Below are 274,950 nucleotides of genomic sequence, written 5' to 3' on the forward strand. Positions count from 1 at the left end.
ACCACAGGTCTAGCCATTGCCTGTGATTAGTACCACTATATGAGCGATACCGTAGGTCTGCGTTGCCTGTAATTAGTACCCACTATGTGAGGGAAACCTTGGGAATACCGGCACCCGTGATTAGTACATCTAGGTGAGGAACACCATAGGTTTGCGTTGCCTATGAGTGGCGCCATTATGTGAGAAACACCACAGGTCTGCGTTACCTGTGCTACGTACAATACTTGTGAGTAGTACCATAATGTGTAGAACACGGTGAGTCTACGCTACTTTTGATTAGTACTGCAACATGAGAAATACCATGGTTCTACTTTACTAGCCAAAAGTACCATTATGAGGGGCCGTTGACCTGGATAGTGGACCCCTTTAGACAACAATCATCACCGGTTCAGGATTGTGCTATAGAAGCAGTCCCTTGGTCAGTAACACTATTGTTTTAAGATAGTTTCTGCGAAGGTGGAGCATTGCGGGTCAGATCCACTGATTAGAGTGAAGCGTCAGAATGCGAGTAACTTGTTATACAAGTGTTTTGCAGGACAAGAAAACATTTTAAATAAATTGTAACTTGATAAGCGAGTGAGGTTCCGCAATACGAACATCATGTATGCTTCATTGTCCCCTCCCCTCTGCCTCTTTCTTTCCTGGGAGATTGTGTGTAATCATTTCCCGCTCTGGACTTAACTTGGCATGCCTTGCTTGCATAGTTAACATGGTACCAGTGTACACGTTTTGTTTCATTCATTAGTATTATAACTGTACTGCAAGAATGGGCCCAGTGAATGAAAAGAAGGCTGAAAAGTAATTTGGTTGGAAGAACAACATGATTATGATGGTGGAAGTTAAAAAGGATGTGATCGAAAAGCACGAATGAGGTATGCGAGTGGCTGATATCGCGAGATTTTATAACAAGTCTACGTCAACGATTTGCACAATATTAAAGAAGAAATAAAAGGGGTAATGCAGCAAAGGAAGTCCCAAGAGTATCAAAGCAACGGCCACGTATTCTGGAAGATGTAGAAAAGTTGCTTCTCGGTTGGATAAATGATAAGCAACTAGGAAAGGATACTGTGAACGAGAATTTAATCTGCGAGAAGGCAAAGACGTACGCTGACCTCGGATGTAAATTACCATGTAGTATATGTACATCAACAGAAATCGAAAAAAGCTTCAAGGCCAACAGGTGATGGTTTGATAACTTTAAGAGAAGTGGCATCCATAGTGTGGTAAGGCGTGGGGAGACTTCCAGTTCGGATGCTAAGGCAGCTGAGGCATCCACTGCCGAGTTCCAGAAGCTCATTGTTACCAAGTGTTACCTGCCACAGCAAGTTTTTAACTGTAATGCAACAGGACGTTTTTGGAAAAAGATGCCGAAGAGGACCTACATTACAGCAGGAGAGAATTCAGTGCCTGGTCACAAGCCCATGAAAGACCATTTAACCCTGTTATTGTGTGCTAATGCGAGCAGGGATTTAAAAATAAAGCCCCTGCTTGTGTATCATTCCGAGAATCCACGAGCCTTCAAGAAATGCAAGGTGCAAAAGAGCCAGTTAAATGTTATGTAGAACTCCAACAATAAGGCTTGGGTCACTCGTACTTTCTTTGTTGAATGGATGAACGAGGTCTTTGGTCCTGTAGTGAAGAAATTCAACCTCATAAGTGAAATGGTAACCAATTGTTATTCAACATCTAAGACATGCTACCGCAGTAGTCAACCGTTTCAAGATGACAGTCTTAGTCTTGATTCTTCATGATAGGCAGTTGTTAAAAATGGTGGTTTATTGATGTGTAAGGTGTAAATAATCTATATATTGTACCAGGAAAAGTCACAGGAGCCGGGCGAGTTGGCCGTGCAGTCAGGGCAAATGCTGGGGCTGTACCTTATTTTAAAGATTTTCCAAATACAAATTTTTCATGCCTGTAACATCTCCACTTTTCGAGATATAAGTATCTTCATGAAAGGTATTAACCCCCTTCTTCAGACCTTCGTACAAACCCCCTTAAGTGGATTCTACGAAAACAAAAAATACGTGTTTCTTTATGTTACTATCCTTTCCACTTCCTCAAGTGTAACTTCACCAACATCATTTTCCTCCTCCCCATGAGCTTTGTGTTCGTGACACCACCAGGAAGATTTCCTTTTACTTTGAGAAGATTTTCAAAATATTCCCTCCATCTTTCCAGTGATTTCCTGGGATCTATTATGAAATCACCTGATTTACCCAGAACACTGTTCATTTCTTTTTTCCCTCCCTTCGTAAGATTCTTTATTACTGTCCAGAAAGGTTTCCCTGCTGCTTGACTTAGCCTCTCCAGGTTATTACCAAAATCTTCCCACACCTTCTTTTTGGATTCAACAACTATTTGTTTTGCTCTGTTTCTTTCATCTACGTACAATTACCTGTCTGGATCGGCCCTTGTTTGGAGCCATTTCTGATAAGCCTTCTTTTTACGTTCACAAGCTGCTCTCACTTCATCATTCCACCAAGATGTTTGCTTTTTCCCATCTTTACACAGTCGTTCCTAGGCATTCCCTTGCTGTTTCTACTACTGCATCCGTGTAGGCCACCCATTCTCTTTCTATACCTGAACCTGATTACTGTCCTCTGTTCAAAACTTTTCACTTATCATATCCATGTACTTCTGTCCAATTGCCTCGTCCTGGAGATTCGTTTGCAGACTGACTTAACTTTCTCTGTCCTAGGCCTAGAGATACTTAGCTCACTACAGATCAGATAGTGGTCTGTGTCATCAAAAAATCGCCGTAAAACCCATACATTCCTAACAGACTTCCTGAATTCGAAGTCGGTTAATATATGGTCTGTTATGGATGTGGTATCCCTAGCCTCCCATATATAGCGGTGAATAGCCTTATGCTTGTAGAACTTACTCGTAATTGCTAAACCCTTACTAGCACTGAAGCCCAGCTAATGCTTCCAATTCTTAGTAGCTTCCATATCTTCCTCACATTTACCAATCACCCTTTTATAGCCTTCAGTTCTATTTCCAACTCTCGCATTGAAATTGCCCATTAGCACTATCCTATCCTTGCTGTTGACACTGACTATGATGTCACTCGATGCTTTATAAAACTTGTCAACTTCATCTTCATCTGCAACCTCACATGGTGAATACACTGAGACAGTTCTCGTTCTAATTCCTCCAACTGCCAAATCTACCCATGTCTTTCGCTGATTTATGCGTGCAATAATATTCCTGACAAACAGCCCTACTCCACACTCTGCTCTTCCCTTTTTAACACCCGCCAAGTACACTTTGTAATCTCCTAGCTCTTCCTCGTTATCTTCCCTTACCCAAATATCACTGACTCCTAGTACATCCAGATGCATCATTTGCTGACTCAGCCAGTTTTACTTCCTTTCTTCCGTAAGCCCGATTAATATTGATAGCTTCCCATCGAATTCCATTTTGTTCGCCAAGTTGTTTCCAATGAGTCCCTCGTCTGTCAAATGTGAGTGGGACTCCATTACCTCCATAGGTCTGAGGCTTGCTTAAAATGTTCTGAGCTCGGTAAATTCATGAAGTAGGATGCTACCCTACTTATACATAGTCCAAGTGAGGACTTGACCACCGGTTGTTTGAATAGTCCTAGCTGCCTGATTAAAGGAGGGCCAAGACTCTGAATATGTCCGAGATGCCCACTCCCATTCCATAGCAAGTGGTATCCCGACTCTCAGGACCACTTACTGGGCCACTCAGCTGTTGCCCATGATTTACGAACTAGGACATGACTAAATTAACCCACACTATGAACCATTTCAAAATATGTAAGGAATAATCAAACAATACTGTGTTAGATTGCTTGTACTAAGTAATTATAGTGTAACCTGTTGGCGGGCTAGATAACTCCGATAGTGTTATGACTAAATACTTGTACTTATATAGGAACACCAGGATTACAACTTACGCTGCACAGTATTCACAGTTGCACAGCCAGCCGTGTTTCTTTCAGAGGTTTGCCTTTTATGTATGTGTGTTAAAGTATAGTGTGCTGTTTAGTGCAGTGTAAAAAATAAGAACTGTATCATATATTACATCTACAAAAAAGTGAAGCCTGGTGCTTTGACAGATGTCCTTGAAAGTAATGAATGCACAGAAATCATCAGCCATACCGAAACCATCAAAAATACTAGCTGTCCTCTTGTTTAAATAACCACATCAGCACCTCAAGATGCAGTACCAATACACAATCTTGGTTCGTCTGATTTTGATAAAAATCAAGGGTTTTTTGTCGTATTTGTTCTAGGTACTATCTAAATGATGCAAACATACTTAAAAAACCAGAAGTGTTTTCATTAATGTGACTTTTACGAGTTATAAGAAAGCAATAGGAAGTACAGAAAAACTTAAAAATGATTCCTTTGAATATCATGAAAAACAATTGAGAAAGAAAATCTCCATATATTGCTCTAGCAAGATACCCGTGCTTCGCTACAGCTTTAAACTGAAAATTATTGTTGAACGTTTTTCATTTTGGAGAGTCCACTGTCAGCAAAGCTGTAAAATACGCCCTCAGTTCGTAGGCCAAACGTTTTTGGGGGAATGATTATTTTTTTCTGATATAACATTCATTTGAACCCCGTACGAAAGAATTTGAATGTTTAAAACCCTATCTTATTTTAAATCTGGGATGTAAGGTGACCAACCTGTGAAATTTTGATTTTGTACTTTGAATAGTAATGGAGGAATGAAGACTTCTTGAGGGGTGAATGTTTTAAAATATTTATTAACATCTAGAGTATAGAAGACCAAACTTCATTAAAAAAAAAGTTAGTGCCTGGAAGGGTGTCGGAAGAATGGATATTGTGTTTTTGAGGGTCAACCACCATATAAACCCCTTAGGGGAGAAATATTTTAAAGTATACTATATTTTACACCTAGGATGCAAAAGAACACCCTTCTCATAAAATTACAATTTTGTACGTCGAACAGTTTTGGAGGGATGAATAATTTTGTTCATGGAGCTAACTTTAGGGTTGGAACGTTAAAACATGTTTCCTACTTTACACCTAGTATTTGGAATTGGAATTTTGTCTTCGTACGCTAAACCCTTTTGGAGGAAGGAATGAATACGGTATATTTGTTTTCAGATCTTAACCCCCATTTAACTCTCTCTGAGCGGTTAAATTTGTTTCAAACCTTCTGTTATTTAACACCTAGGATATCATTTGATATTTTAACTTCATAATTTGAACGGTTTCATATAAATACATATTTTTGTCATCATTCCTCACCCCCTCCCCCACACAAAACCCAATAGGGGTGTATTGTTTTAAGTCCACTTCTTATTTGTATCCTCATAAAAATACTTCAACTCATTTTACACCCCCTGAAGTTGATTCCAACCCCTCCCCCGCCCCAAAATACACATGTCTTTATTTTTATAGGAGATTCCATATACCATTTTTCTCGTCCGTAACATCCTTCATTTTCGAGTACCCTCAAACAAAGAATTCAACTCATTTTTCAAATCATTTATCCCCCCCCCCCCTTAATTGAATTTCCTGAAAACAAAAAATATATGTTTCTTTGTTTTTAAAGGAGATTCTTAATACCGATTATCACATCTGTAGTATCTTCAGTTTTGGAGATACCATCATCCTAATAAAAATAATTCAACCCATGTTCAGTCATTTTACACACACACACACACACACACACCCCAAGTGTTTTTCCCAAAAACAAAAAATACGGGCTACTTTATTTTTAAAAGAGAATAAAAATACCAATTTTCATGTCTGTGGTATGTGGTAACTTCTTTTGATATACTGTAGATATGATCCTTTTCAATATTCACCTCCTTTAACATTTCCCCTTAAGTGGTTTTTCAAAAAAAAAACACATTATGTGTGTTCCTTTACTTTTACAGGAGATCCAGATACCAATTTTCACGTCTGTAACATCTTCAGTAAGTTATTTGATAAATAAGTATCCTCATACAATAATTCAGCACATTCTTCAGTTCTTTTTACCCACCCCACCCCCTTAAGTGGATTTTCCGGAAACAAAAGAATATGTGTTTCTTTATTTTTAAAGGAGATTCCAAATACAAACTTTCATGTCTGTAACACCTTCAGGTTTTGAGTATAAGCATCCTCATAAAAAGAGTTCAACTCACTTTACAGTCCTATTTGCAACCCCCTTAAGTGAATTTTCCGATAACAGAAATATGTGTTTCATTATTTTTAAAGGAGATTCCAAATACCAATTTTCACGTCTGTAATATCTTTAGTTTTGGAGAATCCAGTATCCTAATAAAAATATTTCAACCCCTTTTTCAGTCATTTTAACCCCTCACCCCTTAAGTGCTTTTTCCGAAAAAAAAAAAAAAAAATGTGTTCCTTTATTTTTAAGGGAGATTCCAAATACCAATTTTTACGTCTGTAATATCTTGAGTTATGGAGATATCAGCGTCCTCATAAAAATAATTCTACCTTTTTCAGTCATTTTATCCCCCACCCTTAAGTGTTTTTTTCCAAAAACAAAAAGTACGTGTTACTTTATTTTTAAAAGAGATTAAAAATACCAATTTTCACTTCTGTAATATGTTAAGTTTTTGAGATATACTACAGATTGCTCATTTCAAAAATTCCTTCCCCTTAAGTGGATTTTCAGGAAACAAATTATGCGTGTTCCTTTCCTTTTACAGGATATACCAAATCCCAATTTTCATGTTACGTTTTTTGAGATATATTGTAGGTATACTCATTTTAAAAATTCACCACATTTGTGACTCCTGTTTGCCCGCTCTTAAGAAGACCTTCCAAAAACAAGAGATACGTGTTTCTTTGTTTTTATAGATGATGTCAAATACCAGTTTTCAAGACTGTAACATCTTCAGTTTTTGAGATATAAGCATCCTCATAAAAGGTACTCAACCCCTTTTTCCCCTTTTTTCATACCCCTTGAGAGGATTTTCCAAAAACAAAAAATACATGTTTCCTTATTTTTAAAGAAGATACCAATTCCCAATTTTCACGTCTTTAAACTGGTAAGTTTTTGAAATATAGATAAACTCATTTTAAAAATTCATCCCCCTTTTTTACCCCCTTAGCAACGGAATATCCAAAAATCCTCCCTTAGTGAGCACCTACATTGTAATATACATGTATCCTCAAAAATTAATTTCTTTATGTTCAGTAGTTTTGGCTCGGCAGTGATGAATCAGTCAGTCAGGACATGTTATTTTTTATATATAGGTGAAAAGGGAACTATTCATTCTATCCTACAGTAGCTGTATAAAGCATAAACTGAAGAAAGTAGGCAGTCTCTAATATTTTAATGAGGAGTTTATATTTTCTTGTTCAAAAGGATCTGGGCTGAGTGGCTCAGATGGTTGAGGCACTTGCTTTCTGACCCCAGATTGGCAGGTTCAATCCTGACTCAGTCTGGTGATATTCGAAGGTGCTCAAATACGTCAGCCTCTTGTCAGTAGATTTACTGTGGGACGAAATTCTGGCATGCCGCATCTCCGAAAACTGTAAGAGTAGTAAGGGGGACGTAAAGCAAATAACATTATTATTGTTAAAGAGGAGATAGCTTGCACAACCAATTTCGGACACATTGTGCGGAATTTGATGGTACCATGTGTTAATAGTTTAAGTAACTGGCTTCAGAAACAGAGTGAAAGAACTACATATTGCAGTGAAGAAACAGCCTGTGAAATATTACAGTGCATGTGGGAGGTACTTGATGAAATGTTTGCTTCTGAAGTTAAGGGGAAATATTTTACATTAATAGCTGATGAGTTCACAAACTGTGCCAACAAATCTGAAATGTCTATATGTGCGAGATATGTGAACGACATCAGGACATTAGAGAAACATTTATGTGCATTATTCCACTTCACAATACAAGAGATGAAACCATCACAAACTGCAGTAAGAGTGAAATAAATAAACAAGGTATGTTGTTCGATAATCTGGTTACTTGTGGATTTGATGGTGGTTCTAATTCTTCTGGCAGAATCTCTGGGGTCCATAAAAGGATTTCAGAAAAAGCAGGAAGGACTCTTCCCTATAAACATTGTAGAGCTCATGTGTTATTACTTGCAGTGACAAGTCCAAGGAATGAGTTTCTCAATGTGAAAATACGGTACTTCTTTTATGTTGTCAAAGACATCTCTTCCACCAGTCTCCAAAAATGAGAATCAGCTCTCCATGACATTCAGAAAATGCTACAAGATCTAATACTAATAATTCCAGATGCAATACATGAGTGCTGGCTGAGTCATTATAAAACAATAAATGTAGTCAAGAAGTGTTAAGGGTCAATCAGTGAAGTTATTAAATGACTGTTTAAACACACTAAGACTATTCACAAATATTTACATGTCTGGACGAGTCTTGCTGATATCTGATATTCCATATACTCTGGGACAGTATCGTAGTGGTTTTCTGAGACATATTATTTAGCATATTTCCATCAATATGACCTTCCTCTTTCTAAATATGAAGCACATTTTATTCCGTGACCATTCCTTGCCGAGTGATTGTCTCCTGATTTTGTCTCATAGTTTTTGGTAACTTTGGCACAAATCACTTCCGATGCTAAAACCAATGAAGAAAAAGAATTGTCCCAATGTCTGATTAGTAACACTTTATTTGGACCTGTATTGGCTCCACTACAATGATATGCAGTAATAGTCACATAGAAATTATGGAAAAATGAAAAGGTTAAACACGTTAAAGAAGTTGACAAACCAATGAGTAACCTCAACAGTGGCTTCATATAACACAAATAAACAGATATGAAATTACAAAAAAACATGCAAATCAGCAACAATAATAAATAAATGCATCTGATAAATTTCATTCCTTTGCATACAGCCTAAACTATTTAACGTAAAGAATGCCTCGACGACCAGCATGCTCGGGTGACTGATGATTTGTACGAAATCATCAGCAGCATATTCTAGATCATCTTTCTCAGACCACTTCCACTTTTTTCCGGATTTCGCCATATAGGAGACCATGAAGCCCTTCATTGTAGTTTTTGTGATCTATCCTTGATACAGTTCACCTTTGTATTTAACAAGTGCATACCTCTCCTTACACAAATTATCTGTTTGGTCCTCATGAAGCGTGACCAAGCAGGTTAGTGAAGACTCATTAGTGCCTTTGGGACTGTCTTTGACCTCAAAGTCCAAGGTTACTCTAGTGGTATATTTTGGGGGCTTCAGCAGCCTCCCCCACCTTATGCCCCTCATAGGCCTCCGTCTCATGGAATGTGCTGACTAAAGGTGTGGTTTCCTATGTGCAGCGATCGCATGCGTCTGCTACCAACCGCTACTGCATCCATCTCCTCCCTGACTCCTACAATGGAATGATGTAGGACTGGTTTCCTTCATGCAGCTCCTAGAAAAAATCGCATGCAGTAGACGCAGGCAGTGCTGAGTATACCAGTCGGGTGCAGTGGACGCATGCGTATATTATCTCATGGTGAGCTTTTCGAAAGACGAAGAGACGAGATTTATTGAGTTTGTTTCCGGAAGACGGGAACTATATGACTGCTCCCATCAGGACTATAAAAATATTGTTCTCCGAGACAAAATCTGGGAAGAAATAGCCTCCAATTTCAATGATAAAACAGGTGAGTGAGTATTTTTAACTGCCTCATGGTTTCATTTTTATAAAATGTTTACACAATGTATTTACAAAAGTTTTCAAGTCACATAGCAAAACAAAAATTAGTATATTATTTGCTCTTGAATGGATATTTCTCAAAAAAACACTATATTTATTTTAACACCTCATTTTAATTAATGACTCATATACTTATAATAAATAAAAAAAATTACAAATAATCATACCGTACAATGGAAACATTGCTTTGTGAATTCCAATTGATATGAATATCTGTATTATTTTGACAGTGTTTCCGTAATTTCACAACTGCTTAAAATATTGAAACGGAACACGTTTATACAAGCGGAAAAGTGCGTTATGTACAAAGCATATATACAGATGAAGGTGGAATTCCAAGCAACCGATTTTGCTTTCCGCTAGATTTGTTTCTGCATTGCATTCGGAAAAAAACTGAAAATTACGAAAGAAAACATTAACAGCATATCAGTATCTATTCTTGAATGCCACTCGAATATCTTGACTGATGTATGCAAGTGATCCACGGTTTTCAATAATAATAATAATAATATTTCACAACACTACACATCCACGAACTTGGTTTTTCTTTCTTATGAATACACCCGTGAACTGTGTACGATAATTTAAAAAGTATGGAAGAGTGAGAATCAATGAATGGTAAATTGGTTTGGGCCACTTTTGCAACAAAGTTCGTGTATATGATCATAGTTTGAACATAATGTGGCCGTCATGGCCAGTATTTGCTCGTACAGTACAACACAGAACACAAGTGATTTCATTGCCACAATAATTTTTTCTGCATTATACAATAATATTCTCCGTAAATAAAATCTTTTCCACTCACGTGTTATGCAGATTCCACTTTACTCAAATTTCATAATGCAATAAAGACTGTTATAATCACAGGGACTGTGAAACGTTTCCACTTCGGACAAACTTTCGTCTTGAAGAGGTTTTACTGTATAGTGAAAAATATAGCTGTCCAAACCAAATCCCTGGTCTAATTATGTGCCTTGAATTGCTCTCTCTTGCCATTCAACTTTGCCTTCTGCAAAAAAAAATTCCATGAAAGAATCTCGAACCTGGAATCCTTCTGCCTGGGCGAATCCTCCATTTCTACTAAGAGGTGTCATGTTCTTCACAGCTGTTTCACTTTTTTCTGTCAGAAATGATTGACAATCTTCCCTAATTAAATTGTGGAGGCAGCATGCAGCTAATACTAACTTGTCACAAGTTTCAGGTTTAACTCCGATTGGGGAGTAAAACAATCTGAAAACTTGACACAGTAAACCAAAAGCATTCTCAGAAACACACCTGGCTCTGCATAGATGGTAATTGAAAATTGCTTTTTCAAAATTTTCCTTTGCCTAGGACCTTTTAAATGGTTTCAGAATGTTCTTGTGAAACCTGAATGCTTCACCCCCAACAATTACATGTGGCAGAACCCTCTCAGAACCTGACAAATTTTCTTCCGGTAGAAAGTCGAAATTGTTCTAATACAACTTTTTGCCCATATTCGACTTGGCAAATATTCCACTATCACCTTCTTTTCCATGCGATCCGACGTCAACTGCAACAAACTTGTAATTCGCGTCCACGATTGCCAAAAGAACAATGGAGAAAAAGTTCTTGTAATTGAAGAACAGTGATCCGCTCTTCAAAGGGCATACAATCCGGATATGCTCCGACACAATTAGGAAATTGCCATCTTTCCCAAAATTCAGTGGCCTTCGACTTCCAAATACTTTCTGTTGGTGGCGGCATCAGGACGTTGAGCAGTCTTGTACAAATAGCAGAAACAACCCCTTTAACTATTAAACTTATGTAACTATGAGAAATTCTAAAAGCGTACTTCAGGGAATGGAAGGCTTCTCCTGTTGCTAAGTACCTGCAAAAGAGGATAACTTTACAGTATAGGTGCTTTATTAATTTTTATTATTACTATTATTGTTATTATTATTAATTCAAATACATTTAATGTAACAGGAAAATAGAATTGAATAGGTAATACAAGTAAAGGCTTATAAATAAGAATTACAATCACACATGATATGAAATGAAAATTACGGAAAATTAGTATTAAGCGCGCAAAGAGGTTACTGGTATGCAGTATTATTTATTGGTTTATAGGTGAATTCTGCAAGAAGAGGTAGCGATCCATTCTAAATACTGGAAGAGGCAGAACAAGGAGGAGAAGCTTGGAATGGGATCGGGGGCACAGGCAAAGCGGAAGTGGCATTTGGCTCAATTTCTCGATTTTTTAAAATTTTTGGAGTCGGAAAGGACGACTGTTGGAAGCACTGAGGCTCCAGATTCCCAAGATATGGAAGAAATGACAAGGCCATTCCGAGAAGACGTGCAATCTGCACCAAACAAAGATCCGTCTCTTGAAACACCGAGCAGCGGCAAAAACAAAAGAAAACAGCCAAGAACTGAGAGGAGTAGTTTTGAGAACTTTTTCGATGAATCACGTAAAGAAAGGCTGCAGTTACTGGACTCTATCAATAATGTGCAAAAGGAGGACAAAATAGACTTCTTTTATAAAAGTTTGGCTTTGTCAGTAAAAAAACTGCCAGACTATTTACAGTCTGAAGCCAAGTTACGCCATCTTCAAGTGGTGATGGAGCTAGAGACTAAAGCTAGGGCACCTACCAATAATGGTGTTATTGTATTCCCTTCAATGAGTCAATAATAAGTATTTTTGTTCGATTTTAATATGCTAATTTCATTATGTACCATATAATTCCAACTCCTGTCAAAGCAATGAAATATAAATATAAAATAAGTCATCACCAGAAATAATTAATTCACAAATTATTGTCATATAACTGTATAAACCACTCTTTGAGATATAAAGTCGATTTTATATTTTCATGAACATATCTAATATTGAATATTCTATAAATAAAAGCAGATAATATTGGATTAATTGCATGTGGTGGTACTCTCTTATTAAAATTTCTTACCTCAGGGTCACAGCAAGTTTCTCTTCGGATGAAATTACTCTTCTCACTCTTCTAGACGGAAGTTTCTCTATGTAACTTTTAATTGCAGAAAATACAAATTGAAACTGATATCTCGTTAAACGAAAAAAATGATGAAACTTTACTTCGTCGTCCAGTAGGTGCTTGGAAATTAAATTGGAATGATGTCCTTCCTCGTTTCTCCTCAAATACACATTATCTACCTTCTTCTTTCTCTTTCTTTCTATTTCCATCATGATACTGTCTTCCATTTCCTGTTGTTTTAAAATGTACAACCAAACTTGTGTCACAACACTCGCCATTGCACGAGTAGACTGGCTCTTCTGAGGTGCGCGCCCCCTGCATGCAGCAATCGCAAGCGATGGATGCACGTAGGAAACCACACCTTAAGCCTCCATGCTTAACCCTGCATGACGTGACAGCAGACGCAGTTTGAAATGTGGACTCCTAGCTTAACCTCACATGGCTGTACGCTGACTACGTGTGCAGGCTTAACCTCGCAGGCCCGGGTTCAACTCCTGGCTTACCCTAACAAGGGTATTAACATTACAGACCCAAGTTCGATGCCCAAGAGTGCAAGCTTAACCTAACAGCCAACGTCAACATGGACAAGAGTGCAAGCTTAACCTAACAGGCAAAAAATTCCAGTCCAGGCTTAACTTCACAGGGGCATTCAAATTACAGACTTCAGTTTGAGATTCGATCCCAGGCTTAACCGAGCAGGTAACGATGGCAACTATACATTGCTCTGATGAGACATCCGGGACTACGTCAGGAACTCGAAGCTGAACTTGGAACAAGATGGCGGATACACATTGTACTAATGGGATTAAGGAGATTGTGTGAGGCTCAATACATATGCACTGGTTATATAAGAATAACATTGGAAGGTGAATTCAGGGACTCGGAGCTGAACTTGGAATTGTGAACAAGATGGCAGCTACACATTGTTCTAATGGGACTAGGAAGATTGTGTAAAGCTCAATATATATGCTTTACTAATAGGGGCGTAACTTTGGAGCGTTAGCTCAGGGTGTCGGAGGTGAACTTTGAATTCTGAACAAGATGGCAGCTACAGACTGTTTTAATTGCACTAGGGAAGTGTTTTAAGGCTAAATATGTATGCTTTACTCATAGGGGTGTAATAGTAGAAGGCGACTTCAGGGACTTGGAATTCTGAACAAGATGGTGACTACATATTGTTTGCTGAGACTACAGAGGTGGCATAAGGCCTAATACATATGCTTTACTAATAGGAGCATAATGCTGGAAGACGACCTTGGGGGATCGGATCTGAACTTGGAATTCTGAACAAGATGGTGTCTGTGCTGATGCATAACGCACTGTTGGTTTTTAGTGTCTGGAACTCTGAATTTTTCATTTTAAATTTTCGAGCTTATAGAGTTAAAACGTAGAGACTTTTAGTTGCCTGCCATAATGTTTACATCACATAGAGATTAAAACTTTGTGTTCAGAACCAAAAAACTGTATGTGCTATAACTATACGGTACTGTGAATGTTTGACTTATAAACTATCTTAAGCTATTAGCTATACAGCATATACGCAAGTGAATCTGGAACTGCTAAAGGATGTTGACATAGTACACTTCATAAAATCATTTACAGGCAATAAGGCTGAGTGGAGCACGGTAGGTACACCATTGTCTTTTCAGCAAAAAGAGAGTTGACTCTACGAGCAGGCTCGTTAACCTTGAAAGAATTTGCTAAAGCAGGAAATACAAAGTTGATTGTTTTGTGTTTAGCTCAGTGCTTATACTTACGATGTTATCAACTTCTAAATACGGCACAGGCATCTATCCATCTGCCGAGTTTTAAAACAGCTTACCTTAATGTTAAGTCTTTTGAAACACTGCACAGTAATCAGCAGTGTATAAAACACTTAATTTTTATTTAACTTTTTGAGCTTATAGATTTGAGCCTTAAGAACGTTCTTATTTGGCTACCGTAATGTTTACGTCATTTAGAGATTAAGACTTTGTGTTCAGAACTGAAGAAACAAAATCTGACCTGAACAGGAATCGAACTACCTTGGACTGAAGACTGAAGAGTTTAAGTTCAGTTCATCCCCGAGCTAAAGGAATTAAGATTTTAAAATTCCCGCCCCGACCGGAAATTGATTACAAGCTTATCGTTGACCGAAGACTAGTGTAAGCTATCAGCTCAAACTGCATTAACTCGATTACTGGATGTTCTTCGTTCGAAGACCAGTGTGACCTAACAGCTCTAACCGCTACTGAAACGCTCGTGACAACGTTTAAGTAGATTCAGCAAAAAATTTATTCTAAAAGCAGGCTCACTAGACTTGGAATAATTTGCTGAGACAGGGAATACAAATTTGATTGTTTCTCATTTAGACCCGAGCTCTTCGTTAAGATGTAATCTACTTCTGAATGTAATAGAAACATCCATCTTCCGGGTTTGAAAACGGGGTAGCTAAGGGGTAAGCCTCTTGAAAACTGCATAGTCGGCAGAGTAATTGGCTGAGTAGCTCAGGCGACTAAGAACAACCCTTTTAACTCAGGCGGCAAAGCGCTAGCCTTTTGAGTCTTGAAAAACTGCATGGTCATCATCCTAATAGGCTGAGTAACTTAGGCGGCAAAGTGCTAGACCCATGAGTCTTGAAAAACTGCATGGACATCAGCTCAATAGGCTGAGTAGTTCAGGCACCAGAGCCTTTGGAGTCTTGAAGAACTGTATGATGCCAAGTTGTGACACATCACAGCAAAGTTGTCTCTACAAGCAGTTAGTAAATAATTTGTTCACAAAGTTGAACATTCTTACGTTCAGCCCAGAAGTCTTACTTTAGCTCTGTGCCAATTTTTAGTAGCGGTGTTGTGATGCAATCATTTAGTGAGTGTGAATAATGCTTGAGGGCTATGATAGTTGGAAGGGAAAGGGGTTTGCTCAAAGCTTAACACCCCCATCCTATGGATGAAACACTATCAACAGCATTACTCTGTATCAAGGTTTAAAATTGAAGCCAAGCATTAGCACACAATCATTACTTTTCCTGCCATAAAATTATTTCTCAGCACAGAGCACTAGCCTTTTGAGCCTTGAAAACTGCAGAGTCATCAGGCCAATAGGCTGAGTAGCTCAGGCGGCAAAGTGCTAGTCTTTTGAGCCTTGAAAAACTGCATGGGTATCAGCCCAACACAGATAATCATGAATTTAGACTTTAACGGAGTTGTGAGAAAATGGTTGAACATAATACTGTATAATGAAAATCGGAATGTAAAGTTTAAGAATAAGCTGCCGTCTCATTGACTGTAAACCATTTAGTTCATGCTAGTTGAAATGGTAGTTTAAGGGGAATGACTAAAATTTAATTCTCGTATAATCGTGTTAGCAGCTGTTCTATCAAACAATACTACATAACCGAAATTGTAGAAAATACAGTTTCTAATTATTTTTAACATAACATATTTTTCCGTACAGGCTATAATAACAGAGGTAATCGTGAATTTAGACTTGCTGAGTTGTGAGAATTTTTTTTGAGCGGAATGTAATAAAACTTGGTATGTAAAGGTTAGGAATAAAGGGTTATAACTATTTTTGTTCATGTTGAAATGGTAGTTTAAGGGGAAGTCTAAACTTTCATTCTAGTATAATTAAGTATTCAGTGATTCTATTGAAAAATGCTACATAACTTAAGTTGTAGAAAATAAAATTTCTGATCATTTTGTCATAACGTTTGCTGAGTTGTGAGAAAAATATTGAACAGGATGTAATAAAATTTGCAATGTAATGGTTAGGAATAAAATGCTCTCGCATTGGCTATAAGTAATTTTTGTTCATGCTGAAATGGTAGTTTCGGAGCTCAAATCTTCCTCTTATAACTCGAAGATTCAGGGTTCAAATGTATCTAGAGGTCAGAGAAATATATCTGAGGTTTACTCAACTTATTAACAGAAATGAGTAGTAATTTATTTTATGAGAATGAGGAGGAAGAGGTCATACGCTGCTAAGTTCATGAGGAGGAGGATGAGGTCATACGCTACTAGTTCTAAGAGAATGAGCTCGTTAACTGCTAAGTCCATGGGGAGGCTGAGGTCATGCGCTACTAAGTATAAGAGGAGGAGAGGAGAATATATGCTACTAAGTCTATTATGAGGATGAACAAGAGTAGAATGGGATATAATAGAATTTTATTCAGTCATTAAGTATGTTACATACAATTGACATTGTCAAAAAGTAAAATCGTAATATACAGTACTTAGATAAACTAATAAGAAACTGTAGTTTCAATATATACCAATTTCAATAATTTCATGGTATTCCTGCACTGAGTAAAGTGGAGGCATGAGTTACCACTTCTTAAGCTTATTTCTGAATATATTAGATGGTAGTTCTTTTAGATCTGAAGGCAGTTTATTAAACATCTTCAACTGAACAATGAAATTGCTTGAAGCCCTCTTTTGTTACATATGATGAGGTATATCGACAGGGTTAGATGACCTGGTATTATACTTAAGAACGTCACTTCTGAGGTTGATTTTGTCTGTTTCTGCATATACTTTAAGAAGTGCTGTATAAATATGTGTGTTCACAACAGTCATAACGGACAGCTTAATAAATATAGACCTACAGTGAACCATCATAGGAGATTTTGTTACAATAAGTAATGCCCTTTCCTTGGGAAGTACAATTTTAGAAGTCTGGCTCTAGTTTCCCCGAAGTAGAATTCCATATTGAAGAATACTGTGAAAGAATGTAAAGTAGGTATTTACATGATATTTACTTGGAATTTTATCTCTGAATGCTCTCAAGAGATACACTAGTCTTGGTAGTCTACTTGAAATAAATTCTATGCGAGCATTCCAGTTCAGGTTTGAATCTAAATATATTAATAATAATTTTGCATGTTGATTATCATGATTTACATGATTTTTGTTCAAAATATAACTGACTGAGCCTTTTTGTCATTTACGGCGAGTCTGTTCACTGCAAACCATTCAACTGCCAGGTTCAATGTTTACTTACATAGCACATTGAGTTCTTGGACTATTTTAGAATCATTAAAAAAGTAATGTCATCTTCATATAAAACCGCACTGGCATTAGATCTTATATTACAGGTAAGTAATTTAATTGAACAAGAAATAGGAAAGGATCTAAAACCGAGCCGTGTGGTACTCCATGTTGATTATGAAGTTCAGCTGATCGAATTCCTCCCACTTCAACTGCTTGCCTTCGATTGCTCAGGTAGTAAACTGTAATGTTCAGCTGTTCATCCGTAACACCATAGTAATTCAATTTTAAAATGAAAAGTGAATGGGAGAGACAATCAAATGCTTTGCTGAGATCACAACTGTCTTGTTTTCTAAAGCTGAAAACACATGTTGCACGAGGGATTCTATTGCTTCAAATGTTGATTAACCTTTGCAATAGCCAAACTGGGTCTCGCACAGAAGGCTATTAGATTCAAACTAATCTACTAGTTGTTGTGTCATTATATACTCTAGAATTTTACCAAAAATAGGAATAACAGAAACTGGAAGATAGGAAAACTTAAAAGGGTCCACCTTTTCAATACAAAAATGTTGTAGTTTATTTATAACATATATTTGCACTTGGAACTAGTTTCGACGCTGTTTGGCGTCATCATCAGCCAAAATGTGGGAAATAGGCTAGCATGTAGGCATTTATATTACACAAGGCGTTACATTAAACAATACACATCTTACAAGGAGATAAAAACAGGGACGAATATAGAAACAAATGAATCGTTGAGAAAGCAAAAGTTATACATATTAAAAATAACCTTAACCACACATCTTGCAGTGCGAAAATATTCGTCTTGAATGATTCCTGAATACAAAACACACGCGTACACATTTCTGAAGAGCCAGCAGGCAGGAAAAAGTAAAGTGAAACCTTAAGAGTTCTTCTGAGTGGAGTTCATCATTTTTTCTATGTTCCGACTAACTAATGAAGTCTCCCTTGAGTTCCTGATAAACATACACAACAGGAAATTCTCTTTCACTCTCAACAATAGTTATAAAGACCAACGGTAAATTTCATTTTTAAATATTGTGCAGAGACGTGAAAGCATGATCTTGAACATGATATAACTTCTTCATTTAACCCAATTTTTTACACAAGGTGTTACATTAAACAATACACATCTTACGAGGAGATAAAAACAGGGACGAATGTAGAAACAAATGCATCGTTGAGAAAGCAAAAGTTATACATCTTAAAAAAAAGCTTAACCACACATCTTGCAGTGCGAAAATATTTGCCTTGAATGATTCCTGAATACAAAACGCACGCGCACACACTTCTGAAGAGCCAGCAGGCAGGAAAAAGTAAGGTTAAACCTTAAGAGTTCTTCTGAGAAGAGTTCATCATTTTTTCTATGTTCCGACTAACTAATGAAGTCTCCCTTGAGTTCCTGATAAACATACACAACAGGAAATTCTCCTTCACTCTCAACAATAGCTATAAAAGACCAACGGTAAATTGTATTTTAAATACTGTGCAGAGATGTAAAAGCATGATCTTGAACATGATATAACTTCTTCATTTAGCCACCTTTGAAAGTCTCTCTCTATATTACATAGCTTCATTAACACCACCATTCTGTAGATGCACAAAATAATCTTGTAATCTTCACAGGTCCGGTATTCAGCTCGACAAGAATATAAAATTGGTATTGAGGAATACGTTTTCTGAGAGTTTGGAGGTTGACTGTGCCAGTATTTGTGGTGTATTGTTGCAGCGTTACGTGTAGGGTGGGGGCAGGTTTCTAAGATGTTTATTGCGGGACATGAGGCGGTAAAGCTATGGCGCGAGATGAAGAGGAACAGAGCGTGTTGGATAGATTTAGGTCTGGGGAGCGGCCATTGTTGGAAACTGCTGGGACTGGTTGAGTGTGCCATGCGATTAAGATTGCACAGCTGTGGGCTTGCATCCGGGAGATAGTGGGTTCGAACCCCACGGTCGGCGGCCCTGAAGATGGTTTTCTGTGGTTTCCCATTTTCAAACCAGGCTGTAGATTAATTAAGGCCACGGGCGCTTCCTTCCCACTCCTAGGCCTTTCCTATCCCATTGTCACCATAAGACTTATGTGTGTCGGTGCGACGTAAAAGCAAATGTAGGAACTACTGGGGTCGTTTATAGGGCCGTTTTTGAAAACAGGGGTTATCTTTGCATATTTCTGGCTACATGAGAAAACCTCAGTCTGTAAGCAATCGTTTCTACTAACAGTGAGAGGCTTCAGAATATACGGAACTATAGTCTTGAGGAAGTTACCTGAAGTACCATATACATCTTTGCTATCAGAATTATTTAAATTGATCACTATAAACTTATCTTCATTTTCTGTTGCTGTTTTCTGTACCATACCCTGCTAAGGAACAAATATTCTGCTGTTGATGAGGTGATGAGGCAGCTCGATGCATGCCTATCAGTGGCAGGAATATTCTCATAATTATTATTTACAGATTGATTTCATCTGGTGTAATCTCAACTTTGGGCCTACTATTGCCCTCTCTGTTGATTACTTTCCAAGCTGCTTTACATTTATGACCTGCACTTTCAATATAACATTTATTAGCTTTTTGTCTAGCTGCCATTATAGCTTGTTTGTACTTACTCCTTGAATTTGTGTATAAAGTTGAGATTTGTAAGCTGTTATTGCTCTTGAAAACTCTGTAGCAAAGGAAAAGATGATTGCACATTACCGGTACTTCAAGTTCTGGTGCAAACCACTTTAAGCCTGAAAACCTAGGTTTTGAATGTTTAATCTATATATATAAAGTAACTTGTCCTGACTGACTGACTGACTGACTGACTGACTGATTCATCATCGCCGAGCCAAAAGTACTGGACATAAAGAAATGAAATGTTGGGAATACATTCATATTAACAAGTAGGTGCTTGCTAAGGGGGTATTTTTGGATATTCCGTCGCTAAGGGGGTGAAAAGGGTGGTGATTTTTTAAAATGAGGATATCTATATCTCAAAAACGTAAAAGTTTACAGACGTAAAAATTGGTATTTGCAATCTCCTTTAAAAATAAAAAAAACACGTATTTTTTTTCCGGAAATTCCCATTAAAGGAAGGGGGGGGGGGGCAAAGGGGGAAAAGGGTCTGAACACCTTTTATGGGGAGACTTATATCTCCAAAACTGAAGATGTTACAGACATGAAAATTGATATTTGGAATCTCCTTCGAAAATAAATAACTTTCTTTTTCTTTCTTTTTCTACCGCTTCTTTCCACACCTGTGGGGTCGTGGGTGCGAACTGCGTCGCACATGTGGATTTGGCCCTGTTTTACGGCCGGATGCCCTTCCTGACGCCAACCCTGTATGGAGGGATGTAATCGCTACTGCGTGTTTCTGTGGTGGTTGGTAGTGTAGTATGTTGCCTGAATATGATGAGGAGAGTGTTGGGACGGACACATACACCCAGTCCCCGAGCCAGAAGAATTAATCACAAGCGATTAAAATCCCCGACCCTGCCGGGAATCGAACCCAGGACCCTCAGAACCGAAAACAGCCAACCACTCAGCCAACGAGTCGGACTGCAAATAAATAACACATGTGATTTTGGATAATCCGATGAATAGGGGGTGAACAGGAGTGACAAACGAGGTGAATTTTTAAAAAGACTCTATCTGCAAATTATCTCAGACACGTAATAAATTAATTTTCTGTAAAAGTAAAGAAACATAGGTAAATAATTTTTTTCAGAAAATCCACTTAAGGGGACTGAAAAAGATGGTGAATTTTTAAAATTAGCATATCTACAGTATATCTCAATAACTTAACATCTTGCAGACTTGAAAATTGGTACTTGGAGTCTCCTTTAAAAATAAGGAAACACATATTCTTTGGTTTTCGGAAATAACCCTTAACGGAGGGGGGGTGACAGAATTGAAAAATCATTTGAATTATTTGTATGTATATATACTAAAAAACTAATGATGTTACAAACGTGAAAACTGTTATTTGGAATCTCCTTTTTAAAAAAAGAAACACACAGTTTGTGGGGTATCAGCGTGGTAGGGTTGGGGACAGTGAAAACGGAGATAAATTCCTTTTACGAGGATACATATATCTCAAAAACTGAAGATGTTACAGTCGTGATAAATGGTATTTGGAAGCTCTCTTAAAGAAACGGGTACTGGTTTTTTTGAAAATTTCACTTGAGTAGGGAGTGTGAAAGGATGTTAAAAGATTAATTCTTTACCTGGAGAAACTTATATCTCAAAACTGAAGGTTGCAGACGTGGAAATTGGTATTTGGAATCTCCTTTAAAAATAAAGGAATACACATTTTCTAGGTGGGGGGAAACCAACTTAACGGGCGAGGGTGGAGTGAAAAAGGAGTTGAATTATTTTCAAGAGGATACTTATAACTCAAAAACTGAAGATGTTGCAGACATGAAAAGTTGTATTTGGAATTTTCTTTCAAAGTAAAGAAACATGTAATCTGTTGTCTTTGGAAAGTTAACTTAAGGGGGTGAATTAATTGAAAAATTAGTTGAATACTTTGTATGAGGATACTCATATCGCAAAAACTAAAGATGTTACATACGTGAAAGTTAGTATTTTTAATTTCCTTTAAAAATAACGAAACACGCATTTTGGGGGGGGGGGGGGGGATAATCAACTTGGGGGCGGGGGTGGTGAAAAAGGAGTTTATTTCCTTTTTACGAGGATACATATGTCTCAAAACTGAAGATGTTACAGTCGTGATAATTGGCATTTGGAAACTCCTTTGTAAATAAAGAAACAAGTTTTATTTTGTTTTCGGAATATTCACTTAAGGGGGAGGGTGAAAGAAAGTGAAAAATTAATTCTTTTTATGGAGGAACTTCTGTATCAAAAACTTAATGTTACGTACGTGAAAATTTGCATTTGGAATCACCTTTAAAAATAAAGAAATGCGCATTTTTTGAAGGAGGGAATCAACTTAACGGATTGGGGTGAAAAATAAGTTTCTTTCTTTTTATAAGGATACTTATATCTCAAAAGCTGAAAATGTTAGAAGCATGAACATTTTTACTTGGAATCTTCTTTCAAAGTAAAGGAACACGTGTTCTTTTGTCTTCGGAAAATCCACTTAAGGGGGAAGGGTGAATGAATTGAAAAATTATTTGAATTCTTTGTATGAGGTTACTTATCTCAAAAACTAAAGATGTTAAAGGCTCGAAAACTGATATTTGGGATCTCATTTAAAAATAAACACGCACTTTTGTTGAGGGGGGAATCAACTTAACGGGTAGAAAGGATGGGGGTGAAAACGAGTTTAATTTCTTTTATGAGGATACTTATGTCTCAAAAACTGGAGATATTGAAGACGTGAATAGTAGTATTTGGAATCTGCTTTAAAAATAAAGAAACACGCATTTTTTCGGAAAATCGACGTAGTTGGTGTGGGGCTGAAAATCTATATATATAAAATAAGAGTTTTGTCTGTACAGTGCTCAGAATTTGAAAAGAATGGTATTTCTGTATCGGTCATGTCCACAGTAACAAGAAAATGCATTTTTTACCTTTCCGTAATTTCTGTCTGTCTGTCTGTATGTATGTATGTTCACGCATCACGAGAAAACGGCTGAAGAGAATTTAATGAAAATCGGGATGTACTGTAAAGTCGGGTGATGAACCGCTACAATCTAGGCTATAAAAATTTTAATCACGCTGAGTGAAATGGTAGTTTAGGGGAAGGCCTGGAATTTAATTCTCAAATATTTATGTTATTAGTGGTCGTGTCTTAATGAAAATTGCTAGACAAAGATGAGAAATAAGTCGCTACAATATAGGCTATACACGCTGAGATAAATGGTAGTTTAGGGGAAGGCCTAAAATTTAATTGTCAAATATTTATTTTATTAGTTGTCGTATCTTCACGAAAATTGGTATGCAAAGTCGGGGAATAGGTCGCTATAATCTAGGCTATCAATAATGTTATTCGCCCTGAGTGAAATGGTAGTTTAGGGGAAGGCCTGAAATGTAATCTATATATATAAAACTAGCAAGATACCCGTGCTTCGCTACGGTATTATACTGAAATTTATAATTGAATGATTATTGTTTTATATATAATCCGCCGAAATTCGCGATCTGACTCGTTTTCTGAGAGAATCCGCCAAAATTCGTGATTTGACTCGTTTTCTAATAGATTATGGCAAGTTTCCTCCCATTTTTAAATCTTTCTTTCCAGCAATCGATTTCGTACTTTCCGAGCTAAGTAGAGGTATTTCACCCGGTCAGTTGGGTCCCTAAATCTTTGCCATCTTTTCCTATAAGCATTTTTAATATGGATCAAATCCTTCAGGAGATCCAGCGTGGTGTCGTCTTGGGTGCCTTGGCGATAGTGAACACGCGGCCGGACTGCAATGATAGTCATTACCCGTCCAGGACCCGTTTCCAGCGCGGTCCGCACATTTGACGACGGTCCAGAACATTATTATTATTATTATTATTATTATTATTATTATTATTATTATTATTATTATTATTATTATTATTATTATTATTATTATAGATGATCTGGATCCCACAGCAAGATGCAAGACCGCTACTTGCGGGTAAATTACATCTGCTGCCATTGTCATTGTTGAGAATGTGACCAGCACCATTGTCGCGCACAGGCAAGTGTGCGGGATATCTGGCCATACGAATGACATACTTCCGTGCATTATTGACCTTATTATGGAGGCGAAAAATTGGACGGTCAATCTCATTCCTATCATTTATTTCAAATGTGTTTAAATTTTTATTTTATATGCCAGGAGAATCTACTGTAATCTAAGAACGTTCTCCGAAGGAAAAGATGGCTCTTGAAAACGAACCCAGGAAAGATTAAAAATGATCGGTTCATGATCAGAATAAGTACATCGAAAATCTACAGCCTGTTTCCAGTCATTCGACAGGATCAGGAATGGAATGAATAAAGCCCCCATCTAACGGCGACAACAGGAATTGTGCCGGCAGCCGAAACCTGTCGCACTCTCCTGCGGCAATGATTAGTGGATGACAAATATAATGAAATGATATTGGACAGTGTTGCTGGAATGAATGATGACAGGGAAAACCGGAGTATCCGGAGAAAAACCTGTCCCGCCTCCGGTTTGTCCAGCACGAATGTCACATGGAGAGACCGGGATTTGAACCATGGAACCCAGCTGTGAGAGTCCGGCGCGCTGCCGCCTGAGCAACGGAGGCTCCTTATAAATACATTATGAACAGTAAAATCAATTGGTCTAACCTCCTTTTACACCCCACCGCCGTAAAGTTTATTTACCTCCCCCCCCCCCGAAAAAAAACTAAAAGAAGGCGTGTTTCTTTATGTTTAAAGGAGATTCCAAACACCATTGTTTACGTCTATTACCTTCAGTTTTGAGATTTAAATAATTCACTTTTTTCACTTTCACCCTCCTCCCTCACTCCCCCCCCCCCCCCCCCGCGCAAGTGAATTTTCCGGAAAAAAAATACTTGTTCCTTTAATAGTAAAGAATCTTCTAAATACCAACCATCACGACTGTCACTCTGTAAATTCGTCAGTTATTGATTTATGTGTCGTCATGAAAGGAATTCAACTCCTTTTCACTCCCGGCCCCCAAGATGATTTGCACCCCAAAACACGTTTTTCTTCGTTTTTAAAGGAGATCCAAATACCAATTTTCACGTCTGTAGGCCCTAACAACTTTAATAGATGTAAGTATTCTCGTACAATTAAGTCAATTAATTTTCCAGTTCTTTCACCTCTCCCCCACCCCCCTCCTTCATTGGATTTTCCGAGAATACGTGTTTCTCTACTTTTAAAGCAGATTCCAAATATCAAATTTCACGTCTGTAACATCTTCATTTTTGAGATAACTGTAGCCTAATTAAAATAATTCAACACCATTTTCAGTCACTCCCCCCCCCCCCTTCCACCCAAGTGGTATTCCGGAAAGCTAAAAATACACGTTTCTTTATTTTTAATAGAGATAAAAAAATACCATTTTCACTTCTGTAACATGTTCAGTTTTTTGAGATATACTGTATAAATTCTCATTTTAAAATTTCACCCACTTTTTAGTTCCCCTTAAGAGGAGTTTCCAAAAAAAAATCACCTATGTTTCTTTACATTTACAGGAGATTCCGAATACCACTTTTTACGTCTGTAACATTCTACGTTTCTCTGATATTCTGTAGACATAATCTTTCAAACAATTCACCCCAATATGTCACTCCTGTTTAACCGCCAATAAATGGAATTTTCAAAAACAAAAAAATACGCGTTTCTTTATTTTTTAAGGAGATCCCATATACAAATTTTCAGTTCTGTAATATCCTCAGTTTCTGAGATATATGTATCCTCATTAAAGGCATTCAACCCATTATTCACCCTTTTACACACCTCCTATTCGGATTTACAGAAAACAAAAAATACGTGTTCCTTTATTTGTAAAGGAGATTCTAAATATCAATTTTTACATGTGCAAACTTTTAAAGTTTTGATATATAGATACACTCATTTTAAAAATTCACCCCCTTTTCCCCCTCCCATTAATTGGATTTTCCAAAAACAAAAAAATACGTGTTTCTTTATTTTTAAAAGAGATCAAAAGTACCAATTTTCAGGTCTTTAATTTCTACAGTTTCTGAGATATAAGTACCGGTATCCTGATTAAAGACATTCAACCCCTTTTTTTCACCCCTTTTCACCCGTCCTATTGGGATTTTCAGAAAACAAAAACAAAAAATACGTGTTTCTTTATGTTTAATGATGATTCTAAATACCAAATTTTACATCTGTAAACTTTCAAAGTTTGGAGATATAGATACACTCCTTTTAAACATTCACCCCCTTTTCACCCCCCCCGATTAATTGGATTTTCCAAGAACAAAAAAATACGTGTTTCTTTATTTTAAAAGGAGATCCAAAACACCAATTTTCAGGCCTGTAATATCTTCAGTTTCTGAGATATAAGTATCCTCATTAAATGCGTTCAACAATTTTTCACCCCTTTCCACCCCTCCTATTGGGATTTTCCGAAATAAAAAAATACGTGTTTCCTTATTTTTAATGAAGATTCTAAATACCAATTTTTACATTTGTAAACTTTCAAAGTTTTGAGATATAGATACACTCATTTTGAAAATTCACCCCCCTTTTCCCCCTCCCATTAATTGAATTTTCCAAAAACAAAAAAATATGTGCGTCTTTATTTTTAAAATAGATCAAAAGTACCAATTTTCAGGTCTGTAATATCTTCAGTTTCTGAGATATAAGTACCGGTATCCCGATCAAAGGCATTCAACCCCTTTTTCACCCTGTTTCACCCGTCCTATTGGGATTTTCTGAAAACAAAAAAATACGTGTTTCCTTATTTTCAAAGAAGATTATAAATACCAATTTTTACATTTATAATCTTTTAAAGTTTTGAGATATAGGTGCACTCATTTTAAAACTTCACCCCCCCTTTTCACCCCCTTAGCAACGGAATATCCAAATATCCTCTCTTAGCGAGCACCTACATCTTAATATGAATGTATCCCCAAAATTTCATTTCATAATGTCCAGTATTTTTGGCTCAGCGATGATGAATCAGTCAGTCAGTCAGTCAGTCAGTCAGTCAGGACAAGCTATTTTATATATATAGATAAGAGTTTTGTCTGTACAATGCTCAGAATTTAATAAGGATGGTATTTCTGTATCAGTCGTGTTCAAAGTAACAAGGAAATGCACTTTTTAATTTTTCGTAATTTTTGTCTGCCTGTCTATCTGTCTGTCTGTCTGTATGTATGTATGTATGTATGTATGTACACGCTTCACGAGAAAACGGCTGAAGAGAATTTAATGAAAATCGGTATGCAAAGTCGGGGAATTAGTCGCTACAATCTAGGCCATAAATAATTTCATTCACGCCGAGTAAAATGGTAGTTTAGGGGAAGGCCTAAAATTTAATTCTCAAATATTTATGTTATTATTGGTCGTATCTTAATGAAAATTGGTATGCGAATTCGGGGTAATAATTCGATATAATCTAGGCCATAAATAATTGTATTCACACTGAGTGAAATGGTAGTTTAGGGAATTGCCTAAAATTTCAAACTCTCAAATATTTATCTGATTACTGGTTGTATCTTAACGAAAATCGGTAGGAAAAGTTGGGAAATAATTTGCTACACTCTAGACTATAAATATTTGTATTCACGCTGAGACAAATGGTAGTATAGGGGAAGGCCTGACATTTAATTCTCAAATATTTGTTATTAGTGGTCCTATCTTAATGAAAATCGGTATTCAAACCTATGGAATAAGTCGCTATAATCTAGGCCATAAATAATTTTATTCACGTTGAGTGAAATGATGGTTTAGGGGAAGGCCTAACATTTAATTCTCAAATATTGGTGTTATTAATGGTCGTGTTGATAAATACTACATAACTAATATTATATAGCATTAAATTTCCGATCATTTATGTCTTATACATTGTTACTGTACCGGCTAAGATCACAAAGATTTTCATGAATTTGGATTCTTGCTACTTAGTCCCTGTCACCGCCAAGTCACGAGAAAGTGGGTAAACAGAATTTAATGAAAATCGCTATGTAAAGTCCAAGAATAAGGAACTACAGTCTACGCTATAAATAATTTTATAACACGCCCTAATATCACACTGTCGAAAGAAAACTAAATGTGAAGGCCTACAATATAGAAAGCTCATAAAATTGATCAACAATAACATTACATTGATCATTGTTTGTTGTGATGTGCTTTGTGACTTCTGTTGCCACTCATCTATCATAGATAGGATTACTGCTGCGTACCGAGTATTTTTTAAAATTTACTTAACGTTGCACCGACACATATAGATCTTAAAGCGACTATGGGATAGAAAAGAGCTAGGAGTGTGCAGGATGCGGCATTGGCCTTAATTAAGGTACATACCAGCATTTGCCTGGTGTGAACATGGGAAACCACGGAATTCCATCTTCAGGGCTGCCGACAGTGGGGTTCGAATCCACTATCTCCCGGATGCAAGCTCACAGCTGCGCGCCCCTAACCACACGGCCAACTCGCCCGGGCGTACCGTGTGTAACAGCCTGCCTGAATATTGGCGGGAAGTAGCTGGGGAGGTAGATAACTTTCTTCTTTAGTGTGCCATTCCTCTGATTCATACATTTTCTGATACTACTGGTACGTAACATACTGGTTCATCCTGGTCATTCCAGCTCTGTAACTCTGGACTGTTACATCGGCACCGTGGTACTGTTCGTTAAAAGTGAGAAAAGGTGAGGTTTTCCATTTGATCGAGTATTTTATATGATAACATTGCTTTTAATCGCTACATTCCTACTGATCTATGTTGACTTCAGTTAGGAAAACCACAAAGTCAGTCTTTCTGAGAATCCCGTAGCGAAGCACGGGTGCATCAGCTAGTAAGTAAATAAAATACAGGAACATGTACCGTATTATTTTCGGAGGAGGCACTTAACAGGGAGTGAAAATAAGTTAAAAATAGTTTAATTATTTTTTATGAGGGCACATATCTTAAAAACTGAAGATGTTACAGACGTGAAAATTGGTATTTGGAATCTTCTTTAAAAATAAAGAAACATATATTTATTTTTTCGACTTTAGAGAAGACTGTTTCTCACATGTACAGTTCTATGTCGCATGGACATCTTAGCCTCAAAAGGTAATACCACAAACATGGTTCACAAAGAATTTCTGGGGTAAATGAAACTCAATTTTTGGGAATTTTTTAGGAATTTTCTGATAATGTCTTAGTACAATGCCGAGAATCGATTACTTTGATGAAGTTATGAAATCCACGCGAGCGACCGCGCGGGTAATTGCTTGTCTATCTGTATATATATACTAGCCAGATACCCGTGCTTCGCTACGGTATTACACTGAAATTTACAATTGAATGCTTATTGTTTTAGATATATGTTGTTGTTGATGTTGTTTTAGTCATCAGTCCATAGACTGGTTTGATGCAGCTCTCCATGCCACCCTATCCTGTGCCAACCTTTTCATTTCTAACTATTGCATCCTACATCTGCTCTAATCTGCTTGTCATATTCATACCTTGGTCTACCCCTACTGTTCTTACCACCTACACTTCCTTCAAAAACCAACTGAACAAATCCTGGGTGTCTTAAGATGTGTCCTATCTTTCTATCTCTTCTTCTCGTCAAATTTTGCCAAATCGATCTCCTCTCACCAATTCGATTCAGTATCTCTTCATTCGTGATTCGATCTATCCATCTCACCTTCAGCATTTTTCTGTAACACCACAGTTCAAAAGCTCCTATTCTCTTTCTTTCTGAGCTAGTTATCGTCCACGTTTCACTTCCATACAATGCCACGCTCCACTCGAGTCTTCAAAAACATCTTTCTAATTCCGATATGAATATTTGAAGTGAGCAAATTTCTTTCCTTAAGAAAGCTCTTCCTTGCTTGTGCTAGTCTGCATTTTATGTCCTCCTTATTTCTGCCATCGTTAGTTATTTTACCACCCAAGTAACAATATTCATCTACTTCCTTTAAGACTTCATTTCCTAATTTAATATTTCCTGCATCACCTGCCTTCGTTCGACTGCACTCCATTATTTTTGTTTTGGACTTTTTTATTTTCATCTTGTACTCCTTACCCAAGACTTCATCCATACCATTCAGCAACTTCTCGAGATCTTCTGCAGTCTCACATAAAATAATATCATCGGCAAATCTCAAGGTTTTGATTTCCTCTCCTTGGACTGTGATTCCCTTTCCAAATTTCTCTTTGATTTCCTTTACTGCCTGTCCTATGCAAACATTGAAAAGGAGAGGGGACAAACTGCAGCCTTGCCTCACTCCTTTCTGGATTGCTGCTTCTTTTTCAAAGCCCTCGATTCGTATCACTGCAGACTGATTTTTATACAGATTGTAGATAATTCTTCGTTCTCGGTATCTGATCCCTATCATCTTCAGAATCATAAATAGCTTGGTCCAATCAACATTATCGAATGCCTTTTCTAGATCTACGAATGCCATGTACGTGGGCTTGTCCTTCCTGATTCGATCCTCTAAGATCAGACGTAAAGTCAGGAGTGCTTCACGTGTTTCTACATTTCTTCTGAAGCCAAATTGATCTTCTCCCAACTCAGCTTCAGCTTGTTTTTCCATTCTTCTATAAATAATACGTGTTAAAATTTTGCAGACATGAGATACTAAACGAATGGTGCGGTAGTTTTCACACCTGTCAGCACCGGCTTTCTTGGAAATAGGTATAACAACATTCTTCCGAAAATCGGATGGGACTTCTCCTGTCTCATACATCTTGCACACTAAATGAAATAACCTTGCCATGCTGGTTTCTCCTAAGGCAGTCAGTAATTCAGAGGGAATGTCATCAATTTCAGGTGCCTTGTTCCTATTGAGATCACTCACAGCTCTGTCAAACTCTGACCTCGAAATTGGGTCTCCCATTTCATCAGCATCAACAGCCTCTTCATGTTCCAGAACCAAATTATCTACATCTTTACCTTCATACAACTGTTGGATATGCTCCTGCCATCTGTCTGCTTTGTCTTCTTTCCCTAGAAGTGGCTTTCCGTCTGAGCACTTAATATTCATACACCTAGATTTCCTTTCTCCAAAGGTTTCCTTGATTTTCCTGTATGCAGCATCTACCTTTCCCAGGACCATACAGCCTTCGACACCCTTGCACTTCTCCTTCAGCCATTCTTCCTTAACTACCTTGCACTTTCTATCCACTTCGTTCTTTAATCGCCTGTATCCTTTTCTGCCCTCTTCATTTCTAGCATTCTTGTATTTTCGTCGTTCATCAATCAGGTCTAGTATCTCCTGAGTTATCCACTGATTCTTAGTTGACCTTTTCTTCCTTCCTAACATTTCTTCAGCAGCCCTACTGACTTCATTTTTCATGACTCTCCACTCTTCTTCTATAGTGTTTCCTTCAGCCATTTCATTTAGTCCTTTTGCAACATGTTCCTTGAAACACTCCCTCACACTCTTTTCTTTCAACTTGTCTAGATCCCATCTTTTTGCATTCTTTCCTTTCTTCAATTTCTTCAACTTCAGATGGCATTTCATGACCAACAAGTTGTGGTCAGAGTCCACGTCTGCTCCTGGGAAAGTTTTGCAATCCAACACCTGGTTTCTGAATCTCTGCCTAATCATAATGAAGTCTATTTGATACCTTCCAGTGTCTCCAGGTCTCGTCCACGTATACAGCCGTCGTTTGTGGTGTTTGAACCAGGTATTGGCAAGGACTAAATTATGATCAGTGCAGAATTCAACCAGCCGACTTCCTCTTTCGTTCCTTTGTCCCAATCCAAATTCTCCTACTGTACTACCTTCTCTTCCTTGGCCTACCACTGCATTCCAGTCTCCCATCACAATTAGATTCTCGTCACCTTTTACATATTGTATTAAATCTTCTATCTCCTAATATATTCTTTCGATTTCTTCATCATCTGCTGAACTAGTAGGCATATAGACCTGCACTATTGTGGTGGGCATTGGTTTGGTGTCTATCTTGACGACAATAATTCTTTCACTATGCTGGTCGTAGTAGCTTACCCGCTGCCCTATTTTCTTGTTCATTATTAAACCAACTCCTGCATTTCCCCTGTTTGATTTTGTGTTGATAATTCGGTAGTCGCCTGACAAAAAAAATCTTGTTCTTCCTGCCAACGTACTTCACTTATACCAACTACATCTAACTTTAGCCTATCCATCTCCCTTTTCAGATTCTCTAACCTACCACAACGATTCAAACTTCTAACATTCCACGCTCCGACTTGCAGAATGTCAGTATCCATCTTCCTGATGATCGCCCCCTCTCGTGTAGTCCCCACCCGGAGATCCGAATGGGGGACTAGTTTACCTCCGGAATATTTTACTCGGGAGGAAGCCATCATCAGTACATCATTCATACAGAGAGCTGAATGTCCTCGGGAGTTAGTTACGGCTGTAGTTTCCCGTTGCTTTCAGCCGTGTAGCAGTATCAACACAGCTAAGCCATGTTGAGTATTATTACAAGGCCGTATCAGTCAATCATCTAGACTGCCGCCCTTGCAACTACCGAAAAGCTGCTACCCCCCTTTCGATGAACCATTCGTTAGTCTGGTCTCTCAACAGATACCCATCCGATACGGTTGCACCTGCGGCTCGTCTATCTGCATCATTGGGACACGCAAGCCTCCCCACCACGGCAAGGTCACATGGTTCGCAGAAGAGGTTTTTAGATATATAATCCGCCGAAATTCGCGATCCGACTCGTTTTCTGCGAGAATCCGCCAAAATTCGCGATCTGACTCGTTTTCTAATAGATTACGGCAAGTTTCCTCCCATTTTTCAATCTTTCTTTCCAGCAATCGATTTCGTACTTCCTGGGGGTAGGTCCAGGTAATCAACCCGGTCAGTCGGGTCCCTAAATCTTTGCCACCTTTTCCTATAAGCATTTTTAATATGGATCAAATCCTTCAGGAGATCCGGCTTGGTGCCGTCTTGGGTGCCTTGGCGGTACTGAACCCGCCTCAGGACTGCATTCTTAGTCATTACCCGTCCAGGACCCGTTTCCAGTGCGGTCCGCACATTTCACGACGGTCCAGAACATTATTATTATTATTATTATTATTATTATTATTATTATTATTATTATTATTATTATTGTTACCGGTTTTGGTGGTAGGTAGAGGTGAAAGAAGGTGCGGGCGTGAATGAGTCTCAAACTACGGAATCAAAGTTACTGTAAAATTTAACAAGGTTATATTTTCTTTTCAAAATTAAGTAATAACAAAGAACAGGTACTTAGTAGCCGAAACACAATTTGAAATGTACAATTACAGAGATTACAGAATTTGGGCTTCGAGCCCTGAGTTCACAATTCGTGAGCAACTAGCCCAACTTTCCGATATACAAATTTTAACCAAGGGGCAGAAGACCCCAATCAAACCCTGGAGCACTTGCTCCAAATTACACAGTAAAGCCTCCTCGAGGCATACAAAAATTGAATTCCAAAAGCGCAATCTGCTCTCAAAGTGTAAGCCAATCACAGGCCACACCAAACTTCACCTTCAAGCTGTCCTCTCAGGACATATACACAGGGGTAAAATACCCAACCTACTGAGGTCTATTGAATGAAAAAGAAGGTTAATTAAATGACCTCTAAAATGACAATTTGGGAGGAGGCAAACTGGCACTCCTAGTACACTTTGATTAAGACCTACTTGGCACTAGGCCGTTAACACAAGGGCTAATCCCATTCTAAAGAGGTGACTTAAGAAGAGAACACATTGTTTTACGTTATCGAAGAATAGGTTGAGAAAACTAAGTTCACCTCACAACAATATGAGTGGGAGCTCGAGAGGGTTAGCACTCTCTATCCCAATATGAAGCTTTAAAAGAGAATATATAAAAGAGTAGTTACATTTAGGAAAAGGTTACATGGTAGAACGCTTAGAACCCGCCCCGAAAGTTAAACTGCTGAGCTAGCAAAGAAAGAAGTTATTAATCGGCCATTACCTTGTTGTTGACCGCTGCCGAAGAAAGAGGCGCTTCCCGCCCCCTGCTATGTACTTAACACACTGAAAGATGGAACAGAAGTGGCCCGGAGACCCAAAAATCAGCAGTTTATAACCTCTCGTGGAAGGTTCTAGGCGTTAGGGGAAAGAAAACACCCGCCCACAACTTTTTTATTGGATAGGACCCCGCAACAGATTCAAGTTGGGGGAAGATACCCCTGATAGGTCAGAAATTAATTAAAGAAATTCGGGATTGGTTACATTCATAACAAGGGGAAGAAAGGGGGTAAACATTGCCAACTTAAACAATGACAGAAAGAAATTTAACAAAGAACAAACTCTTGAAATTAAATTTTCTCCAACAAAATAGTTCTTTGACTCCGCACTAGGTTGCACTATTGTAGATCTTCAGTAGTGTCCTCTAGAAGAGAAAGTTCACACTTCTTACTTCAAGCGAAACAAAAACACATCAAAAATGACACAGTTCAAAAACTCAAATTTTTCCACATGGTGACATCTTTTGAGAAAGTAAAGAATTAACAGCGTAGATAAAGTTCAGCCCTCCTCCAGCAGAGGAGTTCCAACAGGCGCACATTTTAAATTAACGGAGTGGAGGTGTACCGCCCGGTACAATTATTATTATTATTATTATTATTATTATTATTATTATTATTATTATTATTATTATTATTATTATTATTATTATTATTATTATTATTATTATTATTATTAGATGTTCTGGACCCCACAGCAAGATGCAAGACCGCTACTTGGCGGTAAATTACATCTGCTGCCATTGTCATTGTTGACAATGTGACCAGCACCATTGTCGCGGCTAGGCAAGTGTGCGGGTTTTCTGACGATACGAATGACTGACTTCCGTGCGTTATTGACCTTATTATAGAGGTGAACATTTTGACGGTCAATCGCATTCCTATCGTTAGTTCAAATGTGTTTAAATTTTTATTTATATGCCAGGAGAATCTACTGTAATCTAAGAACGTTCTCCGAAGGAAAAGATGGCTGTTGAAAACGAACCCAGGAAAGATTAAAAATGATCGATTAATGATCAGAATAAGTACATCGAAAATCTACAGCCTGTTTCCAGTCATTCGACAGGGTCAGGAATTTAATGAATAAAGCCCCATCTAGCGGCGACAGTAGGAATTGTGCCGGCTGCCGAAGCACTCCTCTGGGGCAATGATCGATGAATGACAAATGAAATGAAATATTGGACAGTGTTGCTGGAATGAATTATGACAGGAAAAATCGGAGTTATCGGAGAAAAACCTGTCCCGGCTCCGCTTTGTCCAGCACGAATGTCACATGGAGTGACCGGGGTTCGAACCACGGAACCCAGCTGTGAGAGGCCGGCGCGCCGCCGCCTGAGCAACGGAGGCTCCTCATAAGTACATTATGAACAGTAAAATCAATTGGTCTCACCTCCTTTTACACTCCATCGCCGTTAAGTTTATTAACACCCCCCACCCCAAAAAATTAAAAGAAGGCGTGTTTCTTTATGTTTAAAGGAGATTTCAAACACCAATGTTCACGTCTATTAACTTCAGTTTTGAGATATAAGTATCCCCATAAAAATAATTCACTTTCTTTCACTTCCTTTCACACTACTCCCCCCCCCCACCCAAGTGAATTATCCGGCAAAAAATACCGTTTCTTTAATAGTAAAAGATATTCTAAATACCAATTATCACGACTCTAACTTCTTCAGTTTTTGATTTATGTGTCCTCATGAAAGGATCAACTTTTTTTTCACTCCCGCCCTCCAAGATGGGTTCCTCCCAAAACGCGTTTTCCTTTGTTATTAAAGGAGATCCAAATACCAATGGTCACGTCTGTAACAACTTTAGTTTTTATTAGATGTATGTATTCTCATATAATTAAGTCAATTAATTTTTCAATTCTTTCACCCCCCTTTCATTGTATTTTCCGGGAATACGTGTTTTTTTTACTTTTAAAGCAGATTCCAAATATAAAATTTCACGTCTGTAACATCTTCATTTTTGAGATATCAGTAGCCTAATTAAAAGAATTCAACACCATTTTCAGTCACTTTTACCCCCCTACACCCAAGTGTTATTTCCGAAAACTAAAAATACACGTTTCTTTATTTTTAATAGAGATTAAAAAATACCACTTTTACTTCTGTAACGTGTTGAGTTTTTTGAGATACTCTCATTTTAAAATTTCACCTCCTTTTAGTTCCCCTTAAATGGAGTTTCCAAAAACAAATCACCTATGTTTCTTTACATTTCCAGGAGATTCCAAATACACACTTTTTACGTCTGTAACATTTTACGTTTCTCAGATATTCTGTAGATATAGTCTTTCCAAAAATTCACCCCAATTTGTCACTCCTGTTTAACCGCCATTAATTAGATTTTCCAAAAACAAAAAATACGTGCTTCTTTATTTTTAAAGGAGATTCCATATACAAATTTTCAGTTCTGTAATTTCTTCAGTTTTTGAGATGTATGTATCCTCATTAAAGGCATTCAACCCATTATTCACACTTTTACACCCCTCCTATTGCGATTTACGGAAAACAAAAAAATACGTGTTCCTTTATTTTTAAAGGAGATTCTAAATAACAATTTTTTACATCTGTAAACTTTTAAAGTTTTAAGATGTAGACACACTCATTTTAAAAATTCACCCCCTTTTGATCCCCCATTATTTGGATTTTCCAAAAACGAAGAAATACCTGTTTCTTTATTTTTAAAGTTGATCCCAAATACCAATTTTCAGGTCTGTAATATCTTCAGGTTCTGAAATATAAGTAGCCTCATTAAAGGCATTCAACCCATTTTTCACCCTTTTCCACCCTTCCTATTGGGATTTTCTGAAAACAAAAAAAATACATGTTTCTTTATTTTTAAAGGAGATTCTAAATACCAATTTTTACATCTATGATCTTTAAAATTTTGAGATATAGATACACTCATTTTAAAAATTCACCCCCTTTTCACACCCCCTTAATTGGATTTTCCAAAAACAGAAAATACGTGTTTCTTTATTCTTAAAGGAGATCCCAAACACCAATTTTCAGGTCTGTAATATCTTCAGGTTCTGAAATATAAGTAGCCTCATTTAAGGCATTCAACCCATTTTTCACCCTTTTCCACCCTTCCTATTGGGATTTTCCGAAAACAAAAATACGTGTTTCTTTATTTTCAAAGGAGATTCTATATACCAATTTTTACATCTATTAAGTTTTAATTTTTGAGATGTAGATACACTCATTTAAAAATTCACCTCCTTTTCACCCCCATTAATTGGATTTTCCAAAAACAATAAATACGTGTTTCTTTATTTTTAAAGGAAATCCCAAACACCAATTTTCAGGTCTGTAATATCTTCGGTTTCTGAGATATAAGTAGCCTCATTAAAGGCATTCAACCCCTTCTTCACCCCTTTTCACCCCTCATATTGGGATTTTCCGAAAACAAAAAACCGTGTTTCTTAATTTTTAATGATGATTCTAAATACTGTCCCCTTCAAATTTGGCATATAGGGAATATTTGTAATATCTACGGGTGTAAGAATATCGTTTCATTAGCAAGGGCGGAAATTTTTCCCAACTCCGTGTTACAGAGAGAAGAGCTCGCTCGAAACCTGATTTTCCAAGCGAGGGGTGAGCTGTGGATTTTTTTGTGTCAGACTGCCAGCTGCTACCACGTGACCTACTGGAAGAAACCAAGGCCGTCCGATCGATACGAGCAAGGTCGTTCTACACCTGACAGTAATTTAATAAAATGTAACAGCTTATCAGGTACAAGTTATTGACCAATCACAGACGATTACGGCGACACACCCTCATCAGAAGATAATTATATATAGGTGTTTCCAGAAGGAACCGTCTTTTTTGATTTGAGTCTCTCATGGATTGGAGTCTTCTTGGATGACTGTCTTGGAAATTCTACACTGACATTCACGTCGCAGACACTCTTGAGTTCGATCACTCGGCAGAACAGACTCATTACACATCCTAGATCTACGAGTTTAGCAGATTTACGGAAGAAGTTACGTATTATTCAGAAATATCATTCATCGTGTTTGTGTACTGGGCACATCTTAAAACTGATTTGTCAGTTTCAGCTTCTACTACTTGGGAAGAGAGAAGAGGAATTCTACGTGCGGATCGAGACAATTCAAGATGCCATTACATCAGGAAGAGGAAGCCTACTACTACTACTACTACTACTACTCCATGTTCATCATAGCAGCTACAATGGTGTTCTAAAATGTAAGGCAATTTCCGACATGGAGGAGATGACGACCGGCGGTGGGTGACCTACCTCATGTCCAGGGTCATCGACCGAAATCCAGTTTCATCAATCATTTCAGTACAATGTTATAATATCTATCTATTCATCTTTGTAAACACAATGTAGACATAACGCTTCCTTATTCATTTGGCATAATTTTCTTCTAGTCTTACAGTAGTTTGACATTTCATTTCTTCTTTCCATGGTGTAAGGTAGTTAGTTATTGAGTGTGAATGATTATTGGTTCGTATTAGATTGTTAGTGATGTGTGAGTGTCTTCGATATTTATTCTGACTGTCCCATTCAATAGTATAGGAGTGTTGTAAGAATAATTGACCTCTCCGATAACAATAATTTAATTTTGAATAATTTATAATTATTTTTGAAGTCATGAGGGACAGATTATCGGCACGTTTTAATACGTCGAAATTTCCCTAGACGTTATTACGGTTTTTATGTGGATTTCAAGCGTGTTGGTGTCATCTGGTAACTTTATCGAACCTTAGCTTACGCGAATTTGTGATCTCGCACATTTAATAATAATAATAATAATAATAATAATAATAATAATAATAATAATAATAATAATAATAATAATAAAACTTCATCACGTGTTAAATAAAGAAATTAGGGTCATGAGTGTAAATATTGTTTATTCTTGTGTGAAAGATTAATATGAGCCTGGAAGACGGCCGAATCTTGACGGATTATTTATTGTATTTAATGACTTGGGAATGGATCAGGTATTATGTGTTTGAATTGTGAATCCATTTATTGAGTCTCATGTGAAGAGAATATGTTGTGGAACATAATTTCATCGAGTGGAGCACGTGTTAGTTGATAGCCATGGTATTTAAATAATAATAACGTCGTGACTCATGAACCATAAACGTGTACGTTTATATTTGATCTGCGTTATGTGCGTTTCGGTAACGATAATTTTCCGACGATATCTGTCACTGGCATTCTCACGAACATCGTTGTTGAACCTAGTTTCTTTATTTAAGTGATAATCCTGACATCATCACATTCCTAGTTGTTGTAATGGTATTTCTTTAGCCGATACCGTCATCAGAAATTTTCTATGACTTAGATTAAAATAAAAATATAATAATCATGGACTAGAAATCGCCATAAATATTATAAACTGTTGCCGAGTACCCTAGTGTGAATGTTGTACGTGTGATTAGTCATTATTTCTATGGATTGTGATATTTCTTATGATTACAATTTGATTCGATCACTTGTTCGTTGCGTGTGTTTTGATTAAAATATCGTTATTTGTGTTGTTCCCATTTGTTGAGAAGTGAATCTTTAGTGGATTTTATTCCGAAATTAGATAGAGAAGGGTTTAATGTCTTAGAAAAAATGAATAAGCAAGGCTCATGTCCGTGGACAGGAGTCACGAACAATTTATTGTAAAACCTACAAAGCTAAAAATTCTCAATGAGTGTAATATTGAAGAAGGATATTACGTTAATTTATGTAATTATTATTATGGGAAATTTTGAGATAATAATTATGGAGAATTTTTCATTTATAAATTTAAATCTGAGGAAGACATGTTGAATGGAATTTCGACAGGAAAATTTTATTTTAAAATTTTTCTCATTTCAATCTAGTGGAAGTAACGTTAATTTAAAACATCTAGCAGGAAGTTATAATTTAATCTCTGAAAATAAATGAATCAGAAAATTATTTATTAAAATTTTAATTAGTAAATAATCCTGTTAACATTAAAGAAGGGTCTTCTCGTGAAATTACGTTTATTATTTTATTATATCAGATGTAGGCTAATACTCGTCTGTGTATTTCCAGAAATTGTGTCACCAGAATTATAGGAAGAATATTTACGTTGTACCAAAAATACCGGCAGAGAAGGTAAATTAAATTCCAAGATTTTGTTCAATTTAAATTTGTTGTTAAGAGTGCTTAGTTATAATAAATGTTAAAACCTATTATTTAGTGTTGATTTTATTGTCGCTAGTCCTTATTCCTGTCCCTGCCCTTAAACATTTTTGCAAAGCCAGAAAACGAACGGTCTGCGACTGAGACTCTCGTTCTCCGGCTGAGTAGCCAGGTAATATGAGTGCAATACCAATTTTTACATCTGTAAATTTTTGAGATATAGATGCACACATTTTAAAAATTCCACCCCCTTTTCACCCTCCCATTCATTGGTTTTTCCAAAAACAAAAAATACGTTTTTCTTTATTTTTAAAACAGATCAAAAGTACCAATTTTCAGGTCTGTAATATCTTCAGTTTCTGAGATATAAGAACCGGAATCCTGAATAAAGACATTCAACCAATTTTTCACCCTTTTTCACCCCTCCTATTGGGATTTTCTGAAAACAAAATGATACGTGTTTCCTTATTTTTAATGAAGATTCTAAATATCAATTTTTACATCTGTAAACTTTTAAAGTTTTGAGATGTAGATACACGCATTTTAAAACTTCACCCCCCTCTTTCACCCCCTTAGCGACGGAATATCCAAAAACCCTCTCTTAGCGAGCACCTACATCGTAATATGAATATATCCTCAAAATTTCATTTCTTTATGTCCAGTGGTTTTGGCTCGGCGATGATGAATCAGTAAGTCAGTCAGGACAAGCTATTTTATATATATAGATAACTAGCTGTTACCCGCGGCTTCATACGCGTTGATTTCGTAACATGATAAAAATAATCGTTCCTCGATGCTGCACTAAGACATTAACTAAAAATACCTTTAGTATAAAAGCTCTCCGAAAAATTGTGTTTCATTGCCCCAGAACCTTTTTGTAAACCACCTTTGTGGTATTGTCCTTTGGAGCTAAGATGACCAGACTACTGGCAGAGCTAACTCTGGGACATGCAACATGGAACTCTATATGCGAGGAACAGTCCTCTCTCAAATCGAAAACAACAATTATGTGTGTCCTTATTTTTGGTGTAGGGGTAGCGTGCCTGCCTCTGCCCCGGAGGCCCCGGGTTCGATTCCCGGCCAGGTCAGGGATTTTTCTCTCGACCTGAGGGCTGGTTCGAGGTCCACTCAGCCTACGTGATTAGAATTGAGGAGCTGTCTGATGGTGAAATGGCGGCTCCGGTCTCGAAAGCCCAGAATAACGGCCGAGAGGATGCGTCATGCTGACCACACGACCCCTCGTAATCTGCAAGCCTTCGGGCTGAGCAGCGGTCGCTGGGCTGACCAAGGCCCTTTCAAGGGCGTTAAGTGCCGCGGGAGTCCTTATTTTTGAAGGAGCTTCCAAATACCTATTTCCAAGTCTGTGACATCTTCATATTTTGATATATATATGTACCCTCATAAAAATAACTCAACTCCTTCACTTATTTTCACGCCCGTTAAGTGGCTTTTCCGAAATCAAAAAAGAGATTCCAAATACAAATTTTTAACGTTTATGTCTTAACTTTTTCAGATAAAACTATCCTCATAAAATAATTCAGATACTGCTTCACTTCTTTCTACACCCCACCCCACTTAAGCGGACTTCCCGAAAACCAAAAGTACGTGTTTCTTTATTTTTAAAGAAGATTCAAAATACCGATTTTTACGCCTGTAACATCTTAGTTTTTGAGATATAAGTATCCTCACAAATAGAATTCAACTCCTTCTTCACTTATTTTCACGTTCCGCCTTAAGTCGATTGTCGGAAAATATCTTTATTTTACAAGGAGATTCCAAATACAAAGTTTCATGTGTGTAACATGTTACGATTTTTTTTTTGCAAGTTGCTTTACGTCGCACCGACACAGATATTTCTGTACAGTTCTCCTCCATATTCAAAGACACTAAACATATGGCTAAATGAATGCCTGAATGAGTTGATAATGAATGATTCCATGACTGAATTGAATTGTCATGCATGCATGAATGAATGAATGAATGAATGAATGAACACTTCTCTTCCAGTCACGGATAGCCACCAAGTGAGGAGAGAGCATTCGATTCGCTGAATAAATGCATGGATGGGTTTATGCATAACTATTGCCAGGCCGTGTTATCCACCCCTGGTGAGAAAAGGAGCCACCTTTCCAGGGTTAACACACCCGGCCCTTCATCTTGAGGCCCAAACGGAAGACCCCACCTGATCTAATAGCTGTCAAACACTAATTTCTCACCCTTCCCTAATTTCTGCAGGGCACACGTGAGCGGAAATCCCGCTCCCCACGTGCCCCCCTCCCTTTCTTCTTTCTCTGTTGCATTTGTAGTCACTCTACCCATTCGATTGCGATAGGCCCATCCTATCCCGTCCTACCTCGGCTATATCCTTACATGAATGGATGAATGAATAAATTAATTAATTATGATTCCCTGCCTAAATTAGTGCCTCCTTGCACGGGCGGATCACCATACAACATGCAAGGGCCACGCCTAAGATTTTTTCTACATGAATGGATAAGTTGAATGAATGAATGAATTAATTAATGATTTCGTAACTGGATCGAGGAAAAATTTATGGATGGATTTGTGAATGGGTACATGAATATTCATGCATGCATGATAAAGGAGAAGAATCATCACTCCCAGTAACGGATAACCAGTAACTGGGGAGAGAGCCCTTATTTTGAATTAAATGAATGACGGAATGAATAATAAATGGGGATTGAGTAATGAATGAGTGAATGAATGTTATCAGCCTACAGCTACGGATCTCCAGCAGCTGAGGAAGAAACATCCTATACATCGGGCCCTGTCTCATTACAAACAATTTAACAGCTAATTACGTAATGGCTTAGTAAAATAGCGACTTTAGAGTGCTACTAATGCTAATATTTCTTATACTACATACCACTATTGGCACATTTTAACTAACCGCTTCGTAACACAATCATCCATCCTTAATCTGTCCTACCCTCATTGTAGGCTCTTTCAACTCTCTTCTACATGAATTTCTAATTACAATTAACACTTTACTGAAATTACCAGGCTTATACCATTCTATGCTTATCATACTAATAATCTTATAGCCATTCTCATCCTCACTTTTCTATATTGTTCCTTACTATTAAAAATTTCTTTCTCACCGCTATGGTTTCTTTACATAATTTCAACATGTGAAATTCTTCTCTGTTTTCACCACAGAGAAGACACCTTGTTGCCTCCTTCCCCCTAATCCATCCCTTGTTTTAAAAAAATCCCATCATCCACCATATCAAACCCCGGATTTCTCTTCTATTTACATTTACAATATTTATGTTCATATCCTGCCTTATCCTATTAAACTCTGACAGGGTCGCCTTGCTTCTACACTCGGATACCACTGTCTTTGAATATCTCTGAGTCGTCTAATGATTAGTTTATTCGTCGATCTCTCCAACCTCTCCCAATAACTTCCGTATACCAACATGTCTAATATACTTTTAATTTTAGTTAACCAATACTCTCCCTGGATATTTTCTCTCTGATGTTGATATGCGATCTGCAGAAGCTCGCCACCCTCTCTTCCTTTCAGTCTCAACAAATATTTCAAAATTCTCTTTAGAATATCTACTTGGTATTTTCTTCACATATTAATCTAACTCCACAGTTTGCTGTACAATTTGGTAACCCAATTACAATTTTACAAAACTTACTTATAACCTGGCTCAGCATCTCACACTCTTTCTCTACACCCCATAGCTCAGATCCATATAACATTCGATTTTTTAGTACGGCTTGCAGGACATTTCTCTGAATCTTGAAATCTATATTTGGGAATTTATTTTCAAGAATTCTGATTACTGATAATGCTGAAATACCCGTCAATTTAGCTTGTTTTATTTGGTGGAGCCACTTCCCGTTATTTGCTATATATATTCCCAGGTACTCTAATCTGTTTGTGACCTCCACATGTAGTGTAGTGTAGATACATTGTAGTGTGGATACAGTATATTTAGATAGTTCCGTATCTTGCCTGCTATATTCGTGTGTCAACTCTCGTGTGTATCTATTAGAGCGTAGTATTAATAATAATTTGTCAAAACATTTAGCTTTGTTGGTAATATTTGAGTACAGTAGTTCTTGCAAATTTCATTTCTGTTTGTGCTTAGTAATGACAAACGGTACCGGTATTGTAATTAGGATACGTCTGAAAGTAGTTTAAAAATTACTGTAGTGTACTGTACAGTAGTATACGAGTAATATCCTATCAGAATTTAGTGTGCTTATTTTATTATTGCACAATATTTGTGTAGTACTGGTGTAGTAGAGGTATCCGTAGAAACCCTTACTAAAATTCTGTTGTTGTAATTAGGATAGGCTTAATTGCAGTTTGGAATTGTGTAGTTCTTGTGTATTCCTTTAGATATTCAGTAATTAACAGCAGTTTTTATCCTGTCGGGGGTTGTAGGATAAAAAAATAGAGCACGACTAAGTAGTATTTTAGTGTAGTCGTATATTAATTACCTTATTGTACTATCCCAGACAATATATCCCTCCGTTCATTTGTTTTTTGCAAATAAGTTATTTTATTTTTAATTTCATTTTTTCCCCATAAAGAATGGCTAAGGAGCGCGAGTGTACTTACTGTGGGTGTGGCGAGGCATTGAGGGGTATGAGGGAGGAGTTGGAAAGTTTGAGGGAGATAATTAGGATTCTCACAGAAGACAGGAAGAAAGATAGAACTCCCTCAAACAATGTACAGGTTACAGTAGGTGTACAAGAGGGAGGGGAACGAAAGGGAGGAGTTGTAGAAGACAGGTGGTCTAATGTTTTAAGGGGAAGGAGATTGCAGGCTAAGGGCTCTATTCAGGATCAGAATTCAGGACAGGTGTCTGTGCGAAATCGGTGCGAGTCACTCCAGGTAGAACAACAGAGGGAAGATGAGGGACAGGGAACTGTTGCTGAGATGTGTGGAAGTAGGAGGAAGGGAAAAGGTAGGAAAGGAAAATGTAGAGTAGAGGATAGGAAAAGACAGGTGGAACAGGGTCATGGGAAGAAGAAAAGGGAGGAGGAAGTAGCTTCTGCAGCTATCAGGAAAAATAGGGCTGACCAGGAGGGGAGGGGATCAAATGAGGTGGGTAGGGTTGAGGCTCTGGTCATGGGGGATTCCATCGTTAGACACGTGAGGAAAGTGTGTGGAGGAAAGGGTACCAGGGTAGAGTGTTATCCAGGAATTAGGTTGAGGCAAATGTTGAGGAAAGTAGAAGAGAGGGAGGAGGGGAAGGAGAAGGTGGTAGTGTTTCACGTTGGTACCAACAACGTAAGGCAAGCTGATATAAGTACCAACATAGTTGGAGATGTGTGGGATCTGGTAAATGCAGCACGGGTGAAGTTTAAGAAAGCGGAGATTGTTATTAGTGGAATACTGTGTAGAAGGGATACTGACTGGAGGGTGATTGGGGATTTAAATGAGATTATGGAGTGGGTGTGTGGGAAACTGGGAGTGAAATTTCTAGATCCTAATGGGTGGGTTGGAGACAGGAATCTGCGCTCAGATGGCCTTCACTTAAACCGCAGTGGTACGTATAAGTTAGGAAATTTGTTTGGAAGGGTAATAGGGAGGTACATTCAGGGAAACGGGGTGGCCTAGTGAGCGGTGATAAGGGAACAGGGAACTGGAAATCAAGTAGGGATGACATAAAATTGTTAGTGTTGAGCTGTAGAAGTACTGTAAAGAAAGGAATAGAATTGAGTAATTTAATAGATATATATTTACCAGATATTGTAATAGGAGTTGAATCATGGCTGAGAAATGATATAGTGGATGCAGAAATTTTCTCACGGAACTGGAGTGTGTATCGTAGAGATAGGATAGGAATGGTGGGAGAGGGAGTATTCATTCTGGTGAACGAAGAATTTGTAAGCTACGAAAAAGTTAAAGATGAGGCACATGAAATTCTAGGTGTAAGGCTCATTTCTAAAGATAATCGGCAACTTGATATATTTGGAGTGTACAGACAGGGAAAGGGTAGCACTGACACGGATTCAGAATTACTTGATAAGATAATCAGATATGTAGGAAACGACACGGAAAGAAATGTGATAGTAGCGGGAGATCTGAATTTACCAGATATCAATTGGGAAGGAAATGCGAATGACAGGAAGCATAACCAACAAATGGCAAATAAGTTAATATGGGAAGGACAGTTGATTCAGAAAGTGATGGAACCAACCAGAGGGAAAAAAATCCTGGATGTGGTGCTGATAAAACCAAATGAGCTTTATAGAGAAACTGAAGTAATAGATGGTATTAGTGATCATGAAGCTGTTTTTGTCGTAGTTAAAAATAAATGTGATAGAAAGGAAGGTCATAAAAGTAGGACTATTAGGCAGTACCATCTGGCTGATAAAGCAGGCATGAGGCAGTTTCTAAAAAGTAACAATCATCGGCGTAAAACGGTAAATCAAAATGTAAACAGACTCTGGGATGGGTTTAAAGAAATTGTTGAGGAATGCGAAAGCAGGTTTGTACTTTTAAGGGAGGTAAGGAATGGTAAAGACCTACCTTATTATAATAGAGAGATAAAGAGACTAAGAAGGAGTTGCAGACTGGAAAGCAATAGAGTTAGAAATGGCTGTGGAAGTAAGGAGAAATTGAAGGAACTTACTAGAAAATTGAATCTAGCAAAGAAGGCAACTAAGGATAACTTGATGGCAAGCATAATTGGCAGTCATTCAAATTTTAGTGAAAAATGGAAGGGTATGTATAGGTATTTAAAGGCAGAAACAGGTTCCAAGAAGGACATTCCAGGAATAATTAATGAACAAGGGAAGTTTGTATGTGAAGATTTTCAAAAGGCAGAAGTGTTCAGTCAGCAGTATGTAAAGATTGTTGGTTACAAGGGTAATGTCCAGATAGAGGAGAGGGCTAAAGAAGTATTAAAATTTACATATGATAACAATGACATTTACAATCAGATACAACATTTGAAAACTAGAAAAGCAGCTGGAATTGATAAGATTTCTGGGGATATACTGAAGACAATGGGTTGGGATATATTACCACGTCTGAAGTACTTATTTGATTATTGTTTGGTCGGAGGAGCTATACCAGATGAATGTAGAGTTGCTATAGTAGCCCCTGTGTATAAAGGAAAGGGTGATAGACATAAAGCTGAAAATTACAGGCCAGTAAGTTTGACATGCATTGTATGTAAGCTTTGGGAAGGCATTCTTTCTGATTATATTAGACATGTTTGTGAAATTAATAACTGGTTCGATAGAAGGCAATTCGGTTTTAGGAAAGGTTATTCCACTGAAGCTCAACTTGTAGGATTCCAGCAAGATACAGCAGATATCTTGGATTCAGGAAGTCAAATGGTCTGTATCGCGATTGACCTGTCTAAAGCATTTGATAGGGTGGATCATGGGAGACTACTGGCAAAAATGAGTGCAATTGGACTAGACTAAAGTGTGACTGAATGGGTTGTTATATTTCTAGAAAATAGATCTCAGAGAATTAGAGTAGGTTAAGCTTCATCTGACCCTGTAATAATTAAGAGGGGAATTCCTCAAGGCAGTATTATTGGACCTTTATATTTTCTTATATATATAAATGATATGAGTACGGAAGTGGAATCAGAGGTGAGAATTCTTGCGGATGATGTTATTCTCTATAGAGTAATAAATAAATTACAAGATTGTGAGCAACTGCAAAATGACCTCGATAATGTTGTGAGATGGACAGCAGGCAATGGTATGTTGATAAACGGTGTGATAGTACATATATCACACCCCCGAATTATATGTAGAAGTTAGAGATATTATTGTCAGTATTCGATTTATTATTATTATTATCAGTATTTCATTTGTATATTTTGCCATTTATATTGGTAAGCTGGAAGATATCCACATATGTAGGCATGAGTAATTTGTTTTGCACGAGTGGGAAAACAGTGCTTTAATAACTCTGGTAATTTGAATGAGTCATATGGCTACCCCAGTGTTTGTTGTGATGTACTTGTGTCGGGAAATTCATGAGTCATGTATATATCCCAGCCTGATGAGATGAGCTTGTTGTTGTATTAGGAAAATTTGGTGACTCGTGGAATATACCCCAGAGTTTGTTATTGTCTTGGGAGGAAGAAGTAGTTCAGGGCTTGGTCTTGACTTGAGATCACTCATGATTGGCTGGCAAGCACCAATCCAGACGTATCATCTGAGAGGAGGGGGATGTTGATGTCTATAAAGGTTGATCATACGGCGGCAACCTGGAACATTGTAAGGGTGATTGTAGAGATGATTGTAAAGGAACGAGAAGGAAGATAACTACAACTACAACTGACGCACTGTACGGGAAGGAAGTGGTGCTGATACACGGTACTGGAGTGACACGGCAGCAATGGACTGGACTTCAAACGTTCGTGGAGCGTAGTCTTGTTATGTTCGTGGAAAGTGGCTGGTTGTGGAGAGTGCTTGCGCATTAAGTATGGTAGCACTTGTGGCGGCGTAGCATTATGTGTTGGTGAAAGCTATCTCAGACTTTCCATAATTTATGTTGAGGATCGACAGACGTGTGTATATATCTTTACAACAAGTGTTAAAATATGTGAACACAGTAGTACAAGGTACAGTATATGTGTGATGTGATAACTGCCGATTATGAGAATCGGTAAGTCGAATTGATATAGAGACAGTGAAGGGTATTTATCTCCATACATGTACATTGTTCATCGGACTATCTACGAATGGTAACTTAGTTCTCGCTTTCGTTTTCCCACGATTTTCATTATTGTTGTTGTTGTAAATATGGAGTCTTCCAGCAATATTTTATGTGTGTATTATATGTATAATGTTGTATGTTGATGAGGTGCTCATGCACGGAATTTGTTCAGAATATAGTTAGCTATTTTCGAATCAGTGTTATTGATGAACCTAGGTGCAGTTCCTACCTAATTAGTCGTTTTCAGGAGGTTAGGTAAGGCCTGCAGCAGATGTACCAGTACGCAGCATTATGTACACGCCCTGGGATATACAGTGTATCATGCTCTTATCTAAATTCGAGGGATCCATTCTGGTGAACTCTGGCGCCCATAATACGGATATTTCGGTTAATTATGCTTATTAATTTTATTAAGTTTTTGAGTAATTTTATTTATATATTTTTATTCATGATTTTATTTATTATTATCGTCAAGAAAAGTTTACAACGGGGTTAAAAGTCAGGTTGTGAGTTTCACAAATAGGAAAAGTCCTCTCAGTTTTAATTGCTGCGTTGATGGGGGTGAAAGTTCCGTTTAGGGATCATTGTAGGTATCTAGGTGTTAATATAAGAACAGATCTTCATTGGGGTAATCACATAAATGGGATTGTAAATAAAGGGTACACATCTCTGCACATGGTTTTGAGGGTATTTAGGGGTTGTAGTAAGGATGTAAAGGAGAGAGCATATTTGTCTCTGGTGAGACCCCAACTAGAGTATGATTCCAGTGTATGGGACCCTTACCGGGCTTACTTGATTCAGGAACTGGAAAAAAAATCAAAGAAAAGCAGCTCGATTTGTTCTGGGCGATTTCCGACAAAAGAGTAGCGCTACAAAAATGTTGCAATGTTTGGGCTGGGAAAGAATTGAGAGAAAGGAGAAGAGCTGCTCGACTAAGTGGTATGTTCCGAGCTGTCAGCGGAGAGATTGCGTGGAATGACATTAGTAGACGAATAAGTTTGAGTGATGTTTATAAAAGTAGGAAAGATCACAATATGAAGATAAAGTTGGAATTCAAGAGGACAAACTGGGGCAAATATTCATTTATAGGAAGGGGAGTTAGGGATTGGAATAACTTACCAAGGGAGATGTTCAATAAATTCCAATTTCTTTGAAATCATTTAGGAATAGGCTAGGAAAACAAGAGATAGGGAATCTGCCACCTGGGCGACTGCCCTAAATGCAGATCAGTATTGATTGATTGATTGAATGATTGATTGGTTGATTGATTGATCACATCCATCTATTGTCCGTGTTCATTCTTCGCTCGCTTATAGCCTTTTATACAGGTCAGAACTTTCGTCATGGAAATGTTAATTTTTAATGACCATTTTTTAGCAAACTCTGTCACAGCATTAATACTCTTTTGCATGCCTCCGGCCGTTAACGTCGTTAGCAGGACATCGTCCGCAAAAATTAGGCCCGGTATTTCTTGATTTACTAAAACTGGACTCATCCACTTATCACCTCCATGTCCATTTAATATATCGTTTACAAGTAACTAAATAAAATAAGTGTTAGCTTGCATCCTCGTTTCAAACCCAATAGAGATTCTATTTGACCGCACGCTACCCCATCACCTACCCTAATACTGCATTGCACCTTCGATAGACCGCCTCCAATGCTTGTACCATCTTACTAGATATCCCTAATAGGAGTAATTTCGCGACCAATGCGCCCCTGCTGACTGTGTCAAAGGCCTTTTCAAAATCTATAGCCGTTATATATTGTCTTCCTGCTTTCGGTTTTATATACTTATCTATTATTGTTTTTACAATCATGATGTTACCTATTGTTCTTCTGCTTTTCCCGAAACCACTTTGATATCTCGAGAGGATGGAGAATTCTTCCGCCCATTTCATCAGTCTATTTGCCAGAATTCCTGTATATAATTTACTTGGGGATTCCAATAGTGTTAAACCTCTATAGTTACTTGGATTACGTCTCTCCCGACGCTTCTTGCAGACTGGACATATTATACCTATCTGCCAAGCCTTAGGAAATTTCAAAGAATCAAATATCTTATTGAACAATTTTACTAGTAATTCCAGCATTTGTTGACGTTTAACTGCTTCTTTCCAAAATTCATTAGTTATACCACTGAAGCCCCCCGCTTTCCTACATTTGGCCTCTCTGATCATTTCTAAACCCTCACATTTGATATTTCTTCATCTAATCAGGGGATACATATCTCTAAACCACTAGAGATATCCATACATGCTCTTATTATTTATCCAAGTATCCTGCCCTCCTAGCAATTTGTTAAAATAATCAATCCAGACTGCATTAGCAGTTTTAACATTGGGATATCCTCTATCACCTCTACTTATTTTGTTAATTCTATTCATATCTTATCACTTTGATTATTCTTACAGTCTATGTTTATTAATTTTGCCTCCCCCTGTTGCCATGTCCTCTTTTGTTCTACTAACAACACTTTATATTCCTTTCTTAGTTTACAATAGCGTACCCGAACCTCAGGCTCCCCCTCTTTTCTATATGCCTTTAGGGCTCTAATCACCTCCAATTTCTTAGTTTTACACACATTATACCATCCTTTCCCCTTATCTTTATTATTATTCTGCTTTCTTTTCACGTGAGCTACAGTTTTAAAGGGTTTCTCTACTAGTTCTACCGCTAGGTCCACATTACTACTCAATAACGCTACCTCTATTCCACTCTTAATTATCTGGAATTCTTCTCCCCTTAAATATGTCTCTAATCTTTTTTGGGTATTCTCGCACCACTTATATTTATCAATTATCCTATTATTCTCTTTTTTCCTTTCAGTGTTACGTTCCTCCTGCTCTTTTCCATACACTTCTATGGTAACAGATACCGGGGAATGATGTGTTTCGGCCCATTCTAAGATCTCTATTTCCTTTACCATCTCTAAAATATCTCCTCTACACACAACCAAATCAATTACACTACCTCCCTGCGCTGTGATATATGTTAGCTTTCCCATTTCATCTCCCCGCCACTATCCAGTTAGAATATATAAATTTTCTGCGGCACATACCTCTAGTAGTTTATCCCCATATACATTACGTTCTTTATCCCGACTATTTCCGCTACCTATCATTGCCTCTGTTCCTTCTTTACTATATGCTGGAACTGACTCCCCAATTCGTGCGTTCCAATCTCCCAACATAATGATTCCTGCTTCTTCAAAGTTACCTCTCATTAAGTTAATCTCCTCTATTAACTCCTCAAAAAGGTTCACATTCGTATATGGTGACCCCATAGGATGGTTGTATATAAAGCCTATGCATATATCTCTCTGTTTACTCCCTTCCAGTTTAAGTTTGATCCAAACTACATGTTCCATATCGTTAGGCAATTCTATCTGACTACTAAACTCTTCCTTTATCAGAAGTGATATTCCTCCCGGAATTCTCCCTCGTGTCCCTCGTTTTCTTGTTATTACTCTTCTCGTAACATACCCCTTCACTGTTAAAATCTTCCCTTCGGGCATCCATGTTTCTAAAAAGGCAAATATCTCAAAATTTTCCACAAGCTCAGACACTCCATCATTCCCCAGTTTAATTAATAAGCCTTCTATATTAACAAAACCAATTCTCAAAGCTAGTTATTTCGCTTTCCTGTCATCAGAGACACTTCCTGTTTTGCTATGTGTGTTTATTGTTTTATCAATTTGTACTATACTTCCATGAGGAGAACTGTAAATTTCCCCTAGCTTCCTTCCTTCCCGTTTATTACCTTTTCCATCTGCAAGCACCCCCTTCTTAGCCCATATGTCTTTCAAGCTCTGTCCATGATTCTTTTTTTATACTCCTCTATCTTGCTGCTGCATTTTTCAGCTACCGGTGTAGTACACGAGCTATTTCCCGATTCATCATCAAGTGTTAAGCATTTACTCCGTACTAGTGGCAACGCCCTCACTCTCAGTAGGCGTCAGCAACCTCGTCGGCACGAGCTCCGCTCTTGTTTCCTGCACGTCATCATTCCTTCTTCCGTGTTGTGCTGGTACCGCACTTTCTTCTCGCGTCAACGCTTACAGCTGGGATGACGTGTAGTTTTTCCTCCAAGCATCACCTGTGATGAATAGTCTCTTTCCCCTAATGAACGCTGTAAGGCCCTCTCTTCTTGCTCTCCCCATGTGAAATCGGAGGACTGTTATCTCCTTCCTTTTCTCAATTCCCAGGTCTCTCTGGATCCAAACTTTAGTCCCTTTTAAATTTCTGGCATTCCGAAGAATTTGGTAGTTTTCATTCCAGATATCAATTGTACTTTAATCGGCCTGTTCCCTTGGGTCCTTCCTATTCTCTGTACGTCGTCCACATCGGATTCCATGCAATTTACTTTCACTCCTCGCGAGAACACTTCCAAAACAGCATCTAGTGATGCCAGTTTGTCCTCGCTTCTATTCTCCTTAATCCCATGTATAAGCAGGCATCTGCTACGTTGGGCAAACACTGATCTCAGGACCTGCATCTTCAGCTCACGTGTGCGCTGCTCCAACACCAATCGGTGTTCCCTTGCAATTTCTATTTCTTCCTGGTATTTATCCAGAGATTCTTTTATACCTGCCATGTCATCCCGTAGACTATCTTTCATATACTGAATATCTTTATTCTGTGCCATAATGAGCTCCCTCGCTGTGTCTGTGTGGCTGACCTCTTTTATCACCTCCTTAATCTTTGCTATATCTGCCCAATTCAGTGGCCCAGGGTTGCTTTCCACTCCTCCAATTACTAATAACGCAGCAATCACTAACGCTGCCAGCACGATTTCAGAGTATTTTATATCACACTAGCTGATGTACCCGTGCTTCGCTACGGGATTCTCAGAAAGACTGACTTTGTGGTTTTCTTAACTGAAGTCAACAGAGATCATTACAAAAATGTCAGTAGGAATGTAGCGATTAAAAGCAATGTTATCATATAAAATACTCGATTAAATGGAAAACCTCACCTTTTCTCACTTTTAACGAACAGTACCACGGTGCCGATGTAACAGTCCAGAGTTACAGAGCTGGAATGACCAGGATGAACCAGTATGTTACGTACCAGTAGTATCAGAAAATGTATGAATCAGAGGAATTGCACACTAAAGAAGAAAGTTATCTACCTCCCCAGCTACTTCCCGCCAATATTCAGGCAGGCTGTTACACACGGTACGCCCGGGCGAGTTGGCCGTGTGGTTAGGGGCGCGCAGCTGTGAGCTTGCATCCGGGAGATAGTGGATTCGAACCCCACTGTCGGCAGCCCTGAAGATGGAATTCCGTGGTTTCCCATGTTCACACCAGGCAAATGCTGGTATGTACCATAATTAAGGCCAATGCCGCATCCTGCACACTCCTAGCTCTTTTCTATCCCATCGTCGCTTTAAGATCTATATGTGCCGGTGCAACGTTAAGTAAATTTTAAAAAATACTCGGTACGCAGCAGTAATCCTATCTATGATAGATGAGTGGCAACAGAAGTCACAAAGCACATCACAACAAACAATGATCAATGTAATGTTATTGTTGATCAATTTTATGAGCTTTCTATATTGTAGGCCTTCACATTTAGTTTTCTTTCGACAGTGTGATATTAGGGCGTGTTATAAAATTATTTATAGCGTAGACTGTAGTTCCTTATTCTTGGACTTTACATAGCGATTTTCATTAAATTCTGTTTACCCACTTTCTCGTGACTTGGCGGTGACAGGGACTAAGTAGCAAGAATCCAAATTCATGAAAATCTTTGTGATCTTAGCCGGTACAGTAACAATGTATAAGACATAAATGATCGGAAATTTAATGCTATATAATATTAGTTATGTAGTATTTATCAACACGACCATTAATAACACCAATATTTGAGAATTAAATGTTAGGCCTTCCCCTAAACCATCATTTCACTCAACGTGAATAAAATTATTTATGGCCTAGATTATAGCGACTTATTCCATAGGTTTGAATACCGATTTTCATTAAGATAGGACCACTAATAACAAATATTTGAGAATTAAATGTCAGGCCTTCCCCTATACTACCATTTGTCTCAGCGTGAATACAAATATTTATAGTCTAGAGTGTAGCAAATTATTTCCCAACTTTTCCTACCGATTTTCGTTAAGATACAACCAGTAATCAGATAAATATTTGAGAGTTAAATTTTAGGCATTCCCCTAAACTACCATTTCACAAAGTGTGAATACAATTATTTATTGCCTAGATTATATCGAATTATTACCCCGAATTCGCATATCAATTTTCATTAAGATACGACCAATAATAACATAAATATTTGAGAATTAAATTTTAGGCCTTCCCCTAAACTACCATTTCACTCAGCGTGAATGAAATTATTTATAGCCTAGATTGTAGCGACTAAATCCCCGACTTTGCATACCGATTTTCATTAAATTCTCTTCAGCCGTTTTCTCGTGATGCGTGTACATACATCCAGACAGACAGACAGACAGACAGACAGACAGACAGACAGACAGACAGACAGACAGACAGACAGACAGACAGACAGACAGACAGACAGACAGACAGACAGACAGACAGACAGAAATTACAAAAAATTAAAAAGTGCATTTCCTTGTTACTTTGAACACGACTGATACAGAAATAACATCCTTATTAAATTCTGAGCATTGTACAGACAAAACTCTTATTTTATATATATAGATTACATTGCAGGCCTTCCCCTAAACTACCATTTCACTCAGGGCGAATAACATTATTGATAGCCTACATTATAGCGACCTATTCCCCGACTTTGCATACCAAGTTTCGTGAAGATACGACAACTAATAAAATAAATATTTGAAAATTAAATTTTAGGCCTTCCCCTAAACTACCATTTATCTCAGCGTGTATAGCCTATATTGTAGCGACTTATTTCCCATCTTTGTCTAGCAATTTTCATTAAGGCACGACCACTAATAACATAAATATTTGAGAATTAAATTCCAGGCCTTCCCCTAAACTACCATTTCACTCAGCGTGATTAAAATGATTTATAGCCTAGATTGTAGCAGTTCATCACCCGACTTTACATTCCGATTTTCATTAAATTCTCTTCAGCCGTTTTCTCGTGATGCGTGTACATACATACAGACAGACAGACAGATAGACAGATAGACAGATAGACAGATAGACAGATAGACAGACAGACAGAAATTACGGAATGGTAAAAAATGCATTTTCTTGTTACTGTGGACATGCCCGATACAGAAATACCATTCTTTTCAAATTCTGAGCAATGTACTGACAAAACTCTTATTTTATATATATATTTTAAACCACATACCTGATATTTTAAGCGATTTTTCCATCGTCCCATTACCGCTCGGTAGAGTTCTAAGCTTATTCCCATTTCGCTTACGCCACAACACTCAGCACTCCGCACACACAGCTGCTCCGTTTGCAGGGCTCCAATCGACTGACCGACACAGATAGGTCTTATGCCGACGATGGGAGAGGAAAGGGCTAGGAGTGGGAAGGAAGCAGCCATGGCCTTAATTAAGGTACAGCCTCAGCATTTGCCTAGTGTGAAAATGTAAAACAACGGAAAACCGTCTTCAGGGCTGCCGACAATGGGGTTCGAACCCACTATCTCCCGAATACTGGATACTGGCCGCACTCAAGCGACTGCAGCTATCGATCTCGGTGATGTTAAATTTATGAGATATATTGTTGATATTCTCATTTTTTAAATCATCCGATTTTCCATTCTTTTCACCCCCTTAAGTAGATTTCCCGAAAACAAAAAATATACGTGTTTCTTTATTTTAAACATCTTCAGTTTTTGAGATACTCGTATATGTATCCTCATAAAAAGAATTCAACTTCTTAACTTCTTTTCACCTCCTTCCCCCATTAAGTGGACTTTACGAAAATAAAATATTATGTTTTCCTTTATTTTTAAAGGGAATTCCAAATACCAATTTTCACGTCTGTAACGTCTTCAGTTTTGAGATATAAGCATCCTCATCAGAAGGAATCAACCCCATTTTCATTAACCCTCGTAAGTGGATATTCCGAAAAAAATTGCCTTTATTTATTTTGAGGGATATTCCAAATACCAATTTTTACGTCTATAACATATTCAGTTTTTGAGATATATGTATCATCATAAAAATAATTCAACACATTTTTGGCCCATTTCACCCTCCTTAAATAGATTTTCCGAAAACAAAAAACATGTTTTGTTATATATATATGGATAACATATCCTGACTGACTGACTGACTGACTGACTGACTGACTGACTGACTGACTGACTGACTGACTGACTGACTGACTGACTGACTGACTGAATGACTGATTCATCATCGCCGAGCCAAAACTACGGGACATCAAGAAATTATATTTTGGGGATATGTTGATATTATAGTGCAGATGCTCACTAAGGAGGGATTTTTGTATATTCCGCCGTGAAGGGGTGACCAGGCGGGGGTGAATTTTAAAAATGCGTATGTCTATATCGCCAAAGCTCCACAGTTTGAAGACGGGAAATTGGTATTAAGACCCTCTTTAAAAATAAACACGTGATGATGACGATGATGATAATGAAGACGACACATAGACCCCAGCCCCCGTGCCAGCGAAATTAACCAATAATGGTTAAAATTCCCAACCCTGCCGGGAATCGAACCCGGGACCGCTGTGACCAAAGGCCACCACGCTAACTAGAGGTAAAAAGGACTGACAAGGGAGTTGAATCCTTTAATTCGTGCACTAATATCTCAAAAACTGCATATGATGCAGTCGTGAATATTGGTATTTGGAATCTTCTTTAATAATAAAGAAACACGTCTTTTGTTTTCGGAAAATCCATTTAAGGTGGTAAAATGGGCCGACGTGAAAATTGGTATTTGGAATATCCCTCAAAATAAATAAACGCAAATTTTTATTTTCGGAAAATCCACTTATGGGGGTAAAAATAAATGAAAAGGGGGTTGAATCTTTCTTAAGAGGATGCTTATATCTCAAAAACTGTAGACGTTACAGACGTGAAAATTTATATCTTGAATTTCCTTTAAAAATAAAGAAACACGTATTTTTGTTTTCGGAAAGTCAACTTAATGGGGGAAGGAGGTGAAAAGAAGTGAAGTCTTTTTATGAGGATACGTATACAAATATCTCAAAAACTGAAGATGTTCAGATGTCAAAATTGTTATTTGGTATCACCTTTAAAAATAAAGAAACACGTATATTTTTTTCCGGGAAATCTACTTAAGGGGGTGACGAGAACTGAAAAATCGGCTGAATTTTAAAAATGAGAATATCAACAATATATCTCATAAACTTAACACGTTACAGACGTGAAAATTGGTATTTTGAATCTCCTTGAAAATTAAAGATATTTTGGGAAAATCGACTTAAGGTGGGGAGTGAAAATAAGTGAAGAACGAGTGGAATTCTATTTGTGAGGATAGTTATATCTCAAAACTAAGATGTTACAGGTGTGAAAATTGGTATTTGGAATCTCTTTAAAAATAAAGAAACACGTACTTTTTGTTTTCGGAAAGTCTACTTAAGTGGGGATGGGTGTGGAAAGAAGTGGAGCAGTATATGAATTATTTTTTATGAAGATTCTTATATCTGAAAACGTGAAGATGTCACAAATATTAAAATTGGTATTTGGAATCCCTTTCAAAAATAAAGGAATATGCATTTTCTGACTTCGGACAAGCCACTTAACGGACGTAAAAAAATAAATGAAGAAGTTCAGCTATTTTTAAGAGGATACGTATATATCAAAATATGAAGGTATTACAGACTTGGAAATTTGTACCTGGAGGCTCCTTAAAAATAAAGAAACACATAATTTTTTTGTTTTGATTTGAGAGAGGACTGTTTTTCGCATGTTGCATGTTCCAGAGTTAGTTTTGCCACTAGTCTGGTCATCTTAGCTCCAAAAGGCAATAACACAAACGTGGGTTACAAAGAGGTTCTGGGGCAAATGAAACACAATTTTTCGGTGAGCTTTTATACTTAAGGGATTTTTAGTTAATGTCTTAGTGCAGTACCGAGGAACGATTAATTTTATCATATTACGAAATCCTCGCGAGCGAAGTCGCGGGTAATAGCTAGTCTATCTACCTATCTATATACAAAATAACATGTCCTGACTGACTGACTGACTGACTGACTGACTGACTGACTGACTGACTGACTGACTGACTGACTGACTGATTCATCATCGCCGAACCAAAACTACTGGACATAATGAAATGAAATTTCGAGGATACATTTATAGTACAATGTGGGTGCTCGCTAAGGGAGGATTTTTGGATATTCCATCGATAAGGGGGTGAAAAGGGGGTGTGAAATTTTAAAATGAGTGTATCTATATCTCAAAACTTTCGAAGTTTACAGATGTAAAAGAATGGGATTAAGAATCTCCTTTAAAAGTAAGAAAACGCGGATTTTTTTTTCGGAAAATCCCAATAGGAGGGGTGATAAAGGGTGAAAAGTGGGTTGAACGCCTATAATGAGAAACTTATATCTTAGAAACTGAAGATATTACAGACCTGAAAATTGGTATTTAGGATCTCCTTTAAAATAAAGAAACACGTATTTTTTGGTTTTTGGAAAATCCAATTAATGTGAGGGTGAAAGGGGGGTGAAATGTTAAAATAAGTGTATCCATATCGCAAAACTTTAAAGGTTTACAAATGTAAAACTGGCATTTAGAATCTCCTTTAAAAATAAAGAAACGTATATTTTTCGGAAAGTACCAATAGGAGTAGCGAAAAGGGGTGAAAAAGGGTTGAATACCTTTAATGAGGATACTTATATCTCAGAAACTGAAGATATTACAGACCTGAAAAATGGTATTTGGGATATCCTTTAAAAATAAAGAAACATGTATTTTTTTGTTTTTGGAGAATCCAATTAATGGGGGGGGGGTGAATTTTTAAAATGAGTGTATCTATATCTCAAAACTTGTAAAGTTTACAGATGTAAAAATTGGTATTTAGAATCTCCTTTAATAAGAAGAAACACGTATTTTTTGTTTTCGGAAAATCCCAGTAGGAAGGGTGAAAAAAGGTGAAAGAGGGGTTGAATGCCTTTAATGAGGATACTTATATCTCAGAAACTGAAGATATTACAGACCTGAAAATTGGTATTTTGGTCTCCTTTAAAAGTAAAGAAACACGCACTTTTTGTCTTTGGAAAATCCAAGTAATGTGGGTGAAAAGGGGGTGAATTTTTAAAATGAATGTATCTATATCTCAAAACTTTTAAAGTTTACAGATGTAAATATTGGACACACATTTTTTGTTTTCGGAAAATCCCAATAGGAGGAGGTGAAAAACTGTGAAAAAGGGGTTGAATGCCTTAAAAGAGGATACTTATAACTCAGAAACAGAAGACATTATAGCCCTGAAAATTGGAATTTGGAATCTCCTTTGAAAATAAAGAAACATGTATTTTTCTGTTTTTGAAAAATCTAAGTAATTGGGGTTAAACAGGAGTGAAAAATGGGGGCGAATTTTTAGAAAGACTATATCTACAGTATATCTCAGAAACGTAAAGTTTTACAGACGTAAAAATTAATATTTGGAATCTCCTGGAAAAGTAAAGAATCACAGCTGATTTGTTTTTGGAAACTCCACTTAAGGGGAACTAAAAAGGGAATGAAATTTTAAATGAGCATTTCTACAGTATATCTCAAAAACTTAATATGTTACCAAAGTGAAAAATAGTATTTTTATCAGTATTAAAATAAAGAAACATGTATTTTTTGTTTTCTGTAAAACCACTTGGGTGGAGGTGTAAAAGTGACTGAAAATGGGGTTGAATTCTTTTAATTAGGATACTGATATCTCAAAAGCTGAAGATGTTACAGACGTGAAATTTGGTATTTGGAATCTCCTTTAAAAATGAAGAAATATGTATTTGTTTGTTTTCGGAAACCTACCTCAAGGGGGGGGGGGTGGAAATTGCAAAATTCGTTGAATTATTTGTATGAGGATACTATTATCTCAGAAATGAAACATTTTGCATACGTGAAAATTGGTATTTGGAATCTGCTTTAAAATTAAAGAAACACGTATTCTCAGAAAATCCAATGAATGGGGGGAGAGGTGAAAGAAATGAAAAATTATTTGAATTATTTGTGTGCCGTGAAGAACGTTTTCTCTCCTCCACCTTCGTCTCATTTTATCCATGTTCTTCGTTTGTGATCGTGCTTGCAAGCTGTGTTTTAATTGTGTTCTTATTTGTACGTGTTATATTGTATGATGTATTCTTGGATTGCCCTTTTCTTCCTTGAGTTGGCTATCTTTCTCTTGGCTCCACGTTCTGGTGAGAAACACCCCGCCTCTTTTGGTGCACCAATCAGAGGCGGGTCACCTCGCGCGTGCCTTTCCCCTTTCCGAGCAGGCTAGCGCTCGCTTGTTCTTCTCGTCTTTCTGGCTTATTAGCTTGTTCGCTGCACACGTGCGGGCAGATCCTGCCACAGCCTCGAAACTGAGTACTCACTAGACGTGGATGTAAGACTTAGTGATTTTTCGCCTTGTGTAGCTCGTTATGAGGAGTTTGAGGAAGCAGATCGCAATCTGTAAGCTATGTATATGTTGGGTAGGTGTAAAGCCCCTGTTAAGGAAAGGTTTTAAAAAAGGTTCTCGGCTCGTGTATACTTCACTCTTAAACATGGTATGGATGTTAGATTTATATTAAGGTTTTACGACCTGTGTTTCGCTTAGCTATGTTGTCTCTTGAATTTGGGCAGATCACTTTTAAGTTTTAATTGTTGTTTGTAAATTTAAAATTGCGTAAACTCCTTCCTTTGAGATGTTTAAAGCATCTGTATAGTTACTGAGTATGTGAAAGTACGAGAATGTTTTGGTAAATAGGGAAAATATTACGGTATTTTATTTCTAGTTGTAATGAGTTTACTTTCGAGGCATATGCGTTCATGCAGCATTTCTAAGTATAGGATTATTTTCGCAATCTGGGATACAAAGAGACTCTACAATTTGGTGTTTGTGTGAAGGCGATGTCTTGTGTTTTTAGGGCTAAGCCCCCCGTTACTAGTGAATAGTATATTAACTAGTAAATTGTGCTAGGCACATGTGTTTGTAGTATTTTAGTAAACTGAGTTTTGAAATGGGACATGTCCCTGGCTGTTTGAAAAATTGTGTATCGAAGTAATGCAATGGCTTCCATTTATGTAATAAATAGTGATCTGGCAAACTTAACGTGCCTTTACGCACAACGTAATTTTACAAACCGCAGCTAAAACCGCTTCCCACCCAGTAAATCTGTATGCCTATTGTAGCAACAACAATGTAGCATGCCAATAAACTCCTCTACACCTCTACCGCCTCCCTCGGCCCACCGCTTCTTCCCATAACAGCTACCGGGTATAAAGCCAGTACAATTTGTATGAGGATACTTACATCTAATAAAATCTAATGATGTTACAGACGTGAAAATTGGTATTTGGCTCTCCTTTGAAAACAAAGAAAAAAAGCGTTTTTTCGGGGAAATCATCTTGGAGGCGGGGGTGAAAAAAGAGTTGAATCCCTTTTATGAGAACACATATCTCAAAAAGCTGAAGATGTTAGAGTCGTGATAATTGATATTTAGAAGATCCTTTACTATTAAAGAAACACATATTTTTGCCGGAAAATTCACTTAAGAGGGGAGTGTGAAAGGAAGTGAAAAAAGTTAATACCTTTTTGGGTATACTTATATCTCAGAACTGAAGTTAACAGACATAAACATTGGTATTTGGAATCTCATTTAAACATAAAGAAACACGCCTTCTTTTTTTGTGGGGGGGGGGGGAATCAATTTAACGGCGGTGGGGTGAAACAGGAGTTGAGACCAATTGATTTTACTGTTCGTAATGTATTTATTCTGATCACAAACTGATCATTTTTAATCTTTCCAGGGTTCGTTTTCAAGAACCATATTTTTCTTTGGAGAACATAAAGTTAGATTACAGTAGGTTCTCCTGGCATATAATTAAATAATTAAACAATTTGAAATAAATTATAGGGATGATATTGACCGTGGAACTGTTCACCTCTATAATAAGGTCAATAATGCACGGAAGTATATCATTCGTGTCACCAGAAATCACGCGCACTTGCCTACGCGCAACGATGGTGGTGGTCACATTGTCAGCAATGACAGTGGAAAATGTTATATACCGCCAGTAGCGGTCTTAAATCTTGCTGTGGGGTCCAGAATATCAATAATAATGATAAAAGTATTATTAATACTAATAATAATAATAATATTCAACTAATATCACCCACCCTAATAATAATAATAATAATAATAATAATAATAATAATAATAATAATAATAATAATAATAATAATAATAATAATAATAATTGTTACGGAGGTATCCGTGGTAGTTAGAGGTGAAAGACGGTGCGGGCTGGAATAGGTCTCAACTACAAAATTAAAGTTAATTTAAAACTTTAACAAAGGTTATATATTCTTTTCAAAATCAACAATTAACAGAGTGTAACAGGTACCAAATAGCAGATCAACAAATTAACAAATTACAGTTCGTTACAATATTTGGGCTTCGAGCCCCAAGTTTTAATTCCTGAGCTCACAGCTCACAACCACAATTGCTGAAGGGCAGAAAACCCCTAAGTACGAGGAGCACTTGCTCCTAATTACAATGTTAAGAAAAAGAGCAGACCCGCTCTCAATTTTACAAGCCTGTCAAAGGCTACAACAAACTTCATTTCTATCTGCCATTAAGGCACAGAAGGAAACAGGGGTAATTAATACCCAACCTACGGGGCCTTCGCGTGAAGAAAACGAAACAGGTTAAGAAAATGGCCCAAAATACAAAATGAAGGGAGGCGATAACTTGCACTCCTACACCAAGTTTTGTCTAACACCTATGTGGCGCTAGGCCGATCATACAGGGACTAATCCCAAGCTAGGGAGGTGACACGCATGAGAAAACTTTACCACATTAAAGAAGAGAAGACGGTTATGAAAACGTAGTCACCTCCTTTTCAAAAATGAAGGGGAGTTCGAGAGGGTGAAGCACTCTCTATCCCCGCTTTACAGTAATTTATAGATTTTACCTAGACAGAAAAGAATTTACATTTTAAAAAGGTAGGTTACACACTAAAGGTTTCGAACCCTCCCCGAGAGTTAAACTGCTGAGCTAGCAAGAAATGAAGATGTTAACAGGCCATTACCTTGTAGAAGAACTGCTGCTTGAAGAAAGAGGCGCTTCCCGCCCCCTGCTACATATTCACACACTAAGAGAGATGTTACTGAAGTGGCACCGAGACAAGAAAATCAGCAGTTTATATACACTCGTGGAACACTCGAGACCTTTCATGAATGATAACAACCCGCCCACAAACTTTTATTGGCCAACAGCAAAAACTAATACACAAGACGAGGGAGAAACACCTTATTGGTGGAAAATTAATTACGTAAATTCATGATTGGTTCCATTCAAAACGGGCGGAAAGAAAGGATTTATATTGCCAACCCACAAACCACAGAACAAAATTTAGTAAAAATAAAACTTAGGAATACAATATTTCTTCAAGAAAGTTCATTACATTGCACCAGAGTGTATTACCATAGTTTTTTGGGTAGCGACATCTGTTAGAGAATGTTCAAACTTCTTGATACGGAGCAAACAAACACAAATAAAAATAGACACAGTTCAGGACACTTCAAAATTACCAAATTTACAGTAGTGACATCTTCCTAGAAACCGTTGAGTTAATACAGTTTGTTAAAGGTCAGTAGTTAAAGTTCCAAGTTTCTCCACTAGAGAAGTTTCAATTGGCGCAATATTTGAATTAGCGGCGTGGAGGTGTACCGCCCGGTACAGACCCCCCCTCCAAAGTCCTTCCAAGGGGTGACACCGAAGAAAACAAAATTTTGTTTTAAAACAAAGTCCAAGTTTTTGCTGAGGAGTTGACGAATTTAGAAGAGAAAAATGTAACTTTTCAATAGTTGGAGGTCTCAGGAGTTGTTTGATATAAGTGGGATCCAGTTTTAGAATTTCTTTGTAGTAGCTTTTGATGAAAGGTCTCTATGTTTTGTAGTAGTTGAATTCGGAAGAAAACTTAAATTCTTGAAAGAAAAAAAATCTAAGTCCACCAAATTTTGGTTTGAAGGAGTATTTGATTGCCGAATAGAGAGTCCATGTAGCTGAAGAAGAACATTATCTGTCGCTTAATTTTGACGACAAGACCTGCCGCCGCTACCTGTGTCCAGAGGAGGCCGCTCGGACCCCTTAAGTACCCTGAGGTACCGCTCTCCCGCACTATGAGACGGGTAGTCGTGCTGCACGCCGCAGATGCGACGTTTACTTACAGTCCACAAGTAGCTTGCGGGTGGTGCACCGCACATCAGCCTTGGCCGGAAGGAGGGCTCCGGTGCGCCGTACACAGTTTGACCTCGCTGGAGTGGAGTGGGCCCGTACCCCACCTCAGTGGTGGTACGGCGCCGCACGGCTGCGGGGGCACTGAAACAGTAAGATCTCGGCGGCAGAATTCTTGTTGGACAGAAATGTTTTTAGGGTACTGTTTTTGTGGTTGAGGCTGAGGGGCCAGCGGCGTGGATACTTTTATTTCATTACTTTTATTTTAATGCCACTGGTGTGATTTAGCAGGAGACGGGAGCGTGTTAATGGCCATATAGAGGGGACAGCAGAGTAACTTCAAGGAAGGTTTCACAAAATTTATACAAAGCAGATTCAACCAAATGTAAAACTATAAGAGGCAGAAGGCCTTAAAATGAAACTAAAAATATAACCTTCAGGATTCTTACAAAGTTATAAAGACAAGGTTAGCACGGAAATTATACAGGTTTCACCTGCGACAGGTGAACCCTAACTATCCTCTCGGTGGCTGGATTGCTTAGTAACAACGTCACCGGTGTAAGGAAATCTAAAATGATGCAGGGCCATGAAATCTGGGGGCAAGCTTGCCCGCGGGAACAACATTCTTGACCATAACTTGGTCTCCTACCTTCAAATTGGTGGGCCTCCGTCCACGATCATATCTTTCCCTAACCTTTTCATGAGAAATTTTAAGATTGGCCTTGGCCTTTGTTTGTGATTGACCAGAGCGCCACTGCATTAGCTCTGCACCACTTCCTGCGGCTGTTGTATGTCGGAAGTGTTCGGGCACCTTCGCGTGCCATCGAGGGAGCGAGGGGTTGTCGGGAAAGCAGCATGGCTGCCGGACTATGTTAAAATGTGCTATGCGGACAAGTTCTGTAAATATCTAAACCATCGCGTGAGCGACAGGTTAAACAAATGTATCGCGATGTGTATATAGTGTAATAAACCTAGTGTATGTATAATTAAGTACAGTTCATCTTTTTATGTGTATGAACCAGCATGTGGTTCCTAGCACCACGTGTTCTCAGGGACCTGTCCGTATGAGGTCGGAACAGCCTTCTTCCAAAGATCTCTAATATTATCTGGATCTATTGTCTCGGGTAGAATATCATTAAGAGACCAAAGGTTAGAGAGCGGCGTGTTGGGAACAAACTTGAACATCAACGAAGCTGGAGTAAACTCATGAGATTCATGAACCGCCGAATTCAAAGCAAAAGCTAACCAATACAGGGACGTGTCCCACCTAGAATGATCGTCGTGATGATAGGCAATAAGAGCCGACCTCAGGTTACGATTGACCCGTTCAGCTAAAGATGGTTGAGGATAATAAGCAGAAGTAGTCACATGAGAGATGGACAAATCAAAACAAAATTTACGAAAGAGATTGGATGTGAAAGCTTTAGCATTATCGGACACAATATATTGACACGGACCAAAAGAAGCAAAAATAGAATTTAAACAAGAAATAGTGGACTGAGCGGTAGCCAGCTTAGTCGGAAATAACCAAGAAAATCTTGTGAAGCCATCTACACACACAAGGATGAACTTGTTGGCATTCCCCTTTGACTGGGGGAAGGGTCCTACGTAGTCGATGTAAAGACGTTCCATGGGGCGCGACGCTTGATGAGAAGACAAAAGCCCTTGCTTAGTGGACATGGCGGGTTTATTAAGCCAACAGGATTTACAATATTTTACCAATTCACGGATTTCTCCGTCCATACCCTTCCATAAGAACATTTCACGGATCTTTTCACGGGTTTTAAAGATGCCTAAATGCCCCCCCCCACTGGGGTGTCATGGTAGTACTTGAAGATCATTGGTACAAGAACAGCTGGAACTACGACTTTCATCTTTTGATCATGCCTCGACAGGCAACATAAAACACCATTCCTCAGTACATAAGGGACGACGTGTTCCCCAGAAGAAAGGGTTTCCATTATCGGAGCCAGCGTCGGATCTTCACGTTGATATTTTTCAATATCCCTAAAGAGCATGGGAGCATCTGTTAGAATGGCATTAACCTCAGGTAGTATGGACTCGGGAGGTGAAGAACGATCAACCTGTTCAGGGGTCTCTACCTCATGAGAAAATATACGGCTTAGTCCGTCTGCCACAACATTTTCAATACCTCTTATATGCCTAACATCAAATTGGAAGGCCGAAATTCGGATGGCCCACCGGGCTATACGACCAGTACGACGCGGCCTACCTAAGACCCAACTTAAGGCTTGGTTATCAGTCTCCAAGTCGAACTTGACATGTTCCATATAAAGGCGGAACTTTTCTAGCGCAAACAAGACAGCCAAACCCTCAAGTTCATAGATGGAATACTTGGCTTCTTGAGCCGAAAGAGTCCTAGATGCATAGGCGATGGGTCGCCTCCCTAGTTCGGTCTCTTGAAGAAGGACCGCAGCCACTGCCGACGACGACGCGTCGGTTTGGACGATGAATTTCTTCGAGAAATCCGGCATTGTAAGAAGAGGGGCATTACACAGAGCTAATTTGAGATCTTCAAAAGCGGCTTGTTGAGAAGGCCCCCACTCAAATTTGGCGCCTTTCCTACGAAGTAAGTTCAAGGGCGCCGCTCTATTGGCGAAATTTGGAATAAATTTCCTGAAGAAATTCACCATACCAATGAATCTAGCAATCCCCTTGATGTCCTTGGGAGGTTTGAAATCACGGATGGCCTGTGTCCTAGAATGATCTACTGCGACACCATCGGGCGACACAATATGCCCTAGAAATGGCATGGAGGGCTTAGCGAATGCGACCTTGGACAACATCACCGTTAACCCTGCCTTACGAAGGCGACTTAGGAGCTCTTTCAGATGATCAAGGTGTTCTTCAAAGGTCTCAGAAAATACGACGACATCATCCAGGTAATGATACAAGTACTCAAATCTGATGTCGGAGAAGACCCTGTCTAGCAGTCTCGTAAGCACAGCTGCTCCCGTGGGGAGCACGAAAGGCACGCGGTTGTATTCATACAAATTCCAATTAGTGGCGAAGGCAGTCAGGTGTTTAGATTCCTCTGCTAACGGTATCTGATTATAAGCCTGGTTAAGATCTAAGATGGTAAAGAACTTAGCCTTACGAAACCATGAAAAACAAGAGTGAAGGTCTGGAAGGGGCACCGATTGTAACACCACCTTCCGATTGAGAGCCCTATAATCAATCACAGGCCTGAAGCCAACTTGGGGTTTCGGGACTAGAAAAATAGGCGAAGAATACGCCGACTTAGAGGGGCGAATAATACCATCTTTTAGCACAGGGCCTCTCAGGGTGCATGCGCGTGGTGCATGCACTGTGCACGGTGCAAAAGACGACTTGGCTTGGTTGACCAGAGTGCAGACCCCCACTCCTCGATTTGGAGCAATAGCGCTAACTCTCTCTTTCCTCACGCCTCTCTCGCTCGCTCCGCCTGTCTCCCTCTCCCTCACTTGCGCCGTAGCGCTCTAAATCCGGGCTGAGTTGAGCCGAGTATAGCCGAGTAGAGCCGAGCATAGCCGAGTAGCCCAGAGACGAAGCGTTGATCCGAGCCATACCGAGCGGCACCGAGCGGCACCGATGCACAGTGCACGGACCTCTTGCGCCTCGCTCTGCACGCGTGAGATTTTGGGCGTTTGAGAGGCCCTGTTTTAGCATCTGATCTATGATTTATTTCAATGCCTTCATTTTAGGCGGAGACAGCCTATAAGGTGGGAATCTAACAGGGATCGAATCCGTCACCTCAGTCTTGTATTCGATAAGGTCAGTGACACCAAGAGTATCAGAGAAAACCTCTGGAAACGACTGACACAACTTACGAATACTATCAGCCTGCTCCTCAGGTAGATGTCTAAGATCTAACAATATCTCATCCTGGGTAGGCGAAATAGATGAACATGTTACAGAACTACATTTTAACAAAGGGATTTTGGAATTACTATCAAATTTGAAAGTGCACGACTTGCTCTGAAGGTCGAGCACTAGACCGGTGTGAGACATGAAATCAGCTCCCAATATAATGGGGCAAGACAAGTGCTTAGCCACAAACAGTTTTATTTTCCAAGTGAATTTCAAAATGCGGATCTTGGCATACAGAGAACCTAAAATTCCTATTGGAGATGAGTAGGCCGAAACGTATTGAACCGAAGACGAACAAAAATCAGGAAGTTTACAAATAGATTTTAATTTGGAATACCATTCAGCCGAAATAATTGAACAAACACTGCCTGAATCTAAAAGAGCAGTTACGGGTTCATTATTCAATTCAATTTTGAGAAATGGAACAGGTGCGGGGGTATCCGCCGCGATCCTAAGACATTCTTTGGGACATTCAAAAGATAATGTAGAACATTTCACACTTTCGGATTTAACCTGGGCTGAGCCTCGAAAAGATGAATCTGCCGACTCAGCCGGAGCCACTAGTCACTTATGGTTGTTGGTGGAAGTTGCACCCGAAGTTGAGCAGGAGGGGGTGCTATTAGCATTAGAGCAGTTCTTGGCGATATGTGAGAAAGCGCCACATTTAAAACAGCCTTGTGATGACCCTGCTCCATTCCTCGTCCCACTAGATTTAATTAATGGACACTTGTTCCGAAGATGGTCAGGCGACCCACAAGCATAACATTTACGGGCAGTGAAGGTTCAGCGAGGTGGGGGCCGAAAATTACTAGAGGATGAAGGGGGTTCTTTCGCGACACGCAAGGTATCGGCGTATCTAACTCCTTCCGCTGAGACAGCCAATGCTTCTAGCTCGGAAAAGTTTTGCGGGCGTGCCGCAAAACACAAATATGACCTGTAGGATGGTGATATTCCTTCCAAAATAGCATGAACAAATTGATCTTCTGGAAAATGAAGAGCAAACACCCTGGTATAGAATTTAATGTCTTGTATGAAATCAGCAAGATTTTCATCAAGTCTCTGTACTCGATAATAGTACTTCTGAATCAGAGAAGACCTCGCACGAGCAGGAATGAAATTTACAAGAAGGTGTGCATGAAAATCTTCAATCCATGACTGTTCAGGTATTGCCCTAACAATTTTGTCCGAGAGGACACCTATGGCATACGGATATATAATTTGAAGAATTTGTGAAGCAGAGAGGGAAAACACTAGAGCATGATCCTGGAACTCGACCAAAAATCTCAAAAATGAAATTACATCACTGGTAGAGTTGACCGAAAACTTAGAAATACCCCTAAGTAACATGGCTAATGGATGAGGCAAACTACTGAACCCAGGTGACATAGTAAGTAACTGCCTAGGGGGTGACGGAGGCTCGGACGGAGCGTTATTCAAAAAGAAGGGCGGCATTGAGGGCCGACGATCAGGCTCGGTGTCTAGTGGGGCAGTGGTTTTTCGAGTAACCGCTGATGTTCCATTTTCTTCCCCTTTGGAAGACGTTTCCTCGCTAACCATGTTTACCCCTAGGGGCGGATCGGTTCTGGGAGTCGTTACCCCAGTTAGCAACTGGCTAACATTACTGGACAATTTAGAAATGTTTTCAATAAGAGAACTAGCCTCCTTTCCCTGAACGTCACTCAACTTAAGAGACAATAAATCATTAAGTCTATTATAAAAATGGAATAGTCTAGCTTGCACACGTTTAAGTTGGTTAGGGGATAGATTACCTTCCTCAAAAAAACAAACTACAGACGCTAGCTCAGTTATATTTTCAGTCATCGTGGAGAGAGCGTCATCGATCTCTGTCTCTCCCAAAGTTGGGGTAGTAATAGGCAAATCAAGGGAATCCTTAAGTTTATTGGTATCTACTGCAACCGTGCCTCTAGATTGTACATTTCTAATTGTTAATTCACAGACCAATTCCTCCTTGCGCAAATAGCCGGGATGGAGGACGTCGCGAGGGCCGGACATGATGACAGAAAAATTTTAGAAAACTAAAAAATTCCAGCAACTGAGAAAATTGTTAGAGTTCAAAACAAAGCAAGTCAAAAGGTGCAATTTGAGACCCATTCAACCACGCTCTGCTACCACTTGTTACGGAGGTATCCGTGGTAGCTAGAGGTGAAAGAAGGTGCGGGCTGGAATAGGTCTCAACTACAAAATTAAAGTTAATTTAAAACTTTAACAAAGGTTATATTTTCTTTTCAAAATCAACAATTAACAGAGTATAACAGGTACCAAATAGCAGATCAACAAATTAACAAATTACAGTTCGTTACAATATTTGGGCATCGAGCCCCAAGTTTTAATTCCTGAGCTCACAGCTCACAACCACAATTGCTGAAGGGCAGAAAACCCCTAAGTACGAGGAGCACTTGCTCCTAATTACAATGTTAAGAAAAAGAGCAGACCCGCTCTCAATTTTACAAGCCTATCAAAGGGTAAAACAAACTTCATTTCTATCTGCCCTTAAGGCACAGAAGGAAACAGGGGTAATTAATACCCAACCTACGGGGCCTTCGCATGAAGAAAACGAAACAGGTTAAGAAAATGGCCCAAAATACAAAATGAAGGGAGGCGATAACTTGCACTCCTACACCAAGTTTTGTCTAACACCTATGTGGCGCTAGGCCGATCATACAGGGGCTAATCCCAAGCTAGGGAGGTGACACGTATGAGAAAACTTTACCACATTAAAGAAGAGAAGACGGTTATGAAAACGTAGTTACCTCCTTTTCAAAAATGAAGGGGAGTTCGAGAGGGTGAAGCACTCTCTATACCCGCTTTACAGTAATTTATAGATTTTACCTAGACAGAAAAGAATTTACATTTTAAAAAGGTAGGTTACATACTAAAGGTTTCGAACCCTCCCCGAGAGTTAAACTGCTGAGCTAGCAAGAAATGAAGATGTTAACAGGCCATTACCTTGTAGAAGAACTGCTGCTTGAAGAAAGAGGCGCTTCCCGCCCCCTGCTACATATTCACACACTAAGAGAGATGTTACTGAAGTGGCACCGAGACAAGAAAATCAGCAGTTTATATACACTCGTGGAACACTCGAGACCTTTCATGAATGATAACAACCCGCCCACAAACTTTTATTGGCCAACAGCAAAAACTAATACACAAGACGAGGGAGAAACACCTTATTGGTGGAAAATTAATTACGTAAATTCATGATTGGTTCCATTCAAAACGGGCGGAAAGAAAGGATTTATATTGCCAACCCACAAACCACAGAACAAAATTTAGTAAAAATAAAACTTAGGAATACAATATTTCTTCAAGAAAGTTCATTACATTGCACCAGAGTGTATTACCATAGTTTTTTGGGTAGCGACATCTGTTAGAGAATGTTCAAACTTCTTGATACGGAGCAAACAAACACAAATCAAAATAGACACAGTTCAGAACACTTCAAAATCACCAAATTTACAGTAGTGACATCTTCCGAGAAACCTTCGAGTTAATACAGTTTGTTAAAGGTCAGTAGTTAAAGTTCCAAGTTTCTCCACTAGAGAAGGTTCAATTGGCGCAATATTTGAATTAGCGTCGTGGAGGTGTACCGCCCGGTACAATAATAATAATAATAATAATAATAATAATAATAATAATAATAATAATAATAATAATAATAATAATAATAATAATAATAAGAAGAAGAAGAAGAAGAAGAAGAAGAAGAAGAAGAAGAAGAAGAATGTTCTGGACCGTCGTCCAAATGTGCGGACCGCGCTGGAAACGGGTCCTGGCCGGGTAATGACTACGAATGCAGTCCGGCCGCGGGTTCAGCACCGCCAAGGCGCCCAAGACGACACCGCGCTGGATCTCCTCAAAGATTTGATCCATATTTAAAATGTTTATAGGAAAAGATGGAAAAATTTAGGGACCCAACAGACCGGGCAGAATACCAGGACCTAGCCCGGGAAGTACGAAATCGATTGCTGGAAGGAAAGATTGAAAAATGGGAGGAAATGCGCCGTAATCTCTCAGAAAACGTGTCAGATCGTGAATTTTTTCGGATTCTCTCAGAAAACGAGCCAGATCGCGGATTTCGGCGGATTATACATAAAACGTTAAGCATTCAATTACAAATTTCAGTATAATACCGTAGCGGCTCTATTCTTTTACTTCGTAATTTTTATATTACCGAGCTCGATAGCTGCAGTCGTTTAAGTGCGTCCAGTATTCGGGAGATAGTAGGTTCGAACCCCACTGTCGGCAGCCCTGAAGATGGTTGTCCGTGGTTTCCCATTTTCACACTAGGCAAATGCTGGGGCTGTACCTTAATTAAGGCCAAGGCCGCTTCCTTCCCACTCCTAGCCCTTTCCCGTCCCATCGTCGACATAAGACATATCTGTGTCGGTGCGACGTAAAGCAACTAGCAAAAAATAAAAAAATATGACATTCAGGGATACCATTTCACACTTGTAGTCATATTTCCATATTTCACTCCGGGCCTCTATATCACAATACATTTCAACGTGTCTACCTCGGCCAGTCCGCAATGGTTCGTTACTTAAACCTGTAAGATCATTCACTCTTTGAAACATGATTGCCTGCCAATTGCCTTAAGATCTCTAATTCCCATTTGCATCCAAAATCGCGAAATCAATCCGTTCATCTTCAAAATTATTATTATTATTATTATTATTATTATTATTATTATTATTATTATTATTATTATTATCATTATTATTATTATTATCGTTATCCGCAAAATTATCGTATGATTATTGTTATTCCGACTATTATTATTATTATGCTTCCCGACATCGTAGATTTATTATAATTGATGAATTATGCTACCTCCGCTGAATTTAATTGGTTTTAAAAACAAAACAAAATTGTATTATTATTATTATTATTATTATTATTATTATTATTATTATTATTATTATTATTATTATTATTATTATTATTATTATTATTATTATTATTATTATTATTATTATTATTGTACCGGGCGGTACACCTCCACGCCGCTAGTTCAAATATTGCGCCAGTTGAAACTCCTCTACAGGAGAAAGCCTGAACTTTAACAAACTGTATTAACTCACAGGAAGCATGACCAACAAATGGCAAATAAGTTAATATGGGAAGGACAGCTGATTCAGAAAGTGATGGAACCAACCAGAGGGAAAACTATCCTGGATGTCGTGCTGATAAAACCAGATGAGCTCTATAGGGAAACTGAAGTAATAGATGGTATTAGTGATCATGAAGCTGTTTTTGGGATGGTTAAAAATAAATGTGATAGAAAGGAAGGTCTTAAATGTAGGACTGTTAGGCAGTACCATATGGCTGATAGAGCAGGCATGAGGCAGTTTCTAAAAAGTAACTATGATCGGTGGAAAACGGTAAATAAAAATGTAAACAGACTCTGGGATAGGTTTAAAGAAATTGTTGAGGATGCGAAAACAGGTTTGTACCTTTAAGGGTGGTAAGGAATGGTAAAGACCCACCTTATTATAATAGAGAAATAAAGAGACTAAGAAGGAGGTGCTGACTGGAAAGAAATAGAGTTAGAAATGGCTGTGGAAGTAAGGAGAAATTGAAGGAACTTACTAGAAAATTGAATCTAGCAAAGAAGGCAGCTAAGGTAAACATGATGGCAAGCATAATTGGCAGTCATACGAATTTTAGTGAAAAATGGAAGGGTATGTATAGGTATTTTAAGGCAGAAACAGGTTCCAAGAAGGACATTCCAGGAATAATTAATGAACAAGGGGAGTGTGTATGTGAGGATCTTCAAAAGGCAGAAGTATTCAGTCAGCAGTATGTAAAGATTGTTGGTTACAAGGATAATGTCGAGATAGAGGAGGAGACTAAGGCCAGAGAAGTAATAAAATTTACATATGATAACAATGACATTTTCAATAAGATACAAAAGTTGAAAACTAGAAAAGCGGCTGGAATTGAACAGATTTCTGGGGATATGCTAAAGACAATGGGTTGGGATATAGTGCCATATCTGAAGTACTTATTTGATTATTGTTTGATCGGAGGAGCTATACCAGATGAATGGAGATTTGCTATCGTAGCCCCTGTGTATAAAGGAAAGGGTGATAGACATAAAGTTGAAAATTACAGGCCAGTAAGTTTGACATGCATTGTATGTAAGCTTTGGGAAGGCATTCTTTATGATTATATTAGACATGTTTGTGAAATTAATAACTGGTTCGATAGAAGGCAATTCGGTTTTAGGAAAGGTTATTCCACTGAAGCTCAACTTGTAGGATTCCAGCAAGATATAGCAGATATCTTGGATTCAGGAGGTCAAATGGACTGTATCGCGATTGACCTGTCTAAAATATTTGATAGGGTGGATCATGGGAGACTACTGGCAAAAATGAATGCAATTGGACTAGACAAAAGAGTGACTGCATGGGTTGCTATATTTCTAGAAAATAGATCTCAGAGAATTAGAGTAGGTGAAGCTTTATCTGACCCTGTAATAATTAAGAGGGGAATTCCTCAAGGCAGTATTATCGGACCTTTATGTTTTCTTATATATATAAATGATATGAGTAAAGGAGTGGAATCGGCGGTAAGGCTTTTTGCGGATGATGTTATTCTCTATAGAGTGATAAATAAGTTACAAGATTGTGAGCAACTGCAACGTGACCTCGAAAATGCTGTGAGATGGACAGCAGGCAATGGTATGTTGATAAACGGGGTTAAAAGTCAGGTTGTGAGTTTCACAAATAGGAAAAGCCCTCTCAGTTTTAATTACTGCGTTGATGGGGTGAAAGTTCCTTTTGGGGATCATTGTAAGTATCTAGGTGTTAATATAAGGAAAGATCTTCATTGGGGTAATCACATAAATGGGATTGTAAATAAAGGTTACAGATCTCTGCACATGGTTATGATAGTGTTCAGTATTGATTGATTGACTGATTGATTGATTGATTGATTGATTGATTGATTGATTGATTGATTGATTGATTGATTGATTGATTGATTGATTGATTGATTGATTGATTGATTGAACTCGACAGTTTCTCCGAAGATTTCTCTGTGTGAATTTTGATGGGTTTTTGTTTGTATTTGATCAAGAAGTGTGGACGTTCTCTACCAGATGTCTCTACTAAAACCTATGATTACGCACTCTGGTGCGAAGGAATGAACCTTCGTGAAGAATTTTAGTATTCATAAGTTTTGTTTTTACTATATTTTGTTCTGTTATCTTTGGGTTGGCAACATTAATCCTTTCTATCCGCCTGTTTTGAATTTAGCCAATCCCAAATTTATTTAATTTACAATGACTGACGGAGCAAATGCAACACCAAGAAGGAGTTTTTGAAAATATAACCTTGTTGAAATTTTAATTCATCTTTCGAACTTCCGTAGTTGAGACCTATTCCAACCCGCCCCTTCTTTCACCTCTGCTGATCCACTAAGACTCGGTAACAATTATTATTATTATTATTATTATTATTATTATTATTATTATTATTATTATTATTATTATTATTATTATTATTATTATTATTATTATTATTATTATTATTACAGCACTCCATAAAACATAAGACAATTGAGTGACTGACATGGGAAAGCACTTAAGTCTAAAAATCACATTTTTTCGCGGATATGGAAGTAAGAAGCAATGCCGATGGCGTGGAGAAAACCGTAAATCCGTCCCTCGTTTAGTTCAGTTCCTCTGAAGGTCGGTAGATGGCACCAGTTATAAGTCCAGTCACCTTGGCATAGAGAAGCACGTATGTCCGTTGAACCGTGTCTGTGTTAGGCGGGAGTGGTTCTCATCGCTTCGTGCTATGATAATGTGTGGTATTACAGAGTTGTTTATTGCCTAACAGTGACGAATTTGTATTAAAACAGTGGAGGGTTTCTTCTGATAAATACCTAACTTAAAATGCAACCAAATCGCCCCTTGACTTCCGTCGAGATCAGCCTCGTCCGTTTCAAAAGGTAAGTACTCGATTAGCTTTGAAGGTTATGTTTAACTTACTTGTTTTATCTTTTCAACTGGTGTGATAGACTATAACAGTGTTTTCCGTATTTCCAGCCTAATTGCAAAAGATGTGGCAACAAGTGTACAACGAATGAGGACCAGCTTCAAGGAGCTAAGACATTGCATAACGATTTCTGGAAAGAGGATTACTTAGCGCGCTCTAACTTTCTCAGGGATTGATGAGTTTAATTCCTACTCAGAGAAGTAGAAGGAGAGTTTCAACAACTGAACAAACTACTCGCGATCGTCAGGTAACCTCTGCAGGCCACGTTAAAGTTTGCAGGAAGGTATTCTGTGGTGTCTTGGGGATATCAGACAATCGCCTGGGTCGTCTAATAAGTAAGAAAAAAGAAGGACATTTAGTCTGGAAGGACGCAAGAGGGCAAAATCCACGCTCACATGCTCATAAATTCAAGTATACTGATGAAGATAGGGATCTCATCATAGCCCATATACAGTCTTTTCCAGCGAAAGAGAGCCATTATTCTAGGCGTCAATCGTCTCATCTTTACTTGAGCCCAGACCTTAATGTCCACAGGATCTATAGGGCTTAGCAAATAAAGCATCCTGAACGTCAACTGAGTTACAGATTTTTAGCAGGGCTTTCAAGAAAGAATTTCCGAAGTTGAAATGTCATCGTCCTCGCACAGATACGTGTGCAACTTGTGATCTTTTGAAGCATAAAATAAAATCTACTGAAGGGCCTGAAAAATTTGGTTTAATGGCAAAGCGTGAAGTACATAAGCGCAAAGCTGAGAAGGCAAAACAACTACTCGACAGTGATTGCTCCCAGTCCCGATCACCTGCAAGTGCTGTTTGCACAGTGAGTGTAGATATGCAGCAAGTAATGTTCACACCCTCACTTACTCACTCAAGCATGTTCTATTGTAGACGGCTTTCCAACTATAACTTGTGTATTCATGTTGGAGGTACAAGCAACAGTTACATGTGCATGTGGCACGAAGGCATTGCTGGGAGGGGGGAAATAAAGTAGCATCATGCATCGTGAAAGTACCGAAATCAGAGTTCACCCATAAGAGACACATAGTTATCTGGTGCGATAACTGCGCAGGCCAGAACAAAAATCGCGTGGTCCTGATGACTGTAATTTATTTGGTTGCGAAAGACTACTTTGAAACTATTGAACTCAAATTTTTAGTTTATGGTCATTCTTACATGCCTTGTGACCAGGACTTCGGAATCATTGAAAAGCGGAAGCGAATCTGCAGAGCAATGTTTCCAAGCGAGTTGGGAGACATGGTCCGGGACTGCAAATCCGACAACCCTTTCAATGTTGTTGAGATGGCTCTTGAAGATTTTCGTGACTTGTCTTTGGTAAGTGACCGACTTCTGGACACTACCAGGATGAAAATAAGCACACTGTCGTGCGTGAAAGTCACGAAAGTTGGATTCCCTATCATCCTAACTCGACAAACTTTCAACTCAATTGAAGAGTGGAAGCGATACATGATCTTTAAGAAAAACCGTTCCCTTAATGATGTCGCTAATCTTCGAAATCTTCCACCAATCCAGAGTACTCCAACAATCAATGAGGCCAAGAAGAAGGACTTACTTTCGATGGAGTATTACTTAGATTATGAGTACAAGAAATTCTACCGCAATATTTGCTTATAATTCAAATTAATTATGCAATCCGTTGTCTTTTTTTCATGTTTTTGAACTTTACAATGGTTTTTGTGTGTTCTCAAACTTAGCAATGGTTTTGGTATTATTGTTATAATGAATAAATCGTTCCAACAAGGGGTTTGAAACAGTTTTTTAAATAAATCATTCAAACAAGACCTTTGAAACAGTTTTTTGCTTCTCCTGTAAAATTGCAGTTTTGGACTTAAGTGCTTTCCCATGTCAGCCCCTCAATTATTGTTACTTTCAGAAAAGATGCGTTAGACATCCAAAGTTTATAAGCACACAATGAAAATTTACATTGATGCACCCATAATCGTGTTATTATTATCATTGATTACTCGAGCTCAGAACATTCACATTTCGTTCGATAAATCTGATTGTTCCAACCTCGATCGTTGGCTTTGATTATTATACTAACTTCAACATGATTATTGTCAGTATTAGGTACGCGAATACACTCTTAAAATTAAACTATGCAATCTTAACCTAATTGTACTACGCTTTATCCACGTCATTTTAATTACAATAAGAATAAATATATCATATTCTTCACCTTGTGCTGGCTGCGAGCTGCATTCTTTTAGTCCCCGCTTCACATTGATTTATTCCATTGAGGACATAGTGGTTAACTTAAAAATACGTCGCACACGAAATTGGGTCCATTATAATTATACGGAGCACCCACAATTTTGTTAATATACACACATTCTTCAAGTTTACTAAGACACAATTCGTACAACATAAGTAGTATAATTGGATGGTTCGGCCGCCTCCTCCTCCTCCCCCGGCGCGGGAAATTTGAATTCTGGCGGGAAATTTGAATTTTTGGCGGGAGATTTGAATTTTGGCGCGACATTTGAACTTGTAAACAAAGCCACGTGCTTTTTGACAGCTGTCATCGACAACAACGCATCACTAACCTCACTGCTGCCATCTTGACGGGCCTAAACCTCAGTAGTGCCAACTTAACCTAACTAGCATGAGGTAAACAAAGCCACGTGCTTTTTGACAGCCACGTGCTTTTTGACAGACAACAACGCATCGCTAACCTCAGTACTGCCATCTTGACAGGCCTAAACCTCAGTAGTACCAACTTAACCTAACTAGCGCGAGGTAAACAAAGCCACGTGCTTTTTTGACAGCTGTCATCCGCCATCTTTAAACCACAGAGCACTGTGCTGCCCTCTTTATCGTAGTAGATGTAAAATTCGTCACCTGTCATCGGCAGTACTGCCATCTTGGCGGGCCTAAACCTTAGTGCTACCAACTTAACCTCACTAGCGTGAGATAAACAAATCCACGTGCAGCTGTCATCCGCCATCTTTAATCACCGTGCTGCCCTCTTTAGCTACTTACCTTTGAAATGTGGTACGTCACAGCTGTCATCCGCCATCTTGCATCGCAAACCTCAGTGCTGCACTCTATGTAGTGGCGGCAAATTCCACGTGCTCTTGTTTGGAAACAAAGCTACGTGCAGCTGTCATCCGCCATCTTTAATCCATAGAGCACCGTGCTGCCCTCTTTAGCTACTTACCTTTGAAATGTGGTACGTCACAGCTGTCATCCGCCATCTTGCATCGCAAACCTCAGTGCTGCGTTCTATGTAGTGGCGGCAAATTCCACGTGCTCTTGTTTGGAAACAAAGCCACGTGCAGCTGTCATCCGCCAGAGAGCACCGTGCTGCCCTCTTTAGCTACTTACCTTTGAAATGTGGTACGTCACAGCTGTCATCCGCCATCTTGCATCGCAAACCTCAGTGCTGCACTCTATGTAGTGACGGCAAATTCCACGTGCTCTTGTTTGGAAACAAAACTATGCGCTTTTTTGTCAGCTATCATCCGCCATCTTTAATCCAGAGAGCACCGTGCTGCCCTCTATGTGGTGGTGGTAAATTCTACACGCTTTACAAACCCATGTGCTTTTCTGACAGCTGTCAACCGCCAGAGAGCACCGTGCTGCCCTCTTTATGCCGGTGGCAAATTCTACGTGCTTTTTGACAGCTGTCATCCGCAAGAGAGCACCGTGCTGCCATCTTTAGCTAGATACCTGTGGTGGCGGCAAATTCCACGTGCTCTTGTTTAGTAAACAAAGCCACGTGCAGCTGTCGTCCGCCATCTTTAATCAATAGAGCACTGTGCTGCGGGTAATTTCGTCAGCTGTCATCCGCCATCTTTAATCTACAGAACACCGTGCTGCTCTCTGTAGTAGCGGGCAATTTGAAAAGTTCTGTTAGCTATCATCCGCCATCTTTAATCAAGAGAGCACCGTGCTGCCCTCTTTAGCTAGATACCTTTGAACTGTGGTGGCGGCAAATTCCACGTGCTCTTGTTTAGTAAACAAAGCCACGTGCAGCTGTCATCCGCCATCTTTAATCAACAGAGCACCGTGCTGCGGGCAATTTCGTCAGCTGTCATCCGCCATCTTTAATCTACAGAACACCGTGCTGCCCTCTTTATGGCTACTACCTTAAGCACGTAGTAGCGGGCAATTTGAAAAGTTCTGTCAGCTATCATCCGCCATCTTTTAATCAAGAGAGCACCGTGCTGCCCTCTATGTGGTGGCGGCAAATTCCACGCGCTCTTGTTTGGAAACAAACTCACGTGCTTTTTTGACAGCTACCATCCGCCCTGCTCTCTGTAGTAGCGGGTAATTTGAAAAGTTCTGTTAGCTGTCATACGCCATCTTTGAGCACCGTGCTGCTATCTATGTGGTGGCGGTAAATTCCACGTGCTTTACAAACTCACGCGCAGCTGTCATCCGCCATCTTACATCGCAAACCTCAGTGCTACACTCTTTAGTTGAATATGGTGGTGGATAATTTAAAAAGAAAAATTCTACAGCAGCCATCTCTCGACGCTAATTGCACAAGATGGTGGCTATACATGACTCCTTAAAGGTTCTTATGCAAGATGATCGCTATACATAGACGCCCTTGGGATGCTTACGCAAGATGGCGGTTATACAAGGCTCCTTATGAGACACCCTAGGGATGCTTGCGCGAGATGGTGGTTGCTCTTATGAGGCGGCTTAAGGATCCTTGCACAAGATGGCTAGAGACGCCCTAAGGATGCTTGCGCAAGATGGCGCACGCAAGATGGCGGCCATACATAGCTCCTTATGAGACAGCTAGTACTCGATACAACATGTGATCAGAACATTGATTGATGTGTTCAGAACACAAAATAAGTAGAATCGAACACTGTACTCGATGTCGTTAACTTCAACATGTGATTAAAACATTGTCTGGTGTGTTCAGAACACTACATAAGTAGAATCGAACGCTGTACAACATGTTAGGGGATACCTTTGTTCTAAGAAGATCAGATTGAAACATAACAAGACTAGAATTGAACACTACACTCGATGTCGTTACATGTGATCAGAACAATGATTGATGTGTTCAGATCACTAAACAAGTAGAACCGAACACTGTACAACATGTTAGGGGATACCTTTGTTCTAAGAAGATCAGATTGAAACATAACAAGACTAGAATTGAACACAGCACTCGATACAACATGTAATCAGAACATTGATTGATGTGTTCAGATCACTAAACAAGTAGAACCGAACACTGTACAACATGTTAGGGGATACCTTTGTTCTAAGAAGATCAGATTGAAACATATTAAGACTAGAATTGAACACAGCACTCGATACGACATGTAATCAGAACATTGATTGATGTGTTCAGATCACTAAACAAGTAGAACCGAACACTGTACAACATGTTAGGGGATACCTTTGTTCTAAGAAGATCAGATTGAAACATAACAAGACTAGAATTGAACACTGCACTCGATGCAACATGTAATCAGAACATTGATTGATGTGTTCAGATCACTAAACAAGTAGAACCGAACACTGTACAACATGTTAGGGGGTACCTTTGTTCTAAGAAAATTAGATTGAAACTAACAAGACTAGAATCGAACACTGCACTCGATGTCGTTAACCTTAACATGTGATCCGATACAACATGTTAGGGGATACCTTTGTTCTAAGAAAATTAGATAGAAACATAGCAAGCCTAGAATCGAACACTGTAAGAACATTGTTTTGATGTGTTCAGTACAACTTCAATGATTTACCTAGTGTAAAACACACACTGTGCACATATCGCATAGCTATCTCGCCTATCACGAAAATAAAAAAAAACACTGTGCACATATCGCATAGCTAACACTTCAAATGATTTGCTTAGTACGAAAATAAAAAAATCTATACCGCGTAGCTAACTTGTTCATCACACTGCTAAGACGCTTAGTAATTGTGAATACACTCATACGAAAATCAAGAAAGCACACTGCGTAGCCAACTCGCTCGGGTCACTCGCTTAGTAATTGCAACACTGATACACACACGGATAAGAATGTTGCGAGATACTACATACTTACATGTTAAAAAAATATTGGGGGTGAAAGATCATAAATTATATTAAATTATATGTACACATGTTGTCTTCTCCAAGTTGTAAGATGAAATAGACGCAGTACTGCGAGTTTCCGCTCTAGCTAGCGAACGGAAGTAGCATGATATCTCAGCAAAAAAATATGCGTGAGCTTGCAAGTCAGACACAATGATGGATACCGCGAGTGACCGATTCTAGGCTTGCTATGTTTCAACCTAATTTTCTTAGAACAAAGGTATCCCCTAACATGTTGTATCGGATCACATGTTAAGGTTAACGACATCGAGTGCAGTGTTCGTTTCTAGTCTTGTTAGTTTCAATCTAATTTTCTTAGAACAAAGGTACCCCCTAACATGTTGTACAGTGTTCGGTTCTACTTGTTTAGTGATCTGAACACATCAATCAATGTTCTGATTACATGTTGCATCGAGTGCAGTGTTCAATTCTAGTCTTGTTATGTTTCAATCTGATCTTCTTAGAACAAAGGTATCCCCTAACATGTTGTACAGTGTTCGGTTCTACTTGTTTAGTGATCTGAACACATCAATCAATGTTCTGATTACATGTCGTATCGAGTGCTGTGTTCAATTCTAGTCTTAATATGTTTCAATCTGATCTTCTTAGAACAAAGGTATCCCCTAACATGTTGTACAGTGTTCGGTTCTACTTGTTTAGTGATCTGAACACATCAATCAATGTTCTGATTACATGTTGTATCGAGTGCTGTGTTCAATTCTAGTCTTGTTATGTTTCAATCTGATCTTCTTAGAACAAAGGTATCCCCTAACATGTTGTACAGTGTTCGGTTCTACTTGTTTAGTGATCTGAACACATCAATCATTGTTCTGATCACATGTAACGACATCGAGTGCAGTGTTCAATTCTAGTCTTGTTATGTTTCAATCTGATCTTCTTAGAACAAAGGTATCCCCTAACATGTTGTACAGCGTTCGATTCTACTTATGTAGTGTTCTGAACACACCAGACAATGTTTTAATCACATGTTGAAGTTAACGACATCGAGTACAGTGTTCGATTCTACTTATTTTGTGTTCTGAACACATCAATCAATGTTCTGATCACATGTTGTATCGAGTACTAGCTGTCTCATAAGGAGCTATGTATGGCCGCCATCTTGCGTGCGCCATCTTGCGCAAGCATCCTTAGGGCGTCTCTAGCCATCTTGTGCAAGGATCCTTAAGCCGCCTCATAAGAGCAACCACCATCTCGCGCAAGCATCCCTAGGGTGTCTCATAAGGAGCCTTGTATAACCACCATCTTGCGTAAGCATCCCAAGGGCGTCTATGTATAGCGATCATCTTGCATAAGAACCTTTAAGGAGTCATGTATAGCCACCATCTTGTGCAATTAGCGTCGAGAGATGGCTGCTGTAGAATTTTTCTTTTTAAATTATCCACCACCATATTCAACTAAAGAGTGTAGCACTGAGGTTTGCGATGTAAGATGGCGGATGACAGCTGCGCGTGAGTTTGTAAAGCACGTGGAATTTACCGCCACCACATAGATAGCAGCACGGTGCTCAAAGATGGCGTATGACAGCTAACAGAACTTTTCAAATTACCCGCTACTACAGAGAGCAGGGCGGATGGTAGCTGTCAAAAAAGCACGTGAGTTTGTTTCCAAACAAGAGCGCGTGGAATTTGCCGCCACCACATAGAGGGCAGCACGGTGCTCTCTTGATTAAAAGATGGCGGATGATAGCTGACAGAACTTTTCAAATTGCCCGCTACTACGTGCTTAAGGTAGTAGCCATAAAGAGGGCAGCACGGTGTTCTGTAGATTAAAGATGGCGGATGACAGCTGACGAAATTGCCCGCAGCACGGTGCTCTGTTGATTAAAGATGGCGGATGACAGCTGCACGTGGCTTTGTTTACTAAACAAGAGCACGTGGAATTTGCCGTCACCACAGTTCAAAGGTATCTAGCTAAAGAGGGCAGCACGGTGCTCTCTTGATTAAAGATGGCGGATGATAGCTAACAGAACTTTTCAAATTGCCCGCTACTACAGAGAGCAGCACGGTGTTCTGTAGATTAAAGATGGCGGATGACAGCTGACGAAATTACCCGCAGCACAGTGCTCTATTGATTAAAGATGGCGGACGACAGCTGCACGTGGCTTTGTTTACTAAACAAGAGCACGTGGAATTTGCCGCCACCACAGGTATCTAGCTAAAGATGGCAGCACGGTGCTCTCTTGCGGATGACAGCTGTCAAAAAGCACGTAGAATTTGCCACCGGCATAAAGAGGGCAGCACGGTGCTCTCTGGCGGTTGACAGCTGTCAGAAAAGCACATGGGTTTGTAAAGCGTGTAGAATTTACCACCACCACATAGAGGGCAGCACGGTGCTCTCTGGATTAAAGATGGCGGATGATAGCTGACAAAAAAGCGCATAGGTTTGTTTCCAAACAAGAGCACGTGGAATTTTCCGTCACTACATAGAGTGCAGCACTGAGGTTTGCGATGCAAGATGGCGGATGACAGCTGTGACGTACCACATTTCAAAGGTAAGTAGCTAAAGAGGGCAGCACGGTGCTCTCTGGCGGATGACAGCTGCACGTGGCTTTGTTTCCAAACAAGAGCACGTGGAATTTGCCGCCACTACATAGAACGCAGCACTGAGGTTTGCGATGCAAGATGGCGGATGACAGCTGTGACGTACCACATTTCAAAGGTAAGTAGCTAAAGAGGGCAGCACGGTGCTCTATGGATTAAAGATGGCGGATGACAGCTGCACGTAGCTTTGTTTCTTAGAACAAAGGTATCCCCTAACATGTTGTATCGGATCACATGTTAAGGTTAACGACATCGAGTGCAGTGTTCGTTTCTAGTCTTGTTAGTTTCAATCTAATTTTCTTAGAACAAAGGTACCCCCTAACATGTTGTACAGTGTTCGGTTCTACTTGTTTAGTGATCTGAACACATCAATCAATGTTCTGATTACATGTTGCATCGAGTGCAGTGTTCAATTCTAGTCTTGTTATGTTTCAATCTGATCTTCTTAGAACAAAGGTATCCCCTAACATGTTGTACAGTGTTCGGTTCTACTTGTTTAGTGATCTGAACACATCAATCAATGTTCTGATTACATGTCGTATCGAGTGCTGTGTTCAATTCTAGTCTTAATATGTTTCAATCTGATCTTCTTAGAACAAAGGTATCCCCTAACATGTTGTACAGTGTTCGGTTCTACTTGTTTAGTGATCTGAACACATCAATCAATGTTCTGATTACATGTTGTATCGAGTGCTGTGTTCAATTCTAGTCTTGTTATGTTTCAATCTGATCTTCTTAGAACAAAGGTATCCCCTAACATGTTGTACAGTGTTCGGTTCTACTTGTTTAGTGATCTGAACACATCAATCATTGTTCTGATCACATGTAACGACATCGAGTGCAGTGTTCAATTCTAGTCTTGTTATGTTTCAATCTGATCTTCTTAGAACAAAGGTATCCCCTAACATGTTGCACAGCGTTCGATTCTACTTATGTAGTGTTCTGAACACACCAGACAATGTTTTAATCACATGTTGAAGTTAACGACATCGAGTACAGTGTTCGATTCTACTTATTTTGTGTTCTGAACACATCAATCAATGTTCTGATCACATGTTGTATCGAGTACTAGCTGTCTCATAAGGAGCTATGTATGGCCGCCATCTTGCGTGCGCCATCTTGCGCAAGCATCCTTAGGGCGTCTCTAGCCATCTTGTGCAAGGATCCTTAAGCCGCCTCATAAGAGCAACCACCATCTCGCGCAAGCATCCCTAGGGTGTCTCATAAGGAGCCTTGTATAACCGCCATCTTGCGTAAGCATCCCAAGGGCGTCTATGTATAGCGATCATCTTGCATAAGAACCTTTAAGGAGTCATGTATAGCCACCATCTTGTGCAATTAGCGTCGAGAGATGGCTGCTGTAGAATTTTTCTTTTTAAATTATCCACCACCATATTCAACTAAAGAGTGTAGCACTGAGGTTTGCGATGTAAGATGGCGGATGACAGCTGCGCGTGAGTTTGTAAAGCACGTGGAATTTACCGCCACCACATAGATAGCAGCACGGTGCTCAAAGATGGCGTATGACAGCTAACAGAACTTTTCAAATTACCCGCTACTACAGAGAGCAGGGCGGATGGTAGCTGTCAAAAAAGCACGTGAGTTTGTTTCCAAACAAGAGCGCGTGGAATTTGCCGCCACCACATAGAGGGCAGCACGGTGCTCTCTTGATTAAAAGATGGCGGATGATAGCTGACAGAACTTTTCAAATTGCCCGCTACTACGTGCTTAAGGTAGTAGCCATAAAGAGGGCAGCACGGTGTTCTGTAGATTAAAGATGGCGGATGACAGCTGACGAAATTGCCCGCAGCACGGTGCTCTGTTGATTAAAGATGGCGGATGACAGCCGCACGTGGCTTTGTTTACTAAACAAGAGCACGTGGAATTTGCCGCCACCACAGTTCAAAGGTATCTAGCTAAAGAGGGCAGCACGGTGCTCTCTTGATTAAAGATGGCGGATGATAGCTAACAGAACTTTTCAAATTGCCCGCTACTACAGAGAGCAGCACGGTGTTCTGTAGATTAAAGATGGCGGATGACAGCTGACGAAATTACCCGCAGCACAGTGCTCTATTGATTAAAGATGGCAGACGACAGCTGCACGTGGCTTTGTTTACTAAACAAGAGCACGTGGAATTTGCCGCCACCACAGGTATCTAGCTAAAGATGGCAGCACGGTGCTCTCTTGCGGATGACAGCTGTCAAAAAGCACGTAGAATTTGCCACCGGCATAAAGAGGGCAGCACGGTGCTCTCTGGCGGTTGACAGCTGTCAGAAAAGCACATGGGTTTGTAAAGCGTGTAGAATTTACCACCACCACATAGAGGGCAGCACGGTGCTCTCTGGATTAAAGATGGCGGATGATAGCTGACAAAAAAGCGCATAGGTTTATTTCCAAACAAGAGCACGTGGAATTTTCCGTCACTACATAGAGTGCAGCACTGAGGTTTGCGATGCAAGATGGCGGATGACAGCTGTGACGTACCACATTTCAAAGGTAAGTAGCTAAAGAGGGCAGCACGGTGCTCTCTGGCGGATGACAGCTGCACGTGGCTTTGTTTCCAAACAAGAGCACGTGGAATTTGCCGCCTCTACATAGAGTGCAGCACTGAGGTTTGCGATGCAAGATGGCGGATGACAGCTGTGACGTACCACATTTCAAAGGTAAGTAGCTAAAGAGGGCAGCACGGTGCTCTATGGATTAAAGATGGCGGATGACAGCTGCACGTAGTTTTGTTTCCAAACAAGAGCACGTGGAATTTGCCGCCACTACATAGAGTGCAGCACTGAGGTTTGCGATGCAAGATGGCGGATGACAGCTGTGACGTACCACATTTCAAAGGTAAGTAGCTAAAGAGGGCAGCACGGTGATTAAAGATGGCGGATGACAGCTGCACGTGGATTTGTTTATCTCACGCTAGTGAGGTTAAGTTGGTAGCACTAAGGTTTAGGCCCGCCAAGATGGCAGCACTGCCGATGACAGGTGACGAATTTTACATCTACTACGATAAAGAGGGCAGCACAGTGCTCTGTGGTTTAAAGATGGCGGATGACAGCTGTCAAAAAAGCACGTGGCTTTGTTTACCTCGCGCTAGTTAGGTTAAGTTGGTACTACTGAGGTTTAGGCCTGTCAAGATGGCAGTACTAAGGTTAGCGATGCGTTGTTGTCTGTCAAAAAGCACGTGGCTGTCAAAAAGCACGTGGCTTTGTTTACCTCATGCTAGTTAGGTTAAGTTGGCACTACTGAGGTTTAGGCCCGTCAAGATGACAGCAGTGAGGTTAGCGATGCGTTGTTGTCGATGACAGCTGTCAAAAAGCACGTGGGTTTGTTTACAAATTCAAATGTCGCGCCAAAATTCAAATCTCCCGCCAAAAATTCAAATTTCCCGTCAGAATTCAAATTTCCCGCGCCGCGGGAGGAGGAGGAGGCGGCCGAACCATCCAATTATACTACTAACATAAACAGCATTAAAACACTCAAAGTCGGGCTCCCGTTTGTATTCAGAATGACAGGAACTTCTACCATAAATTAGCATCCCATACAGTTGGTTAGCTCTGTCCCCATTCCAAAGTTCTAGCCATTGTTTGTGTAGTGAATTAATGGTTATTCACCTCGCTACCGAAACAGAAAGGGTACGACCTTGCCTGCCTATCTCCCGTTATCTGCAGTCGACTGTCAGGTAGCTGCCCTTGAAACTGTACAAACCGGTCAGCCGAACGTGTTACTCCAAAAACTGATATTGCATTTAATGAAACATCATCAAAAACTGGATTAGCTCCGGGGCTTTACTGATTACAAAACTCCCTGCACTCTTTGTCCTTGTGAGTTCGTAAGTCTCCTGAGCTCTGACATAAATTTCTACTTGTTGCTATACTTATAAATTTGCAACTCCTATTGATGAATCTATTATAATAACTGCACTTTAGCGTATAGTCCGATGCGAATATAAATGTTCCGACCGCTATCACCCTGGACTTAGCAAAGTTCATCTAAGTATGCCGTGAATTTACCGACTGAATGTCGACTGATGAGAAAGTAGCATGGTGATTATAAAATATTCGGAGAGTTTTCCATATCCAGACAGTTCAACACCTACAACAGTTCGTAGCATCTTAACAGTTCTATAAGATCCATATCACATTATAACTCACCGAAATATTCGCGACGCCTGAACACACAGCGGCGGTTTAAAATACGCTTTCCGCGGCTCGCGACGTTCGACACGATCCTGACTGAAGACTGCCTTTAGACTGAGTTGAGACTGAGTGGTCGGTGCGACTCCACCGCTTTTTTTTGTAACTTTTGGGACCACGCCTCCGAAGTAACTCTTGGGGAGGGGGTGGCGTAGTGATATCGTAACCTCACGTCGATTTTCTAAGTGTCCGCAGGTTAATAAATCACGGAATCATCTCTTGTGACTTCTAAAATCGGTGCGGTTTCAACGTTCCACAAGATTATAGGAATCGATCGTTCATTTCCCCACAAATTACCAAGCGCCACTAGGATTATTTACACCGGTGGATTTTGACAATTTCCCGCCATGGAACTCGATCTTGCAGGCGAATCCATTCTTCACAAACTTACGACGTAAATGCCAATAATTAATTAATTATAGAATAACTTATCACTTAACCGCACACAAAATTCCTTATAAATCAGTCCAAGACTAGAGCAAAGTATTTCTCCTTTAATTCTCTTTTCCAGATCGCAATCGACTCAATAATATTTCTGCTTCGGCAGGGCTGCTAAAATTTCTAATTTTCTGATTGGCCGAAAACTGCCTATAGCTGTACTGACGTGTTTGAAGAAGGACGCAACCACTTCCGCAAAAGGGGTATCAGGTATCACTCTCTCCCATGGGCTCTCTTCGTCTCTCATTAAGGTGTGGCAACTCTCATTCCAACGTCCCCTTTCTCATGGGAAAGTTTTGCTGGGGTTGTCTCACTGTCGGCTCGTTAACTTTTATTGGAGACGATTTATTACCCATGGTCTTCCTGGGACATGCTTTTAAGCAAGTTGAGGGGATGTATCTTCTCTCTGTGAGGGCTCTTTGTTGCGAACTTGTGAAATATCTCCACTGAATTACCATCTGTAGTTTTCACATGTAGAAATGTATCATTTAATTAATTTATTCATCTGGCTATTTGCCTTATGGGTGCAATATCTACAGTATATCTCAAAACCTTAACATGCTACAGATGTGAAAAGTGGTATTTTTAATCTCGTTTAAAAATAAGGAAACATGTATTTTTTGTTTTTGGAAAAACCACTTGAGGTGGGGCTTTAAAAGGACTGAAAAACAGGTTGAATTATTCTTATTAGTATCCTGATATATAAAAAACCGAATATGTTACAAACGTAAAAAATTGGTATTTTTAGTCTCCTTTAAAAATAAAGGAATATTTTTTTGTGTTTTCGGAAAATCCACTTAAGGAGGGGGGGTGAAGGAATTGAAAAATTAGTCGAATGTCTTTGTATCAGGATACTTAAATCTCCAAAACGAATAATGCTGGAAACGTGAAAATTGGTATTTGGAATGTCTTTTAAAAATAAAGGAACACGTATTCTTTTGTTTCAGCAGAATCCACTTTCGGGGGTGGAGGCGGAAGAATTGAAAAGTTAGTTGAATTATTTTTATGACCATACTTATATAAGAAACTAATGATGTTGCGGACAAGAATGTCCTTTAAAAATACAGGAACATGTTTTTTATCGGAAAAGGCACTTAACAATGAGTTGAAAAGAAGTGAAAATGAGTTGAATTATTTTTTATGATAATATTTATATCCCAAAAACTGAAGATGTTACAGACGTGAAGATTGGTATTTGGAATCGCCTTTAAAAATTAGCAAACATGTATTTTTTGTTTTAGGGAAATCACCTTATGTGGGGGATGGGAGAATGATTGATGGAGGGGTTGAATTTATTCATTCTACTTATATCTCAAAACCTGAACATGTTATAGACGTGGAAATAGGTGTTTGGAATCTCCTTTAGAAATAAAGGAACGTTTTTTTAAATTTATATTTTTCGACTTGAGAGAAGACTGGTTCTCATATGTACAGTTCTACATCGCATGGGCATCTTTTCACCAAAAGGCAATGAAACAAACGTGGTTTACAAAAATGTTCTGGGGTAAATGAAACTCAAATTTTCTGGATTTTCGGATAATGTCTTAGTACAGTACCGAGGAACGATTACTTTTATAAAATTACAAAATCCCCGCGAGTGAAGCAGCGCCTAACTGCTATTTTTGATGACTGGAAAGCAATCCTCAAACAATAATAGAAATGGATGAAAGGAATGATCAAATTTCTTATCAACCCTGTCTTTTGATACCCCTAATATAGATTCCCAGTCAACCAGTTCAAGCATAGGAATAAAACGTATAAATTTTGGTTGTGAGAGGAACCTTTTGAAAATAATTTTATTTGAGGGTTCATTCTGCATAGGGCAGTCATATTTCCACCAAACAGCTCTGTGATCAGAATCCACTCCACGTGAAGACATCTTTAACGTGCCAATATTGAAGGACGAGGAGTTGACATTAGTTATTATATTTTCCCACGAGTAGGATATTTGTTTGTGCAGTTAAAGTTAAATGAATTGACTAAATTCAGCAGACTATTTACTTTCTTTTTTTTCTGTGTCTCACATCAAGATTAATATATCCACAAATACATATTTGATACCTTTCTTTTGATATGGCAACAAGTCTCGTTATGAGCTTCTTTAACTTTTCAAGAGAAATGTTTGTCTCCAACAGGGGACCGGTAAATGGAAGTCACCATTAGGGCCTAAATCGTTAAGGAGCACTGCTGCTGGCTCGGAGTTGAATTCTACTCACAGGATTGAAATGTCAGTAACTTTTCAGTCTATTATTTAGAGTGAATATTGCTACATCTCCATTTTTGTGAAACTGTCTGCATTACATCCTTTATAACCAGTAAGTATTACATAGTCTACCTAATTATTTTGGACCGGGCGAGTTGGCCGTGCGCGTTGAGGCGCGCGGCTGTGAGCTTGCATCCGGGAGATAGTAGGTTCGAATCCCACTATCGGCAGCCCTGAAGATGGTTTTCCGTGGTTTCCCATTTTCACACCAGGCAAATGCTGGGGCTGTACCTTAATTAAGGCCACGGCCGCTTCCTTCCAACTCCTAGGCCTTTCCTATCCCATCTTCGCCATAAGACCTATCTGTGTCGGAGCGACGTAAAGCCCCTAGCAAAAAATATATATATATATTTTGGAACCAATGTTCATTTATACCGGTAATTTTAACACAATTTTGTGTTGAATAAAATTCAGTTGTATCAATTTTATTTCTTAGACTATGGCTGTTCCATACTATATCATATTTAAAATTAAAATTTGCCTAATCTAACATTTTCATTACAACATTAAGTACTGGTAGGTAGTAGCCTATTTACTCTGCAAACTGAGCCAATTTCCTAGAGAACGGATTCTCTCTACTAATTTCCCTGACCACTTATACAATTAAGCTGAATAGAACCCTTGTTAGACTCTAAATTTTTCTTAAGATATCTAGAACTGTATTACTGATATTCTGTTTTCCTAATCCATTAAGGTGCAAGCCATGTCTTGGATAACAGTTTCTGTCAAAACTAGCTGCATCTCTAACATGTACATTGCTGAAAGTTTTACATAACGATTGAATGTCTCTCTTCTTATGTTCAAACAAGAATTTCCAATCAAATCATGCCTTTTTGGAATATTGGCTACTCCAACATTAGTAAGCTCACCGGACAAAAAATTAGTCACCCCTGGAGAAATCATTGCAAGCATCATTTAATACCTAGTAACACCGCCTCTGGACTTTATAACCGCCTTGATTTGATTAGGAAGCGAGTCCACAAGGTTCTGTAGGTACGTCATATCCAGATTGAGCCACTCGCTGAGGATTTGATCGCACCATTCTACCAGATTGCGGGGAGGCTGATGTTGTCGCTTTACCCTCTGTTCCAACATGTCCCACAGATTTTCAATGGGGTTCAAATCAGGTCATTATTTTTAGACCAATCGAGATGTAACAGGATGGGGAGAGTGTTCACAAAACCAGTCACATATGTGTCCAGCCCGATGAACTTTGCTGTTGTCATCTTGAAAAATCAGGTTACCGGTATCAATAACATACTCATCATGCAAATGTTGACTGTAAGGCAACACCTGATCATCCAGAATGTTTAAATAAACATGTTGGTTCATATTATCGATCACCTCAGCAAGTGGACCCAATCCATGATACGAAAAACACCCCCAAAATATCACAGAGCCACCTGTGAGCTTATGTGTTAACTTACCTAATATGTTAATTAATTCTGACCTTACACATTCAGCTTCATTATGAGCCACGTCATTGGTTCCTCCGATGATCACGGCAACATCGGTTTCTCCTACTGTCGACCAAAATACAGTATTATGTGCACTCGAGTGTGGAGGTTGTTTATGAAATAACCAATAGACCTACTGAAAATCCAAAATCACCATCACTTTCCTCGTTTCATTTCACGTTAGGTCATGTCAGTTTCGAGTTTTTAATTTGTGTTGTAATATTTTTATCGCCGTTGGAACGCAAACAGCGCCCGTTTTCAAGCGTGCTTCAACCAAGCGTCAACTTTAAGACATCGTTTCTCCAAAACCCGTCATCTGATCAAATCCAAATTTTAACGCAATATACATAGGGATATTTTATATATAGGCTAGTTTATAAATTTCAGAATTTTGAGTTTCCAAGAAAAAAGTTATTACTTTTCTAAGGTAACATTTTCTCGGCTCGGGCTGGTTGAAAAATTGCGTTCTTGGTCGCATTGTAATCTTTACGTATCTAATAGTTATGTTGTATGTCTGTGAAATACGTAAATGATTACACTTATTTAATATCAGTTTGTGTTTGTAGTGGCTAGGATGCGTAGCTGGCTTGTCCTCCAATGACCGCAGCAAGTAAAGCTTAACCGTTACGCTACGGAGGAGAACAGCTTTTCTTTTTACGGTACAATTTTCTTTACGTCGCACAGACACAGATAGGTCTTACAGGAATGAGGGGATAGAAAAGAGCTAGGAGCGACCGTGACCTTAATTAAGGTACCTCGCCATTTGCCTGGTGTGAAAATAGGAAACCACGGGTAACCATCTTCTGGGCTGTTGACAGTGGTGTTCGAACCCTACATCTTTCGCGACCCCAATCGCACGGCCAGCACGTTCGGTGGACAGATTTTCTCGTAAGGACATTGGAAGTCCAACGGAAACTTTAAAAATGTATTTTTTTGTTTTTATGTTTTGGCTTTTTATACCTTTTAATGTTTAAAGTATTTGGTATTTACGTACCGGTACCAGCCTGACTTCTCCGCTGCTACTTGACCTTTCCTCCTACGAGTCACTGGAATTCCCATGCTGGGGTTTTCTACTCTCAATAAACACATATTTTCCGTCTTCGTATTAACTAACTTCAGTTCAGTCTTGTTCAGTTTGTTGGCGAATGTATATATTCCTATAAGATCCCTCAAAGATCTTCGTTCACTGAATTTCGGCTTTGTATGATAATGAGTGCTGTTAGTTCTTTTACCTTAGAGGGCAAGAAGCTAGGTGAAAAGCGGTTTCCTATTCATCAACGAACAGCTGATTGCCTTGGAATATCACTTCGGTCTGTCAAATAAACAGTGAAGAAGAATAAAGAAAATAATAATAATACATACATACATACATACATACATACATACATACATACATACATACATACATACATTATCATTATAGACTGTTATGCCTTTCAGCGTTCAGTCTGCAAGCCTCTGTGAATTTTCTAAACGTCGCCACAATCCTCGATTTGCAACTAGTGTTGTGGCCTCATTTAGTTCTATACCTCTTATCTTTAAATCGTTAGAAACCGAGTCTAGCCATCGTCGTCTTGGTCTCCCTCTACTTCTCTTACCCTCCATAGCAGAGTCCATTATTCTCCTAGGTAACCTATCCTCCTCCATTCGCCTCACATGACCCCAACACCGAAGCCGGTTTATGCGTACAGCTTCATCCATCGAGTTCATTCCTAAATTAGCCTTTATCTCCTCATTCCGAGTACCCTCCTGCCATTGTTCCCACCCGTTTGTACCAGCTATCATTCTTGCTACTTTCATGTCTGTTACTTCTAACTTATGAATAAGATATCCTGAGTCCACCCAGCTTTCGCTCCCGTAAAGCAAAGTTGGTCTGAAAACAGACCGATGTAAAGATAGTTTCGTCTGGGAGCTGACTTCCTTCTTACAGAATACTGCTGATCGCAGCTGCGAGCTCACTGCATTAGCTTTACGACACCTTGATTCAATCTCACTTACTATATTACCATCCTGGGAGAACACACAACCTAAATACTTGAAATTATCGACCTGTTCTAGCTTTGTATCACCAATCTGACATTCAATTCTGTTGAATTTCTTACCTACTGACATCAATTTAGTATTCGAGAGGCTAATTTTCATACCATACTCATTGCACCTATTTTCAAGTTCCACGATATTAGACTGTAAGCTTTCGGCACAATCTGCTATTAAGACCAAGTCGTCAGCATAGGCCAGACTGCTTACTACATTTCCACCTAACTGAATCCCTCCCTGCCATTTTATACCTTTCAGCAGATGATCCATGTAAACTACAAACAGCAAAGGTGAAAGATTACAGCCTTGTCTAACCCCTGTAAGTACCCTGAACCAAGAACTCATTCTACCATCAATTCTCACCGAAGCCCATTTGTCAACATAAATGCCTTTGATTGCTTTTAATAATCTGCCTTTAATTCCATAGTCCCCCAGTATAGCGAACATCTTTTCCCTCGGTACCCTGTCATATGCTTTCTCTAGATCTACGAAACATAAACACAACTGCCTATTCCTCCCGTAACATTTTTCAATTACCTGGCGCATACTAACAATCTGATCCTGACAGCCTCTCTGTGGTCTGAAACCACACTGGTTTTCATCCAGCTTACTCTCAACGACTGATCGCACCCTCCCTTCCAGGATGCCAGTGAATACTTTGCTTGGTAAACTAATCAGTGAGATACCTCGATAGTTGTTGCAATCCTTCCTGTTCCCTTGCTTATAGATAGGTGCGATTACTGCTTTTGCCCAATCTGAAGGTACCTTACCAACACTCCATGCTAATTTTACTACTATATGAAGCCATTTCATCCCTGCCTTCCCACTATACTTCACCATTTTAGGTCTAATTTCATCTATTCCTGCTGCCTTATGACAATGGAGTTTATTTACCATCCTTTCCACTTCCTCAAGCATAATTTCACCAACATCATTTTTCCTCCTCCCCATGAGCTTGGCTGTTTGCAACACCACCAGGATGATTTCCTTTTACATTGAGAAGATGTTCAAAATATTCCCTCCACCTCTCCAGTGATTCCCTGGGATCTATTATGAGTTCACCTGAATTACTCAAAACACTGTTCATTTCCTTTTTCCCTCCCTTCCTAAGATTCTTTATTACTGTCCAGAAAGGTTTCCCTGCTGCTTGACCTAGCCTTTCCAGGTTGTTACCAAAATCTTCCCAGGACTTCTTTTTGGATTCAACAACTATTTGTTTCGCTCTGTTTCTTTCATCTACATACAACTCCCTGTCTGCCTCGGCCCTTGTTTGGAGCCATTTCTGATAAGCCTTCTTTTTACGTTTACAAGCTGCTCTCACTTCATCATTCCACCAAGATGTTCGCCTTTTCCCATCTTTACACACAGTTGTTCCTAAGCATTCCCTTGCTGTTTCTACTACAGCATCCCTGTATGTCACCCATTCACTTTCTATATCCTGAACCTGCTTACTGTCTACTGTTCGAAACTTCTCACTAATCATATCCATGTACTTCTGTCTAATTTCCTCGTCCTGGAGATTTTCTACCCTTATTCGTTTGCAGACAGATTTCACTTTCTCTACCTTAGGCCTAGAGATACTTAGTTCACTACAGATCAGATAGTGGTCTGTATCATCGAAAAATCCCCGGAAAACTCGTATATTCCTAACAGATTTCCTGAATTCGAAGTCTGTTAAGATATAGTCTATTATGGATCTGGTACCCCTAGCCTCCCATGTGTAGCGGTGAATAGCCTTATGCTTGAACAATGTATTCGTAACAGCTAAACCCATACTAGCACAGAAGTCCAGCAAACGCTTCCCATTCCCATTAGCTTCCATATCTTCCCCACATTTACCAATCACCCTTTCGCATCCTTCAGTTCTATTCCCAACTCTCGCATTGAAATCGCCCATTAGCACTATTCTATCCTTGCTGTTGACCCTGACCACGATGTCACTCAATGCTTCATAAAACGTGTCAACTTCATCCTGATCTGCACCCTCACATGGTGAATACACGGACACAATTCTAGTCCTAATTCCTCCAACTGACAAATCTACCCACATCATTCGCTCATTTACGGGCCTAACAGAAACTATGTTGCGTGCAATGGTATTCCTGATAAAGAGCCCTACCCCAGACTCTGCCCTTCCCTTTCTAACACCCGTCAAGTACACTTTATAATCTCCTATCTCTTCCTCGTTATCTCCCTTTACCCGAATATCACTTACTCCTAGCACATCCAGATGCATCCTCTTTGCTGACTCAGCCAGTTCTACTTTCTTTCTTTCTTTCTTCCATAAGCCCCATTAATATTGATAGCTCCCCATCGAATTCCATTTCGTTCGCCAAGTTGTTTCCAAGGAGTCCCTCGCCTGTCAAATGGGAGTGGGACTCCATTACTCCCATTAATAATAATAATAATAATAATAATAATAATAATAATAATAATAATAATAATAATAATAATAATAATCGTATGGCCTCAGCTACCGTGTGTAGACATTTCAATTTGACGCTATCTGGCTGTCTGCTCGTCAATTTCGACGTTCCGTTTTACCCTAGGCCCACTATATGGCAAACCGAGTAAACCGAAACTCTCTTGGGCGTCTATGGCTGAGATTTAGTGAATTTTGTCGAGTAAACACCAAATATGTCACCAGAGATATGTTACATGCCGACATCGTACGACATGGAGTGTCGAATGGACTTTGTCCGCCCTTCAAAAATCCGACTACCTCTGCCGGGTTTGAACGCGCTATCTTGGGATTCGGAGGCCGACACTCTACCACTGATCCACAGAGGCAGCTAATAAAGAAAATGACACCATGGAAAACATTCAAGGTACTCCCACGCCCTTTAAGAAGAAACGACTGTCAGCAGGACGACCGCGCATTGTAATAGAACAATTCACTATTGGAGTTGTCAGGCGTACCATTCACAACTTTATTTTTGAGAAGGCTTTCCCGACAATTTTAAAATTAAAAGAGAGGCTTTAACATTCAATGACCGACTTTCCAGAAATGTATCTTGAAAAACTTCGGCAAATTGTTCACAGTATCGGATTTCGCTTTAAAATACTGTACAAAAAGCCTGTTCTTATGGAATCATTATCGATAGCAGCCTCCAGACAAGCGTTTTTAAGAAGAATTCACCGACTTCGGGAAGAAGGCTACAAGATTTCCTACATGGACGAAACATGGTGCGCCCAAAACCACATGATGACGTACGCGTGGCAAGAACAACTTATTGAAGCTCTGCATAGATTTAAAACTCCGTCAGGAGCTGGACAGTGTGTCATAATAATACATATTGGCAGTGAATAGGGATTTCTTCAAAGAATCGAGCTCTGCTTCGTGGGAAAGAAAGGAACAGGTGATTATCACCAGGAAATGAATCCACTCTACTTTGAAGAATGGTTCAGGAAGGTTTTAAGCCTACTCCCTCCAAAATCTGCTGTAGTGATAGACCACGCACCTTACCACCCAGAAACTAAGGATCCTACCAAGTCATGGGTAAAAGCCGACATTGTTGCGTGGATTGAGACAAGAAACCTCCCACTGCCGCCTGATACAACTGATTTCAAATCTTTAACAAAAGCAGTAATACTCCATCATGCCAAACCCTACTTCAGAACGCCTCAAAAGAAAATTGAACGAATCACTAAAGAATATTAAGAAAAGATGTTGAACTTATCTGGCTGCCGGTAGCTCACTGTGAAGTGAACGCTATAAAATTGATTTCGGCCTTTGTGAAGAACAAAACTGAAAAAAAAAAAAAACCTTTCGAACGCTGAAGGGAAGGGACGAAGCATAAATGTGTCAAGAGACCTATGCCAAGAAACCTTGCGTTCCGTAACGCCTGAGCTCTGGAACAAACGTCATAGAAATAGAAAAATGTTATTGAAAAAAAAAACACCTTCCTGACGAGGTTCAGATATAGCCCGTTGTAGTCAGTCTTGAAAGTTCTGATACTGAAAGCGATTAGTATGAATAATAAATTGATGGCGATATTTCTACAGATAAACTGTGAGCTAAATCAAACCAATGTATATATAATAACTTGTCCTGGCTCACTTACTGACTGACTGACTGACTGACTGACTGACTGACTGACTGACTGACTGACTGACTGACTGACTGACTGACTGACTGACTGACTGACTGACTGACTGATCATCGCCGAGATGGACATATTGAAATGAAACTTTGGGGATACATTCATATTACAGTGTAGGTGCTCACTAAGGAAGGATTTTTGGATATTCCTTCGCTAAGGGGTTAAAAATTGGGGGTGAATTCTAAAATTGAGTATGTTCATATCTCGAAAATTTAAGAGTTTACAGACGTAAAAATTGGTATTTGGAATCTCCTTTAAAAATAAAGAAACACGTATTTTTTGTTTTTGGAAAATCCCCTTAAGGGGGTAAAAAAGGTGAAAAACCTGTTGAATACATTTTATGAGGATACTTATATTTCAAAAACTGGTGATGTTATAGACATGAAAATTGGTATTTGGAATTTCCTATAAAATAAAGAAACACAGGACAAAACGACCCTAAGAAGACGCCATCAATATTCATTTCTGTCAAACCGTTTGACATATAATTTTCTAATTTCAGATGATGGTTGACCTACATGTCTTAGATTTTGAATAACAATTGGTCATGAATTACACCCCTAAAGTGTTTTAACCAGGAAAACATAAATATTCATCTCTCTGCAACCGTTTCACTTACGAGGTTGAAATTCCACATGATGGTTACTCATTTTAAATAAAAATAAAAAGTGGTCTTAGAACAATACACACCGAAGGAGTTTTGACTGGGTGTGGGTGTGAGGCCCGATGATAAAAATATCCATTCGTCTAAAATCACTTTACATGCGAGTTTGACTTTTCACATGGTGATTACTCTTCACTGTCTTATATTTAAAATAAGAATTGGTCTTCAAACAATTCATCCCTAAGGGGTTTTAACTGGCGGGTGGGGGGTGGCCCGAAGACAAAAATATTTATTTCTCTGAAACCGTTAGACATCCGAGGTTGAAATTTCACACGATCGTTGCTTCTATGGGTTTTGGATTTTAAATAATAATAGGTCTTTTAGCAATATACCCGTAAGGGATTTCGACAGGGGGTGAAGGCTATCACAACATAATTTATCCCTCCAAACCGTTTGACGTACGAATTTATAATTTTACAAGAACTTTGGATGTAGTAGGTGTCAAATATGATATAATTCAAAATATTTCATGTATATAAGGTTTGGGACCATGTAGAAGCTGAAGTTATAAATCTTCACAACAGCCAAGGCACTCAACGAAATTTCCGATTTCTCGTCTTTATTGCCAAAAATATTTATTTGTTAAAGTTAGGTGATTAACTAAAATAATCTTAAGTTTAGTACACGACTGGAGGAACATTTTTCGAGACTGTATACCATTAATGGGGTACCTACGTATTCTTGCGCACGTTGAATGTCTAATTTTTAATGGTTTAAACCTCTCAAATTACTTATCAAATCCACAAGCTTAATTCATGTACTAGGCCTTAGTAATAATGGAGGTTTCATCTCGATTTTTATCAGAGATCGGTGCTGCCCTCTATAAACATAAAATTCTTAGATTTTAAATAAAGATTAACAATACACCCCTACGGGATTTTGACTGGGGGGTGTGTGAGAAATGATGACAAAATGCATTTATATGAAACCATTTGAATTACGACAAATTTCATATGATATCCTAGGTGTTGAATGACATGAAGTCTGAAACAAATTTAACCCCTCAGAGAGTTAAATGGGGGTTAAGATCCAGAAACAAATATATTCATTCCTTCCTCCGAAACGGTGTAACGTAGGAAGACAAAGTTCCAAATAGCAGTATATATTTTAAATCCTAGGTGTGAAAGAGGAAATGTTCTTTAACCTTCCAGCCCTAAATTTTAAAGCGCGGTTAGCTCTGGAAACGAAATTATTCATCCCTCTAAAACTGTTTGACGTATAGAATTGAAATTTTACGAGAAGTATATTCGTTTATGTCCCAGATGTAAAATATCGTATACTTCATATATTTCTCCCCTAAGGGGTTAGGATAGTGGTTGACTCTCAGAAACACAATATCCATTCTTCCGAAACCGTTTCAGGCACCGACTTAAAATTTTGCATGAAGGGTTGTCTTCTATATCCTAGATTTAAAACACTTTAAACATTTACCCCCTAAAACAGCGTTCATTCCTCCATTACTGTTCGACGTACAAAATCAAAATTTCACAAGTTGGTCGCTTTTACGTTCTAGATATTAAGTAAGGTAGGGTTTCTAACATTCCAATTCTTCTGTACGTATTTCAAAATGATTGTTGGATCGGAAAATAAATAATCATTCCACAAAACCGCTTGACGTACGAATTTAGAGTGTTTTTTTACAGTCTCAGCCAACAGTGGACTCTCGTAAATGTTAAACTTCGACTAATAAATTTCAGGTTAAAACCGTAGCGAAGCACGGGTATTTTTCTAGTCTCCTGTAAATTAATATAAGTGGGTCTACACGTCGTTTTGACAGCTCTAGTGCACGTACCCTAAAGTAGAGACGCTTTTTATAGCTTCACAGCTACCTTGTAAAACTTTAAAATAAAGACCCTGTATTACAAAAAGAACGATTCAGATGTACGAACTGTAAGCTGCAGTGGACTTAGAGGCAGAGCACTGAAAAATCAGTACCTTTGCAACGAAATAAGAGATACATGCGGATTTATTGTCAGACGGCTAGCTTACGAATGAGCAGACTTGTGATTTCAATGTACCTAGGTATATTAAGAATGGCAGGATTAAGAGGAGTTACGACTGAGAAATTAAATCTGACTTTGTACAGTATCCCTGGCACATTGCCATTTATTACCATTGTTTAAGACAATTGCTCATACATTATTATTAAGGAACACAAATTAATAGTTATAACTACGTTGCAATATTCATTGATTTGAGGTATTATGGACGAACGGTGGAGAAATGTGAGTTTTAATAACATGTACAAGTAACTGAATACGGTTTACAGAATCGGCCTGAAAACGACAGCAGACAATCCAATTGAAGACGATGTTTTATCTTGCCGGACGTAGGTGGAGGCTTTCACTTCAGTGAGGCATTGAACAAATGAAAGTTGTAGACGAAACTACCAGGAGCATCCCATATTGTAGCTACTACGTGCAGTTACCATAATAGCTCAACTCCACATCTGAAAAGAAAAGAACATTGAATTATGTTGCTTATCGTTGGCAGGAAATTCAGCACTTATAATTATCACACTAAATGATAATTTAACGTCAGGAAATGAACAAAAATCGTCATCGTAATATCTGTATTATTATTATTATTATTATTATTATTATTATTATTATTATTATTATTATTATTATTATTATTATTATTATTTGTGTGCTGTTGCTGTGGTTTAACTACTCGTCTCCCAATCCATGTTTACCGGATTCGAATCCGGGCGACCACGGTTGGGATTTTCAATAGGACTAGAGGGTAGTGACAGAAAGGACATTAGGCATATTAAGCCCGGGCCAAAACACTGAACTAAACATGGGTGCTCCACTGATTCCATATAAACTTGAGCAAGTGCCCTCGAAAAAACATTATTGTTATAGCAAATGTTGTTCCTGTTGATTCATTTAGAGATACATCTGTACTTACTGTGGGTGCGAATTCTTCATGATAAAAGCTGTGTTTAATGGTATCTGTACTACGTTAGTTTGCCTCTTCGTAACGTATTGAGGCTGGAATTGCAATAATAATAATAATAATAATAATAATAATAATAATAATAATAATAATAATAATAATAATAATAATAATAATAATAATAATAATAATAATAATAATAATAATAATAGTGGTTCCTGGTGTGGGTTATTGTAGTCACGTCCTAGTTCATGAACCATGGGCAACTGCTGAGTGGCCCAGTAAGTGGTCCTGAGAGTCGGGATACTGGTTGCTATGGAATGGGAGTAGATATCTCGGACATATTCTGAGTCATGACCGTCACTGGGACTATATGTAAGTAGGGTAGCATCCAGCTTCGTAGATTATTTACCGAACACGCTCAGAATGTTTTAAGCAAGCTTCGGACCTATGAGAGTAACGGGGTACAACTTGGCAAATGAATTGAATTCCATGGGGAGCTATCAGTATTAAAGGGGCGTACGGAAGACAGCAAATGGGAGGCATCTGGGTGTGTTAGGAGTTAATGATATGATATACGGGTAAGGGGAGATAACTAGGAAGAGACAGGAGATTATAAACTATTCTTGACGGGTGTTAAAACAGGAAGGGCAGAGTTTGAGATAGGACTGATCATCAGGAATACTATTGCACAGTTGGAGGGGTTAGGCCGAGAATGGTGTCATTGTAATCACGAACTGAGGGTGCAGATGAGGATGAACCTGACCAGTTTTATGAAGCATTGAATGACAGCGGAATCAGCGTCACAGCAAGGATAGGGTAGTGCTAATGGGCGATCTCAATACGAGAGCTGGAAAGAGAACTGAAGGATAACTAAGGTGATGTGCAAATGTTGGGAAGATATGGAAGCTAATAGGAATAGGAATCGTTTACTGGACTTCTGAGCTAGTATGGGATTAGCAGTTACGAATACGTTCTTCAAACATACGGCTACACATGGCAAGGTAGTTGTACTAGATCCAAAATTGAATACATCTTAAGCGACTTTGAATTCAGGAAATCCGTTAGGAATGTGGAGTTTTTCCGGGGATATTTCGATGGTACGGACCACTGTCTGATATGTAGTGAACTATGTATCTCTAGACTTGGGAAAGAGAAAGTGAAATCTGTCTGCAGATGAATAAGTGTAGAAAATCTCCAGGACGGATAAATTAGGCAGAAGTACATGGATCTGATTAGTGATAGGTTCCAAATAATGGACAGTGAGCAATTTCAGGATATAGAAGGAGAATGGGTGGCACACAGGGATGATGTTGAAATAGCAAGGGAATGACTGGGAAAAAGCGTGTGTAAAGATGGGGAAAAGCGAACATCATTGTGGAATGATAAAGTGAGGGCAGTTTGTAAACGTAAAAAGAAGGCGTGTCAGAAATGGCTTCATACAAGGACTGATGCAGACCTGGAATTGTACGCAGATGACAGAAAGAGAACGAAACGAATTATTTTTTGATTTTAAGAAGTACTCGTGGGAACTTTCGGTAATAAAGTGCAAAGGCAAGCTCAAGCAGCGGGGAAATTTTTTGGACAGTAATAAAGAATCTTGGAAAGGGAAGGAGAAAGGAAATTAATAATGTTTTGGGTAAATCAGGTGAAATCATAAAAGATCCCAGAAAATTAGTGGGCAGGTGGAAGGAATATTTTGGAAATGTTCTCAACATTAAAAAAAATCTTCCTGGTGACGTTACGAACAAACGAGCTCATGAGAAGGGAGACAGTGATGTTGGTGAAATTACGTTAGATGTTGTGGATAGGATGGTAAATAAACCCCATTGTCATAAAGCAGCAGGAATAGATGATATTAGACCTGAAATTGTGAAATATGGTGGGAAGGCATGGATGAAATGGCTTCATAAAGTAATAAGATTAGCATGGAATGTTAGTAAGGTACCTTCTGACTGGACTAAAGCGGTAATAGCACTTATCGACAAGCAAGAGGAAATTAAGAATTTCAGCAACTATCGAGGTATTTCATTGATCTGTATACCAGACCAGATGTTCACTGGCATCTTGGAATAGAGGATGCGATCAGTGGTTGACAGTAAGTCGTATGGAAACCAGTGTGGTTTCAGACAACAGAGGTGGTGTCAAGATCAGATTTTCAATATGAGCCGGGTAATTAAACAATGCTACGAGAGGAATAGACTAGACAATTATGTTTATGTTTCGTAGATCTAGAAAAGGCACATTAAAGAGTACCCGAGGAACAAGATGTTCGCCGATCTGGGGGACTACGGGCTTAAGTGTAGATTACTAAAATCAATATGAGGCATTTTTGTTGACAATTGTGCTTCAGTGAGAATTGACAGTAGTATGAGTTCCCGGTTAAAGGTACTCACAGGGGTTAGACAAGGTTGTAATCTTTCACTTCTTTGTTCATATTTTACATGGATCATCTACTGAAAGGTGTTAGTCGCAGGGAAGAATTCGGGAAAATGTAGTAAGCCGTTTGGCCTATGCCGACGACTTGTTCCTAATATCGTACTATACGAAAGACGACAGTCTAATATACTGGAACTTGAATATACGTGCAATTAGTATGATATGAAAATTAGCCTGTACTGCGGCTCGAGGGCCATCAAGACCTGTAATACATTGATGAATACATCCTGTATTGTTTGTTGTCGTAACTTTCGGTCAGAGGGACCTGAAAGTGTAATCATCGAAGCACAACCGAACACTCGACCTGCATGTTCAATTGCAGCAATGTAGCACCACTCCTTCTGGGTGTTGCAATTTCCATTTTCTTCAGTGTAGTTACAGTGAACAGCTGGAGGTGAGAAAAGAAACGGCAAGGCCGTAGGACTGAACAAATGAATGACCGCAATAAAATAAATTTCAAATATATTTTTTAAGTTTCCTACATTTTTCTCTTTTGTTTCCTTTCGGTCCAAAACATTAACGAGAACCAGCAGGTACGTTAATTTACGAACAACTGGAGCAATAGTGAACGATCACATCAAATAACCATTTATAATAAATCTCATACCAGTAGTAACAATTAGAAGTTTTGTTACAATTAACAGCTCTGAGGGCTTCGTCATTGACTAGGAAGAATTAATTTCCAATTTTCCAAAACTTATAAGCTTACACCGTGTCATAATTAACAACCCGAGAAGAATGAGCTCCCTATTTCAGAGACCCTTGTGACACTCGCTACCCTTTATTTCGGAGGGAAATCAACAGTATACATAGAACTGAAATAATCCGAAGTAAAGCGGGAGCTAAGGCTCATGCTACAAAATTGGCCAAGAGAAAGATAAATATTGAGGCAATAGGAAACTAGGCCAAGCACAATTATAAAGGGATGCAGAACACATACTAGCATCCTAGGATTTTACTTTAATAAGACCTAAAGCGGCAGAAGGCCCAGTGACACAAAAGATAAGCCATACTACGGTGTGGCCTAAGTAGGGAGAAAATGACGACCGACAAATGAAAGAAGGAATTAAATTTTAGAAAACTTAGTCACTAGAATCAAAGTGATAAAGGGAAACGAGGGTCCATACTCGTGCTTCCTTTAGTAGATTTCACACATTTCGGTGGCTGCATTCGCAGCTTGAAAACCTAGAATACCTACATTATACACATTTAATAAAGTTAAAAATTCTCTACATTAAAACAAAGGTAGATATGGCACGACCCTTAAGTTTACATGCTAAGGGGAACGCTGTTATCTTCCCGTCCCCACTGGATAGTTCTAGAATTAACATGTTTAGAATGAAGAAGCCGCCTACCTTGTGTATTGTCCCAGTGCGCTACCCGCCGATGCACTGGTCAAGACAAACCCTAGGAGGCAAGTGACTAACATATTTATAATGACAAGCTGGGATGTGACAGGCTGATTCAAATTATAAAGTTCAATAGGAGAAACACTTGAAACGAACAAGGAGTAATGAAGTGTCAACCTCTAACAGTAACTATTCTCCTTAAGAATGACAGTAATAAATTCAAACATCAGCTCCTTGGTGGCACCTCTAACCAAGAAAGTGATATATATCGGTAGGCTTCAGAACCACATAGTAACACGAAGTTAAGCTTTTCTCCACAAGACTTCACAATATTTAGGTATAAAGAGGTGCGTAACTCTAGGGAGAGGCCCTCTTCAAGTCACAGACTTCCCTTCCTATGATCCGCCATTCACAACTTTTGAGAGAGGAAAGTAAAAATGGAATTGTGTACAAAATGTTGAAGAGATATTGTGGTTAAGTCTATATTGAACTGTAGATACATCGGCGGAAGTTCAGTGGTCGGGGAAAAAGCAATTGAAAAATCCGGGCACTTGCCACCATGGTTGACAGTGGGAGAGGCTGACGTTCCGGAGGGCTGGATCCAGGGAGCCGGACTCTCAAAGTACCCAGAGATACCATTTTCTCGGTACTGTGAGGGAAGTTGTGTTGCGTTAAAGGTCCCAACAACGGATACAGCTTCCAGTTAGACCATGGACCAAGATGCTGTTGCAGAATTCTAAGGCAGTAAGAACTACTGCAAAAGTCCCAGCGGCTGCTGATGGCACGGAAGAACTGCGGCTCGAGGGCCATCAAGACCTGGCCGATGATCACCAACACGCTTTAGGTGGTGGCTCTGCACGCTCTATTAGAGGGGAACTGAAACAACAAATCACTCGCCGACAGAAATATTGATGGACAGCAATTTTAAATGTAGAGCATAGCCGACATGTGAGTAGAGTTTAGCAGGGCATTGCATTATTATGGTGCTGAAGATACTTTGGGATTTGAAGCAGAATTGTAGGTGGCTGGGGAAACTTCTCAAACTAAGTAGCTAAGGGAGACTTACAAATTATGATTTCACTTAAATGTTAAATAGTAAGGAGGGAAGAAGCTAATTGCATTGTTGGATGTGCTTGAGAACGGTTGGCTGTTGAGAAAGCTCTTGCATTATTTTAGTAATAAAGTAGTTAAAACCTATTGAAATAGCTTAATTTTGTGTATTTGTAATTCATTTAGTGCTGTTTATATAGTGGTGTTTAGTGCTTGCTGGTAGAAATTGGGAGTAGTGATATTTATTTAAATTTTATAACAAGTAATTCAGTTGGTCTTCAGTAAATTACGTTTTCTAGGTTAAGTAGGCTAGCTAGGTGTACCTTGTTTCGAATTTAGGTTTAGGAAATACTTTAGGTAATAATATTAACTTTAAAATATTTGTAGATATCTGTACGTTCGTTGGTATAATACTTACAAAAGGCAGATTATCATAAGGAATAGTACCGTAACTTCTGCCGCAACTTCTCCGGTATTTCGTACATACGTCCGTTCAAACTATCGCGAAGGTAATAATTTACTACATTAAAAAACGATACGCCTGTACACTTCCATTTTTTTTTTTTTTTTTTTGCTAGGGGCTTTACGTCGCACCGACACAGATAGGTCTTATGGCGACGATGGGATAGGAAAGGCCTAGGAGTTGGAAGGAAGCGGCCGTGGCCTTAATTAAGGTACAGCCCCAGCATTTGCCTGGTGTGAAAATGGGAAACCACGGAAAACCATCTTCAGGGCTGCCGATAGTGGGATTCGAACCTACTATCTCCCGGATGCAAGCTCACAGCCGCGCGCCTCTACGCGCACGGCCAACTCGCCCGGTACACTTCCATTTAAAAATAAGTTAAAAGAGATTACACGGTAACAGTTAACAATCGCTGTATTGTTATTGATTATTGTCGCTCTTCATATTCACATATTGCATTGTTGGCTACAGTCGTGAATAAACGGTGTAGTGTAGTCAAGTAATCTTAAATATAAATAAAAATCAGCTGATCTTGTATTCCAATCATTTGTAGTTCTGAGTAGGTACAGTAGTTAAAGTATCCGTAATTTATATTTCGCTCCCTCGATCTTTCAGTATTTATGAGCGGTTAGCTAATAATAATAAAGTGTATATATCCCAGTAATTGTAATTCACATCCCTGGAGTAATAGGAGTAGTTTTGACAGAAATACTGCAGAAATATTTTTGAGAAATTGTTGTAGACAACCTCGTATTTTTCAGTAGCCCTAATTAAAGACACTCTTATTCTCCGTCCCGTGGAGTAGGGAAAATAATAGTAATCCACCTGCTGTAATGAACACATAACCACGTTTCAGTTGAGAATTGTAGTGAAGATAAAGTATATTAGATAGTATCTTGCCTGTTATATTCGTGTTTTTCTTTGTGTACGGCAATCCTTTCGATACTTAAGCATTTAACCAAACGCAAGGTTTCATTTCTATTAGAGCATAGGATAAAGTAATACTAAAGAAATAATCTTCTGCCTATGCGTTTAACTTTGTTGGTAATCCTTGAGTACGGTAGTTCTTGCGAATTACAAACTTTAGTCCTAATTGCAATTTTCATTTCTATTTGTGCTTAATAATAACATATTGTAATTAGGATACGTATGGACGTAGTTTAAAATCATTGTAGTGTATTATAGTAGGTATCTTATTATACACTGACTGACAGAGCAAATGCAACACCAAGAAGGAGTGGTCAGAACTTTATGCCAATTGCAGGGTAGACTGACGTCACTGAGGTATGCTCATGATGTGAAATGCGCCGCTGTGCTGCGCACGTAGCGAACGATAAATGGGACACGGCGTTGGCGAATGGCCCACTTCGTACCGTGATTTCTCAGCCGACAGTCATTGTAGAACGTGTTGTCGTGTGCCACAGGACACGTGTATAGCTAAGAATGCCAGGCCGCCGTCAACGGAGGCATTTCCAGCAGACAGACGACTTTACGAGGGGTATGGTGATCGGGCTGAGAAGGGCAGGTTGGTCGCTTCGTCAAATCACAGCCGATACCCATAGGGATGTGTCCACGGTGCAGCGCCTGTGGCGAAGATGGTTGGCGCAGGGACATGTGGCACGTGCGAGGGGTCCAGGCGCAGCCCGAGTGACGTCAGCACGCGAGGATCGGCGCATCCGCCGCCAAGCGGTGGCAGCCCCGCACGCCACGTCAACCGCCATTCTTCAGCATGTGCAAGACACCCTGGCTGTTCCAATATCGACCAGAACAATTTCCCGTCGATTGGTTGAAGGAGGCCTGCACTCCCGGCGTCCGCTCAGAAGACTACCATTGACTCCACAGCATAGACGTGCACGCCTGGCATGGTGCCGGGCTAGAGCGACTTGGATGAGGGAATGGCGGAACGTCGTGTTCTCCGATGAGTCACGCTTCTGTTCTGTCAGTGATAGTCACCGCAGACGAGTGTGGCGTCGGCGTGGAGAAAGGTCAAATCTGGCAGTAACTGTGGAGCGCCCTACCGCTAGACAACGCGGCATCATGGTTTGGGGCGCTATTGCGTATGATTCCACGTCACCTCTAGTGCGTATTCAAGGCACGTTAAATGCCCACCGCTACGTGCAGCATGTGCTGCGCCCGGTGGCACTCCCGTACCTTCAGGGGCTGCCCAATGCTCTGTTTCAGCAGGATAATGCCCGCCCACACACTGCTCGCATCTCCCAACAGGCTCTACGAGGTGTACAGATGCTTCCGTGGCCAGCGTACTCTCCGGATCTCTCACCAATCGAACACGTGTGGGATCTCATTGGACGCCGTTTGCAAACTCTGCCCCAGCCTCGTACGGACGACCAACTGTGGCAAATGGTTAACAGAGAATGGAGAACCATCCCTCAGGACACCATCCGCACTCTTATTGACTCTGTACCTCGACGTGTTTCTGCGTGCATCGCCGCTCGCGGTGGTCCTACATCCTACTGAGTCGATGCCGTGCGCATTGTGTAACCTGCATATCGGTTTGAAATAAACATCAATTATTCGTCCGTGCCGTCTTTGTTTTTTCCCCAACTTTCATCCCTTTCGAACCACTCCTTCTTGGTGTTGCATTTGCTCTGTCAGTCAGTGTAAATTAGTGTGTTTATTCTATTCATGTGAAATATTTATGTAGTATAGTATCTGTAGTATCTATAGTATCTGTGTTATCTGTATTAACTCTCTTACTAGAATTCTGTTGCAGTAATTATGGCAGACTTAACTGCAGTTTCGAATTGTGTAGACCCAATTCTTGTTTATTACTTTCAGTTTTCAGTAATTAACAACAATTTTCATTCTTTTAGGGTGTTGTAGAAAAAATTCGTACAAATAAGCAGTATTGTAGTGTAGTAGTAGCTTATATTAATTACCTTGTTGTTGTGTGATTTTGTGAACTATCCTAAACAATATTTCTTTCCTTTCATTTTTATTTGCACAGAATAAGTTTTTTTCTTCCCATAATTCCGCAAATAATGCCTAAGCAGTGCAACTGTAGGAGCTGTGGGTGTGGCCAGGCATTAAGGAGAATGAGGGAGGAGTTGGAGAGATTGAGGGAGATAATTAGGATTCTCTCAGAGGACAAGAAGGAAAGTAGGCCACCCTCAAATAATGTACAGGATACAGTAGGTATAAAGGAGGGATGGGAGGGAAATGCAGGAATTGTAGAAGACAGGTGGTCTAATGTTTTAAGGGGAAGGAGATCAGAATTCAGGACAGGTGTCAGAAATCGGTGCGAGTCCCTGCAGGTGGAACAACCGAAGGAAGATGAGGAACAGGGAACTGTTGCTGATATGTGTGGAAGTAGGGGGAAGGGAAAAGGTAGGAAAGGGAAATGTAGTGTAGTGGAAAGGAAAAGACAGGTGGAACAGGGTAATGGGAGGGAGAAAAGGGAGGAGGAAGTAGCTTCTGCAGCAGTAAGAGAAGATAGGTCTGACCAGGAGGGGAGGGGATCAAATGAGGTGGGTGGAGTTGAGGCTCTGGTCATGGGGAATTCCGTCGTTAGATATGTGAGGAAAGTGTGTGGAGGAAAGGGAACCAGGGTAGAGTGTTATCCAGGAATTAGGTTGAGGCAGATGTTGAGGAAAGTAGAAGAGAAGGAAGAGGGAAAGGAGAAGGTGGTAGTGTTTCACGTTGGTACTAACAACGTAAGGCAAGCAGGTATAAGTACCAACATATTTGGGGATATGTGGGGTCTGATAAACGCAGCGCGGATGAAGTTTAAGGAAGCAGAGATTGTTATTAGTGGAATACTGTGTAAGAGGGATACTGACTGGAAGGTGATTGGGGATTGAAATGAGACTATGGTGTGGGTATGTGAGAAACTGGGAGTGAGATTTCTAGATCCTAATGGGTGGGTAGGAGACTGGGATCTGTGCCTAGATGGCCTTCACTTAAACCGCAGTGGTACATATAAGATGGAAACTTGTTTAGAAGGGTTATAGGCAGGTACATTCAGGGAAACGGGGAAAATGCTCTACCGCGCCAGCTTGTCTCACTCGTTAGACATCGCTGTTTCAGTAAATTAAAATTTCGAGTGTGTTCTGAACGCAAGTGTTCGATCTCAGAATGATGTAAAGACTACTGTGACTACTAGAATTACTAGAATTCTCTGGAGTTCAACTCTATAATCGTGACGTCCTCCAGAAGGATGAATGGGTAGTATTTTTTCAACACCACCTGGCAGTGAACACAACACGTTTGTGGTGTGAATTACATTGTCTGCAGGACGATTGGTAACCTCTCATCAGTTGTCCATCAGCTTCGTTACAATGAGTGTGTTTCTGAAGGGATAACGTTCACAGTGAAGCAGTGGTTTTTGCAGTGGAAGAACAGACTTATGTCATCGCAGAAGGGTGACTATTCACATGTTCCCTCATTAATGGAAGATGTACCTGAACCTCGGTCTGAGTTCACACGTATACATATTTTCTGATTACCTACAAAACAGGGTGTCAGCACATGATAGATTTAGCGGAATAAAATGCTTGGCAACTCGACCGGAAAGATGGTGGAAAACATGATCATTTTGGTGTTAGAAGGAGTGTAACCACATCCATTTTGACATCCAATAAAACAGTGATTTCTGTCAAAGGGAGGCTATTCAAGAAGCGGAAAGTCATGCACGTTTTGACGGAATGGAGCATTGTGTGGCAGACCTTTCAACTGAAGCTCAAACTAATAAACAAACAAACAAACAAACAAACAAACAAACAACCAGAAAACGAATAAAAGGCAGCTTCATTGCAAACATTGCTCAAAGAAGTGCACAACAATGTGTACCTATCAAATGTAACTCTGCTTTACACGTTTCATGCTCGGTACCATTCCACACAAAGGCGTAATGCTTGGAATCTGATTTGTGAATAGAAATTCATTATATAATTAAGAAATAAATTAACGTTCTGAAATCGGATTACATTAATTTCAAAAGAAGTGAATGATATCGCAGACAGTGAATGCGAAGAAAAAATAATAATATAATTAAGAAGTAAATTAACGTTCTGAAATTGGATTACATTAATGTCAAAAGACAGGGCGAGTTGGCCGTGTGGTTAGGGGCGCGCAGCTCTGAGCTTGCATCCTGGAGATAGTGGGTTCGAGCCCCGCTGTCGTCAGCCCTGAAGTTGGTTTTTCGTGGTTTCCCATTTTCACACCAGGCAAATGTTGGGGCTATACCATAATTAAGGCCATGGCCGCTGCCTTCCACTCCTAGCCCTTTCCTATCCCATCGTCACCATAAAACCTGCCTGTGTCGGATAGTAGATAGTAAATTTCCCTGACGTACTCCTGGCATACTAAGTAAGGAATTTCGGTGAAACATTTTCTTTTGCTTTATTTACAACCTCAAAAATAGATTTTCATGGAAACATTCCTCAATACAAGCAAAAAATAATTCATCTTTATCTGGGTTAAACTCAGAAATTGAGTGTTGCAGTCACTAAGAAAATAGAGTCACGCTTAAGTTCCACCTAGGAAGCTAGCACAGCAGGCCACATGGTGAGAGGAAGAGTTTGCTTTGAGCACTGGGAAACAAGGGCACAAAAGAGCCACAAACTGTCACTCACTCGGAAACACACACACTGTTTTATTCAATAAATAATATGAGTGCGAGAAGGAGGATAGAGCCCCTTCTAATAACATAATTAGTTGAAGCTTACAAAAATCGAACCCTTGAGCTCAAGCCCCGAAAGCGCAAACTACCTCCGCTGTGGTTTGAACTCGAGCTTGCAAAGTTAAGTTTAACCAAGGAGTCGAGCTTGAGTAAAAGAAATCACTTTATTTGCAAATGAGGTGTCTACCCCGGTGGCAAATGGTACACTAATATACATTATTATCAAGCACTAAATTTTAAATTAACAAGAGAAAAATACATTTTCCTAGAATACAGTATTATGCAATTTACACCAACAATTTTTCTATTAAACACGCAGGTCATCCTTAGTAAATGTATATTTACAAAATTCTACTCATAATATCTTCTGTACTTACAAACATAATAAACTCATATAGCCTACAGTATGTAGAATTACTTCAAATAATACTATACAACTGGAATGAGATTGAAATTTACATTGCATTAATTAATTAATTAATTAATTTATTTATTTATTTACTCATTTTGGAACCTAACAAGCACAACGACCTGTTGCGTCTTAACCAGAGCCCCTTTTGCCACCCCTTTTCAGTGTTCCTGAAGGGCCTTCACAGCTACCATAGCGGCCCCAGGGCCCTCGAGCTCCCCACTGTACTTCACCCCTACAGGCAGTCCCCTACTTTGGCTGTCCAATCTCCATAAAGTAGGGATGGAATTAATTTATTCACAAAAATTCTTTATTTACAATAACCTCCACAGGTCGAATGGCCTCTAACATTTCTTTTCCCTGTTGCTGTTTAATCTTTTCTTGAATACCTGTACAGATTTTGGAAAAGAATCAAACACTATCCCTGGTAAACTGTTCCACTCCTTCACGCCCTTCCCCATGAATGAAAATTTACCCCAATCGCTTCTGCTAAAATCCTTTCTAATTTTATGCTTGTGGTCAGCCCTGCCAATATAATTATTTTCCAACTGAAGCCTCTCACAGATTTTTCCCCAGGATTCCTCTCCTGTATAGGCTCTATATAATCCTATAAGTCTAGTTTTCTCCCATCTCTTCCTTTAAGTTTCCCACACAAGCTTTTCTAAACTTTCTGATACACTACTTTTTCTCCTGAAATCCCCTGTTACAAATCTTCCTGCTTTCCTCTGCATGCCATCTATTTCTTTTATTAGGTATTCCTGGTGAGGATCCCAAACACTGTTTGCATATTCCAATAATGGACAAACCATACTTAAGTAACTTTTCTCTTTTAATTCTTTGTTGCATTCTTTAAGTAGCCTCATTATGACATGTAACGATCTGAATACCTTCCCAGCAATGTCATCAACATTACCCTTCCAGTGTAAATTACTTTCAAATCTCACACTCACGTATTTGCACTTGCCATCTTTTGGGACAATTATTTCATCTAAAGTACTTTGAAATTGAGTCTTTAAGCTCCTATTTGTAAATGTGGTAACAGTTCATTTGCCTCCATTAACCTTCAAATTATTCTCTTCAATTCATTGTTGGATACTGTCAAGGTCCCTTTGTAATTCTGAACTATCCTCAGTGTTATTTATTTCCCTTTAAACAATTATGTCATCTGCATACAATCTTATTTTGATGTTATATTGTTCCCTAAACCTTTGTGTATATTAAGAAAGGTAATGGACTGATTATACTACCCTGCACAATTCCCTCCCAAACTTTCTCTTCCTGTGATGCATTATTCCCTAATTTGTCTTTCTGAACTCTTGAATTTAGAAATGATCTTATCCAACATATAACCCTTATGTCCAATCCTATTCCCTCCACTTTCTTTAATAATATTCCATGTTCCACTCTGTCAAACGATTTGGAAAGGTCTATGGCTATGCAATCCAATCGGCCTCCTGAATCCAACTGATCTGATAAGTCCTTTTGAAATCCCACCACGTGTCTCACAAGAAAATTCCTTACTAAATCCATACTGGTTCCTCATGAACCAATTTTCATCACCGCATATCCCTCTGATATACTTTGTTATTAAACTCTCCAGTATTTTACAAACTAATCTGGTCAGGCTGATGGGTCTGTAGTTCTGAAGTTTTCTTTTGTCATCCTTTTCTTTATAAATTGCTATTATTATAGATTCCTTCCATTCCTTTTGTATTAGACTATTATTTATGATATAGTCAAAGATTATGTACCACTCCATTGTCTTTAATACTCCCCAGTAATTTGATCACTGCCTACTGCTTTTTCTTGCTGAAACAGTTCGCTTTCTCTGAAAATATCCTCCTCATTTGTGAATGAGGAGCTTCTTGTTTCCTTATGTGTCTCTCCCTCGCTATCACAAATCTCTTCTCTCCTTCCCAAATGATTCCGACAAAAAGAGTATCCACATTACTCCCTTCACTTATCCAACAGCTGAATTGTGATTTAAGGTATGTCCCAAATTCATCCACTTCAGTTTCCCTGTACAATTTCTTGTCTTGTGTGGCCCTCTTATTAAGCCTTTTTGGTACCAGTCCTACATCCATGATTACAGCCTTATGGTCACCTATTCCTTCAATTACCTCAGTTTTATCTTCAATTTCCCATGGTTTAACCAATAATACATTTAGTAAGTTATTGAGCCGAGTTGGTTCTTGTACTACTTGTGTAAATCCTCCCTCCCAAATTGATTTATTTGCCGGTTTCTGTTCTTGGGCTTCACTTACAGCTCCATTCCATTCAAATTAAGGCAAATTTAGATCTTTCCCAGTTATTACAATATCATTATTACTGTTTTCATGAGTATAATCTATTATTTTCTCAAATATTTCCATGTCTCTTTCCTCTCGCCCAGGCCTATATGTTCCTATAATTCCCACCTCCTTCTTATTATCACAAACTAATTTTATCCCTAATATTTCATCCCCTTCATTGGTAAACCATTCATGTGAACAATAAGTTTCCTTCACCAGAATAAACAGCCCCCTCCCTTTTTATCTCCTCGGTCTCTACGATAGACTGTATACCCTTCTGGAAATACCTCTCTTTTACCCACCCCTTCTCTCAACCATGGTTCCGCTCCAATCACCACATCAGTCTCGTAAGATTCCATCGATGTACTGAAATTTAATTGTTTATTGACTACACTTTGACAGTTTAACAAGAGCAACCTTAGACTGCCTTCCTCCCTAAAACTTGACTGTTGCAATTGGGTAACTTGAAATTCCTTACTTTCCTGAGTTTCATTTTCTACTTGACTGGGCCAGCTTGAAGTACAGCTGGCTCTTTCTACTACTTTTTCTGGTCAGTATTATAATCCAGGGGAGTTGTGTTTTTTACAGTACAAACACTGGCGGCTCGTGCTGAATAATGTTGGTGGTTCTGCTCTGTGACGCCCAGTCCATTGCAGTAATTACAATAGACAAATCTAAATTCGTATTGCATACGGAATGTGTCAGCTGAGGTCGTGTGAATCCGTCCTCCAACCCCGCGGAAACGCTTTGCTCTATGTCCTATCAGTGCGAATTTCTCGAAAATGTACCGAAATAATACAGGTGGACGTTCATCTCAAATTGTAATACCCCGATTTCGAGGGACATCGACAATATAAATAACTGACTTGTACAAAAAACAACAATTAAAAAGTTACAACAAATAAAGCCCCTCTTTCGCTTATCGAAAAATATGTTGACCTATCGACACATTCATATTTACAAAAGTTCCGAGACCTGCATACATCTTTGGCAGCCGGCTTTCTGAATGGAAGGGGAACATCATCTGATGGTACTAGCGTTTCTGTTTTCATTTTCATGACTACCTAACTCGGAAGAATTCACTACCATTACGGAGAAACATAGTCATGATTACTTGTAGGCCTAAGAACTCGCTCATTCGCTTCGTACGAGAGAAAATGTTTTCGGTCGTTAGACAGAATTTTGTTGAAGTCCTGGTCATTTACACCAAAGATAGAAAAATATGCATACTCCCGACCATAAGGTACATTGTTTGAAGACTTAACATGGATAGTAAATTGATTTTGTGTTACTTAATAACAACCATCCTTTTTATCACGCACTTATCCTGTATGTAAGCTATATGGGCTTTCTTTCTACTGAACAGAAGCCTCACAACTATACTGTAGTATCTGAGAATGTTGACATGTAAGAATTTTAAACTATATCAATATCCACACAGTTTTAAAAGTTCTCTATTTACACTGATGAGTACAATGGAGGGAGCTTTTCCCAAACAGCTGAGATTTCAACATGCTCGCTCGCTGCAGTGATTCTCTCACGGACGGTGGCGCTGTCTAGTGTATTATTTACTAACTCTATGGTCACGGGAATAGGTCAGACGTACTGCAAGGCGTGCAGTTCATACAGAACCTTATGGGCGACTCTTAGCCACCTATCGGAAGAAAGCTGTAGTTAAGTGTGCTCTCCTAATGTTCTGTCGTTCACGGATCTAAACAGGGTTGCCAGATCACCACCAGCTGTGTGGGTATCGATCTTTGGCTCGATATAAACACTCAATATGAAGGATGGGATCGCTAATCGCTGTATATTACCGTATATCTTTCATTAGGGTGGTTATGCAGCTCTGCAGATCGCATTATGGAGCCGCGCCTGAGTACAAATATCTTATGATTAAATAAAATTGAGAACAATATTTGCAATCTTTCTTTTCCTGAATTGTTTAGAGGAAGGCCATGTTTTGTGTAACAGGATCTCTCAAAACTGCTAGATTCAATTACCTGAGTATTACGAAAATGTTTACGAATTTTAACCATACCTGTATTAACTTTGTACACTTCAATATTCACACACAAGTCTCTACTCAAATCATTCCTGTGGGGCACATTCACTACAAGTATGTTACTGTGAGTCAGCTTACCTAGTGTACATTTAAGTTAAGAACCGACATTTTTGGCGTCGTTGTGAGCTACGTCGTTCGTCCCCCCGATGAAGTTAGCCGGGGCCTGTATGTTAAGGGTTAGCCAAGGAGTTGAAATCGAGTCTGCAAGGTTAGCCCAGGTGTCGATCTTTGGCTTGTGCTGTTAGGGTTAGCCAAGGATTCAAAATCGAATCTGTGAGGTTCGCCAAAGCGCAGAATTCGAAGTGAGCGCCAGAGGTAGATCTCCAGATTTATAAGAGCACATGCATATCAGCCATCTTGCCCATCAGCCCATGTGTCAGCCTCCCAGAGTTAGTCCGATAATACCAATTGGTCTTAAATTACAACTTTTCTTAACCCGTGACATAGTTCTGAAGAGTTCGCCCCCATAAGAGTAATAACTTGCCTAGTACATCTTTCGTCAGCTCCCCAGAGTTATTCTGACGAGAGCAATAGGTCCCAAGTTACAAATTTTGAGCCCTGAATTAGCTGTCCAGAGTAAGCCCGACAAGGGCAATGTTTAGCAGCCATTTTACATTTTAACCTTTGCGTCAGCTCCCCAGAGTTACTCCGATAAACCCAATAGGTCCTAAGTTACAAGTTGTGTCCCCTAAGGTAGCTCTGTAAATTTAACACCATAAGAGCAATGTATAGCAGCCATCTTGCCCATTAGCCATTGCGTCAGCTCCGCAAGGTTAGTCCGATAAGATCAATAGGTACTAAGGTGCAAGTTCTTAACCTCTGATGTACTTCTACAGAGTTTGCCCCATAAATCAATGCATAGCAGCCATCTTGCCTAGTATGGAGGTTAGATTAAGCCTGGGATTGAATCCAAGTCCGTCAAGGGCTTAGCCCTGGCATCGAACTTGGTTCTGTAAGGTTAAGGTAGGTTACGTTGGTGGCTGTAGGGTTGAACTTGCCCTCTTATGCGGATAGCCAGGCTTCGAACTTGGGCCAGTAAGGTTAGTGACCCTGTGAGTTTAAGCCTGGGGTAGAATCCGAGTCTGTAAAGTTAAGCTTACACTCATATGCGGTTAGCCGTAGCGTCGAACTTGTGTTTGTGAAGTTATCGTGCCTGTGATGTTAAGCCTGGTGTCGAATCCAAGCCTGTGCGTTTAAGCTTGCACTCGCAGGCAACGTTAGATTACGATGTCATTTGAGGTTAAACGTGCACTCTTAGGCAGCACATCAATGAGGAGGAGGTAGCCTTCCAGGCTCGTTCGGAGGAAGAGGAGGCAGGACCCCTACAAACCACTTGTGATGAGGCGGTCATGGCATGTTTCGTATGAATTCTGAGCTGTTCACATACAGAAATACGTCATCATTTCCTGGTTGCTTCAAAGGTGTAACGCTATCCATATTCGACGATTCCAGGCACCATCACTTCAGAATTTACAAACCTCTTGGAAACACCTTAAGACGCAGGAAACCATTCTATTGTCACCTGTTTATAAATGAAAAACCCACTTCCAACACCTTCCCCGGGTTAATGTTTATAATGTAAATAAATATCTTGAACTTACTATGTCCACAGCGTTTGCCACATTCAAGTTTCGACTTCGAGCCATATGTAAGTCCATTAGTACCACACACAGGATTGTACTCGGGTGTCGTGAGACAGTTGCAGTTCACAGGAGAGCCGTTGGAATCAACCTGTTCTTGAACTTGCGGGCGAGCTGTTGTGGTAGTTGAAGTCGTTGTGGTGCGCCACCACCACCAGAAGTTCTCCTGACGAGCTTTACGAAGAGCAGTCCCTTTCTGGGCCAAGAGAGCTACCAGAAGAACTGCAGTAGAAATGACAATTCACATAATATAATATAATATAATATAATATAATATAATATAATATAATATAATATAATATAATATAATATAATATAATATAATATAATATAATATAATATAATATAATATAATATAATATAATATAATATAATATAATATAATATTCTGCTACATGTTGAACTTAGCAATTACTCATCGAAGGATTTTGGCGACGGAAGGATAGGAAAGGGCTAAGACTGGGAAGGTATCGGTCGTGGCCTTCATTAAGCTACAGTCCCAACATTTGCTTGGTATGAAAATGGTAAACCCCGGAAAAAAATTTCAGGGCTGCCGACAGTTGGATTCGAATGCAACCTCACAGCTGCGCGACTCTAACCACACGGGCAACCCACATGTTATAATATAATAATATCTTATGCCTTTGCTGGCAGGATGTAGTGTTTACAGTGCACTATGTCTTCTGGTACGAGCTAGAATAAATTTTTTACCTTCATTGACCTGTCTCAGTCTCATCCTTGGCTTTGACAATATGAAAGTGAGCGAGGTATGAGCGATGCCAGTAATGCCATTCCTTATGCAGCCAGTTCCTGTTATGAATGATGTGAAAATATCGCTCATAGGGTCGGTTGGTGCATGCATTTCAGTGGGCTTGGCAGACTGATATGCAATAGCAACTTCTGGCTCAGCGAGAAAAGCAACGGGGAACTACCTCACTCCTCACTTCCCTAGTATGCCTCTTCAGTGACACCTAGGCTATCTATGACAGATGTTGGTGGATCTGTAGAGGATCAAACCAGTCTTCGGACTGAATACCCAATATACATACATCTCCTTCTTCTTCTTCTTCTTAGCATTTATCCCGCTTAATTGTAGGGTCTGCTGTTGTGCACTTTCTTTTCCACTTCATGCGGTCTCTGGCATCTTTAGGAGAGACTTTCGCCACATGCATGACCTCCCGCAGAGTGTCGAGCCAGCGCTTCTTTGGTCGGCCTCGTGGTCTTCAGCCCTCAAGACTTAAGAGTAATGCCCTTCTCGCAGCTGAAGAACCGATTCTGCGTAGCTCGTGGTCATACCATCGCAAACGATTATCTCGCATTTTCTCGGAGATTGGGGCCACACCAAATACCATTCGAACATCCTCATTTCTGATATAAATTGACCCATCACTTTGTACCCCACACTCTAGGTACTCAGTCTTCCCGACGTTACGTCGCAGGGCATATCTGTCCAAGGAGTTTTTTCAATGTTGGACGAGTTGTTGCAAACCTTGGCGGGATTCACATGCGAACATAACGTCATCAGCATAGAGTAGAGTCTATGGTTGTGGTGTCAACATTTCTGTGCTGATGGTGTCGAGAGAGAGGATGAACAAGCGGAGATAGAGCCTGTTGTGTGTCCTTCGCGCTCCTAGCTCTGCGCCAGCCAGTACCGCGCACGCCGCAGCTTGGATTATGCGAGACACGAGACGACTCCAGTGCGCTTGCTTGTGACGTCAGTCTGCACTATAAAAGGAGCACCTTGCAGCCACTTAGTAGGACTCCCCAGTGTCCAGCACCAGATTACACTGAACGTCGAACACGGAGGTTATCCCTCTTAAACATGTGTCTCGGCCAGGTGGACTGAATTCTGGTTGTATGAGGTTTCACCTCGGATCACTGCCTCAGTTCCCGTTCCTACACTCACGTCGAGCCCCGATGCTTGTATTCTACACATCCTCAGTCCTCACTCAGGCTCCGACACCTATATTAGATTCTCTAATTGTGAATATTCATGTCATTTCATGACAAGCCAATGGACATAACTGCATTATGTTAGTAGGAACTTTCATGGCAAGTTACGCTTATAAAACCGATAGTTTTCGACTATCATGAACTCTACCTTTTTACAAACTATCTCATCAAGATAGCTTCGAGTATACATTAAGTTAATGTGTATAAAGTGTACATTTCTACAGACTCTCAGTTTACTAAAAAAGATTAATTACTTGCGAATTTACTCAGCTTCAAGAAAAGTTTAAGTTAAATATTGAAGCAATAAATTTATGTTGTGTTCCATTATACCTTATCTTGTATACAACACAACAAATTGGCGACGAGGAAAAGTTCTTACAGGGTGTCGTCCACAAATTGGCGACGAGGAAAAGTTCTTAGTGTGTGTCGCCAACAAATTGGCGACGAGGTAAAAACACCGTGCTCCGTGCAACCGCCGAAATTTTAACAAATTTGGCCACGAAGATAATTCAACGGGTCTACCGCCACATTTCAACACCATTTGGCAACACGGCACAATACTCCGTACCTATAACCACTACACATTGGAACCAGTACACACTCTGCCAGCAGTTCGCCTTTTCTACAGCGCAACTATCCGCCTCATTCGAACTACGGACAGTCAGCTGCTATTTCAAAGGCTATATCTCTCTCTCGCAGCACCTGTTCTGCACGCGCCAGCTCGCTTGCTCTCTCTCACTATCAGCCGCTCGAGTGAAGGTCTAGTTAACAGCCAGCTCCGTACACACTGCTTCGCAAGTTATTTTCTCTCTCACACATCCCAACATGGCAACGACTGAACAATTAGCTGCCGTCTTACAAGCTTTACAACAGCAACAACAGCAATTCATGCAGCAACAGCAAGCAGCATTGCTTACAGCTATTCAAGCTCTTTCTGCTTCTGCACAGCCCACAGCCGTTCCTCCATTTCCTGCCTTTGACGCGGCCAAAGAAGAATGGTCCGTCTATTTCGCCCGCCTCCAGCAACACTTCATATGCCATTCAATCACGGATGAAAAGCGCCAACGTGCTCTCTTTCTCAGTTCGGTTGGAAATTCTACGTGCGAATTACTGCAAAAATTAAGCCTGGAGGAGCAAATCTCTGAAGTGCCTTTCGCGCAGCTCTTAGCTCGTATCAATCAACACTATGCTAAAGACCCACACATCGTAGCCGCTCGCTACAAATCTTTTCAAAGCAGGAAGCAACCGCACCAGACTCATGCCGAGTGGATAGCGGAATTACGGGGTCTAGCCAAGCCCTGCCAGTTTATATGTTCCAAGGACGGCTGTAGCACGCCCTATACAGATTCGCTCATTCGGGATATGGTCATTCTCCATACACCTCAGGACAAAGTTCGTTTCGACGCTGTCAAGAAGAGTAACCCTTCTTTGGAAGACGTCCAGCGTATTGCCACAGTATACGAACTAACTACCAAGACTGCTGCGGAAGTAGCTACTAAACATGAGGTCGTTCAAGTCTCTGAACCAGCCCGCCAGTCGTCTGCTCCTTTGAACCGCGCAGCCAAGTCGCTCTCTGCCAAGCGTTCTTGCCAGGTTCCCTCTCGCTCTTCTACAAGAAAGCCCACTTCTCAGAACACGTCTCAACTCCTGCCTTCCTGCAGAGGATGTTTCAAGCATCACGAACGCCGTGACTGCCGTTTCTTCAAAGCCACTTGTGATCGCTGTCATAAAGTTGGGCACATCAAGACAATATGTAAGAGTTCGCTCCGTCCCACCAAGACTCCTTCGGCACGCCCGCATCGCACACAGCCCCGACAGGACATGGAAATAGATCAGATCAATCTTATTCTTCCTACCACGAATTCTAGCTAGATAATCGTTCCACTCTCTTGCTCTGATCGCTCTATTGATTTTCAGTTAGATACTGGATCACCTGTCTCTATCATTAACCTTGCTACGTATCAGGACTTAGGTTCACCTTTGTGCTCTCCGGCTGACATGCAGCTTGTTACATTTAACAAGAGGAAGATTTGACATTAAGGGCCAAATCACTCTTCCAGCCAGTTATAAAGGTATTCAGAAGGTCATTCCCTTACTCGTAGTCAACAACTACACCGCATCTAATATTCTTGGCATGGATCTCTTCAATTTATTCGGCTTCCAAATTCATGACAACGCCAATGTAGTCTCTACTTTGCAACCTACCTCTGATGCTACGGATCTCCTAGAGCAATTTCCAGAAGTCTTCGACTCTACGCTAGGCACCGCCAAAGACTACACAGCTCATATACAGCTGAAATCAGGAGCTAAGCCTCGCTTTATCAAAGCCCGTCCAGTACCACTTGCACTTCAAGACCAAGTTACTAAGGGGTAGAAAGATGGGTGGAAGCCGGTATAGTGGTACCTGTAACTTCCAGTCAATGGGCTACTCCACTCGTCGTAATTAAGAAACCTGATGGCAATATACGACTTTGTGGTGATTTTCGATCAACGATCAACTCACAGATTGAAACCGACGTCTTTCCAATTCCCCGTCCTGAGGACTTATTTCGCCGTTTAGCCGGTGGTCAATTCTTCTCTAAAGTGGATCTTAAAGAAGCCTATCTACAGCTACTTTTAAATGAAGAATCCAAGCAATTTCTCACGCTCAATACTCCTATTGGACTGCTCCAGCTCCAGCGTCTCCCTTTCGGCGTCTCTTCCTCCGCTGCTATTTTCCAGCGCTATTTAGCACAGCTCACCGCCTCCATTCCCGGGTGTGCTAACTACCTTGATGACATTCTTGTGTCTGGCAAAGATCATCAAGAACATCTACATAATCTGCACCTCCTTCTCACTAAGTTGAAAGAAAATGGCCTCCGAGCGAACCCCGCTAAATGCACCTTCTTTCAACCTCAAGTTCACTACCTAGGACATATCCTCGATAAAAACGGTATTCGACCTAGTGAACGGAATGTCTCGGCGATTGTCAACATGCCTGCACCGCAGAACATCAAGCAGCTCCAATTCTTCATAGGCAAAGCGAACTACTATATAAAGGTCATTCCACGCTTCGCTTCAGTTCCAGCTCCATTGAACGCCTTACGCAAGAAAGGTGTTAAATTTCATTGGTCTCAGCACTGCCAACGTGCCTGGCAAACGATCAACAAGGCCCTTGTTCAAGCTGTCAAACTCACTCACTTTCAGCCCGGCAAGCTCCTCACGCTCGCTACAGACGCCTCCGATTACGGAATCGGCGCCGTTCTCTCCCAGAAGTATCGTTACGGACAGGAACGTCCTATAGCTTTCGCTTCAAAGACACTCAATGAGCATCAACGTCGTTACTCCCAGATAGAAAAAGAAGCTTTAGCTACCGGTATCATCTTTGGTATTCGCCGTTTCAAGGAATATCTCTATGCCAACCATTTCCTGATCATTACTGATCACAAGCCTCTAGTGCACTTATTCCATCCTGGAAATAAGATCCCTGAGCATTCTCTCAGAAAACTTCAAAGATGATCCATGTTCCTTTCTGATTATTCCTATCAGATCGCCTATCGTGCCACATCCCAGCATTGTAATGTTGATGCCCTCTCTCGCTTACCAGTAGGTCCTGATACTGCCTTCGATTCTCAAGAATCAGAAAATCTTCAGTTGGACATTGACCTCGAAGACACCGTATACAGCTTTCCCATTGACGCTACCTGCATCGCTAAGGCAACGGATAAGGACAGTACACTTGCTACAGTACGTACTTACATCCGCAACGGTTGGCCTCTTCAAAACAAACTTCCTGCCAACCTTGCGCCTTATCATCGTTTTCAGCATCGTCGCACGACTCGTGCCGGAGTTATACTCTTGGAAACCGGCACCCTCTTCCGAGTGGTTATCCCACTTAGTCTACGACAACAAGTTCTCGCCTTGTTACATCAAAGTCATTGGGGAATATCACGCACCAAGCAACTCGCCCGTCAACACTGCTTTTGGCCCGGTATTGATGCCGCCATCGAGAAGCTCATCCGCCATTGTGAACAATGTCAAATTCATCAGAACGCCCCGTCCTCTGACCTCGCTTCATGGCCTCCTGCTACTTCTCCATGGGAACGAGTACACATCGACTTCGCCGGACCTTTTCTCAACTCCATGTGGCTCATCGTAATAAATTCTCTATCTAACTTTCCCTATGTAGTGGACATGCATTCTACTACTACTATAGAAGCTACCATTCGTGCACTTCAGAAAATATTCACAACTGAAGGATTACCTCAAGTGCTAATTTTAATGAATGAATGAATGAATGAATGACCCGATTCTTTTGTAAGACATGCCGAAGGCACATTTGACTTGATCATCAGGCAAAACAGTCCATTGCATGTGCCTGTTGAGGAAAAACTGAACAAAGTGTATTGTCAATCAATCAATCAATCAATCAATCAATCAATCAATCAATCAATCAATCAATCAATCAATCAATCAATCAATCAATCAATCAATCAATCAATCAATCAATCAATCAATCAATCAATCAATCAATCAATCAATCAATCAATCAATCAATCAATCAATCAATCAATTAATCAATCAATCAATACTGATCTGCATTTAGGGCAGTCGCCCAGGTGGCAGATTCCCTATCTGTTGCTTTCCTAGCCTTTTCCTAAATGATTTCAAAGAAATTGGAAATTTATTGAACGTTTCCCTTGGTAAGTTATTCCAATCCCTAATTCCCCTTACTATAAATGAATATTTGCCCCAGTTTGTCCTCTTGAATTCCAACTTTATCTTCATATTGTGATCTTTCCTACTTTTATAAACGCCATTCAAACTTATTCGTCTACTAATGTCATTCCACGCCAATTCTCCGCTGACAGCTTGGAACGTACCACTTAGTCGAGCAGCTCTTCTTCTTTCTCTCAATTCTTCCCAACCCAAATATTGCAACATTTTTGTAACGCTACTCTTTTGTCGGAAATCACCCAGAACAAATCGAGCTGCTTTTCTCTGGATTTTTTCCAGTTCTTGAATCAGGTAATCCTGGTGAGGGTCCCATACACTGGAACCATACTAGAGTTGGGGTCTTACCAGAGATTTATATGCCCTCTCCTTTACATCCTTACTACAACCCCTAAACACCCTCATAACCATGTGCAGAGATCTGTACCCTTTATTTACAATCCCATTTATGTGATTACCCCAATGAAGATCTATCCTTATATTAACACCTAGATACTTACAATGATCCCCAAAAGGAACTTTCACCCCATCAACGCAGTAATTAAAACTGAGAGGACTTTTCCTATTTATGAAACTCACAACCTGACTTTTAACCCCGTTTATCATCATACCATTGCCTGCTGTCCATCTCACAACATTTTCGAGGTCACGCTGCAGTTGCTCACAATCTTGTAACTTATTTATCACTCTATAGAGAATAACATCATCCGCAAAAAAGCCTTACCTCCGATTTCACTCCTTTACTCATATCATTTATATATAAGAAAACATAAAGGTCCGATAATACTGCCTTGAGGAATCCCCCTCTTAATTATTACAGGGTCAGATAAAGCTTCACCTACCCTAATTCTCTGAGATCTATTTTCTAGTAATATAGCAACCCATTCAGTCACTCTTTTGTCTAGTCCAATTGCACTCATTTTTGCCAGTAGTCTCCCATGATCCACCCTATCAAATGCTTTAGACGGGTCAATCACGATACAGTCCATTTGACCTCCAGAATCCAAGATATCTGCTATACCTTGCTGGAATCCTACAAGTTGAGCTTCAGTGGAATAACCTTTCCTAAAACCGAATTGCCTTCTATCGAACCAGTTATTAATTTCGCAAAAATGTCTAATATAATCAGAAAGAATGCCTTCCCAAAGCTTACATACAATGCATGTCAAATTGACTGGCCTGTAATTTTCAGCTTTATGTCTATCACCCTTTCCTTTATACACAGGGGCTACTATAGCAACTCTCCATTCATCTGGTATAACTCCTCCGACCAAACAATAATCAAATAAGTACTTCAGATATGGTACTATATCCCAACCCATTGTCTTTAGTATATCCCAAGAAATCTGATCAATTCCAGCCGCTTTTCTAGTTTTCAACTTTTGTATCTTATTGTAAATGTCATTGTTATCATATGTAAATTTTATTACTTCTTTGGCCTTAGTCTCCTCCTCTATCTCGACATCATCCTTGTAACCAACAATCTTTACATACTGCTGACTGAATACTCCTGCCTTTTGAAGATCCTCACATACACACTCCCCTTGTTCATTAATTATTCCTGGAATGTCGTTCTTGGAACCTGTTTCTGCCTTAAAATACCTATACATACCCTTCCATTTTTCACTAAAATTCGTATGACTGCCAATTATGCTTGCCATCATGTTATCCTTAGCTGCCTTCTTTGCTAGATTCAATTTTCTAGTAAGTTCCTTCAATTTCTCCTTACTTCCACAGCCATTTCTAACTCTATTTCTTTCCAGTCTGCACCTCCTTCTTAGTCTCTTTATTTCTCTATTATAATAAGGTGGGTCTTTACCATTCCTTACCACCCGTAATGGTACAAACCTGTTTTCGCATTCCTCAACAATTTCTTTAACCCCATCCCAGAGTCTGTTTACATTTTTATTTACCATTTTCCACTGATCATAATTACTTTTTAGAAACTGCCTCATGCCTGCTTTATCAGCCATATGGTACTGCCTAATAGTCCTACTTTTAAGACCTTCCTTTCTATCGCATTTATTTTTAACTACCACAAAAACAGCTTCATGATCACTAATACCATCTATTACTTCAGTTTCCCTATAGAGCTCATCTGGTTTTATCAGCACGACATCCAGGATATTTTTCCCTCTGGTTGGTTCCATCACTTTCTGAATCAGTTGTCCTTCCCATATTAACTTATTTGCCATTTGTTGGTCATGCTTCCTGTCGTTCGCATTTCCTTCCCAATTGACATCTGGCAAATTCAGATCTCCCGCTACAATCACATTTCTTTCCATGTCGTTTCCCACATAGCTGACTATCCTATCAAATAATTCCGAATCCGCGTCAGTGCTACCCTTTCCCGATCTGTACACTCCAAATATATCAAGTTGCCTATTATCTTTAGAAATGAGCCTTACACCTAGAATTTCATGTGTCTCATCTTTAACTTTTTCGTAGCTTACAAATTCTTATTTCACCAGAAGGAACACTCCCCCTCCCACCATTCCTATCCTATCTCTACGATACACACTCCAGTGCCGTGAGAAAATGTCTGCATCCATTATATAATTTCTCAGCCATGATTCAACTCCTATTACAATGTCTGGTAAATATATATCTATTAAAGTACTTAATTCTATTCCTTTCCTTACAATACTTCTACAGTTCAACACTAACAATTTTATGTCATCCCTACTTGATTTCCAGTTCCCTGTTCCCTTATCACCGCTCCCTAGGCCATCCCGTTTCCCTGAATGTACCTCCCTATTACCCTTCCAAACAAATGTCCTAACTTATACGTACCACTGCGGTTTAAATGAAGGCCATATGAGCGCAGATCCCTATCTCCTACCCACCCATTAGGATCTAGAAATTTTACTCCCAGTTTCCCACATACCCCCTCCATAGTCTCACTTAAATCCCCAATCACCCTCCAGTCAGTATCCCTTCTACACAGTATTCCACTAATAACAATCTCCGCTTTCTTAAACTTCACCCGTGCTGCATTTACCAGATCCCACACATCTCCAACTATGTTGGTACTTATATCAGCTTGCCTTACGTTGTTGGTACCAAGGTGAAACACTACCACCTTCTCATTCCCCTCCTCCCTCTCTTCTACTTTCCTCAACATCTGCCTCAACCTAATTCCTGGATAACACTCTACCCTGGTACCCTTTCCTCCACACACTTTCCCCACGTGTCTAACGATGGAATCCCCCATGACCAGAGCCTCAACCCTACCCACCTCATTTGATCCCCTCCCCTCCTGGTCGGCCCTATCTTTCCTGATAGCTGCAGAAGCTACTTCCTCCTCCCTTTTCTCCTTCCCATGACCCTGTTCCACCTGTCTTTTCCTATCCTCTACTCTACGTTTTCCTTTCCTACCTTTTCCCTTCCTCCTACTTCCACACATCTCACCAACAGTTCCCTGTCCCTCATCTTCCCTCTGTTGTTCTACCTGGAGTGACTCGTACCGATATCGCACAGACACCTGTCCTGAATTCTGATCCTGAATAGAGCCTTTAGCCTGCAATCTCCTTCCCCTTAGAACATTAGACCACCTGTCCTCTACAACTCCTCCCTTTCCTTCCCCTCCCTCTTGTACACCTACTGTAACCTGTACATTGTTTGAGGGAGTCCTATCTTCCTTCCTGTCTTCTGTGAGAATCCTAATTATCTCCCTCAAACTTTCCAACTCCTCCTTCATACCCCTCAATGACAATGGACCGCAATTTACGGCTACTGCTTTTCAGAACTTCTGTACATATAATGGCATTCGGCATATCCTAGCACCGCCTTTTCACCCTCAATCTAATGGTGAAGCAGAACGTTTTGTGCAAACTTTTAAGAAAAGTATGAAGAAAGCCGTATCTTCAGGTTTAAGTAAAGAGCAAGCCTTGTTACAACTCTTAGGACATTATAGAACTCTGTCCGGCGCTGACAATGTCACTCCCGCTCAAAAGCTCCATGGACGCCCTCACAGAACTTTACTTTCTCTGTTGCAGCCTCTTCCGTCCCAGCCGAAGCGCTCGCAAACGAAGTTCAGCGTCAACGACAAGGTCTACATAATAACATTCAAGTCCAATCCGCTCTGGTTACCTGGTGTCATCTGCCGCTCCTTGGGCCATCGTCTCTACGAGATTCAGACTGCTGAGAAACGCATCTGCCGCCGCCAGGACCAGATACACCTCCGCTACCGTCCATTTCCTTCTATTGATTCTCTTTTCAAACCTGATAAGTCTATTGCTGAACGAGCTCTAGATCACTTAATTAACATGGGTTCCTTTCAGGACGATTCAGCGCCCCTCCACCCAGTCCCGGCTCCGGACGACACAACAGAGACAGCCGACTCCCCTGCCCAGCGTCGCTGCCGCCGCCAGCGCCGCCGCCGCTTCGCGCCGTATCGGCGTAATTAGGAGGGGAGGGTGTTGTGTGTCCTTCGCGCTCCTAGGTCTGCGCCAGCCAGCACCGCGCACGCCGCAGCTTGGATTATGCGAGACTCTACGAGACGACTCCAGTGCGCTTGCTTGTGACGTCAGTCTGCACTATAAAAGGAGCACCTTGCAGCCACTTAGTAGGACTCCCCAGTGTCCAGCACCAGATTACACTGAACGTCGAACACGGAGGTTATCCCTCTTAAACATGTGTCTCGGCCAGGTGGATTGAATTCTGGTTGTATGAGGTTTCACCTCGGGTCACTGCCTCAGTTCCCGTTCCTACAGCCACGTCGAGCCCCGATGCTTGTATTCTACCAGTAGCGTGCATTGTGGGTATGCAGGCTAAGCCGGGCTTACCCGTTGGACTTGAGAAGCAAAGTAAGCAGTAATGCAACTGTATGTGCAACAAATAATTTTATCTTGTCATTTGGCAATACTATTTTTTTTAACTAAGAGCATTTGCTGCAGTATGGTTTTCTTCAGTATGCAGTAAGATTATTCTGCAGTACGAATTTCTGCATTAGCGAGGGTACACGACACACTTACCGCTTGGCTCGCCCAACGTTGAGTTCAAAGTGACGCATGCGTAGTAACTGCGCCAGTAAGTGAGCTTGGTAAGCTGAGAACTCTACGCTGCCCGGCTTGATCGCATGGTGTAGCAGTGTGAAGCAACTTTGTGCTGGTTTATGATACGTTTATTTATTGTGATTTCGCTTATTGCTGAAACAGCTCTTGCGAGTGATAATTGACAGCAGTGAAGAACGTTTTAAAAGTACGAATACCCAGTTCATTTTAGAATTGAAAATTATTTTTTTCTTAAATGAAACAGCGTGAGAAAAACTTGCCTACTATATAGTAGGTACCGGTACCAGCGTTGTTGTGGACCATGTGGCGTGCTTGTAGGGGCGTACGTTCTAATGATTTTCATAATAATAACATGCAACGTGGACAGTGCTGTGTCGTGAGTGCATAACTGTGTATTTACGTAGAAACATTAGTGAAATATACGGTACGGTAATTTCTTATTAGTTTCAAGTATTGTAATATTTGCGATGGCTGACTCTATTTGTGTGATTGAACAACTGCTGGACAAACCGTTTCGTTTTAGGAGCTTATGTGAGAAACTAGAAATTGTTCAATCTGGAAAACCTTCTCCAGATATGCCCAACCTTAAAGGGACGCATAAAAACAAAAGTCAAGAGTACGTTCGGCATTTCCAAACTTCACAGTACAGTAAAACAGAATGGATTGCTGGAAGTTCCAAATTTAATAAACTGTTTTGCTGGCCATGTTTACTCTTTGCAAGAGACCGAACTGTTTGGTCTGACACTGGTTATGATAATCTGAGTAACTTGCACAATGCCATTCAAAATCATGAGAAATCGCAGTCACACATTTCTGCACTATTACGGCTGAGAACGTTTGGAAAATCTAGAATTGATATTCAGATTGATCCTCAATTGCGTGCAAGGACTGCACAATATAATGAGACCGTTCGGAAAAACAGAGAGGTGCTCAAGCGATTGATTGACGTTGTGTGTTTTTTAGCTACTCACGAATTACCATTCCGTGGACATTCTGAGGGTGAAGATTCTTTGAACAGGGGTGCTTATTTGGGTGCAGTGAACTTACTCGCCACTTATGATGCGACGTTAAGTACACACCTAGAAACATCGACCGTGTTCCGGGGGACTTCAAACAGGATACAAAATGACCTAATAAGGGCAGTCAGTGATGTAGTTTTGGAAAAAGTGAAGTCAGAAATAAAACACGCTATTTTTGTTGCCCTTCTTCTTGACGAGACTTCAGACATTATGAATTTGTCACAACTATCAATTACTCTGAGATACGTTGATTCTGAAAGTGGTAAAGTTCACGAAAGGTTCATTACCTTCACTGATGTCAGCGCAGATCGAACAGCCAGTGGTTTGTTTGTACATGTGAAAAACATCGTTACTGAGTTTGACTTAAACTACAGGTTGGTTGCAAAAACGTTCGACGGAGCAGCTGTGATGGCCGGCCACACAAGTGGACTAAGAACCAAAGTACAAGAACTCTTTCCGAAGGCCATATTTATCCGTTGCTTTAGTCACAAGCTTAATCTGATTTTGTCACAGTCAGTTTCCTGTATCAAGGAATGTAGAATATTTTTTCAGACCTTAACGGGATTAGGATCATTTTTTCTCTAAACGATCTCATGAACTGAAAGAATTTACCGCAAAGAGGATGTCCAGAAATGCTCCAACACGGTGGAATTTTTCATCCCGACTTGTTCACACAGTGAAAGAACATCGCACTTCATTCCTTGAATTCTTTCGGAATGTTTTAGATGAAAGCTCAAACTGGGGCAGTGAAACAGTTGTAGCGGCACAAGGTTTCATGAAATTTCTAACCACACTGAAACTTCCTTTTTGTTACTGATTTTTAGCAACATTTTCACCTTCACTGATATCCTTATCAATATCCTTCAATCCAAGCATTTAGACGTCCTATATTGCTCCCAAAACTTTCAGGAAATCAAAAGAGAGATACTAAACCTCAGGAAAAAGTGCGACGTAATTTTGGCCGAGACTATGGTCTATCATGGTGTCGAAGACTCTCTACCAACTAAGCGACAATGTCGGGAAGAAGATCCAGTAATGTCAAGGAAATGCCTTTACCACTCTATTTTTGACAACATCATTGTACAATTAGACGAACGATTTGGGTCATTAAACCAATTACAGTTTACTTCCTTGTTGGATCCTCTAAAGTATGAAGCGTACAAAGCTACTTTTCCTCATTCTGTCGTTGAAAATCTTAAACTGTCCTATAAAGACTTGTTTGATTTTATCCGGTTGAAGAATGAACTTACCGTGCTGTATTCGTTTGATGAATTTTATGGTCAACACCCTCATTAGTTAGTGTGTTCCAGAAAAGCAAACAAATAGATACAGCCCTGCCTGAAGTGTACAAATTGGGTGTACTTATAGCAACTGTTCCAAACACAACAGCGTCAGTTGAAAGAACATTTTCAGCTCTCAGGAGGATTAAGACTATCAAAGGTCAACACAGAGTCAAGAGCGGCTATCAGGCTTAGCAATTCTGTCCATAGAAAAGGAAGTTCTGCACCATCTGAAAAGCACAGACACATTTTATGATAATGTCATCACAACATTCACAAAACAAGAGAGACGACTAGATTTCATCTTCAAGTAGACTCAAAGCAACCAAAAATCTTGTGGAGGGACTTAATGCATAGTTTTTGTTAGTAGTAGAGCATACAGTGGACAATAGAAGAACTTCTCACTAAAACGTAGCAAATAAGTTACTATAAATTTTTGATAGGCCTGTGTGTACAATGTAATATGCATGATACTGTTGCATTAGTGTCAGAGGTATTTTTAGTTGGCTTCTATGCTGAAGGGTGAAAAGTGTAACAGGACAGAGAGTTTTCTGATACAAACATAAGAGATCAAAGAGTTTTTAACTGAATAGTGAGGGGTGATACATGAAATAGACGTGATTTCTACTAATCTATGCACTTTGATGTAGGAAACTGAATAAAATAACAATTTTTGGACAAAAACGCAACAATGATACGTTTGTCTTCCTTTTTTTAACGGGTTATGCATTGTCATTGGGCATAAATAAACTATTTCTATACATCTCAATAAGTTAATTGCAGCTTTAAAAATTATATCGATTTTTTAAATCTATAGATGTGATGTCACTAGTTATTTTGTGTTTCCTGAAGAGCCAAGGATTTGACATGATACCTTACGCTCTGGTTAGAAGTCCTTCAACTTTCATGAGATTATACATAGGTAAGTCTATATGGTTACAGCTTGGTTGTATTCCTTTATATAATGATGCACTTTAAAATATACTTCCTACGTCCGGTAATTAGTACGTCCTACCTTGGACAGCATACCCACTTTTCAAAACCACCGCACGCCACTGTATTCTACACATCCTCAGTCCTCACTCAGGCTCCGACACCTATATTAGATTCTCTAATTGTGAATATTCATGTCATTTCATGACAAGCCAATGGACATAACTGCATTATGTTAGTAGGAACTTTCATGGCAAGTTACGCTTATAAAACCGATAGTTTTCGACTATCATGAACTCTACCTTTTTACAAACTATCTCATCAAGATAGCTTCGAGAGTACATAAAGTTAATGTGTATAAAGTGTACATTTCTACAGACTCTCAGTCTACTATCAAGATTAATTACTTACGAATTTACTCAGCTTCAAGAAAAGTTTAAGTTCAATTCATGTATATATTGTATAAAGTCATATTGAAGCAATAAATTTATGTTGTGTTCCATTATACCTTATCTTGTATACAACAGAGCCAGTCCCTGATGAACGCCAACTTGAATGTGAAATGGTGCAGATATTCCAGCAGCACATCGGACAGAGTTGGTGGCATTCCGATACAGAAGCTGGATCCATCGAATGTACACTTCTGGTACACCATGCAGCCTGAGTGCATACCAAATAAGATCACGAGGACTCTGTCAAAGGCCTTTTCGAGATCCAAGAAAGCGATGTGGAGTGGTTTCTTCTTCTCATTGTAACGGTCTATCAAAAGACGTATTGCATGTATAGCATCGATTGTTCCCGTTCCTATCACAAAGCCACATTGGTGTGGGGCAATGAGGACTATGTCACGAAGGTGACACGCTAGAAGATCTTCATTGTATGACAAAGCAAACGAACTGGTCGATAGTTGGAGCAGTCTCTGGCATCTCCTTTCACTTTCCAGATGGGAATCGTAACACTGGTAAGCCAACTAGAAGGGGCACAGTCTTCATCAATGATCTTGTTGAATAGGTCTGCCAGGAATGTAGCTGCTTGTGGTCCAAGCATCTTCCACACCTCTTCCACAACCGGTCCAGTTGCCTTTCCGTTTTTCATTTTCTTAATGGCTACCTCTACTTCAGCAACCGTGATGGGTTCAGTTGGATGCGCTGTAAAAATCAGCTGATTCTTGTATTCCGATCATTTGTAGTTCTGAGTAGGCAGTTAAAGTATCCGTAATTTATATTTCACACCCTCCACATTTTAGTATTTATGAGCGGTTAGCTAGTAATGAAGTTCCTATATTCCAATAATTGCAATTCAAGTCCCTGGCGTAGTTTAGACAGAAATACTTTTGAGATATTATTGTAAACAACCTCATATTTTTCAGCATTTAAGGGCACTTTTATTCCCCGTTCCGCTGAGTAGGGAAAATAATAGTAATCCACCATCTGTAAAGATCACATAACCGCATTTCAGTTGAGAATTGTAGTGTAGATACGGTATATTAGAAAGTATCTTGCCTGTTATATTCGTGTGTATTTCTGTCCAAACGGCGCGTTTAATTTCTATTACAGCATAGTAGGACAATGTAGTACTAATATTAATCTGTATACGTGTTTAACTTTGAGTACCTACAGGTAGTTCTTGCGAATATCGAAATTTAGGCCTAATTGGAATTTTCATTTCTATTTGTGTTTAGTAAGAAGCTAGGATACGTCTGAACGTAGTTTTAACATTATTGTAGTGTAGTATAGTAACTTATTAGAAATTTGAGTGCCTATTCTATAATTTTGAATAGTTTTGCGAATTTCGAACTTTAATGGTAATTGTCTTTTCTGTTTTTGCTTGGTAATAATCTGTTGTAATTGGAATACGTCTGAACGTAGTTTAAAATTGTTGTAGTGTAATGTAGTATCTGTGCTTAGTCTGAACGTAGTTTAAAATTATTGTAGTGTATTATAGCATCTTACTAGAAAGTAGTGTGTTTATTCTATTACTGTGAAATATTTGTATAGTATATCACCGTTTCTGTGGTATCTGTAGTAACTCTCTCACTAAAAATTCTGTTGTTGTAATTAGGGTAGACTTAACTGCAGTTAAGAATTGTGTAATTCTTGTGTATTATTCTCTGTTTCCAGTAATTAACAGCAATTTTTATCGTGTTAGCATGTTGTAGGAATAAAAATATTACAATTAAGTAGTATTGTAGTGTAGTAGTAGCCTATATTAAATAACTTACTGTCGTGTGATCTTTGTGAACTAACCTAGACAATATTTCTTTGATTTCATTTTTATTTTGCACAGAATAAGTTATCATATTTTTCCTTTTCTTTTCATTACTTAGTAAAAAAATGGCTAAACAGTGCGAGTATAGGAACTGTGGGTGTGGCCAGTCATTAAGGAGTATGAGGGAGGAGTTGGAGAGCTTGAGGGAGATAATTAGGATTCTCTCAGAGGACAGGAAGGAAAGTAGGCCTCCAAACAATGTACAGGATACAGTAGGTGTAATAGAGTGATTGGAAGGAAAGGGGGGAATTGTGGAAGACAGGTGGTCTAACGTTTTAAGGGGAAGGAGATTGCAGGCTAAGGGCTCCATTCAGGATCAAAATTCAGGACAGGTGTCTGTGAGAAATCGGTACGAGACACTGCAGGTAGAACAACCGAGGGAAGATGAGGAACAGGGAATAGTTGCCGATAATTTTGGAAGTAGGAGAAAGGAAAGAGGTAGGAAAGGGAAATGTGGAGTAGTGGATAGGAAAAGACAGGTGGAACAGTGTCATGGGATGGAGAAAATGGAGGAGGAAGTAGCTTCTGCAGCTGTCAGGAAAGATAGGACTGACCAGGAGGGGAGGGGATCAAATGAGGTGGGTAGGGTTGAGGCTCTGTTCATGGGGGATTCTATCGTTCGACATGTCGGGAAAGTGTGTGGAGGAATGGGTACCAGAATAGAGTGTTATCCAGGAATTAAGTTAAGGCAGATGTTCAGGAAAGTAGAAGAGAAGGAGGAGGGGAAGGAGAAGGTAGTAGTGCTTCACATTGGTACTAACAACGTAAGACAAGCTCGTATAAGTACCAACATAGTAGGGGATGTGTGAGATCTGGTAAATGCAGCACGGGTAAAGTTTAAGGAAGCGGAGATTGTTATCAGTGGAATACTGTGTAAGAGGGATATTGACTGCAAGCTGATTGGGGATTTAAATGAGACTATGGAGTGGGTATGTGGGAAACTGGGAGTCAAATTTCTAGATCCTAATGGGTGGGTAGGAGATAGGGATCTGCGCTCAGATGGCCTTCACTTAAAGCGCAGTGGTACGTATAAGTTAGGAAATTTGTTTAGAATGGTTATAGGGACGTACATTCAGGGAAACAGGATGGCCTAGGGAGCGGTGTTAAAGGAACAGGGAACTGGAAATCAAGTAGGGATAACATAAAACTGTTAGTGCTCAACTGTAGAAGTATTGTAAAGAAAGGAATAGAATTAAGTAATTTAATAGATATATACTTACCAGATATTGTAATAGGAGATGAATCATAGCTGAGAAATGATATAAAGAATACAGAAATTTTCTCACGGAACTGGAGGATGTATCGTAGATATAGGATAGGAATGGTATGAGGGGGAGCATTCATTCTCGTGAAAGAAGAATTTGTAAGCTACGAAAAAGTTAAAGATGACAAGCACGGAATTTTAGGGGTAAGGCTCATTTCTAAAGATAATAGGAAACTTAATGTATTTGGAGTGTACAAACCAGGAAAGTGTAGCGCAGATGCTGATTCATAATTATTTGATAAGATAATCAGCTATGTGGGAAACGATAAGGAAAGGAACGTGATCGTAGCCGGTGATCTCAATTTACCAAATTTCAACTGGGAATGACAGGAAGCATGACCAACAAATGGCTAGTAAGTTAATATGGGAAAGTGATGGAACCAACTAGAGGGAAGAATATTCTGGATGTGGTGCTGGTAAATCCAGATGAGCTCTATAGAGAAACCGAAGTAATAGATGGTATTAGTGATCACGAAGCTGTTTTTGTGGTAATTTAAAAACTGTGAAAGAAAGGAAGAGATTAAAATTAGAACTGTTAGGCAGTACCATATGGCTGATAAAACAGGCATGAGGGAGTTTTTAATAAGTAATTATGATCGGTGGAAAACGGTAAATAAAAATGTAAACATACTCTGAGATGGGTTTAAAGCAATTGTTGAGGAATGTGAAAATAGGTTTGTACCTTTAAAGGTGGTAAGGAATGGTAAAGATCCACTATATTATAACAGGGAATTAAAGAGACTAAGAAGGAGGTGCAGGTTGGAAAGAAATAGAGTTAGAAATGGCTGTGGCAGTTAGGAGAAATTGAAGGAACTTACTAGGAAATTGAATCTAGCAAAGAAGTCAGCTAAGGATAACATGATGACAAGCATAATTGGTGGCCATACACATTTTAGTGAAAAATGGAAGAGTATGTATAGGTAATTTAAGGCAGAAACAGGTTCAAAGAAGGACATTCAAGGTATCATTAATGAACAAGGGGGGTGTGTATGCGAGGATCTTCAAAAGGCAGAAGTATTCAGTCAGCAGTATGTAAAAATTGTTGGTTACAAGGATAATGTCCAGATAGAGGAGGTGACTAGTACTAAAGACGTATTAAAATTTACATATGACAGCAATGACATTTACAGTAAGATACAAAAGTAGAAAACTAGAAAAGCAGCTGGAATTGATAAGGTTTCGTGGGATATATTAAAGATAATGGGCCGGGATATAGTACCATATCTGAAGTACTTGTTTGATTATTGTTTGCATGAAGGAACTTTACCAAGTGAATGGAGAGTTGCTATTGTAGCCCCTGTATATAAAGGAAAGGGTGATAGACATTAAAGCTGTAAATTACAGGCCAGTCAATTTGACATGCATTGTATGTAAGCTTTGGGAAAGCATTCTTTCTGATTATATAAGGCATGTTTGCAAAATTAATAACTGGTTTGATAGAAGGCAGTTTGGGTTTAGGAAAGGTTATTCCACTGTAGCCCAACTTGTAGGATTCCGGCAAGATATAGCAGATATCCTGGATTCAGGAGGTAAATTGGAGGGTATCGTGATTGACCTGTCTAAGGTATTTGATAGGGTAGATCATGGCAGACTACTGCAAAAATGAGTACAATTGGACTTGACAAAAGAGTGACTGAATGGGTGGCTCTGTTTCTAGAAAATAAAACTCAGAGAATTAGAGTAGGTGAAGCTTTATCTGTCCCTGTGAAAATATATATACTTATATATACATCAATGATAAGTGTAAAGAAGTGGAATCAGAGATAAGGCTTTTCGCAGATGATGCTATTCTGTACAGAGTAATAAATAAGTTTCAAGATTGTGAGGAACTGCAACATGACCTCGATAATGTTGTGAGAGTGATTGTAGGCAATGTTATTGTGGTAAACGGGGTTAAAAGTCGGGTTGTGAGTTTCACAAATAGGAAAAGTCCTCTCAGTTTTAATGACTGCGTTGATGGGGTGAAAGTTCCCTTTGGGTATCATTGTAAGTACCTAGGTATTAATGTAAGGAACGATCTTCTTTGGGGTAATCTCATAAATATGATTGTAAATAAAGGGTACAGATCTCTGCACATGGTTATGAGGGCATTTAGGGGTTGTAGTAAGGATGTAAAGGAGAGAGCATATTTGTCTCTGGTGAGACCCCAACTAGAGTATGATTCCAGTGTATGGGACCCTTACCGGGATTACTTGATTCAGGAACTGGAAAAAATCCAAAGAAAAGCAGCTCGATTTGTTCTGGGCGATTTCCGACAAAAGAGTAGCGTTACAAAAATGTTGCAAAATTTGGGCTGGGAGGACTTGGGAGAAAGGAGGCGAGCTGCTCTACTAAGTGGTATGTTCCGAGCTGTCAGTGGAGAGATGGCTAGGGAGGACATCAGTAGACGAATAAGTTTGGATGGTGTCTTTAATTGTAGGAAAGATCACAATATGAAGATAAAGTTTGAATTCAAGAGGACAAATTGGGGCAAATATTCGTTTATAGGAAGGGGAGTTAGGTATTGGAATAACTTACCAAGGTAGATATTCAATAAATTTCCAATTTCTTTGCAATCATTTAAGAAAAGGCTAGGAAATCAACAGATAGGGAATCTGCCACCTGGGCGACTGCCCTAAATGTAGATCAGTAGTGATTGATTGATTGATTGATTGATTGATTGATTGATTGATTGATTGATTGATTGATTGACCATGCACAGAATATGCTATTGGTATTGGAGGGTGTAGGAATAATTAATTGGAGAGTTTTTCGAAATGTTTCTTCCATCGGTCAAGGATCTCAGTTGGTCTTTGTAGTAGTTTCTGGTGTTCATTCTTTATGGTCATGACATGCCCAATGTCCTCTATAACGGTGCCAATTTTTCGCCAGTTTGTAAATATGTTTTGCTTCCTCCAGGGTGTTGAGTTTATCATTCATATCTCTATAATGTTATTCTTTAGCTTTTGCCACTTCCTGTTTTGCTAGCGACTTAAGTCGTCTGTATTATTGACGATCAGCATCAGCTCCCGAATTGAGCCAGGTCTTTTAGGATAATTTCTTTGATAAACCTCCTTGTTGATGAAACGACATCCAGGTGTTGTTTTACTCACGATGGTGGTGGCACAGGTCTTCATGTGTTCGGTGATTGTTGTCCAGGCCTCGTTGACATTTTGTCCATGTTGCACAAATAAAGAACTGAGAGAGGGCCACGAGGGGCGTGGACATGAAAGACACCTTAGGCCTCGAATGTTGTAAAACCGTCGGGGTCGAAAAAGGACAAGAGTTGACCAATCGAGGTTGGATAGGACATATGAGAGCGAGAAATCTGGATCAAGTAGGTGGAAGCTATGTCAGGACTCAGCTGAGTTCTCCGTGGTCGCCAACCCACACTCCCAAGTTAAGAGCACCTGGAGCCCCTTTTAGTCGCCTCTTACGATAGGCAACGGATAGCGAGGGTGTTATTTGCTAAAAGGAACTGAAGGCAATATGAAACCACGGAAGTGCAGCAACTATCATGTCAACCCTATTTCCATTGAAGAAAAACTGGTCGTTAGTAACGTATTATTATTCTCCTTTTCAATAAAGTAATCCTCACTTTATCGAAAGATAAAATTTGTAAAGTATAAAGATGATATTAAACAAGTAGCTTACTAATTTTTATTGATATTTTACCTTCACTGAACATAGGCCGATAATATTATGAGAAGGCGGCCGTGGCCTTGAACCAACCAATCACAGAACAGCACTCAAGAAGCACATCGCTCTAAAATCAAAACGATTTGATTCTTGAGGGAGGAGAGGAGAGAAGAGGGATGAGTGAAGTGCCGGCATGAACGCCACAATTGAAATACAGTGGAACCTTGGATTGCGAGTATAATTCGTTCCGGCAACATGCTTGTAATCCAAAGCGCTCGTATATCAAAGCAAGTTTTCCCATAAGAAACAATTGAAACGCGGATGATTCGTACACAACACAAAAATATTTATTCGCATACCATTTCTAAAACAAAATATAACGTAAAAAAATTAAAGTGCACTTTTCCTTATAATAGAATCATTGATGGTGTGAGGGAGACGAGAGATGACATGAGAAGAGTTACTGTGTAGCACGAATTTCATTAACGGAATCACTGCTACCTGTTGGCTCACTGAAATTGTTTTATTTTCGTGCAACTTTAACGAGGAACCTCTCCAGTGACTGTTGCTTTTGCCTCTTTTTAGGATTTCACGAAAATGTGACATTGCATTGTCAATGAACTGATTCATCGCTCGCACTGCTACAGCCTTATTCGGGTGGTGATTTTCTGCAAAATTTTGCACCGTTTCCCACATTTTGCACTCCTCCCGAATCAGTAGCGTGCGTTGCGGGTATGCAGGCTAAGCCGGGCTTACCCGTTGGACTTGAGAAGCAAAGTAAGCAGTAATGCAACTGTAAGTGCAACAAATAATTTGATCTTGTCAGTTGGCAATACTATTTTTTTTAACTAAGAGCATTTGCTGCAGTATGGTTTTCTGCAGTATGCAGGAAGGTTATTCTGCAGTACGAATTTTTGCATTAGCGAGGGTACGCGACACACCCATGGACACACCTACCGCTTGGCTCGCCCCGCGTTGAGTTCAAAGTGACGCATGCGTAGTAAACGCGCCAGTAAGTGAGCTTGGTAAGCCGACAACTCAACGCTGCCTGGCTTGATCGCATGGTGTAGCAGTGTGAAGCAACTTTGTGCTTGTTTATGATACGTTTATTTATTGTTATTTGGCTTATTGCTGAAACAGCTCTTGCGAGTGGTAACTGACAGCAATGAAGAACGTTTTAAAAGTACGAATACCCAGTTCATTTTAGAATTGAAAATTATTTTTTTCTTAAATGTAACAGTGTGAGAAAAACTTGCCTTCTATATAGTAGATACCAGCGTTGTTGTGGACCATGTGGCGTGTTTGTAGGGGCGTACGTTCTAATGATTTTCATAATAATAACATGCAACGTGGACAGTGCTGTGTCGTGAGTGCATAACTGTGTATTTACGTAGAAATATTAGTGAAATATACGGTACGGTAATTTCTTATTAGTTTCAAGTATTGTAATATTTGCGATGGCTGACTCTATTTGTGTGATTGAACAACTGCTGGACAAACCGTTTCGTTTTAGGAGCTTATGTGAGAAACTAGAAATTGTTCAATCTGGGGAACCTTCTCCAGATATGCCCAACCTTAAAGGGACGCATAAAAACAAAAGTCAAGAGTACGTTCGTCATTTCCAAACTTCACAGTACAGTAAAACAGAAATGGATTGCTGGAAGTTCCAAATTTAATAAACTATTTTGCTGGCCATGTTTACTCTTTGCAAGAGACCGAACTGTTTGGTCTGACACTGGTAATGATAATCTGAGTAACTTGCACAATGCCATTCAAAAGCATGAGAAATCGCAGTCACACATTTCTGCACTATTACAGTTGAGAACGTTTGGGAAATCTAGAATTGATATTCAGCTTGATGCTCAATTGCGTGAAAGCACTGCACAATATAATGAGACCGTTCGGAAAAACAGAGAGGTGCTCAAGCGATTGATTGATGGTGTGTGTTTTTTAGCTAGTCACGAATTACCATTCCGTGGACATTCTGAGGATGAAGATTCTTTGAACAGGGGTGCTTATTTGGGTGCAGTGATCTTACTCGCCACTTACGATGCGACGTTAAGTACACACCTAGAAACATCGACCGTGTTCCGCGGGACTTCAAACAGGATACACAATGACTTACTATGGGCAGTCAGTGATGTAGTTTTGGAAAAAGTGAAGTCAGAAATAAAACACACTATTTTCGTTGCCCTTCTTCTTGACGAGACTTCAGACATTATGAATTTGTCTCAACTATCAACCACTCTGAGATACGTTGATTCTGAAAGTGGTAAAGTTCACAAAAGTTTCATTACTTTCACTGATGTCAGCGCAGATCGAACAGCCAGCGGTTTGTTTGTACATGTGAAAAACATTGTTACTGAGTTTGACTTAAACTACAGGTTGGTTGCACAAACGTTCCACGGAGCAGCTGTGATGGCCGGCCACACAAGTGGACTAAGAACCAAAGTACAAGAACTCTTTCCGAAGGCCATATTTATCCATTGTTTTAGTTACAAGCTCAATCTGATTTTGTCACAGTCAGTTTCCTGTATCAAGGAATGTAGAATATTTTTTCAGACCTTAACGGGATTAGGATCATTTTTTCACAAGTCCTCTAAACGATCTCATGAACTGAAAGAATTTACCGCAAAGAGGATGCCTAGAAATGCTCCAACACGGTGGAATTTTTCATCTCGTCTTGTTCACACACTGAAAGAACATCGCACTTAATTCCTTGAATTCTTTCGGAATGTTTTAGATGAAAGCTCAAACTGGGACAGTGAAACAGTTGTAGCGGCACAAGGCTTCATGACATTTCTAACCAGCACTGAAACTTCCTTTTTGTTACTGATTTTTAGCAACATTTTCACCTTCACTGATATCGTTTTCAATATCCTTCAATCCAAGCATTTAGACGTCCTATATTGCTTCCAAAAGGGGCTGGCTAGCCGAGGTGGTAAAGGCGTGCTTGGTTCGCCCGGAAGGACGTGGGTTTGAATCCCCGTCAGGAAATCGTAAAATTTAAGAAACGTGGTTTCCACTTCCGGAGGTGCATATGGCCCTGAGGTTCACTCAGCCTACACCAAAAATGAGTACCAGGTTAATTCCTGGGGGCAAAGGCGGCCGGGCTTAGAGCTAACCACTCTACGTCATCACGTGCCGAGGTTAACAATGGTGGAAGCTTTTACCTTCCACTCCTCCAAGGACCTTCATGGCCTGTATGGAGGTGACTTTGCTTTGCTTTGCTATATTGCTCCCAAAAGGTTCAGGAAATCAAAAGAGAGATACTAAACCTCAGGAAAAAGTGCGACGTAATTTGGGCCGAGACTCTGGTCTAGCGACAATGTCGGGAAGAAGATCCAATAATGTCAAGGAAATGCCTTTACCACTCTATTTTTGACAACATTATTGTACAATAGGGAACATGCATGATCCGGGGTTTTAATTAAAAATATGCTAATCTGATTCAAAATTTCATGCAGAATTCAAAAATGTGATCAGAATGTACAAATAATAACTCCAAACATGATAAAAGTCTACGAAAATATCACGTCACGCAAGTACGCGATCTCATTGGTCTGACGTCATCGTACAGGTTGACTGAATTAGCAGACGAAATAACACATAGTGTGCTGTGAGAAGCAGGATACACTTCGCGTATTTCTACTTTACGTTAGTGTCTAGTATGGTTAAATTCGAGGTCTATACATTGAATAATAATCTGAGTGGTATATTTTAGACTTAAAATGGATCCTGCGCAGACAGTGAGGCAGAAAACTTATAAATGGTGTAGAGTTCCGATGTGCAATAGCACATCGCATACCGTACCAAACAAATTGTTTATAAATGTTCCAAAGACGCTAAAACTAGGGAGAAATGGATTTTGGCGAGCCGGAGAAATGCTGGTGATATATCGGAAAAGTCTACAGTTTATTTTTTTGAAGATTTTAACGTAAGATGAATTTGTTTGAATTTTCAAATCACTTTTCCATGTCAGCTGTTCTAGTGGTAAAACTTTAAATTTTAATGTATGATGCTTTATTTAAATGCTTCAGTTACATCTTGGAATATGAAAGTAATAAACAGTGCATTGAATAATGCTGATTATTAAAGTATTCTCCAAACCTAACCTATGTTTTGGGTGATCCATGTCAAGATAATAAATTAAAGGGGTTATGAACCATTTTGACAGCTCTAATTCTACCAATATATCTTGGCATGGGACAGTTATGTATGTCTTTATTGAAGAGCTTAATTGGTAAAGAAATTTAGGCTATATCTAAATACTCTATAATGTAACAAGGAATAGGCGTGTACATCATGAAAAGAAACAACGTGAATTTAACAAATGTATAACTCTACACAAAACCAATGCTTGTCTGTTGGGGTCTTATAAGTTAACAATGCTCAATTATAATAATTATCATAATATTAATGAAATAAATAACATCATTGCACACAGGTGAAAATAGTGATGTAGGTGTTTAAAATATTATCCAACTTAGTTTTAGGTTATACAAGCCAAGTCAATAAACCGAAGGGTAAAAATACCGCGCGAGTTGGCCGTGCGGTTAGGAGCGCGCAGCTGTGAGCTCGCATCCGGGAGATAGTGGGTTTTGAACCCCACTGCCGGCAGCCCTGAAGATGGTTTTCCGTGGTTTCCCATTTTCACACCAGGCAAATAATGAGACTGTACCTAAGGCCACGGCCGCTTTGTTCCCATTCCTAGGCCTTTCCTGTCCCATCGTCGCCATAAGACCTATATGTGACGGTATGACGTAAAAAAAAAAGAAAAAAGTCACAGCACCCAAAGACATTCCTAAAATGTCACCAGGACACTTTTCTTTCCTGATATGCTCAGCTTGTTAAAAGCCAAATGTAATTAATGTTATTGGCTTCACGCCCCGCTAACTACTTCTACGATTTTCGGAGACGCCGGTGTGCAGGAATTTAGTCCTGCAGGAGTTCTTTAACGTGCCAGTAAATCTACCGACACGAGGCTGACGTATTTGAGCACCTTTAACTACCACCGGACTGAACCAGGATCGAACCTGCCAAGTTGGGGTCAGAAGGCTAGCACCTCAACAGTCTGAACCACTCAGCCCGACTTGTGAAAACTAGAAGAAGTCATATTTATCTTTATCATGTTTAACTTTTTCCCTCCACAAAGATATTTAATTCTCTTTCATGGGCCCCGGAAGTGGGTAGGCCAGTTGTCCCAACCATAAATATATATATTTTTGGGAATGATAGATTATAGCCCTATAGTACTATGATCTTTCTTTCTTTCCTTCTTTCTTTCTTTCTTTCTTTCTTTCTTAATCAGTTTATCCTTCAAGGTTGGTTTTTCTCTCGGACTCAGCGAGGGATTTCACCTCTACCACTTCAAGGGCAGTGTCCTGGAACGTGAGACTTTGAGTATGGTGATGAAACTGGTGAGGAGGGCCATTACCTCGCCCAGGCGGCCTCACCTGTTATGCTCAACAGGGGCCTTGTTGGAGGATGGGAGGATCGGAAGGGATAGACAAGGAAGAGGGAAGGAAACGGCCGTGGCCTTAGGTGCCTGGAGGAGAAGTAGGAAAATACGAAAAACCACTTCGAGGATGGCTGAGGTGGGATTCGAAACCCTTCTACTCAGTTGACCTCCCGAGGCTGAGTAGACCCCGTTCCAGCCCTCGTACTATTTGTTTTCAACTTTCATGGCAGAGCCGGGAATCGAAACCGGGCCTCCGGGAGTGGCACACATTAACCACTACACCACAGAAGCGGACTAGTACTATAATGCTACCTATATGTTTATGTTAGTGCTGAAATCCGATTTCTTACTTTACTAATGCTGAAATCCCGAAAATGTAATGTTATTCTTTAATAGGGGAATCAGTCTAGAAGGAAATGTTGAAAGTGATGTGATATCTATCCAGGTTCGTTGTTATCCTAATACTATGGGTTACAGTACATTGCACGTATATAAAAGACGCTACTTACAAACTTGCTTGTTATCCGCGAATTTCTGCGGCCACAAGAGTCACATTTTTCAAGAATGATGACATCTACACATGGTAGATTGTCTGACTGTGCTGTTTTGAACCTTTCTTCTGTCATTTCGAAGTTATTCGCAATCATGAATAATAAACAATCGGCTTTTAGCAACGGCTGATGCACAACGGCTGGTAGAGCTCCATGCGGTACTGGATCGTGACGTCACAGCGCGCCGCTTACGTCAGAGGCCGTTTCACTCGCCTTGCGGAAAGGCACTATTAAATATTTTTTTAATGGTAGAAAACAAGGCAACATACCACAATGCAATACGTTTACGTACTATTTCATTGGTGTACTTTTCAAAAAAAATATTTTTGAAAATGATGCATGTTCCCAATTAGACGAACGATTTGGGTCATTAAACCAATTACAGTTTACTTCCTTGTTGGATCCTCTGAAGTATGAAGTGTACAAAGCTACCTTTCCTCATTCTGCCTTTGAAAATCTTAAACTGTCCTATAAAGACTTGTTTGATTTTATCCGGTTGAAGAATGAACTTACCGTGCTGTATTCGTTTGATGAATTTTATGGTCAACACCCTCATCAGTTAGTGTGTTCCCTGAAAAGCAAACAATTAGATACAGCCTTGCCTGAAGTGTACAAATTGGGTGTACTTATAGTAACTGTTCCAAGCACAACAGCGTCAGTTGAAAGATCGTTTTCAGCCCTCAGGAGGATTAAAACTTATCAGAGGTCAACACAGAGTCAAGAGCGGCTATCAGGCTTGGCAGTTCTGTCCATAGAAAAGGAAGTTCTGCATGATAATGTCATCACAACATTCACAAAACAAGAGAGACGACTAGATTTCACCTTCAAGTAGACTCAAAGCAACCAAAAATCTTGTGGAGGGACTTAAGGCATACTTTTGTTAGTAGTAGAGCATACAGTGAACAATAGAAGAACTTCTCACAAAAACGTAGCAAATAATTTACTATCAATTTTTGATAGGCCTATGTGTGCAATGTAATATGCTGTTGCATACTGTTGCATTAGTGTCAGAGGTATTTCAAGTTGGCTTCTATGCTGAAGGGTGAAAAGTGTAACAGGGCAGAGAGTTTTCTGATACATACATAAGAGATCAATAGACGTGATTTCTACTAATCAATGCACTTTGATGTAGGAAACTGAATAAAATAACAATTTTTAGACAAAAACGCAACAATGACACGTTTGTCTTCCTTTTTTTAACGGATTATGCATTGTCATTGGGCATAAATAAACTATTTCTATAAATCTCAATAAGTTAATAGCAGCTTTAAAAATTATATCGATTTTTTTAAATCTATAGATGTGATGTCACTAATTTTGTGTTTCCTGAAGAGCCAAGGATTTGACATGATACCGTACGCTCTGGTTAGAAGTCCTTCAATTTTCATGAGATTATTCATAGGTAAGTCTATATGGTTGCAGCTTTATATAATGATGCACTTTAAATTATACTTCCTACGCCCGGTAATTAGTACGCCCTACCTTGGACAGCATACCCACTTTTCAAAACCACCGCACGCCCCTGTCCCGAATATCAGTTGAAGTGAGAGGTTCCATTGACGGTTCCTCCTTCTCTTGTCCGGACGATATCTCCATAACCTCTTCCTGTTGGTCGCGATGCAGATCCATCAGTTCGTTGGTGGTCAGTTGCTGGCTAAGTTTTTCCACCAGCTCTTGAATGTCCACGTCATTCACCTCCAGTTCCATAGTCTTCCCTAAGGACACAATTTCATCGACAATCGGTGGCTCTTTGTCACCAACAATCCCCTCAAAGTCACGTCCAAGAACACATCCAGGCCACAGCTTTCCCCAAGCGGAAGTAAGAGTTCTCTTGGTGACTCTATCCCAGGCTTTATCGATGATCTTCAGGCAGTTCACGATGGAGAAAAGATTTCTCGCAAACTCTCGGAGGGTAAGGTTTGTTCCTTCGGTCACCTCGAAGCATCGCTGAAATAGTGATTTAGTGTATAGCTTCTTGAAGTTCGAAACGACTTGCTGATCCATAGGCTGGAGTAGTGGAGTAATGTTGGGAGGTAGGAACTTAACCTTAACGAACTTGAATTCCTCCAGTAAGTCGTCCTCAAGGCCTCAAGGCCTGGAGGATGATCAGGAGCATTGTCCATAACCAGCAAGGCTTTCAGCGGCAGATTATTTTCTGAAAGGTATTTCTTCACTACAGAACAAAAAGATCTCGTTAATCCGTTCAACAAACGAACAGGGGAGGAGAAAACGTAGGCACTCGTGACGCTCGTATTGCGGAACGTCACTCGCTTATCAAGTTACAATTTATTTAAAATGTTTGCTCGTCTTACAAAACACTCGTAGACAAAGTTACTCGCATTTCGAGGTTTCACTGTATATGGGTTTGTTTTGCATCTGTCTGCTTCTTGTGTGAAGAGAAAAGATTGATGAGCGCTGGGTGAGAAGTAATCCACCCGACATGATCATTCACTTACGCTTAAGTAGCTTACCTTTGCCTAGCACGATAGCCGGTAAAAATGTGCGTATAAATACTAAAAACGATTAATATGTAAAGTGTTCCATTTATTGGGTACCGGCAAAATTTGCTACAAATAAAAACCTTAATAAATACGACTTTTCGAGAGTTACATTTCCAAACCCCTCAAGGATATTTGTAAATTTAAAGAGAAAAATAATATTTCTATTAGTGTTTCCGGACTGGAAGAAAAAAAATTTATCCTTCAAAAGTAGCTAACGCAGAGTTAGAGGATCTTCGCAATTTACTGCTTATAACTGATTCGAAAATCCGTAGCCATTCTGTGTAGGCTACATTAAAGACTTTAATCGGCTAGCTCGAGGTCAATTAACTAAGCGTGAACACAGGTTGTTTTTATGTAAGTACCTACTGTTTTTCGCATTTCGATGATCAAGGGGGGGAAACCGCGGAAGAAAAACTGAAAGAGCACAAAATATTGTGTGACAAGCATACAATTGGCAGAGAGGTAATTTCTGACGTTGAAAATTCCATTCTGAAATTTTAAAACTCTCAAAATTTGGTCAGAGCGCCATGCGTGATTTATGTCATCCGTCTTCTCACACATATTGAACATTCGCAAAAGTAAAAAATTACGATATGTACGGAAGTTATACAGGGTATTAATGCTGCGGATGCATCGGGACCGGTTAGTGATAGAATTCGTAAACATCTTAAGAAGAATAAAGTTCTAGAATCGACATGCACGTCAAGGGATTTAATCAACGCCGACCTTCAGGAAAATCAAAACTCGAAATCGGAATGTAAGTCTGTTGTTGATGTAAGTTATACATTGCGTTACTAGAATCATGTTCTCCTTGGCTTCGGTTTATTCGTTAAATCGTCCGTGTTTCCCACATACAACAGCTCAAAAAAGTATTGGTCTGCCCATTGCCGCGGCACGAACGGAACAGTATAGCACAAATAATGGTGCATATAATGGAATTACACGTATGTAGATATGTAGGACAGTCAAGTAAATCAGTAGGTTGAATATGGAGACGAGGAGAATCACGCTGTTTGCAAACGGACCAGCAATACAACGGCGCGGCGTGCTTCAGTACACGCCAAACGAGTATTGGTCTAGTAAACAATATCATCGTGACATCGTGCTGTCTGCCGCAACTCGGGCTCATTGTGTCTGTGCTGACACGTTAGAAGATAATACTGTAATACTATAATCTGGCGAATGCATCGTCCTCGGTCTTCAATCACCAAACGGAGAGCACATTCCGCATTTTGAGGATTTCTTATTTGACGACCTCGATCGATAATGCGAACAAAGGGTCCGTATTCCCGCAATCGTCTGTCTGTGTTGTAGAAGGTTCGAATGTTCAGCAGCCTTCTTTGTTGGAAACGTTCGGCGTACAAACGCCGCGCCTGTTCTGCTTCCCCTCGGCACGTCCGTGTAGGATGTGGATGCCGGCATATTCCTCTCCCGAAAATGTATACATCGAAGTCTTGACCCACCACGACCTGATACAAATGTACGAGCTGTGTCAGAACTCCTTGCCTTGTGCTGTAACCGAAGGTTGGTTGCAAGGAAATGATGTTTGGGAATGGAAATAGTAGAACTGCATTATAATCGTCATAATAGGTGAGAGGGTGGGGGTAGGACGGGGATGCAGAAGTCTGGGGAGGGATAAGCTGTGGTGAGCATAACCGGATGTGCGTCACTCCGGTGGATGTTACTTCTTTGAGCTATATGTTGATAATAATAGTAAGGTACTGAACACAGTGCACATTGTGGCGCTATCTCTGATGGCGGACTGAAACTACTGGCTTGGCTCCAACATGTATTATTGAGTTTCATCTCTATGCTGTTACATTGAAGAAAATGGAAATTGCAACACCCAGAAGGAGTGGTGCTACATTGCTGCAATTAAACATGCAGGACGATTGTTCGGTTGTGATTCGAAGATTACACGTTTAGGTCCCTCTGACCGAAAGTTTCGACAACAATCAATACAGGATGTGCCCACTACGAGCTGCAATACATTGATGAATTCGTCGAGGCATGGAGTCAATAAGCCCCTTGATCGCTTCCTGAGGATTTGTGGCCCATGCTTGCTGCACTGCACGGGTAAGTTGTTCCAGAGTTGTGGGTGGCTGAGGACGGTTGGCCAGTTGTCGACCCATCATGTCCCACACATGCTCAATAGGACTGAGGTCCGGGGACCTGGCGGGCCATTCTAAGGTTGTGATGTCGTGGAGAGCTTCTCTGGAGATGTGTGCAGTGTGAACCCGGGCATTGTCCCGCTGAAACATCCCATTAGTAATGTTCGCCATCATAGGGACAACCACTGGATTGAGTGCCCTATCAACGTACTGTCGAGCAGTCATAGTGCCCTCAACAAGCACTAATTGTGATTTCACATTAAAGCCAATAGCTCCCCTGACCATAATGCTTGGAGTTGGCCCTGTGTGCCTCTCGACAATAAGATCTGGGTGGCCCCTCTCCCCGGTACGTCGGTGCACACGATTTCGGCGATCACTGCGGGCAAGACAGAAGTGCGATTCATCGCTAAAGACCCACGTCGATCTTTCTCGACACCAGGCCAGCCTTACACCTCGCTGTTGTGGGGTCAATGGAACACCTTCTGCAGGGACACGGGCTCGTAAGCCAGCTGCACGCAGGCAATTACGAACTGTTTGTTGTTTAACGTGGGGTGCCACGACTGCTCGAATTTGCGCTGCTGTTGCATGGGGTTCCATCCGGGCCATCAGAATGATGCGGCGATCCTCTCTCACAGTTGTCTGTCGCGCTGGGCCTGTGCCAGGTCTACGAGTGTGGGTACCTTCATTTGACCACTGCTGCCATACACGTTGTACCGTATATGCCTGTCGGCCAACACGTGCAGCGACAGTCCTTAGCGATAATCCAGCCTCACACAGCCCAATGATCCGAGCCCTTTCAAACAGCGACAGTTGTTGATAGCGTGTTCTTCTCTGTCGTCGAGGTATGTTTGACGGGGAACACTTCACTGCACAGACTGCAAGTCAACTACGCTACACCAGAGTCCGTATACTGGAGTTGATTGCTCCGCGACCAATCAAATGGGGAGACCTGTAGCAACAATCCAATGGGTCTGAAACGTTGATCGTTTACATATCTACATCGCATCGTTCCATACCTTGAAAATCAACACAAACGACCAATGCCTTCATGGTGTTGCAATTTCCATTTTCTTAAGTGTATATCCTCTTTGGTTTGGACTCTCCCCTCTCGGTGTCCGGCACGTCGCCTCCTCGCCACTACATGTCGTGAGCCACGCAACTGTATCCCTTGCCAGCTGCAAGGTACACGTAAGCAACCGGTACCGTGCAGTCCAAAATCGTGCGCTCATGCCTGCATTTTGTTAACTAGTTCAGAAAACTAGTAATTTCTGCATGATTTATATATTTTCCTTGGGTATTTTTTGTACCGGGCGGTACACCTCCACGCCGCTAATTTAAAATGTGCGCCAGTTGAAACTCCTCTGCTGGAGGAAGTCTGAACTTTATTGACGGTATTAATTTTCTACCTTCTCAGAAGATGTCACTACCCGTAAATTTTGGAGTTTTAGAACTGTGTCATTTTTGATGTGTTTTTGTTTTGCTTGAAGTAAGAAGCGTGAACTTTCTCTTCTAGAGGACACTACTGAAGAACTACAATAGTGCACCCTAGTGCGAAGAAAAAGAACTGTTCTTTGGAGAAAATTTTATTTCAAAAGTTTGTTCTTTGTTAAATTTATTTCAGTCATTGGTTAAGTTGGCAATATTACCCCTTTCTTTCCCCTTGTTTTAAATCTAGCCAATCCCTAATTTCTGAAATTAATTTTCCACCAATAATGTGTTTCTTCTTCATTTTGTGTAGGGGGTTCTCTGTATTCTCCAATAAAGTGATTGTGGGCGGGTGTTCTCATTCCCCTAACGCCTAGAACCTTCCGCGAGAGTATATAAACTGCTGATTTTGGGTCTCTGAGCCACTTTTGTTCCATCTTTCGGTGTGTAAAGTACATAGCAGGGGGCGGGAAGCGCCTCTGTCTTCTCCTGCCGTTCAACAACCAGGTAATGGCCTCTTAATAACTTCTTTTCTTGCTAGGTCGGCAGTTTGACTCTCGGGGCGGGTTGGAAGCGTTTCCTCCATGTAACCTTTTCCTAAAATGTAACTACTCTTTTCATCTATTCTCTTTTAAAGCTACATATTGGGATAGAGAGTGCTAACCCTCTCAAGCTCCCACTCATATTGTTTTGAGGTGAACTTATTTTCTCAACCTATTCTTCGTTAACGTAAAACAAATTGCTCTTTTCTAAAGTCACCTCTGTAGTATGGGATTAGCCCTTGCATTAGTGGCCTAGAGCCAGATTAGGTTTTAAAAACAAGTGTATTAGGAGTGCAGATCGCCTCCTCTCAGATTATTATTTTAGAGGTCGTGTAATTACCCCTTTTCATTTAATAGACCTCAGTAGGTTGGGTATTTTACCCCTGTGTCTATGTCCAGTGAGGACAACTTGAAGGTGGAGTTTGGTGTGGCCTTTTGAGAGGCTTAAGGTTGAGAGCGAGTGGCTCTTTTTTTTTGAAAATTGAGTGTTGTATGCCTCGTGGAGGCTTTTCAGTGTAATTTGGAGCAAGGGCTCCTAGGCATGAATGGGGTTTTCTGCCCCTCTGTTGAAACTTGTGTTTGGGGTAAAACTGAGCTGATTGCCCAAGCATTGTGAAGTCAGGGCGCGAAGCCCAAATCCTGTAAATATTGTAACTACCCTTTTGACTTGCTAGTTTGTACCTGCCATGCTTGTTATTTCTTTGTTTTTGAAAAGAAAATATAACCTTGTTAAATTTTAACTTAATTTTACTTTCGTAGCTTGAGACCCGTTCACACCCGCACCTTCTTTCACCTCTACCTACCGCTAACACACGGTAACAAGTGGTAGCAGAGCGTGGGTGAATGGGTCTCAATTTAGCCCCTTTTAGCCTGTTTTGTTCCGAACTCTAACAATTTTCTCAGTTGCTGGAATTTTTTTTGAGTTTTTCAAAATTGTTCTGTCATCATGCCCGGACCTCGCGATGTTCTCCATCTTAACTATTTGCGCAAAGAGGAGTTGATCTATGAGTTAACTATCAGAAATGTGCAATATGGAGGCACGGTTGCAGTAGACACAAATAAGCTTAGAGAGTCCCTTGATTTGCCCATTTCCATCCCCACCTTGGGAGAGAAAGAAGTTGACGACTCTCTTTCCACGATCGTCGAGAATATTACTGGGTTAGCTTCTGTAGTTAGTTTTTTTGATGAAAATGATCCTTCTCCTAATCAAATTAAGCGTGTGCAAGCCAGGCTATATCACTTTTCAAATAGAGTTAACGATCTGTTGTCCCTGAAGTTGAATGACGTTCAGAGGAAGGAAGCTAGTACGCTGCTTGAAAATATTTCTGAATTATCCGGCAAGGTCACTCAATTGTTAACTGGGGAGGTTCCTCCCAAAAGCGATCTACCCACCACAGTGAATGCAGGTAGTGAGGAAGCGCCTCCCAAGGGAGATGTCAATAGGATAACCGTTGCTGCTCAAACTATCCCTGCCCCATTGGACAACGAATCTGAACGTCGTGCATCGTTGAGTAACATCCGTTCTGAATTAACTTCCTTGCCATTGAAACCTTTGCCTACTATGTCACCCGGGTTCAGCAGCTTGCCTCATCCATTGGCAATGTTGCTCAGAGGTATATCTAAGTTTTCCGTTAATACCACCAGTGACGTAATTTCATTTTTAAGATTTCTTGTTGAATTTCAGGATCATGCCCTTGTGTTTTCTCTTTCCCCATGTCAAATTTTGCAAATCATCTATCCTTATGCAATTGGTATTCTCTCTGACAAAATAGTAAGAGCCATTGCCGAGCAATCATCTATTGAGGATTTCCATGCCCACTTGCTAGCTAACTTCATCCCGGCTAGGGCCAGGTCCTCCCTTATTCAGAAGTACTATTATCGGGTACAGCGCTTGGATGAAAACTTGGCAGACTTCATCCAAGGTATTAAGTTTTATACTAGGGTGTTTGCTCTTCACTTCCCTGAGGATCAGATTGTACAAGCTATTGTGGAAGGGATCTCACCACCCTACAGGTCATATTTGTGTTTCGCGGCGTGCCCGCAAACTTTCTCGGAACTTGAAGCATTGGCCGTCTCAGCAGAAGGAGTTAGATACGCCGATTCTTTGCGTGTAGCGAAAGAACCCCCGCCTTCCTTTTGTAATACTCGGCCTCCAACTCGCCGATCAGTCACCCCTCGTAAATGTTATGCTTGTGGGTCGCCTGACCACCTGCGCAATAAGTGTCCACTGATCAAGTCGAGTGGGACAAGGAATGGGGCTGGTTCATCACAAGGCTGTTTTAAATGTGGGGCTTTCTCACATATCGCCAAGAATTGCCCAAATTCGAATAGCACCCCCTCCTGCTCAACTTCTGGTGCAAATTCCACCTATGCCAATAATAAAAAGTGACTAGTGGCTTCGGCTGAGTCGACTAATCCATCTTCCCGAGACTCAGCCCCTGGTAAACAGGCTGTAAATTCAGGGAACGAGCACTTTTCAAATTCATCTTTTGAATGCCCCAAAGAGTGTCTTAGGATTGCGGCGGATTCCCCCGCACCTATTCCTTTTCTTAAGATTGAGTTAATTAATGAGCCTATAACCGCTCTATTAGATTCAGGCAGTGTCTGTTTGATTATTTCGGCTGAATGGTATTCTAAATTCAAATCTGTTTGTAAACTACCTGACTATGTCTCATCTCCTGTTCTATATGTTTCGGCTAATTCATCTCCATTAGAAATTCTAGGTTCCTTACTGGTCAAAATTCGTATTTTTAAATTTACGTGGAAAACCAAACTGTTTGTGGCTAAGCACTTGTCTTGCCCCATCATACTGGGAGCGGACTTTATTTCTCACACTGGTCTTGTGCTCGATCTGCAGAGTAAGTCGTGCACATTCAAATTTGCGTTCAATTGTAAAATTCCATTGTTAAAGTGTAATTCTGCATCATGTTCTTCTATTTCGCCTACCCAGGATGAGATGTTGTTAGACCTTAGACATCTACCTGAGGAGCAGGCTGACAGTATTCGTAAATTATGTCAGTCATTTCCAGAGGTGTTCTCTGATACTCTTGGTGTTACTGACCTTATTGAATACAAAATTGAGGTCACGGATTCGATTCCTGTCCGTTTTCCACCTTATAGGCTATCTCCACCTAAAATGAAGGCTCTGAAAGAAATTATCGATCAGATGTTGAAGGATGGTATTATTAGGCCCTCTAAGTCAGCGTATTCGTCACCTATTTTTCTGGTCCCGAAACCCCAAGGAGGCTTCAGGCCTGTCATTGATTATAGGGCTCTCAATCGGAAGGTGGTGTTGCAATCTGTGCCCCTTCCTGACCTTCATTCTTGTTTTTCATGGTTTCGTAAGGCCAAGTTCTTTACTATCTTGGACTTGAATCAGGCCTATAATCAAATTCCCCTTGCCGAAGAGTCTAAACATCTTACAGCGTTTGCCACGGACTGGAACTTATACGAATACAACCGCGTGCCTTTCGGGCTCCCCACGGGAGCAGCTGTACTCACTAGGCTGCTAGATAGGGTCTTCTCCGACATCAAATTTGAATACTTGTACCACTACTTGGATGATGTCGTCGTATTTTCAGAGACTTTTGAAGAACATCTAGATCATCTGCGAGAAGTCCTCGATCGCCTTCGTAAGGCTGGGTTAACTGTCAAGTTGTCCAAGGTTGCCTTTGCTAAGCCCTCTATGTCATTCCTAGGGCATATTGTGTCACCTGATGGTGTAGCAGTCGATCATTCTAGAACACAGGCTATCCGTGATTTTAAACCTCCCAAGGACATTAAAGGTATCGCCAGGTTTATTGGTATGGTGAATTTCTTCAGGAAGTTCATTCCTAACTTTGCTAATAGAGCGGCGCCCTTGAACCTTCTTCGTAGGAAAGGCATCAAATTCGAGTGGGGACCTTCTCAACAAGCCGCTTTTGAAGATCTTAAATTAGCTCTCTGTAATGCCCCTGTACTTGCTATGCCTGATTTCTCGAAGAAATTCATCGTCCAAACTGACGCGTCGTCGTCAGCAGTAGCTGCAGTCCTTCTTCAAGAGACTGAACTAGGGAGGCGACCCATCGCCTATGCGTCTAGGACCTTGTCGGCTCAAGAAGCCAAGTATTCCATCTATGAGCTGGAAGGTTTGGCAGTTTTATTCGCCTTAGAAAAGTTCCGTCTCTATCTGGAACATGTCAAATTCGACCTGGAGACAGATAATCAAGCCTTAAGCTGGGTCTTAGGTAGGCCGCGTCGTACTGGTCGTATAGCCCGTTGAGCCATCCGTATTTCTGCCTTCCAATTTGATGTCAGGCATATCAGAGGTACCGAAAATGTTGTTGCTGATGGACTCAGTCGTATGTTTTCTAACGACGTCGAGACCCATGAACCGGTCGACAGTTCATCATCTCCCGAGTCCATACTATCTGGTGTTAATGCCATCTTAACAGATGCTCCCATGCTTTTTAGGCATATTGAGAAATACCAACGTGAAGATCCGACGCTGGCTCCGATAATGGAAACCCTTTCTTCTGGGGAACATGTCGTCCCTTATGTTCTGAGGAATGGTGTTTTATGTTGCCCTTCGAGGCATGATAAGATGATGAAGGTTGTCGTTCCAGCTGTTCTTGTGCCTATGATCTTCAAATACTATCATGAGACCCCATTGGGGGGGCATCTTGGAATCTTTAAAACTCGTGAAAAGATTCGTGAAATGTTCATCTGGAAGGGTATGGACGGTGAAATCCGTGAACTTGTAAAAGCTTGTAAATCTTGTTTGCTTAGTAAACCCACCATGTCCACCAAGGTAGGCCTTCTATCTTCGCATCAAGCGTCGCGCCCCATGGAACGCCTGTATATCGATTATGTAGGACCCTTCCCCCAGTCGAAGGGAAATGCCAACAAATTCATCTTTGTATGTGTAGATGGTTTTACAAGATTTTCCTGGTTATTTCCGACTAAGCTGGCTACCGCTCAGTCCACCATTACTTGCCTAAATTCTATTTTTGCTTCTTTTGGTCCGTGCCAATATGTGGTGTCTGATAATGCTAAGGCGTTCACATCAAACCTTTTTCGTAAATTCTGTTTTGACTTGTCTATTTCTCATGTAACTACTTCTGCTTATTACCCTCAACCATCGCTGGCTGAACGGGTTAACCGTAATCTCAGGTCCGCGCTTATTGCCTATCATCATGAAGATCATTCCAGGTGGGACACGTCCTTGCATTGGTTAGCTTTTGCTTTGAATTCGGCGGTTCATGAATCACATAAGTTTACTCCAGCCTCTTTGATGTTCAAGTTTGTTCCCAACACGCCGCTCTCTAACCTCTGGTCTCTGAGTGACATTCTACCCGAGACAATAGATCCGGACAACATTAAAGATCTTTGGAAGAAGGCTAAAGCCAATCTTAAAGTGTCTCATGAAAAGGTTAGGGAAAGGTATGATCGTGGACGGAGACCCACCCCTTTGAAGGTAGGTGACCAAGTTATGGTCAAGAACTTTGTTCCCGCGGGCAAACTTGCCCCCAGATTTCATGGGCCTTGTATCATTCTCGATTTCCTTACGCCGGTTACGTTGTTATTAAGCAATCCAGCCACCGAGAGGATATTTAGGGTTCACTTGTCGCAGGTGAAACCTGTATAATTACTGTGCTAACTTGCCTCATATAATCGTGAAAGGAATATGAAGGTTATATTTTTTTTGAGTTTTCAATATCTAGGCATTCTGCCCCTTCTATAATATTTTGTTTTATATGTAAGCATTTGTGTGAAACCTGCCCCGAACCGTTAAACTGCCATCCTGTCCTTGCCACGGCCATTACCACGCTCCCGTCTCCTGCTCCACTACACACAGTGGCTGGCTTAGATGAAATGCCATGGATATCTGCACGCCGCTGGCCCCTCAATCTCTCTACAAGCCTGTGCCCTCAAAAGAAACATGATGGTCCAACACGATTCTGCCGCCTAGCTTTTATGTTTCAGTGCCCCCGCAGCCGCGCGGCGCTGTGCCGCGTCTGGGTTTGAGGATGGGCCCCTTCGACCCCAGCGAGGACAAGTGCACGGCGAGCCGGAGCTACCCTCCCGGCCAAGGCTGATGTGCGGCGCACGACCTGCTACTTGCCCGCAGCCTGTATATGTTCACCGCGGGCGCGGCGTGTTTCTACACCTCTGCTCCCCTCATAGTGCGGGCGAGCGGTATCTCAGGGTACTTGAGGGGTCCGAGCGGCCTCCTTTGGACGCAAGCAGTGGCGGCTGGTCTGGCCGTTAAAAGTATCAACGTTGAAGTACATATCCAGCTATATGGACACTCCAGTTCAACTTTACTACCTTTTCTTGGGTAGTCTACTGCAATATCTGGTGGACTTAGCAAATTTTTCCTCAACTTTAATACTAAAGTTTTCTTCTCAAATCAACCTTCTACAAACATTAAAACAGTACTTCCGCTGTTACTACAAAATGCTGTGAAACTGAATCAAACCACATTAAGAAAATCTTATAAATTCTTCAGCAATTAATCTTCGTATCCACATCATAACTTGGACCTTGTCTCAAACTGATTTCATGTGTAACCCCTGGAGGAACTTTTGGGGGGGAAGGTCTGTACCGGGCGGTACACCTCCACGCCGCTAATTTAAAATGTGCGCCAGTTGAAACTCCTCTGCTGGAGGAAGTCTGAACTTTATTGACGGTATTAATTTTCTACCTTCTCAGAAGATGTCACTACCCGTAAATTTTGGAGTTTTAGAACTGTGTCATTTTTGATGTGTTTTTGTTTTGCTTGAAGTAAGAAGTGTGAACTTTCTCTTCTAGAGGACACTACTGAAGAACTACAATAGTGCACCCTAGTGCGAAGAAAAAGAACTGTTCTTTGGAGAAAATTTTATTTCAAAAGTTTGTTCTTTGTTAAATTTATTTCAGTCATTGGTTAAGTTGGCAATATTACCCCTTTCTTTCCCCTTGTTTTAAATCTAGCCAATCCCTAATTTCTGAAATTAATTTTCCACCAATAATGTGTTTCTTCTTCATTTTGTGTAGGGGGTTCTCTGTATTCTCCAATAAAGTGATTGTGGGCGGGTGTTCTCATTCCCCTGACGCCTAGAACCTTCCGCGATAGTATATAAACTGCTGATTTTTGGGTCTCTGAGCCACTTTTGTTCCATCTTTCGGTGTGTAAAGTACATAGCAGGGGGCGGGAAGCGCCTCTGTCTTCTCCTGCCGTTCAACAACCAGGTAATGGCCTCTTAATAACTTCTTTTCTTGCTAGGTCGGCAGTTTGACTCTCGGGGCGGGTTCGAAGCGTTTCCTCCATGTAACCTTTTCCTAAAATGTAACTACTCTTTTCATCTATTCTCTTTTAAAGCTACATATTGGGATAGAGAGTGCTAACCCTCTCAAGCTCCCACTCATATTGTTTTGAGGTGAACTTATTTTCTCAACCTATTCTTCGTTAACGTAAAACAAATTGCTCTTTTCTAAAGTCACCTCTGTAGTATGGGATTAGCCCTTGCATTAGTGGCCTAGAGCCAGATTAGGTTTTAAAAACAAGTGTATTAGGAGTGCAGATCGCCTCCTCTCAAATTGTTATTTTAGAGGTCGTGTAATTACCCCTTTTCATTTAAGAGACCTCAGTAGGTTGGGTATTTTACCCCTGTGTCTATGTCCAGTGAGGACAACTTGAAGGTGGAGTTTGGTGTGGCCTTTTGAGAGGCTTAAGGTTGAGAGCGAGTGGCTCTTTTTTTTTTAAAATTGAGTGTTGTATGCCTCGTGGAGGCTTTTCAGTGTAATTTGGAGCAAGGGCTCCTAGGCATGAATGGGGTTTTCTGCCCCTCTGTTGAAACTTGTGTTTGGGGTAAAACTGAGCTGATTGCCCAAGCATTGTGAAGTCAGGGCGCGAAGCCCAAATCCTGTAAATATTGTAACTACCCTTTTGACTTGCTACTTTGTACCTGCCATGCTTGTTATTTCTTTGTTTTTGAAAAGAAGATATAACCTTGTTAAATTTTAACTTAATTTTACTTTCGTAGCTTGAGACCCGTTCACACCCGCACCTTCTTTCACCTCTACCTACCGCTAAAACACGGTAACATTTTTAATGAAAATATTAATGTTCTTCACCGCTAACGTTTTGCTGCGAATTCAGCACACTACATCACATGACATTAGAGATACGAAGCAGTTACCGGTGGCGATTAACTAGGCGGTTTAGGAAAGAACTCATAGCGGACCTTCTCCTTCATTATTGGGAACAATATGCCCATACATTTTCCGCAACTTATTTTTCAGACACCCTGTAGATAACGTAATTTTCTACTTGTGCGAATGTTCGGTATGTGTGGGAAGACGGATGAGTTTATGTGATCCCAATTGTGAGATTGTATGTGGTTATGAATAAGCTGGTCTAGCTGAAGTACACTACATGTAAGGATTCATGTGTGTGTAAGTAGAATTACTTGAATATACAGCATATCAGATCCTGCGACTATTATGTAAATAATACGTCTGTGTAAATACGGTAATTGTATATAAGCACTTTCTGTAGTCCATAATTGTAATTATTTTATACTATAATGTTAAGTGGGGATGGAGGCACCTTTGTGTATGAGGGTCTATATCCTTTCCCATTCACCATACCTGAATTGTATTTGAAGTTTGTGGAAAATAAATAAATAAATAAATAAATAAATAAATAAATAAATAAATAAATAAATAAATAAATAAATAAATAAATAAATAAATAAATAAATAAAATAATTAATTAATTAAATAGACTAAATAATAATAGTAATAATAATAATAATACCCGTGTTGGAATTTACCAGTTACCTCCATCGGGCGCGTCCCATTGGAATTGGGGAAGCTTGCTGGCTCTGCCACCAGCAGAGTCAGAGGGTATTAGGGAAATAAAATACCACCGTGAAAAAAACTGATCCCTTGCCAGGGTTACGGCGAAGACTGGTAAATGACCAGAAGCCAGAAAACATCTTGAGGCAACCTCTAGGGCTAACAACCCTAGTTGTAAAAGGACGGGTACCCGTCCAAAGGAAAGTCAAGTCAAGAAGCATGACGGCACAACGTTTCAAGAAACATACCCCAGGGGGTAAATCTTCGGATAAATCCCTCGTCGTGAATGCCATGGTGCACAAGTCTCGTTCGGATTCTGGGCGAGACTCGACATCATGCAAGAGACGAGTCGGAGCGTCTCGGCGTACCCCGAAGAGTCAAAAACTCAGGCCAAAATCCAAACCCTTTCTATCAACTTTCAACATAAATTCACTTACACAAACTGGCAAGCTGAAAACCCTCACCAAAGCTCTTCGCGAAAATCAGATATCCATAATGGCCCTACAGGAAACAAGGTACCCAGATGAAGAAATTTTTTAATCCGAAGGCTACCGATTTTTCAAGAGCAAAGCGCAAAGAGGAATCCTCAATGGAGCTGTGATGCTTGGAACCGCGTTTGCTGTTAGAACCAAGATCCTTAAATCGGTTGCAAATTTCGAACCTGTGAATGACAGATTGTCTATACTCACAATTAAATGCGCGAACAAAACCTACGCCCTAGTTAACGCACATGCTCCTACAAACGATAAGAACAAGTCTGATCCAGACGAAGTTGACAATTTCTGGGACCTACTGGATGAAAAATTAAACAAAACCCCCAAACACCATGTCAAGCTTCTTTTGGGTGACTTCAATGCCCAACTAGGTCGTGAACAGTAGTACAAGGAAGTTATAGGAAATTACCCTGCTCACAAAAGAACCAATCCCAACGGCAAAAGACTGGTGTCCATTTGCGAAAATTACAACCTGCAGGTCATGTCGACCCACTTTCGCCATCTACCCAGAAAGCAAATGACTTGGCGTTCTCCCGTCCAAACTCTCGGAGAGTTACAAATAGATCATGTTGCAATCTCCAGGAGAAACAGCCCTGAGATTATGAATGTCAAGGTAAAGAAAGGCATCAATGTGGCCTCAGATCACTATATGTCTCTTATCAAATTCAAACCAATTCCCGCAAACACAAGGAAGACAACCAAACAGATCACGCGCTTCGACAATGATAAACTTCGGTAAAGGGTCGAGGAGTTCCAGGAGAAGGCTAGACCAAATGACTGTGACTTTAACAACACCAAATGTCTCCTTGTTAAGGCCGCCGAAGACGTTGCAGAAATCAAGAGAAGCAAAAAGCATGCCTGGTGGAATGGTACCTGCAAATCAGTCCTCATAGAAAGACTCAATGCGTGGAAACAGTACTACTCTACGAAATCAGAAAATGATTGGGAAACCTACAAAACCCAACGTGCCCAAGCAGCTAGGGTGTTCAGAACTGAGAAACGTAAATACGAAAATTATCTCATTGAAAAGATAGAACAAAACTTTAGGAAGAATGAAAGCAGAGAGTACTACAGAGCCTTCAAACGCAAACTCACTGGCTATAAACCACCATCTCTATGCTTTGAGCGAAAGGACGGCACACTGGCGACGTCAAATGAGGAAAATTGTAGCATTCTGGCAGACTACTTCAAGAATTTACTTAATTGCTCTTAACCGCAAAGGCCCATTAAGACCAAGGAACCGTTACTCAGGTACCCAAATTCCAGACCACCCGACAGAGATGAAATCAAGCGCCACATTGTCCGTCTCAAAAATAACAAAGCGCCGGGGGAAGACTCAGTAGTAGCAGAACTATGGAAATATGCCCCAGAGGAATCACTTGATATCTTGCAAAAGCAAATAGAAGAAATTTGGAACAAGGAGACCCTATACGAAGATTGGAAAATAGCTTTGATTCATCCATTACACAAAGAAGGCAGCATGAAGAACATCAACAACTACAGAGGAATATATTTTCTACCCGTGACTTACAAAATTTTATCACTTGCCTTCCTGGAGCGTTTGGAAGCACAAGTCGAACATCAAATAGGTGAATACCAAGGAGGGTTCAGAAAAGGTCGCTCAACAGCCGAACAGATCCAAAATCTCAAAACTATCATCAGATATTGTACACTAAGGTCTAAGCAGTATGTGTCTGTCTTTGTGGACTTCAAGAAAGCGTACGACTCCATTGACCGGGAAGTCCTGCTAAACATCTTAAATGACTTTGGAGTTGGTTTGAAACTGCTGGCATTAATTAGAGCCACCCTGACCGATACAAAATCCAAGGTGAAGTTCCACAGATGTCTATCGCATCTCTTTGACATCAAAACAGGAGTCCGACAAGGTGATGGGCTATCCCCGATACTCTTCAACTGTCTTCTTGAAAAGATCATCAGAACCTGGCGGGTGAGATTACAGGAAACCAACTACAGTCTATTAAGAATAGGAACCAAATCCAAGGGGATCGCAACAGACTTCTTAGCATTTGCCGATGATATTGCTGTTCTCTCAAACGACATTGAAACCGCTAGAGCTCAAGTTGAAATTTTAAAGGAAAATGCCGAACAAACTAGTCTGCAGATATCGTTTGAGAAAACAGAAGTAATGACTAACATCAAAGAAGCTCTACCAAAACTCCATACAAAATACGGGGGCGTCACCCGAGTAGACAAATTCAAATACCTGGGTGCGATCATCATGAAAAATGGACTGGACAAAGAAGCACTTCAGGAGCGAGTACGCAAACTGGAAATAGCCTACCAAACATTCCGCACAATCTACAACAAAAAATGCCTTTCCCAAAACACGAAGATACGTCACTATGAAACAGTTCTGAAGCCAGTAGTTCTATATGCAGCCGAAACCCTGTCTCTAAATGCCAACAAAGGACTCCTTGAAGAACTGGAGAAAAAAGAACGCAAAATTGTGAGAGGAATCTTGGGATCAAAGTACAGAAATGGAATCCATCAAAAGAGATCCAACGAGGAAGTCTACAGCAAAATAAAGAAAATTACCGACACAATCAGAAAAAGACGGGCACGATTTTACGGTCATCTGAAAAGAATAGACGGAAGAAAGTTAACTAAAGAAATCTTTCACTTTTTTGATTTAAACCCCAAAACCACAATTCCCTGATTTAGAAATACCAAAGAAGACCTGCAAATGCTACATATCTCAGCTGAAGACGCCCTTAACAGAGATCTCTTCCGCAAGAAAATATTGACGAACGGGCTAAACCGAGACGAGCAACCGAAGAGAAGACAACGGTGCCCCTTGGACACAGGAGCGTAAGCAGGCCCACTCGCAAAGAATGAGGGAAATTTGGGCTCTAAAAAAGGCCAAGTTCAGTGTCAAATGCAACAAGACTTAAAGTGGTCTTTGGTGGCCCCAGCGAATTATATAATAATAATAATAATAATAATAATAATAATAATAATAATAATAATAATAATAATAATAATAATAATAATAATAATAATAATAATAATAATAATAATAATAATAATAATGTCCAAAATTGTAAATGGACAATATATGCTAAGGGGACATGAGGAGCTGTATCAGTTAAATGAACGACTGATGGAGACAATTAGGAAAAGAAAACTGAAATTCTATGGACACCTCTTCTGAGTGGATGGAAAGCGATTGACAGAACAAATCTTTCAGATACTTGATAGTAGACATTATGTTTATGACAAGCGGTTCCAAGAGGTGAGGAAGGACTTCATCAAGGCTGGACTAAGGTGAGTGGGCATCTCATATCAAGCACAGTACCGGTTACAAATAAAAAACTTTAAGGGATTTCTTGAAGAGCAAAAGCAGAACAGTGGTTGGACGATGGAAAGACGGCAATCTGCCAATGAATGAATGCAGCGATTCTGGTTTGCAAAAAGACTTCCAAAAATGTGTAACAGTTATTCAACGTGGTCTTTATTGCCCTAAAGGAATGATAATAATAATAATAATAATAATAATAAATATAATAATATAAAAATTGGTTTTACGTCGTACCGACACAAATAGGTCTTATGGCGACGTCGGGACAGGAACGGACTAGGAGTGGGAAACATGCGGCCTTGGCCTTAATTAAGGTACAGCTCCAACATGTGTCTCGTGTGATAATAATAATAATAATAATAATAATAATAATAATAATAATAATAATAATAATAATAATAACATACATCATGTCATTCGTTTCATCTCATTAACTCCTTTGATGAGGCTGATGTCAGGAAGGGAATCCGGTCGTAAAAAATCGCTACGAAGATTCATCTCACTTCACACCCGACCCGTAGTGAAACGGGACAAAGATTGGACATACATACATACATACATACATACATACATACATACATACATACATACATACATACATACATACAATTGGTTTTACGTCTCATTAACTACGCTGGCGGTTTACGGAGGCGCCGAGGTGCCGGAATTTTGTCCCGCAGGAATTCGTTAACGTGCCGATAAATCTACCGACATAAGGCTGACGTATTTGGGCACCTTTAAATACCACCGGACAAAACCGGGATCGAACCCGCTAACTTGAGTTCACGAGACCAGTGCTCTACCGCCTGAGGTACCCTGCCCTACCCATTAAAGGGCAGTATGAGTAAATATTCTATTTATTAACCAAAGTACTAGCTAAAAGCCTGCTAAATTTGATCGCCATCGGTTATGTAGTTTTTACGTAAAAAAATAATAAAAAAATAGGCAGACAAACAGACCACGTTCAAATTTTGGTAGAAGTACATTAACGAAAAACCTCTCCCCAGTTGATGGTCATCCGTGATTGGGAAAGGAGAGCGTTCTGTGATGTGCTATTCTATTCGATATTCCAGTCTAAGTTTATATTTAGACTGAATGCTGCGGGAGAAGATTACAGGACTAACAGTGAATTGAAATCTTACTTGATAGTCGCAGGATTAGCAGGATATGAACCATTGCATCGAGAAGAGCTAATGGTCGTCCAGATTGGTTCAGGAGAGATAATGCGATAAGAACCTGCGTTCTACCAAGGAATTAATGAAATATTGCTTATGAAGAGAGAGAAGCAGCGCTCACCTGCAGCGAGAGCGATGGTGGAGTACTTCATGGTGACGGAACACTAAACAATGCTGACACAGCGATAATGAGATCATTTTATAGGTCCAACCAGGAAACCGCAGCTTCCACAACCGTCGAGAGATACAAATAAAGGGAAATGGTTGCTCAGGTTGAAAAACAAATATCACTCTCCAAATTACACTCGCCCATTCTAATGTGAGATTGGGTATCTTCATCTCAAGATAACTAAACTTAATAACTTAATCAACTTGCAGGACCTGTTTTTCTCCAGTCTACGGGCTACATGTTTTCCCGAAACAGTAGCTATTAAAATCGGACATTGTCGTAACATTCTAGGATTCAAACATATAGTAAATGCGACGATGACAATTAGATTTCTTTGGCTTCGAGAATTTTTTTTTTTTTTTTTTTTGCTACTTGCTTTACGTCGCACCGACACACGACACAGATAGGTCTTATGGCGACGATGGGATAGGGAAGGGCTAGGCGTGGGAAGGAAGCGGCCGTGGCCTTAATTAAGGTATAGCCGCAGCATATGCCTGGTGTGAAAATGGGAAACCACGGAAAACCATCTTCAGGGCTGCCGACAGTGGGGTTCGAACCCACTGTCTTCCGGATGCAATCCCACAGCTGCGCGTCCCTAACCGCACGGCCAACTCGCCCGGTGTCATAGAAAAATGAAATGAAATGTCGTATGGCTTTTACTGCCGGGATATCCCAGAACGGGTTCGGCTCGCCAAGTGCAGGTCTTTCTATTTGAATCCCGGAGGCGACCTGCGCGTCATGTTGAGGATGAAATGATGAAGACAACACATACACCCAGCCCCCGTGCCATTGGAATTAACCAATTAAGGTAAAAATCCCCGACCCGGCCGGAAATCGATCCCGGGACCCTCTGAACCGAAGGCCAGTACGCTGACCGTTCAGCCAACGAGTCGGACGGTGTCATAGAAGCAGAACCGTATGTACAAACACTAACGTAATCCTCCCAATTCATTATGGAACACACATTTATTAGTTACAGGAAATATTACCGATCGAGTTGACCGTGCGGTTAGTTTTCCAGGCAAATGCTGGGGTTGTACCGTAATTAAGGCCACAGCCACTTCGTTCACACACCTAGCCCTTTCGTCTCCCATTGTCGCCGTATCTGTGTCGGTGCGACGTAAGGCCAGTTGAAAAGAAAAACAAGCCACGAACTATTTCTTCACCAGTGGCTCACTCGGGTAAGTTAGTTGCATTTACATCTCCATGTACAGAATGTAGGCAGGAATTTGTGTGTAACCGTTAATATCGATGGACTCGTCGATCTGAAGAGAGAAATTCTGACTACTGTTGATTTTCTCCTTTCGGCCAATAACTTGGCGACTGACCGTACCTGAAGAAAGACGATATTTTTGGAATTTACAGCAGTTTCTGAACCTTGGACTACTTTCATTATAGTAGGCATTAAAACGTTGTGTTTCTTTGACTTTACGGTAAGTACATTCCCCGAAACACGTGCCCACGCAGACATGAACGTTACTTGATTTGTGTTTAGTTAAAAAACTGACAAAGATAGTTGGCATCTTTGTATAACAGAGAGGAATGTTTTGGTGATAAATTACGTTTCAATTCACTAGAAACCATAACAGCATTTACAGAGTTTCTCACCACGCACGATACACTCGAGGCATGGGCATGTTTTATCATCACATCAAAGAAGCCCGTAAGATAAACAATAAATCACTGTACCAATCAAGTGGCCGTGCGGTTAGGGCCACGCAACTGTGAGTTTGCATTCGGGAGATAGTGGGTTCGAACCCTAGTCTACTGTCGGCAGCCCATAAGATGGTTTTCCGTGGTTTCCCATTTTCACACCAGGCAAATGCTGGGGCTGTACCTTAATTAAGGCCACCGCCGCTTCCTTCCCACTCCTGGCCCTTTTCTACCCTATCGTCGCCATGGGACCTAACATTACTATTACTCCCCATCATCCTCATACCGAAATCGTGAGTATGTGCTTTTGATTGGTGACTGTTATTTTAAAAGGAAGTACAACTAGGTAACCTGAATAGATTAACAATATGAGAAACATATAAGCTAATCCCTAAATCACGGCGACATCCGTAAGATGTACATGGATATCTTACTTTGTTGTATTTGGCTACATTTTATGACTTGTATACAATGCTATTCATTCGATGGAGAGTAGAAGTGGTGTAGATGATGAGGGATATATCCCCCTCCCCAATGAGGCACGTGCACTCATTATTATAATTAGATACATTTATTATTTTATTAGTTTTACGGATGTAAAAGTAATAAAATAATAAAAACATCCATTTAAATGTGTTTTATTAATATAATAATAATTATTATTACTATAATAATAATATATTATTATTATTATTATTATTATTATTATTATTATTATTATTATTATTATTATTATTATTATTCACACCCCCTTTCCCCCTCCCCCAAGGAAAAGTTGTACCTACGCCACTGAAGAGTAGAAATAATCAAGCTGTTCGTGAATATGTTTAACATGTCACGCTCCTGTTAGAAATGATGCAATAAATGTTTAGAAGGAAACTGTTGTTGTTACTGCTACCTTACTCGTAGCGCCCGAGGACACCGCGGGATGAGGTTCTATATAAGGCTGCCTCACCTTGCCAGTCCAGTGAAACGCCAACACTCTTCCAGCCATCATCATGAAGCGGTCTGCCACTGCCTGCCTTATAGGTGAGGATATCACGTTCATCAACTTTGTTGGCTTTTAATGAAGACATATGCGTGCTCTATTATAAGTGCGCAATATTGAACATGTAAACAACTTAAGGTGGTCGCACAGATCGAAACCGTGACTGAGGAGTCAGCAGTAACTTTCTATCTCTGTGATTTGTATCACGAAATCTATAGGATTCGATTTTGTTTGATGTGATTTCAGAACAGACGCTCCATTCTTTTTTAAATGTGGTTTAGTTGATTTGTTCACTGATGTAAGATAAGATAACACACGTCTCCCATAATCTTAGAAACCACAGATCCTGGAAAGGGTATATTTTTATTGTAGTCTTTTCTTATTTTGACTAGCATTTGAACCAGTTCTTCGTACGGGAATTTTTTTTTTGCTTTACGTCGCACCGACACAGATATGTCTTATGGCGACGATAGGATAGGAAAGGCATAGGAAATACAAGGTACAATCCCGGCATTTGCCTGGCGTGAAAATGGGAAACCACGGAAAACCATCTTCAGGGCTGCCGACAGTGGGGCTCGAACCCACTATCTCCCGATTACTGGATACTAGCCGCACTTAAGCGACTGCAGCTATCGAGCTCGGTACGGGAAATTTCAGTGGATTGCATGTTACCTTCAGAAATGTATGCGAATTAACATGTCTCTTTTCACACGTTTGATGCGACATGTTCAAATTATATTTTCTTACGAAAGCGCGTGGCAGTAACGTGAAATATGACGGAACTGAACAAAGTCGAGAGAGAATAATGACGATTTCCGAATTTATTTTGCGGTACAGTTCCTGGTCAGAAGTTGTGTGAAATTCTCCGTGGTTCTCAGGTTGTATAGTGTATATCAAACCACTGGCGTGGTGCTCTGACATTGACGATACCTCCCTTAATATATGTTATATCGAAAAGAGTTTTTTCCCGTTGCCCACCTTGAAGTGACATGCACGATATATTCCACGGGACTTGGACTAAATATTCAGTTTTTCGTAATCATCTGCGTTATTATCCATCGCACGATAAATACGTACATGGCATAAAGAAACAGAAATAACATATTCTTGAACGTTTGTTGTATACAGTCTTTTGATAGACCTAATGTTCACGAAAATATTTGAGAATAGGGCATCTGCTCGTTCCTGACCCTACCCCGAAAAACCCTTCTCTGAGTAGGAAAGGTGGAATAGGCCTACATCCACAGTATCCCCTGCTTAGCTGCCTTTGTTTATGAGTCGTAGAGTGTTGGCCTCAAGATCTCAAGATTCTGGGTTCAAACCCGTCAGTGGTAATGGATTTTGGAGGGTAGAAAAAATTCCATTTGACATTATGTCGTAAGATGTAAGCATGTTAGGAATGTCTGTTGACACACAATGGTGATTAACTGACATAATTAATTTTAAAAGGGAGATTCGATTTACTCTGCCAAGTGGTAAAGTGAAATAAAGCGTCGACAATGACGCACAGGCACCCTACACGGCGTCGATTTAAAATGTCTACGAACATTATTATTATTATTATTATTATTATTATTATTATTATTATTATCATTATTATTATCTCCTGCCTCACATCATAGGCGTATAAAGGGGAACCTAGGGGCTCTCATTTATTGGTTGGTGACCACGAGGTCCTTAGATGTTTCCACTTATTTGTGCCAAGCTCCTCATTTACATCTTTGCAATCCGGCCTCTCTTGGTGAACTCTTGTTCTTTTTCAACACCGACGGTATTAGTATTGCGAGTCCAAGGGAGTCTTTCATTCCATTTTCACGTCCCTAGTGGCCATTCCCTTTCTTTCACCGGTGCCTTCATTCTTCTAAGGGTTGAATCTCTTTTTTTCCCCCCATTCTGATTAGAGTTAAGAGAGGGTGGTTGCCAAGCTGAATTCCTTTTAAAATAATAATCACCGGGCAAGTTGGCCGTGCGCGTAGAGGCGCGCGGCTGTGAGCTTGCATCCGGGAGATAGTAGGTTCGAATCCCACTATCGGCAGCCCTGAAGATGGTTTTCCGTGGTTTCCCATTTTCACACCAGGCAAATGCTGGGGCTGTACCTTAATTAAGGCCACGGCCGCTTCCTTCCAACTCCTAGGCCTTTGCCATCCCATCGTCGCCATAAGACCTATCTGTGTCGGTGCGACGTAAAGCCCCTAGCAAAAAAAAAAAAAAAAAAAAAAAAAAAAAAAAAAAAAAAAAAAAAAAATAATAATCATTACCACTGCCAGAATGAAGGCATCGGCAAAAGAAATGTAAGGGCCACGAAGGGCGTGAACATGAAAGACTCCCTAGGCCTTGCAAACTTAAATACTTTCGGAAAGGAACAACAATTTGTTTTACGTCGCACCGACAGAGATAGGTCTTATGGCGACGATGGGATTGGAAAGAGCTAGGAGCGGGGAGGAAGCGGCCGTGGTATTAATTGAGGTACAACTCCAGCATTTGCCTGTTGTGAAAATAGGAAACCACGGAAAATCATCTTCAGGGCTGCCGACAGTGGTGTTCGAACCCATTATCTCCCGAATACAAGCTCACAGCTGCGCGACCCTAACCGCACGGCCAACTTGCGCGGTCAGAAAGGAAGAAGAGTTGACCAAGGGAGGTCGAATATGATAGATGAAAGTAAGGAGCCTGTCTTCAGTAAGTCGAAATAGTACCAAACTCAACTAGGGCCCCGTGGTCATCAACCCTCGCTCCGAATTTAAGAGCTGCTGAGGCCCCCTTTTAGTCAACTCTTACGACAGACAGAGGACACCGCGGATGTATTATATCGCTCTACTAACATGGAAAGTGGAATCAATTGCTCTTATAGCATTATGAAATGCGTAACTTTCTTGCCTCTCGATCTTTACATTTTCTAATGCTTGTGCACTTTTTATTTATTTATTTATTTATTTATTTATTTATTTATTTATTTAATTAATTATTACATACAGCCTATGGAGGGCCATTTTACACTAATAATAAAAGACAACAAAGGTATAAACAACAATATTAAGTAACAACAATACATTTTAACAGTAACAATGTAACAAAAATGACAACGGTAACTGGCAAGTGTCGGTTACTGAAATTAGGAAGAAGAAAGGTCGAGGGTAGGAGGGACGGAAGAAAGTGAAAACCTGGGGAGGACTTAGAGGAATCTTCTAATTTTTTGTTTGAAGGATGCGAAAGGTGTGAATATGTCAATATCGGATAGTGAGTTACCAAGAGTAGGGAGACGGTGGAAGATAGAGCGTTGTAAAGTTAGGCGCGGATGGGACACATGCTGAGTGCGCCGGTTGCGTGTAGGGCGGGGAGGAACGTGTATAGGGAAGTACGCTTGAAGAGTATTACATTTGGTGTAGCCATTGATTATTTTGTGAAGGTAACATAGATCAGAGAACTGTAAACGGCTTCTCAGGTCAAGTATACCCAGATAGGTCATAATGTCAGATTTAGTTTTGTTCTTAAAAACAGGATGAAAGTGAAAAAGTTAAAAATACTATTTAGTTGAGATATGTTTGTGATACCAGATGAGGACCAAATAGGGGAACAAAAATCAATAATGGGGAGAACATACGAGACAAAGTATGTTTTTAAGGCGTTAATATCATTAATTTCAGTAAACCTGTAAAGAATGCCTAGAGTACGCATAGCACGGGATTTTATGGAGTGAATGTGAGCAGAGAAGGTTAGTTTACAGTCTATTATAACACATAGGTCTCTTACCTGAGAAGCCGATTGCAAAGTATTTCCCTGGATGGTATATGCAGTATTCATTCTTTGCTTTAGCAATGAAAACGAGATTGTACTGCACTTCTTAACATTGGGAGAAAGATTCCATTTCTTAAACCAGTCACCACACGAATTGAGAACAGTCTGTAATTCATCACAGTCATCAGGCTTAGACACTTCTCTTAGGATTTTCAGGTCGTCAGCGTACAAGAGGATGGAACACTCACTATTTTGTGTGCAAAGAATTATGTCATCGATATAGAGAACAAAGAGTACGGGTCCCAGGATACTGCCCTGAGATACACCTGATAACACAAATAACCATGATGAGGCAGATTCAGGGAGTACCACTCTTTGTTTTCTGCCGGAGAGGAAACTTGTTATCAATGACAAGACGGGGCCATGGATATTCAGTCTGGCGAGCTTATGAAGAAGAAGTGCATGATCCACTGAGTCGAATGCCTTGGCCAGATCTATATAGATTACATCTAACTGAGATTTATTTTCCATTGCTGTATTGACGTGGTGATTGAGAACAGTGAGGTTAGTGGGGCATGATTTTCCGGGAGTGAATCCGTGTTGTTCTTCAGAGAGGTACGGCTGTGTGAAGAAGAGGAGTCGGCGGTGGATTATTCTTTCAAGGACAGAGGATAGTATTGGAACGATAGATATTGGGCGGTATGATGAGATATCATGTTTGTTGCCAGATTTGAACATAGGTGTGATATCAGCTTGTTTCCAGCTGTCGGGGAATGTACCAGTAGCCATACACAGGTTTAAAATTGTAGATAACGGTGCACAGAGAGATGCAGAAGTATTTTTGAGGAATATAGGGATAATATCATTGGGCCCGGTGGAGCGGTTTGTTGGGAGACTACTGAGAATATTTTGAACTTCGTTAGGGGTCGTTGATATTTGCGACAGAGAGTAACTGCAAACACTATTGATCTGTGGTAGTTCTGTGAGAGGTGCAGGAGGGGTAAAGGTGGAGTGAAAGTACTCATTGAATTTTTGAGACCTTAATTCAGTTGGGACATCATCACTATGTATTTCAAGATTCAGTGGTATCCGGGGTGACTTTCTACGTGATGAAATGAGGGTCCAGAATTTTTTAGGGTTGTTTCTAAGGTTTCGAGTTATAAAAGTGATGTGCCGGTTGTAGTCATTTTTAAGATGCGATTTTGAAATTTTCCTGAGGTGTTTAAAAGTATTATATGTGTGTGAATTGGGGATGGACTTCCAGAGTGACCACGCACGGGTTTTGTTCTTTAGTAGCAATTTAGTTTCGGCACTCAGCCAGGGGGGATATTTGTGTGTTCTGGGTTTGGAGAAAGGTACATGCTGTTTAATGGTAGTAAATATTAAATCCTCAAACAGGGAAACCGCACTGTTGACGTCACGCTCAGCTGATAACCAGCCCCAAGGGAGGGATGATAAGTCCTGGTTGACGACTAGCCAGTCCACAGAGGAAATGTTTGCCTCGCAGCGGGTGAGAAGTCTTCATGTTGATAAGCAGGTAGGCTGAGGGTGGCTTCGATTGAGTCATGGTCAGCGCTAAGAATGTTTCTGCCAACAGATACACTAACAGTAGTTACTATAGAGAAGAGGAGATCCAATGTTGCCAGATTTCTGGTGGGTTTTAAGCAGAACTGATGTAGATGAAGACCGTTTAGGAAATTAGACAAAATAATTGAGTCCACAGGGTCGGTTACTGTTCCAGTGGTTATAGATTGTCAGGATATGTGCGAACTGAAATCACCGATTAGCACAATATCGTTGGATTTATTCAGAGCCAAAACCGTTGAATTAATGCAATTTTCTAACGCTGTGATATCACCGGAGGGTGGGCGGTAGAAGCAAGTAACAAGTTTTAGTTCTGGAGATCGTAATTTCAACCCAGGTTATCTCACATTCAGTTTCTAGGTCGGGCCTGTGACGGGCTATAAGTTTATTACTTACTGCAATCATTACACCACCCCCACGCTTACCCGTACCTCTGGAAATTACTTGGAGATTACATCCAGTCTTCTGCTCATGACCTAATTGAATCGGTTATTTGAGAAAACACACATGTCCACTAGGTACTAATAGTTTTGGGAAAAGTCGAAAAACTGCCTAAAGCTTCTAATGTTTGGAATATGTGTGTGACTTTATACCAATTATCTATCACATCTTTTGTAATAATTCTGATCATTACTGAAAGAAAATAAGTTTTCAAAACTAAGTGATATAGGGACTGAAAATCACTGAAAATGTGTGATTTCTCAAATAAATAAACTCTTACCAGCAAAAAAATTAAACATGAGGTTATTTAATGCTTACAAACATTTAAGCACACTACATATCACACTTTAATTACGTTATTAAATTTCTCATGCCTGTTAAAGTCAAGTTCCTCAGATATGTCCTGCCTATTAAAAATAGGCCAAGAAAACATGTTTAAGGTCCCAGTAAAATCCTTATAATGAGGCGGACGTACGTGCTTTCTCTCTGAAAGATGGGAATACACATGATTTGAACATAATACATATGCATTTAACCTATGTTATTCGAAAATGGACATGTGTGGTTTCTCAAATATCCGATACAATTGCTCTAACTTCCGAAGCGTTCTGGTCGAAACGTATATCATCGGCTGTGTTTGTAAGAGCTCCACCTCTTGTCTCCCGTATTGGCTCCAGAATGTTGTGATAATCCACTTCTTTTTATATAAGAAAACCATTGAGATCTCTATAATGATGTTGAAGAAAATCTCTTTTCTTTATTAAATAAATTTGTCCACTGTCTCGTTTTCAACCTGCTTTCCATCACTTTCGGTCTCCTATTGGGCTGTCACAGGAAATTCACAGATCCATCTCGTTTCCATGAGATGAAGCTCCAGTTTATTGGAGATGTATCTCCAAGAGAATCCGCTGACGAGATACATCTCAATATTTGCGAGACAGAATATGGATCTCAGGCTCATTCACATCACCCGTTCTGTTCTGTTTAGTTGACCTATGTAAGGTATGTCCAGCTGCCCACTGCTTCAGCATTTCTTTTTTTCTTTCTTTTTGTTTTACGTCGCACCGACACAGATAGGTCTTATGGCGACGATGGAATAGGGAAGGCCTAGGAATGGGAAGGAAACGGCCATGGCCTTGATTAAGGTACAGCCCCAGTATTTGCCTGGTGTGAAAATGGGAAACCACGGAAAACCATCTTCAGGCCTGCCGACAGTGGGGTTCGAACCCACTATCTCCCGGATGCAAGCTCACAGCTGCGCACTCCTAACCGCACGGCCAACTCTGCCCGGTGCTTCAGCATTTTTCTGTCACCAGCCGCTGTCAAGCAACCTTTGCGGAAGACGGATTGGGACTGAAGTCACTTACGTGACAGATCTCGCCATGCAGATGATTAAAGTTTGTTTACCGCTAACGAGATGGATCTTCTTCCCTTGAGATGCACTCGCACACTGGCCTTGGTATCTATCAGCTGGCACCACACTTGTGTAAACAAATACCACCTGATACAGGACGGATTTTAAACATCTCGTGATGAGGCTCGGTCTTTTACAACTCTTTTGATTTAGTAGTTTACTTGAGAACAATGGCGATGGAGGGGGAAATTGTGGAGATTCAGGCTCATTTGATCGAGATTATACGAAAGCACGATAAAGTGTTCTTTATGGTCCCAACTTCCCGAAATATGCTGCAGGAAAACAGGAATTGCCGTAATCTTTCAAATACACAGTTAACGGAGGCATAAATAAAGGTTATAAATCCGAAAACTATGTGAACATAGCGGTCATTTTTTGCATATAACAAAGTGTGACTTGAAACTACGTGGTGCTACAGCCCTGTTGGGTCTTGTCTTACCAACTGACAGCTGCTCAGCCCCGAGCTGACGCGGTGTTGTTCCTCCCGGCCGTTATTCTTCGTTTCACTAGACCGGGACCTATCTCACAGCGGACCTTGAACCAACCCTCACATTCAGGTAAAAATCTCTTACCTGGCCAGTAAGTAGGCTAATCTACGGGTTGGACCTCTTCCTTTCTTCCTTCTGATTAGGTTGCCCAGTTGCATTTCCTCTTAAAACAATAATGACTATCACCACCCGAATGAGGTCATGTGCAAAAGAAAAGTATGGGCCACGAAGGGCGTGAAAATGAAAGACTCCCGTGCCTCGCCCCGCAAACCTATTACTTTCAAGGTCACAAAGAAACAGGAGTTACCAAGGGAGTTCCCATAAGAACCTGGTACGAATAAGTCGAAACAGTGCCAGACTCAACTAGTGCCCCGTGGTCACCAAACCTCGTTCCCAAGTTGAGAGTTGGTGAGGCACCTTCTTACGACAGGTGAAGGATACCGCGTATGTATTACACCGCTCCACTAACATGGGAAGTGGAATCAATTGCTCCTATGGCATTATGTAATGCGTAATTCTCTTGCCTCACGATCATAAAATTTTCTTTACGAAACCCATAGAAATATTAATAATTAGCCTATGTTAATGACAATCTCTCTTTTCTTTTCTGCAACAATAAATTCCTTTCTGTAATTCAGATACAGATAGGTCTTACGGCAACGATGGGACAGGAAAGGGCTAGGAGTGGGAAGGAAGCGGCCGTGGCCTTAATTAAGGTACAGCCCCAGCATTTGCCTGGTGTGAAAATGGGAAACCACGGAAAACCATTTTTAGGGCTGCCGACAGTGGGGTTCGAACCTACTATATACCGAACACTGGATACTGGCCGCATTTAAGCGACGTAACCACTTTTACGTGGAATACGAACCACAAGAAGATGACTAAACTAAAAATAAATCATCAATCATTCGTGCTTACCTATAATTCTTAAGTATTGGTTCAGATTTAAGTTAGAGGAGCGTAAGTCATAGTTAACGAGTACCTTTCTAAAAAGTACTTGACTGTCACGAAGAAAATTCATGACCGGCAAATGGTGTTAAATCCCCTGGTTATTAGCACTGTTGATGTAATTATTCGTCACGACTACTCTGTAGAAGCACGTTTTAAGGGACTTCACCTGGAGGCAAGGAGCAAGGAGGTGAAGAACGAAGTGGGTCGGGCACTTGACCTTGCAGTGTTCCCAGCCAGGCAAGAAAGGTTTGCTGAAATAAATTCAAAAAATATTAATGATGAAGTAGCAATAGCAACTGGATACTGAGAGAAGTAACAGAACTTCAGTTCTTCCATGGACTTAAAAAAAAAAATTATATATATATATATATATATATATATATTGCACCCGCCCCTGCTTGCATTCATTTTCAAGCGTCTTAATATCGTCCTTCACGCTGTCTCTAATCTGCGCAATGTTCTCTTCCATCCTATTTTCAAGTGTCTTAATATCGTCCTTCACGCTACCCCTAATCTGCGCACTGTTCTCCTCCATCTTATTTTCAAGCGCACTCCTCGTCTCCTCACTACTTTTAAATCGTCCTTCACGCTACCCCTAATCTGCGCACTGTTCTCCTCCATCTTATTTTCAAGCGCACTCCTCGTCTCCTCACTACTTTTCTTTAAATCGTCCTTCACACCGTCCTTCATCTCCCTAATCTGCGCACTGTTCTCTTCCATCCTATTTTCAAGTGCCCTAATCTGCACACAGTTTTCCTCACTAGTTTTCCTTAAATCGTCCTTCATGCTATTCTTCATCTCCCTAATCTCCTCCATCAAAGCCCGGATGGCTTCACTATCCATATCGCTATCCTTTGAGATGACAGGACCCCCCTCGCTAACGTCGGTGTCAACAATCCACAACAATATATAATTATTATTTATTTTAAAAGAAAAGATTCCTCTATCCAGACTTTTCGTTCTTCCAGCTTCAAAAAATTTTTACTTTAATTATCATTACAAATTAAGCCTCAAAACGGCTATAATTGAAGCTGCCTAACTGCCTAACATCATTAAGGTTCATGAAATTTATATAAAATGGCAACGGGAAATTTCCGAAAAATGATTATAATAGTAGCCCTTAAGTTCAGTTAACAAAACTGACGGTTAACATGTAATTCTAAAATTGCGCTCGATTTTAAATACCAACACATGTGGTATAGTGCCAGTAAATCAACCCATGCCCTCAGCATTGAGGTCCTTCAAACACACAAAGTCATCAGAATCTCAAACTGAACCCATGAAATCAACCTACTGCCACTCGAAAAAAAAGAGTGTAGGCGTGAGGTTACCTCTTCTCATCCACGGTTATACTAACGTAAAATATATTTCCTAATAGCAGGTTGTTTGGTGACGAAACACGCACCGCTGGCTAATATCCGTGAATAGATATGCACTAAGAAAAAGCCTCTATTCACTTCGAACCTCACTTATGGGAAATTCATTTCACTGTTTCCCGGGATTCGAACTAATCCCTTTGAATTTTGGATACGCCCCTGCTTACGCGAATGTCATGGCTCTGCCCATATCATTGGACCATGGCTGTGTTCTCATTCATGAAAACGATTTAAGATTGACATCAAGGTGTCACTTATTCAGCTATAATAAACTGGGCCTCACGTGGAAATGTCAGAAGTAAACGCGGGTTACCAAAATAATCGTGCCCACTCTTGGAAGCCACATAAGTATACCTTGCCTATTAAACAACACACACGCCCCTATCTTCGCATTAATAGTGTGCAATAGGTGGGATCATTATGCGCCTATTAAACCGTAAAACACGTCCCACATTGGGCCGACGTTTATATGTCGGGTAAAATAAATATACGCGCCTATTTATATGGCCATCACGTGGAAAAGTCATTTGTATTGCCTTCACGTTGGGAGCCATTAAATGGCCCGCACGTTGGATGCGCCATTTATATGCACCCGCCCCCTCCCTAAATGGCACCGGCATGGAATCTACAGGGTCGCACATGGGTCAAGAAGTATGAAATAAATAGGCGCTGAATTGAAGTAAACTTAAAGGCGTACAGGGGAGGAGAAGCGGGGCATACATAACTAAAATGAGAACACATTCGAATTAAATTATTTAACTCACAAACCAGTTTATTCAACCTTAATGATGATGGGAAATGGCGCACTAAATAACACTAATGAATTACATTAAAATTTATAAATGTATGTTGTGATTTGTTAGGTAAGCATCTGTCCGTTATACTTGATAGAAACGAGTACGTTTATCGCGAAGCGATGTATCGTGACATATAGCGAATGGTAATTTTATCATAACACTGAGGCTATATTATCGCTAACACATACAACTAACATGCATCCGACAACATGTCTGAGCAATCCCTATTCTAATGAAGACCTAGATTTCCCAATGAAATGACGTAAAAGAAAAAAATACACACATATGATACAACACCTGAGTTCGAACCGACCCTCGCTATTATTGACATCGCCAAGCTGATGGACAGAACCACCACTGACCTTATGTACAACCACACATGACATAAAGAACACATAAATGATACATGGTATGCAACCAAATACGTAAAAGGCACTTTGATCTTTCTTCTGACGCTGTAGGCCTCCAATGCCTACGTTGAGCATCGAACTGACAACCTCTTGCGATGAAGGCAGGGTCCTGTAATCCCTATCTATATTATACTCGAGCAATTAACAATGATTCGTTGGCAAACATTATCATTATCGGTCGGGTCGCTTGTTAATAGCTACACTGCTCTGCCGTGTTAGGTAAATCACATATTTTGCCGTTCAAACAGGCCTCTTTCTCTTACTTCAAAAAGCCCCTGCTTTCCACACATCTGGGACATAGAAAAAAAAACACGACTGGTGGCAAGGGCAGACGAAATGCTCCCATTTCACACGCGGTCGACAACCCACCATTAACAGGCGTAACCTTCCCTTTCATAAGGACGCAAGACCACTCCACTAAGAAGCAAGTCTACAATAAACCGAGGTCTAAAACACTCGCGCAAATCACCTCGAATTCAACACACATTTACCCAACAGTATCACGTCACTTTCACAATGCGGCTCCGGTATTTCAATGCTAATATTTGCCCGATTATTATTATTATTATTATTATTATTATTATTATTATTATTATTATTATTATTATTATCGTTGCCATTATACATGACTTACCCGCTGCATTAATCATACATGGTCATCGTGCGGAATCTATTCAGCAATTAAAACACAATTAAGTAATCGCGCGCCAATTAACATCTGATTACTGACTGCTAATTAATCGATGGTCAGCACATGGCCACTTTATCGTCACACGGCATTACATTCATTAATTAATTAATATTCACACGGATTGATATTTGACACACGCATTATGATCACTTCTGGTAAATTTAATCACATAATCAATTTAATCTTATCACTTCCTATCTAAGTATTTCAAAGGGTGGAGTTCTTGGCTGTCAGTTCGACCGCTGAGCCTCGTAGTTACGTGCCTTACGCACTGTAGTACTTACCGTTTTACTTGCCATACACTTATCAAATTAATGATTACTCTAATAACTACTCTCACTGCACTCCCCTAAACTAATTACTCCTGGTCTTCTGACGCAAATAAACAAACAGAATCTCCCAAGAAAGAAATAATTGAATAAATCTCTATCCCATGAAAAGCTAAAGTATTATATTCCCTAAATTATTTACAATCAATTACTCAGACCTGTCGCCGGTTTCCTAAATAAGAATTAATAACTACGCGCCCATTCCGGCGCTCTATTTCAACAGGACTACATCTTTAATCTCTTATAGCGTCAGTTTACAATAAACATTCCCATCCCCTCTATGCATTCCAGATATTGGAACTTTGTACTCATCTCTGTCACATGATGACACCTTCGTCAGCTCAGGAGGTCCATCCTGAGCTTACTCCTGGTCCATGGGCACCGCGGTGATTACTTCATTTTCCATTCCATCTTGAAGTTGTAGATCCATTGTTCGATGCTGGTGGAGCTGCTGGCAGTTAATCCTGTACACACACGTCACTGTTTAATTCACACTCCGGTTAACAGCGTTCAATGTGAACGTCCGGTCGCGATCTCGTAAGCGACTACGTAGTCCGCGGTTCAGTACCGAATCTCGTCTATCTCTCGGTTTTCCTATTCAGTCTGCTGCTACGTCAGATTATTATACTATAGTAATGATAATAATATTACTTTACACATCACGGTTTTCTAAAAAGTGAACACTGGCGTCACCGAGATCAAAACTATACACTGTTTATGCGAATTGTATTATTTCACTTAAAATGGGAGTTAACTTCACTTAAACAAAGAACTAACGAGGGCTTAACCGAGCATAGCTTCGCCGTCGATGAGTCGCTAACCCCGACTGACGCTTGTCCCTTACTGCAGTAGTTTTTACAAGGGAGCGATACCCCTTCCACTAATTTGCGTAGCGCCTATTCCCGGCGTACTCGAGGTATAATAGTACGGTTAATCGGTGACCAGTATTTAGTTGATGCGATTGAGACATAACCACTCACTTATCCTTCGGTGAATCTCCTTAAATTAATTAAAATCTGTCCTGCTTCCCCCACCCTGCGTGATGAACTCCCTTTCTCGAGGAGGTGTCGTGAGAATAAACAGATGGCCCAGTACTTTTCCACGCAGAAACCACACAGTATTCTTTCTTCTTCTGAAAGTTATCAAGAAAAGGGACATTAAGCACTCTAAATAAATGTCCCAGCGACATTTATCCCTTTTAAATCGGGAGACGACCCCATAATTCGAGTTTCATTAATTTTCTAGATCGTAGGTAATTAAGTTGGCTAGTCCGAGTCCAAGATGGCTCCTATATTTCGTTTCGAAAAAGTTGGTTTCCCCTCATTCTGTGAGTCTTGAGGAGGGATGTCTTCTCTAGAGTGATGTCACGGGGAATCCCCATTCATAACCCCTCCCGGGTCTAAGTTGGCTTGGCTTCATCTGCGGGCCCCCGCCACACAAAGGACAATACTGCGCAATAAGTTGCAGACAAAGAAATCTCGTAGAATAATTTTTAAAGACACAATTTATCTATCTCAATGATATGAATATTAATTAGTTTCGGCATGACCTCTATTAATGATATGAATATTAATCGGTTTCAGCATTGTTTCCCTTAAATAGCATTGCGTGAGTAATTACGAAGATCAATATCAACCAAAGATCCTTGGATCATGCCCCTGTCGGGTTCAATATATATATATATATAATATATATATTAATATATATATATATATATATATAGCCTATATAAAATTTTAAAAAATGGCGTATGGCTTTTAGTGCTCTAGTGTCCGAGGACAAGTTCGGCTCGCCAGATGCAGGTCTTTTGATTTGACACCCATAGGCGTCCTGCGCGTCGTGATGAGGATGAAATGTTGATGAAGACTAATAATAATAATAATAATAATAATAATAATAATAATAATAAAGACTGAAAGTATCGGATTACCTTTGTAGCTGGGCGTGGTTATAATAACTCAACGTCAAGTACTGACTACACCCAATATTGCTTAACTTCGGTGATCGGAGGAGAACCGGTGTATTCAACATGCTATGGCCGTTGGTGGTTAATAACTCTCCCACTACTCATTATATTGCACAAAAATCTAGCTCACGAGAGCTTCTGTTAATAATAATAATAATAATAATAACGCCGGGCTGAGTGGCTCAGACGGTTGACGTGCTGACCTTCTGACCCCATCTTGGCAGGCTCGATCCTGGCTCAGTCCGGTGGTATTTGAAGGTGCTCAAATACGTCAGCCTCGTGTCGGTAGATTTACTGGCACGTAAAAGAAGAACTGCTGGACTGATTTCCGGTAGCCTACTTCACCGTCTTCAAAAACCGTAAAAGTATTTAGTGGGACGTAAAGCCAGTTAAAAGTAGATTATTAAAATCAATCAAAGGCATTTATGTTGACAATTGGGCTTCAGTGAGAATTGATGGTACTTGGTTCTTGGTTCAGGGTACTTACAGGGGATAGACAAGGCTGTAATCTTTCACCTTTTTTCTGTTCGTAGTTTACATGGATCATCTGCTGAAAGGTATAAAATGGCAGGGAGGGAATCAGTTAGGTGGAAATGTAGTAAGCAGTCTGGCCTATGCTGACGACTTGGGCTTAATAGCAGATTGTGCCGAAAGCCTGCAGTCTAAAATCTTGGAACTTGAAAATAGGTGCAATGAGTATAGTATGAAAATTAGCATCTCGAAGACCACATTGATGTCAGTAGGTAAGAAATTCAACAGAACTGAATGTCAGCTTTGTGATACAAAGCTAGAACAGGTAGATAATTTCAAGTATTTAGGTTGTGTGTTCTCCCAGGATGGTAATATAGTAAGTGAGATTGAATCAAGGTGTCGTTGCGATCAACAGTATTCTGTAAGAAGGAAGTCAGCTCCCGGACGAAACTATCTTTACATCGGTCTGTTGTCAGACCAACCTTGCTTTACGGGAGTGAAAGCTGGGTGGACTCAGGATATCGTATTCATAAGTTAGAAGTAACAGACATGAAAGTAGCAAGAATGATTGCTGGTACAAACAGGTGGGAACAATGGCAGGAGGGTACTCGGAATGAAGAGATAAAGGCTAATTTAGGAATGAACTCGATGGATGAAGCTGTACGCATAAACCGGCTTCGGTGGCGGGGTCATGTGAGGCGAATGGAGGAGGATAGGTTACCTAGGAGAATAATGGACACTGTTATGGAGGGTAAGAGAAGTAGAGGTAGAGCAAGACGACGATGGTTAGACTCAGTTTCTAACGATTTAAAGATAAGAGGTATAGAACTAAATGAGGCCACAACACTAGTTGCAAATCGAGGATTGTGGCGACGTTTAGTAAATTCACAGAGGCTTGCAGACTGAACGCCGAAAGGCACAACAGTCTGTAATGATAATGTGGGGTATGTCTGTAAAGCCAATGACATAATAATAATAATAATAATAATAATAATAATAATAATAATAATAATAATAATAATAATAATAATAATAATAATAATAATAATAATAATAATAATAATAATAATAATAATAATAATAATAATAATAATAATAGTAAGTGGTCTGTGACAGCAAATGATGCTAGTTAAAACCTGTAAGGTGCTCTTAGTGCTTTCTTAAAAAATGTAGCATGCTTGACTAGAATTGGAAATTTACTCGTGACGCTTAAAAATGTCGATAGGTATACTCACATGCTTTGGACAGAAGAGTAACGTTAGGGCCTGTAGGGCCTGCAATGCAAGAGGGCCCGGGACTTTAAGGGGCCCCCACACTCCTCGCAAAATATACATAGGTATAATACCTAGCCTAATGCCACACCACACGGATATGTTCAGGCCAGTTTTGTAGAATCAGTGTAAATAGTTTGTTTTAAAATTTGTATGTAGAGGAATTGCCATTTGGCTGCATCTAGCTGCAGTTATCATAATTGTGTTGAGTGAAACACATCACAGCTGTAAGCATTGCTTGCCCTGTCGTCTCTCACAACACAGCGGCACGCTAATCACAAAAGTCCTGAACCAAATTATTAAAACAAATACAGCCATGAAAATTGATACCAAAATATCATATTTCCGTTAGAAAATTATATTATTGATATGTATTGTACTTGAGTTCCTATTATGCACAAATTTTGCTGAACCGGAACTTATTTATTAGACAACAATGTATAATGCTAATAATGGTAGGTGAAGTCATGTGTACTCAGTCACTTAAGTTTCGAACGAGCTGTCTTTGGGCGAAAAGTTATAAGTTGTGCTGTTTGATATTTTTCAGACTTTATTTGAACAGTCTTTGAATTAATTTTGTTTGTACATTCTTCTGTGTTGTAATCGAATAAATTATTATAAACGATACTTCGGTATCCGTTACAGAGTGTAGTTCTGTAGTTACTGAAAAATGAAACCAATTTTAAGTTCGAACAACTATGGAGGCAGCCAAGTAAAACCTATTAAATATAATTTTTTAATAATCTTACAGTAGTGAATAATCTGTTTGTTTACGCTACACAATTTGACAATTCATTGTGTACTATCTAGCTGCTGTAATTGAATTTATATTTATTCGTAGGTTTTGAATTTTTTTTTGCTAGTGGCTTTACGTTGCACCGACACAGATAGGTCTTATGGCGACGATGGGGTAGGAAAGGCCTGGGAGTGGGAAGGAAGCGGCCGTGGCCTTCATTAAGGTACAGCCCCAGCATTTGCCTGATGTGAAAATGGGAAACCACAGAAAACCATCTTCAGGGCTGCCGACAGTGGCGTTCGAACCCACGAACCCACTATCTCCCGGATGCAAACTGACAGCCGCGCGCCCCTAACCGCACGGCCAACTCGCCCGGTTGCATTTTATTTGAGGGGCGCCGAATGTTTACTTTGGCTGGCGGCCCGCATCACATTCGTTACGACCCTGGCTTTGGATGTTTTGTTTGGAAGTATCTTGCAAGTTTTACAACTTTCAAACTATCGTTGGCTAACATATCTAAGTAAGAAATACACTATCGCCGTTCCTGGTTATTCACGAGTATGTTAGGGAAAGCTAGTTTTAGATAATCGTCTTGATATTTACGTATTTTTGTTTTGTCCAATAACTGAGGAGTATAGGGCTCTGACTAAGTGCTCAGCGTAGTTGCCTTAGGTTCAGAGGGTCCCGGGTTTGATACGGACCGGATCGGCGATTTTAACCTCAACATCCCTGCAACTCACACAACACAAACGACACTACCCTCCACTACACTATAATGCAGTAATCCCTATATGGCAGATGCCACCCACCCTTGTCGGAGGGTCTGCTTTGCAAGGGCTGCACCAGGCTAGCAATTGCCACATGAAATTATAATAATTATTAGTAATTAACCTTACCGGTGAGAGTTGAAGTGGATGTGAAAGGTGAACATTGCAACTGAATTCGCGTCTTCTTCTTTACTCGGTATTTTTGTGGGTAAAAAGGCGCTCGACGAAACACTTTCACAGGTTCACTCTTTGCCACTGTGTATCAGCTACTTGTCCATTATTATGACGATACATTTACCACTAAGAGGTTAACTACCCCTACTCAGAACGCGCGGAAATCCATCTGTAGAATAGTGTAGTGTTTACTCGCGCCAACCCCCTCACCTTCTCCGAACATCTCCTTCACCGTCACAAATCTCCCGGCCTGAGAGACGGCGTCACCGTCTAAGAGGCCCACCTCCCCCTTCGCGGGGGGGGGGGGGGTGAAAACATTACAATGGTAGTAGTTCACTTGCACTGACTAACAATGAATTTCAGGTTGAGAAATAATAATCTATTCTCGTAGCGTAGCCAGGTAGTGGGGGTAAAATTGTCAAGTGCTTGTTGTCTTTTATATAGCTACAATGGCTGTAAGTTAGCGCCAAGGGGAGTCGATATGGATCTGAAAGGGCACTAGGGCAATTGCTCCGGTCAAACACCTATGACAGCCAGTAATCTCCAAACTCGTGCTGGCAGGGTCTAACTGCCAGCATTTCTGGTCAGCACTAGTGAAATTCTAAACAAGGTAGTGTGTTTTCGTGAAAGTGTATTAGTTCTGAATAGGAGTGGAAGAGCTTCTTGCCTCGTTTACTGTTCTGAAAATCCGAGGATAGCAATAATTAATTGTTCAAATATGAGATATGAGTTTCCCAGTCTTTGACTCCTCCCCCACAAGGGGGCGCGCCGCTGATTTTGCAGACCACTGCTCTACGTTAAGACTCATAAGTTGCATCGTTAGAACATTCTTAGTTGAAATCCTAGTGCTGGCAGCAACTTCCCTCAAAGTATTTTCGCACTCGCTTTCGGTACTGGGACATGAGCATGGCACATTTTATAGCTTTGAATGCATACATTTCAAAGTTCTTTTTCATGTAGGCCTACTTACATCTGCCAGAAGGGTATGAAAATCACAACATGCATTAGTAAATTTCTGAGCCAAATACACTGACTGACAGAGCAAATGCAACACCAAGAAGGAGTGGTCAGAACTTTATGCCAATTGCAGGGTAGACTGACGTCACTGAGGTATGCTCATGATGTGAAATGCGCCGCTGTGCTGCGCACGTAGCGAACGATAAATGGGACACGGCGTTGGCGAATGGTCCACTTCGTACCGTGATTTCTCAGCCGACAGTCATTGTAGAACGTGTTGTCGTGTGCCACAGGACACGTGTATAGCTAAGAATGCCAGGCCGCCGTCAACGGAGGCATTTCCAGCAGACAGACGACTTTACGAGGGGTATGGTGATCGGGCTGAGAAGGGCAGGTTGGTCGCTTCGTCAAATCGCAGCCGATACCCATAGGGATGTGTCCACGGTGCAGCGCCTGTGGCGAAGATGGTTGGCGCAGGGACATGTGGCACGTGCGAGGGGTCCAGGCGCAGCCCGAGTGACGTCAGCACGCGAGGATCGGCGCATCCGCCGCCAAGCGGTGGCAGCCCCGCACGCCACGTCAACCGCCATTCTTCAGCATGTGCAAGACACCCTGGCTGTTCCAATATCGACCAGAACAATTTCCCGTCGATTGGTTGAAGGAGGCCTACACTCCCGGCGTCCGCTCAGAAGACTACCATTGACTCCACAGCATAGACGTGCACGCCTGGCATGGTGCCGGGCTAGAGCGACTTGGATGAGGGAATGGCGGAACGTCGTGTTCTCCGATGAGTCACGCTTCTGTTCTGTCAGTGATAGTCACCGCAGACGAGTGTGGCGTCGGCGTGGAGAAAGGTCAAATCCGGCAGTAACTGTGGAGCGCCCTACCGCTAGACAACGCGGCATCATGGTTTGGGGCGCTATTGCGTATGATTCCACGTCACCTCTAGTGCGTATTCAAGGCACGTTAAATGCCCACCGCTACGTTAATATGGGAAGGACAGCTGATTCAGAAAGTGATTGAACCAACCAGAGGGAAAAATATTTTGGATGTGGTGCTGATAAAACCAGATGAGCTCTATAGGGAAACTGAAGTAATAGATGGTATTAGTGATCATGAAGCTGTTTTTGTGGTAGTTAAAAATAAATGTGATAGAAAGGAAGGTCTTAAAAGTAGGACTGTTAGGCAGTACCATATGGCTGATAAAGCAGGTATGAGGCAGTTTCTAAAAAGTAACTATGATCGGTGGAAAACGGTAAATAAAAATGTAAACAGACTCTGGGATGGGTTTAAAGAAATTGTTGAGGAATTCAAAAACAGGTTTGTACCTTTAAGGGTGGTAAGGAATGGTAAAGACCCACCTTATTATAATAGAGAAATAAAGAGACTAAGAAGGAGGTGCAGACTGGAAAGAAATAGAGTAAGAAATGGCTGTGGAAGTAAGGTGAAATTGAAGGAACTTACTAGAAAATTGAATCTAGCAAAGAAGGCAGCTAAGGATAACATGATGGCAAACATAATTGGCAGTCATACAAATTTTAGTGAAAAATGGAAGGGTATGTATAGGTATTTTACGGCAGAAACAGGTTCCAAGAAGGACATTCCAGGAATAATTAATGAACAAGGGGAGTGTGTATGTGAGGATCTTAAAAAGGCAGAAGTATTCAGTCAGCAGTATGTAAAGATTGTTGGTTACAAGGATAATGTCGAGATAGAGGAAGAGACTAAGGCCAAAGAAGTAATAAAATTTACGTATGATAACAATGACATTTACAATAAGATACAAAAGTTGAAAACTAGAAAAGTGGCTGGAATTGATCAGATTTCTGGGGATATACTAAAGACAATGGGTTGGGATATAGTACCATATCTGAAGTACTTATTTGATTATTGTTTGGCCGAAGGAGCTATACCAGATGAATGGAGAGTTGCTATAGTAGCCCCTGTGTATAAAGGAAAGGGTGATAGACATAAAGCTGAAAATTACAGGCCAGTAAGTTTGACATTCATTGTATGTAAGCTTTGGGAAGGCATTCTTTCTGATTATATTAGACATGTTTGTGAAATTAATAACTGGTTCGATAGAAGGCAATTCGGTTTTAGGAAAGGTTATTCCACTGAAGCTCAACTTGTAGGATTCCAGCAAGATATAGCAGATATCTTGGATTCTGGAGGTCAAATGGACTGTATCGCGATTGACATGTCTAAAGCATTTGATAGGGTGGATCATGGGAGACTACTGGCAAAAATGAGTGCAATTGGACTAGACAAAAGAGTGACTGAATGGGTTGCTATATTTCTAGAAAATAGATCTCAGAGAGTTAGAGTAGGTGAAGCTTTGTCTGACCCTGTAATAGTTGAGTGGGGAGTTCCTCAGGGCAGTGTTATCGGACCTTTATGTTTTCTTATATATATAAATCATATGAGTAAAGGAGTGGAATCGGAGGTAAGGCTTTTTGCGGATGATGTTATTCTCTATAGAGTGATAAATAAGTTACAAGATTGTGAGCAACTGCAACGTGACCTCGAAAATATTGTGAGATGGACAGCAGGCAATGGTATGTTGATAAACGGGGCTAAAAGTCAGGTTGTGAGTTTCACAAATAGGAAAAGTCCTCTCAGTTTTAATTACTGCGTTGATGGGGTGAAAGTTCCTTTTGGGGATCATTGTAAGTATCTAGGTGTTAATATAAGGAAAGATCTTCCCTGGGGTAATCACATAAATGGGATTGTAAATAAAGGATACCGATCTCTGCACATGGTTATGAGGGTGTTTAGGGGTTGTAGTAAGGATGTAAAGGAGAGTGCATATAAGTCTCTGGTAAGACCCCAACTAGAGTATGGTTCCAGTGTATGGGACCCTCACCAGGATTACCTGATTCAAGAACTGGAAAAAATCCAAAGAAAAGCTGCTCGATTTGTTCTGGGTGACTTCCGACAAAAGAGTAGCGTTACAAAAATGTTGCAATGTTTGGGTTGGGAACAATTGAGAGAAAGAAGAAGAGCTGCTCGACTAAGTGGTATGTTCCGAGCTGTCAGCGGAGAGATGGCGTGGAATGACATTAGTAGACGAATAGGTTTGAATGGCGTCTATAAAAGTAGAAAAGATCACAATATGAAGATAAAATTGGAATTCAAGAGGACAAACTGGGGTAAATATTCATTTATAGGCAGGGGAGTTAGGGATTGGAATAACTTACCAAGGGAGATGTTCAATAAATTTCCAATTTCTTTGAAATCATTTCGGAAAAGGCTGGGAAAGCAACAGATAGGGAATCTGCCACCTGGGCGACTGCCCTAAATGCAGATCAGTATTGATTGATTGATACGTGCAGCATGTGCTGCGGCCGGTGGCACTCCCGTACCTTCAGGGGCTGCCCAATGCTCTGTTTCAGCAGGATAATGCCCGCCCACACACTGCTCGCATCTCCCAACAGGCTCTGCGAGGTGTACAGATGCTTCCGTGGCCAGCGTACTCTCCGGATCTCTCACCAATCGAACACGTGTGGGATCTCATTGGACGCCGTTTGCAAACTCTGCCCCAGCCTCGTACGGACGACCAACTGTGGCAAATGGTTGACAGAGAATGGAGAACCATCCCTCAGGACACCATCCGCACTCTTATTGACTCTGTACCTCGACGTGTTTCTGCGTGCATCGCCGCTCGCGGTGGTCCTACATCCTACTGGGTCGATGCCGTGCGCATTGTGTAACCTGCATATCGGTTTGAAATAAACATCAATTATTCGTCCGTGCCGTCTCTGTTTTTTCCCCAACTTTCATCCCTTTCGAACCACTTCTTCTTGGTGTTGCATTTGCTCTGTCAGTCAGTGTAAAACAATAAATCTAAGGTAACTGCCTAATTTTATACAGGATATTTCAAACTTAGCACATGAATATAATTTTTATAGGTCTTGGGATACTTTTCTCAGAAAATGCTAAAGTTGTAGGTCTGATTTTAGGTTTGGTATTTTAAACCATGTATTTTTTATGGAATTAATGGAGAGATATTTATCAAAACCTTGATTGTATCATTATAAAGTACAAAATGATTGCATTTTGTGAAGAAAAGAATATAATTTGTTTGCTAATTTTTAATACTGTGCCGGGCTGAGTGGCTCAGACGGAGAATTATACAGCCTGATGATAGCTACCACTGACATGGTAACACAACTCGAGGTGTGGCTGAGGAAGTTTGTGGCTAAGGGTACAGGATATTATGCGATGTACAAAACAACTTGACCACAGTTTCCCGTTTTCTCTTGCAATCCCAACCAAAACATGTGCATCTCTTTCCATCTTGACGGAAATTCGAGTACAACTTACACGAGATTCGTATCCACAGTAAGAGCACAGGGTTTGTGACCTCTATGACTTAGATATAATCAAAAATTGAGTTCCATAAGAGGATCAACGTTTCACTCTTATCGGTTGAGAACGTTGAGAAAACACGCTTTTCAACCTAAAAATCTGGTATTTAGCCCCAGTGTGAGAGTGGGCTACTCAAACTAAAAATTCAGTATATCACCTCAGTGTGCTGGTGGGATTCTCAGTCTTTAAGTCCAGTATTTCGTCAAGTATGACAGCTATCTAATATTTCGCCCCATTGCACCATAGGGCTTGGGTAATATTAGAGTGATGTATATGTCAGGAGCCTGTAGGTAGCACCACTTCCCTTTGGTGTGATGCACTTCTCTCTGGCGCTACCAGATGGCCTTCGGATGTCCCCTGGCAGCTCGGTGTGAGAGGGAAAGGGAGGGTGAGTGGACGTGCCCTGGACATAAGGGACGGAGACATTATGTTTACTTGAGTGTTAGTGGCAGCGTAGCCCTGCATTGTGCAGCTTAGTCCTGCACCAGTGTATTAACTACCTATAGGCCTACAGCATGTATTGATTGTTCACATGACAATGTTTAATATAGTTACTGAAGTTTACCGTTGTTTATATTATCCCTTCTTGCATCCTGTGAGAGAACCAGCCTCATGGCAATACAGTCCACTTCACAATACTAAAATAATTATTTCAAGTTTATTCATGGCCATCACGGGCCGGATGCATAGAAGGTGTACTTTAAAATTAACGGATTGTGCATACTGTGAACTAAATGTAGTTTCGAGAGTGTTGTGACTGTGATACAATACGCTTGTGCATATCGGCCAGTCGTTCGAACGTGTGTTGTAAGCAGCCATCTTGCGGCGTGACGTCACATTCATTGCGCTGACACTGGATCCAGCACCATTGCGAGTTCATCAGCAGAATCAACAATTGGTAAGCTCAGTTCATATACTTCCTTTCATTTGTCAAATCCTTGCACACAATGGATCCCGATATTAGAAAGTCATTAATAAAGAAGCGTGGAATCGCGAAATCGAAGGTAACCAACATAAAGAAATATACCGATTCTTTAACTGGTCATATTGATAAATTCAGTGTTAAGGTTAGACTTGATGCTTTACAACAAGCGTGGCAGGACTATACTGTCGTGCAAGATCAACTAGAAATAGAAGATGACGACTCCCAACATCATGAGAGGGATAGGGAACAATTCTCAGAGGTGTATTATGATCTGCAGGCTCATATGACGAGATTAATCGAAGATCAAGAGGGCAGTAATTTTCCACCAAGTTTACATTCTGTGGGCTCAGGCAGGGCTAATGTAAAACTGCCGCCTATAAAGGTGCCTGTGTTTAATAACAATATTATTGACTTCAGACATTTTTATGACACATTCAATTCCTTGGTGATCAATAATGACACCATAGATAAGATTCAGAAATATTATTATTTATTGTCAGCAGTATCAGGTGAAGCACATAAATTAATTGAGAACTTGCCGGTCACTGCTGACAATTTCGATATTGCCTGGAATCTGATCTGTGAGAGATATGACAATCCACGCCTAGTAGCCAGTACACATATAAAGGCATTGTTATCTCCGCCAGCAACAAATAAGGATTGCCCACATTCCCTACGCATTTTATTAAGTCATTGTAAGGGTCATTTACATGCCATTGAAGCACTAAAATTGTCAACTCCACTACATGAACTAATCATTTCACAGCTGTATTTAGATAAGGTTGATGCCAATACTAGGAAGGACTGGGAACTCATGTTATCAGCAAAACAATCTCCATCACTCGACGAATTTCTACAATTCTTAGGAAAAAGGTGTCATGCCTTAGAATTAATTAAATCTAACATGCCTAGCACGATCCAACAAGAGAAAACAAAACCTAAATTAAACAGAGATACTAAACACAGCTACGTTTCAACTAACAATGCATGTGTAGCCTGTAAGCTCTCTCATCCTATCTATAAATGTGGAAGATTTAGGGACATTAGTGTTCAAGAAAGGTTAGACATTGTTAAGGAACATCAACTGTGTTTCAATTGCTTGGCTAGTGGGCACAATGCTGTTAATTGTCCATCAGGTAATGTGTGTCGTCAGTGTGGCAAGGCACATCATACACTTGTCCATCAGCACCATACACAGTCTGCCATGCCAGTAAGTGCCGAGAATAGTACGGAGTCGGATTCGGCACAAGACTCACACGAAGGATTCGGTTCCTATTGTTCCTTTAAACCTAAGGCTTCGGCTCATGTATTGCTTGCTACAGCCGTTGTCATGGTCCGTAATCAGTTGGGACAACTTCAAAAATGCAGAGCTCTTCTAGACTCTGCATCACAAACTAATTTCATCACAGAATCCTTAGTTCAGAAGCTCCGGTTGAAGAAGTCTCGCATATCTTTTCCAATCCAAGGGATTAATGAGGTCATGTCCGAGTCGAAACACTCAGTATGTCTGCACTTAGAGTCTACTGCAAGCAATTACAAGGTAACAGTCACTTGCGCTGTACTACCACGTATTACGGGAGACATGCCATCTGTGAAGCTTTGCTATGATGATTGGAATCTCCCAGATGACATCCAACTCGCGGATCCTAACTTCCATCAGCCAGGAGGAATAGATTTACTTCTAGGTGCTGAAATCTTTTTCGAAATTTTGCGTCGTGGGAAGATGACCAAACCAGGGAACTATCCAGTGTTGCAAGAAACAGAGCTTGGATGGATACTGTCCGGAACAATAAATGCATCGAGCACACCGTCTTCAACTGTACAGCCGCAACGTTCATTCTTCATCCGTGGAGAAACCTCATTGGATGACCAGCTTCAACGGTTCTGGGAACTAGAAGACCTCCCAAACAAACCTCGAACGATTGAAGAGATGAGATGTGAAGAACACTTCACTCACAACACAACGAGAGATTCTACAGGTCGCTACATTGTCCGCCTTCCTCGTCGCTCAGAAGTGGGTCCGGTGGGAGACTCATGCTCACACGCAAAACAGAGGTTGCTACAGTTAGAACGTCGTTTGCATAGACAACCAGATGTTCGGCGTGCCTACAATGAATTCATGTCGGAATATGAGCAACTAGGTCACATGACAGAAGTTCCAGACAATGGCAGTTCCGAAAGAGAAGTGTTCTACTTGCCGCACCACCCCGTCTTCAAGGATACAAGTAGCACCACGAAAACCCGAGTAGTGTTCGATGGTTCTGCGCGATCTAGCAACGGACTTTCACTGAACGACACATTAATGGTGGGCCCCAACATACAACAGGATCTTTACTCCATTATTTTGCGTTTCCGGATGCAGCCTGTAGCATTTTCTGCTGACATTTGCAAAATGTACAGACAGGTTTACGTGCACCAGCTAGACTCTCCACTCCAGCGCATCCTCTGGAGATCACGCCCAGATCAGAATATTAAAATCTATGAATTGACAACGGTAACGTACGGTACAAGTTGTGCACCATTTCTTGCAACACGTGTTCTACAACAACTAGCCGATGACGAAATGAAACAATTTCCATTAGCATCTCAAATCCTGAAGAGGGACTTCTATGTCGATGACTTAATCACCGCGACTGGAACGGTTGAAGAAGCTGTACAACTACAAGATGATTTAATCGCTTTGCTCGAAAGGGGAGGGTTTGAGCTTCGAAAGTTTTCAGCCAACCGTAGCGAGCTTCTGGAAAGAATTCCACCCACCTGTAAGGAAACTCAAGATTTGATTTCACTCGATACACATGATAGTGTCAACACCCTCGGCTTACTTTGGAACCCGTCAACAGACCATTTCCTGATAAGAAGCATTTCAAGAACGATGGATAACAAGATCCCTGCAAGACACTTTATAACTAAGCGTGAGGTCGCGTCCATAGTTGCTTCTACATTTGATCCGTTGGGACTCATAAGCCCAGTTGTTATTACATATAAGGTGTTCTTGCAAGACTTATGGAGCTCTGGTTTGGGCTGGGATGATCCTTTCTCAGACGAATTGCAGGATAAGTGGCTCAGCCTAGTCAACCTTCTACAACACTTGAACTACATTAGAATTGAGCGGCTTGTGGTTCCTCACCTCGCTTCCAATATACAACTTCATGGATTTTGTGACGCTAGTGAAAGAGCATATGGAGCTTGCCTCTACATTCGTGCCATGGATGTTCACGGCACAATCACAAGCAAACTATTATGCGCCAAATCAAGAGTGGCTCCAGTGAAACGGATCACTCTGCCCAGACTGGAACTCTGTGGAGCAGCATTACTCGCAAGATTAATTGAAAAGGTAGTTCCTGTTGTTGGACTCGACATCCATAGCATTCATTTATACTCTGATTCTATGATTGTGCTCGCCTGGATAATGGGCACACCCACCCGCTGGAAGACCTTTGTAGCTAACAGAGTGTCTCAGATTCAGCAGCAGACCAACATGGAATCCTGGAGACATGTATCCACGCACGACAATCCAGCAGATCTAATCTCTAGGGGCACAGATCCCGCAGCACTTCAGTCAACGCCATTGTGGTGGAAGGGCCCGAAGTGGCTCGAAGAACAGAATGAATTCTGGTTAAATTCAACTCCCAGAGACCTTCCTCAAGACTTGCCCGAAGTACGACCAGTCACCTCACTGCTAACCACTTCAGGAGCCTCCGAAGATGTAATCGAAAGATATTCCTCTTACAGTAAACTAGTCCGAATAGTTGCTTATTGCAAACGCTTCGTCCTAAACTGCCGCAACCCTCAACACAAACACATCACACCACTCTCTTCAACGGAGCTTGAAGAGGCAAGCCTGACCTGTATTAGACTGATTCAGCAGGTCAGCTACCCACGTGAGATCGAAGCCTTAAGCAAGGGGCAGCCTATTTCCCATAAGAGCAAGATTTTATGTCTAAGCCCTTTTCTGGATGAAATACAAATTTTGAGAGTTGGAGGAAGACTTGTCAACTCAGACCTAGACTACGATAGGAAGCATCAAATAATCCTCCCTCCTAATCACCATTTCACTCGTCTACTCATTCAATATGAGCACCACAGACTTCTCCACGCTGAGATTCAGCTACTGCTCACATCCTTACGATCTAGGTACTGGATTCCTAGAGCAAGACAAACCATTCGATCAGTCGTCCACAAATGTATGCAGTGCTTCAGGCTTAAGGCAAAGAATGCAAGTCAACTCATGGGCCAACTGCCAAAGGCTCGCATCCAGATGTCTCGTCCATTCCTGTCCTCAGGTGTTGACTTTGCAGGGCCAGTTGATGTTAAAATAGGATCCAGGAAGGGTAAATCGATCTACAAATGCTATGTTGCGATATTCGTTTGCTTCAGCACGAGAGCTGTACATATCGAACCTGTCACAGGTTTGACATCTCAGGCATTCATCGCAGCCCTCAGAAGATTCGTTTCCCGTCGTGGACATATTCAAGATCTCTACAGTGATAATTCTACAACATTCGTTGGGGCTAATAAGGAACTGCAGCAAATGCTGAAGGACGAACAATTCAACAAGGAAATGAGCAATCATGCTGCAGCATCAAAATTCAAATGGCACTTCATTCCGGCACGTTCCCCACACTTTGGCGGAATATGGGAGTCCGCAGTGAAGGCGATGAAGTTCCACTTCCGTCGGGTTGTGGGTCAAACAGTTTTAACCTACGAAGAGTTGGTTACCATACTCACGCAAATTGAAGCTTGCCTCAATTCTAGACCATTGTGTGCATTATCCGATGACCCTAGCGATCCTTCTATTCTCACACCTGGTCACTTTCTCATTGGAGCTCCACTCATGTCCATTCCTGACCCTGATATGACTGAGCCTCATCCTAACAGACTGTCACGCTGGCAACACCTTCAGCAGATGCAGCAGCACTGGTGGCGTCGATGGTCCAAGGATTATCTTCACACTTTGCAACAGAGGAAGAAATGGTCCACGTCGCAGCCGAATCTTCAAGCAGGCACGCTTGTTCTGCTGAAGGAAGATCATCTGCCACCTTTGCAGTGGAAGATGGGCATTATTGAGCAGGTGTTTCCAGGAAGGGACAATTTAATAAGAGTTGCCGACGTAAGATGCAATGCCAATATCTTAAGGCGTGCTATCACGAAGCTGGTGCCTCTGCCTCCTCCTTAACTCTGTGCATTGTCATATAATTATGTTTTGAACAGGTTCAACGGGGCGGAGGATGGGTAATATTAGAGTGATGTATATGTCAGGAGCCTGTAGGTAGCACCACTTCCCTTTGGTGTGATGCACTTCTCTCTGGCGCTACCAGATGGCCTTCGGATGTCCCCTGGCAGCTCGGTGTGAGAGGGAAAGGGAGGGTGAGTGGACGTGCCCTGGACATAAGGGACGGAGACATTATGTTTACTTGAGTGTTAGTGGCAGCGTAGCCCTGCATTGTGCAGCTTAGTCCTGCACCAGTGTATTAACTACCTATAGGCCTACAGCATGTATTGATTGTTCACATGACAATGTTTAATATAGTTACTGAAGTTTACCGTTGTTTATATTATCCCTTCTTGCATCCTGTGAGAGAACCAGCCTCATGGCAATACAGTCCACTTCACAATACTAAAATAATTATTTCAAGTTTATTCAGGGCTTCTTGAAATTAAAATTGAGTAGGTTACTTCGTTGCGATCTGTCAGCGAGATTCTCAACCTAAAAATCCGGTGTTTCACTCCAATGTGCCAGTGGGCTTTTCAAATAAAAATGCCAATATTTCGCCTCACTGTGGCAGTGGGCTTCGCATCCGAAAAGTCCAGTATTTCGCCCGACTGTGCCAGTGGGCTTTTCAACCTAAGTCCGGTATTTTACCTTAGTGTACCAGTGGACTTCCCAATCTAAAAGTCCAGTATTTCGCCTCAGTGTGTTAGTGGGCTTCTCGACCTAAAAGTCCAGTATTTCGCCTCAGTGTTTTAGTGGGCTTCTTGACCTAAAAGTCCAGTATTTTGCCTCAGTGTGCCAGTGGGATTCTCAGCCTGAAAGTCCATTATTTCACCTCAGTGTGCGAGTGGGCTTCTCATTCTAAAAGTCCAGTCCTTTTCCCTGGAGGGTTAGTGGGCTTCTCAACCTAAAAGTCCACTATTTTGCCTCAGTGTGCCAGTGTGATTCTCAACCTAAAAGTCCAGTATCTCAGCTTAGTGTGCGAGTGGGCATCTCAGCTTGTAAGTCCAGTATTTTTTCAGCTCAGTGTGCAAGTGGGCTTCTCATCCTAAAAGTCCAGTATTTCAGCTTAGTCTGCCAATTGACTTTCCAGCCTGAAAGTCCAGTATTACACCTAAGTAGCCAGTGGGCTTCCCAGCGTGTAAGTCCATTATTTCAGCTCAGTGTGCTAGTGGGCTTCTCGGAATAAAAGTCCAGTGTTTCTCCTCAGTGTGCCAGTGGGCTTCTCGGAATAAAAGTCCAGTATTTCGCCTCAGTGTGCCAGTGGGCTTCTCGGAATAAAAGTCCAGTATTTCGCCTCAGTGTGCCAGTGGGCTTCTCAGAATAAAAGTCCAGTATTTCGCCTCAGTGTGCCAGTGGGCTTCTCGGAATAAAAGTCCACTATTTCGCCTCAGTGTGCCAGTGGGCTTCTCGGAATAAAAGTCCAGTATTTTGCCTCAGTGTGCCGGTGGGCTTCTCGGAATAAAAGTCCAGTATTTTGCCTCAGTGTGCCAGTGGGCTTCTCGGAATAAAAGTCCAGTATTTTGCCTCAGTGTGCCAGTGGGCTTCTCAGCCTAAAAGTCCAGTATTTTGCCTCAGTGTGCCAGTGGGCTTCTCAGCCTAAAAGTCCAGTATTTTGCCTCAGTGTGCCAGTGGGCTTCTCAGCCTAAAAGTCCAGTATTTTGCCTCAGTGTGCCAGTGGGCTTCTCAGCCTAAAAGTCCAGTATTTTGCCTCAGTGTGCCAGTGGGCTTCTCAGCCTAAAAGTCCACTATTTCGCCTCAGTGTGCCAGTGGGCTTCTCAGCCTAAAAGTCCAGTATTTTGCCTCAGTGTGCCAGTGGGCTTCTCAGCCTAAAAGTCCAGTATTTTGCCTCAGTGTGCCAGTGGGCTTCTCAGCCTAAAAGTCCAGTATTTTGCCTCAGTGTGCCAGTGGGCTTCTCAGCCTAAAAGTCCAGTATTTTGCCTCAGTGTGCCAGTGGGCTTCTCAGCCTAAAAGTCCACTATTTCGCCTCAGTGTGCCGGTGGGCTTCTCGGAATAAAAGTCCAGTATTTCGCCTCAGTGTGCCAGTGAGCTTCTCAACCTAAAAGTCCAGTATTTCGCCTCAGTGTGCCAGTGAGCTTCTCAACCTAAAAGTCCAGTATTTCACCTCAGTGTGGCGGTGGACTTCTCAACCTAAAAGTCTGTCTTATTGCTATCTGACGTCACCATACTGAGGTCTTGATTTCGATCGCTCGCTTGAACCTCAAGTTAGCCAGAGTAGAGCAAGCGTGCCGAGAAGGCAAACCTGTTGGCTAAACGTAGTCCCACTAAGGAAACCCAAAATATTCTTCTGATGATGTACGGAATTTGAAAATATGTTCTACTTAATATGGAAATATATTGAAGTTAACGTTCTTCCTTTTCTTCTGTCAGTTTTCCCACACACAGATGGGGTCGTGGGTGCGAGCTATATCGCACCTGTTGACTGAGAAATGATATAATGGATGCAGAAATGTTCTCACGGAACTGGAGTGGTTATCGTAGAGACAGGATAGGAATGGAAGGAGGGGGAGGGGGTATCCATTCTGTTGAAAGAAGAGTTTGTAAGCTACGAAAAGTTAAAGATGATAATCATGAAATTCTAGGTGTAAGGCTCATCTCTAAATAAAATAGGCAACTCGATATTTTTGGAGTGTATAGACCTAGGGAGAGTGACGGAGACGGAATTATTTTACAAGATAATCAGCTATGCGGGGAACGTTACGGAAAGGAACGAGACTGTAGCAGGTGATCTCAATTTTCCAAATTTCAATTCGGAAAGCAAAGCGAACGACAGGAAGCATGACCAACAAATGGCACATAGGTTAATCTCGCAAGGATAGCAGAATCAGAAAGTGATGGAAACAACTAGAGAGAAGAATATTCAAGACGTGGTCCTGGTAAAACAAGAAAAGCTCTGTAGATGGTATTAGTGATCACGATGCTGTTTTTGTCGTAGTTAGACAAAAATGTGATGTAAGGGAAGGTCATAAAAGTAGGACTATTAGGCAGTACCATATGGCTGGTAAGACAGGCATGAGGGAGTTTAAAAAAATAATTATGATCAGTGGAAAACGGTAAATAAAAATGTAAACAGACTGTGCGATGGGTTTAAAGCAATTGTTGAGGAATGTGAAAACAGGTACCATTAAAGGTGGCATGGAATGGTAAAGACGCGCTATAACAAAAGAGACTAAGGAGGTGCAGGTTGGAAATAAATAGGGTTAGAAAAAGTTGCGGAACTAAGGATTGAAGGAACCTACTAGGAAATCAAATTTAGAGAAGAGGTCAGCTAAGGATAACATAATGGCAAGCATAATATGTCAGTCATACAAATTTCATTGAAAGATGGAAGGGTATGTATATATACTTTAAGGCAGAAACAGGTTCCAAGGACATTCCAGGAAACATAAATGAGCAAGGGGAATCTATATGCCGAGGATCTACCGAAGGCAGAAATATTCAGTCAGCAGTATGTAAAGATTGTTAGTTACTAGAATAATGTTCAGATAAAAGAGGTGACAAATACAAACAAAGTATTGAAATTTACCTATGATAACAAACACATTTGCAATAAGAAACAAACTTTGAAAACTAGGAAATCAGCTGGAATTAATAAGATTTCTGAGGATATACTGAAGACAATGGGTTGGGATATAGTACCATACCTGAAGTACTTATTTGATTACTGTTTGCATGAAGGAACTATACCAAATGAATGGAGAGTTGCTATAGTAGCCCCTGATTACAAAGGAAATGGGTGATAAACATAAAGCCGAAAATTACTGGCCAGTCATTTTGACATGTGTATATGTAAGTTTTGGGAAAGCATTATTTCTGATTATATTATATATGTTTACGAATTTAATAACTGGTTCGATAGAAGCTAGTTCATATTTAGGGAATGGTATGATGATAAACGTGATTAGAAGTGAGGTTGTGAGTTTCTCTCATAGGAAAAGTTCTCTCAGTTTCAATTACTGCGTTGATGTGGTGAAAGTTGCCTATGGTGATCACTGTAAGTACCTAGGTGTTAATATAAGGAAAGATCTTCGTTGGAGTAATCACATAAACGGTATTGTAAATAAAGGGTAAAGTTCTCTGCACATGTTTATGAAGGTATTTAGGGGTTGCAGTAAGGATGTAAAGGAGAGGGTACATACATCTCTGGTAAGATTCCACTGAAGCTCAACTTGTAGGATTCCAGCAAGATATCGCAGATATCCTTGATTCGGAAGGTCAAATGGACTATGTCGTGATTGACCTAACTAAGGCATTTGACAGGGTAGATCAGGGGAGACTACTGGCGAAAAGGGTGCAGTTAGACTAGACAAAAGAGTGGGTTAATGGGTAGCTATGTTTCTAGAAAATAGAACTCAGAGAATTAGAGTAGGTGAAGCATTATCTGATCCTGTAATCATTTAAGAGGAGGATTCCTCAAGGCAGTATTATTGGAATTTTATGTTTTCTTATATTTATAAATGATATACTGTAAGTGAAGAACTGGAATCACAGGTAAAGCCTTTTGCGGATCATGTTATACTGTATAGCAAAGCAAAAAGCAAAGCAAAAGCAGAGTCATCTCCGTACAGGCCATGACGGGCCTTGGAGGGGTGGAAGGTAAAGGCTTCCACTATCCGTAACCTCGGCACTGGATGGTGGTAGAGTGGTTAGCTGTACGCCCGGCCGCCTTTGCCCACAGGAATTAACCTGGTACTCATTTCTGGTGTAGTTTGAGTGAACATCAGGGCAATATGCACCTCCGGAAGTGGAAATCTCATTTCTTAAATTTTACGACTTCCTGACGGGGATTCGAACCCACGTCCTTCCGGTCGAACCGAGTACGCCTCGTCCAGACAGCCCCTTGTTATACTGTATAGAGCAATAAATATGTTACAAAACTGTGAGCAACTGCAAAAAGACCTCGACAATGTCGTGAGATGCATAGTAGGCGATGGTATGATGATAAACTGGATTAAATGTGAGATTGTGAGTTTCACTTACAGGAAAAATCCTCTGAGTTGTAATTACTGCGTTCCGTATGGGAATCACTGTAAGTACCTATGTGTTAATATAAGGAAAGATCTTCATTGGGGTAATCACAAAAATGGTATTGTTAATAAAGGGTGAAGTTCTCTGCATACTGTTATGAAGGTATTTAGGGGTTGTAGTAAGGATGTAAAGGAGAGGGCATATACATCTCTTTTTTTTTTTGCTAGGGGCTTTACGTCGCACCGACACAGATAGGTCTTATGGCGACGATGGGATAGGAAAGGCCTAGGAGTTGGAAGGAAGCGGTCGTGGCCTTAATTAAGGTACAGCCCCAGCATTTGCTTGGTGTGAAAATGGGAAACCACGGAAAACCATCTTCAGGGCTGCCGATAGTAGGATTCGAACCTACTATCTCCCGGATGCAAGCTCACAGCCGCGCGCCTCTACGCGCACGGCCAACTCGCCCGGTATATACATCTCTTGTAAGACCCCAAATAGAATATGGTTCTAGTGTATGGGTGCCTCGCCAGAAATACTTGATTCAAGTAATGGAAAAAATACAAAGAAAAGCAGGTCGATTTATTCCGCGTGGTTTCCGACAAAAGAGTAGCGTTACGAAAATGTTGCAACTTCGGGCTGGGAAGACTTGGGAGAAAGGAGAGGAGCTACTCGACTAAGTGGTATGTTCCAAGCTGTCAGTGGAGAGATGGCGTGGAATGACACCAGTAGACGAATAAGTATGAGTGGTGTTTTTAAAAGTAGGTCCGTGGTGTAGGGGTAGCGTGCGTGCCTCTTACCCGGAGGCCCCGGGTTCGATTCCCGGCCAGGTCAGGGATTTTTACCTGGACCTGAGGGCTGGTTCGAGGTCCACTCAGCCTACGTGATTAGAATTGAGGAGCTAGCTGACGGTGGGATAGCGGCCCCGGTCTCGGAAACCAAGAATAACGGCCGAGAGGATTCGTCGTGCTGACCAGACGACACCTCGTAATCTGCAGGCCTTCAGGCGGAGCAGCGGTCGCTCGGTAGGGCAAGGCCCTTCAAGGGCTGTAGTGCCATGGGGTTTGGGGTTTGGTTTTAAAAGTAGGTAAGATCACAATATGAAGATAAATTCGGAATTCAAGGGGACAAATCGTTGAAAATGTTCATTTATAGGAAGAGGAGTTAGGGATTGGAATAATTTACCAAGGGAGATGTTTAATCAATTTCCAAACTCTTAGCAATTATTTAAGAAAAAGCTAGGTAAATAACAGATGGGTAATCTGGGTGACTGTCCGAAATGCAGATCAGTGGTAATTGTTTGTTTGTTTGTTTGTTTGTTTGTTTGATTGATTGATTGATTGATTGATTGATTGATTGATTGATTGATTTGCTTGTTTTAGAAGCGGTTGACTTGATGTGGAAAGATATATTCGATGATTACGTGTTTCTCTGATAGTTGGCAGTGCAGTGTCTTAAGGAAAAAAGGTGTATGCCAAGATTACCAAAAATACCCAGCCCTCGAGCCAGACGCGATTTAAATACCTGGCCTGGCCAGTGATCGAATCCAGAACCCTCTCAACTGAGGACAATATGCTGACTATTTAGTCAAGGAATCGGACCAAATATATATTTTTCAACAGAGTTAAATATTCAGAACTCACAGTAAAGAGAAACACGAGCAGACCATACGGTATATTGGCATAACGAAATAAAGTAGCTTAAATTTCATTTCTAATTTACAATACTTTCGTTGTAAATGAAGCTTTGATGTAAACATGAGAACATGGCTGTTTAAAGTTACTTGTCTCATAATCAAGTACTGTACGCACATTAAGGTAAGAACTTTGGTAAATATAAATAGAATAGAATTTCAATGGAATCAAAATTTATGAACTATTAATGACATCAAATATGTTGTGCGCACTCTTCATCCGATTATTCGATACTATTCATGTAATAAAAAAGCAAACGCCGTGGCGCAACGGCCCTGAAGGGCCTTGGTGTACCAAGCGACCGCTGCTTACCCTGAAGGCCTGCAGATTACGAGGTGTCGTGTGGTCAGCACGGCGAATCCTCTCGGCCATTATTCTTGGCATTCTAGACCGGGGCCGCTATCTCACCGTCAGATAGCTCCTCAATTAATTTTAATCATGTAGGCTGAGTGGACCTCGAACCAGCCCTCAGAACCAGGTAAAAATCCCTGACCTAGCCGGGAATCTAATCCGGGTCCTCCGGGTAAGAAGCAGGCACATTACCCCTATACCGCGGGGCCGGCATTCGTGTAATAATTCGGTATAAATGGTACAGTATTATGCGGTTTGGGTCACATAGCTTTGAACTTGAATTCGGGAGATGGTGGGTTCGAACGCCACTGTCGGCATCCCTCAAGATTATTTTCCCCCGTTTCCCCATTTTCATACCAGGCAAATACTGAGGCTGTACCTTAATTAGAGCACGGTTGCTTCCATCCTAATCCTAGCCCTGGCCTATCATACTGTAGCCATATAACCTGTAAAGTAAGGGGCAGTACAGTACTAGAAATAAGTAATGGCACACATGAATTGTCAAAATCCTTGGTATTGGACACTTAGCATGTGGAAACTGCGAAAACCTGTGGTCACAACCAATGGTGAGTAGATCAAATCTTGTCGAAAGTAGTCAAAGTAACATCTAGTGGAAGGGGTAGACAGTCAGTAATACGCGTCGAGTGTTCACTTGACTTAGTGGTAGCGGGCTCGCTGCTAATCTCCGAGGTTGAAGGGCCGAACCAAGTCTGACCTCGCTACGACGGTAGGCTTTGTTTATTATTTTTTCACCTAACATTTCACTTACAATCATTCGCTTTTACTTATTATTCCTGATAAAATTGTTCCTCTCTTAGGTGCATTTCGATACGAGTTACTATAATAATAATAATAATAATAATAATAATAATAATAATAATAATAATAATAATAATAATAATAATAATAATAATAATAATAATAATAATATAACGAGCGCCGTGCTGAATGGTTGAGACAGTTGAGGCGCTGGCCTTTTGATCCCAGCTTGGCAGGTTCGATCCTGGCTCAGTCTGATGGTATTCGAAAGTGCTCAAATACGTCAGCCTCGTGTCGGTCGATTTACTGGCACGTAAAATAACTCCTGTGGGACTAAATTCCGGCACCTAGGTGTCTCCGAAAATCGTAAAAGTAGTTAATGGGATGCAAAGCAAATAACATTATTAGGGGCCTACATTATTAAAATGCCGGCGAGTGGTCCGTGCAGTTAGGGTCGCGCAGCTGTGAGCTTGCATCCGGGAGATAGTGGGTTCGAATCCCACTGTCGGCAGCCCTGAAGATGGGTTTTCATGGTTTCCTATTTTTACAGCAGGCAAATTCTGGGACTGTACCTTAATCAAGGCCCTTTCCTATCCCATCGTCGTCATAAGACCTATCTGTGTCGATGCTTCGTAAAGCAAATTTAAATAAAGAAGGAGGATATTTTTTTCACTGCACAAGTACGTTAAACGAAATGCAGTCACAATTTGAGCTTCTAATATTTCGTTTTTTGATTGCCGAATTTCCTCAGTTTGGATCAGATGTTTGTATAATCGTTATGTGGAGGATCGGCAAAGGAACTCTCTGTGCTGTGATAGCGCGAGCTTGGCCTTGAATCGGGCGGTCAGATGATGTTATACCACCCACTTTAAATAATAATAATAATAATAATAATAATAATGTTATTTGTTTTACGTCCCACTAACTACTTTTACGGTCTTCGGAGACGCTGAGGTGCCGGAATTTAGTCCCGCAGTTCTTTTTATGTACCAGTAAATCTACCGACACGAGGCTGTCGTATTTGAGCACCTTCAAATACCACCGGACTGAGCCAGGATCGAAACTGCCAAGTTGGGTTTAGAAGGCCAGCGCCTTAACCGTCTGAGCCACTCAGCCCGGCACCACCCACTCTACTTGATAATTTAGTTTGTTACAATGGCCATAATACACATACGTGATTCGTTATAATTAGATCAGTTCCTTGCGTACTCTTTACAAACACAAATATGCGGCATGTCTATGGAGTAATCAAAACAGACAAGCTTGTTCGTTATCCTTTATGCTTTCTACCTCTATATTTGTGGAAGAAGAAGGGGTTGTCTTCCAAATATGAATGTTTTTTTGTGTTACATTCCTCTGTGCCATGAGCCTGAGAAGGCCTAAGACTAGCCCACGAGTTGCTTGGCACAAATACTTATCCATTTTTCTACATTGTTATAAGTACGGCTGTAAAACGGCAACCACATCGTATGTAACGATACAAGAAGTTATAGGTGAGAGTGCGGTTCGAACTCACGTCCTTCGGCATGGAAGACACGCTCCAGACGTCCGAGCTACGCATACACGGTGATTGGAAATTAGCATATTCCTGTCTTATGTGACTTGCCCAGCTAATATTAACACGAAGCGTTTGATAGCAAGTATTGCACGTTCTTCATGCAATTTTACAGTGTGTATGCCAAACGTCCGTAGCGGAAGAGTAGATTCACCCCGTGAACTTCCAAGTGACGTCTAAAACGTATCTTATAACTAGAGCCCGGAAGTTAGGCATTTATTTTTGGTTAAAATAGGCAGGCAAAAAGGCACTTGAAATACTGAAAATAGGCAGTACTGTAATTAAAATAGGCATTTATTAGGAGTGAAAGCAAAGAGGAATCTCATTCATTATTAATGAATATATGTATTTTAAATACTCATTCATTTCTTTATTATCAATTTATCACGTAATTAGCGTACTTACTCTTACTTTCCTTGGTTACAAGCAACAACAAGGTGCTTTTTCAAAGTATCAACTGTCATAGAAAAACGATTGTCAGAAAGAATGTTTTTCATCATGGAAAAGAAACGTTCTACTTCCACGAAGTGATTGGCGCAAATTTGAAACAAGCTATTTCGGAAGGACACATGCCAGTTAAAACAGAATTTTCACCTTTCAGAACATCACGAATGTTCTTCATTTTTTCAATGTCCACATTAGCACTCAGAACACGTTTACACTTTTCACTAACACTGCTTCCTTTTTCTCCTGGTGCTTGCAACAGTTGATTTACTGCATCTTCAAAGATCGCTATAGATGATACCAGCGAATCATCTCTTTCCTCCAACTCCAAGATTGCTTTCGGTATCACACTATAATGTGCTGTTATAAATGCCAGATCACTGCTGAGGTCTTCATGGTCCAACAACTTTTTTACCTCGCGAGATGAAGCAACTTCGTCTACCGATACGGCATGAAGTACCTCACAGATCTTGTCCAAATTTTTGCTGTAATATATGACTGGTGATATCCAGGTTCCCCATCTGGTGAGAACTGGCTGTGGAGGTAAAGGGAGCTCTGGTCCCACGTCCTTGAAAACCCGGATTCGGGAGGGTTATTTTAAGAAGATTTTCTTGGTATTCGAAACTAACGTATCCACGTGAGGGTACAAACTTCTTATCTCTTCAACAATTCTGTGCAGTCCATGGGCTAGACATGTGAGGTGGAGCATTTTAGGAAAGAGAACTTTCAAGGCTGTAGCTGCTTTCTTCATGTAAGGTGCTGCATCTGTGACAAAAAGTAGGACATCATCATGCCGTATTCCATCCGGCCAGAGTTACATTAATGAATTTGTGAACAAATGTGCCACTGTGGAACCATTTGCTTCCATAGTTCCAATGATGACGTTGGGCATGGACATAGATCCAGGGAAAACTGAGATTGCCTGCTGGATGTTGTAACAAGTTAAACAGTAGACTAACAGCTTGTTTTATGTTTGACCCGTTAGACAGAGGTGATTTCCTCCCTTCCTCTGCACTATCTTATCATTTTAAAATCGGGAATACCAGGTAATGACGCATTGTCACAGCAAAAGGGGGTGTGAGGAAGTAGAAGAGACGTACCCCCATCCTGTCTCTTTCCTGGTATTCATTATGCTTGTGCATTCGTTTCACTAATGAAGGTTCTGCTATTTACAGAGGTTAAATGAATGGGTTGAGAAAATAAGCTTTCCAATGCCTGAAAACAAATAAACGATTTACAGGGAACAATATTCTAAATAGATATTTGTGACGGCAATATGTTATTTAATTTGTGCAACCTTTTTTGTCTTCGATGTACGGAAATTCATTATGTGCTTTTTAAAATGTGTAAATCGCAGAAGAAAATGCATAATGATCAAAAAAGGCGAAAAAAGGGCTTGAAATATTAAAATAGGCAACGGAAGCCAAAATAGGAAAAATAAAAATTGTCTCTACACTTCCTAAATGCACGAAAACATAGTTATCTCTGTCTGATTCTTCAATATATCCAGTCAGATAAAAAAGGCATTTTGCCTAACTTCCGGGCTCTACTTATAACATGTGCTATGGAACTGTACTTTTTGCGACTGCAGAGATGCGCCATTACTTATTTATGGTACTGTACATTGTTCTGAATTCTTGCTATCGCTCCATTGAATATACAGTAACAGCACTTGTTGGCTCCCTTACACTCCGTTTCGCACAAGTAAATACGTAAGTATCCACTGGGAGAGCACCCGTGGAAGCATGTCCACCCGTACTTTCAAGGATGGCGCAGTCAAATCCGACACACGCCGTGTTTCAAACAGGACCAGAAATGATGCGAGCTCTTTCTTTCTTTCTTTCTTTCTTTCTTTCTTTCTTTCTTTCTTTCTTCATTTCCTTCCTTCTTAATCCGTTTACACCGCAGGGTTGGATTTCCCTCGGACTCTGCGAGGTATCCCACCTCTACTGCTGCAAGGGCAGTGTCCTGGAGCATGACACTTTGGGTCGGGGGATACAACTGGGCAGGAGGACCAGTGCCTCACCAAGGTGGCCTCACCTGCTATGCTTATCAGGGGCCTTAGTAGGGAAAAGGGCCGGAGCTGGCCCAGGGGCTGATGCGCAAGATGGTGGCTATACACGGGCTCTTATGGGACTAACTCTTAGGACCTGGGCTAGGGGCTACTGCGCAAGATGGCCGCCACGCGCAATCCACCTCTAGCCACGCGCTACGACCTCTGACACCTTCAGACAATAGGATACCGTCATCTTATGGAATACTGTTGAAAGAGGCTACTAAAAGGGGCGCCTGACTTGAGAGAGTATGGGTTAGCGAACTAGGCTTCTTTACCTGAGTCTAGGCATGATGTATTGGCCATCTCTTGTAGGACACTTCATTCCGGGGTGGTAGGGGTCGAGCAGAGTATAGCTCATTTAGGGGGCACCCTTGCCTTAGGTAGGAGTCGAGCAACCTGTGCTGTTGTTGTGTCCGCATTGGTGAACGAGGGGTATTTAGCTTTAGCTGAGTCTAGACGTGTTGTGTGCTAAGCTGTCATCTATCTAACCTCCTTAGCTAACTATTGTGGACGGCACTTCAGCCCTAGGGGAGCAGAGTAAATGCCACTCCCACGGATTCGAACGTGGAGTTGACATAAACTCTAAACTAAAGAGCTTAAGTGCAATTCAAACATCCTCACTCTGATTGAAATATCTGTACGATGAAGGTGTACTGACTACAGTAAATGTGGAGACATGTACTGTACATGTCAGCAGAAATAAATGACTTTGCGAGCTAAGCTGTATTTTCCAATCTGGTGTTGCACAAGGAATGCGACAGTGTGTTATGACCGAAGACACCTGACTTGAGAGAACTCAGTCTTCAGCTACAAGTCAAAGCTTGTTAGCGGTGACGTTACTACAACTCTTGCTACTATGATGATGTCACTTCACTCAGATCCTCATTTTATGAGGTGGGGTGGAGGGGTAGAATTGCATCAATGGTATACTGCCAGTCGTAAGGGTGACTAAAACGGAGAACTAAGTCAGGGGAGAGCTGTGCTAGGACAGAGGGGTAAATAGGCGTACACAGAGCATTATAGAGGCATTCCCTAATTACTACTTCTTTTTCTTCATCTTCTTCATCTGTTTACAATCCAGAGTCGGTTTTTTCTATCGGACTCAGCGAGGGATCCCACCTCTTTCGCCTTAAGGGTAGTGTCCTGGAGCTACAGATTCTGGGTCGATGGATACAACCGAGGAGGATGACCAGTACCTCGCCCCGGCTGCCCCACGCGTTAACATCTTAAGACCTAACTGCCGACGTGATTATGGTTAAGAGTGCTAGGTTAACCCGTGCATATGACGCCAGGCTTAACTTTACAAGGGCGTTACAGTCTCAAGTTTGAGATTCGATTCTACGCTCAACCTAACTAGACGAGATGAGACATGATCCAAAGATTTTGATGCTGAGATTGGTGGAAGCTTACGGCTACACATAGGACTAGGGATATGGTGTAAGGTCTAATACAAATGCTTCATTCATAAGAGGCGTAATATTGGGAATCATCTTTGAAGTTCTAAAAACGGAGAGCCTAGCATGCACATATCACCAAAAAATAACTGCACGTGCAAGTTGACTAGCTTTGGATGTATTTGTTGACACGTGGAATACAAAGTTCATTTTTTCTACAAGTTCGCAACTTAGGTACAATCACGCAGGAAGACGTAACCTATCTTCATACTGAATACCCAATATAATACGTGAAAAATTATGTGGTGTCGGAATTTAACTCTGCAGGATTTCGCGTTTTAGCAGAATCCCCGAATACAGAATAAAATCCCTACCTACACTTCACGTTCGATGCCCCTGCAGGCCTAACGTTGCGCTGACCACGCGTTAACCTTCCAGGACATGACATGGTACTAGAGAGATGGTGTAAGACTTGATACATATGCTTTATTCATTGAGGCGTAACGCTGAAAAGCAACCTTATGTCTGACGGTTTTCGGGGGCGATGACTGGAAAAGAGGCGGCCGTGTCCGTAATTCTGGTATAGCCCTGGGATTATCCTGGTGTGAAAATAGGAAGCTAAAGAAGACCATCTCGAGGGCTCCCAGCTGCCTGTACACGAGCCGGGAATCGAATCCGGAGCCCTTTGAACCGATGGCCGCTACTCCGACTATTCAGCCAAGGTGCAGGACGTAAGAATCAATACTAACAATTACATGAGAGATAAAAACGAATGTGATTGTTACCATCAGAAAAACACATGTTTATTAGTATTCCATATTCGTCGCTATGAATAAAACAGGATGACGATTGCTGTGTGTCCAATTCGTATACTTAAAGAAAAAAAAGGGAAATTAGAGAGCCTAAAATATTATACCTACGAACATAACGCCCACCAAAGGGCATCTGACCTTTAGAAGAAGAATTAAAGGGATAAACGAATGTAATTGGAAATCTACATACAGAAGTAACATGATAATATAAACTTGTTCCTGCCAGTGCATAGAGAAGTAAAAAAAGAGGAGTAAATCGAATAATTTTAAAGAAAATAGATGATTCTTGAATTATTGCCTCTTCATATTCAAACACTTGTTCACTCGAGTTATTCTTCTACTGGAAGAATACACAGTCTTTTCCACACACTAGAGTTGGATCGTACCGTTGCTACACGTACCCGGTTGTCGTTGTCAGGATGAACCGCTTCAACTATTCCACATTTCCAGCGAAGTGGTGGCAAGTTGCCTTCTTTGATGAGAACCACAGACCCAGGCCATACATTCGGAGACCTTCTGCCCCATTTGTGACGCTGTTGCAACTCCGTCCATCTCTGCCTGAAATGTTGCTTCAGCTCTTGTATGTATTGCCACCTGGAAATTATATTAATCAATTTTGATTCAGTATCAAATTCAGGCAAGGATGTGAGTTCTCCGATCAAGAAATGAGCAGGTGTGAAATATGGAGGGTCCAACGAATCATCAAGTACTCTTGATTAAGGGTCTCGAATTAAGACACTCTTCGATTTGAGTAACTAAAGTGGTCAACACTTCAAATGTAAGTAAACTTGTTCCCATTAGCTGTCTGAGGTTGTATTTCATGGATTTTACGGTAGACTTACATAGGCCTCCGAAGTGGGATGCAGATCGTGGAATGAAGTGCCATGTCAGTCCCACACTGAAGCGGTAGCATTCACTGATTCATTTTTCACGAGGAGACTTTGAATTTCTCTATTAGATCTAACAAAATTAGTTGCGTTGTCGCTGTATATTCTTGAGGAATATCCTCTTCGAGGTGTGAAATGATGTAGTGCTGCCAAGAAGGCACTCGTGGTAAAATTTGTTATTACTTCAAGGTGTAGAACCTTTGTTGCCAAACAAACAAACAGTGCTATATATGAATTGGAGTAAGTCTTGCTTCGCTTGCTGTCATTTCTTTAATAGGAAAGGGCCCAGCATTTTTTAAATTATATTTGTTCTTGGCGTCGACCTCTGTAGATCTTTTGCTACTACTTGCATCATATGATATGAACCTGCGTGTAATTTTAATTGTGGAAGTGTAGAGTGTTTAATGTGAGGAAAGGAACGGTAAGGACGACACAAACACCCAGTTCCCACGCCAGGGATATTAACCATTTACAATTAAAAACCCCTGACCCGGTCGGGAATTTAACCCGGGGCCACCGGGTGACAGCATTTAAATACAACGTAAGGAAACACACACCACCGAGTTTACATTTCAGAGATCCAAAAAACAGAGAAAAGTGGTTATAATAACACAGAAAATTGTAGGATACGTGCAGAATACTTCGAAGAACTATATCACGGCGATCCACCAGAAGAGAAATTTAATTTTGATAATACAACAACAATACAACCAGATTCAAAACCATCAACAAAAGAGGAAATCAAAGAAATCATAAAGGAATTTAAAAACAATAAAGCACCTGGGGAAGATAATATAGTTGTTGAATTGTGGAAATACTCTAGTGACAATATGATACAATGTTTAACAGAAATCATCGAAGAAAACTGGACAACAGGCACTTTACCAGCAGGATGGACATCAACATTATTACATCCGCTCCACAAAAAGGGGAATAAATCAGACCCTTACAACTATAGGGGAATGTCCCCTTTACTAATTACATATCGGATTTTGTCCCAGGCACTCTTAAAAAGAGCTGAAAAATACTAGACCCACAATTAGGAGAGTATCAAGCAGGATTTAGAAAGGGAAGGTCATGTTCAGAACAAATTTTAAATCTAAAGAACATAATAGCTATGAAGATGATCAGAAACTCTAAATTTGTAATCACTTTTGTAGACTTCAGAAAGGCCTATGATTCAATTGCTAGACATACTCTATTTGATATTTTAAAGGAATTTGGACTTGATAATAAAACAATTGAAATAATTAAAGCAACATTAACGAACACAACATCCAAAGTAAAATTTTTGGGTGAACTCTCAAAACCATTTGAAATAAGATCAGGTGTACGATAGGGAGATGGTTTGTCACCTCTACTCTTCAATTGTGCATTAGAGAAGGTAGTTCGAGAATGGAGGAAAGCCATCAATACTAAACGTGTTCAACTAGGAAGAAATCCAAATAAAATTATTACAGATTGTTTGGCTTTCGCAGATGACATGGCGTTAATTACAGACTCAATAGATAACGCTCAAGAACAAATACGACAATTACAGAAACAAGCGGCCAAAATAGGATTGCAAATATCATTTGAAAAAACAAAGTTCATGACAAACATCATTAATGCCCCTCAAAATGATCACAATTAACAATAACATAATATCTCGGAAAGATTGCTTTAAATACTGGGAGAATAGATAACAAACAACACAAAAGAAAAGGTAGCTATAGATATAATATAAGAGTACCGGTAGAAAAAATGGAAAGGATGTTTCATATGACGAAAAACATATACAATAAGAAAACTCTATCCTGGAACTTGAAACTAAGACATTATCAAACACTGGCCCGGCCAGAAATTTCATATGCAGCAAAAACTCTTAAACTTACAAGAATTGGGGGTCTTGAAAAAGTTGGTGTTCCAGAGAAAGCCAACGAAGACGCCCTGGCAACTCTAAAGGGCATAGGGAGAGCTCTGGACCTTCAAATTGAAGAAAATATGATAGATGCCTGTCACCGGTTACCTAGACTACCCGGCCAGTCTCACAGTGGGATCATCGTGATGTTTGTTCGACGTTACGACAAGGATAACTTCATGCAGAGAAGGCGAGTTAAACACAACTTTTCTACACGGCACCTAGGACTTCCGGACGACAACATCATTTATTTGAACGAAAGCCTGGCGCCGGAGAAGAGGAAGCTGTTAGCACTCGCTCGCAGATTCAAGACGGAGCACAACTACAGGTATCTATGGGTAAGAAATGGAATCATACTACTAAGAAAGAGTGAAGGTTCAAAGATCAGTGTAATTAATGGAACTGAAGACTTGAATAAGTTGAATTAAAAATGCCAGCTTTGACTTCTGTTATGTTTCATGTCATTTGTATTGTCTGTAGTATTTGGAAAGTGAGTGTACTCCGAGTGAGGTATGTTCAGAGAGCAGCGGGCCTAGTCTTCTTTACTTTCACTTTGCAAGGGCTTCTATTCATAGTTACCGGCATTCCTCCCTGCATTACTGGAAGAGTTCTCTCTAAGTAAGTCATTAAACCTGTATTACCAGAACTGTACAGGTCTAAGGACCAAGCTTGATTTATTTTATATAAACTTATTAGGCGAGAACTTCGATCTGTTGGCTTTGACGGAGAGCTGGCTAAATTCTTCTGTTAGCAATTATGAGCTATTTGATCAAAGATATAACGTATTTCGATGCGATCGTAATAAAATATATACAGGTAAGGAACTTAGCGGAGGTGTTGTACTGGCTGTCAGCAACAAATATAAGGCCTCACAGGTTGACATAGATATTTCAGCTGAGCATGTATGTGTTAAACTTCTGAGGGAAAATCTTGATAGTATCTTTATTTGTGTGGTATACTTTCCGCCTAGTACTAAACAGGCTGCATATAGTGAATTTTACGAAGGTATTGAAGCCAGTCCTATTTTAAATAGTAAACAGGTAGTAATATTAGGAGACTATAATTTACCACAAATTATTGCAGAAAATGATATAACGTGTGCATCCGTACGAATGAATAATTTCTTACAATTCATGGGATTAAGAAATGTTAACGGCGTTGTTAATAACAATGGCAGAATGCTTGACCTAGTATTGTCGACAAAACTTCTATCCTCTCGTACCAGAGGACAAACATCATCCGGCCTTAAACATTACGTTTACCGGGCGAGTTGGCCGTGTGCGTAGAGGCGCGCGGCTGTGAGCTTGCATCCGGGAGATAGTAGGTTCGAATCCCACTATCGGCAGCCCTGAAAATGGTTTTCCGTGGTTTCCCATTTTCACACCAGGCAAATGCTGGTGCTGTACCTTAATTAAGGCCACGGCCGCTTCCTTCCAACTCCTAAGCCTTTCCTATCCCATCGTCGCCATAAGACCTATCTGTGTCGGTGCGACGTAAAGCCCCTAGCAAAAAAAAAAAAAAACATTACGTTTTGTTACCAAAGAAAGGGAGAAAAATGTAATGATGCGGGAAATAAAATTGTATACAATTATAACAAGGCAGATTTTGAATTGTTGTACAGAGGACTTTCACACATAGATTGGAGCTTTCTGGAAAATTACACAGATGTTAACCAGGCACTAGATATATTTTATTCTAAATTTTATTCTGTTATAAATTCAAATCTGCCTGCAGAAAGTTTTTCCTGGTAACAAAAAACTGAGTTGTGTGAGTCATTGTGTGTATGTTGTGTGAATGGGTTTTCTTCATTTATTATTATTATTATTATTATTATTATTATTATTATTATTATTATTGTTATTATGATTAGTATTATCACATTAATTGCTGTACTGATACGTAGGCCTAACTTACCGGTAGTCTTAGAATTATCTGTCTGTAGTATTATTTCTTTTTAGAATTGCTATGTCTTACTTTTATGTTTACATTTTTAAATTCTGTTTATACTGGTTAAGTGTAAGAGAGGGCCGTGAGCCCTAACTTCGCCACAAATGTAAGTCAGGAATAAATAAATAAATAAATAAATAAATTCCTGTGTTCCGGCAACCATCAGGAAAAAGAAACGATACCCTTGTTGGTTTACAAAAGAGATAATAAGAAATATTAGGCGGAAAGCATACCATCACAGAAAAATGCGCAAAGGGCAGAAAAATCAGACTTCCCATTTCTTGAAATTCAAAGAATTGAGAAGAAGTGTTAAGCAAGATATAAGCATCGCGTATAAAGCCTATATCGGGCAGGTAGAGCATGAAATAGGCGTAGATACTTTTGGCATTTTGGGCATTCGTTAAAAGTAAGCAAAGGAACCCATATGTCAGTGTAATGAAATACAATGGAAAAGAACTATTAACCGACAAATCTGTTGCTGACAGTTTTGCAGGCTATTTCTCATCTGTATACTCAGAGAAACGGGCGCGGTATGATTTACCGAAATATGAGAATACGGAAATAGATCCATTGATGAATGTACTAAATGTTAATGAAATTAGTACTACCGAAATTCAAAACGCAATACGCAAGATGAAACCTTAAAAAAGCCGCAGGACCAGATCTAATCCCTCCATAAATAATTAAAGGCTGTGGATATATTTTATTACACCCTCTCTCAAATATTTTTAACATTTCGCCAAGAACTGGAACTTTTCCTACAAAGTGGAAGATAACGCGAGTTAGTCCGCTTCACAAATCCGGGGATAGGTCAGTAATTAATAACTACAGACCCGTTGCAATTTCTTCCGCATTAGCAAAAGTCTGCGAACAAACCCTATATCGGCATGTGTTCGAACATGTAGAAATTATCATTAGTGACACCCAACATGGCTTCAGACCGGGGAAATCGACAACGACAAATTTGTTGGAGTTCACACATCAAGTGTCGGCAGCTATGGATACAGGAGGCCAAATGAATGTAGTTTTTACAGATTTTAGAAAAGCATTCCATAAAGTTGATCACGATGTACTTTTAAATAAATTAGCTTATAATGGACTCTCTTACAGCTTAATAAAATTATTTGCATCATAACTCTCTGATAGACAACAATTTGTGTCTTATAAAGGATTTGAATCTGAGTATTACAATACTCGATCTGGTGTCCCACAGGGCTCAAACCTTGGACCATTACTCTTCTTACTACTTATTCATGATCTTCCTAAATGCATACAGTATTCAAACATATTGCTATTCGCAGACGATGTAAAAAATTTCAAAACCATTCGTTCACAGGTGGACTGTAAATTTCTTCAGAAAGACCTCAATAGCATATCACATTGGAGCGTTATTAACAAGTTAGATTTTAACATTAACAAGTGCCAGGTAATGGCATTTTCCAGGAATGAAAATAAAATTAGTCACTCGTATAATATTTTGAATACTAATCTGTCATCAGTGAATTTTATCAAGGATCCTGGTGTGCATTTTGACGCTAAATTGACGTTCTCTCTATACATAAACGAAGTAGTTGCAGATGCTTACAGAATATTACGATTTATTAAGAGATGCACACGTGACTTCACAAATCCCGAGGCAATAAAGCTATCATACAACTCCTTTGTAAGAAGTCGGCTAGAATACGTATCGACCATTTGGAATCCCACCTTTAAACTATATGAAAACAAAGTTGAAATGGTGCAAAACAAATTTCTTAGATAACTTACCTACAAAATAACTAATAATTACCCTAAATTTGATTCGTATGATGACTTAATGAAACAACTTGGCTCTAAGTCCTTAGCAAAAAGACGAGTAATTGAAGTTCTTCTATTTGTCTACAAATTATTTAACAATCTTACTGGTAGCTCTAACTTGCTCTCTCTGTTCAACTTGTCTGTCCCTAATCCATCTACACGCCCGAAACATGTTACTTTCTACTGCTCTAGATCAAGAACCCAACAACATAGTAATTCACCATTGTTAAACTCAATGAAAATATTTAATGAATATAGCAATGAGTACAGACTAGATATATTTGCAACTACATACAGATCCATAGTAAAACAACGTAAGCAAATAACTTAATTGTTTTCTGTTCTAAGTTAAAATCCCACTTTGCTGACTCCTATTGTTCAGCTCATAACTTTAGTTATCTTTCTAGTTTCTAGTTATACCATCTACCTCATCATCGTCATTATTATCTTCGATAACATCACTACCATAATGTATAATTACAGTACTAATGCAGCTTTAAAGCAGTTCGTAAATAATTTTAATTGTAATATTTAAAATACCCTGTTATAATATGTGCATAAGTAACTGAATATTTGTAATATTATGTTACTGAAGAAAAGTGTATTTTTATTTCATTTATGACTATTTTACAAGGATAGTAAAAGAGAGATATTATAATTTTAATTTAATATTTGCTTTTATCTAATGTAATAGTATATGTATATGTGTTTCACATCATTAGGTTTGTACCTGTCTGAAGCACAATAAATAAATAAATAAATAAATAAATAAATAAATAAATAAATAAATAAATAAATAAATAAATAAATAAATAAATAAATAAATGATGCAGAGCCTAATCCCAAACTACTGAGGTGACTAGAAGGACGAGTTAATTTACGATTTACAAGACAAAAACAGTTACAAAATCTTAGTCACCTCAAGATTAATTGAAGGGGAATTCGAGAGGGTAATGCACTCTCTATCCCCGATTTACAGTTTAAGTCTTAGGACTTACATGAAATTATACACGAGAAGGAAGAAAGTTTAGGTTTTTGGAAATTCAAGGTTTACATAGTTAAAAATTGAAACCTACCCCTCGAATTCAGCTTGCGGAGATAACTACAGAGATAAAAAGCTGGTGGCCATTACCTTGGCTGATGTTCTGCCTGCCGAAGAATGAGGACCCCGTCTCCTCACTTAAAATTCACACACAGTAATTCGGCGATCAATAAGACAAATTAACTAAAAAAGCGACAGCTTTTATACCCGAGAGGAAGTTTCGAGAAGGCTCTGGACTAAATCCGGACACAACCTCTCATTTTATTAGACGGACAAAAAGTTACAAGAAGCCTATGATTGGCTGAAAAATAAATTCACGAAATTTCTGATTGGTCAGAAACCAACGCTGGCGGGAAGAGAAGGAAGTGTTGCAAACCTTGAAGTATCCAAAAATGAGGAAAGTCATTTCAGTTCAGAAAACCTATAAACACAAAACTTCTTTAAATTTCTAGGTATTTCACTTTGCACCAGAGTGCATGACATCAGTTCTTTCATAGAGACATCTATAGAGAAAAGTCCACATTTCTTGAAATATTTGTCGCAACCAGTGATACACCAAAACAAAACAAAGAAATCCAGTCAGTTTAGGAAATTTTAAAATAACATATTACTCCATCGTTTAATAGTGACATCTTTTGATCAACGTCCCAACTTCTTGTACTAGATGTTTCAATTTTTATATGATAGGTAGCGTCCTTCACTGCGCTTCATTTAAATGTACGGGGTTGAGGTGTACCTCCCGCTACAATAATAATAATAATAATAATAATAATAATAATAATAATAATAATAATAATAATAATAATAATAATAATAATAATAATAATAATTATAATAATAATAATAATAATAATAATAATAACAATAATAATAATCAAACCACACGGAGCAAAGGCCCCGTTGGATCATGACCTACCAAGCGACCGCTGCTGAGCTGCTGAGCCCGAAGGCTTGTAGATTATGAGGTGTCGTGTAGTGAGCACGACGAATCCTCTCAGCCGTTATTCTTGGTTTCCTAGATCGTAAATAATAATAATAATAATAATAATAATAATAATAATAATAATAATAATAATAATAATAATAATAATAATAATAATAATAATAAGGAACGTGTTCCTTTTACTGCTGAGGATGTTAAGTATCACCGCATTGCCAAAGTTTGCGTTGAAGGAGGATTTTTAACGTGAAATTTCTAACATGAGTTCCTCGCATTAAACTGTCTAAATTCCCGCTGATTGCACCAGTACTAGGAAATGTTACAGCTACATTGAACACAGGGGATGGAACCTGGTGATGGAGGGATCCTGTTTTTTCCTAAACCGCAGAGGATGTGATCTGTGCACTTTCCTTGTGTGTGTTTGGTAATTTAGAGGAAAGCTAAGGCAGTGCCTGTTTGTTACTTGCATGATTGAATTTTATTTGGTAGATGTTTTGCATATTGTCATCAGCATGGAAAGCTTGTATAAGAATACCACATCACTATAATACCGTTTTGTATGTTCCAGTACTCGTGATAGCACTTTTTGCTAGCGAAAGTAGTGGCCAGACGGACAGCCAACGTAGAACAATCACCACAACCACCACAACCACCACAACCACCGAGCGTGCGCAGCTAGTGGACTCTAACGGAACTCCTAGGAACTGCATCTGTTTGACGACATCTGAGTTCAATCCCGTATGTGGTTCCAATGGAGTTACATACGGCTCTAAGACGAAGCTGGAATGTGGGCAGCGGTGTGGCCATAGTAAGTTGTAAACTTTCTTTACAAATTATGTTTTTGAAACACTGAAGTTTTGTGCTGTGAAAGTTGTGCGGAAGAGAACTTGGAGTAGGCTGTCTCGAACACAACATGGAGCCTGATGTTTTTTTAAGTTTTATACTTTTGAAAATTTGGATTATTATACAGAAAGAATACAAAAGCTGTTATGGGGGAATGCATCCACCAGTGCGTATACTGCATAGCCACACCACTCATTGTCACCTTGTCTTTCTTTTTACAGATGTTGAGCTGCTCTACTACGGCCAGTGTGTAATGTAACCATCTTCAAAACTACCAATACCATTGTCCATGGAAATGAGATGGCTTAACGCTTTCATTTGCCTTATCATTATTTGTCAATCATATTTTAGTCACCAACTTGTTCGCTGAAAGAAATATAACCCTAATATGTAAAATATTCGCCTTGACGTGTGTTTTAAAACATAACTTATAATTAAATAAAAAAATAAAAGAATAATTGAAAAGAAGTAACAGCATGACTGTATATGTTTTGAGATGACGTTACTGGAGGGATCTTTCCGTCCTAGCCCACGCTCTGGTGTCAGCAATAAGTCTAATTGCTGGTTTCTCTCTGATTGATATGGCGCTTAACCTGGCAAGTGGCTAGTATCTACCATGCAATTTCAGATTAAATCAGTATAAACAATTGTACCATCGCCCACAGGACTGGAAAGATGTGGCAGTGACTCGTGAAATATCACGTCACTGCCATAAGATTTATCTGTGTCTGCGCGATCTAAAGGCAGTTGTAAAAAGTAAACTTAAAAAGAAAGAAGAATCTCGACAAGGTTGTGAGATGGACAGCAGACAATGATGGTAAACGGATGAAAAGTCAGGTTGTACAGTATGTTTCATCGATAGCAAATGTTTTTATTACTGTGTTGGTGGGGTGAAAGTTGCTCACGGGGATCGTGTGTTAATATAAGGAAAGATCTTAAGAGTATTCAGGGGTGGCAGTAGGGATGTAAAGGAGAGGGCATGTATGTCTTTGGTAAGACCCTAATAGAATATGGTTCCAGTGTATGGAACCCACACAACGATTACTTCACATGAGATATGTAAAAAAAAAATCCAAAGGAAAGCAGCACGATGTGTTCTGGATGATTTCTGGAAAAGGAGCAGTGTTACAACAATGTTGCTAACTTTGGGCTGGGAAGACTTGGGAGTAGAGAAACGTGCTGCTCGACTAAGCGGGATGTTCCGAGCCATCGGCGCAGAGATAGACGAATAAAGTCGAGTGGAGATTTTAAAGGTAGGAACGATCATAATATGAAGATAAATTTGGAACTGAAGAGGACAAATTAGGGCAGATATTCATTTATAGGAAGAGAAACTAAAGACTGGAATAATTTAACAAGGGAAATGTTCGATAAACTTCCAAGTTCTTTGAAATCATTTAAGAAAGGCTAGGTAAACAAATGATAGGAATACACCAAATGGCAACAGTCCTAAATGCAGATCAGTGATGATTGATGAACACAGTGACCACCTGCTGCTACGTGGGCTGAGTGCTAACTGAAGAACAGCCTGTACCCCAAGCTTAGCCGCTATGTTAACCCACAACTGGTATCATACGTCTGTGAGACAGCTGCCGAACTTTCTGGCGGCCATTCTCTCTCCTTGCTGAGTCATACTTCTTTCTCCCTTTGTGTACCTTTCAGTTGGAGTGTTGTCTTCATGCAGTGCCGTTCACTCTTTTTGACCTTCAGTAAAAGCGCGGCAAGATGGCTGCGCCGTCTGGCAGACGTATGATACCAGTTTCGTGACTGTTGCTCGTGAGCCGTGTTAGTCAATATTTTGTGATTATTATGGTTTAGCATATTGTTATTATTAGTGATAGTGCTGTGTAATTAGTTAGTACAATATGGAGCCACGACCAGGTCCATCTCAACAATCAGAACAGACTGATAATGTTGAAACAAAACTGATTATTCTCAACGAGTTCTGAGAACAAATGAACCAAATTTGAAATATGTATAGAAGAAATGCTTACTAAAATGTTGGACGACAGTGATATAGATCCGGATTACTAGACAGAAAGTAATGACGAAACACATTCAGAACGGGAAGCGGTTGATAATGATGGAGGGGAGGACATATAAACAGGTGAAGATGATCTAACAAGGATTAATATTGGACGTCGAAATGTGAATTTATGTTTTGAGCTTTCCAGTAATTTGTTTCTTTTAACAAATCTAGGTCATTTATAAAGGACTGACATAGAAGAGAATTAATAATTGAAAACTGTATCCCTAGAAGTTTGAGAAAGATAAGAAGGTGCAAATTTTTTGAAATTCATTTTAGTAATTTTGTATTTTCTTCTTCTACTTTGCTGTGACGTGTTTGAAAACATAGGTTTCAAGTAATTAAGTTCAATAAACAACAATAAAGTAAGAAATTATTTTATAATTTAATAGTAAATTTATGGAGTCTGACAGACACCATGATACCAGTTGAGTATTAATCACACTTCGCTGTGAGACGTGGCAGCGTGAACATCACTCGTAAGCGCTTTGCGAAAGTTAGTCTCAAGTTAACTAATTGTATCCCTCCCAAACAACAGTGAAAACAGAATGAAACAGTGAGAGATGTGCTTCATTGTTTTGCACAGTTCAATTAAACCGACAAAATAATAATTGAACGTAAAATTACGATATTCATAAGCTCCACCGAACGTGACATACCTCGACCAGCTCCTTATGAAATCCGTGAATGCATATTCGACCCGCTGAAACTCGACGAAAGTGAAATAGAGATGGTACAGTTAAATGGCATACCCAAACAAGTGTTCATCAAGTGCAAGAGACAGGAAACTACTAATAAACTTCAACAGTTCGCAGGTGAGCAAGTATTCACACGTAGTAATGGATATCGTAGTAAAGTTACAGTATATTCTGCACGTCTAGGAAATAACATGGTCAGCGTATTTAATTTGCCGATAGAGGTCTCATACAGGCTAATATCATAACAGCTCAGTAGTTACGGAACAATCCTCTCCATGTATGACGAGACCTAGAGTTCGACTTTTAGGTACAAAGTACACAACGGTGTTAGAGCGGTTAAAATTATACTGAAGAAACGCATTCCTTCCTATTTGGACATCAGTAGTTTCAAAGCATTAACAAGTTACGAAAACCAGCCAACTACATGCTCAAGTTGCAATGAAACTGGATATATACGGGGACAATGCCCTCGTCGTAAACAGCCAGAACAAATTCCTGACAATGTTGACATATCTACCTGCGTTAGCTTAGTGCGTGGACAACGCGTTCCTCCTGTATCAGATCCAGTATTTGATAATAAAACTCTCGACTCGCCCGATGTTGCTCTTCATGATACAACTCCAGCAGTAGTAAACGAACCGAATCATTACAGATCAGCCCGTCTCTCAATCATGAGTGGAACGTTCACTTAGTGCCGATCAGGAAAACAGTCTTTTACTAACGGAACAAGAGCAGATTGTAGAAACACAAGAGATAGTCCCAAACGATCAGATTACACCTCCACAGCCTATCCCAACCCAGGCGTGCCTGTTATACCAAGCATCACAGCGCCAGAACAAACAACAACAGTCAGTACAACACGCAGAGAAGACGTAACCCACTGATGAAGTTCCAGTTAGCCTTGAGGCACGTAGTCAGCTGATTCGTGTACATGAATGCCCGCTAGCACACATGAACAAGTTTTGTCGATCTTAAACACAACAGACCTACAAACTCATATGGAAATGGATGCGATAGAAACAAAACCTCCCTGTATTAGCTCTAAAGTCCCAAGATTAAGAAGACCAGTAGAAGATAATGACAAAAGGAAAGGAACAAAAATGATAAAGATTGCCCCCCCAAAACGTTAGCAGAAATGGAAGCCAGTATAACAAATATTCCTGTCACCAGTTCGAGAGAACCTAGTTTAAAATGACTGGTGAATAAAAGTCATAAATGTGGAACGAAAATTGTTAAAATTGTCGCACAAGATTAAAAACTGACGGTAAAAATTGTTTGTTAAACTATTACCATTATTATCTATAATACCGATTCGTACTCACACCACTCTTAATGGGAACTACCTGTGAAGCAAACGTAAACAAGTATTTCTCCGATAATTGATCAGAGATCGTGATATTGACATCCTCTTCCTGCAAGAAATCAACATCCATAATCTATCATTACTTGGCCCTTTTTACGATTATATTGCTAATTCCGGAGAAGAGTCAAGATGCACCGTTACACTTTATAGAGGAAGTATAAATATCAAATTAACCGAAACGTATTCAAGCGAAAGATTTTCATCTATCTTAACAAATCAAAACACCCTTATACGTGAACATAAAATTGCATTCTGGGACACACAGAGGAGATGAAAGGGAGGAATTCCTCACTACACAGCTACCTTACTATTTGCGTCACAACTACCGCAGATTAGTTATTGAAGGAGATTTCAATTGTGTTTTGAGTTCCAAAGATCAAAATGGACACTTCAATCCGTCCCCAGAGCTTGAACGTATTCAGACGGATCTACAACTGTGGGATGCACGGGAGATCAAACACGACTAAGTAGTTCAGTACACCTACTTCCAAGGAACTGCAGCATCTCGTCTTGATAGGTTTTATGTTAATAAATATTTTATTTCCAGTATTCATGACATAAATGTTAACATAGTACCTTTTAGCAGCCATCATGCAGTCGTAAGGAAAATAGGAAATGATACTCCTATACCCAAGGCCAGGTGGGGTTACTGGAAATTAAACAACTCCTTGTTAAAATATTGTGGCGCAAAAGAGGAATTTCACTAGATGTGGATGGATATACATAACAAATTACAAAGATAGGGGCTACTCACCATCACAACATGGATGTAAAGACTCAAACCTGCAATTCAATACATTTTTAAGAGACATGGGGCAGAAATAGCTAACAATAGAATGAAATTCTCCATTCATATTACGTAATATTACATTATCTTTTGGTCCGACAGCAAAGAGGTCTTGATGCCCACGACCGTATAGCAGTTCTTAAACGTAGAATATCATCCATATTGTTACTACTCATACAACTACTCTTACACTTTAATCTCTTTCACACAATATACATTACATTTGTTGAGCGCCATTTGCCGTAAAAACAACATTCGGAGAGCATGCCTCTTATCTCACTTATTCTCAAGGCGTGAGGTGATAAACTCATACATCTGGCAATGTACAGGAATATGGATCAGGACAATGGTAGATTACGGTTATATTTCCACAATTGAGGATTGTACTTAGAAATAGTATAAATTATTATTATTAAAGAAAACTGAATTTTGTGACTATACTTTACGTCACAATGAATTAGCATTGGCGTACTTTAATTTAACATAAAAATATATACTTTGTGAGATTTGCTGTTACAGAAGTAGAAAATTTAATCTAACTCGAAGTGAAATATGATATCGCCGCTGATTACATTCTTCATGTTATTAAAGCATAACATGTCGGATGCTGTAATTACCTGATGGCAGCACACACCACTGTTGAACTTGAAATTCCTGGAAAAACCACTGAGTTGAAGTCAGAAGTAGTCTGCTGTAATCTTATCTTCTTATGTAACCTGGAGTTGACCTACATTTCTTTCCCGAGTGTAGTGACCTCCAATGCGGTTACGTCCACTCAATAGATTGTAAGAAATTATAAAATATTATTGAAACACAGTGTGAAGTCCATCCTCACAAGTAGATGATGTTTCACTATCAGCACAGTACCAGTCTCTACTCAGATCCAACCACCACTCGTAGACCCCTTCGACGATTCTAAGACCTCTTCAGGCACCTCTTAGAATACTTAGACCACTTCTTAGCTCTGACCACCACTCTTAGACCACTGACCATCACTCTTCGACATCTCACCACCACTCTTAGACGGGGCAACTATTCTTACCTCTACTTTTATAAACTAGTAATGACCACACATCTCCCTACTATTTGGTCATCCCTTCCACCTAAACACACGGCAGCTAGCGAATATAGACACTCTGTCGAAACCATGTGACCACGCACTGATGTCATCAGTCATGTCTCTAAAAGCTTGACAACGCTTACAAACGATGACTATATAGCATGTGTCAGCGGAAAATTAACTTGTCTAACAGTCTCGGTTAAACTTAGTCTCGATTGCAAAATAATATGCCAGCTCATCTGGCCACAGTTACTAGTTACAGTGTGACTATCTCAAACCAACAAATCTCACTTATTAATGCACAGAATAATTACAAATAAAATTCCCTTACCCAGTGATTAAATAATATAATGTGCGTGATACCTAATTATTACAGTCTAAATGATGAAAAACAGAATATAAAATCTAATGAATCGGGTCAATTAATGATTATAATAATAATAAATGATGAATGAAATCTGTAACCCTGTTGTACAGTTACAATTTAGGGCCATATTCTTGAAGATTCTCTTGTGCGGTCTTGCTCTACATAATTCCTGACAGACGAAAGAGCACAATTATATCATCTAGCTACGGAAAAGAAAAACGCTGAAAGAAAATCCGCGAACACTTTACATACAGAAGATGGAAGACAGTTAATTGTACACAAGATTGTCTTGAGGAAGGCGAGAAGTATTTAAAAGAAATATTCAAGGATTATAGAAATTCTTCATCGCAGCAATTAAAAATCCTGTTATTTGTTGAGCAGCATTTAGGCGAAGAAGATAAACTACACAACACCAGACCTATCACAGAAGAAGAAGTATATAAGGCACCAGGTCCTGACGGTCTCACTAACGTTTTCTACGAGCAGTGCTGGCCTATTATCATAACTACATTTGTGGAGATAATGAATATACTTTCCGAAAATTTTCCAATATGTACCGGGTTCAATGAAGGCATTATCCTTTTCTTACCCAAAGTCAAAACACCTACAACTTTATCAGACTACCGTCCAATGAAATTACTTAATACTGAGCTCGATACCTGTAGTCGCTTAAGTGCGGCCAGTATCCAGAAATCGGGAGATAGTGGGTTCGAACCCCAGTGTCGGCAGCCCTGAAGATGGTTTTCCTCGGTTTCCCATTTTCACACCAGGCAAATGCTGAGGCTGTACCTTAATTAAGGCCACGGTCACTTCCTTCACATTCCTAGGCCTTTCCTATCCCATCGTCGCCATAAGATCTATCTGTGTCGGTGCGACGTAAAGCAAATAGCAAAACAGTACTTAATACCGATATAATATATTTATGATAATTCTTGCATGGAATTCCCTGCATGAAAAGAATCATCCGACAAGGTCAAATATGTGGTATTCCAAATAAAAAAAACATACAATCTCCAAGCTACAAAGAACATGTTGCTTTACTATGAACGGAAACAGGGATACGACAGGTGACATCTTAAGTCTGGATTTTCAAAAAGCCTTTGATCGAGTACATCATGGATACCTGCTTGCTGTGATGCGACATATAGGAATTCCAGATTCCTTCTGCAACATTATACTCAATGTTTACCAACCTGACCACTCTAGAATTCTGCTCACCGTCTTCTTCTTCCGTTCAATTCCCACTCAAACGTCAGTACGCCAAGGTTTCCCCTTGTCTAAGATTCTATATTCCTTGAGTGTAGAACTACTCGTACGTGTCCTTCGCCATTTTGCTTAATTCCATACCAAATTCAACCAAAAACTTTGCCATCAGAGCTTAAGCTGATGATGTGACTATCCTGCTTCGGAACCCAGACGTCGCCCAACAGGTAACGGAAGTGATAACTACTTGCGAGATGGCATCCAACGCTCTAGTCAGCTATCAGAAATCGGAATTTCTTCCAATTGGCTGTTGGCCAAAGTCCACGACGGTAGGCGCTGTACCAGTCAAAGAGAGATTAAAAATTTTAGGAATAATTTTTACCCCGAAAATTGAAGAAGTCGTCGAATTAAAGTGGAATAATATAATCCAAAATGCACGGTCAACACTGGCAATGTATCTCAGAAGAAATCTAAACATCATTCAGAAGGTGTGGCACATCAGCTTCTTTGCGCTTTCCGAATTATGGTACGCTGCACAAATATTACCTACGCCCGAAAGAATTGCCCAACGAACAGACCTGTGTATCGGATATTATTTATGGCGAGGATATACATATCGTGTAGCCAGGTCACAACTGAAAAAATCCATTGATAAAGGGGGATCAGGCCTCATAGCAGTCTTCGAAAAATGTAAAGCCCTTTTTATCTGAGAATTACTGCAGTTTTCAGCTTGCGAAGTGTACATACGACTTCAGAACACTCCACTTATGCTGAACACCACATACTTAACATCATCTTGCTTTAAATCTGTATTGCAGGCCTTGAACACTTTAATGCTCCCTAAAAACAACATTCCACCGAGCTCGATAGCTGCAGTCGCTTAAGTGCAGTATCCAGTGTTCGGGAGATAGTAGGTTCGAATCCCACTGTCGGCAGCCCTGAAAATGGTTTTCCGTGGTTTCCCATTTTCACACCAGGCAAATGCCGGGGCTGTACCTTAATTAAGGCCACGGCCGCTTCCTTACCACTCCTAGCCGTTTCCTGTCCCATCGTCGCCATAAGACCTATCTGTGTCGGTGCGACGTAAAGCAACTAGCAAAAAAAAAAAAAAAAAAAAAATTCCTACTACAAAACTAATCTCTAATAAACTGCTAGAGAAACACGCTAATCCACCTCACATCATGGAAAAATATGCAAACTACAACTGGACGAATATTTCGAAATCCTTTCAAACTACCTGTATCCCTAGGGAATAGAAAGTCGCTAGCTACAGTTATAAATGAGTTACTTCCGACAGAAGAAAAGAAATTTCGGTACGGAATTACTCAATCCCCGCTTTGTAAGAAATGCTTGATAGTTCATACACAGATTCACAGACTCACTAGTTGTGGAACTGTCAAGGACATAATTTTTTTTTTTGCTAGGGGCTTTACGTCGCGCCGACACAGATAGGTCTTATGGCGACGATGGGATAGGAAAGGCCTAGGAGTTGGAAGGAAGCGGCCGTGGCCTTAATTAAGGTACAGCCCCAGCATTTGCCTGGTGTGAAAATGGGAAACCACGGAAAACCATCTTCAGGGCTGCCGATAGTGGGATTCGAACCTACTATCTCCCGGATGCAAGCTCACAGCCGCGCGCCTCTACGTGCACAGCCAACTCGCCCGGTAAGGACATAATTTGGAAGTGGCTCAGCGCAACGCTCCACAGACTAGCGGGATGAAAGGACCCTTGTGATGTATATTGTGCAGTGTTGACCTTGGATATCATCCGACGTTTTAATGGACCCACAAAAACTTGCCCCACTATGGGGTATCCGTGCTACGTACAAACCTCTGACAAGTTATCCCTGACATCATTCATAAGCCATCTACAAAACTGCAAACGGAAAGCAGAAAGATATGGGACTCCAGACGCAAGACAACTCTCCGAAGAGCTTCAACGTATACTCGGATGAACGACATATCTCTGTACCAGCAGTGTCAAGGCTAATAATTTTGACTCGTAATTGCATTGGTATCTGTGTATGTGCTTTTATAGTGCGTAGTCGGTGACATATTTAACTCACGAATACTGCTTTGACAACATTGACAATTTGGCTGATATGTTGATATGTAACAGGAGATAGCTTGTATGTTATTCAGTATTGTGTGGACAGTTACTTATATTCTCGATTTACGTGATTTGTTGTTCTAGGGGAGAGACTTCCAAGATTTGCCCATTCTTTTTTAAATTATAGACTTAAACAAGAATAATATCGTATATTTTGTATATCAGCAAGATTTATAGGTATATTTTCTGTCAAATTCAGCAATATTTTTTATAAAGTATGAACATGTAAGTAGGTTTGCATTGTAATAAACCTGATAATAAAAATAATTCTTTCTTTTTTCTTTCTTTCTTAATCTGTTTACCCTCCAGGGTTGGTTTTTCCCTCGGACCCAGCGAGGGATCCCACCTCTACCGCCTCAAGGGCAGTGTCCTGGAGCATGTGGCTTTGGGTCGGGGGATACAACGGGGGAGGAAGGCCAGTACTCGCCCAGGTGGCCTCACCTGCTGTGCTGAACAGGGGCCTGGTGAAGGGGTGGGATGTTTGGAAGGGATAGACTAGGAAGAGGGAAGGAAGCAGCCGTGGCATTAAGTTAGGTACCATCCCGGCATTTGCCAGGAGGAGAAGTGGGAAACGACGGAAAACCACTTCGAGGATGGCTGAAGTGGGAATCGAACCCCCCTCTACTCAGTTGACGTCCCGAGGCTGAGTGGACTCCGTTCCAGCTCTCATGCCACTTCTCAAATTTCGTGGCAGAGCCGGGAATCGAACCCGGGCCTCCGGGTGTGGCAGCTAATCACACTAACCACTACACCACAGAGGCGGTAATAAAAATAATAAGAAGCGAAAACAGGAGGAGCTCGCTCAGGGTGAGAGGATTTTGCGGCCGGTAACGTTTTATTTTGAAAGCCCTGTACTTGTTCATTTTCCAGCATATGGCAATGTTCCACACTCTCTTGAATGATTTTACATAAATTAATATATAATTCGCTCTGATGAGCGCAACATATAGCTGCCCGTGGGAATATGGTATACCGCACAGCCCACGTTTTTAAAGAATTGATCCTGATCGTGCTAGAAAAAGGCGGAATAGTACGAAACGTGGTGTATTTTAAATGTGAAAGGTGATGTCAATGTGATAATAGAAAGCCTCCTTTTGTATTTTAGAGTCGAGAATTCACCTTTAAAAAAAAGTCGAAAGATGAAGGCATAGGAAGCTAAAGTTTGCATGCAAGTTATCCCGAACATGTAAGGGCTGAATACTGTGAGGCACCCATTGAACGCACTTTTAGCGCAATTTAAATCTGCCCTTAATGGTGGCGTGAAAACAGTGTATGGAAAACCATCACTGTTGGGAAACTTGCAGGAATTTTCAGACATCATGAATCCTTGCGCCCTTACATGTTCGGGATAACTTGCATGCAAAGTTTAGCTTCCTACGCCTTCGTCTTTCGAACTAATTTTTTTTAAAAGGTGAATTCTCGATTCGAAAACGCTCTAGGTTTCCACGAAGGGAGTCATAGAATACACAGAATGAACGTTTTGTGGTAATGGAAAAGATTCCTTTTACGGTTTAAGATATTTTCACCAAGCCGCCGTCCGTTCCCGTAGATTAGCACTATAAACCACCGTCCTCGGAGGCCCGGGTTCGATTCCCGGTACTGTAAGAAATTTAAGAATGGCAGAAGGGCGGGTATACGATTACAATTTTACATACAGCTCACCTTCATTGGGGGTGTGCCTGAAGACACTCAGCATAAAGACACGAGTTTACCTCAAGCGCTGCCGCTCTATTTGGACCCCTCTGGGAAGTTTCGATCAATGCGTATTCTTGCACAATAGTGGACTAGGGGCTTCTAGTGTTTTTAGATATTTTATTATGGATATAGGACCGATGAATCGTTTATTGTATGTGGGAGAGTATTGTTATTATTATAATTATAAACGCCGTGGCTCAAGTGGCATACCGGCCTTTCACCGCTGGGTTCCGTGGTTCAAATTCCGGTCACTCCATGTGAGATTTGTGCTGGACAAAGCGGAGGCGGGGCAGGTTTTTCTCCGTGTACTCCGATTTTCCCTGTCATCTTCCATTCCAGCAACAAATATCATTATTCATTTCATCTATCAGTCATCAATCATTGCCCTAGAGGAGTGCGGCACACTTCGGCAGCCGGCATAATTCCTATCCTCGTCACTAGATGGGGGATTCATTAATTTCTTCCTTGACCCGGTCGAGTGACTGGAAACAGGTTGTGGATTTTCATTGTTATTATTTTTGTTTGTGTTGTCCGTCTGCTTAGCTGAATGGGCGGCGTTATGACCTACGGTTTAGAGGGCGCTGGGTTTAATTCCTGGCCGGGTCGCAGATTTTAACTGCGTCTGGTTAATTACTCTGAATAGGGGACTGAGTGTTTTTGTTTGCCCCAATATACTCCTATTCATACAACACACCATTCTACCAGCAACTGTAGAAGCATGTAATAGTGAACACATCCCTCCAAATAGGATTGGCGTTAGGAGGTGCATCCGGCCGTAAAACAGGGTGTAAGAAAAGTGGTGATTAAAGAAGAAGAGGAAGCTGTTAGCTTTCATCCGGGATATAGCATAAAGGTCATTCAAGAAGAAAGGAGCCGGAGGTTATAAAGTGGAAACCTGTACCGTTATTTCAAAAGTATTGCTCAGCACTGTTGAAGCACTTGTCCCACTGCGACACAAGGCGGTGAATGGCCGTCTCGTAAAATTCCTGGGGCTGCATTATGAACCCGTTCCGAACGTACTGCTTCGTCGTCCGAGGTAAATCGTTTGCCTCTTAAGCCTTCTTTAGCTCCATTTGATTTTTTGAGTGGCGGCGACCCTCCGTGCTTTCACTGGCTACTTTGCCGTTTTGACTCGGGTTGAAAGTGATGACACCATCTCCCGTCTCCAGCGACCACTCGTGACAGGAACTCATTCCCTTCCTTGGCACAGCGCAACAGATGTTCAAGAGAGAGTTCAATTCGACATGCTTCCTGTGCTGGCTGAATACTGTGAGGCACCCACTGGACGCACCTTTAGCGCAATTTAAATCTGCCCTTAATGATGGTGTGAACACTACCAACGCTCACTCCGATCTCTGCGGCAATGGCTGCTATCAGAACTCGCTGGTCTTGCATAATGAGGGCACCGAACTGCTGGACGATTGCATCGGTTAAGCGGTGTGGTGTTCCAGACGTTGCATCTTCGGCCAACGACATGCGTTCTTCCCTAAATCGCTTGTGCCGTGCCTTGATCCTTGCAACGGACATGGAGTGCTCTTCGTACATTTGTGTCATTCTTCAATGAATTTTCATTCCCCTCAGTCCTTCTGCTGTCAGAAAACTCTCTACACCCCTTTTCTCGTCTTTGAAAGCCTCCATTTCACTGTTTTTAGCATGACTGGTGGCGGTGGACGTGCTAGCTCTGTCGTCACATGGAGTGCATCCATGTCCCTCCAGCGGCGAATTTAGGACTTCAGTGCTCTTATAGCGACCGCACCTTAACAGTGCTATTTACAACTCGGAAACATTCTGTGAGTCATGTGAAACACCCAGAGTCCGATGACTTGGCCTTGTTGTTATTGTCTTGGGACCCGGAAAAGGTTCGAGACGTGGTCTTGGTATGGCAAGAGGATCCTCACCTCGTTATTGGATGGCCAGGATGAATCTAGACATGGGCCGATGACCTAGATGTTAGGCCCCTTTAAACAACAAGCATCATCATCATCAACAATCTAGATGTATCATGTGAGGGAAGGGGAAAGCTGAGTTCTATTTAGGCATGTAAGAAAACGGCGGAGAGGACTTGACTGAAAACAGCGGAGGAGTAGATTTAATAATAATAATAATAATAATAATAATAATAATAATAATAATAATAGTAATAATAATAATAATAATAATTTTATTTGCTTTACGTCGCACTAACTACTTTTATGGTCTTCGGAGACGCCGAGGTGCCGGAATTTAGTCCCGCAGGAGTTCTTTTACGTACCAGTAAATCTACCGACACGAGGCTGTCGTATTTGAGCACCTTCAAATACCACCGGACTGAGCCAGGATCGAACCTGCCAGTTTGGGGTTAGAAGGCCAGCGCCTTAACCGCCTGAGCCACTCAGCCCGGCGAGTAGATTTAAAAACTTTGGCGTATGTAGAAGAGGTGTTACTTTTGTGAAACGTGGTTGACGTGAAATTTTGTGGAATGTGATGTGTGGTACTGACCTACATACTATGGAATGCTTAGGCACTTGATATTATATCACTTGTGGCTGCTTGGTGTCTTATATGTTGATGAGAGGTATGGGGTACGGTACCTCAGACTTTCCATAATTTATGTTCTGGAACAACAAGCGTGTGTTGCTCGAGTGAATATATCTTTAAACTAAGTGTTAGAATCAGTGAACACAGTACTATAAAGGTACAGTACCTGTGTGATATAAGAAGTGCTAATAATGAGAATATGCAAGTTGTGTTGATACACAGAGACAGTGAAGTGTATTTATCTGCATATACGTGCTTTGTAATTAATGTTCAACGGACTGACTGCAAATGGTAGCTTGGTCCTCGCTTTTGGTTTCATGCTGTTTTTGTTGTTGTTGTTGTAAATATGGAATCTTCCAGCAGTACTTTGTGAGTATATTTTGGTATGTTGATGAGGTGCTCATGCACGGATATTGTTCAGAATATAGTTAGTTATTTTAGAATCAGTGGAGTTATTAATGAACCTAGGTGCAGTTCCTACCTATTAAATCGTTTTCAGAAGGTTCGGTAAGGCCTGACGCAGATGTACCACTACGCAGCTTTATGTACACGCCCTGCCAGAGAGAATTATCATGCTTTATTAAAATTTGAGGGATCCATTCTTGTGAACTCTGGCGCCCATACTACGGACATTTCGATTCATCATCATCATCATCTGTTTACCCTCCAGGTTCGGCTTTTCCCTCGGACTGAGCGAGGGGTCCCACCTCTACCGCCTCAAGGGCAGTGTCCTGGAGCTTCAGACTCTTGGTCGGGGGATACAACTGGGGAGTATGACCAGTACCTCGCCCAGGCGGCCTCACCTGCTATAGTGAACAGGGGCCTAGTAGGGGGATGGGAAGATTGGAAGGGATAGGCAAGGATGAGGGAAGGAAGCGGCCGTGGCCTTAAGATAGGTACCATCCCGGCATTTGCCTGGAGGTGAAGTGGGAAACCACGGAAAACCACTTCGAGGATGGCTGAGGTGGGAATCGAACCCGCCTCTACTCAGTTGACCTCCCGAGGCTGAGTGGACCCCGTTCCAGCCCTCGTACCACTTTTCAAATTTCGTGGCAGAGCCGGGAATCGAACCCGGACCTCCGGGGGTGGCAGCTAATCACGCTAACCACTACACCACAGAGGCGACATTTCGATTAATTATTTTTATTAATTTATTTTATTTCAATGATTTTATTAAGTTACTTCCAATTTAATTATTTAAGTTATTATATGTAATAATTATATTACATTTGACACCCAACAGCGGGGCAATGGTATGAATTATTATTGTTATTTTTATTTACATAGTTTACCGGGTTCCTTGGTTGATCAAGTAGGCCGCCACCACCACCACAATCCGAAAGGTACTATCAACAAATACTGACAGTGAAGCACTGTCCAGATCTTTTGCTGAATTCTCAGCGTAGTGGTCTTCAGTTCAGAGGGCTTCGGATTCAATTCGGTCATTACATATTTAATTCCTTGGCTCGGGGACTGGGCGTTTATGCCATATCCAGCACTCTTGCAACTTATAGGGCCTACACTACAAACAGCATTGTAACGTTGACTATGCTACGTATTCAAGATATTCTGGAAATACGAACTTGGTGAAAGTGGTTTTGGCATTTCAGTCCATCTGTAGCTCTTCATTGTGTAATTTGGCATTCCCAACCGTAAGATATTCTGGGAACTAATATTCTAACTGCTCCAAGTGGCATTAAGTCTTCATTTCCTGTCTTAGTATGATGAGTAATGCTGCTTACGCCATGAAGAGTGAACTATTTATGCATACACTAGTGGAAATACCTGTTCTTCTCACGGTGATTTTTGCTAATGAAACTCATTAGAAAACAACACGCTACCCACCATCACTTCACAAGTTAGACCTGGTCCTCTGAACCAAGAACTCAGACGTGCTCCTGTGGGAATCACCTGCCAGTGTTAGAGAACACGGCTAGAACCACATCTGTTGGAACAGTAGCAGTGATTGGGAATTAGAATTGTGGAGGGGGGTGGGGGGGAATACAGACAACAGAAAGTAGCCGGGTTGAGGGATGTAGCGGGGGGGGGGGGGGGGGGTTATACACATCAAAACTGAACAAAAAAGCTACAAAATGGTAAGTTCTTGTTGCTCTTTGAGCGAATTTTGACAGAAAGGTAAAGGTTGACAGTTTACTAACTTAAGTTGTTGATATTTTGATTCAATACTATACAATAACCTCGGCCTCTCACCGCTGGATACCGTGGTTCAAATCCCGGTCACTCCATGTGAGATTTGTGCTGGACAAAGCGGAGGCGGGACGGGTTTTTCTCCGGGTATTCCGGTTTTCCCTGTCATCTTCCATTCCAGCAACACGCTCCATTCTCATTTCATACCATTTATCAGTCATTATTAATCACCTTGGGAGTGGCGACCCCATTGTAATAATAGCCTATAACTAGTTCATTCATTACATCCCTGACCCGGTCAAGGACTGGAAAACAGGTTGTAGGTTTTCATTTTCATTTTCACTATACAATAAAACTTACACCAAAGAAACAATATTACACACGTATTACAATTAAATGGAAGTACGGCGTGAATATAACATTAACAATCATTTAGTATTTGACTACACTCTAAGAAACTAACAGTCAATATTAAAGAGACTGCCAGACTGACGAATGCACGCGGCAAGCAGGTGAATCATACCTCAGTGTCCACGACCTTGGCAAAAAATATACCCCTGTTACCCTTCATCATAGCATTTGCGAAGTCTCCACTACTTGCTGTGGCGCTATACAAATCGGTTAGCCGCAACGAACGACATTTTGTGCGTATTTTCGATAATAATTTTGTTAATAATTAAACATTTGCGCAAATTCTTTTTTTTAATAATTCCTATAGTTCATAGTTTCAGCCGGTTAAAATGGAATAAAAATATGTTTTCCCTACAAATGGGGGGGGGGGGGACTGCCCCCCCTCGCCCCCTTTATTCGCCGCTACTGAGTTGGAAGATACGTGTTTTACTTCACTCAGTCTAAGAGTTTGGCTATACTTATCTTTGCCGTGTATTAAATAAGAGAGCTAGGAAAATAGACAGTTACGGTCTCCCCTGATAATCACCGCGTAGTGAGAAACTACTTTTCTAGATATTTTCATCAGACCAGAGGCTGGTTGACTCCTCAAAAAACACCTCTAAATGTGGCAGTGTTAAAATAAGGTGTACTAGACAAGATAAGGAGTAAGGTAGTTTCCCATTGTTTCCCTCACTGGGACGGAAAGTGCTATTGCAGCACGACTGGTCCTATGAATAGCACCTTTCATACCATCCAGACGCACTTGTGCTCTGAATGTCACTGCTCAGCACCCCACATAGTTTAGCAGCTTCCATATTGTCACAGCCAAAAATGAGAGACTTCGGTGGAAGCTACATTTTTCTCCGACCTCTCCAAGGGGCGGATGCAAAACTTTTTTTTTTTGCTAGTTGCTTCACGTCGCACCGACACAGATAGGTCTTATTGCGACGATGGGACAAGGAAGGGCTAGGAGTGGAAAGGAAGTGGCCGTGGGCTTAATTCAGGTACAGCCCCAGCATTTGCGTGGTGTGAAAATGGGAAACCACGAAAAACCATTTTCAGGGCTGCCGACAGTGGGGTTCGAACCTACTATCTCGCGAATACTGGATACTGTTCGCACTTAAGCGATTGCTGCTATCGAGCTCGGTAGATGCAAAACTACTGTATCCGTCAATAAATAGCTATGGGCACCCTGTCGATGAATACACATTCCACTGGTATATTTAAATACTGTCCGCCTCTGTGGTGTAGTGGTTAACTGCCACCCCAGGAGCCCCGGCTTCGATTCCCGGCTTTGCCATGAAACTTAAAAAATGGGACGAGGGCTGAAACGGGGATCATTCAGCCTCGGAAGGTCAACTGAGCCATCCTCGAAGTGGTTTTCCGTGGTTTCCCTTTTCTCCAGACAAATGCTGGGATGGTACCTAACGTAAGGACACGGCCGCTTCCTTCCTCTTCATCGTCTATCCCTTCCAATCTTCCCATCCGTTCAACTTAACAGATGAGGCAGCCTGGCGAGGTACTGGTCCTTCTTCCCAGCTGTATCCCCAACTCAAAGTCTCACGCTCCAGGACACTACCCTTGAGGCGGTTCAAGTGGAATCCCTTGCTGAGTCCAACGGAAAAACAAACCCTGGTCGGTAAACTGATTACGAAAGAGAAAAGAGAATATTTAAATAATGGATTATTACATTTTTGCTACATCACACACACGCACACACACAGACAGACAGAGAGAAAGAGAGAGATAATTCTATACTTTCAAGTAATAATAATAATAATGTTATTTGCTTTACGTCCCACTAACTACTATTTTAAGGTCTTCGGAGACGCCGAGGTGCCGGAATTTAGTCCAGCGGGAGTTCTTTTACGTGCCAGTAAATCTACCGACTCGAGGCTGACGTATTTGAGCTCCTTCAAATACCACCGGACTCAGCCTACACCATAAATGAGTACCAGGTTAATTCCTGGGGGCAAAGGCGGTCGGGCGTAGAGCTAACCACTCTACCCCATCACGTACCGCGGTTAACATTGGTGGAAGCCTTTACCTTCCACTCCTCCAAGGGTCTTCATGACATGTGCGGAGGTGACTTTGTCTTTTTTAAAAATAATGAAACACGTATTTTTTCCGGGAAATCCCAATAGGAGGGGTGAAAAGGGGTGAAAAACGGTTTGAATGCCTTTAATGAGGATACTTATATCTCAGAAAATGAAGATATTACAGACGTCAAAATTGGTATTTGGAATCTCTTTTAAAAATGAAGATACATGTATTTTTTGTTTTTGTAAAATCCAATTAATCGGGGCGGGTGAAAAGGGGGATTCATTTTTTAAATAAGTGCATATATATATCAAAACTTTTAAAGTTTACAGATGTAAAAATTGGTATTTAGAATCCCCTTTAAAAATAAAGAGAGACATATTTTTTGTTTTCGGAAAATCCCAATAGGAGGGGTGAAAAGGTGTGGAAAAGGGGTTGAATGCCTTAAATAAGGATACTTATATCTCAGAAACAGAAGATATTACAGACCTGAAAATTGGTATTTGGGATCTCCTTTAAACATAAGGAAACACATTTTTTTGTTTTGGGAAAATCCAATTAATGGGAGGGTGAAAAGGGGGTGAATTTTTAAAATAAGTGTATCTATACCTCACAAACTTAGAAGTTTACAGATGTAAAAATTGGTATTTAGAATCTCCTTTAACAATAAAGAAACACGTATTTTTTTGGAACATCCCAATAGGAAGTTTAAAAAGGGGTGAAAAAGAGGTTGAATGTCTTCAATGATGATACTTATATCTCAGAAACTGAAGATATTACCGACCTGAACATTGGTATTTGGGATCTCCCTTAAAAAGAAAGAAACATGAACGTTTTTTCGTGGAAAATCCTTTAAGGGGGTGAAAAGGGGGGTAAATTTTTGAAAAATTTGAAAAATTAGTATTTAGAATATCCTTTGAAAGTAAAGAAACACGCATTTTTTGTTTCCAGAAAATTCCAATAGGAGGGGTGAAAAGGTGTGAGAAACGGGTTCAATGCCTTTAATGAGGATACTTATATCTCAGAAAATGAAGATATTACAGACCTGAACATTGGTGTTTGGAATCTCTTTTAAAAATAAAGAAACATGCATTGTTTGTTTTTGTAAAATCCAATTAATGGGGGCGGGGTGAAAAGGGGGATGAATTTTTAACATAAGTGCATATATATCTCAAAACTTTTTAAGTTTACAGATGTAAAAATTGGTATTTATAATCCCCTTTAAAAGTTAAGAAACACATATTTTTTGTTTTCGGAAAATCCCAATAGGTGTGAAAAGGGGTGAAAAAGGGGTTGAATGTCTTAAATAAGGATACTTATATCTCAAAAACAGAAGATATTACAGACCTGAAAATTGGTATTTGGTATCTCCTTTGAAAATAAAGAAACACGTAATTTTTGTTTCTGGAAAATCCAATTAATGGGGTTAAACAGAAGTGACAAATTGGGGTGAATTTTTAGAAAGACCATATCTACAGTATATCTCAGAAACGTAAAATGTTACAGACGTAAAAACTGGTATTTGGAATCTTCTGTAAAAGTAAAGAATCATGGGTGATTTGTTTTTGGAAACTCCACATAAGGAGAACTAAAGAGGGGGTCACATTTTAAAATAAGGATTTCTACAGTGTATCTCAAAAACTAAACATGTTACCGAAGTGAAAAGTAGTATTTTTTATCTCTATTAAAAATAAAGAAACACGTATTTTTTGTTTTCTGAAAGAAAACACTTGGGTGGAGGGGTAAAAGTGACTGAAAATGGGGTTGAATTCTTATAATTACGTTACTAATGTCTCAAAAGCTGAAGCTGTTACAGACGTGGAATTTAGTATTTGGAATCTCCTTTAAAAAATAAAGAAATAAGTATTTTATGTTTTCGAAAATCCTCTAGGGGGGGGGGGGAAATTGAAAAATTGGTTGAATTATTTGTATGAGGATACTATTATCTCAGACGTGAAAATTGGTATATGGAATCTGCTTTAAAATTAAGAAACACGTATTCTCGGATAATTCATTGAAGTTGGGGGGAGGTGACAGAATTGAAAAATTAATTGAATTAATTGTTGATGATACCTACATCTAATAAAAAAGAAAGTTTTTACAGACGTGAAAATTGGTATCCGGATCTCCTCTAAAAACAAAGAAAAAAGCGTTTCTGAGGGGAAATCATCTTGGGGGCGGGGGTGAAAATAGGTTGAAATCCTTTTATGAGGTCACATATCTAAAAAACTGACGATGTTAGAGTCGAGATAATTGGGATTTAGAAGATCCTCTACTATTAAAGAAACAAGTATTTTTTGCCGGAAAATTCACTTGGGTGGGGGGAGAGTGTCAACGGAAGTGAAAAAAGTTAATTTATTTTATGGGATAATTATATCTCAGAACTGAAGGTAACAGACGTGAACATTGGTATTTGGAAGCTCCTTTAAACATAAAGAAACACGCCTTTTTTGGGGGGGGGGGTAAATCAAATTAACGGCAGTGGGGTGAAAAATGAGTTGAGACCAATTGATTTTACTGTTGATAATGTACTTATTCTGATCATAAACTGATCATTTTAAATATTTCCTTGGTTCGCTTTAAGGTGCAATCTTTTCCTTTGGAGAACATAAAGCTAGATTACAGTAGATTGCCCTGGCATAAAAATAAACCTTTAAACACATTTAAAATAAACGATAAGAATGAAATTGACCGTGTAGTTGTTCACTTCTATAATTAGGTCAATAATGCAAGAAGTATATCATTCGTGTAGCCAGAAATCTCGCGCACTTGCCTACGCGCGACGATGGTGCTGGTCACATTATCAGCAATGACATTGGCGGCAGATGTAATTTACCGCCAAGTAACGGCCTTTCATCTTGCTGTGGGGTCCAGAACATTAATAATAATCATAATAATGTTCTGGAGCGTCGTCCAAATGTGCGGGCCGCGCTGGAAACGGGTCCTGGCCGGGTAATGACCACGATTGCTGTCCGGCCACGGGTTCAGTACCGCCAATGCACCCAAGAAGACACCACGCCGGATCTCCTAAAGGATTTGATCCATATTAAAAATGCTTATCGAAAAAGATGGTAAAGATTTAGGGACCCAACTGACCGGGTGGAATACATGGACCTAGCCCGGGAAGTACGAAATCGATTGCTGGAAAGAAAGATTGAAAAATGGGAAGAACTTTGCCGTAATCTCTCAGATCACGAATTTTGGCGGATTATATATAAAACGTTAAGCATTCAATTATAAATTTCATTATAGTACCGTAGCGAAGCACTGGTATCTTGCTAGTTTATATTGTTGTGTTGTTGTTTGAGTCATCAGTCCATAGACTGGTTGGATGCAGCTCTCCATGCCACTCTATCCTGTGCTAACCTTTTCATTTCTACGTAACTATTGCATCCTACATCTGCTCTAATCTGCTTGTCATATTCATACCTTGGTCTACCCCTACCGTTCTTACCACCTACACTCCCCTCAAAAACCAACTGAACAAGTCCTGGGTGTCTTAAGATGTGTCCTATCAATCTATCTCTTCTTTTCGTCAAATTTAGCCAAATCGATCTCCTCTCACCAATTCGATTCAGTATCTCTTCATTCGCTATTAGATCTATCCATCTCACCTTCAGCATTCTTCTGTAACACCACATTTCAAAAGCTTCTATTCTCTTTCTTTCTGAGCTAGTTATCGTCCATGTTTCACTTCCATACAATGCCACGCTCCACACAAAAGTCTTCAAAAACATCTTTCTAATTCCGATATCAATGTTTGAAGTGAGCAAATTTCTTTTCTTAAGAAAGTTCTTCCTTGCTTGTGCTAGTCTGCATTTTATGTCCTCCTTACTTCTGCCATCGTTAGTTATTTTACTACCCAAGTAACAATATTCATCTACTTCCTTTAAGACTTCATTTCCTAATCTAATATTTCCTACATCACCTGCCTTTGTTCGACTACACTCCATTACTTTTGTTTTGGACTTATTTATTTTCATCTTGTACTCCTTACCCAAGACTCCATCCATACCCTTCAGCAACTTCTCGAGATCTTCTGCAGTCTCAGATAAAATAACAATATCATCGGCAAATCTCAAGGTTTTGATTTCCTCTCCTTGGACTGTGATTCCCTTTCCAAATTTCTCTTTGATTTCCTTTACTGCCTGTTCTATGTAAACATTGAAAAGGAGAGGGGATAAACTTCAGCCTTGCCTCACTCCTTTCTGGATTGCTGCTTCTTTTTCAAAGCCCTCGATTCTTATCACTGCAGACTGATTTTTATACAGATTGTAGATAATTCTTCGTTCTCGGTATCTGATCCCTATCATCTTCAGAATCATAAATAGCTTGGTCCAATCAACATTATCGAATGCCTTTTCTAGATCTACGAATGCCATGTACGTCGGCTTGTCCTTCTTGATTCGATCCTCTAAGATCAGACGTAAAGTCAGTATTGCTTCACGTGTTCCTACATTTCTTCTGAAGCCAAATTGATCTTCTCCCAACTCAGCTTCAACTTGTTTTTCCATTCTTCTGTAAATAATACGTGTTAACATTTTGCAGGCATGAGATACTAAACTAATGGTGCGGTAGTTTTCACACCTGTCAGCACCGGCTTTCTTGGGAATAGGTATAACAACATTCTTCCGAAAATCGGATGGGACTTCTCCTGTCTCATACATCTTGCACACTAAATGAAATAACCTTGCCATGCTGGTTTCTCCTAAGGCAGTCAGTAATTCAGAGGGAATGTCATCAATTCCAGGTGCCTTGTTCCTGTTGAGGTCACTCACAGCTCTGTCAAACTCTGACTTCAAAATTGGGTCTCCCATTTCATCAGCATCAACAGTCTCTTCATGTTCCAGAACCAAATTATTTACATCTTTACCTTGATACAACTGTTGGATATGCTCCTGCCATCTTTCTGCTTTGTCTTCTTTCCCTAGAAGTGGCTTTCCATCTAGTGCTAGTTTATATATATAAGAAAACATAAAGGTCCAATAATACTGTCTTGAGGAATTCCCCTCTTAATTATTACAGGGTCAGATAAAGCTTCGAATACTCTATTTCTCAGAGATCTATTTTCTAGGAATATAGCAACCCATTCAGTCACTCTTTTGTCTAGTCCAATTGCACTCATTTTTGCCAGTAGTTTCCCATGATCCACCCTATCAAATGCTGTAGACAGGTCAATCGCGATACAGTCCATTTGACCTCCAGAATCCAAAATATCTGCTATACATTGCTGGAATACTACAAGTTGAGCTTCAGTAGAATTACCTTTCCTAAAACCGAATTGCCTTCTATCGAATCGGTTATTAATTCCGAAAAACATGCCTAATGTAATTAGAAAGAATGCCTTCCCAAAGCTTACATGCAATGCATGTCAAACTTATTGGCCTGTAATATTCAGCTTTATGTCTGTCACCCTTTCCTTTATATACAGGGACTACTATACCAACTCTCCAATCATTTGGTATAGCTCCTTCAACGAAACAATAATCAAATAAGTACTTCAGAAATGGTACTATATCCCAACCCATTATCTTTAGAATATCCCCAGGAATCTTATCAATTCCAGCTGCTTTTCTAGTTTTCAACTTTTGTTCCTTATTGTAAATATCATTGTTATCCTATTTAAATTTTAATACTTCCTTAGCACTAGTCACCTCCTCTATCTGGACATTTTCCTTGTAACCGACAATCTTTACATACTGCTGACGGAATACTTCTGCCTTATGTAGATCCTCACATACACACTCTCCTTGTTAATTAATTATTCCTGGTATGTCCTCCTTGGAACCTGTTTTTGGCTTAAAATACCTATGCATACCCTTCCAATTTTCACTAAAATTTGTATCACTGCCAATTATGCTTGCCATCATGTTATCTTTAGCTGCCTTCTTTGCTAGATTTAATTTCCTAGTAAGTTCCTTCAATTTCTCCTTACTTCCTCAGCCATTTCTAACTCTATTTCTTTCCAATCTGCACCTCCTTCTTAGTCTCTTTATTTCTCTATTATAATAAGGTGGGTCTTTATCATGCCTAACCACATTTAAAGGTACAAACCTGTTTTCACATTCCTCAACAATTTCTTTAAACCCAACCCAGAGTCTGTTTACATTCTTATTTACAGTTTTCCACCGATCATAATTACTTTTTAAAAACTGCCTCATGCCTGCTTTATCAGCCATATTGAACCGTACTGTTCATGGGCCAATAGTATAGATTTCAGTATTGGATATTGGGATTATATAAGACCACCCACGAAGTCATTGTCTTAGAGTATAATCCATAAAAGAGTCCAGAAGAAGCGTTCTTGTGTGAAGTGAGCTAGAGCGTCATTATGAGAAATCTCCAGAACCTCGTTAAAGGGAGTTATGTCCCAAGCCAAGCCTCTTGATGAAGATTGGGGACGCTTCCCAGATCCCGGCAAAACTTACATTAGGAGGGAAGAAAGAATTAAATTAATATCTTTGGTTACGGAAGAGTTGCATTGGATTTTATACAAGAATTGCAACCTGCATAATTTCTGCTTAATTTTGATATGCATTAGGGCTGCAATCATAAATGCATTCATTAAATGGAGTACTTGGCGTGAGTTGCGCGGGAGAACGGCGAGTCGCGGGCGCGCGTATCCTGCACGCGATCAAGCGGCGTGATGACGCTAAACTGGATTATAAAAATAAGGCCGCCTGGCATATCAGCTCTCATTCTTTGACCAGAAGGCCGCTTGAACGAGTCGTCATACTGCGTGTTGGTACTGAGAACAACGCTTTGTCTTCGAGCTGCACATACTACTAGTACTACTGAACCTGCGAGGAATTACCCCAGCATCAAGTCAGAACGAGTTTTTGACATCATCATTGCGAGGAAGCCACAACCAGGAGCTGAAGCCAACACGACAACGGGCATCGATCCAGGAACATTGGGTGCACCTGATCAGCGCGACGTCGAAGGGGACATCTGTCAACTACCTAAGGAGCTGTACGAAGGAGTCACGCAAGAAAGAATGTCTCCAAGTGGTCAACAGTATCTGATGCAAGCGCCGCAGTCTGTCATGATGTGGTAAATTCAGTGGTCCACAGGGAGGACCGCTCCGTCATGTCATCAATAACATAAGGTCAGAGCTTTCCAATTCTGTTTCAAGCATGTCATTTAAATTTAGATAGGAATCGGGGGGCCGTCAGTCAACAGATTAGTTATGGTAGGAAAATTTTCCTTGTAATTAAGAGCTAGGCCTCAAGCTCGAACCCCGTACAGTAGGGTAGATGATATTTTGTAGATTCCTTGTTAGTGTGTTCATACTTCATTTCGATTGTATTATATTAGCGTACGTATTATCTTGATGGGTCAGGTCGAACTCCTTTGGTCATGGTAGGTTAGTCTAACAGGCAGGCACTTTTTATTGTAGCGCATTTAGGCGTTTGTTTCTGCAGACGTAGATACGTATAGTTGAGACCAGGATGGAACCCGTAATTCACCCAGCTTCACTGACAGGGTGAGCGAGTCCGAATATTTGAGAGATATGAGCATTATGCAGATAGCTGACTGTATGTATTTGAGATGAGAAAGCCCAGCACAGTTTGAGAGTGTCTTGGCTGCATGAGAGATGCCTGATTATGGCCATGTGATTATCGCATATTGATTTGTGTCTTTGTCTTATCAAGGTTGAGCCCAGGGGCGGCGGAAATAAGATTAGTTATATCGCGGGTGATATTGAGATGAGGGTGGATCGCCCAGGAGTATTTAAAAGAGTACTTTTTAGCAGCCAGGTTACGTGAGGTATTTTGAGAGGCGAGATGTTTTTGCTGGCAGCCAGCTGAACTCATAAATTATGTGGACTGTCGCTGGTGAAGTGGTTGCGGGGTGAGGGTCGTTGTGCCTGACGTCACAGTCTTGAAACTTGGTCATTTTCCTGTCTGCAGCTTGTCGAGTTTGTTAAGGGGAGAGACGACCGTGATGTTTGAAAGCAGGAGGAGATTTTTTTCTATTTGCTCTACATTAATTTTACACTGACCCGTTTGATATTGATACCCTTGGATATGTTGGTTGTGTTCTTTTATATTATTTGTTTATGAATATTATACGCCTTACTCTTCATGGGACTAGGGTTCGTGACCGAGTCTGGACATTGTACATTTTGTGGTGATATTTGTTTGCACCGGGGTTCGATGGTACGAGGCATTGTAAATTTTATGGGAATTACTGTTTGATGTGTATTTCAGTAGATATTCGTTTTTCTAGAATTCGTTACTTATACTATTGTAACATGCTTGTTACAGCACAGCTGTTTTCGTGAAGGCAGTGAACTGGTTGTCATCGGCTCAACGTTATTTTACCCAATCATTTTGAAAGCTCTTTCATTTGTAATTCATTCATTTTATGTAATAAATCCCTGTTTGTTAAACTTTGAATGCAGCGATGTTTCTGTTAGAGATTTTTTTAATATTTTAATTTAGCCGATTCTTACCTAATTAGTCACATATCCTAGTGTTTATCTTTATGTTGCCCATTTATCCCATGTTATCCCTGAGAAGAGCGCGTGTATCCGGCTGAGGATGGATGTGTGTTCAGGTAAGACTATGTGCACCAGCTCACGTTTGTGAGAGTTCTTTCACTACTGTACTCTGGGTTCAAGACCGGCTTTCGCCTGGCCGGAACCTCAGAGTCCAGTAGGGCACAATATGGTACTGCCTAATGGTCCTACTTTTAAGACCTTCCTTTCTATCACATTTATTTTTAACTACGACAAAACAGCTTCGTGATCACTAATACCATCTATTACATCGGTTTCTCTATAGAGCTCATCTGATTTTATCAGCACCACGTCCAGGATATTTTCACTTCTAGTTGGTTCCGTCACTTTCTGAATCAGCTGACCTTTCCATATTACCTTATTTGCAATTTGTTGGTCATGCTTTCTGTCGTTTGCATTTCCCTCCTAATCGACATTTGGTAAATTAAGATCTCCCGCTACAATCACATTCCTTTCCATTTCGTTTCCCACATAACTGATTCTCTTATCAAATAATTCTGAATCCGTGTCAGCGCTACCCTTTCCCGGTCTGTACGCTCCAAAGAAAAGATATGAGCCTTACATCTAGAATTTCATGTTTGTCATCTTTAACTTTTTCGTAGCTTACAAATTCTTCTTTCACCAGAATGAATACTCCCCCTCCTACCATTCCTATCCTATCTCTACGATACACAATCCTGTTCCGTGAGAAAATTTCTGCATCCATTATATCATTTCTCAGCCATGATTCTATTCCTATAACAACATCTGGTAAATATATATCTATTAAATTATATCTATTATATCTATTATCTATCTATCTATATCTATTATATCTATTAAATTACAATACTTCTACAGTTCAACACTAACATTTTTATGTCATCCCTACTTGAATTCCAGATCTCTGTATCCTCATCACCGCTCCCTAGACCACCCCGTTTCCTGAATGTACCTCCCTATCACCCTTCTGAACAAATTTCCTTTTACGTACCACTGCGGTTTAAGTGAAGGCCATCTGAGCGCAGATCCCTATCTCCTACCCACCCATTAGGGTCTAGAAATTTCACTGCCAGTTTCCCACGTACCCACTCCATAGTCTCATTTAAATCCCCAATCACCCTCCAGTCAGTATCCCTCCTACAAAATATTCAACTGATAACAATCTCCGCTTTCTTAAACTTCACCCATGCTGCATTTACCAGATCCCACACATCCCCAACTATGCCTTACGTTGTTGGTACCAACGTGAAACACTGCCACCTTCTTCTTTCCCTCCTCCTTCTCTTCTACTTTTCTCAGCATCTGCCTCAACCTAATTCCTGGATAATACTCTACTCTTGTTCCCTTTCCTCCACACACTTTCCCCACGTGTCTAACGATGGAATCCCCCATGTCCAGAGCCTCAACCCAACCCACCTCCTTTGATCCCCTCCCCTCCTGGTCAGCCTTATCCTTCCTGTTAGCTGCAGAAGCTTCTTCCTCCTCCCTTTTCTCCCTCCCATGATCCTGTTCCACCTGTCTTTTCCTATCCTCTACTCTACATTTCCCTTTCCTATCTTTTCCCTCCCTATTAATTCCACACATCTCAGCAACACTTCCCTGTTCGTCAGCTTCCCTCTGTTGCTCTACCTGGAGTGGCTCGTACCGATTTCTCACAGACACCTGTCCTGAATTCTGATCTTGAATAGAGCCCTTAGTCTGCAATCACCTTTCCCTTAGAACAATAGACCACCTGTCTTCTACAGTTCCCCCTTTTCCTTCCCATTCCCCTTTTACACCTACTGTAACCTGTACATTGTTTGAGGGAGCCCTAACTTCATTCCTGTCTTCTGTGGGAACCTAATTATCTCCCTAAAACTCTCCAACTCCTCCCTCATACGGCTCAATGCCTCGCCACACCCACAATTCCTACACTTGCACTCTTTAGCCATTCTTTACGGACAAAATGAAAAGAAAAGGAAAAGTCAAATAACTTGCTTTGTGCAAAAGAAATGAACGAAAAGAAATATTGTCTAAGATAGTACTCAAAGATCTCACGACAGTTAGGTAATTAATATACTACTACACTATAATACTACTTAGACATATACTATTTTTTTCCTAAAACACCCTAACAGATAAAAACTACTGTTAATTACTGAATACCGAAAGGAATACACAAAAATTACACAATTCTATACTGCAGTTAAACCTCTCCTAATTACAACAGAAGAATTTTAGTAAGAGAGTTTCTACAGATACCTCTACTATACTAAACAAAAATTTTATAATAAATTTACAATAATTTTACAAAATTTTACAATAATAAAATTAGCACGCTAATGTCTGATGAGATATTACTCGTATACTACCGTACAGTACGCTACAATAATTTTAAACTACGTTCAGACGTATCCTAATTACAATATCGGTACCGTATGTCACTACTAAGCACAAACAGAAATTGAAATTGCAAGTTTGAAATTTGCACGAACTACTGTACTCGAAGATTACCAACAGAGCTAAATGCTTAGTCAGATTATTATTATTACTATACTCTAATAGATACACACACAAAGATACACACAAATATAGCAGGTAAGATACTGTACTATCTAAATATACCGTATCTGCACTACAATTCTAAGCTGAAATGTGGTTATATGAATTTTACCGCTGGTGGATTACTATTATTTTCCCTACTATGCGGGACGGAGAATATAAGTTTCCTTAAATGCCGAAAAATAAGAGGTTGTCTACAATAGTTTCTGTCAAAACTACTTCAGGGACTTGAACTGCAATATTATTACGATAGGCCCTATACGAATTTAATGATTAACTTTTAATCGATGTATGAACGAAGGTGCAAAGTACAGCGCGAAGTATGCCGGGACCTTAGGCTACGAATTATCGGAATAAGGTAATCAGCTGATTTTGTATTTGTTTACACGACTACCATGTGCATGGAGCCCGTACTCTTTGATCTCGTCAGAATATATCAACAATCGTCAACAATCCAAAAACTGTTAAGTACCGTAATTATCCAGTGAAATTACCGTGTAATCTCTTTAACTTCTTTCTAAATCGACGTTTGCAGGCGTATCGTGTTTGTTAATTTAGTAAGTTATTACCTTCGTGATAGTTTGAACGGATGTCTATACGAAATACCGGAACAGTTGCTGCGGATGTTACGGTACTATTCCTTATGATAATCTGCCTTTGTAAGTATTATACCAACGAACCTACAGATATTTGCAAATACTTTTAAAGTTAATATTATGACCTAAAGTATTTCCTAAACCTAAATTCGAAACAAGGTACACCTAGCTAGCCTACTTAACCTAGAAAACGTAATTTACTGAAGCCCAACTGAATTACTTCTTATAAAATTTAAATAAATATCACTAGTCTCAATTTCTACCGACAAGCACTAAACACCATTATATAAATAGCACTAAATGCATCACAAACACACAAAATTAAGCTGTTTCAATAGGTATTAACTACCCTGTACTTTATCACTACAATAATGCAAGAGCTCTCTCAACAGCCAACCGTTCACAAGCGCATCCAATAATGGATTGATTGAATTATCAATGGAACACGCTTCCTTATTGATGACAATTTCAAGTTTTACAATGAAATGTAACTTATTCAGCATTATTCGACTCCAATATTTGACTTCAAATGTCGTTCTCTAGAGAGGACACCATCCGGGAGTCCGCAAGGGCCAGCCGCTACTGCTTCTGTATTTACCACAGCATTTATTATCTCGGTTTACGAAAACTAGGTTTTCGTTTCAATCTGAATTTGAACCTTAAATTTTTCATACTGTTGCAGGGAAAGCAAATGACTACGTGCTGTCGCCCTTATCGATATATAAACAAGTTTTTAATTAAGTTCGGTGTTTGCAAATAATTTATGAAAAATTATGTCAACTATTGACCGGAAACGAAGAAAGAAGTCTAGTATTACGTTTCAATGGAAGGAATTCTTATTAAATGTTGTGGCAGAAAGCATTAACATCATAGAGAATAAGAAAACAAATTATAGCCTACACATTGTATATTTCCCTCAAAAACAATGTGTTTCAAAATCAGTGTCATCGTAGTCCTCAAAGTATGTAGCGCATTCTTTTTATCCACCCATGACGTTTTATTGCACAATCTTAGTCATATTCCCGCTGTGATTTTCTCTTTCAGTTAAATACCCTCCAGTCGTCTACAAGTTACCATCTTGAAGGGCTATTATTCTAAGATATCCTATTTTACCCGCCAACCTTTCTCCGGTAAAATTTTAAACCGAATCAATCAATCAATCAATCAATCAATCAATCAATCAATCAATCAATCAATCAATCAATCAATCAATCAATCAATCAATCAATCAATCAATCAATCAATCAATCAATCAATCAATCAATCAATCAATCAATCAATCAATCAATCAATCAATCAATCAATCAATCAATCAATCAATCAATCAATCAATCAATCAATCAATCAATCAATCCCTAGCTTCTCATTAAACGTTTTCAATGAACTTGGAAATTTATTGAAAATTTCCCGTGATGATGTACTCCAATCCCTTATTCCTCGTCCTATAAATGAATATTTGCCCCAATTTGTCCTCTTGAAATCCAACTTTATCTTCATACTAGCAAGATACCCGTGCTTCGCTACGGCTTTAAATTGAAAGTTATTATTTAACGTTTTACATTTTGGAGAGTCCACTGTCGAACGGTTTTGGGAGAATGATTATTTATTTTATAATCTACCACTCACTTGAACCTCGTATGGAAGAATTTGAATGTTTTAAATCATATCTGATTTAGCATCTAGGATGTAAAAGCAATTATAAAAACAACATCACCGTATACCTCATTTTATTGTCTACAAGATTACCAAGTCTCATTAAATCCGCCACGTATTAGGAAAGTTACTGAAGATGGAATGAAACAGCTACATTCTGTGACTGGAGTATAAACAAGGTTCGAGGACCAGCCTAAAACACAGTCTTGTCCAACAGTCGAAGCTGTACGGTAGACAGCTGGAGGTGGTCAGTGCTACGATACGCCGGAAGTTATTGAGAAGAAGTCATCGATACTCTGCAGAATTAATGGTGAAAGCAAATACTTAATATTTTCTGTCTACGGAGTTAGCCGTGTAGTCAACGAGTGCGATATTTCGAACATTCTCAAGTGACTAAAATCTTGTGTATCGGAACTTAGAATTCTTACGTTCATAAATAGTGTATCGACACTTAGATTTATCTGGAATTAAACTTTGAAATACGAGTAACTTTCTTAACGTGACGGTGCTAGTCTTCGTGGGAAAGAGTTTCACATTATTTGTGAACTTAGGACATTGTGTGAACGGAACTAATTTTCATTATTCAGAAATTGAGGTAACAATATTGTTCCATTTCTTTGAACACAATCTTACGCGTGAACGGGTCTAATTTCGCTTAATTGTCTGCATTCTAATAGTGTCGTATATAAATGTAAATGTGCGTGTGCGCATGAAGCATTTTACTTCTAACACCCAGTTGAAGTGATTGTCATTTAATTAAGTGTAAATAATATTTATACAGTTTCTCTTAGTGTTCATTTCAATGAATAAACTCTCCAAACAATTGTAAATAGAATCAAAGTGATCTTGAAATAATGTAGGACCCGACGAGTGATTGCGTCCTCAATTCTACAAACATTTAGAGCACTAATTACCTTTGATTTTCTTGTGCTTAATTTCACAAGTGTAAGTTATGTTAGGAAGTGTACGGACTCTTTTCCATTAATATTCAACCGTAAAAATCTTGTTTGAGTTCTTATTTTTTGTCCCAAGTCAGAGGCTAGTGCACTTCACTTTAAAGAAGTGTCTCATATCTGATTCCATTGACATTCAACACAGAATATCAGCATTTCTTTAATCCCTTTATGGGAACAGTGAAAATCAGTTATATATTGCACCTCATCACTCGTTCTTCCTACAAGTCCAGCGGCCTTAAATGTGTGCTTGCTCCATTATTCCAAATGAGCGAAACCTGCAACTTGAAGTCCGAGATCTCCCAGAACATCTGCAACTTCCAGACTTCCAGACTGTCCAGAGCAGCCATCGAGGGATTGGTTCGTTGTTCCTGGGTGCCAAGAGCTGTTCATTGGTGAGGACGGGAGAAGCAGCGGCTCGACGCGGGACATCACCATCAGTAGAACGGAAGGACATAGCGCCTAACTAGTCTCCTGTTGTACTGAGGTGATATAATCTTGACTTTGTTTAATAAATCAGCAGTTTAAAAGGACATGAAATTAATTCGGAGTAAAACCCTCCCATTCCCTGTACCTGCTCCATTTTACTGTGCCAGACACGCCCTGAGTCCCATCTCGTGCTCTTCAAGCTGAAAAGTTGATCATTTCCTGGTACAAAGCAAATACACAACGAATATGCACAAATGACTCTCCTAGACACTTTTTGATAATCTATCCTTCAATATCACAGGAACTGGTGCCTGGATCTTCGTGCTGTTTAGCTTAACGCAGAGGAAAAGTCGTTCCTAGAAACTTCCTCACAATGTGGCAGGTGCTCAGGAGGGTGGCTTTCTGAAGTTCAATGTACGTGTGGTGATGCAGGTTTAATGCGGCGAGAGAGCTGTGCAAGCATTCCGGAATAACGCCAGTACATGATATCACAACTGGAACTGTGATGAATGTTTCTGGTTTCCACAGGCGTTGTATTCCTATTACCAGTATTTTGATATATTTGTGGCTATTGTTGTTTGCAGACTGGAGGTGTATGGACAAGCCATTTCTATAACGGATGCGGATCCTTTTGCTTTATTGATTAGAATAATATCTGGCCTGTTGTTCCTGAGCGTGACATCGGTTATGAGATCTTGGTCCTATTGAAGCTTGTATGGAGAATTTTCGAGAACGGGTGCAGGCGTGTATTTCAAATATGCGATTGATGACTGAAGAAATCCACATTTTTCAGAGAGGTTTTGGTGAATGATTGTTGCTACCTGATCATGTCGGTTCTTATAATCAGTGTTGGCCAAGTATGGGTAGACATAGATGTTCTGTACGCTCACTGTATTTCTGGAACAGCGGTGGCAGTTGTCTGCGACAATTGTAGGATCATTCATGATGAATATACCGTAGTTCGTGTAGAAATTACTTGACCTTGGATGGCTAAAACAAATCCTTCTGTTTCTGGGAAAAGACAAGAGTAGGTCAGCCAAGCGTGCAACGCAAGATTGTCGATATGAGGCTGATGCCGTTCGTCGGGGTATTTCCCGCGAAGAATTTTTTGCTTCCATGCAGCCGCATTCATATCCTTTGTAGCTGCGGCAGATACAACCATTCTTGGCGACGATAGATTGAGAGGTGTGCAGTATATATCAGCTCCGCAAAAAGCTTGATGAAGGCACGAAGTTTCAGCTGTGGAGTGGAAATATTATCGTAGATTTGATATCTGATTGTTGTGTACAGTTTCAGTGGTTAAGAAGTCCCTACCACCTTCTGATCTCGGAAGTGTAAGACATTCGGTTGCATATTTAGGGTGATGCATATGGTACCGGGTGAGTGAGACTGCTGTTTTCGTTTGTAGATGCTTTATGGTGTCAAAGGAGTATGTGAGGAGTGGTATGGTGTACGGATTGATTGCTTTGGTAACGTGTTTAGCTGTCAGTCTCGATTATAGTACTTTGGTGAGGTGTGCTATGTATTGCTGTGTGACATTTATCTTGATGTCGTCATGTTTCATACGAGTGCTTGGTGAAATCCGAGATATTTGCTAATTTCTTCTTCCTCCAGCGATTGTATGGGTTCATCGCCTAAACTAGAAGATGCAGTGAAACGGGAATGTTACAGCGACATTCATTATCAAAGTATTTCTTGTGATTACGAACGCAACTCGTAACAAAAGCTGTGCGAGAGGTTTGAAAAGACCGCTGTGCGCGCAGGTGACGGATGTAGCAACTATGCACGCAACCTGTTCGCTGATGGAAAGCCAGCAAAGGGCATATGACGTAGCCATCGAACATTCAATTCCTTCCATCTTATGATTTCCAGAACCGAATGTGATACAAAAATGACAATCACATTATCGTGTAGCCGATAACAACAGAGGGTAGAATACCAAATTTCATTAAAATCAACGGTGGGATGACCGATAAATTGAAGATAGAATATTGACGAATCAGAAGCCACGATGCCCAGACTACGAGTATAAAAGGAGCTAGTTAAGTTAGCTTAAATCAGTATCTGTGTATTCCCAGCTGCCACGGTGTGCGGGCCAGCTGTGGAAGATATCAGTCAGAGATTGTTTACGTAAAGTACAAGTGTTCCCGTCTGTGGACGTACACATTTCTAAGTGTCGAAGGTGGAAACTTTGAGCTCTATTTTTGTACGAGATAGGAAGTGATATAATATTTCGAGTCGTCAACAGCTGATGGACTTGTGTATTAAAATTTGAACAGTTCGAGCAATTAACATTCTTGAGAACGGGTCTAAATTCTTCAAGGGAATAATCATAAATTATTATGAACTTGCATAAACTGGGCGGACTCGCCACATAATAGTTTATCGTCGTGTTATTGTACATATTCAGGGAAGTGATAGTTCAGTTACAAACGAGACCATTTGAATCATGTCAGTCCTTCACAACAAACTGTATCATAATAATTTCCAAAGACTGTGTCGTTTATTTGTTGGACCATGTTAATTCCTTTCCTTCGAACCATGCTGATCACGTTATAATCATGCCTTTTAGGTTCATAAGACTGTGCCCTAATGACCCGATTTATTTCGTGAAAACTGTGCTTTAATAACAGAATTTATTTTCATGAGACTGTGCCTTAGTGACAGAATAGGCTCGAGGCATTTGAACTGTGTTTGCGAAGTAGGCTTAGTTCATTGGAACAGTGCATCGAACGAAAATAATTTAATTTATGTTGAACTGCATTAATCTTCTTATTTCGTTATGAACTGTGGAACTTGCAAATTCTACGAACTCTACTGAGTAGTGATATTCAGTGAATGTAGGTACTAATTCGCAAAATGCGCAGTGCAGTAAAGAAGTGTCGTGCCAGATCTCATTGACAATCTGTGCGATGCCTATACACTTCTTTGCTCCCTTCATGGGACCGAAGTGTAATTAAATGCTAAATCAATAATTCCACATTGCACGTAATCGATCATAAGGCGTCAGACTCTCCGCTTCGATCCCGATCCCCATCGGACCTTCAAGACCTGTCAACCGTCGTGGGATAACGTGGTGCCATGGTGCCGAGAGGAGATCTATGGTGAGGGGGAGGAGTCCGGCCACACGGGATATCGCCGACTTCGATGCCGAGAGACAGCGTCACTTCCAACCACTGTTTGGACTTCCATCCTTCACACCTGTAAAAGGTTATATATTTCTTGTCTAACATGAATAAACAAAGACTTAAATTTCAAAAGAACTTATTCAAATACCCTTCTCTCTGTGGTTCCTAGAATGGACCGTACACGCCCTGGCGTCAACCTATGCTCCCCGATAAAACTAAAGTACGGGCGTTCCTGTTACAATATAGAGTAGGTGGCTGATTTTATATAGATCTGCTTGCTTGTTCTTAATGTTATATCAATACCAACTTGTATTCAGTAGGAAGGAAAGTGGATTTTATGTCAAGCAAAACAATAATGGACTCAATAAGTCCCCTTCGAAGATCCCTCGTCGTTTTGGTATGGGACTTGTTGTAATATTACTGTTTATCAGAGAAACATGAAGTGAGGTGTTCCAGACTGCCATTACCGCCTTCAGAAAGTTAACGATTGAGTGGTCAACTTTATATAGTTTCATAACATGTATGGGCCATTATTATTATTATTATTATTATTATTATTATTATTATTATTATTATTATTATTATTATTATTATTATTATACGAGTACATTAGATTAATCTGGTTGAGTACAACAAAAGAATATGCCCCTTACTTCACCAGGCTAAACAATTATACTATCCGTTTACCTATCTCCTGTCTAAAGCATTTGATAGGGTGGATCATGGGAGACTACTGGCAAAAATGAGTGCAATTGGACTAGACAAAAGAGTGACTGAATAGGTTGCTATATTTCTAGAAAATAGATCTCAGAGAATTAGAGTAGGTGAAGCTTTATCTGAGCCTGTAATAACTAAGAGGGGAATTCCTCAAGGCAGTATTATCGGACCTTTATGTTTTCTTATATATATAAATGATATGAGTAAAGGAGTGGAATCGGAGGTAAGGCTTTTTGCAGATTATGTTATTCTCTATAGAGTGATAAATAAGTTACAAGATTGTGAGCAACTGCAGCGTGACCTCGATAATGTTGTGAGATGGACAGCAGGCAATGGTATGTTGATAAACGGGGTTAAAAGTCAGGTTGTGAGTTTCACAAATAGGAAAAGTCCTCTCAGTTTTAATTACTGCGTTGATGGGGTGAAAGTTCCTGTTGGGAATCATTGTAAGTATCTAGGTGTTAATATAAGGAAAGATCTTCATTGGGGTAATCACATAAATGGGATTGTAAATAAAGGGTACAGATCTCTGCACATGGTTATGAGGGTGTTTAGGGGTTGTAGTAAGGATGTAAAGGAGAGGGCATATAAGTCTCTGGTAAGACCCCAACTAGAGTATGGTTCCAGTGTATGTGACCCTCACCAGGATTACCTAATTCAAGAACTGGAAAAAATCCAAAGAAAAGTAGCTCGATTTGTTCTGGGTGATTTCCGACAAAAGAGTAGCGTTACAAAAATGTTGCAAAGTTTGGGTTGGGAGGAATTGAGAGAAAGAAGAAGTGCTGCTCGACTAAGTGCTATGTTTCGAGCTGTCAGCGGAGAGATGGCGTGGAATGACATTAGTAGACGAATAAGTTTGAATGGCGTTTATAAAAGTAGGAAAGATCACAATATGAAGATAAAGTTGGAATTCAAGAGGACAAATTGGGGCAAATATTCATTTATAGGAAGGGGAGTTAGGGATTGGAATAACTTACCAAGGGAGATGTTCAATAAATTTCCAATTTCTTTGAAATCATTTAGGAAAAGGCTAGGAAAACAACAGATAGGGAATCTGCCACCTGGGCGACTACCCTAAATGCAGATCAGTATTGATTGATTGATTGATTGATTGATATTTATTTTCTTCCTTTCTTCACGTTGACTACACAGTATAAGGTGCCAAGTATGCGGTTTTAAAACACCATGCATCAGATAAAGCTATTAAGTAGCTGTAAGAAAGATTGCGCTTACCGCAAACCCTTTGTCTATACCAGTTTTGGTAAATACAGTACAGTCCACGGACAGCATTAGGATCAGTGCTAACGAAGAGCATTTGCAACATTTCATGTAAGGAAGAGTTCCCCTTGCTGTTTCAAACAATAACTTTCGTCTATCTCCAGATACACATAGCTACACGGCAAAGCCTCTTTCATATCTGCTTATCTTCACATGGCTAATAGTTTCCTTCCTGCCTGACAGTACAAGGAGCCAGGCGCTTATGGCCTCCCAATAACACATGATAACTTATCTCTCTGGTCTGGTATGTTCTGTTCCTGTGTGTTTTCCCATTGATTAATGTACCGTACTAAGCATAGTTATAGAAAATGTTTTCCAGCACGAAAATAAAGCTTTTTCGGACCCATGTCCACATAAGATATTTTCTTCTACGTACGAGGAATGTGTCCTGGAAGTTTGGCCTACGTTATTGCTGCAATAAGCTAGCCTTGATCCATTTGTGTATATTTAAAACGCTGTGATAAACCACATAATGGAGTCACTGAAAGTGGCCTTGCTTTGTTTAACAAGTCGTTTCTCCTTGTGGGCGACAGTGAAATCATTATCTCATGCTCTCAGATTTTCCTCATGACCTCAGTGCCCATCTTAAGAGACAGTGCTCTTCATTTCAAGGTGAACCCCATGTTGAATCATTGTCCACCTCCGCGAAGCATAATACTGGTTGACATTATAAACGGTTGATGAGCAAGGTAATCCCTACTCAATATATCATTTTGACATAGGTCAAAAGAAGTAGGTAAATAATGGCCCGAAGATGTGTATTTATCCGCCAGAACAACATGCAGCCATCACTGGAATACAGAGAAACTCCATTAAGAGGCATTTCAAGGAAAACACACCGGAACTTGTTAAAAGGAAATCGTTCCTGTGGGCTGGGTCTGTGCTTCAACTATTCTCGATGTATGCTGTGTAGCGCTCGAAGTTCGGTCCCTTGCCTCGATGGTCAACGTCGTAATCCTCGGTCCCGGGTACGTTTCCCGCCAGGGCGGGTGTAGTTAATACTTCTGGCTCGAAGACTGGGTATTTGTGTTTCTTCCAATACACACCACTCCACCAACTACAACAGAAATGCAGTAGTGAATAGGTCCTTCTATAGAAGGTTAGCGTCAGGAAGGACATCCCACCGTAAAACAGAGACAAGTCCACATGTGCGATATAGCTCGCTTCCAAGGCCCCACCAAGGTGATGTGGGAAGAGCGATGGAAGATGAAGACGAAGATTGAGAAGAACACGAGGAAGTGTAACGTTGAAAGGCCAATGGAGCTAAAGAAATTATGCTGAGACTTTGTTCATTAAACTAAAACTCAGTATATTATAATGGATGCTCGCTTTCTGAGGAAAAGGTGCCGGTACGCACCATGTAGGTGCTATCACAGTGGCTTCCACACTTCTAACGTACAATCGTCGTCACCATCCAAGCCTTTCTTTTTTCTTTTTACAATTTGGCTTTACGCTGCACCGATGCAAATAGGTCTTACTGCGACGATGGGGTAGGAAAGGGATAGGAGTAAGAAGGAAGCGACCGTGGCCTTAATTAAGGTACAGCCCCAGCATTTGCCTGGTTTGAAAACAGGAAACCTCGGAAAACCATCTTCAGGGCCGCCGACAGTGGGGATCGAACCCACTATCTCCCGGATGAAAGCTAACAGCTGCGCGCCCCTAACCGCTCAGCTAACTCGCCCGGTCCACTCCTTCCTCTCTCAGAAGCCATTCTTTTGCGAAAGTGTCCAACGGTCTCGCCAGTTATTATAAGATTTTTTTTTTTCCTTTTTGACCACGCGAACGTTCGGTCTTGGTTTTGTGATCCTCTTCGCCACTTGTAATTTCGGTGGTAGTTTGTTATTGTACAGGATCACAACTACATTGGACAACCTCTACTTCTTCAATCATCCTTATTTTGCTTATTGATATTAAGTAACTACTTATTTGACCTACTTTGAACAAAGATTGCACTAATTTAACTTAAAGTAGACTTATTCAAAACTGGCGTGAACACTTGCATGTTGCAGAGATGATATAGAATTGGAAGCAATAGGAAACAATAGGAAAGTGAACACAGCTCCCTGTTTCCGGCTGCGTCTCAAACCTATGAAGCACCGAGCTCGGTAGCTGCAGTCGCTTAAGTGCGGCAAGTATTCAGTATTCGGGAGATAGTGGATTCGAGTCCCACTGTCGGCAGCCCTGAAGATGGTTTTCCGTGGTTTACCATTTTCACATCAGGCAAATGTTGGGGCTGTACCTTAATTAAGGCCACGACCGCTTCATTCCCACTCCTAGCCTTATCCTCTCCCATCGTCGCCATAAGACCTGTCTGTGTCGGTTCGACGTAAAGCAACTTGGAAAAAAAGGAAAAAAGAACCTATGAAGCCTATGAAACACATATGCATGGTGCGAACTTGTGAGAATCAAACCTAAAAATTCAATTCTTGAACACAGAACCATATGCTAGAATGCAGTGTCTATCAATATCGCAGTTATTTAAGAATCGTACAGTTGCGTACCGGCAGAAAAGAAGCTCTGATTAAAGGGATCCATCTCTGGTGAGGTATCGTGTTTACAGTGCACTCACTCTCTTTTCTGGTAAGGGCTAGAGCAAGCTTCTTACTTTCATCGATCGGTCTTTGGTTTTGACTTCATGAATGTGATAGAAGTACGAGCGATACTATTCCTACTGCTGCCAATCCTTGTGACTAATGGTGTGAAAGTAATGGCAGGTAATATATATGCTTCAGTCAGTTTGGCAGACTGCGATAAAACATTCTGGCTCAGTGAAGAAGGTAACAGGCACCTGACTCCTTATTTCCTCAACATGCCTCTTCAGTGTCACTGAAACTTTCTGTGACAAATGAATGTAGAGCTGTTCGAGTTCCAACCAGTCTTCAACCTGAGGACTCAACAGATGATACATACATACATACATACATACATACATACATACATACATACATACATACATACATACATACATACATACATACATACATACATACATACATACATACATACATACATACATACATACATACTGCATCCATCCAATGAGTTTATATGAGTTCAATCATCAAGTTGATTAATATTAACTAGAAAGCATGGAGGAAAAAGCAAATTCAGCCGCGATTCGGCAAAGGAAGTTAGGAGCGGAAGTCTTATACTAGCCAGGTTTCTTACGGTCACGTTTCATTTTGATCATAAAAGACGGCAGTCAACATCCCGTGCATCTGCATGTGAAAGCTGCCACAAGGAAGCGACCGTAAGAAACATCCCCGTAGACGGTTAGACAGAGAAAGAAGATAAAAACAGGCATACACAACACCTCTGACACCACTGACATGAATGCAGTGCTAGACGGAGAAGGGCCATGAGGCTTTTCGTCCGGTCTAGCAGTATACAGGCTGAGATGAGTACAAATACCTATTAAATTATGTAGATTGCTAACGTTAACGGAAAAATCATATCATTTAAAATGCGCTTCACGGCTCGTCCAATTCAGATATAGGTAGACAAAGAGACAAATTAATATGTAAATAATTATATCAACCACTCATAATATTATTGATTATTTTAGTAGAGTAAATTTTGGTTGATTTGTTTTGTTCAAGTGCTTGAAGTATTCATGATTAATTGTATAGGAACATGTTTCACGTAAAGATAAATTAAGATTCATGTTAGAAGTGCTCCAGATGTGTTTGTATGATTTAGGTCAGTTTATCGTACATTTTGTAGATGTTAAGGCATGTTGTACGATTATCCAGAGGTAGAGGGATGCCAGTGTATTTAAATGTTGTGGGATTGGATTGAAGTCCAATTGTTTTTCTGTAAATCTCAATAATTACGTGTACCGCAAAGTTTCGCCAGTGGACAACAATAATAATAATCATTAGAAGTATCGGAGTGATAAATGGACATGGGTTATGTCTAAATGATGATGATAATAATACTTTTGAACAAGGTACGGGCCTGGTTTTATAGAATGATCGCAAGTTAAAGTAATTTATATTTGGAGATAACATGTGACACGTGGAAACCTTTAATTCGAGTAGTAAATTTGATTTTAATATTATTTGTTGATTTAACGTTTTGGGGCTCAATAATAATCAAAATAATTTGTTTAGAAGCGATAGAGGCACTTGTATATGATGGTCACGCTATGTTGAAGCCCCAGAGTGGGTTAAGCCCATTTTTGATTTTGAAATTCGACCGGGACAAAAATCCGGCATGAGATAAAATTGAGTCGTACTGATGTTGATGATAAAATATATGAATCCCGAGGCCTACGTCGATGTTATATGCCGATTCCGGTGTTATGAGTGGCTGAAGAGTCCACGCACCGCGGATAAATAAATAAATAAATGAAATGTTTTGAAGAGTTCCAGTGGAATAAATGGACTTCAAATGAGAAGGAAGGAATAATTTAGCACTCGCAGGGTCTGGATGGAGATTCCCAGCCGCGAGGTGTCATGGGATTTGAGATTTGTCTGGGGAGAATATGGTGTCCCCATAAATTAATGACAGTACGAAATGAAGTAATGTTGCGGTTCGAATACCGTTATTGTATCCCGACCGATGTGAAATCGGATCTTGGTTGTTCATATGGGATTTAACATGTGACTAAATTCTAAAGATTGGAACTTAAATCTTATTAGACTGTTACCTATGTACGAACATTTTATAATGATGGGAGACATCAACACAAACCTTCCATACCCAGATTCTTCCGAAACCACTCATCTACTGAATACGTATCAGGCATGCGGTATGACGATCCTCCCCCTTTCTCTCACTCAGCACAGGCGGAAAAAGCAGGCCTCCAGATTACTTTGGAGAAAACGCAATTCATAACTAACATCAAGGCAGCACCAAGAGAGCTAAGTAAGCCAGTGGGCAATCAAACGGACAGATAGTTTAAATATATTGGCGAGTGGATAGAACCAAACAACTCTAAAAAAGAAACTTTCGTGTCACGCATGAATAAAATGGAAATGGCTTATCAACAGCACACTAAATCTTCACACACACACTACTGGACCTAATAGTACGACCAACCCTGACAGAGTATTACATCACAGCCAGGCATCTGCTCCCGGACTGTCAGCCCATGACATTATCTTTATGGCTTGCGCAATGCAATGCCCCAAACATAAACTTAAGTTCGTGACTTACAGACACTATAGCCGTATTGACAACTTAAAATTATTGGAAGACGCTTTTTCGATGCCGTGGAATGAGATAACTCGTAAAACTAATGTTGACGACATCGTCACCACTTTCAATAACATAATACTACATATTTTTGACAAACACGCCCCTCTACGAACAGCACGCGTCTGTAACAGACTATTCCCGTGGTTAAATGATATTAGAGCAATGGTAGCAAAGCGGGATGCAGCTCATAGGAAATATAAACATTAACCAACTGAGTAAAACTTCATCTATTACGAAGGACTACGTAATAAAACGACTCAGACAGTAAGAAACCCTCTTATAAAACCTGACGTAAGGCCCGTTACTTTATGGAAGTCAATCCGCCAATTTGGACTAAATAAACCGGGCAAGATAAACGATTTGGAGATTTCTCTTGATGAATTGAATGATCACTTCGTAGCCTCCCATGTACAATTAAGCGAAGAAGCAAAAGAAAATCTTCTGAGTATAAATTACAACACACCACCCGTAGGTAGACACAAATTTTATTTTAGTTATGTCTCACCCCTGCAAGTGAAAGCGGCTATCATGCGAATTAAAACTAAATCCACAGGGGTGGACAATATATGTATTACAATGCTTAAGAAAATTATCGTCGTTGTTATTCCAGTATTAACATTCGTATACAACTTCTCCCTTCAAAACAGTGTATTTCCAACCGTCTGGAAAATGGCCCTGATACATCCTTTACCAAAGACAAAATCTTCTAGACTAAACAGTGACTACAGACCTATTAATATACTGTCAATTGTAGCCAAGGGACTCGAACACATTGTACATAATCAAATCACAAACTATCTCAACGACCACGACATACTAGACGCACACTTGTCAGGTTTCCGACGAAATCATAGTACATGTACTGCCTTACTAAGCGTGAGTGATGACATGACAGGCTATTTATGAGCAAAAGCTGACAATTCTAGTATTATTAGACTTCAGCAAAGCATTTTGACACTGTAATCAGGGCCTCTCAGGGTGCATGCGCCTTGTGCATGCACTGTGCACGGTGCAAAGGACGACTTCGCTTGGTTGACCAGAGTGCGGTCCCCCACTCCTCGATTTGAAACAATAGCGCTGTCTCTCTCTTTCCCCACGCCTGTCTCGCTCGTCCCCCCCGTCTCCCTCTTCCTCACTTGCTCCGTAGCGCTCCAAATCCGAGCTGAGTTGAGCCGAGTTGAGTCGAGCTTAGCCGAGTAGCCCAGAGACGAAGTGTAGATCATGAGTTGCTCCTAACAAACTTTATCGCCTAGGTTTCTCCTGCAGTACTCTGAGATGGGTGGGAGAACAGGTGTCCCACAAGGGTCAACCTTAGCTCCTTTGCTATTTATTGTCTATATCAACGTCCATCCCGTCCATTGCTAGGCGAACGCCTAACCACATTCGCTACACGCTACACTGCTGGAAACATGCTGGTAGTACGACGAGAGCAGAGTACATACGCCATCCGGTTCGGTGTTTCAAGACATTAATTACTGCACTGTTACCTAGTTGTACGCATTAATTCCCCTCTTCGTTACACCCGGTCACGAGACACGACACATTAACGTAGTTACATGGTAAAAAGACGTTGCTGCAGGATGTCAAGGCGACTTGTTTTGCGAACGGATGATATAACATTTCGCTAGGGTTCATAATCTTGTGCAAAATGTGCTCAGTGAACATTAGTACCATACAGTACAACTGCAGGTGAATAGCATCCCTATAACCATGTGCACGTTAGTTGGTCTGCAGCAAACGATATTGGAATGGGCTGCTGAATCACACTGTATATCTGGTGACGAATTTCTGGTATCTTCGGGGTGTGTCCAAAATAGGAACGTTCCAGTTTTTCCTTCCAGAAAATATACGGAGACACCAGACGGAAAGCACAATGCAAGCAGTGGCCGCCACGTGCCCTCAGGCCGGCTAGGAGTTTCCCACCCTGACTCTCTCATCCCTTCCAAGAAATAATGGAGGGGCTTGCAGAGGGCTGGAAGTAGCATGAGCACGTAACAGTGTAGCTATGTTTGTTGTGGGTATCCACAGGGTTTGTATCTAGAAGGAACAATACGCTACTGCAGTTTATGAGTTCTGTAGCTGTGCGGTTAAATATAATAATATATAATTATTTAAACACTTGGCTGATTTTTGTTACCGCGTGTTTGAGAGGGTCCGCCTCTGTGGTGTAGTGGTTTCCGTGATTAGCTGCCAACCCCGGAGGCCCGGGTTCAATTCCCGGCTCTACCACGAAATTTGAAAAAAATGTGGTACGGGGCTGGAACGGGATACACTCAGCCTCGGGAGGTCAACTGATTAGAAGGGGGTTCTATTCCCTCCTCAGCCATCCTCGAAGTGGTTTTCCGTGGTTTCCCCACTTCTTGTCCAGGCAAATGCCTGGATTGTACCTAACTTAAGGCCACGGCCGCTTCCTTCCGCCTCCCTGGTCCATCCCTTCCAATCCTCCCATCCCCCGAAAAGGCCCCTGTTCAGCATAGCAGGTGAGGCCTCCTGGGCGAGATACTGGTCATTCTCCCCAGTTGTATCCCTCGACCCAAAGTCTCACGCTCCAGGACCCTGCCCTTGAGGTGGTAGAGGTGGGATCCCTCGCAGAGTCCGAGGGCAAAACCAACCCCGGAGGGTAAAAAGATTAAGGAGGAGAAGAAGAAGAAGCAGAAGAGAGTGAGAGAACGGCTGAACCGATTGACATAGTAAAACATACTGACGAAAACTTCTGACCTGTTGATTTCCAGAGTGTCCTTATAACATACAAATTTCTTGGCGTTAATTTCTAAATTATCAAAGAAAAATGTAGCATTCTGACTCGCTCGCCAGTACTTCAAGGCCACCTGCTGGACCACCGCCAGCCATCTGCGTGACGGGAATTCTAAAGGGCTCACGCGCATGCGCCGTCTGCTATGGCGTCTCCTCACTGTAGTTATATAACTGAGCGGTCAGTCGTGGACAACGTGGATTCGTGGTTTGTCGAGAGTGTTTCACGTTGACTACACTAACATTCATCATCATGATGTTCCAGCTCCAGTTTCCCAGGTGTGGTCTACAAACGCTCACCATTTCTTTTTGTCAGAGTAGAGTTTCTATTCCTCTAAATCTTCTCATTTTGGATTTCCTTCTGGTCTTTTCCCTTTCACTTCTCTGTCACAAACATCTACCTAATTTACTGTCTTGGAAACCCGAACGATTGTACCTATACTTTGTGATAGAGATTGTTTATTTATAACAGTTTTTTAGTACTGTTTATATGAAAACGAAGAACGTCATCATAAGCTGCGTTTGGACACTGTTCCAAAAATTGTTCCTGACTGAGATAATTATAAGGATTTTATTACTGGCGACCAGTCTTCTCGCCTTCCCCTCAAACACCAACGTGAGTATGAAAGTCTCATGTCTGGATGATGAATATGCTGGTATTATTATTATTATTATTATTATTATTATTATTATTATTATTATTATTATTATTATTATTATTATTCACACACAGCTCATCACACTACTAACCACCACAGCAGTACGTAAAAGTGAATATTTCCCTCCACATGGGATTAGAAATTATGTCGAAATATTTCAGTAATATGTTAATAATAATGATTGTCTTTATATTAAAAAAGTTTACTAAAACTACTTTGCCCAGTCCGTCCGGCCGTTATTCTGGGCCAGAATTCTCTCCGGTATTGATAGGCCTCTAATTTCAGTCAACTTTGAGTAATCCTAAAATTGATGATGATGATGATGTTTGCTGTTTAAAAGGCTTAATATCTAGGTCATCGGCCCCTAAATCCTAAAATTAAATTACTAAATGACCACTCCAACAATAGCCGGCGAAGGATTGCCCAAGCCCGCAATACATTCTGAACTTAGCGAGTTTCACAGAGTTAAGGAGTGACATCTTTACGTAATGGTATGGGCGAAGCTAAACGACTAAACATGACAGCCGAACCTGCAATTTCAACCAAACTTGGTACATAAATGAGTTACTTTATGTATGTTTAGTCCTCAGCCCGAAGGCTGGATGGATCCTCACCAGCTCCACAATTAGCTGTCATAGACTGCCTAGGCATTACTGAGATGAGGAGTGAGGTAGTTTCCTGTTGCTTTCCTCACTGAGCCAGAAGTTTCTATTACATTTCAGGCTGCCAAGCCCACTAAAATACAGGCACCAACCGACCCTATGGGCAACATTTTCACATCATTCATAGCAGGGACTGGCTGCATAAGGAATGGCATTACTAGCATCGCTCATACCTCAGTCACTTTCATATTGTCAAAGCCAAGGATAAAGCTGAGACAGATCAATGGAAGTAACAAAATTGCTCTAGCCCATACCAGAAGATAAAGAGCACTGTAAGCACTAGGAGAAAAATACTGTGGGGTACCTAGCATCCCAACGGTTAAAAGTTGGAAATGACATGAAAAAAATCGAAAATGACAAATATTAGTGTCGAATCCGTATTTTTCGGGATAGCTGAGATGAACAGTGACACTCCGGGTGCCATTAATTCTCCATCGGCATTGGAGGTGAAAAGGGGTGAAGAAGAAAATGTCCAAAATGACCGAGATTATGGATGTGTGTGTGTGTGTGTGTGTGTGTGTGTGTGTGTGTGTGCGCGTGTGTGTGTGTGTTCCATCATAGCTCTCAACCAAACTTAGTACACATATGACTTACTATCTGGAGAAAAATACTGTGGGGGTAAGATATCCCAGCACCCATACAGTTGGGGGTTTGGAAGGAATGACATGTAAAGCAACGGGAAACTCATTTTCCTAGTATGCCTCTTTAGTGATGCCTAGGCCATCTATGACAGCTGACGGCAGGACTGTTGAGGATCCAACCAGCCTTCGGGCTGAATACTCAACATAATAGTCATAATTGGATTTCCTGGTTATGTGGTAGGCAAGAACAAGTGTTCCTAACTTTTTCAGGTAAAATATGTCATTTACTTAACTATCTCTTGGGCCGATGACCTAGATGTTAGGCGCCTTTAAACAACAAGCATCATCATCATCATTATCATATTCATCATCGACATATAACCCTCTCTTCTCATTTTCAATGTTAGAAAATGCTAGGACAGTACACTATTTTAAAAGTAATATTCCACCGAGCTCGATAGCTGCAGTCGCTTAAGTGCGGCCAGTATCCAGTATTCGGGAGATAGTAGGTTCGAACCCCACTGTCGGCAGCCCTGAAAATGGTTTTCCGTGGTTTCCCATTTTCACCCCAGGCAAATGCTGGGGCTGTACCTTAATTAAGGCCACGGCCGCTTCCTTCCCACTCCTAGCCCTTTCCTGTCCCATCGTCGCCGTAAGACCTATCTGTGTCGGTGCGACGTAAAACAACTAGCAAAAAAAAAAAAAAAAAAGTAATATTCCCTAGTTCTCATACTTGTCCCAGAAAATTACAGTTACCCACCACTATAACACAGGTCATTACGCAGTTTGTACAACCTCGGAAATAACGAGCAATGATGTCCCGAGCTTATGGTACGAAAACGGTGCTTGAAGTCGTATGCGAATATATATATATATATATTTGCTAGTTGTTTTACGTCGCACCGACACAGATAGGTCTTACGGCGACGATGGGACAGGAAAGGGCTAGGAGTGGGAAGGAAGCAGCCGTGGCCTTAATTAAGGTACAGCCCCAGCATTTGCCTGGTGTGAAAATGGGAAACCACGGAAAACCATTTTCAGGGCTGCCGACAGTGGGGTTCGAACCTACTATCTCCCGAATACTGGATACTGGCCGCACTTAAGCGACTGTATGCGAATATTAACACGGACGGTGCAAGTCACTTTCGCCGGACCAGTTATGTATAAGGTGGCTCTGCTCTCTGAATTGCCAGCAGGAGTACAGGTGTACGGAAACCAGGGGTGTACCAAGGGGGGGGGGGGGGGGAGGGAAGGGTTACTTGAGGTTAGAACCGCTCCCCCCCACAATGACATTTTTACAAAAATAAAATAAACAGGAACGAACAATAAACTAAATAAACATTCAGTGATATAATATTTTTTTGCTAGTAGTATTACGTCGCACCTACACAGATAGGTCTTATGGCGACGATGGGATAGGAAAGGCCTAGGAGTGGGAAGGAAGTGGTCGTGGCCTTTAATTAAGGCACAACCCCAGCATGTGCCTGGTGTGAAAATGGGAAACCACAGAAAACCATCTTCAGGGCTGCCTACAGTGGGATTCGAACCCACTTTCTCCCGGATGCAAGCTCACAACCGCGCGCCTCTAAACGCACGGCCAACTCACCCGGTGATATAATCGTAGAACCAACAGATCTGTACTTCACTTGTGTCAGTGTCCTTACAATGACAGGCTCTTCTTACACCGTCATTGTGTTCTACACTCCCCCCCTCCCCTTCCCCCCAATCGGGCGATCCTGGCTAGGCTACTGACAGAACTCTGTATGTAACGAATGTTCCATAGCTATATGACCTGTGGTAGTCTTTCTCTCGCCGGGCTGAGTGGTTCAGACGGTTGAGGCGCTGGCTTTCTGACCCTAACTTGGCAGGTTCGATCCTGGC

General features: G+C 40.4%; 2 protein-coding genes across 2 annotated transcripts; one reads left to right on the top strand and one right to left on the bottom strand.

The window, feature by feature from the left end:
• Nucleotides 1–103,109: 103,109 nt before the first annotated feature.
• Nucleotides 103,110–169,879, bottom strand: LOC136863556 (uncharacterized). The gene is made up of 3 exons (XM_067139936.2): nucleotides 169,849–169,879; nucleotides 121,224–121,484; nucleotides 103,110–103,469 (listed from the first exon to the last, which is right to left on the bottom strand). The coding sequence occupies exons 1-3, from the start codon at nucleotides 169,877–169,879 to the stop codon at nucleotides 103,435–103,437; spliced, it is 327 nt and encodes a 108-aa protein (XP_066996037.2). The 3' UTR covers nucleotides 103,110–103,434.
• Nucleotides 169,880–172,461: 2,582 nt separating this feature from the next.
• On the top strand, nucleotides 172,462–225,482 carry LOC137498536 (uncharacterized). The gene is made up of 3 exons (XM_068226186.1): nucleotides 172,462–172,578; nucleotides 224,736–224,975; nucleotides 225,232–225,482. The coding sequence occupies exons 1-3, from the start codon at nucleotides 172,548–172,550 to the stop codon at nucleotides 225,267–225,269; spliced, it is 309 nt and encodes a 102-aa protein (XP_068082287.1). The 5' UTR covers nucleotides 172,462–172,547; the 3' UTR covers nucleotides 225,270–225,482.
• The last annotated feature ends 49,468 nt before the right edge of the window (nucleotides 225,483–274,950 follow it).

Source organism: Anabrus simplex, chromosome 2, assembly GCF_040414725.1.
Source record: "Anabrus simplex isolate iqAnaSimp1 chromosome 2, ASM4041472v1, whole genome shotgun sequence".
In the NCBI taxonomy this organism is placed as follows: domain Eukaryota; kingdom Metazoa; phylum Arthropoda; class Insecta; order Orthoptera; family Tettigoniidae; genus Anabrus; species Anabrus simplex.

Bases quoted from the DNA above. Each gene is read 5' to 3' on its own strand.
- LOC136863556 (XM_067139936.2), bottom strand. From the start codon at position 169,879: ATGAAGTACTCCACCATCGCTCTCGCTGCAG. The intron at 121,485-169,848 runs GTGAGCGCTGCT...TTTCTACTGCAG, and splicing joins CACCATCGCTCTCGCTGCAG to TTCTTCTGGTAGCTCTCTTG. The intron at 103,470-121,223 runs GTAAGTTCAAGA...TTTTCTTTTCAG, and splicing joins TGGCAAACGCTGTGGACATA to ATGTGGAGTTGAGCTATTAT.
- LOC137498536 (XM_068226186.1), top strand. From the start codon at position 172,548: ATGAAGCGGTCTGCCACTGCCTGCCTTATAG. The intron at 172,579-224,735 runs GTGAGGATATCA...TGTATGTTCCAG, and splicing joins TGCCACTGCCTGCCTTATAG to TACTCGTGATAGCACTTTTT. The intron at 224,976-225,231 runs GTAAGTTGTAAA...TTCTTTTTACAG, and splicing joins TGGGCAGCGGTGTGGCCATA to ATGTTGAGCTGCTCTACTAC.